Source organism: Artibeus jamaicensis, unplaced genomic scaffold, assembly GCF_021234435.1.
Source record: "Artibeus jamaicensis isolate MK-2021 breed Jamaican fruit bat unplaced genomic scaffold, CSHL_Jam_final contig_519, whole genome shotgun sequence".
Taxonomy (NCBI): domain Eukaryota; kingdom Metazoa; phylum Chordata; class Mammalia; order Chiroptera; family Phyllostomidae; genus Artibeus; species Artibeus jamaicensis.
This window is the reverse complement of record NW_026521871.1, coordinates 30,492,036-30,728,315: the sequence shown is the minus strand read 5'-3', so window position 1 is coordinate 30,728,315 and position 236,280 is coordinate 30,492,036. Positions and strand designations below refer to the sequence as shown.

General features: G+C 42.2%; 2 protein-coding genes, 1 non-coding gene and 1 pseudogene across 10 annotated transcripts; 1 reads left to right on the top strand and 3 right to left on the bottom strand.

Annotated features, from left to right (window-relative positions):
• Positions 1–5,378: 5,378 nt before the first annotated feature.
• Positions 5,379–19,409, bottom strand: ASTE1 (asteroid homolog 1). Of its 6 annotated transcripts, none has more exons than XM_037143912.2 (6): positions 19,153–19,409; positions 18,630–18,756; positions 16,648–17,973; positions 11,099–11,309; positions 9,022–9,217; positions 5,379–6,903 (listed from the first exon to the last, which is right to left on the bottom strand). In XM_037143912.2, the coding sequence occupies exons 3-6, from the start codon at positions 17,950–17,952 to the stop codon at positions 6,573–6,575; spliced, it is 2,043 nt and encodes a 680-aa protein (XP_036999807.2). In that variant the 5' UTR covers positions 17,953–17,973; positions 18,630–18,756; positions 19,153–19,409; the 3' UTR covers positions 5,379–6,572. The 6 variants fall into 6 exon arrangements, with proteins under 6 accessions (XP_036999807.2, XP_036999806.2, XP_036999808.2 ...); XM_037143911.2 differs by having other exon boundaries at positions 19,168–19,409; XM_037143913.2 differs by having other exon boundaries at positions 19,235–19,409.
• An 83-nt stretch (positions 19,410–19,492) lies between these two features.
• NEK11 (NIMA related kinase 11) lies at positions 19,493–234,581 on the top strand. Of its 3 annotated transcripts, none has more exons than XM_053669391.1 (16): positions 19,493–19,573; positions 21,608–21,877; positions 67,758–67,923; positions 84,100–84,218; positions 103,641–103,705; positions 104,672–104,798; positions 119,611–119,760; positions 119,853–119,931; positions 121,478–121,563; positions 123,819–123,941; positions 126,495–126,588; positions 131,721–131,835; positions 165,167–165,330; positions 185,613–185,673; positions 197,612–197,708; positions 233,632–234,581. In XM_053669391.1, the coding sequence occupies exons 2-16, from the start codon at positions 21,696–21,698 to the stop codon at positions 233,912–233,914; spliced, it is 1,911 nt and encodes a 636-aa protein (XP_053525366.1). In that variant the 5' UTR covers positions 19,493–19,573; positions 21,608–21,695; the 3' UTR covers positions 233,915–234,581. The 3 variants fall into 3 exon arrangements, with proteins under 3 accessions (XP_053525366.1, XP_053525368.1, XP_053525367.1); XM_053669393.1 differs by lacking the exon at positions 233,632–234,581 and adding an exon at positions 201,472–202,444; XM_053669392.1 differs by lacking the exon at positions 123,819–123,941.
• LOC128628004 (60S ribosomal protein L17-like) lies at positions 191,658–195,908 on the bottom strand (annotated as a pseudogene).
• On the bottom strand, positions 217,099–217,201 carry LOC119048430 (U6 spliceosomal RNA). The gene has a single exon (XR_005082333.2). It is a non-coding gene; the product is annotated as a U6 spliceosomal RNA (small nuclear RNA).
• Positions 234,582–236,280: the final 1,699 nt, after the last annotated feature.

Sequence of the window (236,280 nt, the reverse complement as noted above, 5' to 3'; positions counted from 1 at the left end):
GTTGCCCATCGCTGTTGTTTCTGCCGCAGGGTTGCGTTGTCCTGTTTCATAACCCTCTGAGTGGAAACCATATCACACAGTGCTAGGAAATGGGCAAGGTTCTACGTGAGCCTAGAGGTCCATTGTTTAGTTCTGAGTGTTTCCAGCTTTTGAACTCAAAACAAAATAGGCTTTTAAAAACAGTTAAAAAATACCAATTCACTCAGCTCCGTTGAAAGCAATGTTCTGTTCAGGCTTTCCCAGTGAAAAAGTGCTGATGTGCACATTAGTTTAGAAGTGACAGTTCGGTGCCATCCTGTGGTCATACCTTGTAATGCCTTGACTATTTTGCTCGTTTTCACCCAGTCTGCATCTGAAAAGCATAGTATGAGAGAACATACTATATGAATCTTACAAAATGTTATCCTTGGAATCATAATATAGCAGACCTGAAACAAATAGGTGATTATAGAAAATGTGTACTCGATAAGGAAAGATATGACAAACTTTACATTTAAGCATTATTTGACCATTTTTAGGGAGTTAAAAATAAGTATGTTTTTATGTTTCATCCTCACATTCATCCATATGCTTGCATAATAGGATTACATTAGAATTTTAAATTATCTTTCTACATGGAATAGGTCTGACTGCCCCTGAATTAGCTAGAGGTGTTACAAGGTAGGGAAACAATTTACTTTAATACCTCAGTACCTCCCTAACTCACCCCATGGGACTGTTGATTTAGTTTGGGGGTTAACAAACCATGGCCTGCAAGCCACCTCTGCTGCCAGATTTGTAAATAAAGTTTTATTGAAACACAGTTATGTACATTTATTTACATACTGCTTATCACTGCTTTCATGTTAAAACAGTTGAGGTTTTGCACCAGAGATCATATGACCCACTAAGCCTAAAGTAATTTCTGGCCATTTACAGAAAAACTTCTCTACTCATATTCAGAAAGGAAAATAGGCCTGTGCCTTGCATCCAGTGGACCAGAAAAGAGGCGGCATCAATTTTATTTCCCTCCTGTCTCCCAGCAGGATGCTCTTTTGAGGGCAGATGCACTGGACACCAAATTTGGTATCAGTGACGCCTCTGAGTCTCCAACAAGGCTCCGATGCACAGGAAGTCAGGGAGTCTCAGTCTGTGCTCAGAACGTCTTGCTCAGGGAAGACAAAATTTGGTAATGGCAGAAACTAAAATATCCCGTCAGCCCAGTCTTAGTGTAAAACACAATTTCTAAACTCATTTTCTAGGAACAGAGGTTTCTAAACCAAAACACATTTGCCTTTCATATTTCTAAGGTGAAGTTATGACAATATTCCTTAGTGAATTTCTGTTACAGTTCACACTTGTGATTTTATTGTTTTACAAAATGCATTGTGGTTATTACAATAGGTCAGTTTCTTTATCTTCAAAAACAACTTGCATAAATCTGGGAGCTTGAATGGCTATAGTCCTTTGGAAACTGGGGTTTGTGGATGTCACCATTCCCAGATTTCAACACCAAGGACCCCACTCACCATTTTTACCTCTCGTTTTCTGCAGTTTCTTGGGGCCAGACAAGGGGATATCAGAAGCTTGCTCTCTTGATGCCATCCTCCCAAGGGGCTTCAGTTGTTACTCATTTCTAACTGTGATAGTGCGGTATACTCATTGGAGGCATTTGTAAATTGAGGGGAGAGGAAAATAATTCATAATCTCAAAGCCTCAAAGACTTTAACCTAGACTCCAGACATACCCGCAAAAGAACCCCCCGATTCTTGCACTTTCCAACTGTACCCCATCTGATGGAAATGGATGACAACTGAATAGGAAATCTCAAAACAGGGTTCCTGCCAGTATCTTAATGAAGGCATGAAAATGCTGATTAGTATAGCAATTTTAGCAATAATGGGAGTTCTCACTGGCATATTTACAACTCTCCCCTCCCCTGTTAAATGTTAATATGTATTTACTCAAATGTTTATCAGAGTTCACCTGCTGCCAGTAGATTAATCCACATAACCCCTCCTCTACCATGAAATCAATTACTCTGTATTAAGATAGTAAGAATTGAGAGACTGCACAGCACACACACTGCTTTCCCTGCCGACTGCCCTTGATTGTGACACACGTGAACCAGAGGAAGATGGGGACAGTAATGCCTAGGTGGTCACGTGTCTACCTCAGTTAATCCTTCAGAAAACACTAAACTGTAAAAGCACTCCCGGGAAGTTTTCATAATCTTGTATGGTGTAACTCCATGGGATTACCAGCTGGTGTTTTTGTGAGAGGCTGCATTCGGCTAGAGTGAATTTTTCTTGAAGTCTCGGTGCATTTGTCTACTGGGTGATTTCACGATGGGTGATTTACAGGTGCACCTGCCTACACTGCACTGAGTGTTCAGCATTTTTCCACCAAAAATGGCTCGATCTCCATGTCCTACCTGCCCTGTTTGCCCCATCTTGCTGTGAGCAACTTTTTTCCCCCTGGATGGAAAAAGTCCTCAAAGGGAAAAGTTTTGCTGCTGTGGAAGAGGTGGAACAAAAAATGGCAGAAGCTCTAAATGTTTTACGTCCTGACCAGTCTGACTGGTGTGGCTCAATTGGTTGGGTGTCATCTCACAAAGTGAGGGGTTGCTGGTCCAGTTCCCAGTCGGGGCACTTGTCTGGGTTGCAGGTTTGCTTCCCAGTTGGGGCACATGCCAGAGGCAGCTGATTGATGTTTCCCTCCCTTTCTCCCTCCTTCCCCTTCTCTCTCAAAATAAATAAAATCTTTAAAAAAGACTTATGCATTACAGTATGTTCCTGTAAAATTTGATTTCTGAAAACTGAATCTAGTGAAACCACTGGAAACACTTTTTCATGTATAATTACACTCATGTATTTCCCATTTTAACAGACTGGAATGGTTTATCACCTGGTTTCACTAGAGGTTTTTATCTTCAAATCTTTACAGCTCAGTGGGCTTAACTTTTGGCGTTACTCAGGCCCAGAAAGAAATGCCAAAGCTACTTATCCTGTATGGCTGAGACAGTGGTTGCTGAAAGTGGGGAGGCATCTTCTTAATGCATGTGTCCGAAAAAATAGTTAATTTCGAATTGGTACAAAGTGCAAAATCATTTTGTCTGTCTTGATCGAAACGCGTCAACAAAGACATTATGAGATAAATACCAGGAACCCCAAGCACCTCACTAAAAACCCCAAGCTATGTTTGGAGTAGGTACTAGTGAGGTACTAATGAGAGTTGTCCTTTTCCAGAAGTGAAGTAATGGGAGGGACTGTGTTCCAGGTACTACTCCGGTTTATGTTGTGCTGGCCGGCCGGCCGGCCAGGTGCCATGTGCTGGAGAGTGGTGCCCAGTGAACTCTGGAAACCTGGGGGGGGGGGGGGCACTGCACTGGGTTTGGCTTCTGGAGGTTATTGGGTAGGGCCAGGATGTAACCCTGGCAGTTGCAGGAAGAGGAAATTTCCAGGAAGTGGGGAAGACCTGCTCTTAATTTTTTCTTTAAACACATCCAGGGCTCTTTCAAATTAAGTTTTAAAAACACTACAGAAAATTTCTTGATAAGACAAAAGGGCAGGGAAGGCCTAAGTACTCACATAGGGATTGTTTTTTCTGGTTCTTTCCATCCCTTTCTGAGGTTGTGCTTAGCTGTCTATTCACATTCTCTTGGCACTTCTCCACTCTGCAGTGTGGCTTCAGCCTAACACCTCTGCTGAAGTTCCTTTAGTATTCTCATTTTCTTGTCTTTCTCATCTGAGCCATAGTTGATAGTGTTGACCTGCTTTGCACCTGCAAAATTCTGCACTTGGCTCTGGCATTCACTGATCTCAGGGTGCCTTGGTGTGTCTGCTCGGCACTCTTCCTAGTTCCCTTGCTTTGCTGTTGGTTTTTCATGTATGGATGTAGCAGAAATGTCTTGTCATTTATTGCATGTTTTCAGTACCAGGCACTGTACTTAAAGGCACATGTCATTTTATCCTTAGATGATAATTTGAACCATTCTGATCCTGTTTTACAGATAGGGTAACAGGCATAATCATGGATTCATTTATTTTATGCACAAAGGAGGAAAAGATAATTCTAAGATCCTTCTAGCTATAAAGGTCTTTATCTTTTAAAACTGTAATTAATTTGAATTTTCTCATGGCCAAGTATCATGAAAGGCCTTTAAAGTTTATAGGATATATACAAAAATTTCTAGATCTAGATACTGCTAAAAGGGCTTATACAAATGAAGTTCGAGTATAATTTTATCACAAAAAATTCAGAATATGATTGCATTACAGTGTTTTTCTCTCTCCAACTTTATTTCTAAAATTTGCCCATTTTAGTTCTCCAGAATTCCTTTTGTCACTTACACTGCTTATTGAAGACACATTTCCAAAGTCTCAGATGAAATTTCATGAGCTAGAACTCAGTAAGAGCAAGTCCTGAAGTTTGGACTAAAAACAGGAAACGTTTTACAAGTGGACTATGGGACATACAATATTCTGCTTCAGCAGACGCTCCCCTTGCCTCCTGTACCTCGTCTGAATTACATCCTTGTCTCTTAAAGCCAAGCTCAAAGGCCTCCTCATCTGGTGACTGCCGTCCCATTGTAGGATCCAGTCTACGCTTTGCCATTTTGCACTTGACAGATTGCTTCCTAAAATGCCGTCTCTGAGCAGTTTGTGTCTTCTGCGGGTCAGGTGCTATGTCATTGTGTCTTTGGTAACCCCCCTCAGATATCGAATACAGAAGATGCATACCGGAGTAGGTAACTCCTAAATTCTCACAGATAGGAAGAGTTAATGGACATTGGTAGACTTTGACTGCTGCAAGGCTAGGTAATGTCAAGTGAATGGCTGTGACTGAAATGACGGAAGGGAGCCTGACTTCTCAGTCTACTGGAGGAGGGCCCTTTTGTTAGAAAAGCTTTCAAAAATGAAAGGAAAAGATGATTGATATAATTCAGTTGACTTTTAATTGAACTCCGTTGCCCATACCCTCTTCAGTGTAGTGCCTGTGAAGCCAGTTACCACCAGAGTGGAAATGGGAGTGAGTGGTTTTCCATGCAGGGTTGGTGGTTTTAAAAAGCAGTGTTGATGGGCCAGGATATAAGACACCTGTATTGGTATATTTTCCTGATTGGCCCCCAACTCCAGAAACCAAGGAAAAGGTTTTTTTGATACAGCAAGGTCTGTGCTTCTAGTCCATGTTACATCCACTATCTGCTGGCAAAATACATTATCTTCTCAAAAGTTCATGCATGAGACTGCTCTTCTCTTGATTCTGGGAAAAACCATGTGTTCAGAGACATCATAAACGTGCTCACTAAGGAGCCCCATGCACTCTTCCTAGCATGATAAACACCTTTTTTCTTTTCTTTTTATTTCAAGTACTCTTATTGGAAACAGAAGCCAGTCTTTAGGTTGAAACTTTAGGAGCAAATGAGATTGTGTTTTTGCCTTTTGGAAGTGGCTGAAGCCAGTTAGCACTTGAGAGGTGTATGTGTAACACTGGCTGATGCGGGGCTTACTCTCTTCTAAGAGTGAGGGTGGTGCTGCTAGGAAACTGGAGAGAATTGCCAGATTTTGGGGACTGAATATGGGCCTGTTCAAAATGGCAGTTTCAAAGCATATTTAGGGGTTATTACTCATGGAATATAACAGTGAGTAGAGAAGAAAGGACTAATACAATTTGTATGAATATAGATTAAGGTCAGACTATACTTTGAACGCTTGCCCAAATGTATTCATCCTCTTCCTTTTTTATTTTCAAGTTCTTTATTTGGAACTGGCCAGCACCTTCACAGTTCTGCTGGTGCTTGGAATTTTAGCTGCTTCTAGTGTGTTCCAGAGAAGTGGCTTTCAAAGTCTTTTGACTGCAGTCCACAGTAAGACATCTGTTTTGCACAACCATCTAATATGTAATATGCCTATCTGATATTTTCCATTAAAAATGCTGGTTATGGCTCATTTACTTCACATCCCATAAATAGGTCAAAACCTGCAGTATAAGAAATGGCCTAATTTTAAAATTTCTACTTAGTGTTTCCTCCCAGATCTAGCAGCTCAGGATGCTGCTGCTTATTCTGTTGGAGCCATTTGGGCTTCAACCTGTTGTAAAACCTGGAGCGTATCTAAAGTGCTCATCAACCTGCTATGGCCTCCTTTACTAAGTATTTAAAGGTGTGTCGTTTTCTGTGCGGCATCCTGACTTCTGTTTCCCAAGGCCCATGAATAGGGAACAGTTGCTAAAACATTAAAAAAAAAAACAACCCAGCTTCTGCTTATTGGAAATAATTGAGGTAGGGCTTCTTTTTGAAAACATAGCTGGCTGAGTTGCTACAATTTAAAGGTTATCAGTAGGCTATTTATTATTAACTTACTGAAATGAAACAGAAGTACAAATATGCTTTCAAATGTGTGTGAGGAATACAGAAGTTTCTTAAATCAGGTTGTATTTATTAAAAGCAAGATACAAAATATCTGGGAATTCAAAGATTACCTGTTGTAATGTTTATCCCCTAACTGGTCAGTTCTACAGAAAATAGTTATTTCAAGGCAGATAACAAAAAATTTTTAAGACAAAATTTCATACTTCTGCTTGCAGACAGTTTACTCAAGTTTTGAGGCCTCAATATGTTCTTCCATGTTTTCAACCATTAATACCCCAAAGCGATTGCTTCCCTCATACCAACATCTATTGTTTGAAGTGGTTCCCACTCTGCTCTTTGACTGGCTGGTACCTTGTTTCTTTTGCCTTTTCTTTTTTGAATTAGATTTACTCTTAGGTAGGAATAATTCAGTGGTGGCGTATGCCTTTGTGGCATTGAACAGATGTTCATAAAGTTGTTTTGCTGCAGGACACATGCTCAGGAGACTTTCTGCCGAGGTCGATGTTAGCAGTTGCCGGCACAGTCCATGCACCAGGCTTCCACTGTACAAGCTGTTCAACGAGAGAGAGAGAGAGAGAGAGAGAGAGAGAGAGAGAGAGAGAGAGAGAGAGAGAGAGAAGGGGTTAAAGCAGAGTATCCGTGCACTGGGACAACCGTCATTAGCATGGCTTCAATGAATGCATCCAAACACTGAGAGTTCTACAAAATCATTAAAATTACTTAAGAATAATCTGTTCCTCAAAGGAACTGAGTTGTTACTAAAAAGATTACTTCTTGCCTGTTGACAATTTTAACCTCAAATTCAACCATGGATGCTTGCTGGTTCTACAACTAGCCCAAACTTGAGTAGGCTTCTTAACACATCAGAGAAAGGGAATTGAAAATGTCTCTGATAAACAAGTAGTCTGTTGAAATAAGAAAATTTAATGGCATCATTTGCAGAGTTATCATTCACCGTGGACTAAAGACAAACAAGATGGGACTAACTGGAAGCCACAAACTCAGTATGTAGTTTAACTGCCAGAGGTGATCAGCCAGTGCCTTAGCAACTGATGTAGAACCTCCATCATGTCATCAGTGTAAAAGCATCAACTTAAAAGGCCTTAGTGGTGCTGAGACACAAGAACAGTCCTTTTACTGAAATCATTAAGACAGCTGTTTGGCCTTGTTTATCCTGTGTTGTTCTTTTTTGTGTAATTAATTTTTATTGTATTCTTTCCATTACCATTTATCCCCCTTAGGCCCCCCTCCTACCCCTCAGTCACCACGCTGTTGTCCATGAGTCCATTTTCCTTTTTCCTTTTTGCTCAATCCCTTAACCCCTCCCCATGCCTCATAGCTGTCATCTTGCTCTGAGTCTATTTCTGTTGTGTTAGTGCAGTATGTTTCATTAGATTCCACATATGAGTAAAATCATATGGTATTTGACTTTCTCTGATTGGCTTATTTCACTTACCATAATATTCTCCAGGTCCATTTACTCTTGTCGCAAAGTATAAGAGAGTCGTCTTTTTTATGACCAAGTAACTGTATTCCATTGTGTAACTGTCCCATAGTTGTTTTATATACTCATCTACTGATGGATTTCCTGTTTTATTTTTAAAGGGATTTCTGGTATGTAGATAGGATCCAGTCAAGAGTGGCCTAAGTTATTAAAGGCTGGAAATAAAGTATCCATAGGTCTAAGGCCAATTAATCTTACCTGGTGAAGGGTTCTAGGGTCAGGTCCCATAGAAGGCCCAGAGACACAGTAACAACACAACTGCTAGGAAGCTTTTCACCTTGAAACATTTAAAGCCACACCAGCATATTTTGCATACCTCCATGTATAATTTATTCAACATATATTTGCATACTTACTATATGCTAGGCACTGGGGCCACAATAGTACATGAAATAGACAAGGCCCTGCCGTCACAGCAGTTACATTCACGTGGGGAGAGACAAAGCGTACATACAGTCTCAACTCCATTTCCAAAGCTGGAAATGTCTCCCTTTTACCTTCTTTAATCACCAGGATGTCCAATTCACTGGCCCACACACTGCTGCTATCATTTCTTACCCAACTTCAACTCCATAATCAAACATAATCGCTCCCTGGCATGCCTCTCCTTTCATACATGTTTGGCAAAACAAAAACCTTAAAGTTCATGTAAACATCTAGTAGTCCTCTCCCTAGAAGAACCTCCATGACAGCAGGAATTTTTTTCGATCTTTTGTTCATTACACCATAGACCTGAGTAGGTATTTAATTTTTGAAAGACTAAGTGAACAATATGACAAGTGGTAAGAAATGCAATTATGAAATATAAAAGAGAATAGGGCTAGAGTGACAGGAAGTAGAGAGTAGTATTTTAGTAAGATGATCAGAAAAAGCTAAAAAGTGATATCTGAACAGACCTAAATGAGGGAACAAATGATGTCCTCCTACCAACAACTGCCTCTGTTTTACTTTGGAACTGATTTTATAAAATTGATCTAATCATGGACATTCTCTTTGGGAATGTGGAAATAATATTTTTTCCTGTTTCTAGGTCTTTAGCTAGAATAGTGTTCCAAGACCAATTATGCTAAGATTAATTTGTAAAAATAACTTCTTTGCTTTAAATATGAATAAAAGTGTTTGCTTCTGTGTGCAGCCCTCTGAACTAGTTTCCCGCGGTGCTCACCGAGTTAGGTCTGGCTCTGGGAGCGGAGTGGACAGCAGCTGATTGAGGTACACCCCCATCTGCAGACAGCACTGCCACTGACAGAAGACGTGCGCCGTGTCTAGGTCCAGTCTCGTGCCTGGCCGCGCCTGCTCCTTCACTCTTTGGAACTCCTCACTCAGCCTCTTAGCACCTTCCTCCCGCAGATCTTCCTTTCCTAGGCAAAGAACCCAAGGGCAGTAGTTCGCAAAACACTGTATCAACTTGTAATTTTCTCCACACATAAAGCTTCGTAAAGAAAAAATCGGTTTAAGTAATCAAGATGCTTTTCTTTTCTGGCCCCTTACTATTTTAATGCCAATGTAAAAGCCTTGCTGTATAAATTGAAATAATATACTGAAATGCCTTTATAATGACAATCTAACTTTATTCAACACTAAATTATTCTTCCCTTTAATCTCTTTCACTGGTGTACCACCTAACCTTAAACATATCTGCATCAAACTCTCCAAACCCTAAATCTGTCTCTGCAAAACATAAATTACTATTAAATATCATTCCTTTCATTGTTCTTTCCCGCCATACTTCCTTTCCTGGAGACCTCTGTGCTGATAGTGCACTTAAAGAAACAGCCATGTGTTCAAAGCACATTTGAGCTTCTGTTTGATGGGAGGGAAACAAAAGTATGACTCAGAGAATGTGGCAGATCACCACTTCTTCAGAGAGGACAAGGGGAAAGGAGCAACAGCCTGGGGAAAGGAGGAGTGCTGTGTGTGTGGGCCCGTGAGCCTCTGCAGGTTTGTTTGAGCAGAAGTGCGCAAAATGACATCCAGACCAACCTGAAGGTAATAAGAAAGAGGCCCACCTTTTACCAATTAGCGAGCAGCAAGGCACTGAGCCTGCCTGGGTGCCGGGTCCACAATTCCTAAAAGAAAAGAAACAGACCCTTGACGTGCCCCTTCTGTTGGACTCAGGTAAAAACTTAATAGGCTTGTGCTCTGAGAATTTTCATAAACTGCATTTATTATCCAGTGAGAGGAAATACCCTACACTTGTGTCTTAACCATCAGTGGGCCTTATTTGTTCTGCATTAAGTTGGCTGTCAAACAACAACAGTCCCTTCTGACAGCTACTCTCACACTTGGGCTTTCTTGGAGTCTATGCAGGTTCATTGTTTTATTGAACTTATTTTAGAAAGTAAACTTCAGAGTAGCGGTAGCCAGTAGAACTTTCTGCAGTGATGGAAATGTGCTGTCCTGTGGCCACATGCGGCGGCTGAGCACTGGACATGCCGTAGGAGTCATCAGACGGCCCTGGTCTAAAGGGCGTCGACTATCACACACGTTCGCATAGGGCGTTGCGGCATTCGTATCTTTAAAGAGAGTAATTCCATTGGGGAATTGAAGTGCTCCAGTGCATCGACGTTTATGTCACCTGATACTTTAAATTCAGATGAAATTGCCTCCAAGTATATTTCTCCAACAGAAAAGAAGTTGCTTCTACCACCACTACTGTGGGCATTTGGCCACATTTCAGTGCACCTACGTTTCTGTGTGCATCACACACGGCATTACTATTCCCGTGTATAATGGGCATCCTTATTTCCCCCCTCAAAAATCTGGGCAGGAAAGTACACATTATACACAGCAAAATACGGTACATGCTGACCAAAACTTACAGTGGAGAAAAAGGAAAGCAAGAAACAGCACAAGCATGAATGTTTATTGTAGTTGAGGTATTCAGAAGCCTCACCGATGGGGAATTTTAAATGTTTCTAGTGATGATGCTGCAGCTATACTGACAATAGAGACAGAGATAGGAAACGAGGAATACAAAATGCAACTGAGATCAGTCACTTCACAGGTTAAAGCACTCGGGGGCCACAGAGTACACGGGTTAGGCAGTATCCGTACGTCTTCACTGCATGTCCTTGAAGTCACACAGAAGTGCTCAAAAATATTTACCAGTGAATGAATATATATTGGTGTCTCCATTTCTAACTTCTCCTGTAACTGACAGGGGTAGATACTCCAAGAATTTTAAAAAACTTTTATTAGTGTAAGTAACAAATGTACTGGTGGGGTTTCCGGATACCTACCAGCGCTGTTGGTTATGGCGTGCAAGGGCCCCGCCAGCATGCCCAGCAGCAAGGCTTGTAGATGATGCACTTTCGCCTTGGCCTCCATGTGCTGCAACCAGTAGCAACTGACAGCAATGGGCAACTTCAAAGAAGCAGGGACTGGGTCCAGGATGGTCTGTTTCACCTTTAACGTTTCTAACAGGAGTGCCTGCCGTCTGGCCAGGGAGAGCTGAAAATACATACCGAACACCTTGCAAGTTACTTTGGGGGAATCTTTTTTATTCCTTAGTATGAAGAGACTTTACATAAATGAAATTGCTGTGTCATATTTTTATCTTCCTGTGTAAAACAATCGGCCACATTCAGCATTAGAACATTAATAAGGTGCTTAACAAATATGGTTGTTTCAATGAATGTACTGTCTACTCCCGCTACACAACCCCTGCTCATGTTCCATCGTCCCAGGAGGCTGGCCAAGCATCTTCAGTGCACACGTTACTTAAGAAGCTTGTTAAAAATTCAAGCCCTACTCCCCTACATTGTGATTCAGTGAATCTGAGGGACCCCAGAAATCTGCATTTTAACTATTTGGCTTTGAGAAACAATGATTTATACTCAATCAATCCCTTGGCAGTGAATATTTAGACCCCACCTTCTCCAAGACACCATTACTTACACCTCCAGAAAAAAACTTAGATTATGTGCGCCCTTGTGGCACAACATAGAGTTTTCTATTTGTTTGGGTCTTGTCTCATGTTCCTACCCAGTTGAATGTGTTTCTGTCTTTGTGTTCTCCAACACAGGGATTGTCCCAGGGTGGCTACTTGGAGGTGAGAGGTATACTCAAGGGAGATAGGAGTATTTAAGGACTACCTGCATTTTCCTCTCAATAACACACCACACTCACTTTTACTCCATATTTTAGAGAGTGTGCTTCAAGTAAGAAAGAAAGTAAAAACAGCTGTGAGGGCTTTGGGCTACTTGTTGAAATAATTTTATCTTAATAAACCTGAAGACTTCGGAACCACAAGCGACCCTACAGCTTACATACTTCTACAGACGAGGGAAATTAGGACGATTCAAAGGGCACCTTCAGTGGGACTTTACGATCAAACTTTAAGAGAGAAATATAATTGTATTCCTCGTGTCTGCTAGACACTTTCTTCACTTTCTGAGCGAGTCTGAGACACTTCTTGGCACCAAACACCTAGTCAGCAGTCGATGAGTGCTGGCAGCAGAGATGTTAACCTGAAATTAAACATGTCACAACTGACGGAACAGGTGCCTCGTCAGTGCCTGACAGCACTGAGTCAGTGATTTAGAGGTACTGGTTCTAATTATTTAATACTGTAATAAACGTTTTCTAATTAGACATATGTAAAGTGCTTTACAGTATAAGCAATCACCCCATAAGAAGTAGCATCAACCACTTAAAGTAAAAACAGGTAGAAAAACACACCAAGTAAAGGCTGAGAAAATACATGAATTCTTTACTGACATACAATGCTTATATTATTGAATTCTCTAGCCAACTTGCAACAGAGGAACAAAGCAGAGTCTGAGTTTGACTTCAGAGATGTTCTTCCTCCCACTAACTCTACGGCCTTGCGCAAGTTTCTGAGCTTTCCTATAGTCAGTCAAACCACCTGTGAAATGGGCATTATGAGTTACACAACATGTCCCATGGAACCCACCAATCCTCAGCCCCTTCCAAAAGGGGAACTACTCTGCTCACAGCCCTTAAATCTGGTTAGATCTTGTCCCCTGTGGCAACTCCCAGGGGGAGGGAAAGCACAAGCCTGCAGAAGAAGCTGCCACACAGTGGCAGAGGTGCCCAGAGAGGGGCTGGGCCTGGCACTGCTTTGCTCCCCAAGAATGATCCACTTCCATTTCTCCTTACAATTCTCCTCTTGTTGGTTAACTTGAGAGGCCCTCTGTCCGCTACAACTAACGTAACCAAACTGAAGCACTATCTTACGTGGTTATTGTGGGAATTAAATGAGAGACTGTATGAATTTTCTATTATAATAGTTGGCACAAAGCAGGTAAAGTATTATTACCACATCCTATTAAGAAAAAAAAGGAATAGATACTATCACAAAGTTTCTATACTGGTACCTGCATTTGTCTTTGGAATCACATTTGCACCTGATACTGTTTAGAATGATTTTGCACTGGTTAGAGCTAACAACACTGAACTAAATATAGAATTACTAGCTTATGCCAAGGGGAAGCCGAGTGATATCACTGCGTAGACAGTGAACTACAATTACACCTTACTTTGAGTACAGTTAAGGGATGAGAACACTTGTCATCTGCACTTAGCAAGGAGTTTAGTCAGCCTGCGACACTCACTGACTCCACTGGATTTTTATATGGAAGAAGAGTGTCCTGATCCCTGTGTTGGACTGTATAGGAACAAATCAGTTCTAGATAGATTGTAGATGTGAATAAGAAAGGCAAAAATTCTTTTCATGATCAGCAAGTACACAGTAATTTCTTAAGTCACAAAAGTGATATCCATAAATAACGAAAAGTTCGTATACGTTAAGAATTTCTGTTATTCAAACCGTATTAGAGTTAAAAGAATCTGCAGAATGGGAAAGGCTATTCACCACAATACATGTTACTTCACAAAGGAGCTGTATATAAAAATTAAAAATAAACAGAAAAATGGGCAAAAGACTGAACAAAAACTTACATAACAGAATGTCCAAATGGCAAGTGGACACATGTAAAGGTGCTCAAATAAGTCATCAGGAAAGTGCAAATGAACAGCCACTAAAACTGGCCAGAACGATGCCACTACACGGCCACCAAAATAGCTAAGCTTTTTAAAATGGATAGAAAATACCAGGTATTAGCAAGGGTGTAAAGTGAGAGGAACTCATACGTTTGCCAGCAGGAATATTAATTGGTAAAACCACTTTACAAGACTGCTTGGCATACATCTTGCAAGCAGAACACATGTGTATCCCATAACCCAGGAATTCTGCTCCTAGTTATATGTGCAATAGAAATGTGTTCATATTTCCACTAAATGACATGCACTCGAATGTTCATAGCACTATTCACAATAGTCCAAACTGCAAACTACCTAAATGCCCATCAGCTATAGAACAGAAAAACCAATTTTGGTATATTCCAAAACTGTAATGATACACAGCAATGAGAAATGAATTTTCTACAACTATTCTCAGAGATATGAATAAATCTCACATGACATTGAATAAAAGAAGCCAGATGACAGAGTTCATACTGTCTGACTCCATTGTTATAGAGTATAAAGACAGTCAAGGCTACTCAATGTTGTTAGAGGTCAGGATAGTGGTGAAAGGGGGTAGGAGAGGGGGAGACTAGAAGAACGAGAAAGTAGGGAAAGCTGCGGTGCTGATAATGAGTCTTCGCCTGAGTGTTCTCTACATGTAGGAAGTGTCCAGTCGGTGAAAATTCATCAAGCCGTACCATTATCTGTGTACTCTGCTGTATGTACATAGTCATACAGCAGAGTACACGGGGAGGGCGGGAAGGGATGGACTGCAAAGAGGCAAGGGGAAACGTGTGAGGATGATGGATGCATTCATCACTTTAATCGCAGCATGGATTCACGGATGTAAACATACCAAAACTTGTAAGAGCACACACTTTACATGTGGGCACCTCAGTGTACGTCAGTGATTTCTCAGCAATGCCATAAAGTTTTTAAAAAATCCTCCAGTGCAGCACCATTTATGTTATGAGTAGACATGTAATTTGGGCAAAACATCTTTTAAAATGTTGCCAATTTCAATTGTTTTTTGGGGGGGAGTTGACTACATATCTGACTTTTATTTTCTTATGTAGATGATTTCCATGAATAATTTCAATTTTTAAAGAAGACTTCATGTATTTATTTTTAGAGAGGAGGGGAGGGAGGAGGAAAGAGAGGGAGAGAAACATCAGTTAGTTGCTTTTTGCATGTGCTTTGACTAGGGACCGAACCTGCTACCCAGGCATGTGCCCTGACTAGGATTTGAACCAGCAGCAACCTTTTGCTTTGTGGGATGACGCCCAATGGAGCCACATGGGTCAGGGCACTGCTAATTTCAATTTTATTGGTATGTGTAAAGTTTTAATAAATCCCTTCTCTTTGGAATTTGACCTATGCTCAACTTTTCTAGTTCTGTAACCCTGGAGATGGGATAACGGTAGCTGTGTTACTTAGCGTGATAAAAAAATGTCTTTTGTAAAATTCCATCCAGACTTGAATGATAAACAAACTGTAAACACCAGATGGGGACATCACATCATGGGGCTTCTGTTAGTGACTTGTAATTAAGCATGTCCTTTGCAGAGACCCTGGAAGTGATGTCTATGGAATTGTGACAAGGTTGAATCCTGTGGGGAAGGAGGCCGGTGAGACTTTTTCTTTCTTTAACTGAGATACATCATGTCTTAAAACTGTCTTTTGAAGTGGTTTCTGTATATTTATAAGCTGTGCAATCATCACGGATGTTTAGCAGCATCCTTGGCCTCTACACACTCGATGCCGGTAGCAACACCTCCCTCCCTCTACCCGCCCGCCCAGGTAGTGACAATCAAAAGTGTCTCCAGACATTGCCAAATGTCCCCCTGGGGGCGAAATCATCCCCAGTGGAGAACCAATGGTGTGGAACGCTGCGAGGTCTCTCACAGAAGAGGAGAGCCTGACTCCAACCGGCTGGGAAGCTGTGCTCGCCGTCCTCCATCCCCGTGCAGACCGGCGCCCAGAGTGACCTGGGATGGTGCTGTGGGTCTGAGTGTTTGGTTGGATCTAGGAGACACTCCAGTGGGCACTGAAATTGGCATTATAAATTTATCTGCATGTAATTTGTAAATTTAATTGTGTTAGCACAAGCAATTTCTAGCATATCTATTTGTCATTTTTAATATATTTATATAATATGAAAAACAAAGCAAACCCGGAATCAGTAAGAATTTTTTTACTTTGATAGGGGGATTAATCTAGTGTTACTCAGATTTAAGCAACACTACTTAGGCTAAGAGATGTTTTCTTTCATTATCACGCCAACCAAATCACCATGAAGCCATAAATAGAAAGCCTAAAAAAAGGCCCTTGTCAACAAAGATGAAAAACAGACCCAAGCACCAGTATCAATCTTGTTAACTGAAATTTGATGCAGGCTGTTATGTTAGTTATGCCTATGATCAATGCCTTTAGGCACACTTTTTTTCTTTTTAGCTCATAATTTTTTCCCATTCCTTTTTTTTTTAAGCCACATAACCGCACTGTGATAGCAAGTAACAACAGAGTAGTAGTAATAATTACAGAGTTAACGTGGACTATAACTGAAATACATTGAAATGGCAGATTCGGAGCTAAAAGATCTCAGTGAGTCCAGGCACTGATACTCCCTGGCTGAGGTGATACATAGTTACTGCTTTGGCCCTAATTTTCTCAGCTATGAAATGGGGGCAGTATGGCAACCAGCCTCAGTTTATTATATTAAGAGAGATAATACACATGAAAGCACTCTGTAACGTGTGAAGTGCTTTACAAAATTGATATTCGTACCACAAACACTTACCTCAGTCAACTTGCTTAAGTCAGAACTATCCTGGGGCAGTTCTACTGCATCGACAGTTGATGTTTTGATATTTTTATTAATCCTTTCCACTTCACTGAAAGCTACAGGCCGAGCAGGTGATGCATTCAAGGACACATTTTCCAGATGTCGAGAAACATTCAAAAGAAGCCCATAAATGATTTGCCGGATGGGCAGAGATATTCTGTGGGCACTCGGTTGCTGCATGTTTTCCACCTGTGTGTGAAGAATGGTCCGTCTTAGCACCAAAGCATCGCTGATGAAAGGAGAGAGCTCACCTTTGGCCAGAGCCTCTAGGACCCAGGCTGGTAAACCCAGATCCAAGGCCTCTGGACAGGCATAAGTACCACTCTGGAAGAAGTCCTGCAGCTTCACCGGGGACTGCTGGTATTCTTCCATGGAATAGCAGAGTAGTTCCTTAACATTTTCTCGATCTTTTTTGGGGAGATATTTCAGAACATCATCTAGTGCTTCAGTAGGCTCAGCAAAACGAGACAACCAATTCAGAAGTCCCAGAACCCGGTGGTGTCTCCTCCCCTTAGAACTGGCACCTCCAAGAGGAAGACGTGCTTTACTTAAGAATGTCTCCATGATGGGCAGATTAATATAGTCATTTCCACATAGCACCGCAAAGAGAGGTAGAAGTGCTTTATTCATATTGCTGAAGTAATGGCAGAGTGCATCAAGGGAAAAGCATTTGGCAGGGATATAGAAGTCTCGTGTGCCCTTAATAGTGTTCAGATTTCTCCACTGAAAGCTATTCAATGGGCAAAACCCAGCTTTCAGGTCGAAAATGCAAAAGTCACTATCCGACGATAACACAGGGCAATTCCAGTGATTAGCCAGTGTCATAATGTCCCGATCTGCTTCTGAAAAGCATTGGACAAAACACACCTGCAGCTTGATCAAAACCTGTATAAACACTTCCCGGATGAGCAAGGGACATACATACCCACCCCCACCAACAGAAAGGGAATGGGCCATCTGGATCTTCTCTCTAGCTCGATCCTTCAAAGTTGTAAGCTTTTTATCGGAAATGTCACATCCTCCGTCTAGTACAACATATGGACATATATTACAAGAAAACAGTGATTCAAAGAAACTGTGTACAACATCTGCAAAAGAATCATAGTCCCCTCCATACCGGAGCTCCAAGTTTGAGTTGAAGCAAAGCCGGTGGAAGAGAGCATAGCCATCAATAATAATTTTTGTGTCTCTCAACTTCAAATCTGTGAAGAACTCATTACTATGATCTTCCACAAAACTCATTAGTCCTCGGATACCCATGATGACTGTCTGAAGAATTGCCTGTTTAAAACAATAGAATACAGTTTCAATTGACGCTAGTTACATGGGACCAAGCCATTGTTTCCACCGCCACCAAATCAGCGGCAAATGTTATAAAGAACTCTTCAAATACAACATATTAGGTGTCGGCATCTTAATTCTTATCTAGACCCTCAGGCAAGACCAACTAGCTGAGTGCTTTTTCATTCTTTTTTGCTACCCCTGTGTGTTACAAGGCACAGGTTCAGTGGTTCATGGAGTTTGTTCTTTGGATACGATTGAGGTTGCTAATGATTCTAAAGGAAAACTGATTAAAATCCATTACTGACATATAGAATACAACTTCTGTTGACTTTGATATTGACATAGGCAACAGTCTTACAAAACAGAATATTCACTTGGTGGGGTCAAAGTAAAAAGTCCTAAGTCATAAAAATTATATCTTCTTCAATCTCACAGTTAGTAAGTCAAAAAGCATTGGGCTTTAGTTAATTAAAGTGTGTACAGTCAATGATATGGATCCAGTTTTTTTGACAGAGTCTAAAGTTCCAGAGTCTGAAACTTATTTCAGGCATTGACTTGTGGGCCCATCTTAATTGGCATAGTTTTGAGTTAAGCGAAGTTTTTATGCTTCCAGGAACTAACAGTCCAGTGTTACCCCAATCAGAGGCCCTTACCTTCTTGTCTTTGCATTTCTGGCCCAGTTACCAGCAATAACCTTCAATATCTGGCAAATTTAAGTCACAGGAGCAGAATTACTAGTTTTTCCTTTGGCCTTGGGATCCAGAATGGCTCAGCATGGTACTGTTACAAAATCGTGAGATTTTTGTCAACCATGGATTTGTTTTTGCATTCATTTTTGCATTCATTTTGATTTTTGAAGGTACTGCGTTAAAACTTATTTTGATTACAAAGTTTTCCACCACCCCTTGCATTTTGTGTTTGACTCACTTTCACCCTAATCTCGGCCCTATCTCTGATAAGTATAAAGAAATAATACTTATTTCTTTAGAAGTCCCTCTTGTACGTAAAGTTTGACAGCAGAGACCGTGTCAACACATCTTAAACTGACTACGGGACCGTGGACAGTGGTTGAACAAATGCGTGCTGGATAGTAGAAAATCCTCAAACACAGGCCTTCACACACCGCGTCACCCGGGCCCTCACAACCCCGCCACTCCGACCAACAGCAGAGCCCACCTGCTGCCTCCTCACCCTAGACTGGCCGGTCCATTCAGAGCCCTCGGAAGCCCAGCAAGAACAGGAAGCGGAAGCCCCCAACCTGAGCGCGGGAACAGGAAGTCTCCCGGTCTACCTCACTGGGAAGCCCGGTTCCGTGAAGCCAGGAGCGCCTGACTGCGCGTGGGGGGAGCACGCGCTCCCGCGCAAGGTCGCTGGAGAAGGCTGGGGAGTACCCCCGGAGTGGCGGCTGTCTCGTTAGGGGTTTGCTCGCTCTCTTTTCCCCGCCCACTTGAGTCAGCACACTTCCGCCCAGGTGACAGGCTCCGGTTGCCCCTTCCGACTTCCCAACATGCCCTGCGTTGTCTCCCTGGCAACGGTGCCCAACAAACTTGGCCAGAGCTGGTCCTGGAGCTCGGCGGGTCCTGAGGGCCATCCCAAAGTAGGTCCCACTTGCGGGCGGGGCACTGGGCATACCCTGGCGCTGCGGCCCCACCGCCCTCGACTTGGAAAGGCATGGGAAGAGCTCTCCGACGCTGGGCGTGCCGTGCTCCCGGGCGCCGGCGAAGTGATGGTTTCGGCTGCCTCGGTCTGGGTCCACATCTCTGGACCTCCAAGCCTTCGACCTCCTCCCTTCCCTCGACTCCTTACCTCTGGGGTCTGCTCCGTTGTCCGCAGAATAAGTGCTGCTCGTGCCCCCTCTATACATGTTAACCTGCTTTGCGAAGATGCCACTTTTCGAAAAGTTGAGGCAGTTATGTTAGTTACCTTTAAGGTTGGATTCCTAAATTAGCAGAATCTGGTGTCAGATCTGCTTCCTCTCATTTACCATTGCCATGGAAGAGAACTACTTGGCTTCCACCTGTGATAAGCACTCCCTTCCCCTATCTTTTGCCCCAAGCTGGGTCAGCTTCACATGCAAGGGACCGTTTGCACAGAGTGGTACTCTTTCAGCCACAGAGTGGCTCACAGTTCCATGCAGTTTTGTAATTTTTCTCTCCCCTCCCCCTACCATACATGCTTTTTCCCTTTTTCCGTCAACTGTTGTTCTGCTGGGTGCTTATTCTTCCGGCTTTATCCCATTGGATATTTAAGTGTGGGTTTAAAATCAGCATGATAAACAATTTTCTACTTCTTAACATTTTGTAGGAATTACAAAGGTAAATGTTACTACTACTACTTTATTTTAAAAGTCAACCCTTTAAATGGTCTCTATGTCCAGAATTTTAAAAAATTATCTAGAAGTCATAGTTTTTAAAAAGTTACTTGGTAGCAAAAAGGGTAGGTAATTACTATTGTTTTTTGTAAGTCAATCAAAATTATACTTATTTTTCTTGTCAGATTGGCAAAAAATATATTCTGTAGTGTGTTGCAGAATCTTAATTAGTTTATGTGTGCTGTGAGATGAAAAAGGCTGAAAATCGCTGCTGTAAATGGGCATTTTCTTGTTTATGTTCTTCTCTGAAGCCTTTTGGCTGTGTGCCCCAACCTACACAGGTAATGTCCTATTTTGTCATTATATACAACAGGTTTTGTTTCATAGCTTTGGAATTGTTGAGTTAGGAAACCTGACTTCAAGTCATAGAGTCTTTGATCTAAAGTCATGTTTTCATATAGATTTAAAACAAAAATTTTTATATCTTAATGAAATACGTGATTTTACCGTGCACACACATATGCAACAGTCCTGAGTTATAATTCTGCTGTGCATTTGTAGCTCTGTGAGGAATTACAGATTTACCTGTAACGCATTTCTATTCAGCTAACATTAAAACATAATTTTAAGTTTGAACTACTTTTGTAATATTTCTCATTTCCAATCCAGGGAGATTGCTCTATACATAGTATGTATAATTGAAGCTTTAGAAACTGGATCAGAATTGCTTAGAATGGGAAAAAAATTTGTTCTGAATCTTTACCCCTTTTCACATCAATTGGAAGAAATGCATATACCGTGGTTTAAAGTCCACAGAAATAGAATATAAAAAATCTAAAGAAACCAGTATCATGCTCATTTCTCCTTTAATCTGAACTCAATATTTGTTCATAAAAAATAGACATAGGTGGGAAGAAAGACTTACAAAAAGGCTGATGAAAATATGTAGATTTAAGGAAATGATAATGTTCTTATATTTGAATGATTTTTGAAAAGTAGGTGGGGAGTATATGTCTTAACCAGATTGTTCATTGAAAAATATATATGCCTCTCAGAACCCTGGGGGAATTTGATGTAACTCAGTTTTGCTGCGCGAATGTATGAGGGAAGGCAGTCTTCCTGTGGAAGGCTGCCTGCCTTCCATTGGAATCTTCAGTATTTTTACTTTGTAACATTTTTCTTTCAAGTTGTTAAAGTTAACCAACATGGCTCATTCAATCCACTCATCAAGGTGCAGGTATCACTGCCAAAAACTGACACTTTTTCTTGGGAATAGTTCAACATTTTTTAGACCTAATCTCTGGACTTTTTGTCTTTAAGGCACTGACCAATGCTACTTGGATGAATTCGACCATCTCCTAGGAGACTTGAATGTTAAGTTTCTATAAACAAAGAAATCAGTTATTTCATGTTTGGAGCAATGCTGAAATTCCAAGAAGCTGCCAAATATGTGAGTGGATCAATAGCCGTTTCCAGGTGTCCAAAGACCTTAATTGCAAGAAGATATGTGCTTCAACAGAAGCTCGGCAGTGGAAGTTTTGGAACTGTCTATCTGGTTGCAGACAAGAAAGCCAAACAAGGAGAGGAACTGTAAGTAAAAGTACTTTGTACAACTCTTTACTTGGCTGCCCGTGTGTGCAACTTTTAGCTGATTAAAAATGTGGAGTACCCTTCACTTTGACTTTTGCATTAAAGAAGGTAGTAAGAGATTAAAAAAAAACTCCTTAAATGATGTCTTCAGATAAGATTTTTGAAGGCATTTCAGCAGGTGAGTAAACTACCCAAATGACTTAGGAAGGGAAATGGGGTAGATTACATGAAAATAAAATTTTTATGCATACTGCAATCTCAGTTACAACATTGCTTCAGTTTGACTTGATTAGTACTTCTTGAATGATAGAATAAGAATTGTTTATAATGACTGCAGTTTTAGAGATGTTATGAAATGCAAATACATGGAAATTCACATTTGAGGTATCTAGGGTGTCCTAGAGGAACTAAGGTATCAATTTTCTTTGCCTTTTTGTACAGAAGAGTTTTTCAGAGTCTGTAGTTATACAGTTTTCAAATTAGATATGCAAACCAAACAGGGGCTCCCATTTAAAATTAGCTTATGGTTTTTTTTTAAGATTTTATTTATTTATCTTTTTTTAAAAATTTATTTATCTTTAGAGGGGAAAGAGAAAGGGAGAGAAACATCAATGTACGGTTGCCTTTCATGCACCCCCTGCTGGGAACTGGCCTGCAGGGAACCAGCCTGCAACCCAGGCATGTGCCCTGACTGGGAATTGAACCGCGATCCTCTGGTTCGCAGGCCTGTGCTCAATCCACTGAGCTACACCAGCCAGGGCAAAATTAGCTTATGTTGATGAACTTATTACTTCTTTTCCTTTGATTTGATTGGACCTATAAACTTCATAGTAGAGAAAAACACTGAATGCTGTTGAACAGTACATCTCTTATAGAGCAGGATGAATCTTCATTTTTAGCTTAAGATTGTTTGAATTTGCTGCAGTGAAAAGTTAGTTGTAACTGAATTGAGGATAAGAAACTTGTACATCTGAAATACAGGAGACAAAGAGAGCAGAAGAAAGAATGATCTAAGAAATAAGCCGTTAACTGAAGAACACATTCCCGTCCTGTAATCTATTTTGAGGCTACTCTAAATTCTTCCAGCTTTATCCCATGGGATATTTAAGCATGGGTTTAAAATCAGCATGATAAACAATTTTCTACTTCTCAACCTTTTGTAGGAATTATAAAGGTAAATGTTACTAATACTACTACTTTATTTTAAAAGTCAACCCTTTAAATGGTCTCTATGTCCAGAATTTTAAAAATTATCTAGAATTCATAGTTTTCAATAAATTTCTACCTGAAGAATGGTGGCAGTGCTATTACTCTTCTGGTGTCCTTAAAACGTGTTTTAAACCCCGGCTGGTGTGGGTCAGTAGATCGAGTGCAGGCCCACGAACCAAAGGGTCGCCAGTTTGATTCCCAGTCAGGACACATGCCTGTTTGCAGGCCAGGTCTCTGGTGGGGGGCTTATGAGAGGCAACCGCACATCGATGTTTCTCTCCCTCTCTTTCTCCCTCCCTTCCCCTCTATGTAAAGATAAATAAATAAAATCCAAAAGGAAAAAAAAAACTCCTTAAAAAAAAGAAACATGCTTTAAGACTCCTACTGAAAAAATTTTGTTCCCTTTTAAAAGTCCTAGAGGCACTCTTCTAGCCATTTAAAACAGGATGATCAATTTCTGAAAATTACTAGAGAATCTTTATGGAAACCTTGAAAGTAAGACCTAAATCTGACTCAGGACTTGTAAAACCACATTGTAAACTCTATCCAATTTTGGTTTCTTCAACTAAGGAGGAATATGAAGAATTTAAAAAATTCACAGAGGGGCTAAAAAAAAGTTCGTTAAAGGGCTGTAAAGTAATGTGTGAAGACCAAACTTGAAAGCTACAGACTTAAAATGATGGGTGTGTGTGTGTGTGTGTGTGTATAAAGAGAAAGGGAGGGGGAAGGAGGGAGAGAGAGAGAGAAAGACCGTGAGAGAGAAGAGGGGCTGGTTGATGGGGAAGTGGTTTGTTAGTGACCACTCCTGTGCCTCAACTAGTCTTAAAAATATGACTTGTGCTGAAGATGACAGACCAGGCCTAGGCGGGCAGGATGAAGCCAGTACTGAGGATACTTGACAAATCATCCAATGTCAGAAGGTCTAGTCTAGAATCAGGAAGGAATCATTCATCATCATAATCCCTACGACATATTACATATTGGCCACATTCAGCCTTCAGATTTTTTGGCGGGGGGGGCCCATATAGTGCTTCTTTTTAAATCTAAATTAGTTGCCAGCATTTAAAAGTGAGCAACTCTAAAAAAAAATAAGACTCTAAAAAAGACTCATAAAAATGGAGTCTTTTATCTTTTCTTGAGAAATCCCAGAAGGTTTGGTAACATTTGCATCGCTGTCTGTGTGGCCAGTACGGGCTGGAGCAGGGTAGCAGCTGGCCCCCGAAGGCAGACCCTGTGTTCCAGTTAGCCACATCCTTGCCATTCCTCGTCACACCTTCCACCACCTGCCTACCTTTGTAGACATTTCATTTTGTAACTCTCTGCTGAAATCATGAAGAATCATGAGTGTGGGTGCTCACAAAATCCAAGCATGTTAGAAAGAAGGCAGCACAGGGTCACAGTCAGGACGGCAGGCTCGGAGGTGAACAGGCCAGGACCAAAGCCAGCCTCGTTCTTACCTGTAAGCTCAAGGTTATGCAGGTTCCTAATCTGAGCTCTAGTTCTCTTCTCTGTTTGTGGGCATAATTTACAGTTTAGAAAGGTGGTAATAAGGTTTGGCTGGATATCTATGTGTGTATGAAATATCAATATAAATATTATGTAATAAAGGGTATAAGATGAATAAATATAAGGTACATTATATTTATTTGTAAATATATGTATAAAATATAAAATATGGGTATCATAGTGTCTTACATATAATTATCACTCAACAACAGTCTAGATTTATTTTACTTCTAAACAATCCAAGTTAACAAATAATTAAAGGAAGTCTAATAAAAGTTTATCTAATCACCACCCAATGACTATAGTTGGAATTTTCTATTAAATGGAAGTTTTTCTTTTGTATTCTGCCTTTAAGAGAGAAAAATCAAAGAAATATGTCAAACATGTAATTTTTAAAATTTCTTTAGTGAACTTTCTTGAGGTTGTAAATATTCTTTTTTTTGTAGTTCTATAACTGTTCAAAAGAAATTGGCCCTCAGAATGTTGACCTTTTAGCTGTACAAGATAGCCATGTACCTGTAATTGTTACTTGACCAGAAAAGCCAATGTTTGTGCTGCCTGTCAGGGACAAATAAGCAGAGACAGGGGTTGAATCTTAACGGGTGCTTTATTCAGATGGCCCGTGATCTGAGAAGATGGTGGGTTTGTACCCTAACAGACTGAACAGGTCCCAGCAACGGGAGGTAGCAAAAAGGGCCACCATTTCCCCACTCTGACCCCGCCCCCACATACAGCATCACAACCCAGCGACCCCGCCCTGGAGGCCCCGCCCCTCCCCTAAGGCTCCGCTCCTCATACTTAACAGTGCGAACAGACCAAAAATGGCTCAAGAAGATCTCAAAGCCCCAGAGCCCATAACTCTAAGTGACGAAGAAATAGCCAAACTTTCAGATGCACAGTTCAAAACACTGGTCATCAGGATGCTCACAGAACTGGTTGATTTTAGTCACAAATTAGAGGAACATATGAAGGCTAAACTAATTGAAATGAATGGAATTGCACAGGAAACCAATAGTAATGGAAAGGAAACTGGGACTCAAATCAAAGGAGTGGACCAGAAGGAGGAAAAAAATGACCAACCAGAAAAGATTGAAGAAACAAGAATTCAAAAAAATGAGGAGAGTCTTAGGAACCTCCAGGACATCTTTAAATGCTCCAACATCCGAATTATAGGGGTATCAGAAGGGGGAAAGGCACAGCCACCAGTGGAAAACTTATTTGAACAAATAATGAAGGAGAATTCCCCCAATCTGGCAAAGGAAATAGACTTCCAGGAAATCCAGGAAGCTCAGACAGTCCCAAAGAAGTTGGACTCAAGAAGAAACACACCAAGGCACATCATAATTACATTAGCCAAGATTAAAATGAAAGAGAGAATCCCAGAAGCAGCAAGAGATAAGGGGACAGTCACCTACAAAGGAGTTCCCATCAGACTGTCAGCTGATTTCTCAAAAGACACCTTATAGTCAAGAAAGGGCTGGAAAGAAGTATTTCAAGTTATGAAATCCAAAGACCTACAACCAAGATTGCTCTATCCAGCAAAACTTTCATTTAGAATGGAAGGACAGATAAAGTGCTTCTCAGATAAGATCAAATTCAAGGAGTTCATCATCACAAAGCCCTTGTTATATGAAATGTTAAAGGGACTTATCTAAGAAAAAGAAGATAAAAAATATGACCAGTGAAAGGACAACAAACTCACAGTTATTAACAATCATATCTAAAACAAAAGCAAGCTAAGAGGACAGCTAGATCAGGAGCAGAACCAGAGAAATGAAGATCTCAAGGAGGGTTAGCAACAGGGGAGTGGGGGGAGGAGAAGGGGAGAGAAGGTACAGAAAATAAGTAGCATAGATGGTAGGTAGAAAATAGATAGGGGGAGGGCAAGAATAGTATGGGAAATATAAAATCCAAAGAACTTGAGACACATGGTCATAAACTAAAGGGGGGGAATGGTAGGGGTGGGGGGTGCAGGGTGGAGGGGAATGAAGGGGGGAATAGAACAACTGTAATGGCATAATCAATACAATAAAAAAAATTTTAAATTCCTTTTTATAAGCAGAACAAAGTGTAAGTAAGGGGTCTGGAATTCAGGGGAAATTTAATTGGATTAAAAAAAATCAGCCTTCTGGCCCTGGGTGGTGGTCTTTATCTGTGTCCTAGGCGGCTCACCCTGGAACGCAATGGCTTGGGCCACAGCAGTCCTCTTGGGCCACCAAAGGTGGAGCTGCTGGTGGTCTCCTGGAGTCCGGGTGGGTCAACCCTTCAGTCCCTGGAACAATAGCTTTTTACATTCATTGATTACAAACCTTGTCAGCTATTACTTAAACTAAATTTTTCCCAACATTTGAGTTCCCCATTAGCCCCATCAGTGATATTTAATACATGTATGGAGAGAGGGAAACTAAACTCATATTTTTTATAGATTCTTTTCCCAGAGTGTTGACAGTTGAACCTTCAGTTTGTGCTCAAAGCACATCATTAGCACCACCCTTCTCTAAGCAGTTTGGTTGGGTAAGGTTTTCAGTTCTGCTCTACACACTCGGCCATAGACACTGGGAACTGGGTAATGTTAGAGATGGATAAAAAATTAATTCTTTAAAAAATTCTCTTGTAATGTTTTGAATGCTGTTCCAGTAATAAATCGGAGTAGATCTGACACTTCCTTTATTGTTTTGCAGACACGCCCCTAACCTCTGAGATAAGGAAAGTGATACTTTTACATACCAGATTATCCATTGATATTTCCTATTAAAAGGGTGACTAAGGGAGACCATGAGTCCGAGCTGGTCTGCAGGACAGTTACTGTGAGCCCCTGTGAAATAAAATATGCACTTTTAGATTAATCAAACAAAACGAGACAGAATATACAGTGTTTCTAACTTTTCCGTCAGCACATTGCAGTTTATCAATGTGCCACTTGGGGGCACCACTCTACCACTGACATTGTTCATATACTGTGAATTTTAATTACGAGCTAAATACCACATTCCTTTACATTTTTTATTGACGTTCTGCATTAGCTATGGGATAAAAATTTAAGAAGCACTACAGGCATTGCACTTGATTAATTTCTGCTTGAAGAGAACTTTCTTTTTGGCATAAATGTCTGGAATTTCTTTTTTAGTTATCACAGTAGTGTAAAATTAAACTTAAAATGAGCAGTGAATGAGATGGAGTTTATTCCTTGGTGATAGTCTCCATCATGAAATTCATAAAAATATTTGGGGATATTTTCTTTCATAATTATAGAAACTCTGGTATAATGGGTGTGAGGATGTTAACTGACCCCCAAAGATTGTTTTAGTTCTAGTTCATAATGTTATGTTTTTGTTAGTCCGTCAGAATTTACTTTTTTAACTTAATTTTATTTTTCTCATCAGACCCATAAGATTTTAATGAGCCAAGAAGTTATTTTGGCGCTTAGCATTCTACATGTAAATTAAAAGAAAGATGTTAGGGAAGTAAATTCTCCCTAAAATACACAATTAAACGTGTACGTGGTCACTTATTAGTGATAAAATACATGATTAATCATGGCTACAGCTGCAGTGAATTTCAACATTCACCTTATCAACATGGAATGCTAATCATAATGGTTTTTAGAATTTCCATCACAATTAAGATACAGTGACATTATTTCATGGAGGTGATTTTCTGCTGTCATCTTTTGCTTTCTGAATTTAGTACAGTTTATGTATTAAACCTTTGCCTTGGACTGAGCATCAGGGAGGAAACCGAAGCAGGAGGAAATACGGTTTGGCTCTCAGGAGCTTCCAGCCTAGAAGAGACAGAATTAACGTACAAGAAGCAACGATCGAACAGTGCGACGCTTGAACTGCTGTGTGGCTGGGTCGTCTTAGAGGTGCTTGGCTGGCCGCTGCCCAGCTCCCTTTCTAGCTACATGTAATCATTAGCTTACTAGCTTACTAGCTTCTGTGTGCTAAGAACTTTTATTTTTCCCCCTTGCTCCTTTCTCTATAAGTAAATATCTGTGTATTTCTCCTCTGAACTGTGTGCCTACTACACTTTGGCCTTTGCCTAAATATGATCAGCATGGTTAACATGGAAATACTTTCTCTCTCCACGTGGCATTTCTTCCCAGTATCAAATGTCTAGCACGAGATGAGGACCAGGAAGCAAATCGGAAAGTTCGCCAAGTCCTTAGAGAAATGTCCTCAAGCGCACCCACTGAGGCCCAGGCCTTGCAGGCCTGTATGAGAGTAGATTTTCTCAAGTCCTAACAGGCAGATTTCCACCCAGCCACAGAGACAAAATGGAAGAGGGGGCTAAGAGTTACTGCTGCTCACACTCACACAGCAGAGTGGTGGTCTTAGATGTTAGGAGTAAGGGAAGTGCGGCCCTGGTGAACACCTAAGGCTCCGCCACTCTTACATAGCAGGTGTGACCTGACCAAAAAATGGCTCAAACAGAACAAATAAGCCCCAGAGACAATACTTTTAAGTGACCAAGAGATAGCCAACCTGTCAGATGCACAGTTCAAAACACTAGTGATCAGGATGCTCACAGAACTGGTTGAATTTGGTCACAAATTAGATGAAAAAATGCAGGCTACACTAAGTGAAATGAAGCAAAATGCACAGGGAACCAATAGTGATGGAAAGAAAACTGGGACTCAAATCAATGGAGTGGACCAGAAGGAAGAAAGAAACAACTAAACAGAAAACAATGAAGAAACAAAAATTCAAAAAAATGAGGAGAGGCTTAGGAGCCTCCAGGATATCTTTAAACATTCCAACATCCAAATTATATGGGTACCAGCAGGGGAAGAGGAAGAGCAACAAGTAGAAAACTTATTCGAACAAATAATAAAGGAGAACTTCCCCAATCTGGCAAAGGAAATAGACTTCCAGGAAATCCAGGAAGCTCAGAGAGTCCCAAAGAAGGTGGACCCAAGGGGGAACACACCAAGGTACATCATAATTACATTAGCCAAGATTCAAATGAAGGAGAGAATCCTAGAAGCAGCAAGAGATAAGGGGACAGTCACCTACAAAGGAGTTCCCATCAGACTGTCAGCTGATTTCTCAAAAGAGACCTTACAGGCAAGAAGGGGCTGGAAAGAAGTATTCCAAGTCAGGAAAGGCAAGGACCTACATCCAAGGTTGCTCTATCCAGCCAAGCTTTCATTTAGAATGGGAGGGCAGATAAAGTGCTTCTCAGATAAGGTAAAGTTGAAGCAGTTCATCATCACCAAGCCCTTATTATATGAAATGTTTAAGGGACTTATCTAAGGAAAAGAAGATAAAAAAGCTGAACAGTGAAAGGACAGCAAACTCAGTTATTAAGAACCACACCTAAAACTAGAGCAAACTAAGCAGACACCTAAAACAGGGAGTGGGAGGAGGAGACGGGGGGGGGGGAGAAGGTACAGAAAATAAGTAGCATAGACAGTAGGTAGAAAATAGATGGGGGTAAGGCAAGAATAGTATGGGAAATGTAGAAGCTAAAGAACTTATGACACATGGACATAAACTAAAAGAGGGGAATATGGGTGGGAGGTGGTGTGCAGGGTGGAGGGGAGTGAAGGGGAGGAAGTGGGACAACTACAGTGGCATAATCAATAAAATATAGTAAAAACAACAACAAAAGAGGGAGGGAAGTGAAAAGTCATAAAGGGGTTATAACAATGTAAAAACCTGCAACAATCTGAGTTCGTCGTTGTGAAGCTAAGTAGCTCTCCTTCTCCCAGTCTCTTCTGAGAGTGTCTCAGACTTACAGCCCAAGGCCAAAGTGCTGTGTTGCTCTATAATGACCAACAGGATGAGGCCAAGGAGGTCAGCACCCGTGAAGGACAGAACTGTGGTTAAGCCACCACACCAGGCTTCAATTCCCAGCTTTTTGTCTTAATGTACTTAGAGATGGTCAGTCTTGGTGAGGGGTTTATGTTAACTAAATTCAGACAAGCTAAATCTATAAGTCATGATGCCACTTCTTAATTCAGGGCCTAGAATAGTATCTCCTTTCATCTACCCTCCCAGCATTTTCTGGTGCCAGTTCTAGAGAAGTGGAATATGTGATCAGAAGTGAGAATATAACCAAAAGAAAGTAGGTGGAATAAGTAGACAATTACTTGCTTAAGCCAGATAAAACGTCCCTTCCTCTTGACAGAGAACATACTCTAAGTGAGCATTTTGGGGGGAACCCTCAGACCCGGATGGCTCCAGCTGCACACACACGCAGCTGTCCTTCGAGTACCTTCTCTTCCAACATTGAAAGTAGTGCACGTGCATGTTACAGGAAGTGCAGGTGTGCACAAAGGGGGAAGGTAACCTGTAACCCTGCCACCCAGCTTCTGTCTTTTCTGTGTGTACCGGCAAATACTCCTGTCTCCTAAGGAAACATTCAGCCTTGGTCGCAGTAGTTGTCTGAGAGCTGGAGGATGAGGAGGGAAGGAGACCCAGTATTCACTGAAACTTTTTTGTGCATTTGGAATTTTGTACCATGCACAAAATTTTTTTTAAAACACACATATTTTTTCATCAAGTACTAGTCACCATTGGTTATTCACCTGGTCTCCTAGGAGTGAGGTGGTTCTCCACCTTGGCTGAACTGTGCACTCACAGTATTTTAGAATACAGGTGTTTTGAGTTTTATACTCTAATACATTCTGACTTCATTGGGTAGCCCCCAGGCATCTGGATTTTTGAGAGCTTCCGGGTAATTGAAGTGTGCACCTAGGTTTGAGAATATCTGTACGATGGTACCCTAAAAGAACGATTGTGCCCTTTAGTATCCTCTGAAATTTGACATGATTATTTGAGCATATCCTATCTGTGAATGTTATAACTGTGGAAAACTAATGAAAAACTAGTGTCAATCACTGAGAAGTAGCGGGCATTCTGTGTCATTCATATGAAGCGTGTTTGGGCCAGTTATGAATTATGGCCACATTTGCTGAGATGCTCAGTTGTAATTAGAAAAATAGGACTTCATCCATTTTACATTTATTTCTGACACGTTGAGAAACAGAGAAATCCGTTTTCATACTGCAAAGAATGAACTAAAAAGCATTCATTTGTGTGTAAGTTTTTAGGTATAAAAGATTTTATACCTGAAACAAGCCTTCAGTGGCTCAGAAAGTGACAGTGATTTCTATTTGATGGTGGACAGCCCAGCCTTCAGCAAAGCTAATGTTTGTGCACGGCACCTACTAACACCTAGTGTGGGTTTTCTGTCTGATTCACATTATCATTTTAACATGTCCTTTCAGTTTTAAGTGGTAAACAAAACATCAGAAAATTTAATCAGTTCAACCTTGAGCCCAGTCTGTGTACACTCATTAAAGCTATTATTTCTGTATTATGACCAGGAGTTCTCTCCAGTGGGCGTCTGGGAAGGGGAAATCAGGTTATTGAGTGGGCTGAGTTAATTTAATAAGATTCAATGTTTTATATGGCAGGGTGTTTATAAAAGCAATTTAGAGGAAACTAGTGATTTCTTTCCATGTTGCTATTTTACAAAAGAGTTTTCTTCTATTTTTCCTTGTAGTGATCAGGTCTTTTTCCCTTATAAATCTTCAGTCTTTTAAGAGGGATTATGATACGAAAGAATGTTAAAGTCTCTTTTGAAATAGTTTGTGTTCTGGAGGGTTTGGTGCTTAGGCTCCTCCTGGGTAAATCTGAAAAGAGTGGATTTGAACTTGTGGCTTTGCCATCTCGCCATCTGCTTGGCTCTCCGGCAGAGTTAAGCCTCTGAGATTCTGGAAGGGAAAAAGGAGATGTGAGGGCAAACAGTTACTTTGACTTATCTCAATCGTGGTAATAAAGTTGATATTCTGGAGTAAATAATTTACATTTTCCTGAGGCTGCTTTGCTGCATGTATTAGCATAAAAGAAGCTGTGAGCTTTTTATCTGGCTTTTAATATTTACAGAGGAGAGATCACTAATAAATAAAATATTTTGGAATTTGTAGGATGCAGAGAAATCCTCAGTTTCACTGTGGCTTGGGCGGAGTGCCAGAAAAGCCTGCTTTGAAGGCTGAGTCACCAAGAAGCGTGTGGAAAGCGGTCCACAGCATGAAAAAAAGGCCCTCCTTTTTTTAATACTCTAAAAAATATTACTGTTGTTTGAAAGAAAACAAAAGTGATTTATTTAAAAGTGATGATTTGTTGACAGGAAGAGAGTTTAGATAAATTACTATAATATATTTATTAGACTTTGAGACTAGCTGTTTAAATCCTTTACTTACCCCACTCTGGTATTCCGATGTATTGTTCTGGTGGATTTGTGAGTAGGAAACCTAATGGTTTTGCTAACACTGAATACCCCCAGGAAATAAGGAATATAATTTTTCATTTAAATGTATGAGATGGGGGCTGTATCTAAACAATTTTAGTAAATAATAATTTAACAGTGTAATTGGTCTCTACCTTGTCATTACTGACTACCCCAGAATTTAAAAACACAAAATTTATATCACCCTCTTCTTTTAAATGTTATTTTCCCTCATTTATTCAGTAAATAAAACAGTTTCAGGATGAGCATATAATATATAAGAACAAAGGTTTGTGGGTGTAGCGTAGTTGAAGTTCTTCCCCTCCACCCCCCAAAAAACAAATTTTTTTGGTGAGATGTATTATAGCAAAGACTGAGCCGATTTTTAATAGATTGCAAAGGGACATCAGTAACCAAATTCAGGGCTTTTAATGATTGGTGTCAGAATATTTTGTGGGGGCTAACTTTAATGCCCTGACCCCAAAGTAAGCATGACACTCTCAAGTATAATCTGTAATGAATCCTTCTTGTTCTTGGTTCTATTCAAGCAGCCTTCTTAGGAAACTTCTACCTGCATTCTACCAACAGCCCAGCGCTCTGCCAGGCTTGCAGCAGCGAGTTCTTCTGTCCCGTCCTTTACTCCAATGGGATCAGCCGGGGGGAGCGTCTTTTTTTCTCTGTCCTTTGCTTTGTGAAATGATCTGGTTCTTGTATTGACTTATACTTTGACACCAGGAGTAGGTATGGGCAGTTTTTGGTTAGAACCCACCTTTATAACTATTTTGAACTGAAAAATTGAGTCATGATATCATGTCTTTAAATAACTCGGAGTGAGATACACTTATAGCTTAAATGTGGAATAAATGAGAAGGTGAAAACTCTCACACTGAAACTAGCTTCTGGCTCAGTATTTGACACTTGGGCTTATTTTCCTGGGGGAAAAAAGCTTAGTTGCCATGACATGAATGTCTAAATAGTGAACTTACAGTGATGTACATGACTTAAAAGTCAACAATGGAGAAAAACAACAACCCTTATGTTACTGTTAATTTCTTGGTTAATTATTCCTAAGCTTAGTTTTGGAACTAGTTATTTGTAAATTTGTAAATATTTATATGGAGCCCTGGCTGGTGTAGCTCAATGGATTGAGCATAGGCCTGCGAACCAAACAACCGCGGTTCCATTCCCAGTCAGGGCACATGCCTGGGTTGCAAGGCCCGTTGCCAGCAGGGGACGCATGAGAAGCAACCACACATTGATGTTTCTCTCCCTCTCTCTTCTTCTTTTCCCCTCTCTCTAAAAATAAATAAATAAAAATTAAAAATATATATATATATATTTATATGGGAAATAGGCATAGTTGATACCAAAGAGTTCTAAAAGTAGCTTGTATACTACACTAATTGTGCATTCTGTAAATAATTTTATGTGGGATTAAAAATAAGCAGTTAATATTATATGACTTCATTGCTTTAAAATATTGTGAAATTAAATACTCGGTTCATAGTTTAACAAGAACACAATCACATTATTTCTCAGCTGCTTTCATAGCCCCCATTACCTGATACTCCTAAGTCTGGATAACAACTATGAAATCTGTCACTTGCTACGGAACCTGCTTACTAGTACAGCAGTGCTGTTAGTCATGATAGGAAGAACCTGCGGAGTTTCAGTCACGGAAAGAGCAAACCCCGGGCAAGAGGAAACTTTTGGGGGTGACGAGCGCGCTCGGTATCATGCTTGTGGAGATGGCTGCATGGGCATATCGTGTCAGAATCTATCAAACTGTGCACTTTACATGTGTGCAATGCACTGTCCGTCAGTTATACCTTAGTAAATGTGTGTGGAAAGTGCAAACCCTGGGCCATGGGAAAGGAAAACCTCTGAGGTTGTCAAACTGGTCGATGTTGCAGTTGCTAGTGACAGTCATTGTGAAGTTTTATAGTTTAAGCTCCATGTTGCTTTTAATCTTCAGGTTCAGGCCAGTCTTCTTGTTTTTAGTTTGGAGAAAAACCATGGGCTTTGTTTTCTATGATTTCTAGTGAGCAAGTGAGGAAAGAAAGTTAAAGTGTATGTTGATATTCCTGTCATATGTTCTGGGTTTCCAAGAGTGGAAGATGTGGACTGTTGGCCCTTTGCTTAGAATGTGTTTGGGCGTCAGTTTCCTCAACTTCTCCCATATGTGATAGGCACTCAGCATTTTAATTAAAGTTTGATTGATTCCGGCCCTCCCCCAGGGGAGATCTGAGGAGGACTTGTGGCCTGACAGCCCTTCATCCCTTCTCTCCCCTCCTCCCTGTGCCTTTCATCTCATGGGCTTTGCACAGATGCATACACTGTGGGTTTTGGGCAAGGCCGGTCAGTCTGCTTTTTACAGTACTGGATTTGCTGTTTGTCGATGTGCTGCTTTTAATCCATGTGCCCTTTCAAAGCACTTTCAGTACAATGACTACTGAGTGTTGGGAACCGCTCTGCCTGGTTTTAGGAATTGTAACTGCCTCCCATGGCTAAAACTGTGTGAGCAACCTCCAGAATGCGAGCCACTTAGGAGACAAAGCTTGTCCCTGGTAGCAAACGCTGCTTCTGCCTCCCCCCCCCCCCCTCCAAAGCATGGTCGATGTCCGTGGCAGGTACGACCCCTCAGAGAGGGGCAACCTAGGCCAGACATGATCACTTGGGAGGCCATCATGGGAGGACTGGGGGAGGGGGCTGTGACAAAGAGGGAGCAATGGAGCCTTGCCCCCCAGCTATTCTGACATAGCCTGAGTCCCCATTTCCATCTGGGAGAAGTACTTCCTGGCTCTAATCCACTTAAGCCTAAAAACCTATGATGGGGAAGGTGGTGCAGCCCTTTGCTGACTAGAGCTGGATCCAAGGTGATCAGGCCTAAGAAAGAATATGTAAAATCCTGTGAAACCTGCTTTGTTTAGAATGCTCTCATTTAAATGATAAGGGTCCAAGCAAGAAGTTTGTTCCTCAAAGTTTTATGGCTCTTTAGCTATCTGACCCTGACTGAGAATAAGCCCTCATAGTTATTTGAATGCTATCTATTGTTTGATCCTTACCTGTATTCTTGTGCAGACAAACCCTATAAAAGCCTCTTGAGGAAGGGGCTCTTGGCCCTTCTTCTTTGAGGGGTCGGCCACCTTTCCTCCCCAAGTGGATCATGTCTTGGTAGTTTCACTTTCATCTGTGGTGGATGGGGGGCGGGGGGGACTTTGCCAGAAAAGTTGCCTCCACGATTGAGCTCTAAGGAGTAGTTTCTATTATTTTTATAACTGTTTTAGAAATTCAAATTACAAGAAGGATCAATGAGGAATGGGATTTGTAAGGCTATTTTACATTACTTTAAGTAGGGAAGTATTTGGATCTTCAATATGGATGGGGCTTGACACTTGGGAAGTTGAATTTTAGGTGACCCTTACTATCTTTAAAGACGTTTGAGTGAATCAAAAAACTGTGGTACATTTACACAATGGAATACTATGCAGAAGAAAGAAAGAAGGAGCTCCTACCCTTCACGACATCATGGGTGGAACTGGAGAGCATTATGCTAAGTGAAGTGATCCAGACAGTGAAAGACAAATACCATATGATCTCACCTATAAGTGCAACCTGATCAACAAAACAAACAAGCAAGCAAAATATAACCAGAGACATTAAAATAAAGAACAAACTGACAGTAACTAGGAGGGAGGGCGTAGGAGGATAACGGGGGAAAGAAGGGAAAGGGTCGTCAAGGAACATGTATAAAGGACCCATGGACAAAGCAAAAGTGGGAAAGGATTGAGGGTGGGAGGTGGGGGTGGGTGGGGCAGAGGAAAGTGGTGGCAGGAAAATGGACACAACTCTACTTGAACGACAATAAAAAATATGTAAAAGAAAATTAAAGAAGTTGAGTTTTGAGCTCATAAGTGGTAAATTATACTCAAAGGTTTTGAAAAGTGAGAATGGAAGATAATTTCTTCTAGATAAAGCTTATTTTAGCATTATTTTGCTCGTTCTGTATAATCATAAAGACTGCGTGTATGTACCTATATACACACAAACCATGTAAGTATATAAGCATGCATACACACAAATGCACACATGTGTGTTTGTGTATATATATGCACACACATTCTCAATTTTGCACTTTTGCAGTTTAACACTGTCAGCAGCAAAAGCTGTGCTCAAATGATCACAAATATCCTGGTCCAATGGACGAAGTCAGGGCTCAGGACTTCGTAGCCATACTTAGACTCTAGAGTACCCTGTGGGGACTTCTACTTTGTAAAATATCAAAGGGCATTAGTATGGCCTCCCGTGGAAAACCCCACGCTGAGAGGCACTAACTACCCACGCCTCTGCGGCGTGGGGTGATTCTGGGGCGTCTCCTCAGCAGCGGTCTCTGCCTTATGTTATGCCATTAGCTAGACTCACTCCAGGATTCCTTGGAAACTGTGTGCCTACCTGAATAATTTATTACCCAGTGATCAATTATTCATAGCTCATTATTACAACCGAAATAAAACCTAAAGGTAGAACCATTCTGCCACTTATGAATATCCAACAGACCATCAGGAGGCTGCAGTGGAGGTCTGAGCCCTTGCCGGCCCCACTGCCCGCTCCTCTGAGGGGTTCCACAGAGAACAGCCCCTGAAAGGGAGTCAGGACTGATGAAAGCAGTAACAAATGGCTCCCTGCCGGTCCTGCTGCATTGGCTCATCTATTCACGCTGTTTGTCTGTTTAATTCTGGCCTTAGTTGTGCCTAGAAACAAAATTACAGTTTGAGAGAGTTTAGGGGACATTTATGACACTTTTGGTTTATTAAACCACTCTTAGGAGGTAAACAAGGATACGAAACTTGTCCTTAGAATATCTTTTCTGGGATGAAATGCAGGTAACCTATAGTCCACTCATATTGCATTTACACTCATATTGCAGTCAGCCCTATTGCATTTGCTTGTTCCATGAGACTAATGTCTGAGTTGTATTTTATTTATTTATTAGACCATAGCTTTCATAGAAAGAAAAGCCATGTTTCTCACATATATTATGTGAAATCATTTTGATGAAAATGCTGTGGAAATATACCCAAAGGAAGCCTAATTATTTTTTTTTAATTTAGGAAATAGAATAGGAAATTGGCTTAAGCAAGCCCGATACACACACACACACACACGTAATGAACAAGTTTTTAAAAATGTATTAGATATAGTCAGAGAGTTTGAAATTCCATTTACTTTGGGCTGTGAGGCGGAGGTGTGGTTTGCTTTTAGGCTCTGGCTTATCCTGGGGCTCTCTGGGATCCAGGAGGGGGCCCACGTCTGTGACCCTCCCCACCCCGGGCTGCCATTTCAGTGTTGTGGCACTTTCTGTGTGGTCAGCCTCCAAAAGTAAGTGCGTACCGATTTGGAGCCTGTGAGGTCTAAGACACTGGGGTTCACCTTGCCGTGTTTGAAAAACCCCCAGTCTGCAGATAAAAATCCCAACAGCTGAGTAGACATTTTTTTAGTAGAGTTCCAGATTTTTTGTGTGCTGATGTTGACTCTCCAAATGGAATGAAGGCTAAATGCTTAAACAAGTTTTAATGGCCCAAACCCACGGCTTTCACACTGGAGCAACATGTGACATCCAGATGACTCATCACGCAGGAGTTTGAACTTGGATGTGGTTTTACTATTGTAAACATGGGTGACTTTTAAAAAATGTGAGGATAAATGTAAATATGTCTTGAGTAGAATGAACATTTTGTGTGGCTTTTGAATCTTTAATGAGGTTTTAATAAGTTATACATTTATATGACTTAAAAAATATAAAGCAGTATACTGTTACAAGTCTCTTCTTGTTCTTGTCCTCTTTTTTCTTAGTTCCCATCTTCCCCAGAAGGTAACCCCTGTGAAGAGTGTCCTATGGACCCTTCCAGAGTTGCTTTATATGTATATAAGCAACTCTGAAGCATAGATTCTTATTTTCCCCCTTCTGATAAAAACTAGCATATTACATATTTCTGTTTCGTGCTTTTAAAAATATGTATGTATCAATTCCAGAGAGAGAGAGAGAAGCAGTGATTGGTTGCCTCCTGTATGTGCCCCAACTGGGACCAAGCCCACGACCTGGGTGTGAGCCCTGACCGGGAATCAGATCTGCCCGCTTTGCTGCAGTGGGTGATGCGCCAACCAGCTGAACCACGCCAGCTGGGCCCTGCTTTTTTCTTCATGTGCCAAAATATCTTGAAGGTCTTTTCATGTTAGTATAGAGGGATTGTCCCCATTCTTTGTTCTACAGCTGTATAGTATATTCCCCTGTATGGCCGTAGTATCATTTATCCACTTTCCTGTTGATTTACACTAGGTTGTTTTTAATCGTTTGTTATTTAAAACGCCACTACAGTGAATCACCCTGGACATTTCACAAACATGTCATTATTTCTTGCATAAGGGTTTGTACATTTGTGTTAATAAGTATATTTTTGTGGAAGGGTTTGAAAAGCAATGCCAGAAACTTGTTACTGAGGCCTAGTGAGGGCTGATTTTTCATTTTCTGAAAGAACTTTGCTGTGAAGATATAGTGACAACAGTGTACTTTGCCCTCCTGTTTTTCTGGAGGTGACATAGCAAACGTGTCAATCTGGTGACAAATTCTTTATAAACAAAAATCATGTTGTAAAATTGTCTAGCTTGCTTGCAGGCGTTTGATATAATGAAACATGTACAGCTGTGTGTTTTTGGAATGGGCTCAGTGTCCTCTTACCGTAAGCACTGGGACACCAAATGCTGCTGCCTTGGAACATACTCATGGGTGTTCTGTATGAGAAGGAGTTCCATGCTTAACCAAGTTTAGAAAACACTGGGTTCTACAACACCTCTTTTTTCTCTTAAGGGACTCTTCAGAGCCTTAAATCTGCTGGGATGAACTGTGACTCTTCGGGAGCTTTCCCCAAATTTGTTCAACCACGCAGCTCCCCCCGTCTCAGGCCACTCTTACAGCACTAGTGTCCCAAGGAGTCCGACTTAGGAGGCACTACACGAGTCGGACACCACGGACGCCGTGTCGAGATTAGTGGTGTGAGCATCAGAGGTCATGAAATTTACAGAAGATCCAACAAGGGCAATAAGAAGGAAAGTCACTGTGTAAAAGTCACCGTGATGAACAGCAGATGGTGGTAATGTAACATGCAGGTCAACGGCAGTTTTAGTTCAGGGCCCACAGTGTCATCTTCATTTAATTACACTCTTCCGATATTTCGGTGTTACCAGTTAAATGGCAAAAAGGACAAAACTAGATCATTAACATACTTTTTTTTCCCTCAGAAGAGTGCAACTTGGCTGAGAAATAAATTTGGAAAAATCTTTTTACCTTCACAGACCATAGTAACTGGCATGAAATAGGCTTGGTTTTTCTTATATATATTGCATGCATATTTCCTAGTTTATGTGTACGCAAAGGTGTTCGTGTGTTCTGCCTCGAAAGAAAAAGTGAAACATTTAACCACACTTAACTCTCCACTGCCATGACAATGGCAAAGTGTGGTGTCATTGAGCAAGCACGTGGTTGGTAAAGATACGAAGCAGCGACAGCCACTGTGCTGCAGCAGCTCGCAACTGGGCTGAGCGTGGGAGGTGGCCGCCACCAGCTCTGTTGGAAGGGCCGGTGGGTGGGAGGGACTGGGGTCCGTCGGAGGCTGGGAGAGGTCTGGGCCACTTCCATTCTTCTGAGGTCTATTAAAGACTTGATGAAACAGGGCAGAAAGCATGGGGTATATTTTATTTTTTATATTTATTGATGTGAGAGAGAGAGAGACAGACAGAGAGAAACACTGACTTGCTATTTATGTGTTCATTGGTTGTTTCCTGTATGTGCCCTGACTGAGGGTTAAACCAGCAGCCTTGGCCTATCGGGAGGGTGCTCTAACTGACTGAACTACCGACCAGGGCCAAAATGGGGTGTATTTTAAGTTCAAATTTAACAACAAAAAAATTCACACAAAACTGCAGTGCAATGTGACTTACTACTCACAAGGTAATTATAGAATTATTATAAAATTTAATTCCTAGCGTGTTGGAGTTGCGGTGGCCCAGACATGGGAAACATGTTTAAGGTTTTGTGGAGAACGTCTGTCAGGGCTCTCAGTGTGTCTCTGCGACAGGCAAGTGTACGGTCTCGCTTGGAGCGCTTGTCAAGAGGCAGTATTGGAAGCCCTTTGTGAATCTGCAGCTCTGAGCAAAAGGCCATTTTGGCCGCATTAGGGATAAGCCCCGATGCAGACGATAATAAACCTGGAGGAGCTGCAGAGAAAGTAGGCTGGTCCAGTGAAGGATATCCGGACCTACCTGATGGACATGGAGTTGCTCATGCTGGCCCAGGGAGGGGTTTTATAACTTTGGCTGGTGAGTGTCCCCCAGTGTGTGAAGCCTTCAGAGGTGCGGTTGCACAGTTTTTCCACTCGGTCCCAGCCTCCCCTCTTCCTCATTCCAAGGGCGAATTTGCTTTGCCTCTTTTTCTGGATAGCGCAGGAAGACCAGCCTCGGGCAGGGTTGATGTGTTAATAAATTGGCAAGACTATGTCACCCATGGGGACAGGAGAGCCATGCTGTCTCACTGTTTACAGGTGGGAAAGGGGGTCACTCTTTTTATGTAAATATTCATCTTGTCAGGTCCTGCAGGAAAAAACAAAGGGGTCCAATTTATCTCAGCCAAGTGCTTAATGCAGCAAAGTCATTCAGTCCATAATAGGAAGTGGTATTTACCTTTAATTACCTACAACACACGTGACAAACACAAGGCTCGCAGGCTGAATTTGGCCTTCCACTTTGTTTTATCTGGTCTGGCACCTTGTTTTCTACCCAGCAGCAGTGCTGAGCTCTCGCTTAATTGTTAAGGAGTAGTTACGTTTATACAGTCGTGAAATTACATTTGGCCCTTTGAAGGGAATTGCAAGGCTGATGTGGCCTCTGGTGAAAATGGGTTTGACACTGCTGACTGTGAATGTCCTCAGGCTTTGGTCAATGGATAGACTGCTAACAGAGTCAGGTGCTGCTCCGAGGCGTGGAGCACCGTGGTGAACACGACAGATCTCTGTTCTCGGGGCGAGAGGACATTCTGGTGGGGCTGTGGAGAGAGACAGTGAATAAAATTATGTAATACACTAGAGTATGATGAAATGCTATGGAAAGAATAAAACAGGGAAAAAGGGTAGGGAATGCAGGTGTGTGTCTGTCTGATAAGTACTAGTCAATAGCTTGTATTTTGTTTGGTGTTAACTTAATAGAAAATAGTTACTCTGACAAAAAGACCCAAGATAAAAGATCATTGGAAGGACTCGTGGAGCAAAACGTATCACTAAAGGTCTTGCTTTTCTAGTAGCAGAGGGATACACAATTTCCCATATGCTTATATGTCCCTGTCTGGGCAACAGGACAGAGAGACCCAAGTATGGTTATTCAGTTCTCGTTTCTGGAGGGCTGGAGCTGTTTTACATGGAAATGGGGTGGCTGTGAGTGGGGAGAAATGGCACTAAGGTTTTCCCCTGGGGGCTTGAACTCCATTTCACTTCCTTGACATTAGCAGAGAGGAGCTCATGAAATCTCTGGCTGGTTCTCCCTGGCTCTCTGCCTAATGTGCATCGTTCTCTGCTCTGCTGAAGAGATTTCACACTGCGATGAATAGGTGCCGTGGTGCTGGGATGGGGAGATCCCGGAAGGGCACGGCCGCCTCATCCCTGCCCTTGCAGGCAGGGTCTCCCAGGGTATGTTAGGAGTGAGGTATTTTCAAAGGGACACGGTTTTCAGGCTTTGGCTTCATTCAGTGCCTGAAAATATTTTGTGCCTTCTGCAGTGACTGGCGCACTCGGTGTGTTTTCCCCTGACCAGACTCAGGGATGTGCAGGTCCTCAGGAAATTCCTCCACTCAGAGCCTGGAAGCCTCCAGAACCTTCTTTAATGTTTTCTTTGGGGAGGGGCGCAGATCGATCCAATACAGAGCTGTGTCTTCAAGGGCCCCCAGCTTCTGCCTTCAGAGAAGATGACAAAGGGGGTCAGGGCAGATGCTCTTCACAGGGGCAGGTACCCCCTCCTGTCCTAGGCCCCCAATTTCAGGGGAAACAGAGCCAGCTCTGGGTCGGGGCTGTTTAGGCATTGAAAGATCCCCTCTTCAAGCTGAGGGCTGAAAGCTATTGGTGCAATTTCTGGATATTGCTTATCATTGCATTTTAAATTTAAAATGCCCATCGACTCATCTCTATCTCTTGATGTCTTAAAGCCTCCATTATTGTTCCCTTAAATAACTTACATACTACAGGATGGACAAGAGAGGGAAACCGCCCCTACTTTAGATCTGAAGACAGTCCGATCCCTGATCTTCATGAATATGTCTGTCTAGGTGACAGGGATTTACCCTGGTCACTGCTGAGGTAATTGAGGAGAGGTGATTGGTTCATATCTAAGGGGTGCTGGGAACTGAGAACAAATGTGAGATTTCCTGTATCTTGATTGAGGATTTAACCATTAAATTTTTAAAATAAACTCTTGAATTGATTGAGGATGAAGTATTCCATTTTCTTTTGCCTTACTTCTCTACAATATAAAATTGATCAAGGTTGATCCTAAAAGCCTCATAAGTTTGTCTTTTTATATTGTTTTCCATTAATAATATAACTTTTTCTTTAAAAAAACAAAATACTTTAATAACATAATTTTGTTTGATTTAACAGTACTTCTATGAAGATGCTTCAAATAAAAAGTTTAAAAAATATTCTAGGTAACTATAAGATATTATGATCTCCAGTTCAGGAGAACCCTTAATTAACACTGAAAATGCATTTTCAAATTATTTTAAGGAGAAGTGTTATTTTTTTTTGGTCCCATGAAAACATATTTACCTCATTGAAACTACTAAGAATTGCTTCAATCTTATTTCAAGGTACTCTTTCTGGGGCCGGAGATTCAAATACAAGAGGACATTTTATTGTGTATATTAATTTTGTTATTTTTATATACATTCTTGAAGAGTTAGGGTAAAACTATTATGGCTAAATGGTCATATTTCCCTGGCATAAGTTAGACTTTTATATGTGTAACCCATGCGAAAGAAAGCCTGATTTTGTAATAAACATCGCATCTGAGAGCCTCATGATTCACTGAAGCTCTGTCAATGTGCTTCAGCTCTTCCATGTAAACTTCTAAGGAATGGAACCAAATAAAGATCCATTGACATGGTGTGAGGTGTATGTGTTTAACAGCATTTGTGTCAAAGTGTGCACACAGTTGATTTTCATTTCGCCTTTTCTACTGACTTCAGAAAGTTCATTTTTAAGTGGTCCCACTAGTGGGAGCATAGCTCTGAGCACCCAATTTGCGCTGACAGATAGCGATGCTTCAGTTCTTGTAAATGGTCTATGGCCTCAACGTCCCCATCTGTAACATGGTCTCACACCCCTTCCATGTTAAGAGCTTTCATAGCAATGATAGATACATAGAGGATGGACCGATTTGAGCCCTGCCTCACTTTATTAGATATATAAAAGCAAAGTTAATCCAGTGACCAAGAATGAAGTTGATTAGTTTAGCAGTAGTCAGTTACAGGTAGCTTTTATGTTTGAATGGCACAGGCAGGATTGGCTACATCATCATTTGTGAGAACCCAGTAAAAAATGAAAATGCAAGGTCCCTTGTTAAAAAATTCTGAAGAGTTTTGAGGCAGTAATAGCAGAGCATTAAACCAAGCATAGGGCCCTTCTAATCACTGGGCTCTGTGTCACTGCAAAGGCCCCATGCCCATGAAGCCAGCCCTGAACACAGGGTAGCATGCAGATGGCTGTGGGTAGGTGCGGGGGCAACTATAGTCTCCCCCCAAATGAGAAACCTATGGCATTGCTCAGTAGCAGTCAAAGTAGTTGAACTGTTTTGGTCCCAAGGGTCAAAAAGGAATTAGCAAGGGTGAAGTCATCTTGTCTGAACAAATCTTCATAATCTCACATGGAATCTTAGACATAAAGGTCTTGCAGGCCATGTTTAAGGAGAGAAAATACGTTTTGCCTTGCCATTTTTCACCGGCTTTCATTGGTTTTCTCACTGAGGCAATTCATCTAGCTTTCTGATGACTCACTGAGTTGACGTTGATCTTGTAAATGTTCTCTGGGGTGAAGGACGGTGTGTTTCAGCACAGGCGTTGTTTCACATCTTCCCTGTTACCTGAGAGCAGGTGACCGAGAGGCTGCCCCTCCAGCTTTGATCTTTCAGCATCACGCAAGTGCATATTTTCAGGGTCGAAAGGCAATCTCCCTTTCAATATGCAGGCACTGTCTGAAATTTCGTAAACCAAACGGAAAGTTTCCTTTTTTCTGGTAGTTACTAATCCTCATTCTGAAGACTGGTAGATGGTGTCACATGTGACTGGCTTCTCTGCTCACCACATGTCCAGTGAGCTGCCGATTCTTCCTTAACAATCTCTGCAATTTACCTTTTTCTCTCCACAGCCAAGTTACTTTAGGTCTTTGTAATTTTATATCTGTGGTAGCTTCCTGACTGACGGCTACTCTATTCTTTCCTTAAGTTCAAGGACAACTGTTTTATAAAACACTACTTTTACAATGTCACTCTCTTGCCAAAGATCTTACAGCTCTTGAATCTCTCCTGCCAGACAAAATTTAAATTAAGCCTCATATTTAAGGCATTCTATCTACTGGACCCTCTCCATCTATCGGAACTGTAAATCATTTCCCAACATGAGCGATCTCCCTTCTCTCCCCATGCTCCTGGCAGAGAGCTAGTGCAAAGGCATTTCAGCCTTCCACTTGGAAGGTTCTCTGGTTCAGATTGCAAGGTTGCATAATGTCCTCTGTGGTGACCCGAGAGCTCCAGGGCTGATGGCAAGCGGCCAAGTGTCAGCCATTCCTGAGTTATATGGCGATATATAAATTAACCCACACATTGCAGTTACGCAGCTACACCTGTCCTGTCACCTTCAACTGGTAACCTTGTGATAATTGCCTAACAACCATCTTTGTACACTTCAGCTCTTCACCTAAAATTTAAGCTCCTAGAAGAAATAAATAGGGCCTTTGAGGTTTTTTGTACATGCCTCATGGTGCCCAGCATTCCCAGTGCCCACTGAATTCATTCATTATCAACTTAACTACCTACTGAGTGAGCTACACGCTACAATGGATGCTCTGGACCTGGAATTAGGCACCAATGAGATAAAATATCAGGGGCCCAGAAAGGCCACTCCAGTGGTGGCAATGGCAGCCAGATGGAGTTCCTGGGGCAGTAGGGCCACAGGAGCCAGTGCCAGTGGTGGTGGCAGAGAGATCGTCCACACTCTGGTCTCCTGAATCTCTCAGTGACTCTGTGACCCACTCATCAAATTTGTAATGAATTCCTCTTTTGTTGCAGTCAGCCAAGCCTTATTTTATTGCTTGGAACCAAGAAACCTGACAGAACAGAAAGGAGAGTACACATGTATTATCAGTCTTTGAAGTCAGATAGCTTGTATGGATGTATTGAAATCTTGTTTCTCCTTTTTTTAGAGAAAAGCAAGAAGTAGAATAAAACATCCAGAGGTAGGAAAAACATAGACATCCCCTTTCAGTAGAGACTCCATCCATTTTAGATATAACTAAAACCAGGACGTGCTATTTGATCATATGGCAGAATATTTAAAAATTAATGCAATTCACCAGGTGTGGCAGAAATAGCATGCTTTCCCTACGAGGACCACATGCCATCCTCTATCTCAGCCAATGTGAGATAACTCCATTCAGTGGGAGACTCCCTTCTGCATTTTCCAATGCAGACAGGCCAGCCCAACTCAGCTGATACTGCTTCATGAGGTAATGTCACCCCGCCTATGATTCATGCCCACCAGTCCCATCTCTGCAATCCGCAGCAGCATAGATCATGTGTTTACCTCTGAATATATCACAGTGATTTAGATGTGTAAAGAATCTTTGTTCAGTTAAGGCAGCAGTTTTCAAACTTCAGAGCGAGGTACAAACCTCCCCAGGACATTGTTTTCGTGTAGATTCCTAGGCCTGTGCGTGGGAAGTTTGATCCAGGAGGTCTCAGCTAAGATCTCGGAGTGCTGGGTAATTCTGCTCCAAGTGGTTTAGGATTTTCACTTATTGAGCCCCCACTGTGCATCCAATTCTGGATCAGGGGCTGGAGATATAAAAACAAGTGGAAATGTGCATTTCTCCGAAGAAGATGTACAAATGGCCAATACGCACGTGGAAAAATGTGATGTTGAGTGTCAGATCACTATTAAACCTCAGTGAGGGGTTGCTTCATGCCCACCAGGATGACTGGAATTGAACAGACAGAGACAGTAAGTGTCGGTGAGGAAGTGGAGGAACCGAAACCCTCATACCCTGCTGGTGGGAATGTAAAATGGGGTGGCATTTTGCAGAAGCAATGTGCCCGTTCCTCAAAATGTTAAACACAGGGCGACCGTATGACCCAGCAGTTACACTCCTGGGTATGTACCCAAAAGAGAAGGAAACGTGTGCCCCCACAAAAACTTGCCCATCAGTGTCGGCAGTAGCATTATTTATAATAGCCGAAAAGTAGAGACAACCCAAATATCTCCCAGCTGACAAATGGATGAACAAATTGTGGTGTATACCTACAATGGGGAATTATTCAGTAGAAAAAATGAATTGCGATAAAACATGGTGAGCCTTGAAAACACGTGAAGTGAAAGAAACCACGTACTGTGTAAGTTCATCTATTTGAGGTATTCGGCACAGGCAGGTCCAGAGAGACAGAAATCACAGGTTAGTGCTTGCCAGGAACTGGGAAAGGGGGTGACTGCTGATGGGAGAGAGGTTTCTTTGGGGATTGGTATTATTTTCTAGGACTTCCATACCAAAATATGACAGACTGGTTGGCTTAAACAATAAAAGAGTATTTTCTCACAGTTCTGGGGGCTAGAAGTCCAATATCAAGGTGCGGGCAGGATTGGTTTCCTCTGAGGCCTCTCGCCTTGGCTTGTGAGTGGCCACCTGCTCACTATGTTCTCACCTAGGTCCTTGCTGGTGCGATCCTGCGCCTGCCCCCGGTGTGTCTTTCTTTTCTTTTCTTTTCTTTTCTTTTCTTTTCTTTTCTTTTCTTTTCTTTTCTTTTCTTTTCTTTTCTTTTCTTTCTTTTCTTCCTCTTCTTTCTTCTCTTTCTCTTCTCTTCTCTTTTCTTTTCTTTCAAGGACAGCAGGCATATGGGATGAGGGCCCTATCCTAATGGCCTCATTTTAACTTAATCACCTCATTGAAGATCTTATCTCCAAACAACTGGTTAAATTTTTATTGGGAATTGGGGCTTTAACATATGGATTGAGGATTGGCAGGGACACAATGCAGTCCCTAAGAGGGATGATGAAAATGTTCCAAAATTGGATAGTGGCAATGGTTTCAAACCTCTGGGAGTACACTAAAAACCACTGAAGGTACCTGTTCAAAGAATGAATTTTATGGTGTGTGAATTAAATTTCAATAAAGCTGTTATGAAGAAAAAATAAAAATTAAATAGGATATGGCTCTCACCCTCAAAGAGCTGACAGAATAGTAGGCCAGCATGGATCCAAATAGGCACTTTCATCTCTTTGAGGGACGTGCCAGGTGGAGGTGCACTTAACCTATGGTTACAGAATAGAGAAGACATTGTATTGTAGAAGAGAGCACAGGAGTTTACAGGGTGAGTGTGAATCCGGCAGAGAAGGGGTAGAGAGAGATGTCTCAGGTAGGGGAAATTGAGGGAAGGCGTAGAAGCGTGAAACCAGGGCATGTACTGAATGACAGTTATCCCGTCCCTTCTTTGTCTAATCTTCTCTCGGTTAGTGTCGATATCATCACTGTTTTAACCACTGGATAGAGGTGGCATTAATAATGAATTGGAAAATGCCTTGGCCTTCAAGTCAGACTCTTCTGCATTCATTTCTCAATCTTTCCATTTACTTCAGACAATTACCTAAACTGTCAGTCTCAGTTTTCTCACCTGTAAAACAGGGAAAAGAATAACTACTTTACATGGTTATAAGTATTAAAGGCACAGGAAACATTCCTAGCACACTTTCCTAAGTTATTGCACAAAATGTATTTGTTCTGTTCCTTTTTTATTCCTTGGGTTACCTGATTTGAAGACTCCTGAAAATCTTAATCATCATTTCTCAGGTTAATTTTGGTGACAATATCCTTCTTGGAATAAGGTTTCCAGGCCTGAATACAAGGGGCCTGATGGGACCAAGTATGTTGTTGCTAAAACTTCGCAGACGTTTCAGAATCGTTTGCAATCTCAGGAGCCCTTTAGCAGTCATATCGTATTGTGGTCTCACACTGAATTTGGGGGGCAACTAGTCTTGTCCCCACACACCACCTCCAGAGTTTTTATATTGATAAATGAGCCATTTTACTCTTAAGCCAGGTTTCACTCATTTGAAATTTGAGGATTTTATTCTCCTAGCTGTAACAATAGAACTCCAGATTTATCCTTGCAAAATTTAACCTGGGTGCTTTCCAGCTCACATTCCCACTTCTTCAGTCACTTTGAAAACTTGACTCTATGTCTATTGATTATGCTGCCTGGCTTTACATCTCCTACCAGCCTGGTAAAGATGTCTTTTTGGATCTTTAAGCCATTAATAATATGTCGATGAAGATCTTGTTAGGTATGGATTTCAATGGCATTACAAAAGGGAGCACCTGCAAAGTGGCCTGAGACCCAGGGCTCTAGCATGTTTGGTCTGCTTGTTCAACCAGCCGTGAATCCCCAGGAAGACTGCAGCTCTCCCGTATTAAAGGCTATCATGAGAGCCTTCTTGTTGCCATCTCTTCACATGAGTTTATCAGATGGGCTGAAATCGTGATATACCATGGCTAATTGCTTCTCTCTGATCTACCAATCAAAAAACCCTCTCAGAAAAAGAAATCAGGTTAATTTAGTGTGGCTTATTCTCCACAGCCCGTGCGAGCCCCTGCTGGCCTCTGCTTCATGTTCTAAATGCAGACAAGCCATCTGTTCAATCACCAGTCCTTCAGTCTTGCCAGAGATTCGTGTCTTTATTGCTCTGCGATTTCTGGAAGTTTTTTCATGAAAATTGGACACGTGCTTCTGGAGGGCCTGGTGGGCTTGAACTCCATAGGCAGGAGGGCCCCTCTTTCTTTTTTCCTGATCATTCGTGTTATCAACCTTGTGATATCCGTGTGCAACTCATCTGGGTCTCACTTTGTGAACTCAGAGGCAGGGTCCCACGGTGGTGAGGTGCCCAGGATTCAGAAGTGGGGTCTTAGTTTTATTATTACTGGGTGGCCACTCTGGTGACTCTGTGCCTGTAAGCAAGGGTCTTAACTTGCCTATCTCTCAGTTTCTTCATTTCAAAAGTGAGGATTATAACAATGTCTTAGCATAGTGCCTGGTGCCAAATAACCGTTCGTTATATGGCATTTGCTGTTGTCAAAATTGACACAAGTATCGCCATGTTAGTGGTTGGATGTTTTCATTTGGTTATCTCGTATCTTGGCCTTTGGTGCTCTTTTTAGGGTATTCATTTCGTTCTCTTGAGGTGCATGGTGCTTTCTTACAGTTTGTAATAATTTGTCTCTGCCCTTCGACTGGGTTGCAGCCCCCTGGAAGGCAGTGGGTACGTCTCAGACAAGTAGGGTGTTTTGTACTCCAAGCTCAGGTGCTCCATACACATGCACAAATCAATGACTAAGTCCATAAGCTGTCTTTCAGGGAAACTAGATCCTTTCTAGTAGTAGATTCTAATTTGAGCTCTGTCGAGAGGTTAAGCCCTGGCTCACTCTCTCTCTCTGCACTACTCAGCAAAAATATAAGACCCTGAATCAGCTGCTTAAACTGATTAATGGAAGAATGTTAATACAGAGCTCTTTGTTCCTTTCCATCTCAGAATTAAATGCGGTGACAACCTGCTTTATGCTATAGTTGAATTAAAAAGAGAGTTTTAGGGTGAGTCCACATATTACAATCATCATCATGATGAAATGGAAATTTAGAAATACAAACTTTTTTGCTATTCATTTGTCTTAATGTTAACTGGAAGCCAACCAGCACCTACCTGCTACTAATAAGATTAGGGGATTTTATTTCACTGAAACCCTAGATTGTTTTTTTATTTTATTTTTGGAGTACCAACCTTCTTTTTGCCTAGATCATAAGTTTTTAAATGTTTTATTTATTTATTTTTAGAGAGGGGGGAAGGGAAGGAGAAAGAGTGGGAGAGAAACATCAATGTGTGGTTGCTTCTCATATGTCCCCTACTGGGGACCTGGCCTGCAACCCAGGCATGTGCCCTGACTGGGAATCAAACCAGCTACCCTTTGCTTCACAGGCCCATGCTCAATCCACTGAGCTACACCAGCCAGGGCTGCCTGGATCATAATTTAATTGTACTTCAAATGGGGCTTATCCTTTTTCAGTTTTACATAGTTAAGAAAATAAAGTGCCTTGGTTGGTGTGGCTCAGTGCAATGAATGCCAGGCTGTGAACTCAAAAGGCCACTGGTTTGATTCCCAGTCAGGGCACATGCCTAGGTTGCAGGCCAGATCCCCAGGGGGAATGTGCAAAAGGCAACCACACATTGATGTTTCCCTCTTCCTTCTCCCTCCCTCCCCTCTCTTGAAAAATAAATAAATAAAGTGTTTAAATAAAGAAAAAGAAAATCAAGCTAATTGGTTTTTGTTGCTTCTTAAAACTCAACTTTTCTCCATATCTTGATTTCATGGTAGGCTTTGCATCAATCTGGCTTTCTCATTGAAAGCCAAAGTACTGGTATTTTCCTGTAATGTTCAAAATGAAAGCTTGACAAAAATTATGTGTTAGAAAATTGCATTTTCAATATTAACCTAACATTAATTGTAAATTTAGAACATATAACAGTCATAACAAAAGCTAACCTGATTATGTATGGTAAATTATTCTTTCATATCCTTATTGACATTGTTGCGCTCCTTGACTTCCTTGCTGACATAAACAGGGTCTTTGCTCTAAGCTCAGTGGCTTTTAAAGTATGATAGAGTGAATGAGTGATTTGTTGCATTAAGTCTTATCAATTTTAATTATTTTATTTATTGATTTTTAGAGAAGTCAATTTGTTGTTCCACTTATTTTTTTTAATTTTTTTATTATGCTGTTACAGTTGTTCTATTCCCCCTTTCATTCACCTCCACCCTACCCCCCTCCCCACCATTACCCCCCCTTTAGTTTATGACCATGTGTCTCAAGTCCTTTAGATTCTATATTTCCCATGCTATTCTTGCCCCCCCATCTATTTTCTATCTACTGTTATGTTACTTATTTTCTGTCTCTTCCCCCCTCTTCTCCTCCTCCCACTCCCCTGTTGCTAATCCTCTTTGAGATCTTCCTTTCTATGTTTCCACTCCTGATCTAGCTGTCCTTTTAGTTTGCTTTTGTTTTAGGTGTGGTTGTTAATAACTGTGAGTTTGTTGTCTTTTCACTGTTCATGTTTCTTTAACTTCTTTTTCTTAGATAAGTCCCTTTAACATTTCATAGAATAAGGGCTTGGTGATGATGAACTCCTTGAATTGGATCTTATCTGAGAAGCACTTGATCTGCCCTTCCATTCTAAATGAAAGTTTTGCTGGATAGAGCAATCTTGGTTGTAGGTCTTTGGATTTCATGACTTGGAATACCTCTTTCCAGCCCCTTCTTGCCTGAAAGGTCTCTTTTGAGAAATCATCTGACAGTCTGATGGGGACTCCTTTGTAGGTGACTGTCCCCTTAGCTCTTGCTGCTTCTAGGATTCTCTCCTTCATTTTAATCTTGGCTAATGTAATTATGATGTGCCTTGGTGTGTTCCTTCTTGGGTCCAACTTCTTTGGTACTCTCTGAGCTTCCTGGATTTCCTGGAAGTCTATTTCCTTTGCCAGATTGGGGGAATTCTCCTTTATTATTTGTTCAAAGAAGTTTTCCACTGGTGGCTGTGCCTTTCCCCCTTCTGGTACCCCTATAATTGGGATGTTGGAGCGTTTAAAGATGTCCTGGAGGTTCCTAAGACTCTCCTCATTTCTTTGGATTCTTGCTTCTTGACTCTTTTCTGTTTGGCCATTATTTGCTTTCTTCTGGTCCACTCCATTGATTTGAGTCCCAGTTTCCTTTTCATTGCTATTGGTGTCCTGTGCAATTCCATTCATTTCAGTTAGTTTCGCCTTCATATATTTGTCTAATTTGTGGCTATAATCAACCAGTTCTGTGAGGATCCTGATGACCAGTGTTTTAAACTGTGCGTCTGAGAGTTTGGCTATTTCTTCATCGCTTAGATCTATAGGTTCTGGGGCTTTGAGATCTTCCTGCACCATTTTTGGTCTGTTCGTGCCCTTTAAGTGTGAGAAGCGGAGCCTTGGACTCCCAGGTCGCTGGGTTATGACGTTGTATGTAGGGGCGTGGTCAGAGCGGGGAAATGGCGACCCCCTCTGCTGTTTCTCACAGCTGGGTGAGGATTAGCGTCTTAGGTGGTTCCCCTGGGCCGGGCCACTCAGAGTCGCTGGGTTATGACGCTGTATGTGGAGGTGGGGTCAGAGCAGGGAAATGGCGGCGCCCTCCACTGCCGCTTGCTGCAGGACCCGCCCGGCCCCCGGTCCAACCGCCCACTCCCTCGCCTGTCCACCTGCGCTCAAATGCACGACCACAGTCAACACGCAGCACGGCTCCTCCGCTGTCTCCCCCGCAGTCGCTCGCTCGGTAGCTCACTAGGTCCAACCCTGCGTCTGGATTCCGCGCGTGAGTCTGTCTGACCGCGACCTCCTGTGCAACCCCACTTCACCAGCCGCTGGTTTCACCCCTTACCGGTCAGGCTGAAGAATTTGTTGTTAACGGACTTCCGAAAAGTTCAATTTTCCATGTTCTGGCTGTGTTTTCTGTTACTAATATTTAGTTGTCTCTAAACTTGGTTGTGTGAGAAGGCACGGCACATCCACCTATGCCTCCATCTTGGCGGAAGTCCTGTTGTTCCACTTATTTATGCATCCATCGGTTGATTCTTGTGTGTGGCCCTGGATTGAACCTCCAGCCTTGATGTATCACCGTGATGATGCTCTAATCAACTAAGCTACCTGGCCAGGGCTGTTTTTGTTTCTAAGGCATGTTACTACTCAACTATTTAACAATTTTAAAGCAAATGAGTTTTGTACAATTGGATGTTTTAAAAACTGGCCCTCACATACACAAAATTGTACCTGCAGAGTTATAGTACCTAAGATAATCTCAAAAAATGTAGATGTTACCACCTTGTTAGAAAAGCTAAGTCCTGAGAAAGCTTATCTCCCTCCTTTGTATGGTCTTATCCCAGACCTTGAAATATGGGACTCTATTATTGGCAATGGCTCTTGACTATTGGCAAGATTTTCCATAACACTCAAATGATAATGAATGAAAAACAGACATATTTTCATTAGAGTTTTTTTTAAGTCTGTACAGCTTTTATTTATTTTTATTTTTTAAAAAATTATATTTTATTGATTATGCCATTACAGTTGTTCTATTTCCCCCCTTTATTCCCCTCCACCCTGCATACCCCTCCCCCACCATTCCCCCCTTTAGTTTATGACCACGTGTCTCAAGTTCTTTAGATTCTGTATTTCCCATACTATTCTTGCCCTCCCCCCATCTATTTTCTACCTACCATCTATGCTACTTATTTTCTGTACCTTCTCCCCCCTTCCCCTTCTCCCACTCCCCTGTTGCTAACCCTCCATGTGATCTTCATTTCTATGGTTCTGCTCCTTATCTAGCTGTCCTCTTAGTTTGCTTTTGTTTTAGGTGTGGTTCTTAATAACTGTGAGTTTGCTGTCCCTTCACTGTTCAACTTTTTTATCTTCTTTTTCTTAGGTAAGTCCCTTTAACATTTCATATAATAAGGGCTTGGTGATGATGAACTCCTTGAACTTGATCTTATCTGAGAAGCACTTGATCTGCCCTTCCATTCTAAATGAAATCTTTGCTGGATAGAGCAATCTTGGTTGTAGGTCTTTGGATTTCATGACTTGGAGTACCTTTTTCCAGCCCCTTCTTGCCTGAAAGGTCTCTTTTGAGAAATCAGCTGACAGTCTGATGGGAACTCATTTGTAGGTGACTATCCCCTAATCTTTTGCTGCTTCTAGGATTCTCTCCTTCATTTTAATCTTGGCTAATGTAATTATGAGGTGCCTTGGTATGTTCCTTCTTAGGTCCAACTTCTTTGGGACTCTCTGAGCTTCCTGGATTTCCTGGAGGTCTATTTTCTTTGTCAGAATGAGGAAGTTCTTCTTTATTATTTGTTCAAAGAAGTTTTCCACTGGTGGCTGTGCATTTCCCCCTTCTGGTACCCCTATAATTCGGATGTTGGAGTGTTTAAAGATGTCCTGGAGGTTCCTAAGACTCTCCTCATTTTTTTGAATTCTTGTTTCTTCATTCTTTTCTGTTTGGTCATTTTTTTGTTTCTTCTGGTCCATTCCCTTTGAGTCCCAGTTGCCTTTTCATCACTATTGGTTTCCTGTGCATTTCCCTTCGTTTCAATTAGTTTGGCCTTCACTTGTTCATGTAATTTGTGACTAAAATCAACCAGTTCTGTGAGCATCCTGATCACTAGTGTTTTGAACTGTGCATCTGATAGGTTGGCTATCTCTTGGTAGCTTAGATGTATTGGCTCTGGGGCTCATTGTTCTTGAGCCATAATGTTTTGGCCTGTTTGCGCCCATTATGTATGAGGGGTGGAGCCTTAGGTGTTCACCAGGGTGGGGTGACCCAGTGGCTGGGTTGTGACTCTGTATGTGGGGGTGGAGTCAGAGAGAGGCAACGGCATTTGTTCCACTCTTCCTCGGATTTCGGTTCCCTCTGCTGCTTCCCGCAAGCAAACCTGGCCCCCCTGGTGCTGGCTCCTGGGTGTGTGGGTCTGTGCACACTCCAGGACCCTGTGGGTCTCTTCAACAAACTCTCTGTGAGCCTGGGAGCTTCTCCCGGCACCTCAACCCTGAAAGTTTTTCCAATTGGTGCTTTTAGGCTTTATTTCTCATCACTGGGGCCCTAGCCTGCACGGTCTGTCTCACTGTTTGCTCCTTTGCTTGGTTTATCTGCGGGCCAATGTGTGACTATGGTCAGCCAGCTGCCCTGGGCCCTCACTGGGTCCACCTGTTGCCACCCCGCAACCTGGGATCTGCCAACCACCATCTGCGCACCTGGGTTAGTCCAGCCGATTTTTTTTGCCTCACCCCGCTCTGCCGCTGACTCTGCCCCTCTTACCAGTCTGGCTAAATGGTTCGTCATTGTCAGACTTCTGTACAGTTCAATTTTCTGTGTTTTGGTTGCATTTTTGTTACTAAAACTTTGTTGTCTTTAAACTTGGTTGTGTGAGGAGACACAGTGTTTCTACCTATGCCTCCATCTTGGCCGGAAGTCCAGGAAGCAAATTTATATAAACTTTCATTTTCATATAGATGCCCAGTATATAAGCTGATGTATTTCCATAGGGAAAAAAGTCATGCATGGGAGTTGTGATGCCCACAACTTTTGCAATAGTGCTTAGTGTGCTTTTGATTTTGATCATTTAATAGTCAGCAAACATTTAGAATGTGCACTGTGTGCTAAGACTTGTGCTGGATGCTAGGGATACAGAAATGGACAAAATGTCATTATTCTCAGTCTGAGGGTGAAGCCCAGCAAATAAATTATGAAAAAGCATAACTGTCGAAGTGGTAGTAGCATTTGTGGAGGTAATGGATGAGCTGAATTTTGAAGGGTAAGAAGTATGTAAATCTGGTTTCATTCAAACACAGCCAGGTGCTGGGAGTTCCATAGTGAATAAAGTGAGACCTGGCCTTTAGGTGCCTTCATTCCAGTAAGAGGGCTCATATGTTGGATGCTGTCACAGGACACAAAGAGGAGAGGGCCCTAATTTAGCCCCTCAAGGGGCCAAGAAAGAATTTTAGATAGAACCTTCCCACAGTGCCTCAAAATCAATAAATGTCATCTATAGTTCTTGGAATTTCGTTTTACCTTCTTCTAAAAATTATAGACCAACCCTGTGCTTCTAACACCTAATGACTTCATTCTTAATTTCTTAAGTTTCAGACTTCAGACTGTGTAAAAACAAAATAAATCTGCATAGTAGCAATTTTTTCCTATTTCTAGAGAATTATAGAAAAAGGCACATGTATTAAAGTATGTTTTTCTTAATTTTGGGAGGAGCATTAGAGAGGAGGTCAGATATTTTAGGAACTCACTTTTTCTTGGTCTTCTATCTCAGAGGTTTTTTTTAAAATTTCTCTATTTTTCTTTTTTTAAAGTCATTCATTCAGTTATTTATTTTTTAATACTCACCCAAGGATGTTTATTGCTTTGAGACAGAGGAGAAGGGAGAGAGAGAGAGAGAAACAGCGATGTGAGGCAGAAACATTGACTGGTTGCCCCCCACACCCACCCTGAGCAGAATCAAACCCACGACCTTTAGGTGCATGGGATGTTGCTCTAGCCAACTGAGCCACCCAGTGAGGGTGATATGTTTATTGATGGGGGGGGGAGGGAGAGAAAGAGAGAGAGAGAGATGTACATCTATGTAAGAAATACCCATCAGTTACCTCCTGCGCATGACCCAACTGGGGACTGAGCCTGCGACCTAAGTATATGCCCTGACTGGAATCAAACCCACGACCTTTTGGTGTAAATGATGAAACTACAACCAACTGAGCCACCCAGCCAGGGCTTAATTTCATTTATTATTTATTTCTATTTTTTGATGGCTGAATTATCCATGCCCTTTACTGTGCTCTTTTCCTCCTTGCCACTCATTTTAGATTACCTTCTGTGTGCAATCATAACTCCTGTATCTAAAATCAAGAAAAGGAAGGGAGTGATGGTGGAATTTTAATCATTTTGAGTCTTGATATTTTTTGAGAACCGGTAAATTTTAGACATATGAGAATTTAGCATTAATGACTAAAATTATGTTTTCAGATTATTTAAAGAAATACCATGCTTTCATTTTCAGATTCACTAATAACAAATAATTTCTAGTCATTTATTCAGAATTTTTTCTCACTGTAGATCCATTTTTATGTAGCTCATTGTACTGTATCATGAATTTTTGAAGATTTGTACCGATGTCCAAGTAGAAAAGAGCCACGTTATAAATCAGGAGATTTAAATCCAGTTGATATCAGGAGACTCAGTGCTCTGTAAGTAATAAGGCCCTGTGTTCTCAAGGGGCTTTGTTCTCATTTTTATACACAGCACAGCCAAACCTAACTTCATGCTTTGGGTTTTCAGCTTTAATTGTGTACAAATGAGTGGAGTGTTTACTACACTCTCCACCTCTGCTTCTCATCTCTTCTTTACAAGTCTCCCCTTTCTCTGTGTAGCAAAGTGCTGGTATCAGAATGTCCTCAACAGTAAAGAAGACGTCTCTAACAAGAAGTCTGGTGGGAGAGGAGGTCCGGGCTTGATAAAGTCGGCGCTTACATTGTGAGGAACCTTGGTGTTTTCTCTTTTCCATCATTTAGCCTCTCCCCTTGGGGCAGCCTCTTTCATGACCCCAGTTGGCTGCCAAAGTTCAGGGACTCACATGCAGATGATAACATGAAGAGGCAGGTTAAAGAAGAGTTTCCTGCCACGCTGCTGTTTATCAATGAGAAACAGCTTTCTTAGGAACCCCCAGGAGACTTTTCCTCGATCCCATGGGCCTAAATGAATCACTGGCAAAGGGCATAGTATTGCACGATAGGCTTAGATGGGTTATGATCGCTCCCGGGTGCTGGGGAGTGGGCCCTCCACTCCACAGAGCATGTGATGGTGCAGGTGTAGGGAGGTAGGTAGGCAGCCAGCAGTGTCACTTTAAATAATGATGCTACAGTATTCAATGACCTTACTCATCTGTATAAATAAGAAAAATAAGGTTTCCTGACCACTTATCTGAAGGTGTGTGGGAAGAGGAGCCGTAAGTGATTTTGAGGGGGAAATGAGAAATGACTCTATTGTGTCTGCAGGTAAAGAGAACTTTTAGAGTCTGTAGAAAGAGGCCCAGAAAGCTGTGATTTAGAAATGGCAGAGGAAGTAGCCACCTTGTAGTGAATGTATAAATATAAAGGTTCTCCCAACATGGCCAGAACAAATGCTGGCTTTTTGCAGACCCCCAGATAATTAATACTCACTGATGGATTTCTTGGTTTTGCTAGACAGACTCTTCGGTCAAGCCCTGGGAGAAGGGCTTTGCACACCTAGCAGTTAGCCTTTTAACTCTTCTCCTTCAAGGAGCCGTCTGGACAGGGGCTGGATGCAGTCCGCCCTGCAGGCCGTTCCGTCTGGCGTCGGCACCGAAGATCCTCTGCAGAGAACCTGCAGGGAACACTGGTGCTGCTTCCAGCCCTGAGGCAGTGCGCGAGCCATTTCCGTTTTTGAAAAGATTTATGCAGATGGAAAAGTCATGAAATTTACATGGTTATTAGGTATTTTTTTATTCAGGCAATATTTGTCTTCAAACCTCCCACTCCTGAAATTTCTGTTTACTCTCTTCTGTTACTTAGGGGGGGGAGGCAACTTGCATAATTTGTTATGGTACCAGTGTTGAAACACCGCATGGAATTTGACACCACAAATGAAAATATTATCTAGACAGGAGCCAAGAATAGCATATTTGCCAAACAAAAATGTCTAAAATGCTTCTACTCTTATTTATTCTTTATTAGCTTTATATTGGTTATTACCAATTATTTATTCTTTGTTATTACCTGTATGTAATACTCCTATATGCTGCTAATGTGTTTGTAAACTAAAGCAGCCTTAAAAAACTTAGGAAATACAATTTATCTATAAGTTACAATTGATTTGCAGTTGCATTATTTAGTATTTAAGACACCTTATTCTGTCTAGCCAGCTGCAGGAGTATCCTAACCATCTTCAGGAGTATCGATTGATAAAATAGACCAGAATTTAAAACAGAGGAAATTTTCTTTATTTTTATCTCTGTGCAAGACGTGCTGGTGTTCCCTGGGCAACTGGTATTTCCTGTGCGTGGACCCAGCCTCCAACTGCCTGCTCGTGCGGTTCACTCAGCCCGAGCCTCTCTCTGGTCCCCATACTCCAGCAGGTTGGAAGAGTGGGGGCGTTAACACTCCCAGGGAGAGGTCTTAACCAAAAAGGAGCTGGTCCTTGACCCTCAGGCAGGGGAACTCAGAGGTGTGTTCCACACTGGCTCTGCGGAAGGAAGCCGCTGGTGCCCACAGCGGCGGCCTCCTTCTCCCTTCCCCACCCACTGTCCTCACTGCCCAAATCGACTGCCGCACTCAGTTCCTTTTCCCGGGACTTGTTTCCTGCAAACTCCAGGCGAAGACGGTCTTCTAGAACAGAGCATGGCTTCATGGGACAGTTCCTCACATTATTTAAAATCTTGTTATATAAAGCTTAAATGCTTTTTTTTTTAAAGATAAAAATGGAGGCACATAAATGTGTGGGGAGGAAGAAAGGAAAGAGTGGTTTGTGAACCTGCTAGTTTTGTAGATATTTTAAAAGTATACCTTCTTGTAACATTTTCATTCCACACTTCATCATGTATACTGTAGGTATGTGTGTATGTGTGTTTGTGTGATTCTAAAGAATGCTAGATCGATATAATAATTATGAGGTTTTTTTGAAGTAGTTTTAAAAAAACAGTTATGTGCTAATTAACATTTTCAGCCTATTCAAGTAATGCAAATACAGACATTCATCTACTGGGTGTTGATTGTACAGGGCAAATAGAAAAGAATAATAAATTCATTTTTTTGCTACTTGAGGTCCGGCTGGGGGAAAGGCGATTCAGAATACCACAGAGTAGTTCCATGTGCAAACGTGAGCGGGCTCGGGTTCTAGTCTACAGGTTTGGCCTTTTCTTCTCAAAGAAGAGTTGGGGGACCCCATGCCCTGCCCCTAATTCTGTTATTGCATTTATCATAAATGTTCAACTATTTTTATTCTTATTGGCCTCCTTGATGAGACTGAACTGTCTTAAGAGGGCAGGATTTTTATCTTTCTCATCTTTGTATCCCCAGCACCTAGCATTGTGTTTGGCCTGCCGAAGGCAGTGATGAGATGGTAAAATAACTGAAGTGTAGAATTATCTATTGTTGGGAACCGCTCTGCCTGGTTTCAGGAATTGTAACTACCCCCATGAGTGAGCGACCTCCGGAATTCGAGCCACAGGAGACATAGCCTGTCTCTGGTAGCGAATGCTACCAGTTTCCTCTCCCTGCCCCCAAAGCGTGGTCGGAAGTCAATGATGGGTAAGACCCCTCACAGCGGGGGGTGGGGGCAACCTAAGCCTGACTGGATCACTTGGGTGGCCTTCATGGAAGGACTTGAGGGGCTGCAACAAAGAAGGAGCAATAGACCCTTGTCCCCCTTCCCCGCGCCCCCCCCCCCCCCCCCCCGCTATGGGACGTAGCCTGAGTGAGTCCCCATGTCCTCTGGGAGAAGCACTTCCTGGCTCTAATCTCCTTAAGCCTGAATACCTGATGGGGAGGGGTGCAGCTCCTTGCCTTGCTAGAGTGGATCCAGGGAAATCTGGCATAAGAAAGAATTCCTAAAAAATCCTGTGAAACCTGCTTTCCTAAGAGTGTTTTCATTCGTATGTTAAGAGTCCAAGCAAGAAATGAGAAACATACTCATTTTTACTTTTCCTGAAAGTTACTGAAACTCCCAAAGTTTCTGTAAAACTCCCTTTCCTGAGAGACACTGACTCAGACTAAGCCCTCAGATTTCTTTGAAATGTTATCTACTGTTTGATCCTTACTGCCCTATATTCCTGTGTATTACAACCCAATAAAAGCCCCTGGAGAAAGGGGCCCCTGGCCCTTTTCCTCTGAGAAACTGGCCACCTCTCCTCCCCAAGCAGATCATGTCTTGATAGTGTTTACTTTCATCCGTGGCAGACGGGGGGACTTGAGGGCAAAGTTGCCCCCACAGTCTATCTTAATGTGTTTGGTAATGGCTGTCCAGGGCCTTGTGTGGAGTCTGAAGCTGGGCTCGGCAGGAGTTTGCTCTTCAGTTGCCGATGTTTGCCATAGGCACCTGTACTGTACCGAGATGTCATTTGAGCCCCCACTGTGTTTTAAGACTCTGCCACGTGCCTGTGATCAAGGGTGGAGGGGAAAAGACCAGAAGAATGGGAATTCTAGCCCCAAATGAGCTGAAGGCAGGGATTTAATTGTTAAAAACAAGAAGAGCAGCTCATAATTATGGCATAATATGATGATCCATAAAATGTTTATGTTCTTTTCTTTGACAGCAGTCATTAAAAATATATTTTTGAATTGCTAAGAGAAACAAAAACAACTGAGATAAATAATTTTATCTTGTATATGCTTTACTAACATCTGTCATTTTTCTCTCAGTTAGTCTTTAGGTACCTTTCGTTTCTGGTTTTTTCATTTCCCCCTTTAAAAAACATATATGAATTTATACAAATTTACATAAATAAATTTGTATGATTATAAAATGTACAAGTACGTAATATATCATCGGTATATTGCATTGTGTGCTCATCACCCAAAGTTTCGTCTCCTTCCATCACCATTTAACCCCTTTAACCCTCTTCAATGTCCCCCACCCCCTTTCCCTCTGATAACCATCATACTATTGTCTATATCAATGGTTTTTGTTTGTTTTGCTTTTTCAATAGTTGCTTTATCTTTTACATACCGCATATGAATGTAATCATATTATTCTTGTCTTTTCCGGTCTTATTTCACTTAGCATGGTATCTCAGGATCCACTCATTGTTGCAAATGGCAGTATTTCCTCTTTTTTATAGCTGAGAATCATTCCCCTGTATCATGTACTGCATCTTCTTTGTCCAATGACCTATGGAAGAACACCTGGGTTGTCTCCATGTCTTGGCCACCATGAATAGTGCTGCAATGAATGTAGGGGTGCATGTATCTTTATGAATAAATGATTTCAACTTTTTCCTGTAGGTACTCAGAAGAGTCCTATGGGGCATACGGTATCTCCTGCCAACAGTGTATAGGTCCCCTTTTCTCCATGTCCTCTCCAATACTTGTTATTTTTGTCTCGTTGATAATTGGCTTTTCCACTTTTTATCAGTGTGCCAGTTTTTGAAATACATATCACTCTCTGACATTACATTTTCACACCCTTTATATTTTAAAGTTGTATGCCATATTAAATAATGGCATGAAGTAACTTTCAAAATAATGTTTCCCACTGTCATGATATTCCCACCTGTAAATGAGAAATACTGTGACCTTAAATCCCTTAGAAAATCTTAGTGTTTTAAGACTCAAATAAATAAATAAAAATTAGCCTCATGGGTCAAGTCTTTGGAGGTTCAATTTTCATTATTCCAAAGTGTTTACAGTGATTCATGTTAAAACCTAAATGTGCCTATGTCATTTATAACTGCACTGGTCAGGACTCCCAGGTGTGTAGATAAGAGCAGCCACCCTTTGCACAGGTTAAGCAGAAAAGGATTTGTACCAGAAAACAAACAAGCACAGTGGCAGCGAGAGGGCAGGGGGAGTAGACTGACAGCTAAGTTTCCAGAAACATCAGCCAGAACCACACCACTGGAGTGACCTGCTGCCGTTCCCCAGGGCCGTGCTCTTTCTTGTGACACCTGTGTTAGCAAAAGGGAGGCTCTGTGTCCGCCCTGTTTCTTCACACAGCTCACACCCAAGGCAAAGCCTTGGATGGGCGTAGCTGACTGGGGGATACATTAGATACTGGCACCCCAGCTCAAGGAAGGTGGAAGATGTAGGGTTGGTTTGTTGTCTGTTTTCATACATCTGGGGAAGACGGGACCCATTGTCCAGGGATCTGCTACAGTTGTAAGGAGGTTGTTTAAAGATGCTGGGCAGCCACAAATGACAGGTGTCAGCTATGGTACCGTCTCATGAAAACAGCAGCAGGCAAATTGTGCAAATTGTTTGGCCTCCACTGTTTAAAAAAATGTGTAGCAAAAAGATGGAAATACATAGAAATGTTAATGGTGAATTGTGAGTAATACTTTCCTTATGCTTCATCTTCAAAAATTTCTATAATGAAATTATATCTTCTTATAAATTAGAAAAAAATGAGAGATTACCATTTGAAAAAGAATTCATTAAAATAATTGCTGCCTTGCTAGATGAATAAAAACTCTATCTTAAAAGTCCTGAGCAGATTTATTTTTCTCTCTGTTGAACAGGTAAACGCTGAATCAAAAAAAAAAATCAAGTAAGCAAAACATTACTTTCTTCTTTAAGCTGAGGTTAAATCTATTTCCTGTGGCATTGCCCTAAGTGGGTACACTGGCTGTTAATCACATTCGAGAGTCACAGCATCTTAAATCAGGGGGACCTCAGTCATCACTTACCTTCACTTTATAGCATTTGTCTGTATTTGAAGTTTTTAAAAATACAAACATACATATATACACACATATGGGCACACTTATCTGTTTAGTATCTGTCTTTCCCAGGAGACACAAGGGCAGGGACAGTGAATGCCCAGTGCCCACTACCCTGCAGACACATGGTAGGTTTTTACTCTACACTTGCAGTGCTTGGTTGTTGATGGTAAAATCACAAGGGAAGGGACCATAGCTAGTTATTTGTAGACTAACTGGGAAGTCCTCCAGCCCCACCAGTTGACGGGCTCTCACTGAGATGGTTGTGGCTGCATGGGACATCTTTCTGCCACTTTTCTGCAATCCTCACCGGAGATTCTAGAGCTCTGTTAGGCCCATCGGCTTATTTTCCCCTTGAAGACCTTTTTTCACTCCTGGCTTCTCCTGAACACCAGGAACACATGAGGGTCCTTTTATTGTCTATGGCCTTTTTTGGAAAGAGCACAAGTCTTGTGTGCTTGGGATCCCCTGCCCATCTTGGAGTTCTATTCCTACACTGCTCTGTGGACCTGGCCAAGGGTCATGACCTCTTTTCAAGGGCTCGGCAGTGCCTAACTTTCTTGCCTCCCTTCATCTGGTTCAGGAGGTCTCTTTCTCACCTGGGGGAAGGGAGGACACTCACCCACTGGTCAGGTGTTCCTCCATGGCTTTTCTCTTTGGTCTTGGTCTCTTCACTGGAAAATGAAAAGCAAGGATTTGAATCATTCTCTGTAGTTTATGATGTTACCTTTTTCCATTTACTGCTGCTTCAATGGGGAAAATGTGAAAGGCTGTGAGGAAATCTGGGAAAAAACAACCCTTGCTTAACATCTCAACAATGTCATCTGTCCTATTTGTATGAAAGGTGGGCAAATTCTAAGGGAATGGAATTAGCTGTGTTTACCCCAGATTTCCAGTGTCATTCTCCAAGTTTTGTCAGCTCACTGCTGATTCTAGAAAGAAAGAAGCATAACACTCAGGGGAGAGAACAGAATGTTTGCAAAGTGAGTCTGCTGGGATATCCATTTTTGCTGCTGTCAAAAACTTCTCCTGAACAGTTGAGAGTCTGATAAAATAAATATCTGTCATGTTATTTAGGAGAGGGTGACAGGCTGAGAGTCACTTAGCAGGTGACAAGCTGTCCTTGACTCGGTAAGTTTCCATGCTTTCTTTGGCTGATATGGATCTCATCTTCTGTGATATACAATGAGAACTCCCTCTGCTAGTTCAGTGACACAATTTTAGGTAAGGAAGGAAGGTAGAATGATTCCGTGTCAGCCAGAGATGATTGTACTGGATAGCACCTCTCTTAATAGTCCTACCTGGCAAGCTGTGGGCAAATCAGGTTTTATGCTTTGTCATCTGGCTGCCAAGTGAGGCTCAGGTAACTGTGTGTAAAATCTCATGCCCTGTTAGACAATGGTTGATATTTGCAAGGTTTATGTTAAACCTTTTCATAGCATTTGGCCCTGCACAGCAGGTTTGTGTAAGGCTTTCTATTGTCTTGATTAGCTTAGCGCAGTGGCCAATGAGGTTTATTGTCTTGCTTAACCACTGTGGCTTGTATAATTGCATGTTAGCTGGAGCACAGTAGTTAACTGGGAAACGCTGTGAAGACACTACTGAGCTCTGCCTGCTGCTTTGTACTCTTCAGAAGTTACAAAAAAACACAACTGCATATGTCATTTCAAGCTCCTTATACTATACTAACAACCTGAGATGCCACTCTTAATAACATGAGATCATTTTTAACCAATTTCTTGAAAGAAGTTTTTCCCTAACATAAGTTACCAAGCAAGCATTTCTCTAGAACATACTTCATTATAAATAGGAACCTAATAGGGTATTCTGTAATTAACAATACCAATGTGAAAGCACATTGAGGGAAAGAGAACCAAATATTCCAACTTTCTAAATTGCGGTCACAGTTAAAGACTTGAAAATGCCAGAGCAGAGTCCGCGAAGTCGTCCTTTCACTGTGGGAGCAGTGCCGCCTGTGGCCGCCTTTTTGTGGTGGGGTGAATTCAGAGTGGGAGGGCCATGAAGAACACGTAAAAAGAATCCTGGATTTTTACATTTTTCAACCAATGTTTTAGAATTGTCTTGTTAGTTACTTATTTAACCATATTGTTTTGCAACTTGTCAGTTTTTTTGGTAAGTGTTTGACTTAGTTTTCCTAGCAAAGATAATTTTCACACTTATCCTTCATCAGTTTGTCATCTTTTAGTCACAAATTTACAACGTTGATCACAACGGGCGTACACAAGTGTGAGAACAAACACAGTGACTTGGGTAGGCACACACCTCTCAATTGAAGGACACAAATGGGTGTGCCAGAGCACGCCTCCGTGCCCAGGTGTCCCCTTGGGGAAAGGCAGCTGTCTGCGTCTGTTAGGAGGGACTGGGGGGCTCTGCTTAATCCATGAGTTGGTTAAAGGGCCTTTATTTAAGAGAGCTTCTGTGTAAGTACATTTTCATTGATATGCATAGGTGGTAACTCTTAAAGAACTTTGTTTGGACAATGATTTCTACTACAGGTCCTGCAGAACTTGCCTTAATTCACAGCTCCAGTTCACTCGTAATCAGTGGGACCTGTCTGCATGCTAATCGGTGCCCCGCAGTCCTTCTCCCTGACAATCTAGTTTACACTCTGCTCTCGTAATTGGTTTATTCGGCAGACGACTTTTTTCTTAGATGGGAAGAAATAATGTTTTGGTCCACTACTCACTGAGTTATTACAATTTTTAAATTAATAATTTGGAGATTTAATGAGTTTTTGTTCCACTTATATATCCTTAAGATCCTAAATACCTTTGACAAGGTCTTTAGATTTTTTTCTCTTCTCATAATATCAGTAATAATAAAGTATGCTATGCAAAAAATTGTTTAAAAATAAAATATGTAGATATTGTCTTATTCATAGATTTGGAAAATTTTAAAGCTTAGGGACAGAGGGAAGCATGTGTGTGTGTTATGTGTATTACACACACACACAGGCAGAGGGAGAGTCAGAGAGAGTCATAGGCACAGCAAGAATAAGAGACAGAGAGACAGTGACATATTATAGTTATATTTTATTATATTACATTATATTTGCATACAGAGAGATATGCACACACACAAAGGGACACAGAGATGAAGAGATATTGACACCAAGATAAAGAGAGGAATTGAAAAGCAGAGACAGAAACAGAGGAAAACATGTGATAGAGAAAAAACACAGAGAGACAGAAAAGACAAACAGAAACAGAGCCACCGTGCAAATAACAAGGAGAAGTGGAGATACCTGGAGAGACAGAGGAAGGGCACTGCAGCGGTGATGTTCCATCTCTGCCCTGTTCAACCCAACTGTAGAGCCACAGGCGTGGAGGTCAGAGGCCCGGGGAAGCCATGTCACCGGCTAGGATGGAGAGGCAGGCCCAGGCACCACCTGGAGACACAGTGTTGTAACAGGCAATACCAGATGTATGAGTAGGTCACAGCCCGGGTATTAATTAGATGGCTGTGCACCACTTGTTCGGATCTTAAATGTGTGTGTGTGTGTATTTCTTTTAGCTCTAAATGTATTAAGACTTTTTTTGGCTGCAGAAAGGTATTGAAGGAAATCTCTGTTGGAGAACTCAATCCAAATGAGACGATGCAGGCCAGTTTGGAGGCCCAGCTCCTTTCCAAGCTGAACCACCCAGCCATTGTCAAGTTCCACGCAAGCTTTGTAGAGCAAGATAATTTCTGCATTATCACGGAGTACTGCGAGGTGAGAGTTTCCTTCTCTTCTTGAAATCTTAATAAAACTCTGTTTCAAAAAGTTGTCTGCAAAGAGATATCTCAAAAGTTCTATTACCAAACCACAAACTGGACTAAAGAGACCTGGGGTCTCATGTCTTGCAGCTAAGAATGACCATTTCTAGGTAATGGACAAATTTGTTTCTAATGAAGGGTTTCTCTCATTTGGAAAGTTCAGAGTGAATATATTTAAGACGGAGATGCTGCAGAAGAGTGCTTCAATATCTTTTTCGTGGGAAGGCATTTTCCAAACTTCTGACAGTGGTCCAGTGCTGAGACAGACATTTAAATGCCATGATGGAGGCCTGGGGAGAGCAGAGGCACGCCTCCTGAATTCTGAGTTTCAGCACTGCGGCTCACTTCCCCCAGTACGAATTGGAAATGGAAACAAGGCTCATTTTCTTCATGGGAATCCTTCATATGTATTGATTTTGATTACTTCAGGTATTTGCAGTTTCCCCTGCCATTCCGTGTTCTCTCCAAGTGCTAATAGGCTGTGCATTGGACTGATCCCCAAGTGAGCATGAGAACGCTTAGGAAGGTGCCCGAGAGGGAAGCTGACATGGTGCAGCCGTAATGTGAATCTGCACATATGCTCTTGAGGGGCTCGGTGGAGGGGAATTACAAGAGTCAGATCAGATCTAAGATGGTGGTGGAGTAGGTGGAAGCTACATTCACCTCCTCCCAGGACCAAACTGGAATTACAACTAAAATATAGAGCAGTCAACTTGAATAACGACCTGAAGACTAGTTGAAGAGAAGTCTTATAAGCAAGGCTTTACAGGAGACTAGTAGGAAGGGCAGAGACTTGAGAAGAGCTGGCTCAGTTCCTATGGGCAGCGGCTGAAATTCCAGAGGAGCATCGCAACTGCAAAAGTTCCCCTTGAGAAGCATGGGGTCTCAACTCAAAGCCAGACTCTCCATCCCAGAGCACCAGAGCCAGGAAGAGGTGCCCACATAACATTTGGCTGTGAGAATCAACAGGGATTCTATCTACTCAGGAGAGACAAGAGTCTGCTAGAGATATAGGCACCTTCTTTTTATTCTAGGGAGGGTGGGGGGAGAGGGAGTCCCGTGGATTCCTTGTTGTTCTACTTATTTATGCAGTCATAAATTGAATCATATACATGCCCTGACCAGGGATCAAACCTGCAACCTTGGTGTCAGGATGATACTGTAAGCAATTGAGGTACCCAGCCAGAGCCCACAGGTACCCTCTTAAAGGTCAAGTACACAAAATTTTGGTCTCAGCCACTCACGGTGGGCTTCAGCAGAGGGAGGGTCGAGTAGACTGGAGGAAAGACGGGTTTGTGGCTATGGGGAGAGAGCCGAAGGGACAGCCACCAGGATCCCTGTGTTGAATCACTCTTTCAATAACAGATCCCATTTTTCCTGCATTGAGCACTCCTCTCTGCAGGGCATCAGCCTGGGGGAATAGAATAGCTCTGCACTCTGGACTCCCTATAGCCCCACCCTGTGGAGCTTGCGCCCTGCTGAGGAGTCAGCTGCCTGGGCGGGGGTGTAGAGGTCTGGGCAACTCAGTGAGTATCAGTGACTGAGTGGTGTAGCTTTGGGCCTGTTCCTTCCACTTTCCTGCCAACCGACAGGAGCCTCCCCGCCACAGGGAGACCTTCTAGAACCACACTATGAACAATGCTGCAGCGCACAGAGGGGTGCACGCATCTTTGGGAATAAATGTTCTCCAGTTTTTCAGGTAGATTCCCAGAAGAGGGATCACTGGGTCATATGGTACCTCTACTTTTTTTTTTTGAGGAACTGCCATACCATTTTCCATTCCACTGGCTGAGTTGCCCTCCCTGGAGACTCATGGCTCTGGTGACAGCTGCTGGCAGGGCCCGGGAACAGCTGCAGGGCTGCCTGGGCTTCTGCCCTGAGCTGTCAGGCTTTCACTTCCCGGGCTCCCAAGGAATGACGTGCGGGGATTGCTCTGTTCTTGTTGTTAACAGAGATATTTCTCACCTGAAGGCCCAGACTTGCTCTCAACATGCACAAGCCTAGCATTACCCTCTTTATATTGAGATAAAATAATGATACTGAAAGAGGCAGTTGGCCAAACTTGCACCTCGTAGGAACATGCTTTGTCTCCATTGAAATACTTGGCCTTTTTGTCTCCAAGTATCCCCTTCTGTAATTTAATTTAATTTAATAAATACATGAATGCATTCATCCACTTTTGGACACATCATATCAGATCATGGGTGTGAAAAGCAAACAGCTGAACTCTCATAACTTCTTGTTAAGATCTAACCACATCTTTGAGGGGGTCTAATTCCCAAACTTCCAAAGTGACAGAATACTTCAGATGCTGGTGTCTTCTATTCTCTCTCGCCCAGGGGAAATGGAACTACTTGCTGTTGCCTCTCCATCCTCCAGAGTTTCAACCTCTTCATCGGTGTTTGGTCCATTTCCTTTCAGAATGTCCTTTCTAGCCCCACGGGTTCAAATCCTACGCACCCTCCCAGGCCCAGCTGAAACGCCGCCTCCTCTGCAAAGACTCCCACAGTCTCCTGCTAACTCGTTCCCGCTGGACCCCCTTCTCATAGTGTTTTCACTCTTGTGGCACCAACACATTGTACATAGTGTAAACCATCTCAGTTCTCAATGTATGGGATTGATCTTTTTCTTTTTAAAGATTTTATTTATTTATCTTTAGGGGGGAAGGGAAGGAGAGAGGGAGAGAAATGTCAATGTATGGTTGCCTCTTGTGCGTCCCCTGCTGGGAACTGGCCTGCAACCCAGGCTTGTGCCCTGACCGTGAATCGAACCTCGATTGTCTGGTTCACAGGCCTGCACTCAATCCACTGAGCTATACCAGCCGGGAAGATTGATCTTTTTCTGATTCATTTTTATGTCACAGCATGGACCCACTTTGTGAGCCACAGAGAAATTAGCTCTCAGGAAATTACTCGTTTCATTTTTTTCTGATAAATTCTTTTTTTCCCAAATTTTTAAATATTTTTTTAAATTGATTATGCCATTACATTTGCTCTATTCCCCCCCTCCATTCCCCTCCACCCTGCATACCCCTCCCCTGATAAATTCTTTACCACTTACTTTCAGCTGCCCCCCATCTCATTTTTGTCAAATGCTGATGGTAAAAGATAAAATATTGGACATATATGTTAGAAGTCTTATGTCCTACCTTATTGTGCTGCTACACCTAACGATATACTGCACTGGAGACCTGGGAGGTGGTGCCTGAAAGTTTTCCTTCTGGGTGAGGGTAGGGCATCCCCACAAGCCTGGGTGTTAAAGTAGTAGACAAACTGGAGAAAAGGAGAGATAACGTCTCTCCAGGAGAGAACGTGGAACTCTCAGGGCCAAAAGCAGGAAAGGTTGGATTTGCCTGCTTCCTGCGTGGTGATATTAACATAGCTAAACAGAAAGTATATCAGTATAATGGGAGTGCTCATCCTTGGCTGCAATTATAATCACCTGGAGAGCTTCAAAAATTCCAAGACCTGAGTTCCATCATCAGAGTGTCTGATTGAACTGACCCAGGGTAAAGTCCAGGCATTAGGAATTTGGAAAGCTTTCCAGGTGAGTCTAGTATGTGGCCAGAACTGAGAACTGCAAAATAATAAGCAAGCAGAAAGTAAGTAAGTGAATAAATAAGTAAATAAATAGTAAAGGTTAGTGTGGAAACAGAAACTAGAGTCATAAGAGAAAACCTGGTCAGTGTTTACGGAGCACTGAGCAAAGACGGGGTCCAGACCTGAGAACAGGCAGTGTGGCCCCGGTGATGGGTGTGGCTTTTTGCTCAGGCCACCTGGTTTGGTGCTATTGTTTGTTCATGAAAATCACCCCATTTGTTCTCCTTGTTCCCTGAGCAGTCATCTGATTCCAGTTTGACTCTCCACTTATGTCTCTTCTAACCCGAAGAAATATGCAGGCTAAACCAACATGAGCTCCCTTTTGGATTGGCAGTTCTGGTTCTCAGTACATATGAGTGAATTGGCATTCTAGATTATTTATTGGTTCCTTAAGAGTTTAAAGTTCATAAAGGTTGTAGTAATGAAGGGTCTTTCCAAAAGCCATTATTGAACCCCAACTCTGTTTCATACAATTTCAGACATGGTGTGGGGTAACAGATAATATAATATTTCTTCAATGAACCTGTCTGTTAGGATAAGTGAATCATTTATATCAATGGCTAAAATGTAAAGGGGATTGTGGTAAGTGTCAAGAAAAGGGTGCAATTAAAGTGCAGTTGGAGTTAAGAGTAGAGAGAAACAACTTTGGACTGCGGGAACCATGGAGGGGCTGGCAAATGTGGAAAGGATTTTGTTAAGGGATATGGGGCAAAGATATTTCAGTTAAATGAAATGATGTAATAAAAGGCTCAGAAGTAGAAAGTTGTGAGACATGATTTGGGAACCTAATACTTTACCTCTAATTGTAATATGTTTGTAGTTAAACACATTCCCTAATGTTAACAGCTTAGTTAATCATAGTACTGGGCTGGCCAAAAAGTCTGAGTGAGTTTTTTCCATAAAATAAAAGACACCTTTTTCATTTTCACCAGTAACTTTATTGATTTGGATATTTTGAGTATATTGGCTATCTCTTACATGCTATAGCATTGATTATTCTCAATTAATGTCTCAACTTGATCGCTGTCAACTTTAACTGGTCCACCCAACCGTGGAGCACCATCCAGCGAGAAATCTCCAGCATGAAACTGTGCAAACCACTTTTGACATGTTCAATCAGTCACTGCAGCTTCTCCATACACTGCACAAATCCTTTTTTGCATTTCAGTTGAGTTTTTACCTTCTTGAAATAATAAAGTAAAATATGCAGAAAATGTTGCTTATTTCTTTTATTTTCAATATTAAAATGGATACACAAAGATTGACCAGTTTTGATAAGTTTTTCTTAGGTGCACACTGATATGACAGCTGTCACAATACAATCTAATGAAGTTATTTTGAATAAAGACAACTAAGCATTACTAGATCCATCTTATGGAAAAAATGGAGAAAAACAAATGAACTTTCTGGCCAACCCATTATAACGATCAAAGCCAGGATACTAATATTTTGCCAGTTTCCCCCCCTTGTGTCTTTTGTCTACTCCCAGGATGTACTCTAGGATCCTACATTGCATTTAATTGTTGTATCTCCTCAGTCTCTTTTAATCTGTGATAGTTTCCTTTTCCTGCCTTGTTTTTTATGACCTGGACACCTTTGGTGGGAATGGGTAAGTTATTCTGTAGAACATCTCCCAGTTTGGGTTTGTCTGATATTTTCTCACAATTACATTGAGGTTATGTGTTCTGGGCAAGACTGCCGCAGAAGTGATGACGTGTCCTCAGTGCACAGTATCAGAGAGTTCATGATCTTAGTATATCTTGTTACTGGTGATGCTAACTTTGATCATTTGATTAGGGTTCTGCCTGCTGAATTTCTCCACTATAAAGCGACTCTTTTCCTTTTCACAATGGCTAAATATCTTGGGGAAGATACTTTGAGACTATGTGACCATATTAATATCCTGCTTCTCCTCAAACTTTCACCCACTGATTTTAGCATCTTTCAGTGGAGGTTGCCTGGGGTAATGTTTATTGTGATGTTTTGCTAATGGTGGTTATGTATTTCCCATATTCTTTCTACATTTACTATTTGGGACTTTCTTGTAAGCAACAGCTATTCCACTGTTCCTTCTCCTCTGTTTTTGTATATATTCAATTATTTATATTAGCATGGACTCACATATTTTTATATTATGGATTATAACCCAATACTGTCATTATTTATTTTGTTGCTCAAATTGTTCCAGCTTTGGCTCTTGGGGTTCCTTCAGGTTAGCCCCTGTATCCTGCCCACATCCTTTTTCAAGGAGAACTGGACTCTTGTTTATTAATTATATTTTACAGATAAGGAAACAGGACCCCAGAGAAGTGGAGTGCTTTTCTGGCAACCATGTGGCTGGAATGTTGAATTTCACCCAGGACAGGGGTTTTGGAAAAGCAACCTCTTTAAAATTTTTGCCTTTAATTTAGCTTGCTCCAATTCACTTCTTACTATTTAAATAGAGTCAACCAAATAGTCCATGGTTCCTGTTCTTAAGGATGCAATTATTTACTTCTACATGGACATGAATTAGTTGAGATTGATGTTTCATTGTTCATATCAACAATGTTACCAAACATGTTACAGACAGAGGCCCTAAAAGTAAACAGATATTTCAACACAATCACACTAATCAAAGTCTGAATGTGTGAATTATATGAAGTGTAAACGTGAAACGTTCAGTTATAAGACAAACAAGGTCTGGGGAATCTAACATGCAGCACAGTGACCAGTTAATCACACTGCACCATGTGCCAGGAGAATGGACTCAGGTGCTCTCACCTCAGGAAGAAAAGTGTAACCATGTGAGGTATTGGGTGTGTCAATGAACTTGACCAAGGTAACCATCTCACCAAGCACATGTACACATGGTGTGCGAAAGCTGCTCCTTTTCTGACTGATTCTCACTTATATTCTGAATCTTTACTTCTATGTATACAAACATGGAAACATGTTTATTGATTTGTACACACACTTTAATGTGATGATGTCATTAATTATTTCATTTGCTCTCAATAGGAGACTATATAGGATTTGAAATAGTGGAAAGTGTGGGAAGTTTAGCATCACACTGACTTCTATTCAAATCTTGGCCCACTTTTTGGAGCAAGTTATTTCATTTTTCTGACCCTTTTTCTGATTTTAAGACAGTGTAGCAACACCTATTTTGTTAGGTTTTTATAGGAATTTGAAATTTATAGGAATTTGAATGAATGTTGAAAGTAATCACTATCATTACTTTGCACCTGGTAGACCATTGATGAGGGAAGTTGAATTAGTCTATTATTTCATTGCTACTCCCTTCCCCCATTCCAGTTATTTTTAAAAAGCAAGCTAATTTTTATCTCTGAGTTTTTAAAAATATTTATTTATTTATTTTTAGAGAGGGGAAGGGAAGAAGAGAGGGAGGGAAGTATCAATGTGTGGCTGCCTCTCATGCACCCCCCTACTGGGGATCTGTCCTGCATCCCAGGCATGTGTCCTGACCGGAAATTGAACAGATGGCCTTGGTTCACAGGCCCGTTCTCAATCCACTGAGCTACACCAGCTAGGGGCACTTGTGAGTTTTTGACTTGCAGCCTTTACTGTCAGGAGGAAAGGATGCAAATTTTTAAAACTAATGAGTCTGATGGCAACTTTCAGGCAAGTATTAGCCAATGGCCTGTTTGTATTGTAAAAAGAACATTTGAATTTCTCTTATAGTTCTTGTTTAAGTAAAACTATTTAAATAAACTAAGTAAGTAGGTTGAGTCTTACTATCTTGAAACCCCAGTGGGTGTCAGTAGACTCTGGCAAGTGAACTTGGCAGTAACACGTAGCCACCAGGCTAATTAGTTCTCAGAGAGTCCTTACAATATCATACTGGGTTTGTGTTTGGTCTACAATTAGAGTCAAACCTTTTTCTGCCCTTCAATGCCATTGCTTATAGTTCTGAAGCTCTGGCTGGGGTGGCAACCACCCAGAATTGGTTGTTTATAGGTTGAAGACACTCAGGATATTTATCACTGTGACGTTGATTAGTGGCCATCTGTCTTGGTCTGTTCAGGCATCTATAGCAAAATACAATAGACTTGGAGGCTTATAAATGACAGGAATTTGTTTCTCACAGCTCTGGAGACTGAAAGACTGAGATCAAGGTGCTGGCAGATTCAGTGTCTGGTGAAGGCCCCAGTCTTGGTTCACAGATGGCCATCTTCTTGCTGTGTCTTCATGTGGTGGAAGACATGAGGGAGCTCTGTGAGGTGTCTTTTATAAAGACACAATTCCATTCATAAGGGCTCTACTCTTATGATTTAATCACCCCACAAAGGCCCCATGTCCTAATATTATCACACTGGGGTTAGGATTTCAACGTACACATTTTGGGAGACATAAACCCATCCTTTCTGGTGTGAGAGCTAGGTGTCCACACATCAGGGCTGTCTTCAGTGGCTTGCTTTGCCAGATTGCTGCTGATTGAGGGAACTAAGTGTTATATTCAGAGAGGTGGGGCCCATCAGGGCCCTCTGGTTGTCCTTGGCGGCTCTTCCTGGAGTGGGCTGGCCTCCTGGAATTTGCTCTGTGTTAATCCTGCGTGTCTAAGGTTTATTCAGTTAGGGAAGACTGTTAATAATGTATCTCCTGTTCTTATACACATAAATGGATCTGTTCATGATTTTTATATGTACCAAAATTAAAGCCATTTTATTTTTTCTGTTTACTTTCTTTGTTTAAACTATGAAATATTTTAACCTTAAAAAATAAAGTTAAAAAATAAGGCCACTGATTTTTACTTAAAATTGCTAATGTAAAAAGTTGAAAAGCAAAACTGGTTTTATTTAAAAGAAAGGTACCAGTGTACTAATATAAAACAGTTCATAAACCTAGTAGAACTTAACGGCATTTGGGATATGGCTTAGCTGACATATGACTTTATGTAAATATGTGTTCAAAAATAGAATTAGAATAGCCCACTTCAAGTAGTTTTTTATAAAAAAATCCCAGTGATTTATAGATGAAAGCCTTATTTCATGTCACTTCTTAAGATAAAAATGAGTTTTACCATTTTATTCTTTTTCATGTACATTTACCTCAGCAGGAAGACCACTTAACTCTGAAAGGATTTGAAAAACATTAGCAGCTAAGTCTAGAAATGGTCTTTTACATTAATCAGACACAACCACCATGATGCCACGTAGCATTCTTTAGTGAGTATTTAGAAGCTAGTTTTTTTTACTTTGCTTTTAAGAGCATAATATGGTTTGACTTTCCCCCTACTTTTTATGTACTCCCTTACAATAAACTTCCATAATTCTAAGGACCTATTTTCTGGTTCTACAGTATAATAACAGAGCATTTTCTTCCCCTGTCCTTTTACCTTCACTTATTGGCATTTTCCTAAGTAATGGCACAGAGTTTTTTAAAATGTTATTATAAAATGATTCTGGTTCAACCCTGACTTTCCCAAGTACATTTCTTTTGCCTTGAAATTTTTCAAATTATTGGACAAAATACTTGTATCCATGCCTGAAATATTACATTTGTAACCCAATTGTATTATTATCTAGCAGTGCTTTCTTTAAGTGCAGTCTAGGGACCACCTATCTCAGAGTCACTCAGGATGCTTGCTAAAAAGATGCAGACTTCTTGGTCCTCCCCAGATTTACTTAATCACAGTCTCCATTGATACAGCCTAGGAATATGCATTGTAAACAAGCCACCTGGGTGATTCTTGTGCATGCTAAAATTTGAAGTCCTCTGGAAGGGTATATTGAAAGTTTAAAGGAGATGAAAAATGTGAAGGGAACATTTTAAAATGTCAACCAAGTGAATTAATAAGGGGCAGCTTTTTAATTATAAAATGAAGAAGGAGGGCAGGACAATTTTTCAAGCTCCTTCTCGTCCCAAAACCATGAGATCATTTTGTCCTTTGTACATTCTCTGAATATTGCAGTTTTGTTATATTCAGGCTTCTAAGGAGGCTTTACTTTGGCCTTTTAAACTGGTTGTAAGTGCTTCTGCTGATGACTTGAAAAAGACGCATTTTTGAAAAATGAAATCCTTAAGGATGTAGAACTTTTCAATGGTGATCAGAATGGAGTTAAACACTGTATTTGAACTGCTCTTCATGTCTTCAAGGTGTGAGCATTTCAGAGTCAGGCTTATGTTGACTAACTGGGATGGGGATCGGGAAGAGAAACGGTTAATCTGTCAAATGCGATATTTTGGTTTATAGATTTTCACAACCTTACAGTTTAATATCAAGGCTTTTGTTGCAACTTTCAAGGGGTGATATTAGTGAAGAAAAGTGTTTTCTCTCAGTAATATCATCTTAGGACAATATTATCGAATTAAAGTCAATATCCTTTTCATTAAACTTGTTATATCAGTACAAGGATAAAATATTTCTCAAAGACAAATTAAGAAAACGCAATATACAGATATTATAACAAGAATTTCTTGCCCTGGCCAGGTGGCTTGGTTGGTTTGAATGTCAGTCCATACACCAAAAGGCTGTGGGTTACATCCCTGCTCAGGGCACATACTGAGGTTGTGGGTTCGATGCCCCATCAGGGTGTATACAGGAGACAGCAACACATCAATGTTTCTCTCTCTCTCTCTCTCTAAAGCCAATAAAAATACCCTCAGTTGAAGATTAAAAAAAAGAATTACTAAACTGAGGTGTGACATTTCATTAAAAACATTTGATTTTTTTACTTGGAAGGCGGCTTAGAGAAAGAACCTAAGTGCTTTTCATAGTGCAGAGTTGAAGTCAGACTGCTTCACGAGGAATTATATTTCTTTCTTTGTTATATAAAAACAGAATTTGTTGTGTCTTAATCTGTGAGTGACTTGATTGCCTTCATTAAATCCTAAGACAATTACCTATAGAGTGTTTATTAAAGAACAAACTAAATACAACACAGATTGTTTTTCTTGGAGGTAAATATGCAAAATGAAAGTTGTAGGGGAGTAACTTGAGGAGGATGAGACTGAACTGTCTGACTTAATCTTTTGGCGTTCTTGTTGATTGAACGAGTCCCTTGCTTCACAGTAAGAATTGGTGCATTCCTTCTTTTTATGGTTGTACCCAGAGAGCAAGGGGGAGTATATCCTTTTGACATTGCAATTTAAGAGCTACTATTCCAGGCCCTATTTTTTCAATAGTCTAAATACGTACATTTATTTAGTCACAGGAAATTATGCATACATTTAATATCAATGCAGGAAACACACAAGCAATTTCTACTCACCACTTGCAGAGAGAGCATAGAAGGTGATTGTCAGACTAACAATAAATGTCACCCAGGGAGTGTGCTCTGCAATGCAAAGGCCATTTTCATAGGGACAACTGTACCTGTGCATGACTTTCTTAAAGTAAGACATATTAGGTTGAAACAGCTTCTTGGGTATTTCTTTAAGGCAAGTTTTTTTCCTTTTTATTTCTTCTTTTCTCCCTCTCTTTCTTTTTTTCTTCCTTCCTTCCTTCCTTCCTTCCTTCTTTCGTTCTTTTCTCATTTTCTCCCTTTTTCCCTTCCTTTTTTCCTTCCTGTCTGTCACTCCTCATCTGAAGCTGTTCAGGAAGGACACAACAACATGTAGATAATTGTCTTTCTTCCACTGGGTATATTTTATTATATTCAGAGAACCCAAGGGGGATATTAATAGGGGATATTGTTTTTGTTTTAATTTTTGAAAAATTTTTGTGAGAAAAAGTTTTGCTAGAATCTCCTTTGATAGAAAAGGAAACTTGGGATTGGAATATATAGGCACATTTATAGCTTGCCTTTCATCTGAAGGGGTTTTGTGACTTCTTCACAGATGTTATAATAATCTATAAGTTATAGAAAATTTGTGACAACATAGCTTGTTTGATCTAACTTTGATATACTCTAGGATTAAAAAGAGAGGAGATATAAAGATAAAGGCAGGTTTGGCGAATGGGAAGAGATGATGGTCTTTTTGACAAGGAGTTAATATTTGATTCGCTGTATTTGGGAATTCCAATAAGCTTTGATCTCCTTGTCCAGAAAATTCCGTAGAAAATTGAATTTGAACAAGTTGAAAGTTGAAAATTTGATATGCTCTTTTGACTTGAGGTTGCTCTGTGCAAAAGGAGAGAATATGCTACAAAAACATTTCCATATTGCACTGATAGGAAATAAAAAATACATTACAGATCATTTATTCTGTTGACTTCATGTTGTTTGATTGGAAGTAATTTCCCTTTGATTGTTTAATTGCCTATAAATGCTTTTTCTTCGCATCTAATGATGACGACTCTGTCAGGAATAGTCTGTGAGTAGCTTAATGTTTGGCTCTTATGCTCCTTGTAGACGTGGCTCATACCTCTTCTCTGCTCATGGTGCCTGTACTATCAACAGCCCCAAACAAGACCCAGTTGCGTTTAACCCATCCTTCTCTTCAGTGGAACAGTTCTTAAATTGTCTCCAATATGTCAGTGTACAAGATAAGGTATAGTGGTTTTCTAAGGGAATTTAACAGTTTGTGTTTTCATTTCTATGATGAGTAAAATACATGAAGGTAAACATAATAGAAAGGGTAATTTTTATTATATTTAATTGATTATGCTATTACAATTGTCCCAATTTTCCCCCCCGTACCCCCCTTCACCCAGCCCCCGCCCACTTCTTCAGGCAACCCCCACACTGTTGTCCATGTCGACAGGTCATGCACATACAGGGTCCAGCACAGATAACACCCCTTTTCATTACAAAATGTTTTATTACAAAAATCATAAGCATGTAATTCTGTAACATAACAATGTCACACTCAGGCACACCAAATGACATTTTAGGTAAAATGTTCAAATTAAAACAATAAATTATTACACCCATATTAACCTACAAACCACACTCAAGCAGGCTTTACTTCTGCTGGCCCCTGTATGTTTTTTGGCTACTTTCTTTCCTATGCTGTACTTTACATCCCCAGGACAATTCTGTAATCACCAATTGGTACTTAATCCCTTCACCTTTTTTCTCATTTCCCCAACCCCTCTTCCATCTGGCAACTATCAAAACATTCTCTGTGTCTACGATTCCGTTTCTCTTCTGCTTATTTGCTTATTTTGTTTTTTAGATTCAATTACTGATAGACATGTATTTGTTACCATTTTATTGTTCATAGTTTTGATCTTTTTCTTAAATAAGTCCTTTTAACATTTTATATAATAATGGTTTGGGGATGATGAACTCCTTTAGAATTCTCTTGTTTATGAAGCTCTTTTTCTGCCCTTTGATTCTAAATAATGACTTTGCTGGGTAGAGCAAACTTGGCTATAGGTCTCTGCTGTTAATGACTTTGAATATTTCTTGTCAATTCCTTCTAGCATACCAAATGTCTTCTGAGAAATCAGCTGACAAGCTTATGGGAATGCCCTGGTAGGTAGCTAACTGCTTTTCTCTTGATGCTTTTAAAATTCTTTCTTTATCTTTAACCTTTGGCATTTTAATTATAATATATCTTGGCCTTTTTGGGTTCATGTTGTTTAGGACTCTCTGCATTTCTGAACTTGTATGTCTATTTCCTTCACCAAGTTAGGGAAGTTTTCTGTCATATTTTCAAACAGGTTTTCTTGCTCTTTCTCTTCTTCTTCCAGCACTCCCATGAAGTGAATATTGATATATTTGGAGTTGTCCCATAAGCTTCTTACACTATCCTCATTCTTTTGGATTTTTTTTTTTGATGTTCTGATTGAGTGTTTGTTCCTTTCTTAGATTTCAAATTACTGATTTGATTTTTGGTGTTATCTATGCTACTGTTGAGTCCTTGTAAAATGTTCTTCATTTCAGTTAGTTTATCCTTCATTAATGACTGGTTCTTTTTTATGGATATCATGTCCCTTTTTATGCTGTTGCAGTTCTCTCTGGGTTCATCTTTTCTCCTCCTAAGTTCATTGAGCATCCTTATAACCAGTGTTTTGAATTCTACATCTAGCAGATTGCTTGTCTTTGTTTTGTTTAGGTCTTTTTCTGGAGTTTTATTCTCTTCTTTCATTTGGGCCATATTTCTTTGTCTCCTCATTTTGACAGCCTCCATGTGTTTGTTTATGTGTATTACATAAACTGTTACATCTCCTATGCTTTGTAGAGTGGCCTAACATAGTAGGTGTTTTGTAGGGTCCAATGACACAGCCTCCCCTGTCACCCAAGCTGGGTACTTTAAGTGTGCCCACTGTGTGGGCTGTGAATAACCTCCTCCTGTAGGTGAGCCTTGATTGTTGTCGGCAGGTCAATGGGAGGGGTTTACCCAGGCCGATCAGCCATAAGGACTGTCTGTGACCACTGACCACCAACCTCCAACCACTGTGGAGGATCAGCTTGCAGAGGCCTACTCCACAGAGCAGGACTTACTTCACTGGGGCCGTGGTGCCCACTGAGTCCACCCCTGAGTGTGTTGCTTGTGGAGGTGGTTGGGTGGTGGTCCTCTGATGTGGTCTGTATCTCTCCATTTGGTGTGCAGGCTCTGGGGCTTCCTGGGAGATACCACAGCCTGTGTTCTTTCTGGGGCCACCTGGCATAAAGCTACAAAATTGTCTGCAGATCTGTATCACTTGTGCTGGGCTTACAGGTGTCCAAGCAAGGCCAAACTGTGAAGCAAGGCCATCTGCTGCTAGTGTCAGTCCTGGGGCCACTTAGCAAGAGGTACCGGGCTTGCTGAGGCCAGATGCTGCTTGTTTGAGAGGGTTTAGAAAAATCTAAAGCTTGAGTCCAGACAAGCCACTTGTATGGAAAGGTCCTGGAAACACCCTGGGTGGACCAGAAAGTTGGGGGAGGCAAAGCCTCACAATCACTAGGGTGGGGCAGACAGTGTGAGCCAGGTTGGTGGAGTCTCAGGTGTGGTCCCTGCCTGGGAGCTCTGTGTGTGAGAGGGCTCATCAAACAAACAGGGGCCTCTGCCAGCACATCTGTATGGGAGAAAGCTGTCCCTAGTCTCACCTTGGTGCCAGATACTTCAGCTCTTCCCCATTTGCCTCTGGTGCCTTTCAAGCTGCTGCCCCTACGCTGGAACTCAGAATGTATGAGTCTAAATAAGTTCATGCATGGGCCCTTTAAGAATTGCCAGGGAGTCCTGCACTTTCTGTCTTCCACGGTCTCAATTCCTGCTGGTTTTTACAGCCAGGAGTTAGGGAAACTTATCTCCCCAGCACTGGGACCCTGTGTTGGGGGCCTGTTGGGGGGCTATGTTCCCTGGCTCCTGAGGTATCCCCTCCAATTTTTATTCACCACATGTGGGTGTAGGACCAGCCTGTTCCGTGTCCCTGCCCCTCTTACCAGTCTTCAGGTGGTTTCTTCTTGAATTGTTTTTGTTTTGTAGTTTAGTGTAATTTGGATGTGGTTGTGTGAGGAGGCAAGCCGTGTTTACCTGTGCCGCCATCTTCAGAAAGCGCCTTATATCATAGTCTGCCAGGCAATTGTAGATGTTTGTTATTTGTGATAATGATTCTTTTTTGTCACCAAATATTATTCTTTCACTTATCTCTCGTGAGTGGTAGGACAGAGACCGACTAAATGATGTGTTTGGACTTCACATAAATTTACAGTTGCTGCATGGCTGAGAGTTTTGCATTGTTAAATAAAGAAAAGGAGAGTTGAGTCAACCCAAGGTGCGTGTCAGTCTGGGCCAGAACGGGAGTCTGCACCCCAGCGGCCAGCACTGTGCGCCCAATGCGGTAGTGATGCACTTTCACCAACACATCACTAGTTCACATTAATGGTAATTTGAAGTTGACTGGCTTTATACTTTTAATTCATATACACGTTAGGGTTCTATTGTTATATAAAACACTGTGCAGAAGTAAAAGTTATTCCTAGTTTTATGTGGGTACATATAAATATGTAATGTAATGAAATGTAATGAAAATAAATTTTAGGTCATATGTAGGTAGTGTAATAAAATAAAACTCATTGAGAATGGTTTTGTCCTTGAGTGACGTAGAAGGTAAACACAGCCATATATTAATTACTTGCAGCAGGGAAAACAGTTTATTTAGTGACTGCGGTCAGGAGGGGGAAGGGCTGAGCTCCCCTCTACACGTGCACAGGTGACTGGACAATCTAAAGGGAGAGTGGGGGAGGGGGAACAATGGGGACCTGAGCAGAGTCCGGGCAGCGGAAATTACAAAAAGCGGGAAGGGGTTGGTCCATGTATATCTGGTTCTGCTAACTGGCAAGAAGTTAGGCTCCTACTTTCCCACAGAAACCAGGAAAAGGGACCCTGTCCTGGGGTGTGGGCTGGAACAAATAGTTCTTTAGGCAGCCTGGAGTTTTCTCAGGCAGGCATTTTCAGGGGGACCAGGGTCATGCTAGGTATGTGGCCTCGAGCTGTTGGAAATATGTCAGCGTTTCTTCAAGTCTCTGTGGGAGAGGGCTGAGGCCTGCCCGGAGCTTGGTCAGGAAGAGGACCTCTGTCGGCGACAGTGCAGCGTTGGCAGTGTGCCCTCACTTTCTAACGAAAACAGTGACTGTTGTATATCAACTGTATTTGACAGAGTCTGAGTTTGAAATTTTAACTGAGAAATTATGATAAATTATGCCGTTTTGTTTCAGGGCCGAGATCTGGACTGTAAAATTCAGGAATATAAAGAAGCAGGAAAAACGTTTTCAGAAGATCAAATAATAGAATGGTTTATCCAGCTGTTGCTGGGAGTTGACTACATGCATGAAAGGTAGGTTTATTTGTTACTTTGGAACAGGATATTTTTAAACAGGCATGTCTGAACTTGAATATGAAACTTGGGGGGTAGAATTAAAAGAAAGCATGACCAAAAGGTAAATTACTGTGGTTAAACATCTATAATAATGCTTTTTCATGAGAAAACGGTTGAATGATTATATGTAGAAGATTTACTTGAGTAACTTTTTACTTTTGTTCTAGAAATCAAGTTGGCCTTGAATACAAGACAGAAAATTGTATTAAACACATTCACTATATCTGATCATATCCTGTGAATCACAAGTCATTCTCAGATACCTTCAGCATGCTGTGAATTTATGATATCTTACAACAGCCTGAGCTATAAATACCTTAGGATGCTGCAAAGCACTGCACAGTCACCTTGGAGAGTGTCAGTGCGCATTTAGTGCAGTTTATTTCTCAAGATGAACTAAGAAATTGAGGCAAAAGATACTGTTTGGCACTCAGACTAACAGTCAGTTTTGACATGAAATATCTGATAAAGACTGTCAAGGTATGCTTTATGAGTTCAAAGGTTTATAATTTGTATTTACAGCATGCCTCAAAAGTGTATTTTAAAACATTTAAGAAGTTTTAGATGTTAGAATGTTTTACAGACCCATTCAATGGTATGAACTTATTTAAAAAGATGAACATACTTAGACAAATGAAAGTAGATATTATAAGATGTCTATGTTAGCTTTTGACTCAGGAGTGGGAGCAACATGTGGTACATTCTTCTTGAACGAAGTGAAAATTTGCAGGGTACGCCGAGGTCTGCCTATCCATGGATGTCAGATAACTTAAATGTGTCATCTGTGTTTTCTGATCACATAAAAAGTAATTGGGTTATTCTGTGCTTTGCCAGGTGTCTTCTGGAACACATGTTCCGTGATACAGTTAGCCAGGGATTTAGTGACAGCCCCTAACAATCTTTTGATTGATGTAAAACCATTCTAAGAGACAATAGTAAAAGTATCAAATAATTTTTTAATAAACTACCCAATGCTGCTGAATGAAGGACATCTGTATACGTAGTTAATATTGTTGTATATTTTTTCTTTACTATTCCATGGCATATGTGCTAGCTTATACATAAGGAAAACAACACGTATAAAGATGCTAACTTTGTTGTTTTGTGTGCAAAAAACAAAACTGAAATCTAATTCATTTAGGAACCCATATATTTTTGATACATTTGATTCTACTTAGTACTAGTTAAAATAAAGGAGTTTAAACTAACCTTCAAAGAGGGGATTTTAGTTTCTTAGACTCCTTCAACATTCCAAGAAAGTCATGAAATGGGGCTTAAATATTTGGATATTTGTGAAACTGTAGATCTGAAATACTATTTTTTTATTCAGATAACAAATGATGGTGCTTCTTATTCATTATGTTACTATAACCAATTATAAAGTTTTTATGTATATATAGAAAATTTGGGGTTTTATATTTATTCATTTATTAGATAGTGATAAATGAAATACAAGGCCTAACTTCAAATTGCTAGTTAACTAGCAAATATGAAACATGGACTCAAATAACTATAAACCATGTATCATGGTGGATATACAGGACTGAGAATCTCTACCACATATTCTATTATGCCCCGGGCAAGTTGCTTAACCTCTGTGAGCCTTTATTTTCTCATCTATAAAGTAGGGGTAATAATGGCATCCTCCCTGCTTACTTATGGGGCTGTAGGGAATATGCATTGACGTATACATTTTAAAAGCTTGTGAACTACTGAGCTCTGTGTAAATGTTGTCTGTGGTTGTAATTCAATGTAGAAATGAGGGCATAGCCACCAGAAAGGCTCAACAAAACCTCTTGACAATAACAAGTATTGGCAAAGATATGGAACTACTAGAACACTCTTACATTGCTGTTAGGGTGTAAATTGGTATAACTACTTTGAAAAAATGTTATTTTTAAAATATTTTGAAAAAATGTTTAGTAGTGCCTCCAAAGCTAAACATTCAAATACCTTGTGACTCAATTCTTTTTCTCACATAAAAATTAATTACCTATGTATAAGCAAGTCAGGGAAAGACAAATACCATGTGATTTCACTCACATGCGGAATCTAATGAACAAACTGAACTAACAGGCAACATAGAGACAGAGTCATAGATGGAGAGCAGGCTGATAGCTAAAAGTGGGAGCGTAGGGGGTGGAGGGATTGAGCAAAAAGGAAAAAGGACTCATGGACGTGGACAACAGTGTGGTGTTTGCAGGGGGAGGGAGGGGTGTATAAGGGGACTAAATGGTAATGGAAAAAATACAATAACAAATACTGAAAGAAAAAAAATTACCTGTATCCAACAAAAGACATGTACAAAATTGTTCATAGAAGGCTTATCTGTAATAGCCAAAACATTAAGAAACACCCATTTAGCCCTGGCTTGGTGTCTCTGTTGGTTGGAGCTTTGTTCCGTACACCAATGGCTGGGTCATGTGTGCGAGGCAACCTGTTGAAGTTTCTCCCTTATGTTAATGTTCCTCTCTCTCTACTACTACTACTTGAGTTGTGACTTCTCATCCCATCTTCTGCCCTCAGAACAGAAACCCTCCTTATTCTCAGGCTGTTAGACTGAATTACACCACCTGCTGGACTGGGCTTCCACCTCGCAGATCTAGGAACTTCTCGGCCTCTCTGATTGTACGAGCCAATTCCTCGGGATAAATCTCTGGCTTTGACTTTGTCTCATCTCTATCTTTACTTGCCTCTTGATTTCTCTTTATCTCTTATTGGTTCTGCTGCTGCAGAGGAGATAAAGAAGATGCTAGAAAAACTAGGAAGAATTAGAGTTACAGAAGAAATTATTATTTTCTGACTCCTTTGGAGAATTCCTGAACTTATTTTAATTTGGCTTATTTATACATTTATAATATTCTAAAACTACACACTCATAAATAATGATGTTAAAAGTTGAGACTAGTCATAGTTGAATAAAAGCTGTATATCTTGAGCATGTAGCACTAAAACCCGTTCCTCCCCGTGGGCCTGAGGCTCTGTTGCACAGACAGATCTAAGTTTTAAAAAAGGTGACTATATTCTGAGGCTCATTATCAATTCCCTCAAGCTTCCATAGACTGGTTCAGTACTGAGGGACTTCGGAACTCTGGGCAAGGCTAGAGCACTATTCTTTCTGAAAGTGAAGTCCTATAGCCTTTCTTCTCTTTGGTTTAAATAACTATCTAATCTAAAACATCATCTCCTATGGATGCCACAGCAAACTGGGCATAAGGGAACTCCTTGAGGAGTTCTGCACAGAGGACAGAGACAATGTCTTGCTCATTTTTTTTGCTCCTAGTGCTAACACAAAAACAACCAAACCAATAAATCAATGTCCCCCCCAAAAAACCACTCATTTATATTGAAAGGGGGAGTTCAGTTAGCTTAGATTTTTAAGGGATGGGCAGTAACAGCCTCTGTGCAGAAAGCCTGGTATTTGGTGATTTTGAGGCCTTCCTGACCAGGGTGCTTTCGCAGTGGAGGAGGAACCAGGACAGAGACACTGTTGCTAAGATGACTGCCTCCTCACCCAACGTCCCACATGTTTCCCCAGCCAGTATTCTGTTAGAATGGCTAAATATTCCCGGAAAGGTGGCAGGAGGGATTTATTTTTAATGTAGTGTGAATCCAGGTCAGAAAATATGTCAGAAGATGGGGGTGTGCTGCCTTAGTTTTGAAGATGGAAAAGCAAAGAGAAGGTGTCGTGTCTGTGGTGTTACTGGAGATTCCTGCTTTTGCCTGGTTCCACTTCTTGAGGTTGTTCCAAGGTCACTTTTTTCAAGGAGACCCCAAGCCAGGACCAGGTGTAGGCAACTCCTACTGTGTTGGCAGTAGCAGCATTGGGAGAGGACCTGACTCCATCCTGACTTATGACACAGAGGACTCCTCATGGTCATGAGGGCTCCCACCGCTGAAGAGGAAGCAAGACAGGTGCTTCAGAATCTAGCACGAAACCACATGGCAGAAACCAGCAGTGGCAGCCGCATGGACCATGCATCACCAAGGAGTCATTTCTTGTGTCAACATCTTTGGCAAGATGAGTTTGAGAGCCACCCTGAGACCCTGCCAGATGAAGGACAGACTTGTAGGGAAGGGAGTTGATGTGTCAGAAATGATTAAGACAAGGGCTAAAGGGGAGATGAAGGTTACATTGTCTGTGCCTCCACCACAGTCCTGCCTCTGGCTGGGATCCTGAGAAATACCTGCTCTGTCTCCACAGATGGTTGTTTACTGTGCCTCTGGAAGATAGAGGATGTAGGAAAGGTCCTGATGGAGGAGACAGAAGCAGCAGCTCTGCCATGTATTTGAATACAAATGCTGTAGAATCTTTTTATTTTTAATTTTAAAATTTTTTATTTAATTTATTTAATTGTTGTTCAAGTACTGTTTTCTGTCTTTTAGTCCCATCCCAGCCCACCTCCCCAGTGCTCTCCACCTCCCTCCCATTTCCACCCCCCTTATTTGTTGGCCATGTGTTCTTTATACTAATTCCTGTAAACCCTTCCCCTTTTCCCCTGGAATTCCCTCCCCTCTCCCCTCTGCTCAGTGTCCACCTGTTCTCTATTTCAGTGTCTTTGGTTATATTTTGCTTGCTTGTTTGTTTTGTTGTTTAGGTTCCTGTAAAGGTGAAATCATACGGTATTTGCTTTTCAACACCTGGCTTATTTCACTCAGCATAATGCTTTCCAGTTCCATTCACGCTGTCGCAAAGGGTAGGAGCTCCTTCTTTCTTTCTGCTGCATAGAATTCCATTGTGTATATGTACCATAATTTTTTGATCCATTCATTTACTGATGGGCACCTAGGTTGCTTCCACCTCTTGGCTATTGTAAATTGTGCTGCTATAAACATTGGGGTGCATAGGTTCTTTGAAATTGATATTTTAGGGTTCTTAGGATATAATCCTAGCAGTGGAATTGCTGGGTCAAAAGGCAGATCTATTTTTAGTTTTCTGAGAAAATTCCATACTGTTTTCCATAATGGTTGTACCAGTCTGCAATCCCACCAACAGTGAACTAGGGACCCCTTTTCTCCACAACCTCTCCAACACTTGTTGTTTGTTGCTTTGTTTATGATGGCCATTCTGACAGGTGTCAAGTGGTATGTCATTGTGGTTTTAATTTGCATTTCTCTGATAGATAGTGATATTGAGCATCTTTTCATGTATCTCTGGATCCTCTGTGTGTCCTCCTTGGAGAAGTGTCTGTTCAAGTCCTTTGCCCACTTTTTAATTGGGTTGCTTGTCTTCTTAGAGTGGAGTCATGTGAGTTCTTTGTATGTTCTGGAGATTAAACCCTTGTCTGAGGTATCATTGGCAAATATGTTTTCCCATATAGTTGACTCTCTTTTTATTTTAATACTATTTTCTTTAGCCATGCAAAAGCTTTTAATTTTGATGAGATCCCATTTGTTTATTCTTTCCTTTATGTCCCTTGCTTTAGAGGACATATCAATAAAAATGTTGCTGCGTGAAATATCTGAGATTTTACTGCCAAACTTCTCCTCTAGGACTTTAATGGTGTCATGGCTTATATTTAAGTCTTTTATCCACCTTGAATTTATTTTGGTGTATGGTGTAAGTTGGTGCTCGAGTTTCATTTTTTTGCACATAGCTGTCCAGATCTCCCAACATCATTTGTTTTTTTTTCTATTTATTTAATTTATTTTTTATTGATTATGCTGTTACAGTTGTTCTATTCCCCCCTTCATTCCCCTCCACCCTACGCCCCCATCCCCACCATTACCCCCCCTTCAGTTTATGACCATGTGTCTCAAGTTCTTTAGATTCTATATTTCCCCTACTATTCTTGCCCCCCCATCTATTTTCTATTTACTGTCTATGCTACTTATTTTCTGTACCTTCTCCCCCCTTCTCCTCCTCCCACTCCCCTGTTGCTAACCCTCCTTGAGATCTTCATTTCTATGTTTCCACTCCTGATCTAGCTGTCCTTTTAGTTTGCTTTTGTTTTAGGTGTGGTTGTTAATAACTGTGAGTTTGTTGTCCTTTCACTGTGCATGTTTTTTTTAACTTTTTTTTCTGAGATATGTCCCTTTAACATTTCATATAATAAGGGCTTGGTGATGATGAACTCCTTGAATTTGATCTTATCTGAGAAGCACTTGATCTGCCCTTCCATTCTAAATGAAAGTTTTGCTGGATAGAGCAATCTTGGATGTAGGTCTTTGGATTTCATGACTTGGAATACCTCTTTCCAGCCCCTTCTTGCCTGAAAGGTCTCTTTTGAGAAATCTGCTGACAGTCTGATGGGGACTTTTTTGTAGGAGACTGTCCCCTTATCTCTTGCTGCTTCTCGGATTCTCTTCTTCATTTTAATCTTGGCTAATGTAATGATGATGTGCCTTGGTGTGTTTCTTTTTGGGTCCAACTTCTTTGGGACTCTCTGAGCTTCCTGGATTTCCTGGTAGTCTATTTCCTTTGCCAGATTGGGGAGATTCTCCTTTATTATTTGTTCAAATAAGTTTTCCACTGGTGGCTGTTCCTTTCCCCCTTCTGTTACCCCTATAATTCGGATGTTGGAGCGTTTAAAGATGTCCTGGAGGTTCCTAAGACTCTCCTCATTTTTTTGAATTCTTGCTTCTTCACTCTTTTCTGTTTGGTCATTATTTGCTTTCTTCTGGCCCACTCCTTTGATTTGAGTCCCAGTTTCCTTTTCATCGCTATTGTTTCCTGTGCAATTCCATTCATTTCAATTAGTTTCGCCTCCATATGTTTGTCTAATTTGTGGCTATAATCAACCAGTTCTGTGAGGATCCTGATCACCAGTGTTTTAAACTGTGCGTCTGAGAGTTTTGCTGTTTCTTCATCACTTAGATTTATAGGCTCTGGGCTTTGAGATTTTCTTGAGCCATTTTCTGTCTGTTTGTGCCCGTTAAGTATGAGGAGCGGAGCCTTGGACTCCCAGGTCGCTGGGTTGTGACTCTGTATGTGGAGGCGGGGTCAGAGCAGGAAATGGTGGTGCCCTCCGTAGCCGCTTGCTGCTGGGGCTGCTGGGGCTGCTGGCTCTCGTCCAATTGCCCACTCCCTCGCTTGTCTATCCACACACGAATGCGCGACCACAGTCAACCCGCAGCCCTGCTCCCTCGCTGTTTCCCCGGGATTTCTTGCTGAGTTGCCCACCAGGTCCAACCCCGCGCCTGGATTCCGTGTGCCTGAGTCCGTCTGACCGAGTTTTCCTGTGCTACCCTGCTCTGCCAGCTGCTGGTTTCGCCCCTCTTACTGATCAGGCTGAAGAATTTGTTGTTATCAGACTTCTGAAAAGTTCAATTTTCTGTGTTCTGGCTGTGTTTTCTGTTGTTATTATTTAGTTGTCTCTAAATTTGGTTGTGTGAGGAAGCACACCGTCTCCACCTATGCCTCCATCTTGGCGGAAGTCACATCATTTGTTGAAGAGGCTATTTTTACTCCATTTTATGTTGTTGCCCCCTTTGTCAAATATTAATTGACTGTAGAGAGTTGGGTTTATTTCTGGGCTCTGTGTTCTGTTCCATTGTTCTATATGCCTGTTTTTATGCCAGTACCAGGCTGTTTTGCTTACAGTAGCCTTGTAATACAGTTTGGTATCAGGTATCGTGATCCCTCCTACTTTGTTCTTCTTTCTCAAAACTGCAGCTGCTATTCAGGGTTGTTGTGTTTCCATATAAATTTTTGAAGTGTTTTCTATGTCTGTGAAGTATGTCATTGGTACTTTAATAGGTATTGCATTGAATCTGTAAATTGCTTTGGGTAGTATGGACATTTTGGTGGTGTTGCCATAGAATCTTAACCAGATCACTTAATTCTCTTGGGCATCATGAAACTGAGAAATGAAAGGGACCCATGACGTCTACAGATATGGTGTGGGACATACGAGATCACAGATGGAGGGGAGCTGCTTTGAACTTCTAGAAAAAAGATTTTATAAAAGTTTCCCATATTTCTAGTCACCTTGTTATTTTTTAGATTTGATTTTTATATACTTCAAAGGAAAGGATATTAACTGAGTATATGATAAGATTTTTCTTGCTGGAATTATTTTTGCTTACTGTAACCACAAAGTCAATAAGTTATCATTTAAAAAAGATTCACCAAATAGTTTGATAGCTGCTCTGTTACATAGAGTTTATTATTTCATCACAATGGCACTAACCAATCACCTCTCATAACTGCCTCCTCACATGTTGTATACCTTTTTCATAAAATAGTTAGTGCTGAATAATGTACCCACACATTTATATATGTGGGGCTGTTAATGTATTATGACCTGCAACTCATCTTCTATTGCCTAGTCTAGGAATCTTCAGATAAGTTTCTCTCGAATATATTACTTACTCCAAGTGTATAGTACCTGGTTTCCTAGTAGGTTCCCTGGATCGCTGCTTCAAATTCTAAACCCTTAGACCCTCTGACTCCCTGGGTACTTGTAGCTAAAAGAGACCCCATACCTGCTCCTTGGATCTAGCACCAACAGCTGCAGGAACCAAGTGAACTTAAGATCAGTTTAACTGCAAGTAACAGAAGCAGCTTGAAGAAAATTCACTATCTCACCCAAAAAGAAGTGTCCAAGGAGAGTGGTTAACTCTGGTGGTTAACTCAGTGATACCCTCAGGGCTTCAAGCACTTTCTCTCTCTTTACTCCCATTCTCAGCGTGGCTGGCTCTGGTCATTAGACTGCTGTCTCGTGGCCACCACATTGGCAGCATTGCTGCCTTGTGTCACCCCTTCATACAGCAGTAACCAAAGGCCAGACAAGCTAACAGGGGCATGTTTCACCCTTTTTTGGTCTTTTGTCAGAGTTGGGGAGTATTTCCTGGAAGCCTCCAGCAGATTTCCCTACTGTCTCATTGGTGTCCAAAATTCAGGAGACCAGAGCGATTACTGAGTATTACTTCAGTGCAGTTGCCACACTTAACTTTCTGTCATCTGTGCTGTTTTATAACTCTTCAGATGCAGAGGTTAACTTGAATATTTTTGCTGATAAGAGATGCAAATAATTTTCTTCTTGTGAAACAGAAAACTCTGGGGTGTGGCTTCTGGCCCTGCTGGGTATTAACCAGTTTTGTATCTAACCCAGGAATCACATCTGCTGATGAATACCCTAGCTTGTCACAGAGCCTTTGACTCAGTTTTAATATCTTCTCAGTTACCTCATTAATTAATGGGTTGAATTAAAATCCTTGACATGTGTTCATTTTATATTTTCATATTTATAATTTCACCGTTTTGAAAATTATACTTAACCCTTGGCCAGAATTTTGTTGCACCACGTACCTAAACCAGTCACTCCAAAAGGAAATGAGAGTACTCAATTTATTTCCTATACCCTCCTCCACATTTACTCCCCACCCCCCGCTGCCCTTACCTACCAGGGCTGAGGAGGGCACTGCCTCCCCAGGGCTCATGGGATTCTGATGACAGGGAGAAGAACTGCAGGAGAATGGCCACTGGGTAGGCACTCAACAGTTCCTGCCCTCCCTAGGGAACCCCAAGAGTGGGCAGAGGATGCCAACTTTTGTTTAACCCCCTGTTTTTAAATGTAATTGTTTTGAACCATTAAATAGTCTACATGCTCATACTATGGTACTGTAAGAAGGCAGAAGAGAATGTTTAATTTAATATTAAATTAATACAATATTTAATATAAGAATTCTATTATTTTTTAATTAATAAATGAGCGCCAAGGATGATGGCATTTATCTTTGTGCCAAAGATAGTGCTTTTAAAATGAACACACATTTAGTGAGCATCTACCACCAGTAAAACACATGTAGGTGGGAATTTTGGTTTGTACAGTCAAACAGAACTGTTTGTACTCTAGGCTATATAACCTTGGGCAAATTATTCAGCCTTTCTAAATGTGCATTTCTTTATTTCCAGATTAGGCCTAAAAATAGTAGCCTAGTGCTTTAGATGATAACCCCTGGGGTTATTTGTCCTAAAATTAAGTGGCTCAGACTTGTATCCACTTTTATTCTTCCTTTTCCTCTCGACTCTCAAAAGCTTGCTTATTCCTCTCAGTTCCCTGAAGCCTTGAAGAGGGTAAAGATGACTTGCACTAGAGGAAACTCCTGCTGTTAGCCCTAATGCTTCACTTTAGGTACTGTTCAGATTCCATTCCCTTTTTGAGTATGTCCGTTTGTCTCCTAAAGTAAAGTAGAGGGACTCCGTGACTGGTTTTTCTTTGGCCCTGCTCATCGGTCAGAGTTTGTGGCTTTGCTCTGCATGGCTGGGGTTTGCCCACTGCACCAAGGTAACAGTATGGCACCAACAAAGAATTATTTTAACCACTGGTGTTTCTGGTGTTAACTAATACTAGTACAATTTCATGGCTGTGTTCATAAGAGTAATCATTTGTTGGGAAAGAAATTTCCATGTAGACCTGATGAATGTCTATATTTGTAATAGTTCACAATTATAATTTGTAACAACTATAATTTGTAAATGTGTTGATGACTGGGTTCCCCCTGCCATCTTTATTATAGTTATTCGCGTACTTTTAGTTCTCCAACCTGATTGTAAGCATTATGGGATACATGGCCTTGTCTTATGAATCTTTATGTGTTCCTCACATCATGTAGTACAGTACATAGTGTGTAGTTGGCATTTATTATTATTATCTGTCTGGATTAATAAATGAGCCCCATAAGATGGGATTCACCTTTGTGCCAAGGATAGAGTTTCTAAAATGAACACACATTTATTGAGCCTCTACCAGGAGCAAAGAACTGTGTAAAGGGAAGATGATACAGAATGGTCTGAGTGTCTGCTGGGGCTGCTGGAGGCCTTGGCAAGGCCCGATCTCCCAGCCACCTGTAAGCTGTGTATAGGATCTGAGACTTTTCTAGAAGCAGTGCAGAGCCATGGAAGGTTTTAAAATCAGAGGTTCAAGAGCCAATTTTCATTTTACAAAGCTGCATCTCTGTTCCCAGCATAAGTCTCAGGAATACTGTTCCAAGACTGGGGTCTTCTATTTAGACCTGGCAATTATGGTAATTGATGTCTATTATAATCATTAGTCGTTAACAACATCTTTTGTGAAGTCAGGGAATTAATTATATAGTTCATTTAGAAAGATGTCAATCAAAAATGGTTTGAAAAGTTTAGGAGCATATAAACCCAAGAATTCAATGAAGTTCCGCTTACCAATTTTGCTAAATGTTTCCAGTGTTCAGAGGATGGTATAGGCAAGTAAGATGTGGACCTTGTAGATCTTATAGTTTAGCAAGAATGATTGGTCAACAGTAGAATATTGTGTCAAAAGAAGAACAGAAAAGTGGGAGAGCATGTCGAACTTGCTGACGATGGTTAGAAATTAGGAGAAAGTCATCAAGGGGATCCTTTCCTAAGCTCGGGCCTCTAGGAAACAGAATTTGGAGCAAAGACTGAACTGCTGTTACCTTCTAGGAGGTAAGAGTGAGGAAGCAAAGTGAACTGGTGTCTTGTTGTATTGGCCATCAGTTTACAAAGAGATGGGTAGAGACAATAGCAGGTTGCTTGACAGGGGATTTGCTTGGCTTATATGCCTGGATATACTTGAATAGGGGTATTTGCATGGAGTATTTGCATGGCTGATACCCCAAGGCCTATACTTGGATAGCAGGCCTAGGGGAGAGAAAGGAGGGGAAATCTGTCTGCTTATCTTCCTTCTCCTCTCGTCTCTCATTGGTTCACACCAAGGGAGTTAACTTCCTTGCACTTTCATCTAGTTCCTTTCATTGCCACTTGGAATGCTAGATTCCATGTCCTGTGGTATGATGTTTTATCCTAGTCCACAGTGGTAGGAGCCAGAGGACCAGGCATTCGCACACAAGACTGATTGATTTCCAGTACCAGGGGCGGCCAGTATCTTTGGAAGGAAAGAAATAGCGAACTCCAAAGAGGTATATGAGGTTTGTATTAGTACAGTCCTGAAGGGCAGATAGGATTCTGAGAGGCAGGGGTGATAGAGGAAGGCATTTAAATATGAGCAGTGACACAGAGGAAGAAACATGTGTGCTGCATTTAAGATAAAGCAAGTACTATATTGGCTACGACAGAGGTGTGACCATTTCTTGGCCATGAATGTTTTTCCCTTTAAAAGTTACTCCAAATATATAACTAAATGTTTATTCCTTTATTAGGTTGTTCATCTGAATAAATTAACCAATCCTTCGTCAGGCCATTTCTTGAAGGTATATAAATAGGTGAAAGAGGAGGGTGGAGATGGAGGACTCCACGTGCTAGGCTGTCGTTGATTCAGCCAGCAGCGGGGTCCGGAGGGTGCTGAGTGGGGAGTGATGTGTGGAACCGTAAGGGGGAACAGGAAGGGGGGAGGACGGTGCAGTTGGAACCACTCCCAATAGCTCCGTTTTGTTTCTCCTGAGATAATCTGTATAGTTCAGCCGCTCCGTTCACCATTTACCTTTGCTTGCTAGCCTCACACAGGCTTTCTTTTCTGGTTTTGGTGATATAATATCAACAGCAGTGTGAGCAATCACAATAACAGCCGTCACAACCCTGAGTCACTCATATCTCTGCTCCAAGGTCACTTTCTCTAAGGACTTTTCTGACCACTGATCTAAACCCACATTCCTTACCCTGATTAGTCTGTAGCTCCTTACTCTGCTTTATTGCTAGTTTTAATTGTTAGCTGATATTAGATTATATATCTGCTCATTTAGTTGTTTCCTGCCTATTTACCTTACCAGAACAAAACTTAAATAACACAGAGAATGTGTCTGTCTTGAGCAGTCATTGCCATTGCCTGCAGTGTGCTAATAAGCACCTCACTGGTTTCTGTTTAACTTCACTGAGGCCAAAGAATATGTGACCCATCTGCTGCTGATTCTTGTGATCCGGTGAGGTGTGCTTTATGGACTAGTTCATTGACAATTTTTGTCGGTATTTTGTGTGTGCCTGAAAGAACATGGATTTTTAATTTTCTTATGCAATATTGAATTTATGTGGATTAGCTCAAGCTAATTGTTTTTCAAATCTATTATTGTATTGCTAAGACCTATATCCTTATTAATTTTTTGTCTACTGAATCTGTTACTGAAGGAGCTATGTTAAATTCCTAACTATGATTGTGGATTTGTCAATTTCTCCTTAAATTTCTATTAATATTGATTTTTACCATATACTTAAGCCTGTGTCATAAGTTGTATAAAAGTATGGACTTTTAAAATCTTCCCTATAAATTATTGATTTATTATGTAGGAATACTTTTTATTTTTAATTTGCCTAATACTGCTTTTTGCTAGCTTCTTTTTGCTTAGAATATCTTTTCTACCCTCTTACTTTCAACCTTCCCATGTCCTTATGCTTTAAGTATATTCTTCAGAACAGTTTTTAAAATAAATAAATAAATAAATCCTGCTTCCCTCTGTTTTAATTGATAATTTTAGTTGTTGTGAGTAACAATATATGGAATGTACTTCTACTATTTTATTTTGTTACATTCCTTTTTCTCCTTTATTCTTTGGATTGGTCACGTGTTTTTATTCCCATTTTCTACTACCAGTTTAACAATCGTACATTTTATTCTTAATGTTTTAGTATTTACCCTTCAATTATTAAATTGAATAAATGGAGTTTTAAGTTAATCACTATATCTGCCCTTTTTTAACATTACAAAGACTTTAACTCCCCAAACATTTCCCCCTTCTTTTATATCACTGCCATTTTCTTAATGCTCCACAAACTAGTCATTACTATCACCACTGTTACTACTCAAGCTGACTGTTGTTGAGAGTCCTTACAGTGATCCACCCTGTGGCTCACCATTTCTTTCTACACCCCAGGCCTTCCTTTTACAGCCATTTTTATTCTTCCCAAAATAAATCTTAAGTTGTATTATCTTACTCATTAAGCATAAAGTTACAGATTGACAGATAATTTGTCTAACACTGAAAATATTATCTTTCTGACTTCTGGATTGTGTTATTGGTGTTGAGAAGTGAGTCTTCATTTAATTGTCCTTTTATTTTTTTAAATATTTTATTTATTTATTTTTAGAGAGAGTGAAAGGGAGGGAGAAAGAGTGGGAGAGAAACATCAATGCGTGTTTGCCTCTTGCACGCCCCCAACTGGTGACCTGGCTACAACCCAGGCATGTGCCAGGCATGTGCCCTGACTGGGAATCAAACTGGTGTCCCTTTGGTTCACAAGCTGGCGCTCAATCCACTGAGCCACACCAGCCAGGGCTCCATCTAATTGTCCTTTAAATTAATTTCTTTTGTTTCAGCTAGTTCTCAGTATTTTCTCTTTGCAGTGGTTATTCTCTAGTATTAGAAGGTTTTGTCTACTTGTGGAATGCTTTTGTTCTCTTAAAATTCTGCTTGAGAATTCTGAACTTGTAAATTCTGTAAAATTTACAAGAATTCTGTAAAATTCTGAACTTGTAAATTCATGTCTTTCTAAATTCTGAAAGTTCCCTTCATTTTCTCTTTGGATTCTGCCTCTTCCCTAATCTCTTCTTTTATTTCAGGGTATTTATTTTAGGGGTGTCAAACTCATTTTTTTCTGGGGACCACATCAGCCTCATTGTTGCTTTCAAAGGGCCAAATGTAATTTTAGGACTGTATAAATATACTCCTTAACTAAGGGCCAGGAGCTCTACATTTGGCCCTTTGAAGGCAACCACAAGGCTGATGTGGCCCCCAGTGAAAATGAGTCTGACCCTCTCTGTATTAGGTATATGTTTGGCTTTCACATTGTCTTCTCTACTTCTGTGAACCCCTTCTAGGAACCTATTTATACATATGCTAGAACTTTAAAGCTGCATTTCAGAGATCCCTTATATTCTTTTCTGTTTCTCACCCTTTGTGTGTGTGTGTGCATCTTAGTCTGAGTATTTTTCATGAACCATTATTCCATTTTCTAAATCTTCTCTTTCTGTCTAGCCTGCTTTCAAACGTATGTGTAGAATTTTTAGTTTTCATAATTATATTAGTTTCAATTCTAGAATTTCCATTCAATTATTTTTAAAATGTATTTAGAATCTAGTTCTATGGTGAAATTCTCCATTGTGTCATTTATTTTCTAGAACATATGAATTATAGTTACTTTGAAGTCATAATTTTAAAATTTTAATGGGTGGATCATCTGTGGATATGTTTCTATGTATCTTTATTTTTCTTTTTGCTTTGGCCCATCTGGTCTTTTCTCTTGGCACGTCTGGTAGTTTTTGAGTGAATGCTGGACAATATATGTGAAATAGTATAGAGATGCTGGATGATACTATCTTCTGCTGGAGAGGATTTAATTGTTTTCTGTCTGGTTGTTACAGGAGGGACCGATCATCTCAATCTAATTAGAAATTTAGATGGTTTAAGGCTAGTTTCGCACTTTGTGAGGACTGGTCTATTTTCAGTTGGCCCCAGCTGAGGACTCTAGTTCTTTTCTAAGACCCTCCTTCCTCATCCCACTTAGTTTTGTAACCTCTTAGCATCTTCTTTCTCCTTAATGTCTTTCTCCTGAACAGTTTAAAATTCTGCAGGTGCCTCAGAGGAAAAATCCATGCATAATGTCAGACTCAACTTCTCTTTTGTTTCCTTTCGTCTGGAAGGTTTGTCCCTCAAGTCCTGGCTCCCTTGGTAATCCTGAACTATAGTTTTTGTCTGATAAGCTCAGTGAATCTCTGCAAACTCTAGGCCATGGCATTCTTATGCCAAACGACCTGAAAGGAAAGCGATGCATTGCCCTCAGTGCATTTTCCTTCTCTCCAGACTCTGTCTCCTCAAGTGCTGACTGCCTTAGTTTGCATTAGCTGATCTCTGATATCTTCAGAGTTGTTCTAGAAGAAAAAGATTTTATCAGATTTTACATCGTTTATATTTTTTAGTGTTTTCTGTACGACTGCAGAGGGTGGGAGATTCAGTGTGGTATAAGCTTACTCCGTCATAATTGGAAGCTGAGGTTTTATTCTTGCGGTTTTAATTTCAATACTCACATTTTCCTCTTCGAAATTCTATTCAGTTGTCTCTCAAATCAGCATCATTGGGGAGTTGTAGTGTCCTATTTTTCTCTTATGTTTTCTATTTTCCTTTATGATTTTAATTATTTAAAATGTAATTATTTAACAGTTTAAATCCTATTAGATTATCTGACATTCTCAGGGCTGTAATTTCACTATGTTGTCTGCTGATTTTTGGTTTACATTTGCTTCTGCTCAACACTGCAAGAGGGTATTAGTGGTTGAGGACCAATTTTTATGTTAATTTCTTGGCTTTAGAATTTCTGAGGCCATATAGCTATTGAATAGTTGAATCCCAAATGTAAATGTACGGAGACATATGATTATAAACTATAAAAGGGGATTTTTTTCACTGTACAGATAATCTTTCTTTTTAAAAATTTTTCTAATTTTTTTCAATTAAAGTTTATGTTCAATATTATTTTATATTTGTTTCAGGTATGCAGGATAGTGATTGCACAATCATATACTTTACAAAATGTTTCCCCAGTATTTCTAGCACTCAACTGTCACTGCATATAGTTATTACAATATTACCGACCATGTTTCTTATGCTGCACTTTACATCCCCATGACTATTTTGTCAGATAAGCTTTCTTGTCATTTTGTTTATTATAAGTGAATGTTTCTTAGGTTTCTTTTTACTTAAGGTATAGAACACAGATAGGATTCTGACTTCATGCACATATATCAGTTCCAATTCTCCACATTATATTACATGGGTTCAGTGTCTTGGCTCTTGTTTCTGTGAAGCCATTAAAGCCAGTTACTTAGACAAGTGCAACCCTTAGGTTTTCCTGTTAACAATCCCCAGCATTCTATTTTCTCGTGGGCTCAGCTGTGCATGTGTGAAGATATCTGTATGCTGTCTTTAACATTTTTGGGTGTTCTTAGGCAAAAATTTTCAAGTTGTTCAGTTTTCCATAATTCCAGATAAAAAAAGTCTTAAGTGACATGATTTATATTGCTGGTTTATAGTAAGACTTAATAAATGCTATCTGTTACTAAATTTCATCATCAACACTATTTTCACAAATATGTAAAACCTGAAAATTTGGGTTATAATATCTATAATAGATTATAAGTGTAACATATGTATAATGTATAATCGATTATATATCATAATTATAAAGCTTTGTAATAATTGGTCTAAAACTGAATATGATTACTGGGTATATGTAGATCATGCTACAAAAACACAGTAACAGACTTCTGGCCAACATGGAGGCATAGTTAGACACACTGTGCCTCCTTGCACAACCAAAATAAGAACAACAATTTAAAAACAAAAGACAACCAAAACTGACAGAAAATCAAACTGTATGGAAGTTTGACAACCAAGGAGATAAAATAGACACATTCATCCAGACCAGTAGGTGCGGTGGAGTTAGGCAGTTGGGTGGAGAGGGATGGTGTCACAGGAAGCAGTGACACTGGGCACAAAAGACACCTCAGGCATGCAAGACAGCAGCCAGCAGACCCTGAGTGCTCAGGCTGCAGCTGGCAGACTCTGGGCATGCGCAAGGCGGCTGGCTGACCAGGTGGTCCCACATTCATGTGCAGATAAACCAGGCGAAATTGGGGACCCAGACAGACCACACAAACCAGGGTCCTGGTGCCGAAAAATAAAACCTCAAAACACTGACTGAAAACACCCGTGGGGGTTGAGGTGCAGAGAGAGACTCCCAGACTCATAGGAAAGTACGCTGGAGAGACCCACAGGGTCCTAGAATGTACATAAGCCCACCCACCCAGGAATCAGCACCAGAAAGACCCCATATTCTTGTGGGAAGCGGCAGAGGTGACTGAGATCAGAGAGTGGAAGCAAGTGCCATTGTTCCCTCTGGGACCCAGACCCCATATACAGCATCACAAATCAGCCACTGGGTTGCCCTGCCCTGGTGAACACCTAAGGCTCTGCTCCTCATAGGAAGGCATGACAAGACAAAAAAAAAAAATGTCCAAAGTGGAAGAACAGATCAAAGCTCCACAGCAAATATAGCTAAGCGATGAACAGATAGCGAACCTATCGGATGCACAGTTCAAAGCACTGGTGATCAGTATGCTCACAGAACTGGTTGAATTTGGTTGCAAATTAGATGGAAAAATGAAGGCTGCACTAAGTGAAATGAAGGAAAATGCACAGGGAACCAATAGTGATGGGATTCACATCAATGGAGTGGACCAGAAGAAAGAAACAACCAAACAGAAAAGAATGAAGAAACAAGAATTCCAAAAAGTGAGGAGAGGCTTAGAAACCTCCAGGACATCTTTAAACGTTCCAACATCTGAATTATAGGGGTACCAGAAGGGGAAGAGGAAGAACCACGAGTGGAAAACTTATTTGAACAAATAATAAAGGGGAACTTCCCCAATCTGGCAAAGGAAATAGACTTCCAGGAAGTCCAGGAAGCTCAGAGAGTCCCAAGGAAGGTGGACCCAAAGAGGAACATACCAAGGCACATCATAATGACATTAGCCAAGATAAAAATGAAGAAGAGAATCCTAGAAGCAGCAAGAGATAAGGGGACAGTCACCTATGAAGGAGCTCCCATCAGACTGTCAGCTGATTTCTCAAAAGAGACCTTCTAGGCAAGAAGGGGCTGGAAAGAAGTATTCCAAGTCATGAAATCCAAAGACCTACATCCAAGATTGCTCTGTCCAGCAAAGCTTTCATTTAGAATGGAAGGACAGATAGAGTGCTTCTCAGATAAGGTCAAGTTAAAAAAGTTCATCATCACCAAGCCCTTATTATGTGATATGTTAAAGAGACTTATCTAAGAAAAAGAAGATAAAAAACATGTATAGTAAAATGACAGCAAACTCACAATTACTAACAACCACACCTAAAACAAAAACAAAAACAAACTAAGCAAACAACTAGAACAGGAACAGAACCACAGAAATGGAGATCACATGGAGGGTTAGCAACAGGGGAGTGGGAGGAGAAGAGGGAAAAGTTGCAGGGAATAAGTAGCATAGATGGTAGGTAGAAAATAGGGGGAGGACAAGAATAGTATGGGAAATGTAGAAGCTGAAGAATTTATGACAAATGGACATGAACTAAATGGGGGCAATGTGGGTGGGAGGGGGTGTGCAGGGTGGAGGGGAGTGAAGGGGGGAAATGGGACAACTGTAATAGCATACTCAAGATATTTTTAAAAAACAGTAATATCTCACCTATTAAAACAGTTGAAAACATTTCACTTTTTTCTCAATACATGTTCTCGTGAATTAGAGCTGTTTTAAAAAAAACCTTTCCACTTCCTTACAGAAACAATAAAATGTGGCTTTGTAGCTTTCAAACACTTAAACATATATCTCTAGGAATGTATATTTATGTGTGAATTACTTCACATACACCATCTATATTATATATGTTAAGATTTAAAAATTTTTATGTTTTGCATGAAATTGTATATCCTCTTTTGTCTTTTTCTAGGAGGATACTTCATCGAGACTTAAAATCAAAAAACATTTTTCTGAAAAATAATCTGCTTAAAATTGGTAAGATTTTAAAAAAATATGTGTTCCAGAAACATGGGAGGGTAAACTATTTAGATGTTATCGATATATTAAATTGAAGTACGTGACACCTAGGACTATCAGAGTAATCACTGGTTTATTTAAAGTTCTCGATTTTTCGTTCTTATTCCACCAGGGCCAGTAAAACCCAATTTTTTTTGTTTCTGATTATCTGATGTAAATTGACACATGAGATATTTGCTACATCCTTTGTAGATCAGCTAGTATTTTTTGAGTTCCTACTCCATAGCAGACACTTTGGGAGTGGTTAGACTTGTTTTACTAGTTTGGTTAGTTACTACAGATTTCCCTGCTTGTTTTATCACAAGCAATTAGCAGTCGTCACAGATAAGTAAAATATTGATGTAATGGCTTTGTTAACCTTTTGTTCTACTTCAGGACTGTATCTCTGCTCATAATCGTTACTGGGTTGTTTAATCTTCATTCGAGATGTTCTTAGAGGGGAAGGTGTAAAAGCAACTAGTTAGGCAAGTATAAAGAAGCTGATGGAGTCAAATTTTTATAGTCATGTTCCTGAAAAGTCTCAAGTCTTTTATTTAAAGTTTGTCTTTATTGTAAATGAAGAACAAACTCTCCCTCCTCAGAGAAAATTGCAAATCATTATGTTCATCCCTTTCAAAACATTGTTTCTTGTTATTCAGGCTTGAAATAGCTTTTTATTTCAAGTTGCTGGTCCTTCAGAATTCCAAAAATAAAGTTTGGTTTACATAATTTACATGACCGGATCAAAGTCTTCCTTCACCCACGAGGCTTATGTTTTTAAAGCTATTCACCAGCATTGTGAAATTTAAAATATATTTCTTTTTCCCTTTAAAATGGTGTGAATCATTGCATATTAAAATTGTCAAATTAGATCCTCAGTTGTTAACTCCCAAGGCTGCTTATCATTGTTTTAAAATATTCACGAAAGTCAATTATTATTTCAAGGGGATTTTGGAGTTTCTCGACTCTTAATGGGATCCTGTGATGTAGCCACCACCTTAACTGGAACGCCCCATTACCTGAGTCCTGAGGCTCTGAAGCACCAAGGCTACGACATGAAGTCCGACATCTGGTGAGTGGGCAGCGGGCCCGTCCAAGTGACTCACTCGTCTGCGGTCCTGGGAGAGCAGCGCCTTTCTGGTTTGAAGATCATTTACTTACTGGATTTATTTACTTTATCCCTTTGAAATCTGAGTCATTTTGTGACCAAAGTAAAAGAGGGTTTTTAAATTTGGAACTTGACATGTTCCGTTAAATTGATTTCAAGAAGTCTTTTTATTGCTAGATTAATTGGTTGGTTTGGCTTTTTTCTTCTTGCACCACAAGGAAAAGTTCTTAATTTATGATAAACAATAAATTTTAATAGGTTTCTGCTGGCCTATTAAATAAAGCATTTGTAATCTTAAACACTGTGGTTTTTTTTTAAATTTTAAGGTTAGCTTTTACCTCTGTATGGAATGTACAGCTTTTCCTTATTTTTTTCTTATTTTTTATTTTATTTTATTTTATTTATTTAAATTTTATTTAGTTATTTTTCAAGTACAGTTTTTTGTCTTATTTTTTATTTAAAAAATTTTTACTAAAGATCTTATCTTTAAGGGTAAACTTACCATATTTGCCATGTATAATGCGCACTTTTTTGCCCAGATTTTTTAGGGAAAAGTAAGGGTGTGCATTATACATGGGCATAATGATTACCTGCCATGGGTATAATAATTCCGTGTATGGGCACAAAAACGTGGGTGTGCATTATACATGGCAAAATGCTGTAAATTAAACAATTCTGTTTTCTGTGATACATGCATCTTAGATTTCTCAGTTTTTCTGATCTCTTGTACCAGAGGAATTCCTCCTTCCTTGTCATGGAACCAGTTTAAATCTCAGCACAGAAAGCATATGAGAAGCTGTATTCTATTTTTAGCAATAGATCCTATTTGGGGGCAATTTATTTTCCTTTGAAGAGGAAACTTACATAATGTTGGGCTAGTTAAGAGTGGAAAGGACCAACTGGCTGAGAGCCTGTTGATTAAGTAAATAGTCATTATATGAAAATCAACTTAATTAGTTCTGAGCTTTCAAAGATGAGCCGTGAGAAAGATTGTGTCCCATTTGTTCCTCTAAAGAGCATTAAGTAGAATACTACGTTTTCTCTGGTTAGGGAAACATAAGCACGAGTTGAGAGAACACTGTCGAGATTCGGTCTGGCTGTGGCAGATGCTGTCCACCCCGTCATTCCCGTTCACACTTGTAATTAGCGATTTCTAGGTTCTTCAGTGTTTTTTTTTCCTTGTTACTTTGTTTCTGTCTGGATGGTCTTTTCCAACTAACCTACAATTTTTTCTTTATCGCAACCTTCTCCCAGCCCTTCCAAAACAATAACAATAACAAAAATAGACCCAAACACAAAGATATGTTTAGAGGAATGAAGGGTTGTTGTTTTTTTTTTAATTTTGCTTTATTGAGCATCTACTATTTGCCAGTGACTGTGTAAAGGCCTTGGGGTGTAAAATCAAAAGTGATTGGATTTCTGACCCTCAGAGGATGTTTTCTTGCTCTTTTTGGAGTACATTTCTTCAGATTGAGAAAACCATTCTTGGGCTTTGGATTGAATTTGAGTTACATTCCTGTATCTCTCTTCATACTTAATTTTTTATTATATAGACACTTAAAAATAGATAAGAATTTTTTCATGATTTAAGATGACATGATACTTCAGAATGATGTTATATCATGTCATTTGAATTAAAAGTAAATTAATTCATAAAGCTGATCATTTAAGCTTTTGTAATAACATGTAGCAAGAAAGCTGGCTCATGCTGACATTTATGTGTATTTCCTTGCCAGATCAGATATGTGTCTCCTAGGAAACTTGGGCACCAGAACACACAGAGGGAAGAGTATAGCATAGTCTTTTTGTCCCAGTTGTGTGCCTTCTTTTTAAAAACAAAAACAGAGGAAACTTCTCCTGGCATTGTGTAAAGAGTTATAGGAGGCCTGGCTGCTGTGGCTCAGTTGGTTGGGCATCATCCTGCAAACTGAAAGTTACCAGTTCAGTTCCTGGTCAGGGCACACGCCTGGGTGCATGTTCAGTCCCAGGTCAGGGTGCCTACAGTAGAGAGTCAGTCCATGTTTCTAACATCGATGTTTCTCTCTCTGTCTTTCTCCTTCCATTTTCCTCTCTCTAAAAAAAGGTAAAAATAGGCTAAAAAAAAAGAATTGTAGGAATATCACAATATTGCTCTAATATTTTAGGCTTGCAAAAATGATATCTAAGGCAAAAACTTAAAAAGCCAAAACCTCCCAAATACAGAAATGCAGGAGAATTTTAATATACTTTTAGCAAGCTTTAGGTTAGCTTTCCTTATGGAGATTGTTGACTATTCAGCAAGTACAAGCTAATGATTTATTATCATTCTGACTCCAATAACCACTTACTATGAATTTAGAAGTTCCCTTGGTCATATCCAAATTTTAAAAAATCTTAGCTGGTGATGAAATCTCTACAGCCAAACCTAAAGTGGGAAGAATAACAGAGAACTATTAATTATAACGGCAGATACATAAGTGTGATGAGTGATATTTGGGAGACATTCTTAGAAACATTAGATTTAGATGGGGTTGAGAATTTTTCTCTGAATCTCAGTAGGTAGCATCTGTTTACATGGAATATTTTCTTAGGATTAGATGAACTTGTGAATACTCAATAGGTATTTTGCTCTAGCACTATAGCAGTATGTATTATATTTATAATGCTTAAATATAATACTAATTATATTTTCATCTGTTAATGTTTGCCCATATATAATCTATCTTCCTTCTGCAATCTGTTAACCCTTTGGGGAGTTGGAAAAAATAAGTGAGAGGGGGATTTTGCTTAGAAGTCTGTGATCTGCATTCTTTTTTTCCCCAAATCCAACTGTGAAGTAAACAAAACAGACTGGAAGAGGATGTTAGTGGAGACTACAGAAGGGAGAGAGGAAGGCCTCTATGAACTTCACACATTCTCCTACTTCTGACGCTCTGTCCATCTTAAAGGAGCTCATGGAGACTGTTGAACATGAGTAAAGCCGTTGGGGTGCAGCCATGAGATCCAAGTGCGGAACTGTGGAGGCTGTTTCCGTACGCAGCCTTTATGGGGTGCCGGAGCAAATAATGGTGGGAAAGGGAAGGATGCTTTGATCACGGTTTTCATTGCCAACTCATTCCCCCCACACCCCAACTGCGAACACTGCCCATGTTCATCTCCCAAACTTTACGACTAACATGGAATCTGTGGTTCTGACCCCAAGAAGAGCCAAAGATGCAAAAAAAACCTATTCCCTTTTGCTATCTCCTCTGCCACCTGGTGATCTCCATTTTCCCCTTTCTCCCCAGTGTTAGTCCTGCCTTCAGATCTTTCACTGGCCTAGTTCTTTTTTTTTTTTTTTGACATTTAAAAAATTTTATTTATTTATCTTTAGAAGGGAAGGGAAGGAGAGAAGGAGAGAAATTTCAATGTATGGTTGCTTCTGGTGCATCCCCTGCTGGGAACTGGTCCCTGCTGGGAATTGGCCTGCAACCCAGGCATGTGGCCTGACTGGGAATCGAACCGTGATCTTTTGGTTTGCAGGCCCGTGCTCAATCCACTGAGCTACACCAGCTGGGGCTTTCATTGGCCAAGTTCTTATGGTATGGAGGGCATGGGACCACCACCGGGGAGGGAGAAGAAATGATCTGCCTTCAAATATTGTAAAGCTCCATTGTGGAAGAAGTCATTAGGACGAGCTGGTAAGAGCAGGATGAAATTCACCCAGATTGGTTTCTAAAATTTCATGGATTTTCCCCAAAACATAATAGTATGTTGGGATGATATGGTGGAAGTAGAGCATTTACATTTCCTTTTAAATATTAAAAAAAATTGTTCCTCAGATACACTAGCCACATTTCAAGTGCTCATTGGGCACACGTAGCTACTAATTATTGCATACAGAATTGCTGCAGCCCCTTCAGGCCTCACCCTGGGGTTTTCTTGCATTCACCCAGCCTTTGGATTGGGCAGGTCCTCCACCCTTTTCAGCGGCTGTTCTTAGACTGGTCCACTGTGCTTTTCAGTGAGAACGTTTTGGCTATTCGGGGTTCTTCTGTTTTGAGGCCCTTAAACCCCTTCACTGATTCCTCCTGCTTCTTCCCACACGGCTGCTGATGCTGTGCAGGTGATTGTGCTTTGTCTTTGCTTGCTTGTATTTTGAGATCAGAGGGGACACAGTGTCCTCTAAATTTATTGAAAATGTTGGCCATGGTTTTTGGTTTTACTTTCTAGCTGTTCTCTCTGTTTTACTTGGAGAGTCAAGAAAGATGCAGAAACAACACTCTCAATGTACCACTATTTTCTGCAAAATACTCAAAGTCAGCATTTTAACAAAATTTCCACATGCTTTGTATGCACGTTAAAGCTTGGGAAAAACCGATAGAGGTTCTGGCACATGATAGACCCTTAATAACTGTTGCTGTGTAATATTGCTCCTTAAATATTAGTTCAAGCAGCCCAATGTCTTTCATTTAGATGTGCTTTATATTGATATTCGATTTCACCTAAGACTTTTATTTAGAATGACACACACTAAAGCAAAACTCACTAGTCCTATATTAACTTGCCCATACTATTTATTCAACTGCTTAAATTATGTGTATTTGCTTCTAGATGGATATCAGGATGATCCTCCATTACATGAAATAAAAATATGTATTACTTAAAAGATCTGTATAGCTTTCCCAACCACCAGAGTCATGCATTGCTGTGGGGTAGGCTTCTCTTTGCAGAGTCTGAGCAGATTTCAAAGGGTAAGTTTAGTTATTTTGAGACAAGACCAAAAGTTTGAGCTACATTTGCAATTCATCATCAGTCCGTGCTTCAGAAATCCTCTGGGCAGTTCTGGTGGACTTGAACAGATGGCAAGTTTACAGAGTTCAGATGTGATGCGCTCCCCATGCACCTGATCCCAGCCTTCCCTCATAGCTGCACTCACTCCCTTGGGCGTTTATTTGCTTGCTTCACAGTTGGCTGTATTTTGGAAAAAGAAAAGCATGCAGATCATAGACTTCTGAGCAAGTGCCTCTCTCACTTACTTTTTCAACTCCCCTCTCTAGCCCCTTCCCTTGCTTTCGCATTGCCATATTTAAGATCAGGGAGTCAGAGAAAATCTTGTCCGGGGATGGAAGTGATGAGTGTGAGATAATATAATTATTTTCATACAGAAATGTCTGGTTGGAAATTGGAGAAAATAAAAACCATTGCTACACAGAGGTATAGTTACTAGAATGAAAGTAAATATAGTTGATAAATTTTAAAACTGGTAACAGGGTAATAAAAATCTGTCCCCCAAATGTCATGGTAGTTTCTGTAATCAGGTCATCTCATATTTTAGTTACCAGTATCCACTCTTGGCAGGTGCACTGGGACCATAGCAGGTCCCTTTCCACAAGTTACTGGCTGATACACGAAGTCTTCCAACATGTGATCAAGAGTGAGTAAATATCACTAATCCACGTGAAGTGGGTAAATGGAAAGAAGCATGCCTTCACTGTAGCTGAGAGGGTTTCCAAAAAAGTGAATGGTCTTTTATCAATAATGGTTACTGAGCTAGCCTCTGATTTTTCCATCACTTGTTTAGCTAGATAATTTCACATTAAAAAAATTTTGATACAGTTGACCCTTGAACAACATGGGTTTGAACAGCACAGGTTCCCTTATATGTGGCTTTTTTCCAATAAATAGGTATTTTCTCTTCCTTATGGTTTTATTAATAACATTTTCTCTTCTGTAGCTCACTTTATTGTAAGAACCAGTATATAGTAGATATAATATACACAGTGTGCCAGTCAAGTGTTTATGTTATCAGTACACCTTCCAGTCAACAGTTGGTTACTTAACTATTAACTATAGTTACTTAACTACTGTGGAAGTTTTGAGAGGGAGTCAAAATTATACACAGATATTGACTATGTACAATCCTAACCCCTGACTTGTTCCAGGGCTGACTGTATATTCATCAGATATGGCTCAAGTAGAGTTATGTCTTCAGAAAACCAGGGTCTGACTTTTCGATCAACTCACTGTGCTTAGTAGACCACTAACCAGCACCCTTTCCCTGCCGAGCAACAGAAAAACTAAAGCCAAACTTGCCTGCCTCCCTTTGGTTCTGCCACAGAGGGTCTCATTTTCTGCGTGCCCTATCCTTGCCGTGGCTGATGCCCTGCATGGCTTGTCTCAGGCCCCAGGTACCCACCCAGGTGGATTACCGTTCCAGATAGGAGCTGAGGGAAGCTTGGGAAGTCAGCCCCTGCTTGAAAGGCTTCATCAGGGTTCATCATGATCTCCAACTCCAGATAGTCTTCATGATCAGGAACACTTTCATTGCACAGCGTGGAGAGGTGGGGTAGCCTAGCGTTTAGGGCTCTAGAGCCCAGAGAGCCTGGGTTGGAATCCTAGCTTTACCACCTACTTCATATGGAGCCGTGAACTATTGACCTAATCTTACTGTTTCCTCATCTGAAAATGGGAACAATGATCATAATTCCTGCTTCATTGGGTTTCCTATGAGGATGCTTAAATGAGTTAAAATATGTAAAGAGTATAGAACTGGGGCTGGCTTGTAGTAAACACCATTAAAATTTTAGCTATCATTTTATTATAAAAGTATTATTGAAGCTATTGTTATTATCATTTGTATTATTGGTAAGATAATATAATACTCTGCTGCCAAGACAGCTCAGAATGTTCTGGGTCCAGGATTATTGCTCCCATGAACCCTTCAGACCTGTCAGAACCAGGAGAGATTGTTCAGGTTCGTTCAGCTTCTAACCCAAGTCCCGAAAGAGACTGAGCCCATGGGGCTGAATTAAATCCTCAGAAGAGTGTGGGGACTGATGTACGGAGAGCCTTCTATCCTTGTACCTGTGAATTCTTCTTTTTTTCAGTGTTCAAATTGTTACATGGACACTAGATTACATAGCAGGTGTAGCCAATGTGAATTTTTTTGAAAAAAATTTAAAGAAACATTGAATGAAAACGAATGCCAATAACTAACAAGTGGAACTAACATGGCACCTTTCTGGGCAAATTTCTTTCTCTCTCTGAGTTTTGGTTTTCTCATGGATACCAGGAGAGTTTGGAATTAGCAAATATTGATAGTCCCTTACAGGTTTACTGTTTTGACAGTATGAGAAAACATTCTTTAGGTTTGAACTAAACTCTACTTTGGGGAAAATAAGTATCTATATTGGAGCAGTTCATAGCACGCAGATACTTCACATATATCCCCACTGGGAAAAGTATTTGTTTCAGTGTAATGATTATATTTTGCTTATAATCTATTATCCCCCTCTTTTTTTTAAGAAAAAATCTTATAGTATAACAAGTATTGAATTGATACTGTCTTTTGAAAAAAATCTACAGCCATACCACCCCAAACACACCCACTCTTGTCTGATTTTTTTTTTCATTTTAGCCATTCTGTTGAGTATGTGTTGCTACTGCACTGTGGTTTTGATTTTCATTTCTGTGATGACAAATAATGTTAAACATCCTCGCTTGATTTAGGACAATTCAGTGTCTCTTCAAGTGTTCTGTCCATTTTTTCTATTGAATTCTCTCCTTGTTGTTACTGGTTTGTGGTAGTTTTATTAACTAATTGGTTTTTTGTATATTCTGGATACCAGTCATTGATGAATATTTGAACTGCCTTCTCCCATTTGTATCTTCCTTTTCACTTTCTAAATGGAGTCTTTTCGTGAGTAGAAATTGTTCATTTTAAGTTTGTTTTATCAGTTTATAACTTTATAGTTAGTGCTTCCTACAGTTTGTTTAAGAAGTTTTGCCTTTCCCAAGATCAGGAAGATAGTCTCTTCTTTCTTTTAAAAGCTTTATGATTTTATTTTTCTCAGTGAGAGCACTGATAATTGATTTTTGTGCATGTGTATTTTGTGCAGTGAGTCCACATACATTATTTTCTACATGGATATTCAGTTGGTCCAGCTTAATTTGCTAATGATGCCATATTTTTTCTCCACCACAGTTTAGTTTACCTTTGTATGAATCAAGTGTTTGAATGTGTGTGGATCTGTTTTTGAGCCCTCTGTTCTGTACCATTGGTCTGGTTTTTCTTCTTTACCAATATCACACTTTCAGGAGTAATATGACTTTATAATAAATTTTGCAGTTTGGTTATATAAGAGCTCCAAATTAGTTCTTCAGTTACGTTGGCTATCCTTGTCCCTTTGGATTTCCATATAAAGTTTAGAATCAGCCTGCCAATTCTTGCAAAAAAAAAAGTCTGCTAGTATTTTGATTTATCTTGTATTAGGTCTATAGATCATTCTGGAAAAAAGGGACTTCCTCATAATATTGAATCTTCCAACCTATGAGTGTAGATTTATCCCTCTACCCCATTCATTTTTTAGGTCTTCTTTTATACCTCTTAGCAATGTATCATGGTTAACGGTGTAGGATCTTGCTTGCTTTCCATTGGATCTATTACTAGGCATTTGATGTTGTGTGATATTAATGTAAATAACATTTTAAATAATTTTATTTTAAAAATGTGTTTGTTGCAGAGTTGTAGAGATGACCTTTTATGTATAAAATTATATTGAAATGCTTAATGAGTTTATTTCTTTTCTGTTCTTTATATATATATATATATTTTTAAATATTTTATTTATTTTCAGAGAGAGAGGAAGGGAAGGAGAAAGAGAAGGAGAGAAACATGTTCTTTATATATATTTTTGAACATTTTCTGGCCTCATTGTCCTGGGTAGCTCCTTCATTATAATATTCAATAGAAGTGGTGATAGCAATTATCCTTATCTTGTTCTTAATTTTAAAATAAAAGTATAAATTATAAATATTTTGCCAATAAGCATAACATTTACTGTGTTTTTATAGCTTTAAAAAACCCAATTAAGAAAGTTTCCTTCCATTCCCAATGTGCTAATAAAAGCTTTCTTCTTTTTAAAAATACAGATGGGTTTTTTAGTTTTATCAAATGCTTTTTTCCACTTCTGTCAAGACAATAGAATTTTTTTCTTCTATAATGAGGTACTTTCCATTGATTGATTTTCAAATACTAAGTCAACCCTGTATTCTTTAAATAAAATCCACTTGGTATATCATATTCTGTCTGTAATATGTGTACATGTGTATTTGGATTTTTTGAATCTGTGTTCCAAAAAAAGTTGCCTATAATTTTCCTTTCCTATAATGTCCTTGTTATATTTTAGTATAAAAATTATGCTTACATTATAAAAGGAAAAGATTGATTAAGACTGGTATTCTTGATTTCTTAAATGTTTAGCAGAATTTGCCAGTAAAGCCATGGCTCTGGACTTTTTTGTGTGTGGATGGGTGGGGGAGCAGAGCTTTAAAAATTCTTTGAAATTATGACTTAAAGTAATTACTTATCCATTTACTAAATAAAAAACTATGCAGATTTTCTACTTCATCTTGTATAAGTTTGGTAAATTATACTCTTTTTCTATATAATATTTTTAGTAATTTTATTTTATTTTTAAATTTATTTTTATTGTATTCTTTCCATTCCCATTTGTTCCACTTATACCCCCTCCCCATTCCCCTGCAATCACCACACTGTTGTCCATGTCCGTGAGTTTTTTCTCCCCATTTGGCTTGATCCCTCTATCCCCTAAGCCCTCTCCAAAGACTGTACACGTTACCTCATTTGTCAAATTTTATTGGGGGAAAAACACGTTTTTAATGTCATCTTAATACTTTCTAATATTGGTTGGACCCGTACTGTTGTATACTTTTCCATTCCTGTTATTGTTAATCTGTGTGTGTGTGTGTGTGTGTGTGTTCTTGTTTTCTTTTTTTTAATTTATTTTTTTATTGATTATGCTGTTACAGTTGTTCTATTCCCCCCTTCAGTTTATGACCATGTGTCTCAAGTTCTTTAGATTCTATATTTCCCATACTATTCTTGCCCCCCCATCTATTTTCTATCTACTGTCTATGCTACTTATTTTCTGTACCTTCTCCCCCCTTCTCCTCCTCCCACTCCCCTATTGCTAACCCTCCTTGAGATCTTCATTTCTATGTTTCCACTCCTGATCTAGCTGTCCTTTTAGTTTGCTTTTGTTTTAGGTGTGGTTGTTAATAACTGTGAGTTTGTTGTCTTTTCACTGTTCATGTTTTTTTTTTTTTAACTTCTTTTTCTTAGGTAAGTCCCTTTAACATTTCATATAATAAGGGCTTGGTGATGATGAACTCCTTGAATTTGATCTTATCTGAGAAGCACCTTATCTGTCCTTCCATTCTAAATGAAAGTTTTGCTGGATAGAGCAATCTTGGTTGTAGGTCTTTAGACTTCATGACTTGGAATACCTCTTTCCAGCCCCTTCTTGCCTGTAAGGTCTCTTTTGAGAAATCTGCTGACAGTCTGATGGGGACTCCTTTGTAGGTGACTGTCCCCTTAGCTCTTGCTGCTTCTAGGATTCTCTCCTTCATTTTAATCTTGGCTAATGTAATTATGATGTGCCTTGGTGTGTTTCTTCTTGGGTCCAACTTCTTTGGTACTCTCTGAGCTTCCTGGATTTCCTGGAAGTCTATTTCCTTTGCCAGATTGGGGAAATTCTCCTTTATTATTTGTTCAAATAAGTTTTCCACTGGTGGCTGTGCCTTTCCCCCTTCTGGTACCCCAATAATTCAGATGTTGGAGCGTTTAAAGATGTCCTGGAGGTTCCTAAGACTCTCGTCATTTTTTTTGAATTCTTGCTTCTTCACTCTTTTCTGTTTGGCCATTATTTGCTTTCTTCTGGTCCACTCCATTGATTTGAGTCCCAGTTTCCTTTTCATTGCTATTGGTTTCCTGTGCAATTCCATTCATTTCAATTAGTTTCGCCTTCATGTTTGTCTAATTTGTGGCTATAATCAACCAGTTCTGTGAGGATCCTGATCACCAGTGTTTTAAACTGTGCGTCTGAGAGTTTTGCTATTTCTTCATCGCTTAGATTTATAGGCTCTGGGGCTTTGAGATCTTCTTGAGCCATTTTTGGTCTATTTGCTCCCATTAAGTGTGAGGAGCGGAGCCTTGGACTCCCAGGTCGCTGGGTTGTGACGCTGTATGTGGGGGCGTGGTCAGAGCGGGGAAATGGCAGCCCCCTCTGCTGTTTCTCGAAGCTGGGTGAAGAGCAGAGCCTTAGGTTGTTTACTGGCGCAGGGCCACTTAGGTCACTGGATTATGACGCTGTATGTGGAGGTGGGGTCAGAGCAGGGAAATGGCGGCGCCCTCCGCTGCACGCTGCTGGGGCTGCTGGCTCTGTCCAATCTCCCACTCCCTCGCTTGTCTATCTGCACGAATGCGCGACCACAGTCAACCCGCAGCCCTGCTCCCTCGCTATTTCCCCGCGATTGCTTGCTGAGTTGCCCACCAGGTCCAACCCTGCACCTGGATTCCGCACACCTGAGTCTGTCTGACCGAGTTTTCCTGTGCTACCCTGCTCTGCCAGCTGTTGGTTTCGCCCCTCTTACTGATCAGGCTGAAGAATTTGTTGTTATCAGACTTCCGAAAAGTTCAATTTTCTGTGTTCTGGCTGTGTTTTCTGTTGTTATTATTTAGTTGTCTCTAAACTTGGTTGTGTGAGGAAGCACAGTGTCTCCACCTATTCTTCTTGTTTTCTTGATCCGTCTTGCTGGAGCTCTATTCAATTTACTAGTCTTGACAGATTTTATTTTTATTGTCTATTTGTTTCTATTTCAATTATTTTCATTTTCCATTTAAATTTTTTTCCTTAAAATATATTTGGTTTCCTGGCTGGTGTAGCTCAGTGGATAGAGTGTGGGCCTGCAAACCAGAGAATCCGGTTCAATTCCCAGTCAGGGCACATGCCTGGGTTGCAGGCCAGTTTCCAGCAGGGGATGCACAAAAGGCAACCATACATTGATGTTTCTCTCCCTCTCTCCTTCCCCTCTATAAATAAATAAATAAAATCTTAAAAAATATATATGGTTTGATTTTCTGTTATTTTTCTATTTTCTCAAGCTGACTGAAATCATAGATGTTTAAAAGCCTTTTTCTTTGCTAATATATGCATTTAATACTTTTAGTTTTGCTATAATAATTTATTTTAGCCACATGCAATATGTTAATATTTTGTACCTTTATTAACAATGTTAGCAATGTTATAACTTCTGTTGGAATGTTTTTATTTCACCTAGGGGTTATTTAGATGTGTATTTGTTGTTTTTAAGCAGTTGAAGATTCTGTAAGTTTTTTTTTTTCTCCTTCTGTGATTAATGTCTAACTTAATTTCACTGTGGTCAGAGAACAGGCTCTGAAGTTTTCAGTCCTTAAAGCCTGTTGAGTCTTGCTTTATGACCCTGACTAGGGTCAGTTTTGGAAAATGCTATCTGTGTGACCTTGAAAATAATATGAATTCTGTCTTTGATGGGATTCATTAATGTTAATTTGTCAGTTAAGTCAGTTTTGGTCATTATGTTCGGATTTTCTCTATGTTTATTTATTTGGTCTGCTTATTCTATCAGATGTTGAAATAAGCATAGCAAAGTCTTTATGATTGTGAATTTGTCTGGGTTTTCTCTTAACTCTGCCAATTTTGGCTTCACACACACACACACACACACACACACACACACACTCTTAACTGGATTTTAAGATGGTTTTATATTATTATCCACCGTCTTAACTTTACTAGTGGTTCTTGCCCTTAAGTCTGCTTTGCCTGATACTGTTATGCCTACACCACAGTATTTTGACGAGCATCCGCATGGTCTGTCCTTTTCTATGAGCAGCTCTGCGTTTTTAGTGTGAGGTTTGTTTTGTGAGTATATCTAATTTTTTACCTCAATAGTCTTTATAATCGAAATGTTGTCTATTTTATATTTAATACAAGTATTCTGTATTTTTGTTTGTCATCTTATTCCTTGCTTTCTATATATACACCACTTGTTTTGTGTTTTCCCCCCTTTCTTGCTTTCTTTTGATTTAAAATTGTATTTGTAGTTTTTCTGTTCTCTCTAGAATCCATTATTAGTTATTATACATTAATATAATTAATGTCAGTTAATATATTATTTTATCATTCTTCTGGTGATAAGCCCTAGGAATTATAACGCACATCCTGACTTATTACAGTCTAGTAAAAGCTATTAATTTTACAACATTCTCAATAATATTAGGGCCTTAAAATACTTATGTTTTTAATTTTTAGGTCTTTTGTATTATTTTTCCATGAAATTTTATTCTACATAATTTTTAAACTCTGCAACATATTGTTAATATTGCTTTTTAGATTAATGTTGACCTATGCATATTTACAAAATTATTCCTCCTAATGCTCTTCATTCCTTCCTGTGCCCAAGACCATTTTTCCTCCTTTGGAAGCACTCCCCTTTAGGGTAGTCTTTAGTGCTGTCCTGCTGGCAAGGAATTCTCTCAGTTTCTGTTTGTCTAAAAATGTCTTTGGTTCACCTTCATTGAAGGGAGTTTTTTTGGTATCAAAATCTAAGTATGTGTTACTGTACCAGACACCATTTCACAGTCTTACAGGTGAATGCAAAATTTAGTGAGCTTCAAATAATGTTCATATTTTATAATGTTTACATCGATCTTGGTGTTCTAGTCAATATCACACGATTCCTCCTCACATTCCTCTTTATTCTAGTATTCGGTAGTGGAAATAGTCCAGAATTTGGAAAGAAAAATGCCTTTTGAAACTGGTCAAGTGATTTAATTTTCCTGAGCTACTTTCTCATGTATAAAATGGGAAATTACTGTGAAATTATGAGGTTCTGTTGAGACATATATGAAAGTTCTTTGTAATATATAAAGTATTAATCAATCGGAAATTTTTAGTTTCCAAATTATAGTAAATAAAATTTATTACTATTTACTGGAACAGAAACATTCTTAGCATATGTTTTCTTACAAATGTACCTTTCTGTGAACACACACGAAAAGGTTAAAATGATAGTAGTCACGTATGTATTTACCCATACCTTTCCTTCTGAGAAAGTAGAACATTGTTAAAAGTTATGTAAAACACAACTTACTTAAGATCAATTGTAAATTTATTTCTGATCTTTTAAGCAAGTCACATGAAAAGGGAAACCTGGCCAGTTACATAATTCAGAATACCCATAAGACGAAGAGTAATCCATTATTCAGGAGAAGTACAGTTCTTAATACTAAGTGCAGGCAGGAATTCTCCCTTTTGTTTTCTTAATGATGTAGAGTTACTTGCAAGATTATTCTGCTGGTTTAGAAGACTGATTTGCATAGTTAATACAATTAGTATTGGAGTTATCTAGAATTTTAATATTCTATTTCATACCCCTGAAGAAAGAATTATACATTTCATGTGAGCTGAAAGTAACTGTTTTTCCACCCTACTTGCAAATGGATTTTATTTTAAGAAATAAATAATGTGTTCCCTGTTCAAAATAGTTGAGTACATATTAGAGGGAAGGTTAGGCTGATACATTAAAATTTTATTCTGCATATAAAACATGCCTTAGAAAGATATTTTGCTGCATTTTATTTTTTCTTCATAGAGATTAATTCATAAATTCCTTCCTACATTGATCAAATATTTATTGGGTCCCTACTGTGTGCATATATTGCTATTGGTTTGTTTGCCACCTTTGACGAAAGGTGACCATTCAAACTTAGATCGTGTGCTTTCCTCTTCCACTTTCCTTTTAGTGAGCGTGCATTTAAATGGAGCAGAATGTAATGAAACTGAGGCTTCTAAACAAACAACTGAAGTGCATGTTGATGCCTTACAGCAAGTGCCCCAGCCCGTTTGAGGTTTTGTGTGATGATCAAAGAGGACACTCGCTCCTTATTCAAATTCTTTGACTTTGTCTGCAGGTCTCTGGCGTGCATTTTATATGAGGTGTGCTGCATGAATCATGCATTCCCTGGCTCCAGTTTCCTGTCCGTTGTTTTAAAAATTGTTGAAGGCAACACTCCTTCTCTCCCTCGGAGATACCCAAGAGAACTGAATGCCATCATGGAACGGTATGGAAATAATGTATTACCACAGACACAGTTTTAAATCGTACTTAAGTTTTTGTTTGCCTAAAAAATCATTTTCTTTTTACACATTACAGCATGTTGAACAAGAATCCTTTACTGAGACCATCTGCTATAGAAATTTTAAAAATCCCTTACATTGATGAACAGCTACAGGTATTTAAAATGAAAGGGGTGCTGGGAAACACGTAGCGATTAGCATTTATATATGTTCTAGGACTTGAAGATATGCTGTGAGAATAAGATCCATTAAGAATCAGTAAAAACAGAGAGACAGGGTATTTTTTTAAACTGAGGAAAACTATTAGTCGGGACGATCTCCTTGCACAAGAAAGTGCGTGAACTCTCGTTCCCTGGTGCTTGAGGTGTTAGGATTGGGATTTTCTGCCTAAACTCAGCATCCATCCTCAGGGCCTTTGGTTCCCAGATCTCACCGCAACACTTCGTAAATATATTCCTGCTAGGACAGAATGTGATGCTACATATAACAAAATCTGGGTTTTCACTAAGTCTGTACTATTCTACTCCTTTATTATATATCTCAATAATACTTTTTATTGAGTAGGTGAATTCATTTTGTTTTTCTGTAAATTGGAAAATTTGATGTAGAGAATTTTTCCCTTGGTGGTAAGAAAATAATCAAATGGTACCCTCTCAAGGAGGTTTTGTTGTTGTTGGTTGTTGTTTTAAGATTTATTTATTCATTTGTAGAGAGAGGGAAAGGGAGGGAGAGAAACATCGATGCAAGAGGAGTATCGATCAGTTGCCTCTTGCGCATGCCCTGATGGGGGACCCGGCCTGCCACCCGGGCCTGTGACCTGATCTGGAATCAAACCAACTACTTTTCAATCTGTGGGTCAACTCCCAACCAACTAAGCTACACCAGTTAGAGCTTTGGTTTTGTTTTTTAAACTTCTTAGGCTTTTACAATATAAATTCCTCAGGGAAACTTCTTTTGATGTTATGAACATCTTTAAGAGGGCTGCAGAGCACTCATTCCCCTTTAAAAATGCACATGCCTTTTCATCAGAGTCTGGCTCTCAGTGCACAGGACGCAGGGCGCGAGCTGCTGTGCATTCAGTGGCTGAGTGCGGGCACTGTGCTGCCACCAGGGTGCGGGAATGAAGGGACCTCCTATGGCTCCTGTCCTTCGAAAGCTTCACTGCTAGTTAGAGAACCCAGTAACCAAGGAAAGGGAAGCAAGTAAAGTAATTTTAAGTTCTCACAAGCACTAGGAAGAAAGCAAATAGGATGCTGTGAAATAAGGGAGGGGGCGGGGTTTGGTGGTCACAGGAGGAGTAGGAGACATTTTGACACCAGTGACGTGGTGAGAAGTAGCCAGCCTCACTCACCCCACCCTAGTTCTGGTCCTGGGATGTGGACTTTGCCCACTACAGAACCAGAGGGGAAGAGAGCTTGTGTGACCTTGGAGCTGAAGGAAGGCCTATTATTGCCTGGGTGGCAGGGAGCGAGGGAACAGGCAGTGCAAGATGAACTTGGAGAGGTAGGCAGGAGCCTGACCCCTCAGGATCTGGTTGCATAAGCTACCGTGCAATGTCTTATAGCCCTTTATAGAAGGGAAAATAGCTACCAGTAGGTTTTGGTTTCAAACTCCCAGATATAGTCAGTATTAGTGCAAATTAGAAAAGGCACCAGGTGGTTTGTGCCCTTCCATCCCTGAAGAGGAGCCTTTTTTTTCCAGCACCTGATGCGTAGATACTCAGAAATGACTCCAGAAGACAAGAATTTGAATTGCCAGAAGGAAGCTGCTCATATAATTAATGCCATGTAAGTAGTTACTTTGTTTTTAAAAAGCTCATTGAGCGTAAGTAGTAAATGCATTTGTCTTTTAAAATCTCAGTGCTAAGCTGACTGCGTGGAGCGTCCTCATACTTATATGTCTTGCCAAGAAATTCAGGCACTTCAGCAGCTTGGCATTCCAAAGCCCTTTGCCTCAGGTGAAGAAAATTGAAATCACAAAAGTTTAAACCACCGCACAGTGTACAGATCTGTAGGGTAGCTCTGCAGCTGCCTTGTAAGTTTATAGAGAGATTAGTATCTCAAACATTTAGTGGTCCGTGTGCCAACGTACTTTCCATGTTAAGCATACGTGGATTTCACATGTTGTTTATTTAACAGGAACTGTCAGGGTATCTATTAAAAAGACCACATTGTGCAGTCCTGGAACAATGGAAAGTACTAAGCCAAAGTTCACTTTCTTGAGATAAATCTAAGAACTGGAGAATGTGTGTGTCAGAAGAACCATAATTTATTGGCCTCGCTTCTGTCTCCCACCTCACAGAATTTCTGAGCTGTAACTTACAAGAGCCCAGAACACTAGGTAACTTCCGAACAGACAGGTACGGCTGTGCTGGCTGTGTGCTGAGCAACTCTGGGGCAGGGGGCACTAATTATGAAGACCAAGTTTATAATTTGGCTGAGGGACCTCTCTATTTAGTTTTATTAGGGCCCAGTGAGAATGGCAGCCCCCGCCCAGAGCTGTGCAAGGCTGTGGGGGAGAACAGTGGCCCTCATTAGCCTCATCTTCAAGGCCAAATAGCACAAATACACTCCCCTAATACCCAGTCCAGCGGTTTGTTTTCTATCTTCGCATTTTAAGAGGAGGAAGCTGGTCCATCAAAGATATTCAGGCTTTGTTTAACACATGATCTCCAGTTAAAGTAAACGTACTTTAGTGGGATACATTACAGGCATGCTCCGATAACCTTGCCTATTTTTTAAAGAAAGCCTGGATATTCTTAATTTTACTTTGTCCTATTGATTGGAGACATGAGAGCAGTAGATGACTTATTTTTAAAATACTGGACTGATTTTTGTTATCATTTTGCACTGTAATTATGAAACACCGTTCACAAAGTGTGCTAGAATCCAGTTGTTTGGGTGGTATTTCACATTGTGATATATTGACTTCAGATCGTTACTGTTATTTTCAAGACCTGTGACTATGCTTTAAGGAGAGTTATTTGGTCTTACAAAATAAGGGGTGTATATTTCTAGAAATTGCACGTCCCTTGGAGGCTCTGGTCTAAATGGTGTTCTGGAGGGATGGGACCTGCCTAAATGATCATTACAATTTCATCATCACACTTCTTACTGTGTTCGTAGTATTGGGCTCTAGCCACGTCAGGCACAGAAACAAATGTCACTGAGAATGTGGTTGTAGACCTTTCAATACACGATTAGTGTAAGCGTATTTGTTTAAAGAAAAAGCCTCTTTATATAATATTGGCTAACATTTTGGGGGTAATGACCATCTGTTATGAGCATTTTTCATTAATTCACTCATTTAAACTTGAAAAAAACCTATGCAGTGGGTACTATTTATATTTTAATGATTATAAAGATGTTAAGTAACTTTTCCAAGGGTGTAAAAGATTTGAACCCAGAGAATCTTATTAACTGGTACAGTTCACCACTATGCCATGCTGTCACAGAAGTGCCTACTGTATTCGGCTTAGAATCTAAGACATAGAAAATGTTAGCTGTTATAATGCCATCATCTGGGATACGTCTTATGTGTCAGACATTGTACATTATCTCATATAATACTCACTATACACCCATTCTTTATGGATGAGGAAACTGAGGTTCAGAGAGGGTCAGTAACTTGCCCAAGGCTACAGACCGAATCAATGAGGGTGCCCATCAGATTCACACCCTGCCTATCTCCAAAGATTGTGTTCTATCCACATGGTTGAATTTGTCTGCCTGTCTATTTACTTATTAATAGCCAGAATCCTAATTTGTCTTACTTTATGAAAGTCAGTTATAAGCAATGAAATGAGCAGAAATTTGGAAAGTACATAATTTGCTTTTAAACAAAAATCTAATTTGAAAAATATTGCCAATTAACCAGTCCTGGTTGGCTCATTACCTACCCAGACTTTATTAGTTTTTGCCTGGCCTGTCTCGAGATGCTTTTCCCTCCTCAGTAGTATAATGATACTTCTGTAAAATATTTTTTTCATTTCTCTGAGCATGTCTGGGATGTGCTCTGTGTGGGGAATCTTTATTTTCTCTAGACAAAAACAGATCCACCCACAGACTCCGCGGGCGCTCTCTGAAGTGCAGAAAATGACACCGAGGGAAAGGATGCGGCTGAGGAAGCTCCAGGCGGTTGATGAGAAAGCCACCGGGACGATGAAGTGAGCTGCCCTTCCCCGGCCCCCCAGCCCTTTGGACGTTTCCCAGGGCTCTGAAGGGGTTTACTGAGGAAGAGCACAGCCAAAACAAGAAAACAAGATGCATGTACTCGTTATACATGTATCCGTTTATTCATTCACTTGTTCCCTCAAAAGATGGTTATTGAGCCTTAGATGGTGATTGGATTGTAGGGACTAATCACATTAGGCTCTCAGTCTTGTGTGAAAAGGAAGCCTGACTATCAGCGTGGTTACGAGTAATGAAAATATCATCAGCCTCCAAGTGGAACCTTGCTGTTGCTGACACCTTCTGAACCAGAGTGAGGGTGAAAAGGGTGACCCCAAGGTCTGCCTTTATTCTCTAGGTGTTTGCTGCATCCCCTCTGCCAGGAGACCTGACTGGTCTGCAGAGAGAAGAAGGTTCTGGCAGGAAATTGTTGGCCTTAGGAAGCAGTTTGGAAACAGCTCTGTTCTGTCCGGTGAAGCCCTGTGAAACGTGTCCAGGCTCCGGGCAGGGCTGCTGGGAAACACTGCCCGTAATAGAGAATTGACATGGAAAGGGGACGTTCCGAAGCCTCGGAGTCCCAGTTTCTCAAGACCAATTTTCCATTTGGGAGGTTATCCAATTTCCTAATTTTTTTTCTTCTTTCTTCTACTGCCAATGTTTTGGTAGCTTAGAAGCCCCAACCAAGAACTAAGGAGATACAGAAACCCAAAACTTAAAATATGTTCATTTTGTGAGCTTTTCAATGTATCTGAAAAATGATTTAGACATATCCTTGTACTTATGATGAATATCATGACCGTTTAGGCTGGAGTCGCTCAAGAAACCAGATGGACACAGTGAGCCAAGGAGCGAGTTTATTAGTGGGGAGTAAGGGGAAGTGGAGCCAACCAAGGGAGGTTGGGGGGCCAACCAAGGGAGGTTAAGATTCTCTTGGTTGTTCTTAGGGCAGGGATTTTAAGTGCAAAACTCCGTGAAGGGTAGCTGGTTGGGGTGTCAGAGTCTGATTGGCTAGAGCTGGGTGCCATTTCTGCTGACCATTGTTCTTCATGCATCTTGTCAGCCTCGGGTTAAAGCTGCATCCTGTTATATCGGATAGGCTGACCCCAGACCCCAGTCTTAGCCGAGCATCTATTTGTCCTGGGTACATTGGCAGCCGGTTTCCCACGGTGCAGTTTCCCGCCTGGTGATTTTCCATTCCTCCTAGGCCTGCCTAGGTCTGTCAATAATGAACCAACAAGAGACTGTTTTTCCCTTAAGACATGTTTTCTTTCATAAATGTGGAAAAAGACTTTCTTCAAAGTGCTCACGGGTGGTGGTGTGCTGGTAGATGCGTAACCACCACCTCTGAGCTGGTGAGGTGAGTGGGGTGGGGAGCGACTGCTGATTTGTTTGCCGATTTCTGTGGTGGAAAGATTCCCATTGCAGCCAATTTTAAGCTACCAGTGTGATTATCATGGACTGTTCAGTTGGGGAGGTACGTGCACAGTCTTCTCGTGAGAGCCAGTGCAAGTTGGTTTCTGCAAAGCACCACCACTGAGTGTGGGTTTTACTGAGAAAACATATTCACATAAATTGTTCGAGCCCTTGAATCAACTCACATCCCAAATCTATTTATATCACCTCAGAAATGGCAATACATCCAGGTTATCATGATTCATGTCATTGGTTGAGGGTAAAGAGAAAATTAAGTCTCTACTAGGAACAGATTAAAGGGGCTATTTAATTATACATCCATATTACAAATTATTTTTTCAGATTTTTGTACACAAAAGAAAATCATATAGCTCTTCTACATGACATATTTTCTTGTTTAAAGTTGATGCCTTTTAAATAACTTCTGTTCTTGATTTTATGAACAACTTGCATTGGGATTGTTTTTCATTGTTATTTCTAGGATTCAAGAGTGGTCACATGTTTTAACTAGAAAATGGATCAGTTGTCAGAAGGATTATAATGTACCCATTTTATAGACAACAAAATTTGACCACGGGGATGTTCAGTGACTTTTCAAAGCAATCTAAGTATAAATCAGCACACAAGGAATCACAGGAACTCAAATCTGTCCTTCAGTTTAGTAATAGATTAAATTTGACTCTCCTGTAGTAGAGAGAATAAGGAAAATGTGTCTGAGAAAAATTCCCCTCCACAGTGAGTCTCATATTCTTTTCCATAATTTGAAATGATGCTGCATATCCTTGTTTAAATGTGTTTATTTCACCCCAAAAGCAGTTATCGAGTATGTGCTAGGCATCAGGGACACTCCTTCCCCAACCCCGACATTACAGTCAGAGAACACACAGGGTCAGTCCTGTATTCTTCTGCATTTTAGGAGTTCTAAGGAAGAGAAAGGAGCCAGCATCCTTGTGTGTACTTTAAAGGAGAAGCCAGTGGGGGCTGCACTGCACACACGTCCTCACGAGAGGAATCCTCATTGGCCTGGCTTCCAACACCCCAGTTCTCCTGTTGAAATGGTTCACACTTACCTATATAATATAGATGTGTTTTCAGCAAATTGCAGCTATTTTTCTGCATTTGTTTTAAATTTGCAGAAAGCTTATTGAAGAAAAATATGAAGAAAACAACAAACAAATGCAAGAATCAAGATCTTGGAACTTTCAGCAGCTAACTGTTGATGTACTCCATGTAAGTACTCTTATTTTATACTTTACATAAAGCCTTTTCTTGCTTCAGATTTTTTCAAATTCATGAGGCCAGTTGGGTAGGGAAAGGGGCAAGGTAGGGAAAAAAAGCATCCAGGCCAACTTTGTCCAATTCCAGGGAAGATGTTCCTTTTCAAATATAGGCCAGCAGCTGATGACCACACTAATTCAAAGCAGCTACACTTAGGGGTTGAGCCATTGATTCATCCAACAAATACTGAGGACCTACAAAATAATCAGCACTGAGTGAACAATTGATGAGTTAAAATTGTGGCTTTGCAGAACAAATTTGTGTACATCTAATTTTGAATTTCAGCCATGCTATTGTTGGTTTTTCTCTTTAGTCCACTGTTCTCTTTTTGACTTATTTTTTTGTTCTTTACCTTTTTATTTTGTCTTCCATCTATATTATATCTTGTGTTAATAATCCCATTCAAACTTTGAAGAATTACCATGGACACCCAATTAAAAATAGGGTTGCATATTCACATGAAATGAACGTCAGGTGTCTGTCCTCTGTATCCTAAGACCCTGGAGAGCAAATACCATTTTCTTTAATGGTTAAAAATTGGACTTGGCATAGGCTCTGATTCTTAAGGCCACCTTTGTTCGGGGTCATATTTGAACAGTAGATACCAACATTAGCTCCTAGTGTTGTAGACGATCGGTGGGTAAATACACACTCTCGGAGTCCGGAACCGAATTGATAAAAATTTTAATGGCCAAAGATTTTCCTGCGCAGGGGCGAACTTCCCCAACTGTGACCGGAGTCACGTAGCTACTCAGAGCTACAAAATGGAAGTCGCGCCTGGCTTACAGACTACTGGGTATTTATATTTTTTAGCAAGCAAGCAAAGGCATACAGAAGCAGAGGTGGCGGTTAGCTATTGGCTTATTTAAAAACCGCGAGGGTCCCTGATTGGTGGGTGCTGCTGCTGGAGGGCACTTTCTGGCGGGCCGGGTTAGTTACCTTATTTGGCTAGAATTTTAAACCCAGTTGTTCCCTGATGTTTGTTCATTACCCTGTTCCAGGAACTGCAGATTTGGGTTGGGTAATGCCCTAGCTGTAATTTTCCTAGCTGGGTATAACACTAGCACTTCTGGTAAAAGCATTTTGGAAAAGAGTCATTTTTATGGAGAACCTAATTGTCTCACATTCTGTTTGCTCATTCATCAGAGATCCCTGCATCTGAAGGAGACTCCTCCCTTTGGCAGGAAGAGCCGAGTCCCCTGAGGCTGTGGGGGTGGTCCCTGCAGTGTGAGGGTGCTCCTGCTGCTGTGACTCAGCCATCCCAGGGCTGCAAACTCTGGGCTGCACAGGAGCACCCAGCAGCGCTCCCTCTCAGCCAGGCACAGCCCAGGAACACTTGTTCTGTGCCTCCCTCTGACAGGCTTTTTGCCTTTGTCAGTGACTCTGTGGTTGCGAGTACTTTAGAATTCTGAAAACCAAAGTTGGATCCAGCCTTTTCTGACCTTAAGAGTCTCCCTCTGTTGGGCCCTTTTGCAGAGAGTTTGGGATGTTGGTGATATGCCACCCACCATTTTCCCCACCCCCCATTTTCTACCGAACTCCCACTCCATTCACTGAAGCCAGCCGTGGGTCCTGTTGCAGGTCCCAGGTCCCGTGGGAGGTGGGAAACCTGGCGAATGGGGAAAGTGTGGGCTGGACAGGCATGTGGTCAGCAGTAGTGCTGGGTCCCTGCCTAGAGGAGGGTTTTGATGCCACCACCGGATGCCCCGCTGACCTCTTACGTGCCTTTCTCTAGCTCCCCAGACCCTTTCTAGTCCCTGAAACAACTTGTAAAGGTGGGTTTTCTTTCCTGCGCCTATTGGCTTTCTTCCCCACAAGTCTGAGAACTGCAAATTTCCACAGGTCTTCACAAGGAGTCTGACATAAGAATTCTGTTTTTGTTAATATGTGTAAACTGCTTGTTCAACCAGCTGATTGAAAGTGGGACTTTTTTTTATGAAATGTGCAGGAACCCTTGCTTCTAAGTGATTTTACCCCCTAAGATTAGATATTTAGGAGTACAGATGTGCTAGTATTTGTAGAGTACACAGATATTGAATTACAGTCTTATATCCCTCATATTATATAATATTGTTAACCAATGTTACCCCAATTTTAAAAGGAAAAACTAACTTTCTTTATTCTTGAAGTTATCATATAGCAAATAAAAATGTAGTTTTAAGAGCCATCTTACATTATAGTGTCAGATAATTTATGGAACTTTTTTGCTTTTCTGTACTGACCCTTGAAAATAATTGTTTTTGTGTTCTTTTTCACTTCCGACGTGATTATCATCAATGTTAAACAACTACATTGCATTAGACCTTGTCCTGCCTATAAACCAGGGTCATTGGGGGGCTCTTCACATAACTTAAGACTCAGACCATAACGCAGGCCGTCTCGGATTTTGTTAGCTGTGTCTCATCCCCTAGAACACAGGGCCAGGCAGAGAGTGCAGTTCTTGGCCCAACCTGGACAAAGAGAGTTTCACAAAGAGTCTGTGCAATCCTGACTCCACATTTTGTACCCAGTTCTTTCCGATGCCACCCCCTTTCCATCAGGTAGGAACAAAGGGAGCAAAAGGGGAAGCGCCTGATGCTGTCTTGGCAAGATGTCAGTGCATTCTTTGATCTTCTAAGATTTAGCATCACCAACTTGATCTTGGGCCCTGAACTTTCCAGAAGCATGTTTCTTAAGTTTGCATATGATGGGGGCAGGTATGTGGCTCTTGAAAATAATATCCTCTTCTAGTGGTTTCAGTTCTGCAGAAGGGGTTTCTTAGCACACCACCCCCCCCCATCTCTTGTCCTCTTTTGAGCAATCACATCAAGCATTTCCCTCTGGCCCACTGATAGCATCCCATCTCCCCTCTTTCAAATGCCACCTTCTCCACAGGAAAACCTTTTTTGACCTCTCAGGTCCACAATTAACTGGCTGTCCTCCAAATTCTTATGGCTTATAGCAACACTTCTCAAACTTCAAAATCACCTTTTGGTCTGTCTTATGAAAATGCAGATTCTGATTGGGTCTGTTTTGGAGGGGACCTGGGATGCTGCATCAAGCTGCAAGCAGCTTCCTGGTGGTTCTCATGCTACTGGTCCAGGACCACAGTGGACAGAAATTGGGGCACTTGAAAGCAAAAGATCACCTTCAGATGAAGGAAAAAGCCACCCAGACTAGACCTTCTCACAATCTCTTTAGGAAATGAAGCATTTAATGGGAAAGAAAGGAAAGAAGGAGTGACCTGAGGGAAGGCTTCCTTGTTCGCCTCCGGAGGAGGATCATGGGAGGAGGTCATGCGAAGAAGCAAGTTTACTCATTCCTAGGCACAGGAGTGAGGCAGGTGTAATGACATTCAGAGAACAAAAGAGGCAGAAAAATGGAAAGCTGAACACTTTGCTTAAGGATTGAAGGGTTTTAAACACTCAAGGAAAGTTATTATTGAGCTGAAAAATGTAAAATCCAAGAAAGAAATTGAACTAATCTGATGCAAGATGCTAAAGAAAAAGGTGATAAAGGAGAAAAGGAAGGAAGAGGAAAATGTTCCTATCTTTGCCCATCCACACATTTGTGATTTGATGTCTTCCTAACCTCTTGGGGCTGCTTCTTTCTTCTCTCTTGCCAGCTGAAGGAAACCACTTCATATTTCAAAAGCAGTTGTAGGAGGTAGAATCAGGGGAGAGAATGGGCTGCCTGTGTCACCTCTCAAACTCGTTATAAAAAACTTGGAGGCACTTAGGAGACTGGCGTGTTTTGTTTTTCACAACCTAAATAACAGGGTCTTTTATTTGTGCAGTCATTTTCTGCTTGTCTGAATTTGGACTTTGAAATCTTGAAGCAGAGTTGAATGTGGAATCATATTAGACACTGTTTCTTTAAAGGATGGTAGCTTGAAAACAACTAGATACCAGCACACACACAAGCCCAGTCTTTTTTTTTTCTTATCCTGTGGCATATACGGTTCTGAAGGTATTAGAAGTGGGTGTCCGTGGAAAATGCATAGCAGATCAGGTCTCCATACGTGAAATATCGATAGTGATGCAGATCAAAGGGAGACCAAGTCTTTCTCTTTCTGAGAGAAACAACGATCACAATGCTATCTCCTCTCTTCAAAGCGAACCTCAGCAAATCAAAGTCTATTGAGAGTCCACGTACTTTTTCCCCAGTAATTTCTGAAGTGCACATTTCATGCAGTCTCCGTTCTTCGTTCTCAGAGTTCTCTGTGTGCTGTCACTGGTCCTTCACCTGTGAGATCACTGTCACCTCATGCAGCAATGATTACACAGTACATACAACAAATGGGCTTCTCAAAAATGTTTTACGATAGTATTTTCACAAATGCAGCATCACAGTGTGTCATGGCTTTTATTTATTCATTTAAGATTCGTTCAAACTTTTCTTTCTTTTTTAATAAGAAGACATTCTTGGAAGTTCTCCAAGAAGGCCACATGTCGTGGAAAATGATTCGATTCAGCATTAGCTCTATGTTGTAAACACACACCCACAACTAAAAAAAAGCAAAATGATTTATTGAAATACCTATTGACATGCTTGAGAAATTTAACTTTTTTTGAAGTATGAGTTTTTTCATGTGTCCTTGTAGATCTTTTTTAGGAAATTTGAATTTATGAAGTCATAGAACTTTTAAGGCTAGGTGAGAATTTGGAGGGCATCTAAATCCATGCCTCTAATCTTGAGATGAGGAAACTGAGCAGGGCTGGGCTGGGGGAGGGGGGGTAAGTGCGATGCCCTGGGCGCAGATTCGAAGGAGGCGCTCGTTCTCAGCTGCCGATCGATCTGGCTCTTACATGAGCCTGAAAGTCAGCGTCTCCTTCAGTTTTGCACCCTGGGCATCCTACATGCCCCACCCTGGTCATGGCCCCGAAACAGGCCAGGGGAGGTTAAAATGGTTTGCCCCATTTATTCAAGGCAGTGTCTCTTATCCCAGGCTGCTGCCTTGAAATTTGAAAATGTTAACATGTTTAAGGGAGAAGATTAGGTAGGCTTTTGCTTTCAAATAGATTTCTAAAGAAGAATATTGTTTTACTTGTGGCAGCCCTGTTTACTTTTATGTTTGTCATGAACTGTTAATTACCTTCCGCAAGGCATCCGATGACCCGACTTCGGAGAACCCGCCTGAGTCTCAGCCCATTCCTTGCCTGGACCTCGGTGTGTTCGAGTCAAGTGTAGAGGACACCATAATTGACCTTGGAGATCATGGTAGGAGTTTGCATCAGCATTCAGAAGGGTGCTTTCAGCTGACATGTGGGTTGGTGTAGCTGGTCCTGCAGCAGGCCTGGCTGGCCTCTGAGAGAAGCCCTGGAAGTATGTAACCACCTTCCATCTGTTTGTCAGAGCTGGGCTGTGACCAGGATGAAAAACAGAGAAACCAAGGGCTTAGACGGTCTTATTTTCTTAGTGAAGCTGAGTTAGAAACTCACATCAGGTGAAGGACCTTTTCTGCATGGGTTGAATCATGCGGTCATTAACCTGACTGTGGAACGGGATAGAACTGCGAATGCTGTGAAGCCCTGCTTCTCCCTTCTGTAAATGGTGTTCCTGGCCCCCACAAACTCCAAGTGAAGAAATGAAGTCAGGCTTTGAAAAATCAATTATGTGGATGTGTGGTCATTGCCAGAAAACAAGTGTGCTCAGAGCCGGCGCCCGGTAGGGGAGGTGCATCATATCCTAATGACTGAAAAGCATGGGTTTGGGAGTAAAAACGCAGGCTGTCAGGGAAGCCCCTAGCAACTTAATCTCCACTTACCCATGAAACAAAAATAACGCCCCCTTCAAGGGTGGTTGTGGAAAACCAATGAGACTCCCACGTGAGGTGCTCTGAGCCCAGTGCCCAGCACGGTAAAAGCCGAGGAAAGCGAAGCAGTTTGTGACTCTGAAGGGGGACGGTTATGAAAGTAGGGGCCCTCTCAATCTTGCACCTCTCTCTCCAGTGCCTAGGACATTGTAGATACTCAGTAAATATTTCTTGAATGAATGAATACGTGGATGAATGAATGAATGAATGAATGAATGAAGGTTGGTCTGGACCCCTGGGAAGCAGGTGCCAAGGTGTGACTAAAAATGCAAAGATATAATTAGGGGAAATGTTTGCATGAAAGGAGATAGGAAAGGAGCTGCAAAAGGCTGAGAGAACCATCAGGCCATGATTCCAGTTTATTCCAAACTTCCAAGAGGAAGTTCCATGGTATGTACTAGTCTGCTTAGGCAGACAAAGGCAGCCAAGGCATCAGGCAGTCCTTAAGCAAAGTCAGCCATCAGAGGCCTGATTTCGTACCTCTGCTGTAGTAGCCCGTGGGGAGGTGCAGTAGCTGCTGAGAGAATGCGGCTGCCGGGCCCTTGGCCAAGTGTGATCCTTATAGTTGGAGGTCTGGGAAGTGTATCCTCACAGCTGCATGATGGGCCAGCCACTCTCTCTGGCAGCAGTTGAGTTCTCTTCTTAAAGTGAGAATGAAGGTAGTGAAAAGTTGGCTTGGCTGGTCATCTCAGCCCAGATTTGCACTTGATGCCTTCCTAATTGAGCTGTTAGAGCTTGTGTGGCCTCCTCCAGCTGTAAAAAAACTGGCACTGGATGCTCCTTAGGTTGGCATTTGCCCACTTTTAAAATGGTCTCATGGCCGCCATCTGGTAACAAATAACAAACAAATACATATATCAGATGGATTTGTACCTTAAACAATTTTTTACAGGTATTTCTTTAATATATTATTTGTTATTTTCCACAAGAAGAATTTGGAAGCATGGTAATATTCCATGAGCTTTTCCTTTTGAGAATATGAAACTGAGGGGCCACTGCCTAACACCCGAGAGGGATGATCTATTGCTCTGCGGGAGGGCAGGGCCAGCACCGTCCGTGAAGAGGAAGCCTTAGAACAAGGTGTGGAATGGACAGTACAGGGTCAGGACGTCTGGGCCCAGCCTCTGGGCTCAAGGACAAAAAGTACAATACTCACTACTAGTTTTATAGGTGAGAAGCCAAGACATTGAGGAATTCGCTCCAGCCTACCGGTGCTCACCAGAGCAGCACCCTTTCCATTGCCATTGAGTGTGTATTTGGAGGTGGTAGGTAGGAGCAACGATTTGCAAGAAACACAAGCATGTCCAGTAATTGAACTTTCATAAGGCGGAGATTCTTCATGTGTCTCTAGGATAATTATTGTGAATGACAGAGGCTGAATTCCTCCTCCCACAGCCCTGCCACAGGGCGTGAGCCATAAGGAAACACTACTCAGATGTCCATAATAAGCCGTAAGATCCAAACATACACAGTACTTTTAGCTGGGCCAGTTTCCTTGTAAAATACTTTGAACGTTTCCTTTATTTACTCCTCTCTGTAAATTTGTGTTTTTTAATTCTGTTTTTCTTAAATATTAAATTGAAAAGAGAGACTTAGAACTACGAAAATGTAAACTTTGAGTAGATGATTGATTACATGAATGGTGAGCAACTACAAGGTGATTAGTGATCACATAGCTTAATCATGCAATTCTGAGACAGGAGACTAATTTGGTGATGAACCATGAAGTGGTTATTATTTCCCCCATTCTTTTGGCTTTTGGAAGCCTTGACTCCAGATTTTCAGCACCCAGAGAAGTTTTTGTTTGTTTGTTTGTTATCTTGCATATATATATATATATGTAAAATAAAATTACACAGTCATTTTTAAGATCCTACACGAAATGTTTAATCTTTCTTTGATGTTGAATGGAAAAATCCCCTCTGGGATGTAAGTGTTTAGTTGCAGAGAAGAAAGACATGGTGAGACATTATTTACATTTGATATCCACTTAGTTGATGATAGCTTATTTAATCCAGCCGGGGCCATGGAGAAAACAACTAGAACATTAAAGAAATGACTCCTTTACGTAAGGATTTATATTTAAATCCTCATATGTAATGCTGATGATTTGTTGCACATTATTAATTTTTGCCAGGCCCTTCACCACACTCTCCCCTTATCTCAGCAACTCACGGCTGAGTGTCAGAATAGCATTTGCAAAGCTGGAATAGTCCAAGACTTGTGGCCCTGGGCCCACTCAGAGTGTAGTTCTCCACCCAATTGGGTTTTTTTTTTTTTTTAATTTAATTGTTGTTCAAGTACAGTTTTCTGTCTTTTACTCCCATTTCAGCTACCCCCTCAGTGCTCCCCACCTCCCTCCCATTTCTACCCTTTTAGTTGTTGTCATGTGTCCTTTATACTAGTTCCTGTAAATCAACCCAATTGTTCAAATGCGGAGGCTTCACTGCTGTACACCTGGCTGTCTCCCGACAGCCCAACCAGCTGTCACCTCTTAATTTTCCTTTCAGCCGCTTCCCTATGTGAGGGACCCCAAGAGGGTCGCACTTGGCCCGGAGAAGCCCACGTGCCCTTCCCAGTGTGAGCTACTTCATGACTTATCTTCCTCATCTTCACTTGCAAATAAGGCGATTTGAACTCTGTTAGACAATGAGGTCTTCTTACCATTTTAATTTTAGAAAAGAAAACATCTCTTGACAGTGATTCCACTTCTATATACTTGCCCTAGAGAGATGAAAGCAGGGCTACAAGATCTGTACACAAATGTTCTCAGCAGTGTTAGTCATAGGACCACAGATTAGAGACAAGAGTCAATCAACAGGCAAATGGGCAAACCTCCAGTTTACCATGCAATGGAATACTACTTAGCAATGAAAAATAACAAATTGTCAGTACATACAAGAGTGTGGATGAATACCAAAAGCATTATGCTAAGTGAAAGAAGCCTCAGACAAAAGAGTTCTTATTGAATGATTCCATTTCTGCAAAGTTCTAGAACCAGCAGCACTTATCTGCAGTGATGGAAATGAGGCCAGTGGTTTCCTGGGGGTTGGGGTGGTGGGAACTGACTCCATACCAACACCTTTGGGGCGATGGAAATGTTTGATGCCTTCATTGTAGTGATGGTTACCCAGATGTATATATCTATCAAAGCTCATTGAATTCTGTACTTTAAATGAGTGCATTTTATTGTCTATAAATTATACCTCAATAAGTTGATTAAAAAAAACATAGATAACATGTCCAGGGAAAAATAAAGAAAGGAAAAAAATCATGAGTAATTCACGTTACTCTTTGTTTTAGCTAATGAATGGCCAGGAGAACCTTGGGGGAAATCATGGAGATAGTAAACAACTGGGAAGGTCTCTTGAGACACAAAGTCCTCAGTCCTGAAAATGATCATGGAGTTTTATTCTAATGTCAATTGAACAACATTGTCTTCCTTCCAGGAGTGCTAAGAAGTTCCCGGATCTTCTCTTAAGAGGAAAATTGGCTGTGTAAGGGTGAGGGGCTGGGATCCTTCAGCTCCTCTCTTCTGTCTTTACAGTGGGAGGGTCACGTGGGCAGGCAGGGAGCCATACCACCGGGTCTGCACGGACCTCGTACCCATCCAGACCACCTGAGCAAAAAGAACAAAGAGCAGTAGCCCGGACTCCAAACCCCAGCCCAGACAGGGAAGCTGTGGATCTGCCGGGCTCGTTAGCCTCAGAAAAGAAAACAAAATACCACTTCTATATTCCTAGATGGTCCTCCTCTTCCAGAGCTTTAGATAACTTAGAGACCTGACTTATAAATATAAATTGATGGTAGTTTTGTTTCACATTTATCACACATTCCACTGAGTTATATTTGTGTTTCCACCTGACTCTCATATTTACTCCTGCAGTTACTCCCTAATTTTCTGAGCTCTAGAGGATAATTAGAATAAATCTAATATTGAATGAAGATGCGCTGACTCCCCACCCAAGGCACATTTAATAATTTAGAGTGTTCTTTCTGCATGACAGGCTGGGCAGGTGCCTGTAATTGAAATTTAAAAGATTACATTTAATGTGAAAAATTAAAGTAGACGCAGAATAACACCTGCCCAACCAGCCACTTCGCCATTGGGTACTAAGCAGGCAAAATAGAAATAAGGAAAATCAGTCCCCAGAATATCAGTTATTCATAAAGAAAGTCTGCACCCATGGACCTCTCAGCTTACCTGAGAAAGCTGTGTGTGATTCCATGGTCCATCCCTAGCTAAATATAAATTGTACAGTAATTATTAAACTAAGCTCCCTGATGGTTGGGCTGAAAGCATCTGTAAGTGGCCTTGCTTGTCCTATTGTGGTTCAGGTTTAGAATTAATCAATTAAGCAGAAAATTAAATAAGCATTAATTATGGCTTTAAAGTAGGATAGAATGCAAAATATAATAGACTGAAACCTCATATAATCATGCTTCGGACAGCGTTTTGGAATGCCACAGTATGCATTTCCTTTGGTCGATGAAATTGTTTTCCCAGCACGGAAGTTTCCCAGCTGCACTCAGGGCTCAAGTACTCGCCACCTGGAGGGCATCGTTAGGATGTCTGGAGGAAGCTGGGCTGCTGTAGAAAAGGAATAGAGCTGTACTGGATCGTGTCTGCTACCAGTCAGATAGCCATCTCTGACTCTCCTGCTAATTTGTTGTTGAAATGATTGAAATATTTTGCTTTGGTGTTTTGAGCAGACTTTAATTTAGGTATTTGTAATATATACTTAAGTTCGTCCTGTCTGATCTTCACAAAGGGGCTTTATGTTTTGTTTTGCAACAGTGAAGGCCGCATCAGTACCAGCCCCTCCTAGGTTCGCTTGTTGGTCTTTTCAATGTTTGAAAGCATATCTTCAGGGGAAAGAAAACCAAAACTTTCCCGCACTGAACAGCAGTATCTAATACCTTTTGCCATTCACAGCTAACGGCATTTTCTAATTTCTCTTTTTCTCTTTCTTCTAAAACAATTCAAAACCGCAAAAGAGAAAACTTACAAAAAGGTCCAAAATGATTGTCATGTTTCATCATAATATGTCTACGTATCATGTCTCTGTCTGTGTAAGTTGGCTTATTCTCAAAAAGTCATTTTGTCTGTGTCCATCTGCAGAAAGTGTGTTTGTGTTGTTGCCAGCATTTGCAGCTCACCGGTCAGGCTCTTCTCTGAGGTTGCAGGATTGGTTCTTCATCAATTCATCTTCCTGTTCGGTGCACTGGTGTCCACATGTGAGGATACAGGTCTTACGAGTGTGGAGTGGAACTCTACGAACCCAGCTTCCCAGCCAACGCTGATCATCCTTTCCTGCTAGCCCCTTGACTTGTTTGGGTTTCTCTTGCTGGCCTTATATTATTAATGGGAGTTTCTTCTTGCTGTTATAGGTTATCTGGCTAAGTATATACAGGGTCCTGCACAAATAATGCCCCCTTTTCATTACAAACTCTTTTATTATAAAATCATGAGCATGTAATTCTGTAACATAACAATATCATAGCACACTATATGATACTTCAGGTGAAATATTCAAATTAAAATGATAAATTATTACACCCATATTATTACAGGTGTTTCTTCTGTTGGACCCTGCATATGTAGAGTTTCAAAAGCCTGCAATCTTTCACTGCATTTTGTACCTGCGCATTTCGAGTTGCAGAGAACAAGGTGACTTTATCCTTTCTATATCTCAGGTTAATTTTTATTCTGAATCTAGGAAAAAAATGAACAAACCCAACTCCTCTCCCCAGCTGAATTCTACGTGGCCTGTTTTCCTGTCTCCAGATAGCATAGAATTAAATGAAACTCCCCCCTTTCCTCTATGCTGCACCTCCCCACAACCCTGTTTTAAAATATCATAGTTTGAGCCCTGGCTGGTGTGGCTCAGTGGATTGAGCAATGGCCTGTGAACCCAAGGGTCGCCAGTTCGATTCCCATTCAGGGCACATCCTGGGTTGCAGGCCAGGCCCCCATTGGGGGTGCACGTGAGAGGCAACCACACACTGATGTTTCTCTCCCTCTCTTTTTTCCTCCCTTCCCATCTTTCTAAAAATAAATAAGTAAAGTCTTTTAAAAAATAAAATGTCATTTGACAATTTGTGTAAACATTTGCTTATGGACAAATAGTCTGCAGCTATATATTTAGCCTTCTTTCATTTGTGAGATTACTGATTTTGAACAAGACTAATCTTTGTGTATTTATGGCACACTAAATGAGATATATTAGTGCTATACTGAAGAGGGCTAGAAAGTGACTGCGGGTTTAGAAAAAGCAGGTTTTGAAAATTTTTAAAAATGTTTCCTTCGACCCCTTTAGCTCTGGGCTATTATTGACGAGGAGGTCACTCTCCAGACTGTGCTAATGTGTTCACAGGCCACGTTCTCACTGTTCCTAGCGCGTCCTTGTTGTCTGGAGCCAGCTTGCTGACGTTCCATACCTCACCTCTAACTTCTCACTCTCAGTAAATCACACACCCACAGTCTCTCAGCTCCAGATGCCCCCCGGGCGGCATCATAGCCAGAGTGCATGTTCCCTGTTATGCGGACAGTAGTCATTGATTCGGATCTGACGGCAGCCCTGACGAGCGCTTGCAGCACAGATGTGCACTGAGGCACAGCCGCCCAGAGCCAGCCAGCCAGCCAGGCCCTGGCCACTCAGAGCACGGTCTGCGGGCCAGCAGCGCGGGCATCCCGAAAACTTGTTAGAAATGCAGACTCTCACACCCCACTCTAGACTAGCTGGACCAGAAGATGGGTTTTTAACAAAATCTCAGTGATCCTTATGTAAATCAAAGTTTGAATACCATCAGACTCTAAGCTCAGTGACAAGGTGGACCAAGTGGATGCCGGAAAGATAAAAAATAAAGGGGAATTTTGGGGGTATGAGCATAGTTACCCTTCGCTCACGCTTCCTGAGTCTCCTGTCTGTTGCCTGTTTCTCAGCAGATACCCCTACATTTAAATAATCACTTATGCAGGCCGCCAGTGGTGCAAAAATGTGGTTTCTTCCTCTGCAGTAACCGTAGATATTACTTTAGTTTAATAGAAGTGGTCACATCGTCATAAAGTAAGTCTCCAGACTCCTTAGTGTATTTGTTAAACATACATACACATTAATGAGGTGAAGAGGTTGTACCCTGTATATAGTACTCCACTGATAGTCTGTGTTACAGTGCACACTGGCCCTTTTGTTTACAGCAGCTTAGTCTCCCTGTCACATCATGACAGCACTTTCCATGTGACAGAGCACAGGCAAACACGGACTGGCGAGTGACTGCTTTTTAACAGGGTGGGGAGGGCCTCTCTGAAAATACTTATTACTGGTGGTGTCAGCTGGGTCCTCTGGGAAGCAGATGCTAAGACAGAGTTAGAAGTACAGAGATGTGTGGAGGGTAATTTCTGTTGCAAGAATGATGGGAGTGGGGTCAGGAGTAGGTGGAGAGTGTCTTCAGCCTGTGTTGCAGGCCTGACACCTATGAAAGGTGAGTAGGGAGGAGTGGGTAGGAAGAGCCTCAGACTTCACTAAAGCCCGGAGACAGCCTCGGTCAGCCCAAGGGATCAGCCCATTCTGGATCAAACATTTCCCGGAGAGGAATCCCACACGGGCAGAAACGCTGTGCCCCTCTATCCTCCCAGCTCAAGTGCACAACAGATGCCCGGGCACTGCAGTGGGAGGCCGTCAGCTCACTGCAGGCCTTGCAGCTGATCTAGGCCTTGGAAAAAGAGCTGAGAGGCAACCGGATGCCAGTGGTTAATTTGAGTCACTCCACATGCTTGAGATGAGTCAAGTGGTATTTAAATACACAGTCTATAATTCTATACTTCTCTAACTTAGAGTAACTGTATCTCCAGGATGTTCAAATTAAAAGAAAAAAGAATACCCATACATATTTCACAACAATCTGCTAGAGTACTAGTGTACTTGAAAGAGGTTTTGCCCTGACTGGTATGGCTCAGTTGGTTGGGCATGATCCTGCAAAGTGAAAGGTTACCAGTTAGATTCCTGGTCAGGGCACACGCCTGGGTTGTGGCCAGTCCCTAGTTGGGGGCTTGTGAGAGGCAGCTGATTAATAAATATATCTTGTGCATCAATTTCTCCCTTCCTCCACCTCTCTCTAAAAATAAATAAATAAAATCTTTAAAAGAAGAAGAGGTTTGGATCCAGACTGTTCATTTCATCCAGACTGATCATTTTCCCAGTTACGCCATTTTCAGCCGTGTGGATTTCAGCAAAATAATAAAAATAATTTTCCAAGCCTCAGTTTTCTCACTTGTGTAATGGCAATAATAATAACACCCAATTTTGGGGGTTAAGTGAGGAATAAGTTAGATAATATCCAAAGAGCCTAGCTCAGTACATGAAACAATAGTTTCTCACTAAAAAAAAAAAATAGTGTCAAAGCAAGTTGGAATATTTTATCAAGTTCCACGTAACATCTTCGAATTGGTTCTGGTCAGTTTTTAACTACTCAGGAATTCTTCTTATTATAGTTTATAAACACCTTTGCTATATGAATTAAGTATGATTTAGAATACACTTTTATAGTTTTTATATTTATGAGAAATGTAAAATCACTCCAGTTGGTTAGTTTATTTGTCAAACTGTGGTTTTAATTGTATCCATCTGGGCCAGTTAGTTTAGCACCAAGAAAAATTACCTTCTTTGTCAAGCCTGTAGACAGTCCCTGTAACTAGGGCCGAGTCCCTACAAACGTGTTTGCCCTGCTGCTGGTGGGTCAGGGACACCAATGTTTACCCAGAAGTAGGACCCTAGACAAAGTTCTTTCTTTAAAAGATGCTCCTATGCCAGCCATCTGGAGCCCATAAACTGGCAGCTAAAATTTCCAGCTATTTTCTGTAAATACATTATAAATATAAATACATTTTGTACTAAGAAGCATAATAAGGGTAAGAATATACATTAGGTTTTCCACTGTTGTCTCGTTTGGGATTTAGGCCAAATTCAGTAAATTAAAATATAGAGCTTGGTAGGCGTGACTCTGACTTTTGCAGTAGAAATATTCAGGTAACACATGCGGTTATTTTAATGGAACTCTCTGCTCTGGGTTTGTATTGAAATTGGGGAGTTTGTCTGATATATAGGCACTTGGCCCGTACTCTTTATTGCAGGCTGTGTGTGTGTAAATGAATGCCTGGTTTTAGAAAGTTGCTCTGGCTTCTATTATTTTCTCCTTTAGTAAGATTATACAGAAATTTCAGTAGATGCTTTTCCATAGCATAGATTTCTAGAAAGGGAAAAGTTTGTGTTCACGTCAAATAAATGTATGATTTTGTCTCTCTAAGGGGGTTGCACGTGGAATTAGAATATTCCCGGTGTGATTGTACGTGCTTAGTAAAATCATTTGATTCTTACAAATCTGGTGAGATAGGCAGGCCATATTTATCTTAAAGAAGGGCATACCCTGGAAGTGGCGAAGTGACATGTTTAAATGGTATTGTCTGACTACTGTATATTGTAAACAACTATAGAGTATCCTTAGAAATTTTTTGAAATTTGTAAAAGGTTTAGGTAAAAATCAGTTGGAGCAGGTTCTCAACCTTTTCTTTTTACGTGGGAGAGAAAAGTGGTAGGAGAGTTCGTGCAGCTTCTGTCTTGGGTCCAGTGCTGGGGTGGGTTACGCCTGTGATGTCACTTATCGAGATGCTGGAAGGTTCCAAATGGCTCCTGTAATGGAAGGCAGGGGGGCACGTGACCCTCTACTTTGAGGAGTTGAGGCTCAGGCTTGTCCACGCTCAGAAATGAGCAGATCGTGATAATCCGAGTCGGGCTACCTCAAGCACAGAGGCTGAGGGGCTGCCTGGCTGCTCACGGCGACTTTGCTTGGTGTGTCTGAGTGCGTGCTTTCTCACTGGGCTGCTTGTCAAAGTCCTTGATGGACTCTCGGAGCCCACTGTGCACATCCCCTTCCTATCTCGTGTTCAGGGATATGTGTGGAGTTTGAAATCAGCTATGGTGATGCTATTTACACCAGGGATGTTGGCAAATGCTACTAATCAGGACTGAGAAGCTCCCCTGGCTCCCCAGGAGCCAGTTGTTACACATTTACCAGCACAGCCCTGGCAGAGCCCCACCCCCAGGGCTTCCGATTCGTAAGTCTGGGATGGAGCTCAGGAATTTGCATTTCTAACAAGTTCCCTGATGCTGTTGCTGCTGATTTGAGGAACACATGCTAAGAGCAATTTGTCTAGAACTATGCTGTCTAATTTGATAGCAACTGCCACATGTGGTTACTTAAATTCAAACTTTAATCACAGTCATGTGCTGCATAATGACAGTTTGGTCAACAGCAGACTGCATATATGACAATGGCACTGTAAGATTATAAGAGAGCTGAAAAATTCTTATCGCCTGGTGACATTGTAGCCGATGTGAAGTCGTACAGCAGCGCATCCCTCACATGTCTCTGGAGATGCTGGTGTAAACCAGCCTACTGTGCTGCCAGCCGTATAAAAGTACAGCACAGACAATTATGTACAGTACCTAATATTTAATAATGAATTACTGTATTGCTTGCTTACGTATTTATTTACTATGCTATATTTTTATTATTATTTTATAGTGTATTTTTTTCTGCTCATAAAAAATGTTTGCTGTAAAACAGCATGCCACATCACGCCAGCAGCGGCCTTATACATGTGATGTTCGCCGCATCTCTCTCCGGATTGCATCATTTTCTCTCGTATGCTAACGTGCTGCGCTGGGTTGCAGCCTGGGAGCAATACGCTCTATCACGTAGCCTCGGCGTGTAGCAGGCTGTACCATCTCGGCTGTGTACGTGCACTCTGATGTTCCCACAACAAAATTGCCTGATGACACATTTCTCAGAAGAATCGGTCTTTAAGCAGTGCATGACTAGTTAGAAATTAAATAAAAATTTAAAATCTGTTCCTCATTCACGTTAGTCACATGTCAAGTGCTGAAAGTAATACAGTGTTATGTGTCAGTTATATCTCAGTAAGACTGGAGGGAAAAATGCTTAAGAATTGCCTGTGGTTAGTGGCTACCTTGGACAGGGGTTGGACAGCACACTTCTAAAGTAGTCCCTCATCTCAAAAAAGCCCTACGCAGCAGTACCACTCAGGGAGAAAACCTTCACACCTAACTTTCTTTTAAAGTTCTCCAGGTACTTCCAGCGGCAAACCTGTTTCAGTAGTCACTACAATTATTAAATGTCTATCTTACATTTCAACTGTCTAAAAGTAAAACTCACAGAAAAGTTGTTCTCTTCTTTCTGTACTCACTGTGGAGGAAGGATCGGTTTGCTGCAATTGGCAGATACTGACAACCCGTCTTTCTACATGAGGACGTGGAGGTGCGAAGAGGAGCTGTGGACCTGGGACCCAGCCCCAGGTCCATGACACTTTCGGTTCAGTGAAAGTAGTTTTCTCCCAAACAGAAGACTGTGGTGCGAACCGGAGAAATGATTGCAGGTGTTTGGCTGCTGTCCCACCAGCAGACTGTGTCAGGGCCCAGCACAGCAGCACCGGTACACTGCCTCGGACCGCGCGCAGGGCAGGTGAAGCCCAGAGGTCTGCCCCACTTGATCCAATAACAACGCCCTTCTGACCAGAGAACGACATGAATTCCTTTTATTGAAAACCAGTTGATCATGTTAATGAATCGAAAGTGTTCGAACCAGCAGATTACAGAAGACTAAAGAGGGAGTAGAATTTAATTAGGAATGAAGGGTCAAGTGAAATACTTAACAGTTATTGACACCTGTATTGGGGAAAGTCACCAAAAAGCCTGAGTTAGCGAGGCCTCCACAGGCAGGGAGAGGCCTGGCAGTTGAACCAGGAAGGCGCTGGCCTGGACGGCCGTGGTGTGGGGGTGAGCTCCTTGTGGGTCTTTGGTTAATGGTCTGTTTATCGCATGGCCTGGCTCATGGAAGCGTGCTTCGTGAGTTTCCATCTCCAAGACGCTTATGTGGCCCAAGTAATGTCTATTTATTTCAGTTCCTGTGTGACTTAAACTCTATGTTTTTCATGGTGAGTAAAAAAAAAGTCAGTGCTGTTTCTTTTTCCTCTGAAAGATTTATTATAATTGATTCTATTTTCTCAAGAAGCTGTTCGCCTCTCTGAGCTTCAAAAGCTGTTGTCTGGTTCTGTAGAAATCTCTTCAAGACCACTGGCTTTTTTTTTTCTTTCTAGGCTTCCTCTAGGAATTCTGGAATTCTTCCTTTAGAAGTTTCCCACAGCCATTATCCTTATACCTTCGTAGGTACCATTATGCCCTTGTCACTCATATCTTAATTGACCCTGCTGCTCCGAGGCAATCACCTTTCATCAACATTCAGCTTTCAACAACTACTTGTCAGGGGCCCACTCTGCTGGGCACAGGGAATGCGGAGTACAGTACTAGCCAGGCAGATTTAGTTCTGCCCTGTTAAGCCTACCATGGAGTTTTCCTCCACCCAAAAGTTTTTCATTACTTCCTGAAGTGGGTTGCATCGTGGCCCCAAAAAGATATGTCCCTTCTAGTGGAATGAGTCAAGGGGCCTCTAGTTCATCAAGACCTGGAGAGTCTGTTCTTATAGTAGCAGCCAGGCTGCACTGTTATTTGGAATAAAGGTCTTTGCAAATGTAATTGAAGGGAGGCTTGTCCAATGAGACCATTCTTGGATTATGATGAGCCCTAAATCCGATGACAAGTCCTTATAAGAGAAAACAGAGGCAGAGATATGCTGAGAAGACAGTGTGAAGACAGAGGCAGAGACTGCAGTGATGCGTCTGTAAGCCAAGGAGCACCAAGGACTGCCAATGGCCACCAGAATCTAGGGAGGAGGGTGGAACAGATGCTCCTTTAGAGTTTCCGGGAGGACCCAGCACTGCTGACACTTCGATCTCAGGCTTCTGACCTCCGGGATTGGGAGTTTCTACTGTTTAAACCATGACGTTTGTGGCACTCTTGCAGCAGACCTAGGAAACTAATGTGCTTCCTTTACCTTCAAAGACGTGAACCCTTTCATTCAGTTTTCCTGTAGCAGTAATAGAGAAGTCAGGTCATAGTCAGACTGTCCTGGTTGGAGTCTAGACTTGCCCATCACTAACTGTCTGAATTGAGTCAGATTTCTTAAACCTCTGTTCCTCAGCTTCCTCCTTTGTAAGATCAGAGCAATAGTGTATTATAGCACTGTGATGAGGAATAAATAAAATAACACACAGCAGTCGGAACAATCGCTGGGATGTTTAATACTTATAACAATCATTTTACTACTTACTATACTACTAATTCTTGTTGATGCTAAAGGCTTCCAGATGCTCATAACCAGTCCAGACTGGTGCATTTGTTTTGCATTCCCCAGCTCATGCAGCACTTTATGTCTCTCCTCTTGTGGTTGTATTTAACTTTCTACATGCATATATAAATCAACAAATATTTACTGAGGATTTACCAAATTCAAGGTATTCTGCAAGTCATATTGGAAAAAAAAAGTGTTAATGCCATCAGGGAGTGTAGAATCTTAATAATAAGAGGTATGTCTACCTTAAAGTGATCACCAATAAGTTTTATAGAGTGGGTATAATTCCAAACTATAGACAGGACTGAAGAGATTATTTCAAGTAGGGATTTTCGGAAGCAAAGTTTAGAGCTTGGCAGGAACCAGGCCGTGCTCTGACCAAACCAGCCAGGCTGATCCTGTAGGAAAGGGCCTAGAAAGGAGTGCAGAGGATATGAGGTCCTCGGTGCCGAGACTTACAGATGAGTCAGTCCAGCAAGGCTCACTCGTAGACTCTCCCATCTCCAAAATTTGACATGAATTAGAATCTTTTAAAAGCAAACTGTCACTAGCAGCAAACAAACAAGGATGGGGTATAATGCATTTATGCAGTCAACTAAACACAATGGATCCAGCAGTTACATGTGCCCAGCATTGTCCTATGCATTGAAGACTCAGGAGTGAACAAAAGGACAAAAATCCCCACCTTCATGGAGCCTACATTGAACTGAGGGAGACAGATAGTAAATAAGATTCATGTAAAATATGTCTTATGTTGGAAAATGATGAGTACTCAAGAGAACAAGGAATGTAAGAAGAGGAATAGAAAGCTTCAGGGAGGGGTTGAAATTCCAGGTGGGTAAAGAAAGTGAGTTTTGAATAAAGACTTGAAGAAAGTTACTGACTAAGCCATTAGCTATCTTGGGCAAGAGAGTTGCCAGTGGAGGAAATGTGAGTGCAAAGCCCAGAGGCAGGAGTGTGTCTGGTGTGTTCAAGGAGCATCAAGGTGAGTGGACTGGAGTGAGAAGAGTGAGGATCGTAGGGACATGATCACACAGGATATCATAGGATGTGGGGAAAACTTTGACTTTTAACTCTGGGTTGTTGGACAGTTTTGACGGAGGAGGGACAGGAACTGTCACATATTTTACAGGATTGTTGTAACTACTGTGCGGAGAATATGCTGAGAGTAGGCAGTCCAGAAGCAAAGAGAGCAGTTATCGTAGTACTCCAGGAAAGAGAGATGGTAGCGTAGACCAGCATGGCCATGGTGAGGTTGGGGTGAGAAATGGTTGAATTCTGGACATTATTTTGTTGCTGTAAATGACAGGATTCCTGACACAATAGAGGTAGAGTTGAGATTGAAAGAGTGGAGTCAGGAATGACACCAAGGCTTTTGGCCTAAGCTCTTGAAAGAATGGCCTTGCCACTCCTTGAGGTGGGGAGGACTCTGGGGGGGCCATTCTGGAAGACAGTTATAAAAATGAGACCATTTCATGATGAAGCTCTTTCTGATTAAATCTAGCTAATTAGGAAAGAAAAGAGAGGGGATGGAGTGGAAGATGGGCAAAAACGACGAAGGGGATTAAGAGATCCAAGTTTCTAGTTATAAAATAAGTAAATCACGGGGACATACTGTACCACGTAAGGAACACAGTCAATAATGTTGTAATGCTCTTTCAGTGCCAAAATGTTACTAGACTTGTGGTGATCACTTTGTAAGGTATATGGGTATCAAATCACTATGTTGTACACTAGAAACTAATAGGATATTGTATGTCAACTATGCTTTAGAAAAGAATGGAAAGAGAAAATATAGTAAACAGGAGAAATTATTAGGAGTCAGGAGACTGATGTCTACAAATATGAAGTTAATGTAACCAAATAATTTCACAAACTACTAAATTGTCCTTTGAGTTAAGTGATAAGAGCAGACATTCTTAGGCTGAAAAGTATAACATCCAGGAAGGCCCTTTGGAAATAACTACTGATGGTTTAAAGAACAAATCAAAATTAAGAACTCAGGAATGAAAAAGCTATGGTAGAAATCTGGGCAGGTACACTGTACATCTTAATTCAGAGTAAAAGTCTAGGATAATTTTTCTATTTTAAAGATTAAGATATCTGGGAATTATGTTTTCAAAACAAAATATAATTAATATAAAAATTACAAACCTTCATATAAAAGCAACATACCATTAAAATTGGGAGGTAATGGAAGTCGAGCTGGAAAAAGCCTTACTCTTTTGACTTTCTTACCAGTAACAGCAGGAAGCCAACCAACATTATTTAAAGTGAAACACTTAATACAAGGCATAATGACTCCAGCTCCCACACATTTTTCATAATCACTATTTTTATCCTGAAGAGATATTTTAGTAACTAATATATTTTGTGAGAAAGAAACCCCTGAAGTTCAGCAGTTATTCAATTTCAGTTTTTGATTTCTTAATATCAAGTAAAATTACATTGAATGCCTAGAGAACATACTGTATTGCTTTTTTGTTCCTTCTGTAATGAAGTATCACACTGTGACTTACACAGGACAACTGGACTGTCTCCCAGCTCCGGAGGTCAGAAGTCTGAAACGGGTCTCGTAAGTCACGGGGTCGGCAGGACAGCATTTCTTCTGCAGGCTCCACAGCCTTGCTCTCCCAGAGTCTGGAGGCTGCCTGCACTCCTTGGCTTATGCTCCCTTTTGTCCATTTTCAAAGGCAGCGGTGTCAGGCCATGTCCTTCCAATGCCGCTGTCTCTCTAGTTTCTCTCTCCTCCGCTCTGTTCCACCTTAAAGGACTTCTGTGGTTCTATCAGGCCCTCTCAGATCCTCGAAGATGATCTCCCTATTTTAAAATTGCAGGGTTAGCAACATTAATTCCCCTTTGCTATGTAAAGTAACTTATTCAAAAATTCCAGGCGGATAGCTTTAGGAAGGCATTATTTTGCCTATCACAAATATTCTTAATGTTGATAAAAATGTAAAAAGAGGGAAAGCTTTTTAAAAGAGGGACAGTCCTAGAAAAGCAACATCCATTCTACACTGTTAACTAAATACAAATCTTACTTCAGTTTTACCAGTTCCCCCCCCCCCCAATGTCCTCTTCCTGTTCCAGGGTCCAATCTGAGGTTCCAGGTTGTATATAGTTGTTGTGTCTACTTAGTCTTCTGTGGCATTCCCTGTTTTTTTCTTGTCTTTCATGATCCTGACACTCAATGGCTACTGCTTACTTGTTGTATAGCGTGTCTCTTCACGTGGGCTCATCCAGTGCTTTCTCAAAATGAGGTTGAGGTTACATATTCTGGGCAAGTGATGCGTCCTTCTCAGTGCATCGTATCAGGTAGACAGAGAACGTGATGCTGATACTGGTGTTAGCCTTGATCACCTGGATAAGGTGACATCTTCCTTGCAGATGGTGGTGTCTCCCTTGTGAACTTATGTTTTTGTTCCATAATTGACAAATGTCTTCAGGGAGATGGTTTGAGAATAGGACCCCAGTTTCGGGTGAGATGACTAAGGTCCAGAGAGCCTAAACAGCTCCCACCAAGCCCCACAGCTAGTAAGAGGGAAAGCCTGAATTTGGCATTGGTTTTGCCTGATTTGGAAGTCCACATTCTTCCGACTGCCTGTTTTAGGAAGTGTTCTCAGCGGTGATGGGCAAAAGAGCAGACAGCCCAGAGCAAGGGGGCCCAGTATTGAATAAGCCCCAGCTGACGTCAAACTTTTTGATCTCAGGACACCTTTACAGTCTTAAAAATTATTCAGAGACCAAAGAGTTTTTGTTTATATGTTTATAACTATAGATGTATTCTGTATCAGAAAGTGAAACTGAGAATTTTTAAAAGTCATTGAAAAATAACAGTAATAAACCTACACATAACAATAAATAGCATGTTATTGTGAAGTTTACTTTTTGTTTTAGAAGTGATTATTTCTCCACATATAATTGAAATATACACCAGTTTTCTACATCAAATTTCTGTTAATATATTTATATTATTACTAGACTTGGTTCCACCACTAGATTAAAAAATTATGTTATTACTCTAGTATCTCAGTATATTTAAATATTTATTAGGACATATCTATTGCTTTTGTTTATTTGCTTATTAGTATTTTTTAGTTGTCTTTTATTTTGTGATAAGAGCACTTAGCATTCCATCTACCCTCTTACCTAATTTTTCAGTGTACAGTATAGTATTGTCAATTATAGGAACAGTGATACACAGCAGATGACTTGGTCTCTTATTCATCTTGATGAACTACAGCTTTTTGCCCATTGATTAGTAACTCCTTGTGAGTGCCCACCACCCCCAGCCTTTGGCAACCATCGTTTCATTCTCTGGCTCTATGAATTTGAGTATTTTAGACCACATTAAGTGGAATCATGCGTATTTGCCTTTGTGTGACTGGCTTATTTCATTTAGCATGATGTCCTCAAGGTTCATCCACATCGCACATTATGAAAATGAACTATATCTTCCAAAATTAAAACATATCGAGAAGAGCAGCATTGTTTGACATTTTTACAATTTTAAAAAATAATTGGCTTCATAGAAGGCAATCGGTTTCTTACACCGGCTTTGCCTTTAGGCTGTTATGATACAGCATGACACAGTGCCTGGGAAGCTTCCCTGCACCCCACGAGAGGACGAAAGTGGAAAAAGCAGGTACCATCCTCACATTGTTATGAAAGGAGTTCAGATCTGGGCTGCCCTGAAAAGCTCTCAGGGACTCTCAGGGGTCCTGGGACCACTCTTTGGGAACTCTTCTTCTAGGCATGAAATGAGATACTGCAAGAACTAGCATTAAATATTCCTGGATATCATGAATAATTTCTCCATTTGTACTGCCCTGTTAAACAATTTTTAATAAACTGGAAAAAGGGATAATGAAGCAGCAGGAATGCCTTTTATGAATAGGGCTCTCTATGGTAAAAACTCTACTCGATTTGAATTTTATGGAACTCATTAATAAGCAGAAATAATGTTGCCTGTGTTATTGTAATGGTCATAAAAATCTGCAATCTTACTAGATGATGCACTTTTATGCTTTAGTTGACATCATTTTATGTGCTAAGTAGGTGGATGCAAGGTCTTGAAACTGAGAGCCATCCTGCGGGGATAACTATGTGGTGAAGTGCATTCATTAACTTATATATTTCCCCCCAAAGAGTTTGGGAGTAGTTTGGGAGTTTCTAAATCAATCACTCAAAAGCCTTGCTTCAGTGCTGGCCAGGCACAGCAGTTCATCACTGAGGAATCTCAAATAAGATGCAAATTGTCTGATAAGTTATTTTGTGATACTCTTCAACTTTTCAGAAAAATAGTCCTTGGAGAGCTGTAGCATCAGCAAATGTAATCAACTCTTTAGAGCAGGTTGACTTTCAGCCTTCATCACCAAGGAAACGAAACCTTCAGACGCCGGGAGGTATGGTGACGGCAAAATACTTTTTCCCTGGTGGTGTGGAATTTCAGAGCGTATCTTTAGATGGACTGTTCTTTGTCAACACTGATAAATTACACATATAGCTATCTCTAGTTCAGTTTCTCTAGTTTTATTCTTCAATGAATATATTATAATTTTCTCTTAGGAGGATATAAAATTTTCTTTAGATGAATAGCCTGAGACAAATTAGGTTCATTTGACAAAGGCACGTAATGTACTGATAGGATAAACGCAATTTTCATGGTCTAAGTGAATAAACAGCAAAGGCGCTCATGGGCCCAGATTTACATTTCTATATACGCACTTCTTCATTGTCAAGATTTATTAGATCCTATTAGTTTCCTAAGGGGCTTTTCAATAGGATCCTATTAAGTCAGACCTTTCCCTTCCCTTCCCTTCCCTTCCTTTCCCTTCCCTTCCCTTCCCTTCCCTTCCCTTCCCTTCCCTTCCCTTCCCTTCCCTTCCCTTCCCTTCCCTTCCCTTCCCTTCCCTTCCCTTCCCATTGTTTAAAATAATTGTTTTGATTTTATTGGGTGAAGCAACACAGTATTTACGCATTTGCATTGTTATATTTTTATAAATTTATCTTTTCTCTAGTAAAATATTTTGGTAATAATTATCAGATTATTTTAACTGTGAATTTTGCTTATGTTTTTTAAGATTATATTTTATTGATTATGCTATTACAGTTGTCCCAATTTTTGTCCCCTTGCTGTCCTCCATTCAGCACCTCCCACTCCCTCAGGCCATCCCAACACCATTGTTCATGTCCTTGGGTCATGCGTGTAAGTTCTTTGGCTACTCCATTTCCTACACTGTACTTTATATCCCATGGCTATTCTGTAACTACCTGTTTGTACTTCTTAATCCCCTCACTTCCTCACCCACTTTCCCACACCCTGTCCCATCCAGCAACCATCAAAATGCTTCCTGTATCCATGATTCTGTCTCTGTTCTTCTTGTTTGTTTAGTTTGTTTTTTAGATTCGGTTTTTAGTAGGTATGCATTTATTTTTTTTAGTTTTGATGTTCTTTTTCTTAAGTAAGTCCCTTTAATATTTCATATAATAGTGGTTTGGCAATGAGGAATTCCTTTAATTTTTTCTTGTCTGGGAAGCGCTTTACCTACCGTTTGATTCTCAATGATAGCTTTGCTGGGCAGAGCAATCTTGGCTGTAGGTCCTTGCCATTCATGATTTTGAATACTTCTTGCCAACCCTTCTAGCCTGCAAAGTTTCTTTTGAGAAATCAGCTGACAGCCTTATGGGCACCCCTTTCTAGGTAACTCTCTGCTTTTCTCTTGCTGCTTTTAAGATTCTCTATCTTTAACCTTTGGCATTTTAATTATGGTGTGTCTTGGAGTGGCCCTCTTTGCATCCATCTTGTTTGGGACTCTCTGCTTCCTGGACTTGCATGTCTATTTCCTTTACCAAATTAGGGATGTTTTCTTTCATTACTTTTTCAAATAAATTTCCGATCTCTTGCTTTTTCTGTTCTCCTTCTGGTACCCCTATGATATGAATGTTAAAACCTCTTGAAGTTGTCCCATAGGCTGCTTACACTATCCTCATTTTTTTTTAATTCTTTTTCTTCTTTTTGTTCTGATTGGTTGTTTTTTGCTTCCTTGTGTTCCAAATCATTGATTTGATCTTGGCTTCATCCACTCAATTGCTGTTTCCCTGTGAATTGTTCTTTATTTCAATTAGTGAATCATTTGTTTCTGACTGGATCTTGTTTGTGCTATTGAGGTCCTCACTAAGTTCCTTGAGCATCTTTATAGCCAGTATTTTCAACTCTGCATCTGATAGATTGCTTATCTCCATTTTGTTCAATTCTTTTTCTGGAGTTTTGAACTGTTCTTTCATTTGGGCTATGTTTCTTTGTCTCCTCATTTTGGCAGCCTCGCTGTGTTTGTTTTTACGTATTAGTAGAGTTACTATGATTCCCCATCTTGGTAGAGTGGCCTAATGTAGTAGGTGTCCTGTAGGATACAGTGGCACAGCCTCCCCTATCAAGTTGGGTACTCGAGGTGCACAGTTTGTGTGGGCTGCATACACCTTCCTCTTATATTTGAGCCTTGATTGCTGTTGGCAAGACAGTGGGAGGGTTTACCCAGGCCATTCAGCTGCAAGGACTGGCTGTGATCACTGACCACCAACCTCCACCCTCTCTGGAGGATCAGCTGTGCAGGGACAGGGTGGTGGTGCTCCTACATGGTTTGTAGCTGTCCACTATGTGTACAGGCTCTAGGGTTGCCCTGGTGGTTCAGTCCAAGGTCAGCCCCCAACTGTGTTTCTTTCAGGGCCACCCTCTCTGAGCTATAAAGCAATCTGAGATGGCCGCTGACTGTGCTGGGCTTGGAGATATCCAGGCAAAGCCAACCTGTGAATCTAGGCTGGCTGCTATTAATGCTGGGCCTGGAGCCACTTAGCAAGAGATCTGTGGACTGCGGTGTCGCTGAGGCTTGGTATTGCTTGTTTGAGAGGATTTAGGACATTGTGAAACATGAGCCAAGACCAGCCATTGATATGAAAAAGTCTCTGTTAACAGCTGGGGTGGTCCTATAAGTTAGGTAGGACAAAGTCTCAGGGGATCTACAAGGCAAAGCAGTGTTACCCCGGTTTATGGAGTCTCAGATATGGCACCTGCCCGCTGGCTCTGTGACTCTGAGGAGGAAGGTTTCAGAAAAAGGATGAAGTCTTCTGCCTGCCTTTCTGTGTGGGAGAAAGCTGTCCCCCAGCTCTCACCTTGATACTGGACACCTCAGATCCTCCCTGTGTGCCACTGGTGACTTTCAAGCTGCTGCCCCAGGGCTGGAGCTCAGAGGGAGTGAGTCTAGATAAGGCCATGTGTGGGTTCTTTAAAGGGAACTGCTTGGGACTCCGGAAGTTTCTTCCACTGACTCAGTCCTTTCTGGTATTTGCAGCCAGAAATTGTGGGGACTTGTTTTTCTGGCACTGGAACCTTAGGTTGGGAGGCCTGGTGTGGGACTGGGACCCCTTGCTCCTGAGATATCCCTCGGAATTTTTATCTACCACAGGTGGATGTGGGACCAGCCTGTTCTGTGTCTGCACCCCTCCTACCAGTCTGGATGGTTGTTAGACCGTAGTTGTCAGATTTCCATTCAACTTGATTTATGCCTGTTCTGAGTGATGGTTGTTGTATAATTTAGTTGTAATTTTAATGTGATTGTGCGAGGAGGTGAGCCATGTTTACCTATGCTGCCGTCTTGACGAAATGTCCCTGAGTTTTGCTTATGTTTTAAACTGAGCTTTATGGTGGGCAGTGTTGAGACTTGGAAAAGTTAGAGAACATGTCTGATGTCACACAGCAGTGTAGGAAAGATGTGCTGAACCTCAGGTGTTCTCACTCTGCATCCCTTGATTTTTCCCTCTGCTATAAAGACTTCTTGCTTTGTATTTATTATGTAAAAGGCAAAGTTGAGAAGATGCATCCAACTGCATGATCCTACATAGGATGAAAATTTCTTAGATAAAAGAGGAAAATATATTTTTTGTTTTATAAATGCTTACGGTTTCACGTCGGTGAGCTAAGAATGTCTCAGGGCCAGCAAGCATCTTCTGGCAGTTTCCTGACTTCCTCCAGCTGTTCAGTGAACAGAGGGGTGCTGCCAATGGGAAACAAATCTTTTCCAGGAGAGTGGAGGTGGAAAAGAGAAATTATAACTCTAGGAGTTCATCAGAGAGGCAATCCCATATGGCTCACAAGGTGTTCTCTCTGCCAACAAATTGCTAAATATGTTCCAATATAGTCCTGCCTGTGTTAATGAGGAAATACAGCACAAGAAAAATAAGGGAGAAGGTAGAGGTTTCATTTTTATGGCAATTTAAATCCTTCAGCTTTGTTATAGTCAGGTTGTAATCTCACTTCTTGTCAAGTAGTTGGTGGCCAGGAACAGAATGCAGTGGTCTAGTCTCTTGCTGCTCAAGAGACTAGTTTGCTGTTCTCCTGGTTTGTAGAACAGCAGCATTTTGGTCACCTCAAGCATGTCAGAAATGCAGACTCTCAGGCCCCACTCCAGCCCTACGAGACAGATGTGCATTTCATCAAGTTCCCCAGATGCTTCCTATACGCACGGGTCTAGTCCATTACTCTGTGTCACACATTTGCAAGCCTTAGAGCAGGAAGGTAACCTGAGATCTGTTTTTAGGCTGGTAAGTTGTTAGCACCCCCATTTTACAGATGAGATACCTAAAGCCCAGGGAAATTATGCCAGTTGCCTAAAGTCACAGGCAACTCGAGGTCTTCTGCCGCCAAACACCGAACATGAAGCATCCAACTACTGCACCAGCTCCTTCAGAGTCTTCGTTTAGTTTCCCCATAGGTCCCTTGAGAGAATGGGTTTCCTGGCTGGTATTTATCTCTCTGAATTTAGTGGGAAAATGACAACCTTTACCTACCTTTTTTGGCTTTCGTTCTCCTAACCAGAACAAAAAAAAATCAGAGAAATATTATCGTTTTGCCTAAGGGAGAATCATCTTGACACATGGGCTAAAAGCACCAACTCCAGAGCTCGAGGGGAATCTATTTCTGAATGGGTCATGGAACTCGCTTCTAGGGCGTTTGTGTAGGGAGAGAACCTTTGGTGCAGCTGAAGAAAAACAGCAGAACCTGCTGTCCTATGTATTAAAAAGGCTCTGTACTGTACCTAATTTAGCCTTCCAGACAGATAGGGTCATGAATATACATTTTTAAGGAAATTATTTTTCACAGCCTCACGTGTGATCCTGGAGGCTAAGCTAATCAACACAGCTAATTTTAGCCTTGGTTTTGAGGGTTTAGTTTAGAAAAGGTTATGGTACTTGTACTACCTATAGCTTATTGTGTGAGAAAAGAATGCATCAGAAAAATGCAAAACCAAGCACCTGCTGTCCCACCACCCCCAAATGTGTAAACATATTGGTTGTATTTGAGGTTGAGTCTCACCTACCGTTAGTGATATCATTCATAAGTGGACTTGAGCCCGGCTCTGCCATAAAAAACATTTTCTACTCTGAGGACCTGGGAGGTCCATGAGCTGCCTTTCTCTGAGATGAGGAGTAGGAGCTAGGCACCTGTGAAAGCTCTACTTGTAGACACTGTGTTGCAGAAAGTAGGAAAAGGCACCTCACAGATGAGCAGGGGTTCTGGGGGGCATGCAGAGGAGACCCAAGGCTGGGGTGGAGGTAAGTCGCTGCTTCTCCCTTGTTAAGTTTAAGACCAAGGTGGTGAGGACATATATCCAAGGTCTGTGCTTCCACCTTCTCTTTCAAAGGGCGGGGATTGTTGGTGGTGGAGGATGTGCTGGTCAGGTAGGAACGAGGGGGAAGAAAGGTGAAGTGATCTATGTCCCAGGACTTTTTAAAAATCTAGCCAAATTCAGACTGAAGGCTGCAGCTCAGTGGGGCTAGGTACACAGAGGAAGGGCACTCTATAAAAGTGCTGTCCAACGGGACTTTCTGTGATGATGAAATGACCTATGATCTTGTCACAGGTGGCTTTCAAGTACTTGGGATGCGGTTAGTGTGACTGAGCAACTGAAATGGTCATTTTATTTCCTTTTAATTAATTGTCATTTCATTTAAGAAGCCATGTATATCTGGTGGCTGCCATATTGGACAAGACGATTCTAGAAGGAGAGCTCTTTGGAGGAATGAAATTGGAAAGTAAGAGTGAATTCAGGGGATAATGTAGAACATCCAGGTAACAAAAGCCAAGTTCCTCATCTAAAGAATCATCTAGAAAGCATCAGAAAAATGACGCTGCCTGGACCCAGCCCAAGGCCACCCCGTCAGAATCCCTTTGGGTGCGCAGCTTTGACTGAGCCACTGTCCTCACTGGCAAGAGGCAGATCTGAAAAGGGGTTTGCAGCCAGACGATAAAAGGCCGTGGCTGCTAGGCAGAAGATTTTGTACTCAGCGTTACTGGCAGAGGGGAGCCATTGAAGGGGGAGGGTAACACGGTGAGTGCTTTAGGCAAGATTTGTGACAGCTGTGCAAGACGTGGTGGAGGCGGGAGGGTGGAGGTGATCACAAGAGCCGCGTGTTGAAGATAGGTGGACTGGACATTCCTCCCTCAGAGTGTGAGTGGGTTGATATCACTGGGGGCTGTCCATATTTTTTCCCTGGACTGAACGTTGGTTCAAAATGTTCCTTAGCTAATACATGGCTGCAAGCCACCAGCACCACTGAATGTTATGGTGATTGAAAATTGCAATCGTTTCCCATAGGGCTCTTTCTGATGAAATAAGGATGCAGCAGCCATTTGGAGTATGGAGTAGGGGCCATGGTGTCTGTAAAAGGGGATGACTCAATGTGGGAAATCATGCCGCTGTCCTTAGAGATTACCCTTCTCCCACTAAGCCTTCTGAGCTGCAATGAGCGACCTTAACGACTGCTGGGAACTGGGGCCTGGTGAGAACTATGTTCTAGGCCCAGCTGGTGACTCACGGCACAGCTCTGATACACCGTTTGCTCGGTTCACAGTGGGGGAGAGGCGGCTTTTAAAAACTGAAAAGAAAAATATAATCCAATACATGTTGAAGTTTAGAAATTGACAGAATGCCTTTTCCAAACCAAAAGCATTTTAGTCAGTTCTTTTCTTCTAATAATTCAGGGGAAGAGGTGGTTAGAGGTGAGAGACTGGGTACCTTTCCTAGCGCCCAGGAGAATGGGAGGCTGGGGTTTTAGGAACGAGATTTATCTGTTCGGGGGAATTCAGCTCTCTCGCTGAAGGACAGGTTGCCTCTTATCAAAGGGTGTTTTCTCCAGTTCTGCTGTTGGTCCTTTATGTGGAAATGCTGCTTTTACATCTCAGCAGTGGTGTAATCTAGCCTTAAGCTTGGATTCTGCCCCGTCCCTGGGAGATTCGGGAAGCTTTGCTCCGACTGCAGCTGGTTTAGAGTTTTCTTTGTAATCGCCACTACAGGCTCCCCTCTCCCTCTATCTCATGTACGAAGGCCAGTGGCCTCCATTTGGCACTTACTGGCTCAGGCAGCAAGCCCAGCTTTTTTACTAAACCCGGTGTCGGATGAGTTTAACATCTCACAGAGCACATGACCTTCCACCAGCTCACTGGCTCCGACCCCTCCCACTCTCCTTCCCAACCTTTTTCTAGAGTAAGGCCAAAGCCCTCTTCTTGTCTCTGGCAGAATGGACCATACTTCCATCCTCTGAATTCTTGTCAGGTCTTTTTCTAAATACTTAGAGTTGGTATGGGAACTATTAAGAAAACTGATTCTTTCTACCTGCTGAAGTAGTAATAGTGGTCTTTTATTGAGCACCTGCTATGTGCTGGACACTGCTCAATGAGCATTGTAAGGTTTTGGCTAGGGCCAGCAGACTAGACCTCATGAGATAAAAAAATTAGCTGTCTGAGAGATGACTGATATCTGACAAATGACTCACATTGAGTACCCATAGCTGCGGGCTCTGTTGTTTTCTTAAAATCCAGAGGATTAAATTTATAATGTAAAAAAATGTGTGACCTTGCTGGCATGTGACTTAGGGAGTGTTTACATACTGCATAGTGTCACTTATATTTGATAAAATATTGTAGCTATGAGTATTATTATTATTGCCCCTAAGTCTTTGCTTGGGTCTTCAGAAGCACTGCCTGAGATGGTTATCCTGTTGCGTGTGGTACTGAGGATGAGGTCTTGGGGTCCTGGGTTGAGTGGGGTGAGGGTAAGTCAGGGCAGCTCAGTGGAAGGGGCTGAGCACAGATGTGGCCTCAGGCGGGGACTAGCCCCAGCCTGATCTCATGGGGACCTCTGGGGCATGAGTGACACCACAGAGTTGGTTCCACCTGGAGTCAGTCAGTTGCTGGCAAGGACTGCCCAGTGTGTGTCAGGGAGAGGTGACACATAACTTCTTTAATAAGGCAATTCTTTGATCTGAGGGCAATTGTGTGGTAAAGGAGGCACCTGTGCCTTGTTAGCAGTTATGAGCTAAATTGTGATCCCCAGAAATCTATTTGTCGAAGCCCTAACCCCCACTATCTCAGAATGTGATAAAGACAGAGCCTTTAAAGGGGTGATTAAGTTAAGGTGAGGCTATCTGGATGAGCCCCCGTCCAGCCCGACTGCTGTCCTAAGAAGAAGAGACGAAGACACAGAGGAGTCCAGGACACCAGTGCGTAGAGGGGCAACCCCTTGCAAGCCAAGGAGAAATCAAAACTGTCAACAACTTGATCTCGGGTTTCTAGCCTCCGGACTATGAGAAAATAAACTGCTGTTGTTCAAGCTGCCCAGTCTGTGACATGTTGTCGTGGCAGCCCTCGCTGACTAACGCAGCAACCAACATTCACAGATGCTGGCGTTTGTCTGCCAAAGAAGTTTCTGTGGGCCATCAATACTCACTATGCCTGCTTACAAATGAGAAAACAGTGACTAAAGAAATGGAGTAGCCTGCCCCAGGCCACATGCGAACCTTGGTCTGACCCTGTAGGCTCTCCTCTTACTCACGACTCTGTATCACCCCTCCTGGAGGCAGGCAGTCTTTCTCAGAAAGAAAGACATCACCAGTTAACTTGGGCTTCAATTTCTCTGATTTGTGTCCTAATTTGTCCCCATCTTACACAAGATGCAGCCCCATGGGGAAACCGAGGCAGCTCAGCGTAGCGTCAACACGTATGTGCCTTCTGAAGGCATTGTCTTTTAACCCTGTTTTCTTGAGAATATTGTGCATAACATGGTGCATATTAATCACAGGTTTTCTCTACATGTAAGAACGGAAGTTGGCTGGTGTGGTTCAGTGGACTGAGCAGCAGCCTGTGAACTGGAAGGTTGCAGGTGTGATTGCTGGTCAGGGCACATGCTTGGATTTTGGGCCAGGACCCCAGCGGGGGAGTGTAAGAGGCAACCGATTGATGTTTCTTTCCTTTCCTTCACCTCTCACTAAAAATAAATAAATAAAATCTTTAAAAAATGAATTAGGGCAGTCTTTTTCACAGCCGCAATGCCATTTTTAGGATAAGAAATTTTGAGATCTGCTTTGTCAGTGTAATAAAATGATTGTCATTCTGAGCACCGTCGCTCCTAATTTGTAATGGTAGAGAGAACGTGGTCTTTGGAGAGGCCACATCAAGACCTAACAATAAATTGGTTTATTCTTATGATAGCCCTTGTTCAGTGTCATAAAGCTATCCGCCCCTTCAGAAAGCTAGGAAAGAAAGGAAAAATAAAGAAGGTCATCTCCAACCCCCAACTCACACCCAGCCTGCCCCACCACAGCTAAAATAAAGAGCATTCTGTCTTTACGAAGAGATTCTTTCCCCCATATAGTGGATGGAGTGAGACAATTTTTAAAGGTATCTTGTGAGTATTGTCAACTTCCTGGGAAAAGGGTCATAATACTGCACGTAAGTCTGTCGGGTTTCCCAAGTCATTTGGCCATCAAGCTCAACAAGGGTTAATCAATTCTGACACTATTATTAGATATGTAAAGAGATCCAGCATAGCCCTGGCTGGTGTGGCTCAGTGGATTGTGTGCAGGCCTGTGAACTAAAGGGTCACTGGTTCAATTCCCAGTCAGGGCACATACCTGGGTTGTGGGCCAGGTCTCCAGTAGGGGGCACGCAAGAGGCAACAACACATTGACATTTCTCTCCCTCTCTTTTTCCTCCCCTTCCCCTCTCTAAAAATTTAAAGTAAATAAAATCTTTTAAAAAATAAAATAAAAAGGAGATCCAGGGTATCTTGCAGCTGGAGCAGAGTCTGAGGCACCTGGTGGTCCTCCCGTTTGAGAACATCTAAGGTAGAGAGTGGTGACAGTTGGCCGAGTCTCAGTGAGGTCCCCTGGCATTCAATGTCCCCAGGTCCCTGCAGACAACTCACCAGGATGACTAAAGTTCAGTTTTCCTATTTTGTAAATCAGAAGTCTGTCTGTGGCCCAACATCTTTCAGAGTTAAGGGGAAGATAATCACAGCTTTTATCTGTGGCATGGTTTTACTAGCAAAGATGAAAATTTCTAGCTAATCATAAAATAGCACGAATTCAGTGGCAAAAAGAGACAGGAGTCAGGCAATTTGCATTCTAGTCCAGTGTCCACCAAGCATGCAGCTACGTGACCTTTGGTTGGTCCTTTCTGAGCCTCTTTCATTATCTGAAAAATGAGATAAAAATGTGTCCTGGCCTCATTTGAATAATTGCCACACTGATCAAATGGAATAATGAGTATGAATATGCTTTTATAAACTGTAAAGTGTTGTAACTTTGGGCTACTTGCTTACAGCTTTGTTCTTCCTCATCAGTACAATGAAAATAATCCTTTATAACTCCATAGAGATTGTGAGTGGTTGAAACAGCTAATAGCACAATGAAAACTCTTCTAAAGTTCACTTGTTTTTTTATTGTCTAATATACAAAGGTTGTAAGATGGAGAGATATTACATTGTCACATGTATTTTATTATAGTACCTCTACACAGCAGGCGATGGCACTTTTATTTGAACTACTCCCGGACCAGAGCAGTCTTTTTCAGAGTGGGGCCTGCAGACCAGCAGCGGCAGCATCCCCTGGGAAATGGTTAGAAATGCACATTTCAGGCCTCCCTCCTGACCCACTGAATCAGCAGCTCTGGGTTTTAACAGGCGCTGCAGGTGATCCGGATGCTCACTTAAGCCTCATAGGAAGAGATTTATTTGGGTCTGAATTAAAGGGTGTGACAAAGAGCACCCTTTTCCCAGAACAGGGCGATTGCTTCTGTTTTTCTCCAGCACAGATCTGCAATCACTGTGTCCAAGCTGAGGCAGCCATTATTGGGTTACTTCTCGAACTCGCTCTGTCACTGCCTACCCAGTGCAGGGGAGGGACCGGGACTGCCGCTCCAGTGTGCCTGTTACCAGGCTGACTTCTGGGTGTGAGGAAATTAAAGCTGTTTATCACAGACCTTTTTCCACTCAGCGACAGGAGAAATGAGCCTTAACCTAAAAAGGCTTCATCTTGGGCCCACGTACAAAAAACATACTACTGGATAAACACAGTTCCAGCACACTTGCATTTCTTTTGACTTTTCCCTTTGAAAATGAACCAGTTCCTGAGCTGCACCAAGTTGATGGTGCTTAAGAAAAACTGAAGATGGATTCATACCAGTAAGTTCATGACTCAGGCAACTGTGGTAGAAAGGCACTTTCCTTCCTTCCTGGGAGGGGATCCCGGGGGGGGGCGGGGGAAGGGGACTGCGGCTGCGCTCCAGGAGGAGAAAGGTTCCTCTGTGTTGTGCAGTTGCATGGTCTGGTCCACTGCCTGCTTTGTGAACACAGCTTTTATTGGGACACAGCCACACCCGTTTGTTTATGTACTGTCTGTGTTTGCTTTCAGACTACAAAGAGTTGAGTAGTTATCACAGAGACTGTGTAACCTGCAAACTTAAACTTTATACTATCCAGCACTTAACAGAACTAGTTTGTGCATCCCTGCTGTAGAGGTTTCCTCTGGGCTGCCTGGCAGGAGCCTCGATGGAGCGGGTGGACAGGAAGGGCAGTGGGGGAACGGACGGTGAAATGCCCAGGGGGCCCTCGGGAGCCAGCATGAGGGAGACCAGAGAAAGGAGGGCTTCCTTATTGCCCATGTGAGTTGGGTACTGTGTGGATTTTAAGAAGTGATTCTATTTTAAATATATTTAAAAAATTCAAACTTGATATTACTTATGATGATTTAATATTTACGTTGCTTCCTGGTGTTGAACATTACAGGAACAGTGCAAGGTTTTATGTTAAATGTTAGTGACTAACATTTATTGGGAACCTACCATGTACAGAGCACTTTGCATCCGTTATACTATTTTCTGTTCACAATGATTCTGTGAGATAGGTACTATCATCCCCATTTTATAGACAAGAATTCCAAAATGCAGAAAGTTTCATGTTTTGGAGATAATGGTAGAGGCCTGATTTAAAGGTAGGTCTCTCTCTCTCTCTCTCTTTCTCTAGTGCCAAAGACAGCATTATAAATTGGTGTTTTTCGAATTGTGCAGTGAGAAATCAGTTTAGCAAGTTGCAATTGGCATTTAAAAACAAATTGAATAGAATGCAAAATACCAGGGTGTGTCAGATATATAGTATGGGTAAATCTTGACACATGAAAGTTTTATCAACTGTAAAAATATTTACATACAATACACAAATATAGGCACATTTTTGTGTACAACAATGTAAATGATATTTCTTACTGTATCATAGTCAAGTTTGAAAGCAGATATTCTTGCCTAAATTGGGGGAGGAGGGAGAAGAATAGAGCGAAAGAGGGAGTGTGAGAGGGAGAAAATATGAATGAGGAAAGGCATGAGCAACTGTCGCAGACAGAGGGAGAATGGATGACTCTCTGAAAGAGACACGGAAACTCGAGGAGAGGAGAATGGGGAGGAGGAGAGGTAGGAAGTCGTATGGTTTTGTCTGCCTTTCCATTCAATGAACATATGTCCCTGCTTGAGGTAAAAACTGGGACCTAAAGTGACCTCTTGGTGGATTTTAGTTTTCATATACTTCTCTTGCTCTGATCTTTTTGTCTTTGTAAGTGTGAGTCAAATAAAGAATGTTATAAAACACTCCCCCAAATACAAACCATCTATTTCATCTGGTGCTGAGCTGAAAATCAGTGATCTGGAGGGAAAACAGTCTGTGTTTGAGTTACTGGGAGAAATTATGAGATTCACAACATGCCCCTTTCTAAGGAATTGGCAAAGGCAGTTTTGACTATATGTGATTTTTGTCTTTTTAGCCAACTAGTTTTGATTCCACAGTACTGCCTCTTATGTTTTACGGGAAACTGTAGACAGAAAAGATTTTAAAGTATTTAATGTCAGGGAATTCTACAGCCACTAGTATTTTACTTTCAAAGGATTCTGGGATCAGTTAGTTAAAAGTCCATTTTTACTGATGTGGAAATGAAGCGAACATTTGTGGTATTTCTGTATATAGATGTTTCTATAAGAATCATATTACTGAACCTTGGTAGCTACACTGCTGGACTATCTTCATGGCAGTTTTACTGGAGAAATTGGAACTCAGTGAGTTCAATCCCTTGTCTGGGTTCTTGTCTAAGAGGTGGTAGAACTACACTCAAACCTTGCCTCTATTTACCCACTAGACAAAAATCGGCAATGAGAGGATGGAGAACAGCGCAGCGTGTTATAATTCTGGAGAACCATTATATTTATGTCCGTGTAACATGGTGCAAGGCCCAGAATGCCCACAGTCTTAATGTGCTGTGGGGTCCTTATGTAACCTCCTCCCGTCTCCCAAGACTGTTCTCTGTTTCTAGTCCCCCGTTAGCACCATGGAGCTGGTGCCGCTCTGCTTTTTTGTGATCCTTTCTTGGTCTTTCTTGGCTGAAGACCATTATAAGCACCAACTGTATTCTTAGTAATAATATTACATCAAGTACCACAGGTAGCCTGGCTTCAGTTTAGCGGGTGATCTTCTCTTCTTTCTCTCTTTTCTTTTTGGTTTTAAATAAGTGCCCTGTATGCATGCGAGTAAGTGGGGCCCTTCATCTCAAAAGCCTTCATAGCTTGTTAGGGAAAAATCGTAACATTTTCTTTAGCTTCCCAGAATACCACTGCTGTATATCCTATCTATCTTACCTGGTTTCACCACTAACATTTTCTTTTAAAAAAAAATTCCCAGGAAGAGTGCTGACATTGTCTCACTACAACCACCTCTGCAAAAACTGTGTGTGTGTGTGTGTGTAATAGGGGCCCCGGCCAAGGCATCTCATCCCACTTTTGCTCCTAACTGACCTCATTTGTAACATAATGAGGACCCCTGCCTAAAGATGTGAAAGGGGATCATTTCTTCTTGTTTTTTGGTTTTATCCTTCCATCTGAAAAATGTGGTTGCAAATAGAGTCCTTCCCCTCACTGGTTTCATTTTGCTGAGTATTTATTACTTCCAAACCAGATGCTTTCAGAAGCTAAGATTCAGCTTTACACTCCATGGAAGCTCTGTCAGTACAGACAAAATATTGGTCTAGGGGGAAACACAGGGGATCCTAGCCTCATAATGTTAACTACTGGTGGGCCATGACTCTGTTTATTCTTTGTTTCAGGGATCCCGGAAGACCCACGCATCGCTGAGGAGTATTATGCTGACACGTTTGATTCCTGCTCTGAAGATGGTGAGGAAGAGGAGGAAGCAGAAACAGTGTCCTTGGGACTGGAGGAACCGGAGGAGGATGAGGGCTCCCAGCCTGATTACAGAGCAAGCCAGCAGGTGCCTGGTGGGGCTGTCCGGGGTACTGACGGGGCTGCGGCTTCTCAGAGAGAATCAAGGAAGTTTTATGAGCTGAAGTGGGGCAGGGGGAACTAGGATTTGTTATAAAGGCTCCACGTGATGACTTGGTTTCCAGGATCCAGGGGCAGGTAGGGTCCCCAAGGAATTCTGAGAATCTGGCCTGGGCCATGTCAGTGGGGAAAGGGCTGCAGCCCCCAGTACTTATCAATCAGGGAGAAACACACTACGTTGTACATTGAGGAGCCCCCCCACACACACACACAACTTCGAATAAACAATGAAGTGTCCCTGTAGCAGGGAGAAGAGGATTTTTTAAAATATACTTTCTGCCTGGTAATCAGATTTGTGAGTCATGTCTCTGCACAAATTAGTTCTGGGGATGAGGTGCAGAGATCCCGGGCTTGGGAGATGATCGTTCTGGCCAGTTTTAGCCTCTGAGGGCCCATCCTGACATGCAGCGCTGAGGTCTCTGAGCGTGTGCCCCTTCCATACGTCTCTTTAACCACAGCAGGGCTAAGCCCCACGTGGGCCATAGGCCAAGAAACAGTCCAGCGTGTGATTTCTCTGTTGTGTGTCTGTGGGGGAGGGGAAGAGCTAGAGGAGTGTGAGGAGAAAGCCGACGGCCTTGGGCAGTTCATGCTCAGACACTTTATTTTCTTCTTAGGCCATGGCCTACTAACCTTCTCAGTCCTAAACTTCCATAAGGTACTGACATATTTTATTAACTAGAAACCATTAAACTAGTAGAATAAAAGTCAATCAAGGAGCGCTTGTGTTCATGGAACGTTAATTCAGAAGGATTGTTTTTGTAGTGGGAAGAAGATTGCACATAATCCATTCGGCCACTTAATGAAGACTCCGTGATAGATCTTAATGTTGAATAAACAAAACAAATAAGAAATGTTCCTGGGTTCTAAATGAGAAAAGGAGAGAGAGGCAGGGAGAATGGACCCAGCACGGCGTGGACGTGGGGCTAAGCAGAGAAAGGGATGAGAGAAAGAGGAGAAGGGAGAGAAAAAGAAAGGATGAGAGAGAGAGAAAATAAGAGACAAATATATGAGGAGAAAAACGAAGGCATGAGAAAAGTGCAGAGTCCGGTGGTGGCTAATCAGATTGTCAAAATGAAAACACTTTCCTTATACCACTTCTGCGTTTTCCCCAGTGGACTCTGGTGCACACCACCACCTCCTACCACAAATTAAAATGCAGTTTCCATTTGCTTCCGCGCCACTGTCCAAAACAACTGAGACAAATGTTATCACAATAGTGTGGGGCCATCATTCTGTGCCTAGGGTTGCAAACAGATGACATGCAAAATGTATACTCAATTTTTGCTCAAAGCGTCAAGTGGTAAAATTTTAGCTACTAATATTATTACTTAAAATGTTTTTAATAAAATAAAACCAGCTCAGAAAACCATATGAATATACTATATGGCAAACACCCCCCACCCCAGGTAAAAAAAAAAAAAAAAAGACCTTTGCTGGTCATTTCAGAAGTCTCATCTTTGGCATACTTGTTAGAACATAGGGTTGGAAATCAAACTGCCCATATGAATCGAGTGCTTGTGACTTATGCAAGTTATTAAACTTCACTGTTCCTCGGTGTTCTGATCTGAGACATGGGAGAATAGTGGTTCCTACTTCACAGGATAGTTCTGAGGATTAAATTAAGTCATGTAATATATTTAGAAGAATGTCCTGAATATAATAATGAAATTAATAATGAGATATTTGCTGTTATGATGATGAAGTTACCCAGGCTTCCTGTGGTATTTTTATGATACTGCCAAAACTCTGTAATGTGAAAGTGAGATTTTTAAAACCATAGTAAAAAAAAGAGCAACCTCTTCTAATTTCTTAGGACCAGAGATAAATATAGGGAAGTCTGGGCTATGCATCTGTCATATGTGATATGATTATGATTGATTTTAAATAAATCTGTTGGGACAAGATGTTAAGATCTCTCGCATACATGATGGTATTTTGTCTCACCAAATTCCTGTTGGGTAGTTATTCTTATCCCTATTTTCCAAATGAGGAAACTGGATTTCTGAGAGAGCAGTAACTTGCTCATGGCTACACAGCTAGGGAAGGATCAGAACCGTGCTCAGGCCCAGGTCTGGCATGTTCACAAGCCAGTGCTTTTCTGGTACAGAAAGGGTATCTCCCTAGAATAGAAATCACAAGTGAGTAATTTGTATTAGAGACAGGTAATTACAATCCCAGTTGTTTTCCCTAGTAACTAAATATAACTTTGCTCCTCAAAGTTGGTGGCTGTGGGGTCGTGATGGGGTTGACCCTTTCTTTTGTTAGGTTATTTTATTAGCAACACACTAATTACAGTTACAGAACTGTGCTGAGACCCACTGTTGGCTTTGTGAACTGAGTGAAACCTGTAGCCATCTCTGGGGTTCTCCTCCCCTCTCTTCTACCTTGCCCTTGACCCCTGCATGTGCCAGGGTCTACTTAGGTGGTCATCATACTCATGGCTTTTATGTGAGTATTTGGATCAAAATGGGTTCCTCTTCCTCTGGATGGGCCCAAAGTCTCAGAGTTTTTATTTTGAGGGAAGAAGCACTTCCAAGAAGAACAGCCGCGGGCTTCACTGGGACTGATGGCTGAGTCCGGCGTGCCAGCTAGGATGACCTTTCCAGCAGCAGTGTCTCCAAAGCAGTTTTTATTAAGTACCTGATTGCTGTCGATTGTCGGTTGCTTCTTTGCTGCAATAAGTAGGACATCAATAACACCTTTCCCATAGTGATTATATTATTGTTGGTAGTTTTTCTATGAAGTTCATGGTCACTGAATTGGACCCAGCCACTCAGATCTCAGAAGCAGGGGGTTTATGGCCGTCATCATAGCAGGGTTCTCAGGAGTGTTGATGGAACCTCGCACTGAAAAGTGTTTCATGTGCTCTAACGGACATGCTTTGGGGCTGCAGGCTGGCGGGTGTTTTCGTGGACCCTTCTGTCTTCCCCTTACTGCCTTTGCATCGTTTCCCCACTCTGGATCTAAGTATGTCCCATGGGCAGCAGTGACAGACATACTGCCTGGACCACGGCGACTTGCCACAGCTCCCCAGGAAAGGCTCCTTTTAATGAACGTGGCTTCTATTGTTGCTTGTTTGGGACTCTCAGGACCAGGGTGTTTGTTCTTGCCAAGATGAAGGGCTTCGACGCCCATTTTCCCAGCTAATTCTGAAGTTTTCCACGTTTTGCCTAAAGCCTCCAGTGTTTTTGAAATCCCATCTGCACAGTGAAGCATTAGAAAAAGCAGAAATGATCTGCTGGGAATGGTGCCAGGGGGCAGAGAAATGGACTGGCCAGGCAAGGCCGAAGATTCCACTGAGGACTCTTGGATCAGATCATTATGGGAACAGGTGCTTCTAAGGGGTCCTCTGGTAGGAGAGTCATTAGTTTAATTAAATTGTAATTACTGTAACGATAAAGGCTAACATTTCCAGAACCTTCATTCTATGCCCAGTACTTTATATGCTGTGTCAGTTCAGGCCCCTAGGAAGCACCTGACACGGCAGAACTAGAAGTAAAAGACAAATGCCTGGGAGACCCTTCCCCACAATGTGGGGTGACTTCTCCACGAGTCCCCCCGGTGCCACGGACACGTGTGAATAAATGATGACTGAGACATGCTGAGATCTGCTTAGGGGAGGAGGAGTGGGCTGTGGCCAGTTTCTCAGGGGAGACAAAGGCCAGCATCGGCCAGCTTCTCCGAGGAGAAAAAGGCCCCGAGCGCCCTCTTCCATAGCCTTTTACTGGGTTGTAATACACAGGAATACAGGGCGGCAAGGATCAAACCATACATAACACTTCAAAGAAATCTGAGGGTTTCAGAGTCTGAGTCAGTGTCTGTCAGGAAGAGAGTTGCAGAAACTTTGGGAGAGTACTCAATTCCTCTCGGACCCTTATCATATGAATGAAAGCACTCTTAGCAGAGTAGATTTCACAGGTTTATCAGGAAGTCTTTGTGGTGCCAGATTTTTCCCCAGGACACACTCTAGCAAGGCAGGGAACTGCACCTCTCCCCAACAGGTATTCAGGCGAAAGGGGATTAGAGCCAGGAAGCGCTTCTCCCAGAGTACATGGGGACTCAGGCTTTGTCAAAGCCGGGGGGCGAGAGTCCACTGCTCTTTGTTGCAGCCCCCCTGAGTCCTTCCATGAAGGCCTCCCAAGTGATCGAGTCTGGCTTAGGTTGCCCCCCGCTGCGAGGGGTCTTACCCGTCACTGACTTCCGACCAAGCTCTGGGGGCAGGGAGAGGAACTGAGGCAGCGTTTGCTACCAGAGACAGGCTTTGTCTCCTGCGGCTGGCATTCCAAAGGTCGTCTCTCGCCCTTAGCCACGAGGGATCCAGATACAAATCCTAAAACTAGGCAGAGCGGTCTACAACACCACAATGCTGGTCTACATCTTTGAGGGTAAGAATGAAAAGGAAGGAAGGAGGATCAGGTGAGAGCCTCTGGCTGGGGCGCACTTCTGGAAGAAGTCTTAGCCAGGTCGTTAGAAAGTAGAGGAGTGCTCACTGGCACGAATGGCCTGTTGTGTTTCCCGGGAGCTGCCCGGGTGGAGGTAGCCTGGGTGTGAAAACCGCATTGGATCCTGCAGACACAGCAGCTTTGGGCAGCCAGCCCGGGACACAACGTGCACCAGCCTCACTCCTGAAGAGACCTGTAAGTGGAACACCTCCGTGCTGCCACGGATGCGTTACCTCCTTTAATTCTTGCAACAATCTTTTGAGGCGTGTATTCTAGTTGAGCAGCATCAAATGAGAATTCAAGTGGCTGGTGGAATTCAAAAAAGGACGAGGCTGAGAGTGAGGAAGAAGATGAGGGTGGGAGGAAGGAGAAGACCATGGGTTTAAGGTTTCAGGCAATTTTCCCTGACATTTCAATCAATTAGATGCCCGGAGTGAGAGTGAGCCGAGAGCTATAGACCCAGAGCCCCCCACTGCATCTCAGGGCCTGCTGTCTCTCAGATTGTGAACTTCCTGTTGAACGACTGCCCTAGACTTACGGGACTTAAAGATGCGTGTTTTACATAAAATGCACTCCCTAAGCGTAAGTCATCTATTTCATTTGTGCTCCAAAAAGAACCAACAATGGATGATATTTGTCTGTAATTGACTGTGGCACTGGGCACTAACTTTAAATTCCAGGTGTTTGAAGGTGGGGCTGTTGTGATATCCTAACTTTGCACAGGAGGCAACTGAGGCTGAGTGAGGTGAAGAGACTCCTCCAAGAGCTGGGCTGTCTGGTTTTATTTTTGGCCTCTCCTGCGTGCAGCCTTCTCCTGCACAACTGAGTGAGCGCACTGGGTGCGAGGCAATGGCCTGAGGGCATCGCGTTATTGGTCCTTTGGGGACACCTTAAAATTACTGATCAAAATTACTGAGATAGGTAGAGGCCAAAGTTTATACCACGTCTAGGAAAGGTGTTGAATTATGAAAATGAAAATGGAAAAGAGCCCGCCTCACACATCTGTTAGTCAATGCAGATTTCTCTCCTCCCACTGTGTTTGTATAGAAGGTGCCAGAACTTCTGAGTCCAAACAGTAGGGCTGATTCACTTGCTACTCACATGGTATGACCTAATTAATTTAACCTCATACATGGGAGGGGACACCGTTTGTCTTGAATTGACCTGAGTGGGCGCCAGTTCTAAGAAGCAGCCGGCCTTGCTAGAGTGGTAATCAATGCTGGCAGATTGGGGGGCCTTCTGTAGACCCAGCGTGTGTTCCTCAAAGGAATGCCTGTGATGCGATGGTGCCCACTCTGTCCCTTGTTTTTCCAGGGTCGTTTCCCCTTCCCTCTCTACCCTCTCTTGTCCAAAAGCGTAGCTCATTGTTGGTCAGACCGGGACCAGCAAAACCTCACCTGGGACCTATCCCAGTGGGCTCTGTAGAAGGTCACAGTCCCTAAATCTTTTGAATTGAAACCACTGTTTGGTTTAGGATAACACCTCCATTTCCCCTCCATTACCAGAGCATGGAAGGGAAAGAGGGAAAATGATAGGGTTGACGTAGACAGAGCAAGACTGAGCTGGAGTGTGAAAGTGTCCGTGCTGCCTTTTCGGTGTGGAGGGCGGCAGGTCGCCAGCCTCTGCTTCCTCCCTGTGGATGAGCAGAGCTCCGCAGGCAAGTGGGGCACCGAGGGGACAATGACAGACACTGCAAGACCTCCCGCCCGTGCTCTGCTGTGCTGCCCCTGGGGTGTGGGGGGCGGGTGGGGAATGATGAGAGTGGCGGCCAGGTTTATGCTGATTTTTACAGCACCGATAAAACGCGTTGGGGTGGTACTTGGGGGCTTTTCTCTCTGGTGCCAACCTTCCCCACACACACACACACACACACACCAACTCCTGCCTCGCCAGCAGTCACCAGAGCTGAGCTGCCCTGACCATTCAGGGCACAGAAGAATCCACAAAAAATATGCGAATCCTCCCGAACAGCCTTGCAAAGAAAAGTCCCATCCCACTATTTTGTGATTCCTTTACACAGATACATTTCATTTAATTTTCTGAATATTTTAATCACCTGGACAAAGGAAGTAAACACTGTTTCGTGGTGTCCAGCCTAGGAGCAAAGGAGTGCGACATGTCCGGGCCATCGTCGGAGGTGCTGTCTCTGTCACTTGCAAATCTGGAAGCACACAGGGTCACCTTACACCAGAGAAACCAATAGTCGTCATTAATGAAGCAGAGCTACCCTGCTGCTGTTACGTGGAGTGCGAACCCTTCACAGGCCACCCCACTTTCTACCGACAAGCCCTTTGTGAGCTTACCATTTTCTATCCCATGTACAAATGGGGAAGCTGAAGGGCGGAGGGGAACTCTTTCAACCTCAGTCAGCCGGTCCGTTGACAAAGCTGGGATTCACACCCGAAAAATGCTGCATCAACTGGTAGGCATTCGGGGTAAGTCTAGAACCCAATGAAGAAGTTAGTAAAGCCGAAGACAAGGAGAGGCTTGGGATCTAAGGGACAGTTCCAAAATGTGTGAAGAAGGAACACGACCTGACGGTTTCAAATTATGTTTAAAACAGGAATAAAGCTAAACTGGAGTCACAAATAGTGATCTGCAAGGAAGAAGTGGGCATCATGAGGTTACCTTTGGGAACATGAGAAGCCTTCTCTGTTCGTTGCAGTGAACCTTCCTGACCGTGCAGGCCTGCCTTCCCCAGACCGTCAGACAGGCAGCAGGTAAAGTGACAAGTAGTTGATCAAGAGCAAGTGAGCGGCTGGGAGGCAGGCTTCCCTCCACGCCGCTGGAACTCCGGAAAGGAACGGCAGCAAGGAGGGGACCGGCCTCACTAGCTCCCGAAAAATCCCTTGCCCCTGTTCTTGGGTGGGCATCACAGTGCAGCTCTGTCAGGCCTGCTCTCTCTTGTCCTTCTCGTCGTCCTTCACACTTCGAAACTGTGGCCCGAAATGTCTTAGATGTTCTGTATTGGATACCCATGGATGTCTTTGAAACCCCACAGAGACAGACTTGCTGCAGACTTGGGCATGAATAAGAGACAGCTGCAGTTAGGAGGTTTTAATAACAGAGTAAACAAGGCATTCGCGGTGAAATGTGGACGCATTGACAGTCACGTTTCAGTGATTCCTAATTCGGTGACAGAGGCGTTTGATGTTATCGGAGCAGGGGGCTTGTTTACAGTTTTTTACAGATGTGGCTCTGTTCTCATCGTCACGCTGACGGCCTTTTTCCTCGGCAGAAGGCCGCCCTCGGCGGTGAGATGGGAGTTAGGACGTCAGCTTCCTGATTTCGGGGCAGCCTCCACGAAGGTGCCAGCAGCTCTGCCCTCCGGCTTTGTGCTAAACGGCATCCTCTGTCTTCCCATGAATTATGAATGCGGAGAAGCAAGGGCCTGGCTTCTAATGAGATCAAACTGAGATGTGAGAGGGTCACCTGAGTGTATAGAAAATAGATAAGGTCACCTTGGTGTTTTGGTTTCTGTAACTTAGTGACATTTTTCAAGATGTAGATGTCTCTCATCCTTCAGTGCTATCTCTCCGAAGTCTGGGCTCACGCATGCAGCCTGCCCAGGGCGGGTCGTGTGGACCGCTAGTGGACATCCCGAGCTAAGCGTGTCCAGCCCCAGCCCCAGTCCGAGATGACTCCTCCCTACCCAACCTTGACTTACGTCCTTTCACTCACATTACATGTTAAATCCGTAACTAAAACCCATTGGTTTGACCTTTCAAGGTCTGTTTAGAATATGATCCATAACCTGGCACCTTGCTCCTGCTGCCAAAGCCACTGTCACCCCCTCAGTGGATTGTTGCAATGGCTTGTCACTGGTCTCCCGATGACCCCCTCATCTCCCTCAAAATAAAAGGCAGAGCCTGTTCAGGGGCCTTCCAGCAGCCTGCGTCCCTGATGGCAGGGACCCCTCTTCCGTCACCGTGAGAAGTTAGACCAGCCCCCTCGTTCCTGGGACTCACCAGGCAGGTCCCTGCCTTTAGAAGCCTGGAATGTCCACCCCTTCAGATGCACAAATGACTTTTTCCCTCTCTACCTTCAAGTCTCTCCTTGTATGTCATCTTAGTGGGGAGGACTCTGACTACCTTATATAAAGTAGCACTTGCTGGCCTGAGAATTCTCTTCCATTTCCCTGCTTTTCCACTGAGAGAGGTGGGGGTTGGCCGGGAGGGGGCACGGGGAACTCTCAGGGGTGAGAGAGATATTCCTCATATTGTTGTGGGAGGTGGCTACAAGGCTATTTCCTTTTTTAAAATGTACTTGATTATACGCTGAAGGTCTGGGCACTTCACCGCATGCAGACCTCAATAAAAATGCATCATCAACAGTATCATGAAGAGAAGAAAAACTACAAAAGAACCTTCAACAGAATTGTGGTACTCAACTACTCAGCTGTAAAAAGAAGAAAATCTTACCTTTTGCAACAGCATGGACGGACCTAGAAAGTATTATGCTAAGCAAAATAAGCCAGGCAGAGAAAGGCAAGTACCATATGGTTGCACTTACATGTGGGATCTAATGAACAAGATAAACCGATGAACAGAATGGAAGCAGACCCGTAGATACAGAGAACGGACTGACAGCAGTCAGTGGGGAGGAGGTTTGGGGGCTGGGCGAAATAGGGGAAGAGATTAAGCAAAAAAAAAAAAAAACACCCTCACAGACACAGATAACAGTGTGGTGATTAGCAGAGGGAAAGGGGGGGGGGGTAGAAGAGGGTATAAGAAGAATAAATGGTGATGGAAGGGGACTTGACTTGGGATGGTGAACATGCAATACAATTTACAGATGATGTGTTACAGAATTGTACATCTGAATCCTATATAATTCTGTTCACTAATGTCACCCCAATAAATTCAATACTTAAAAAATAATTGTGATATTCATATACATGTAATGACACATGTAAATCCTTAGCTTGCATCAAGGCCACCCTTTCAGCTTCTTGCGACCCATGCATGATCTTCAGCTCTAAGAAGTCCTGGATACACTCAAATGTGGTCCCTCTGGGAAAAAGGGTGAGTCCAGAATGACAAGGTGGGTAGGGAAGAGGGTTCCGTATGGTTTCATCCTGTGGGTGACTGAGAAGTACCAAGAGTGGGAAGGACTCGGCCCCTTCACCCCTTCACACTCACATCCACTGACAGAAACGACCCTTGAATGGGACGAGGTACCTGGGGCGCAGGTAAGATGAAGCTGAGCTCCTATCTATGACTGGAGCTGTAATGGAAGGTTCTATGTCCACTCTGTACACACGTGTACATCTCTGCCTGCTGGGGACTGTTCAGCAGACAGAGAACACTGTGTCAGGCCTGGCAGCACACCAGGAAGGCAACTGTTCCCATTCTTCATGAGCAGCTTTCAGCCACTGGAAACGTAAGACACTTTGTATCTTTGTAGCCCTGAAACTGTCTATGTCTGCGTTCATATCTATCCAGCCTTTGGGAGTCGGCTCCCCTGCCAGGAGAGCGCTCAGGGTGTGACACAGACGATGGGCCTCAAAGTACAGGAGCAGAGCAGAACCCTCGGGAGGCTATTGAGAATGTCTGAAGATAGATGTACCCCAACTGAGCCCTCGACCCAAACCAAGGTCTTAGGCAGCTAGTTCATTCATTCATTCATTCATTCATTCATTCACAACTCATTTCTCAAGGGGCACATTATTGTATACTAGTTACCATTTTACAGATATCATTGACAGACCTCTGTATCCATATATGCAGCTTCCGGAGAGCTGTATAAATTGTTTTCATTTACCTAACATTGTAACTGAAGCCTCTCCCGTCTGTGTATCTCCAACTCTTCCTTTCAGTGGTGCTCAGAATTTCTGTTAAACATATATTTGTTTTTAGCCAAGTTACAGTTCTCTTTCTTTCATCGAACAAGTGAATGAAAGACATTCGGGTTGGGAAGTGGAGTAGAGGATGCATCCTCTGAGTCTCTCTGCCTTGCCTCTCTCTGGCTTCTGCCTCTGCAACCTTTTCTTGATCCGCATGGAGGCCAAAGGTCCTTAGACTTGGAACAAACCAACCTCCTGGGACTAGTCTTCTCGGTGGGTGGGTTCTCACTGCTCTGTTCCCTCCGGGGAGTGGCAGAGTCTCCCTTCCTTCCTTGTTTCCCTTTTGCACTGAAACCCAGTGGTGGCTCGAACTATCCACCACGCCTGGAGTCTCTCGGATAAGTGATTATCAGCAATAGTTGAAGAAACCTGCTTCAGAAGGAGATTTCTTCAACTGAAATATCCATTCCAGCAATTTGAGCAGAAAGTTAACCTGGGTTCACTCCAAGATGCTGTGCATATTGGTTGTATACTCAACAAACATTTTTGAGCATTTTGTTTATCAAATATATTACCGGTAATACAGCGTCCAACAGAAGTACACCTGCTTGAATGTGGTTGGTAGGGTAGTAATATGGGTGTAATAATTTATAGTTTTAATTTGAATATTTCACCTAAAGTGCCATATGATGTGCTTGACTGTGATATTGTTATGTTACAGAATGACATGCTTATGATTTTGTAATAAAAAGAGGCGTTATTTGTGCCAGACCCTGTATATGCCAGGCATGGAGCTATACAAATGTTGGCATTTATAAATGCCAACCAAACCCATTTCACAGATGGGGAAATGGAGGCAGAGATAGGTTAAGTAATTTGCTCAAAATGCTTGACCAGCAAATGCCGGTGCTGGATTTAAACCCAGGCAGCCTCGCTCCAAAGTCCAGGCTCTTGGCCACCAGTCCGCGCCCGTCTCCCTTTGTCCTTTCTGTCGGACCCTCAGCTTCATGGCAGCAGGACCCTCTCCTGGGGTTTGGATAAGACCTGCTTCATTCTAACTCGTCTGGCCATCAGGTTCCACTTGGCAGGGATTGATCTAAGATGAACATGCAATCAATTCTGGCCCAAACATGTGAGGATATTCCTCCTTGGGAAAGAGGGGGGCCCTGAGGATGCTTCAAAAGGAACACACAAAAACCCTTCACTTAGGCTGTTTTATTGTAGATTTTTGATTACTCATAGCTGAAACTGTCCTGGGCGATAGAGATGCCAACTAAGTTTTTTTTTCCTAGTAGGAATATTGGTGTACAAATATGGTTACATAACTGCTGGATTTATGTTTTCAAAATAGCATCTTGTCAACTTTTAACTCACAGTTTGGAATTTTTAAGGGATGCAGTGATGCTTGCAATACGCCCCCGTGACACAGTGCTGGCAGCTCACCTCTGAGCACTGGAGGTGAAAACGTAAGACGCAGTGCAGCTCTAGCTCAGTGTGAAACTCGCAACTACATTTTTGCTGCTGTGTTCTCTTTTGAGAATCTTTTTGAAGGGTTGCCCATTGTGTCTATCAGAGTGTTAGATTCCAACAAAATAGTTCTCACCGACAGTCATCTTCCTGGATTGAAAAACTGTTTTTTCCACACCACTGAATTCTTAACGATTGGGAGATTCTTGTGTTTTCCAGGAGTCAGAATTCTCTAATTATATCAATACAAAGTTGACTTGGAAGCAGTAGAAAGTGCTTGGCAATTGCAGGTTGGTTTTTTAAATGGTACAAACAAAGGTTTTAGAACATTAAAAAAAGTGTTAACTCAAATTTAACATTTTAATTGATATCCAATATATCCATGTATGGTTCACAATATTGTGCTATGTGACCTGGAAGACTTCAGTGAAAAGTGTGATTTTTTTTTTTAGTTACATCATCCTCTGATTCACCACTAACATATTTAGTCCTACACTTTACATACGTGAGTCTCTCAGATATTTCATGGATGAAAACAGGAGTAAAGGGGGGATTTGCTTTTGCTTTAAATATGTTATGTATACTCTGTAATATATGTTATTATCTATGGTTTGGGTGTAAATTATAGTTACACCCCATCTCACCCCATGCATGTGGGGACATGTCCATCCCACTATTTTCAGTGCAAAGCTCAGCAAACAAAAGGCATCGTGTTCTCGCAGCCATGCAGGGAAGGCAAAATGCCCGAGTCTTAATACCTAGATTCTCCTTCTTAGAGGTCTTTTTTTTTCATGGACGTAACTTTGCTTAAAGTTGTGAGATACATATAGTCAGTTAATCTGTGGGCTGAGATATGGACTCAGATATCTGTAAGAATGCAACAAATATCATGGCTCTAAATATTGTGGCTTCAAGTTAGCACAGCAGGTACTTTGCACTCCAGAGGGTATTTGGAAACATCTGGGGGTATGTGTAGTGTCACAGCTTGGGGGGAGGGGACATAGTAGTAGCAGCTGGAGGCCAAGGATGCTGGTCAACATCCTACAATGCATAGGACAGTTCCCTCTGATAGTCACCCAGTCCAAAGTGTCAGTAGTGTCAAAGTTGCAAAGTTCTAAGTTAGCAAAACAAGTACATGTAGCAATTCCTTCCAGGTTAAAGAAACATCCACACTAATTGAACAGATGAGTATTCTCTAAGGCAACCAGTCCGTTCTTGTACTTCTTTCATTAAAGAAGTCTACCACTGAACTACGTCCCTATATCATTCACATTGGTTAGAGTTTGCTCTTCAAATTGCCTGTGGACCAGCAGCATCAGCAGCAGTTGAGAGCTTGTTAAATGCAGAATATTAGCCCTACCCCAACTTGCTGAGTACGAATCTGCATTTTTCACCAGACCCCTGGATAATCCCTACATGTAGTGAAGTTTGAGAATCACCAGGTATGGGAACCATGCATCTGCTAAGTGAAAGGGGACAGCTAGTTGCATTCCAGGCAGTCATCAGCTGCTGCAGGACGTTAACAGTCAGGCCTGGATGTTTGCAGGACCTCACCTCCAAAGCCGATCTGTGACTGGAAACCAGGCCAAGAGCTCCACTTCCAATTGGAAGCGCCCCCCAAGCACAGGGGTGAGATAGGAATTGCTCCGTGCAGGAGTTCCCTGTTCACTGCTTTCACTGCCTTTTTTACACTTTTCTCCAAAGGTCCGAAATTCAAAAGAGAGTGAGAAATTCATCAAAGCTCACTAATTTTTTTATTTTCCACTTACATTTGGCATTCAATATTATGTTGGTTTCCAGTGTACAGCACACCCAAGGAAGTGAACCCCCCTGACATGTCTAGTACCCACCTGACACCGCAGGGTTAGTACAGTGTTATTGACTGTCTGCTGTACTTGACATCCCAGCACTATTCTGTAACCGCCACTGTGCACTCCTTAATCCCTTCGCCCTTTCACCCAGTGCCCCAGTTCTCCTCCCACCTGGCAGCCATCCTTTTGTTTCCTTCATCTATGAGTTTTTTCTGTTTTGTTCCTTATTTTTGTTTGTTTCTCTTTTGAATTCCATATACAAGTGAAATCCTATTGATTTGTCTTTCTGGGACTAAATTTTAATGTTCAGATTAGCCCAGGATTTGGCACAGGCCCGCTGCCACCCACGGTAAGAGTTACCAATTACAAAAATACTGTTTCAATCTCATGTGTGCTCAGCTCTGAGCCAACAATGGCTCAAAAGGCCTGGCCTCTGCCCTCACGGAGCAAATAATAACAAACCCAATAATAATGTGCCTCTGGGGAAGTGTATCCAAAGAAACAAGCAGGCGCTGTGATGGGGTTGACCGAAGTGGGGGTAGAAACCCAGTGTGTCCTGCTCGGAAACCTCTGAGCAGGACATGAGGTGGGACTCTGAGGATGTGAATGACAATCTGTGGGGCAAGAGCCTTCTCATCCAACGAGAAGGCCCCAAAGGGGGAGAGAGCTCGGTGTGTTTGAAGAAAAAAGGTTCGTGTGGCTTGTGCACAGTGAGTGAGAGAGAAAGTGGAAAGAGATGAGGTTGGAAGGATCAACGGGGCTGGATCACGCAGAGCGTGGCGAGGCGTGACAGGATTTCATTTCCTATGTGGGGTGGGGGATCCGGAGTTTGTTCTGTTCACAGCAGCAGAGTAGTGGTGGCCGCTGTGGTGGAAATGGATTAAAGTGGGACCACAGTGGAAGTGGAGGGAGACATATGGAGGCTGTTGCATGGTCCAAGCAAGAGACAAATGTGGCTTGAGCTAGGATAGCTATCAGACTTATGTTCGCTTCTAATGTGTGGTTCTTTATCTTTTAATAGAAAAGAAGGACCTTTGTACTGGTTTCTCAGCTTGGCTTCTGTAATCCTACCAGCCACCTGATGGTTAAGAACATACACTGCAGGGGAAATTTGGGGGGGGATTTATGGATCAAAGACCAGTGAGCCCCTAGGAGTATAGGCAGGAGAACCCTAGGAAAACATGGTCATCCCTCCCAGCCTCTGTGTGTGCTCACTCCCATCCATACAAATGGAGCATCTGTCCCAAAACGGTAGGCTGAGGCTTCACCTGGCTCCCTTGTCCATATACATTTGGAACATAAGCGATATTTGATAAAAGTCTCCTGAACAGAAATATAACTGGACTGAAGTGAAGTGGCACTTGTGTGTGTGTGTGTGTGTGTGTGTGTGTGTGTGTGTGTGTGTGTGTGAGCACATACTGAATCTTTCACCAGCTCCAGGGTGAGGTAACCTGGACTATTTAATAGACGGAAGTGGTTGATAACTAAATGAGAGGCTGTGCCGTGTGATTTTCACGGTCCTGTGAACCTACCACCTGACTTCCTCCTTTGACACGCTGCCTAAACTTCTGCTGTTAGAAATGAATTCCTCCAATATGAGGTTATATCCCTTATTGAAACACAAATATCCCGAGATAATGCATGAGCCTTATCAATCATCTTGGCTTTAATGGATCTATAATATCTTTTCTTGAGAGAAAGCAGGTTTTAATAGAGAGGAGGATGAAAAAGTGTGAGGGCATCATAGCTCATTGTGAAGAAAATGTACTGCGTGGGTTGGTTGGGAGTGAGAAGAAAAGGGCAAGAGCAGAGAAAGACGATGGTTTCCAAAAGTTCACAATCCGACTCAGTAATTCCCTTCCTAAATGGCTAACCTAGAGGAGTAATAGACATGGGCAGACATGTCTGTGCACAGTCATTGCACAGTCATTGCACAGTCATTGCACATTGTACCACTGTGATACCATTGCAGTGGTATCACAACAAAAAAATGGAAGCAACCTAGATGTCCAATGAGAGGGGTGTGGGTAAATTAATATGATGAGGCTTTACAGTATAATGTTTTGCAACCATAAAGTTATGTTTCTGAAGACGCTTTAATAGCATCGGACATGTATATATTCTATGTATGCCATAAATCTACCATATAACCTCAGCTACCTAAAAGATCTATGTAAAAGAGAATGACTAAACATCTGTATATACAAGGTCTTTCCAGAAGGTAGCTAGCCACATACTATGAAAAATGAAGACATTTATTGAAGAAGATACGAGAAACATTGTACATAGGATGATGACACCTCAGTCCCCTTCAAAGTAGGCACCTTGGGACCACACACAGTTGTCATGATAAAACTGGCAATTACCAGCTGCCCATAACTGCAGCCTTCTGAATCATTCAAATAGTTTCCGTGGAGGAATGTTCAAGCTTAAAACAAAATTTGATGCAGATTTGTTGCTCTACTCACTCAGTCATGTTGAATGCAACGGCCACACAGTACACACGCTCACTCAATTGCATCTCACACCCCCACTGACTAGTACAGTGAAGTCATCATTGTTCACACACGCACATCCCAGTCCACTGTCCTTGGCTGCCAGGCTACGTCAATGTCACGCAAACCCTTCTCGTTATATTAACAATGGCTGGACTCTGTCTAGATAGGTGCTGTATTTTTATGTATATGTGTTAATAGCAATGGAATTCTGATGATGTTTCTTTTCTTTTGATATTTTTATATATGTTCCAGATTAAAAAATAATAGGAGTTACTCAAGAACATATCATTTTAAAGTATACATACAAACATGTTTAAGAGGAGAGGCTGCTCCAGACGTCACAGCTTTGTCTGTGGCTGCTGGGCAGGCCTTGCTAATTATGCACATTACAGATCCAACTGGGCCACTTGAAAACGGCTGCCCTTTTCCCTCTAGAAGCAATTCTTAATTCATTAGCCAACCTACTGCATCTGCTTGTGGGAAAATCTGGGTGTGTGAGCTTGAGTCTGTGGGATGGTGTTTCAGAGTTGAATCTTAGACAACACTCCTCCTGCCCTGAGGCATGTTCTTGTTATAGAGGGGTCAGTGGTTATGGGGAAGGGGGACTTGGAGAACATCTTAATCAACAAAGGAGACATTTGGTTAGTTTCACAACATTCAGAAATCAGCTTCTGGCCGAAACGATTGAAGACTTGACATCTAGCAAGATGTGGTTGTTCTCACAGGCTACTTAGCTCCAGAAGATACCAATTTAAATCTATAAAACACTGAGGAAATTGAAAAAGTTTCAGTCAACAGCATGAGCCCCACATTTCTCCAGCCACAATGTGTCCCTGAGAGATGTTTTTTGTGAGTGAACTTCTTGCTGAAGTGCAAACGTGGTGCAGAACACCAGAAAACATCTCCAGAGAGGTTCGAGGTTCGGTTTCATTTGCCTCCCTTTTCTCATGGAGGTGGGTGTATTTGTATTGGGGTCACATGAGTTCAATTAAATGATAATCTCTAGAACACTAGGAATGAGTTGGTTGCTAAATTAAGTGTAACACAGTAAACAATCTCTTTAATTCCTTTCCTAAATTGTGATTTAATGTAAAAAATCTAGTAAGTTCTCCCTTTGTCAAAATAGAGAAAATTTCATTTAAATGTTTAAAGGTACAGTTGGCATCTTGTTTTATTCTATGGCTTATAATTTATTAATACCATTTATTTGGTCCTCGAATTGTTCCAGATTTAACCAATAGAAAAAATATGTATGTAGAAATAGAGACGCATGTAGATCGGAGGATCTCAGCCACAGGAGACTTTGCCTTTTATGGAATGTCGGGCAGTGTCTGGTGAGGTTTTAGTTTTTGTATCTCAGGACTGAAGGAAGGGATGATAGGAGCACCTTACTAGGCTTTGGTCTGTATACTCAGATCTGCAGCCTGTGGAGAAAATGACGTGTCCCTTGTTGAACATGTAAGTTCAGCTCGGTCCCTCGTCGTCCATGACCTCTAGGGTCACAGTCTTCAGGGGCAGGGAGGGAAGTTAGCAGAGATGCTTGCTTGCTTCACCATGAGAATGCACACTCTCATGTTGAGGCTGTATTTAGATGGAGAATCAGTGTTCTGCTTAAACTCCTCTTCAGAACCTGCATTTGGAAGCTGTTGGTGAAGAACCCACCTCTCCCTACCCAGCCTCTCTTCAGTTGTGTTTTGTCTCCTGGATGCATTATATTTTGTATATAGCAAGGAATCGTTCTCCAGTGTCCTTCCAACAGCATCATGAGTTCCTCTGGGTCAGGGGCCCTGCTTTCTATGGTACATAGGTTCAGCGTAGGGACCAAGAAGAGTTCAAGTTCTGGAGACACACTGCCTGTTCCTCTTCTTACTAGTTGCATGACCTTATATTAAGTTGCATGCTTATATTATGGAACCTGTTTGTGCCTCACTTTTCTCAACTGTTAAATGGGGAGAAAAATAGCACACCTGGTAGAGTTTAAATAAATGAATACAGGTAAATTGGCACAGCGTGGTACATATTAAGAGCTTAATAAAAGTTAATGTTCTTTCATTCAGTCAATCATTCATTCTATATTATTGAGATTATCTCTGTCCTCACCCACCCCTTTACAGTGTTTCCCAGCCTCTGTGTAGGAAGATGTAACTGATGTTTTCCAGTCACCCAGGCGCCCTACGGCCCTGCCTGACTCTTGCTGACCCTGCCGCATTGACTCAACTCCGACGCTCATTGAGAATCTCCATGCTCAGTGGCAGCTCAGTGATTGAAACTTCTTCATCCTTCATGTCTCTGTCCCTTTCCCATCTCATCTCATCCTGTCCAGCTCTCTTATTCCGTCCATTGGTTATTACCAACAGCCCTCACACTGTGCTAAAGAATTTTTATTTCAACTGCTTCCAATAAGAGCCCTGTGTGAGAAAGAGGCCATTATTCTCCTCGCTGTGCATTTAAGGAAACTGAAGCTTGGAGAGGTTAACAGGCGTGAGCAAGGCAGCAGAATTGAGAAGTAGGATGTTTTTCCTCCACTTTCCAAGTAACGGTGTATTTTCAGTAGGGGAGAAGCCACTGCATAGGCAGGCTGTAGCCCAACAGTTGATGCCATGTTGGATGCCAAAGTTGAAGTCTTGTTTGACTTCCTTGCCAATCACAGAAGCAGGAAGAGGCCTGTGCAGATTTAGCATTTATCATGGGCCAGGGGCTGTGCTAGGTTCCAGGGCAAAACAATGGAAAAAAGTTGGTCAATGACCTCAATTTGTTTAGGGTCTGAGTTATCTTTTACTGTGTAATGAAACACCCCAAAACTTAGTGGCTTAAAACAATGACTTATTGTTTCTCAGCATCCTGTGAATTGTCTGGACTCACAAGACAGTTCTGCTCCACATGGTACTGTTTAAAGTCACTTGTGTGGCTTCGTTTAGCTGAGAGTGTGGCTTGGGGGTCCCATGCCTGACAGTTGGTGCTGGCGCTGCCCTGCGGGCCTTACATCTCCAGAGCCTCTCACCATGTGAGCTCTCCAGCAGGACTGCCTGGACTTCTCTACATAGTTGTTGACTTCCACAGAGTAAAAATGGAAGCTGTGTGGTCTCTTTAAGGTCTAGTTATAGAGTTTACACAGCACCACTTCTGCGGCATTCTGGGGCCCAAAGCAAGTTACAGGGCCAGCTTGACAGGTGGAGAAAGGGACTCCACCTTTTGGTTTTCTCTTCTTCTATTTCTGTGCCTGGAACCTGCTCCCCGATTCCCGGGCTGGGCACCCTGGTCTTCAGTTAGTGCTTTCGACCTCACTGCCAGCACTGACCAGACACACCTTCCTCGTCATTGCCTTGTACCTTTGAAACGTGAAATGGTGCCAGATTGTACCACACGCATAAAAAGTGGCTGTCCAACCCCCACCGATGTTATAAAATGAAACACAACACGTTTATATAATACTCCAAGTAGCTTATTATACTACAGTCCTTTTTTTCTAAAATCCAAAATTATTGCAATATAAAATGTGTTGCTTGTTTTGAAATGGAGCAGGTGAGCCATAAATTATTAATTTCTCTCAGATTAAACACAAACCTGAAAGTAATTAAGAATTCCATCTCCCCAGATTGTTATGACGCTGTTTTGATTATTTCCAGTCTCCTGGGTGGAGGACAGGTATTCACTTTGTACTAGAGACAATGTTATCAAATCCAGCTCTGGGACTCCCCGCAAACCCTCAGGGAGTGTCTGACTCCTACTGAGGGGTTAGGCAAATAAGGGCTGTAATTCTCAGGTTTATGACTTCCTGAAGACCGTACCCATTTTAAAGACCGCCTGGTAGAGGCACTGTCCAGGAAAAAAGCATTCACTCAGTTTCTGCTGTATTATGTTGTAGATTGCATGAAACTATGGTTAAATTCTAATGGCATGTATCATTTCATAAATTAAATGAGTAGGATTGGTTCATTACTGAAATTCAGAAAAGGCAGAAGCACACAAAGGATAAAATAAGGGTCACCCACCTTGTAGTCAAAACCACCGTTAACAATTCAGTGTCTGCTTTCCCAGTCAGAGAGAGAAACGTGTTTTTCTTCTTGTAAAATGGGGTCATACTGTAAAATAATTCTGCAGCCAGATATTTTTGTGTGTTTTGTTGTGCCTCAGTGTGGCAAAATCATCTTTCATGTTGCTAGAGACCCTTCTACCATCCAGGTGGTAACTCTTTCTTGTTTTGACAGGGCAGTGACATTGAAGCGCTGGTCAGGTGTCTGGAAAGCGTCCTGGGTTGCACCTCTCTAGGTGAGTTTCTATGTTCCCAACATAATGATACTTCCTGATTCTAGTGGACCACCCAGGAACTGGGCAGCTTAGAAAGAATCTTGGAGATATTTCAGCCCAACCTCCTCCTTTTATAGATGAGGAAACCGAGGTAAGAGCATCTGAGTGTCGTGCCCATGGGCCTGGGAGTCTCAAAGGAGAGTTGTTTGTTATTGTTGTTAGTGACCCTCTGTCTCCAAGAATAAAATAATTAAAATTCAGTGATTTATTTTGATAAAATGGTGGCCTAGCAGTGCTTACTGTCTGGTTTTACAGGTTTCTTTGAAGGGAAGTCTGTCTGCCTCACTCCCCCTCTAGGAACAGACTGTATTCAGGCCAGCCAGAAGGACCGTGACCCTGAAGGTCAGCTAGTTATTGGAAGAGACTGGGTCTGAAAAACAGAGTTGAAATTTTTTTAGCATGGTTAGTCTCCATATATGAGATTGCTGTGTGCTCCAAGGATAAAGCCTTATTTCTTAGTTTCTTCTTTTTTAAATCCCCAAAGACAGCTGTGATGATGTCTGGCACTGGACGATACATTGTCATTTAAAATTTTTTTAGTTATATGACCAAAAGCCATCTCTTTGAAGGGAATGGCAGACATACAGATTGAGTTTTTAGGTGTGCCAGCATTTACCACTTTTTTAGTAGGAGCTTAATGCTCAATTTGTAGCCTTTTTCTAGCTTGTTCCACAGCTCTGTGTGCAAAGCATCAGTATAGCACAGCTCCCTTACTTGTTCTCCTGACTGTCCTGCTGGGATCTCTTACTACTATGTGCAGTAACACTTAGTAGGCACATTTAACTCCCAAGAATGGACCTGAGGACTAGGAAGTCTTCCCTTTGGCTGAGTCCCTTTTTCTTTGACCTCAGTTAGATTGCCTCAGTGATTTTTGGACTGGGTTCCCTGGGACCTCCAGGAGCCGGAAGGGGGGCGGTGGCGCCGGGCACTGGGCCAGGCTAGAAGCCTGGTCTGCCCTGCTCATCTCTGCTTCTCCAGAGCAGATCTTTTAAAACTTGAAGAGAGACCACACCTGCTCCTTTACCAGCTTCAACCAAGATACAAGTTTCACTCTGTGAAACTGTTTTATAAATTAGATTTCTGCATATAAGATTGTGTCTTGAAAAAGATGGATTCTATTGCAAAAGAAATTAACAGTGAATTGGAGATATGATATCTAAATTCCCTCCTGGACTGTATGATTTTATAAAAAATGAGCATTAGAAACATGGAATAAAAACACACATTTATCTCTGCCTGGAGCTCCACAAAATGACAGAAAAGAAATAAGTGATATAAACCCACAGGAACGAAGGGAACAGGAAAGGACATGGGAGCGGGCCACAGCTGTTAGTGAACTTGAGAAGATGGAAAGCAGCTGAACGAGTTGGTGATTTAGAAAATGGGGAAAGGTGAAAGCTTAGTACCTAAGATGGGTGTGGGAAGGAGGAACGGGAGCCACGATGGGGGGAGCACGCTCTGGGGCTGACGCACTGCCGACGGCACCAAGGAGGTAACTGAGCATGCTCTCGAAATGCCTGTCTGTCTGGGGTGGTACTTACAGCTGGACCCTCACTGCGGACTCCAGGCACTTCTCTCTGTTATTACACAGAAGCCATGAAGAAACCTCCTCACATAGTCTCACAGGGGATGCGACTGCCCGGGTAGCTAGTATCTGTTTTGCTGTAATGCCATTTCTGGGAAACTGGCCGGTTATAATAATAGAGCTGATTAATCGCTGTGCTTGTTAATATATGCCAGAATGTTAACAGAATCTGAGGGACAGTTTAAACTTAAATGCATGTCGGAGTATAAGCCTTGTCACTTAAAAATGAGATCTCTGTGAATTGAGCTGGACTTTGCTCACATTCAGCATCAGCCTATGCGTTTTGTAGCCCTGAAAGTGTCTATGCAGTCATTTGACGCCATCCCCAACACCAGATTTGGGTTTACTTCTGTTTAATACAGGGACAGTGTATTTTCCCTTCTTGTATCACCGGGGAGTAGAGAGGATGAATAGGTAAGTAAGCATTGTGTAGCTTCAACAGATCCTGAAAGAAGGTACTCTTTTGAATTCCAAGTTCAGTTTATCAGTCTCCCCTATGCATCAAGGTCACTTTAAAGCCTCTAGATCTGTGGTGCTCACACTTGAGCATGGGTCAGAACTACATATAGGGCTTTGAAAATGCACATCTAGTGCGTGCTGAAGAAGTCGTCTTCCTAGCAGTTTTCAAGTGATGCTGATGGTCTGGGTCTGGACCACTCTCACAGAGCCATGCAGGCATATAAAGTTTAACCTTTTTCGATGTTTGAGAAATTAGCTGTACTCCTAGAGAGAATTCATCAGTGGAATGACACAAGTTCTTGGTAAACTGTATTTATAAAAGGGCTGTTTGTAGATCTAAGCTGAATATCGTCACAGAAATAATTAGAATAAAAGCAGAGTCTTCAAAATCTCTCTGCCCATTAAGATTCCTTTGGAGTGTTGATATGTTTGATTAGTTTGGCTTTTTGAAAATGGTTTCTCCTCGGTTCTTCCATTGATCTTTGGAAATAACTATTTAATCTCTACTAAACATTGTGACTAATATACACCAGAGAAGGTGGCAGGGCCTCTGAATCCCTTAGAAACTTCATTTGCTTAAGCTCCACAAACTCTAATCCACTAAATGTGGGGATGACTGACAGCCACTTAACCTTGCACTGTGGTGCTTTTGACCTTGACAGAAAAGAACGTGTTGTAATAATTACAGTGATTTCAACATAGTGCTTTATCTTTGCTTGCTGACACATTGCAACTACTCCTTTTGGAGATGATGAGGGCTATTTTGGATCATGAATGACTTGGATCATTTTGATGCAAATGCACAATATTTGTTTGCCACTATCCCTTCTGTTTATGCATTAGAGAAATTTAATAGTTTCTATCAGTTCTTTAAAACTTGAAAGGATGCAACAGATTCAGAATTAGTGGCAATTCCCAAAGAACCTGCTATCTGTCTCTTACCATGGCAGACCCATTTGCTTGGCAGACGTGTGGTGATGGAAGCAAGTAGGGAAAAGGTCTTGTAATACAAATAAATCCCTAAAACACTTTTATTAATCATCTTTAGTACTAAACTCTTAGCAAAGGACATTCTGTATATTACTAATGCCTAGGAAAACATTTCCAGTGATTGAGTTTCCCATTTCCCTAGTTAAGACAGAGTCTCAGCAACCATGCAGTCATTCATTACTCATACATTAAGATTTCATCCAAGTTCACGTATGTTGTAGAGGAGAGGTATTAGCTCCCAATGATGTGTTGGGCCTGGATCCTGCCACTAAAAGCTTAGATTTCTGAGGAGAACTAAGACAAGAACCTAAATAATGATACAGCGAGAGAGTTAAGGGTTCCAAAAATGGGGGTATTGCTTTTATTCAGGGAGACAGAAGTCCTGAAAGAAGCTTGAAGGAGAAGGTAGCACCTGAGATCATTCCCGACGTAAGGATACACTTGGCCGTGAGGAGATGCGAGGACGGCCCTGCAGCTGCAGGGGACGAGACGAGGAGGAGCGCACGGGACAGGCAGGACCAGGCAGGCTTTGCGGGGGGAGGGAGAGCAGTTCCGCAGGTGTCGTTGGCCCGAATCATCACACTGTGAACAGGGCGTGGAGTGTCCCAGTAGCTGATTTTTATTATTTTCTTCTAAACAAATACAATCTTCTTTTCTTTGAAAGGGTGTTCACTAGGATCTTCCAGATCCACTGCCCTTTGGTGTGGAGGAGGGCTTTCACTGCCACTGTCTCCGTGGGCAGTCACAGCTGAAAAATGCGGGGTCTGCTTGTCACACGCCTCTTCTTAGCCTGTGTGCACACTTAGTTGCTTATTAAAAGTAAGACCCTCCTTTTTTATTTCATTTTGTTTTGTTTTATTTTATTTTATTTTTACCGATAGGTGCTATTCTTAGAAGCTTCTGGTATGTTCAAAAGGAAATGAGCATTTCCAAACTTGGGAACTCCTGTTTTTAATTTTCCATATAAATAGTCAAATATTTGTTGTATGAAATAACATGTAGTAAAAATAGAAAGTTTATTGATTTCATATCTCCTGATGTTTATTATCTCCTCATGGGTAGCAAATTCGCTTTTCTGAGCTAACCCACTTTCCTTTCCCAGCGAGTTTAACTTTGTTGGGGGCAGCGCACTGGGGCATGTGCCATGTGGCCGAGGGAGGCCGTGTCATAAAGTCGCCTTGGTCTTTTTCCAACAACAAAGCACCTTTACGGAGATCATCGCATTTAAGCTTTACTAGAGCCCCAAAAGTCTGACTATTTTGTGAGCAGGTTCAGAAGGTGAGTCATAAAAGTTTTGTAACTTACCAAACATCAAAGACTCAAACCGCAGCCCTTGAAGGCAGCTCACCCCCTCCTCCTGATGTGCCCGGCTCCCTTCCCACCGGAAGCTTCTGGAGCAGCATTTCCCCCTTTCCTCCTCTGCGCTTTCTTCTGCAGCCCCTCAGGTGGTCTGGCTTGGACACCGCCGCCACTGCGGGGCTGACAGTGACCTCCTTAGGTGGCGGCTTCTGCCCTGTGCCTATAGACACAGCTCTCTGAAAGAGATGGGCTCGTTGGGGCGGGGTAGGAGGGATTACATTTTTTTCATTTTCATGATTGCTTTTATCAAATAGTCGACTTGTTAAAGGCACCAAGACAACCACCTCCACGTCTCCACGCCCTCCAATTCCAGCGCCCATGGGTCAGGGCTTGGGCTCTTCAGGGGGCAGCCTCTGACACGGAGTTTGGTGGGCAGGACATTTATTCCGGGCTGCCCTCAGGATTGACCCTGGTGGACAGGACAGGAGGGGAGCAGGGAGAGGCGGAGGGCAGAGTTGAGCAGTGATGCAGGCCTGACAAGACTCTCCCCAACCCGCGGGGAGCTCTGGACTCACAGGGATTTGTAATGCAGACCCAGACAACCAGGCTTTCTATCTCCATCGTGACATGTCATCAAATGCGGGCAACGCAGGAAGGGCATGGAATCGGGCAAGGCAGCTTTCTGTAGCTGAGGCGGTTTCTGATGGGGCCACCACTGGCGGCTGCATGTCTCCAGCACTCCCAGCAGCTGGGCGACAAGACCTTCTTGTAAGGGGGGTGTGGGCCATGTGTCTCCATCCCTGGGGTGATGGGGTATGGCAGAGATCAACCTACTTTGCAAATTCTTAGGCAATTTTACTGACATCCTGAGGTCCACTGTCATCACGGGGGAAGCTCAAAGGAAGAATCTTCACAAAATGTAGGTCAGCTAAGCCTCTCAGCAGAGTGGGACACCTTTCACAATACCCTGCTGGTTCATGGCCCCTTTTATAATAAGCCACGGGGCCGTCACCTGAACAGGTGGAGAAATGAGATAACAGACATAATGTGCCCAGATTTCAACCCTTGGAAGAGACACTTTCTCTGATGATCTCATAATTTTTCAAAACCAACACATGAAAGTTTTTACCTAGAAGTCGTACTTCTTGGAAGAGCACTCATTTGGGAGTCAGGGGACCATAGTTTTAGTCCTGACTCTGGCCCTCTCGTTACAGCTCTGTGGCCTGGGGCAAGTCGTACAGCCTCGCCTGGCCTCCCTTTCCCCATCCATAGGATGAGGTAGTTTGGCTTAAAGGTTTGTGGTCACCTCCAGCTCAGTCACGATGATGCTCCATCATGTAGGTCAGGTTTGGGAAACCACAGACCACAGGCCAAACCAGCTCACTGACATAAATAAAATGTTGCTGGAACACAGTCACACTCATTCATCGATCGCCTGTGGCTGTTTTCCTGCTACAACAGCAGAGCTGAGTGGTTGCAACAGAGAGTGTTTGGCCTGCAAAGCCTGAAATATTTATCACTTGGCCCTTTACAGAAAAAGTTGACGAACCTTTGGGCCAATCTTTGGTCATGTGCTATTCTTTTTTTTATTTTTTTTTACTTTGATTAGTATTTATTTTATGCTGAATTTACTCCTGGGCCATAAGCTTTGTTTCCTCAGTTTCTCCTGGGACATCTTTTCCTTCTGTGCAACCTCCTCCCTGGTTTAGGAACAGTCTGCTCTTTTCCGTGGGATCGTCTCAGTGTGGCAGGGAGAGCCCCTGTACGGGTTCACCCTCCCACGAGCTCTGTAAGTTCTGCACTGCATCTTGGGGGCTCGGTTCACCAGGATGTGCTCGACGACCAGAGAATCTATATCTAAATCCTAAGTTCAGCAGTACTCTCTGCGTTTTTAAACATGCGCAGCAAAACTCAGCACTCTTTTTGGGCCACAGACCCTGTGTCCAGCCCCACTGTTTGGCCTGGGCACACCTACCAACTCCACCATTGTATCGACAGAACGGGACACACTGCTTCTGTAAAGTGACATCCTTCAGACACTTGGTGGCTTTTCGAGTATGCATACCCTTGATAGCCTGGGAAGTTTTACGGGTGTTCTTAAAGTGAGCACGAAGATTTGAACCTCTTGATTTGCATGATTTTGTGGGGTTTTCTGGGTCAAGTGAATAGCAAATCATCTTTAGAGGTCACTTCTGGTCATTTTTGGGAAAAGGAAGTCATGTGCTATTCTAAAGGCTAGTAAAATATGGGTTATGAGAATATGCCTTTGCAATAATTCGGGCAAAGAGGGCTGTCTCCAAATCACAGTTGTTTCCTGAATCTTCCTCAGGCGGTTGTGGGAAAGAAGAGGGTTAAAAGCAGACCAGGAGCGGCTCGTTCTGTCTGTGCTGCGCACCAAGGGCAGCGTCTGCAAGGATCCCTGAGTAAGCAGTGTCCCAGGTGCTTAAGTGGGATCTCGTCTGCCAAAACATCCATCCCTGCAGTCCCTGCATCAGCTCTTTATTACCCACGTGGTAGGCTGCTTACTTAGCAGGGAGGGCACATGCAGGTTTCTGTTTTAAGATCAAGGTCGTTTGTCCAGCAACTGAAATGAATAAAGGGAAATTTGGGAAGAAATGGGAGGAGAACCTCTCTCTGGGGTGAAACGTCAGAACTGTCAAATTGTCACGCCTTCAGGGAAAACAGCTTTGCCGGTAGGAGACCACAGAAGGAGGGGTCCCTACAGCCTCGCTGTTGCAGGCCGCGCTCGGTGTTCCTCAGAAGCACCACTTCCAGTGGCTTAATGTCTTTTCCTGTCATTTGGTTTTCATCTCATTGTCAAAACAGCCCCGTGGGGTGGTATTAAGCATTATAAACCCCATCATCCTGTAATTCAGAGGTGGGAAAAGAGAGTTCAGGATGGTTTTGCCTGATGTTCTATACTGCCTGTAGCATTTCCTGTCGATCCCTACTTGGCCTAGGACAGGAAGGTGGGGTGAACAGTTGCAGGAGGAGATGAAGGAGAAAGCAGAGCAGCAGGGAGCAGACCGTGACCGTGACTGTGACCAGGGAATGAGGGTTGAGTGGAGTTGGTTTAAAAGGAAACTCAACAGAAACACCAAATGTCAGCACCTGTTTGCAGTTCCATTTTTGTAGTGCAAAGGTCCTACTGTGCAGGGCATGATGGGGAGGGGCAAGGGAAGCAAGTGCTCACAATCTTCCCTGTTGCGTTTCCTGGCACCACCTTCCTTTCTAAATGTCTGGATGCTCAGTTTTGATGCTGAGCCGTGGTTTCAGCTGTGAGCACAGTGGCATTCTCTGCTCAGGCACCATGACCATGGTCAGTCCCCGGATTACAATGGGTCAGAGTCCCCTTCTTAGAAACTCACAACCCAAAAAGTGGGTTTATACAAGGAGCCAGGTCATGGCTGCCACTCGATCCCCCTGCTCTCCTCTGGCTTGAGGCTGCAGTCAGGGAAGACCTGCTGAGGCCCAGCCTCACGGCCCTTTTCATGGAGGTGCCTGGGAGTCAAGTATCTTCAGGATTTACCACAGGCAGAGCAGAGTGATCAGAGTTTTCTATAAAATCGACCACTTGCATGTGCAAATGTCCGCTTTTTAAAAATCATCACAGGCAGAAGCTGTGTTTGATGGCTGGTTGCTGGACATTCTTCACTCTTAGAAACCAAAAGGACGAAAGTGCTGTCTCAGCTATGCTTCGTGTCAGGATCCAGTGTTCTTCAGAAACATTACGGGGTGAAGCAAAAGTGAAGGTCCATCCAAATTAGATCAGAGAGGCCCTGGCTGGTGTGCCTCAGTGGACTGAGTGCCGGCCTGCGAACCAAAGGGTCGCCAGTGCAATTCCCAGTCAGGGCACATGCCTGGGTTGTGGGCCAGGTTCCCCAGTAGGGGGCACGTGAGAGGCAACCACACACCGATGTTTCTCTCTCTCTTTCTCCCTCCCTTCCCCTCTCTCTAAAAAGAAATAAGTAAAATCTTTAAAAAAGTAAAGTTAGATCAGAAAGGAACAGACTTACTCTTTGGAGGGGGTGGGCCCCCAACCTCTAGCTAGAAGATCCTTGGGAGAGGAGAAGGCATCCAGTTCTCATAAGAAATGTGTGAAACCAAAGATGCATGAAATGTGGCGTGCGTCTCTCACACATGCTGTTTCCAGGTGCATGCAAGGGCTGTTGAAATTAATAAACAGAAATTAATTTGTAAAAATTATCACGGGGATTGAGGATTTAACTACTTTTTAAAACTTCTAACGAAGCCTAGATCAGGAACCAGAGCTTCATGGGCCTATAACCAGTGTCATCCCGAGTCCTTGCACTTGGGGTGTCATGAAATTTCCGATAATTTTATCTTTGAATTTTTGTTTTATGAGTGAAGTCTGATGGAACACGTGCCAGGGGCTCGAAGCTTCGCTCGCATGCTGTGTCCAGCCGCCTCCCTGAGAAGGGTCCTCCCCCACCACCCCCACTGCCACCCCCCATTCCCCGTGGGGGCCTGGGCACAGCTGGGGAAGGTCGGGGTTGGGTGGGGCCCTTGGGCCCGTGAGGGTTTTCACTTTTCCTCAGGAGTTATCCATCCCAGTTCCTGAGGTAGAATGACATTAAATGCCCAAGGAAAAACACCGTGACAGGTCCAGAGAGAGGTGTAGAAGAAAGAAATGAGCTTTTCTCTTGCTTTTTGAATAAGGGGCCCTGCACTGTCATGTAGCTCTGGGCCCCACAACGTATGTAGCTGGCCTGTCTAGAGTCTTGTTACTCAGCATTGGTACCGTCTGTGAGCTCATCAGTACTCCAGGATCGCAGGTCCTACCCACAGCTACTGCATCAGAATCTGCATTTTAAAAGGCTCCCTGGCTGCCCAGTTCAGGATGGCAGCATAGGGACAGCGCCCTGGGTGACCTGGGTGGTCTGTAGCCCATTAGGGTCTGAAAAGCAATGGTCTAGAACACACTCCGGGCTTCAGTGACCTCCTAGTGAAGTCTATGGCTCTAACCCTATGGTTTTATCCTGGTTGCTGCTTGTGTTGTCCTGTTCTTTGACATAAATCAATGGCTATCCCTGCTGGGAGGGGTGAATGGAGAGGGAAAGGGCTGACCTTGAGAAGCCAAAAAGCAATTGCTCTGCACACCAAGCTCTGTCAACCCTGTTACTTGAAATTCCCTTTGCCCTGTTCTCACTCTTGGGCTCAAGGTTTAGCATCTTTCCCAGCATTGCCGAGAGCCTCACTAGGGGAACAGCGGCTGGATGAAAGTTGCTCTGACCTCACTGTAACTGTGTGGCTCAGTTGGTTGGGCATCGCCCTGCAAGCCAAAAGGCTGTCAGTTGGATTCTTTGTCAGGGCACACACCTCGTTTGTGGGTCCAATCCCTGACTGGGGGGCATGTGAGAGGCAACTGATCAATGTCTCTCTCGCACGTCAACATTTCTATGCCTCTCTCTAAAAAATAAATAAATAAAACCCTTATAAAAAGAAGAAGAAAATTGCTTTGACCTTTGTTTGCATAAGCCTTCAGGACCTGCCAGTGCCCTTTGGGAGAGACGAAAAAGCAGCACCTTCCTTTCATTCTCTGCGAACTGGTCTTTGAGCTTGTACTTTACTTGGCATGGCGTGGCTGGTTATCGTTTAACAACTCTTCAGGCTCCAAGAAAGAGGATTATAAAAAGCACCTGAAATGAACACGAAATGGACCCCAAGCCTTCCCTTCACCCCTACTCACAAAGCCTTCCCTGGAGAGAAGTGGCTGTCCTGTGCAGAGCGTTGCAAATGGGGAGGTGATGAAGCTGCTGTCCTCTCAGTGTGTGGGAGGGATGATCTCTAGGAGTGAAAGACATCAGTCATGGGCACTGCTGCCTTAACGTGCCGGCATAGTCGGTGAGTGCCAGGTTTAACTAATTGTCATGCGCGCTCTGCAAAGTGGACACCTGTTGATCCGGTGATGCTGCATCCAAGAACCTAGGCTGAGGAATGATCAGTGTTTCTGACAAAGAGCTGAGAGGGGGAATGTTCATCTCAGTGATGTCTGTGGAAGCAAGAAGTTCAAAGTGGGATGCATGCCCTCAAGAGGGCACACAAAACAAGGTCGTATGTAAAAAATATTGGAATTTGCACTTAATTTACTAAATTTTTAAAATCTAAGAAATATAACTATAAATTTACAAATTTATATTTAAATGTATAAACATAATTATATTTATATTTGTAATTTGCTTATAAGTTTATAAATTAAAACAAATTTTAAAAAGCGAACAGCACGTAAAGCGGTCCCTTGGTTAGAGAGCCCAGGGGAGTGCACCGGGAACTTAACACAGCAGGGAATTAGGCAGAACAGGTTCCTGGGCTCATGGAGCTTACAGTCTGGTGGGAGAAAGAGGAACGTCAATAGTAACTGCATCATTACAGGGTGAGCAGTACTGTTACTGGTGCTATGCAAGTCCAAGGGGAGACCAAGTACTCCAGCCTTGGGGAGTCAGGAGGACTCCCTGAAGGAACTTACATCCAGTAATTGTATTGTTTTGCATTGCAGTGGACTTTACTGTATTTTATTCATGGCATTGGATAGATAGCTAGCTTTACTAGTATGTGAAGTGGGGTTTGGCTCTCAGACTTTCTTGTGTGGTCGCTAAATCAGATGGGCACTTACTATATGAGATCTGTTGAGAAAAGAGTGGGGATTTCACAATTTTGGTCCCTTCTCTGACAGCATTTACATGGACGTAATTTATAAACGAATCTTAGGGTATTCGAAGTTTTTCCTAATTGGGGTGGAAGGCACCTTGTGGGAGATCTAGGGAGCACCCAGGAGGACACTGTCCAGCTCCGGGAGGGCCGCTGACAAACGCCACTCTGATTACTCTGGGCCCTGGCTCGGGGGCCGGCTTGCGCTTCTCAGTGGAAAGGAGTGTTGTTTCCTTGGGTGGGCTCTTTCCCCCTTCAGTTCCATCATGTTTTGTAAGAGCCTCCAGGGCATCTCTGTAAAAGCTGTGGCTCGCTCAGCACATTTCATAAGACTCCAGCTTTCAGTGACAACTCTTTACCTTCTGACCCCAACTTTGGCCTTCTGCCCCATCCTGCTGAAATTCAAGGCTGCAGGTGACCTCCTGGTCAGCATCTTGCTTTCCACTGCAAAAAACCTAATTCTCAGGGTGGGATAAGGTAAAGAGAAAACTAAGTTTATAGCAAAAATTCCCCAGTCAGGCATCAGAAGCAAATGTCCACACCTGCTAAAACAAACTGGCCACAGGCTCCCCCACAGCGACCACTTTTCTGCACGCGCCTTCCTCCCTGGGCTTTCTAGCATGAAAAGCCGGTCTTCTCAACAACCACATTCTGTTTAAATAATCCTTTTGAGAGTAGCTTGGTCCTGGAATTCCTCATGCATATTAAAAGTGTAAATAATCCTGTCATTTGGAATAAATCTCCTTACTGTGCATGGCATAATCAAATTCCTCTTTAATTAATGTGGCATTACCTTGTGGCAAAGGTGGGTTAGCGTCTGTTCTGATTGCCCTTGAGTGTTGCCTTGAAGATACTGGGGTGCTGATGAAGTCAATAAGGCTGCTCATTGATTTTCAGACTCAAGGACAGTCACCGGTGCAGTTCCAGACACGTCCCCGGGACCAACAATTTTCAACAGCGCCATGGCCAGGATCAAGATGCAACGCATGAGGGAGTAAGTAGCATGTTGCCCGACCCCTAGCAGTACTAGGACATGTTGACAAAGAGTGTGATCCCAACCATGTGATGCCTTTCTAGCAGCTGTGTCTTCCCGGGTGCAACAGGGAATAGACTTTCACAAGCTCAGTTAAAAGGCCTGAACCTGCATTGAAGGAACCTGCTATAGTTTGACTGTATCCTCCCAAAATTCATATGTTGAAATCCTAACCCCCAAAGGTGATGGTATGGTAAGTGAGGCCCCTGGGAGGTGCTTAAACCAGGAGGTGGAGCCTCATGCACAGTGTTGGAGCCTGGTGAAAGGGACACCCAGAGGTCCCTAGCCCCTTCTGCCATGGGAGGTCGAAGGGGAAGGCAGCAACTATGAACCAGGAGAAGGACCTCTGCGAGAAGGTGACCGTGCTGGCACCTTCACATTGGACTTCCCAGCCTCCAGAAGTGTGAGTTATAAATTTCTGTTGTTTATAAGCTACCCAGTCTGTGGTATATTTCATATCAGCCCCAACAGACTAACACAGCACCTGTTACAGACTTCTTGGCAAAGATGAGACGCCCAGGCTCCTAGTCTAACTGCTCCTGTACAGCTCAGGTCTCTGGATCAAGGGTTGGCAAATCCTCTCTGTAAACGGCCAGACTGTAAATATTTTTGGCTCTATGGACCATATGGTTTCGTCACTATTACTCAACTCCGCTGTTGTTGCACAAGAGCAGCCATGGACAACATGTGCATAAGTGAACGTGGCTGTGCTTCGATAAAACGCTTTTTCAGACTGAAATTTGAACTTCATATAGCTTTCAGGTGTCACGGATATTATTCTCCTTTGGAGTTTTTCCCTACCACTTAAAAATACTGTGTGATGTGGGGAGGCTTGACTTTGGGTGGTGAACCCACAATGCAATGCACAGATGGCGTCTTTTAGAACTGTACCCTTGAAACCTGTGTGTTATTAACCAGTGTCACCCCAATAAATTTAATACAATTTTAAAATTCAATAAATAAATAATATTTAAAAAATTCTTTGCTTGCAAGACAGACAAAAACAGGTGGCGTGCCAGATTTGGCCTGTGGGCTGTGTTGTCTGCGGATGTCTCCTACATATGTTCTAACTCCGAAACTTCTCTCCACAACCTACTCCCTGTGTTGGGGCTGCTTGACTAATTAGGGAAGTTTGACAAAAATTGTCTTTTAATTGATTTGCATTTATATTATTCTAATAACATAGTGCTTAATCATCTAATGTCCAAAAGAAAAGGAGAAAATAGTATGGAAAATGATTTCCAAACCTAAAGCTAGTAATGTTAGTGAGATGCTTATTGTTTTCAAGTCCGGCCTGTACCTGAGTGGTCACACTGTAACATGGCTACCATGGCAACCAGAGGTTTCCAGGAACTGGAAATGGGGGAGTTTGGACCAAACTTTCCCACCTCCACCTGCTTCCACTTCTCCTTGCTGAAAGATTGCGGAGAAGGCTTTGCTAATGTCCCAGTCAATGATCTTCAAAGAAAAGCAACTCACTTATTTCACCCTTAAAATTTAATAATATGTTGTCAGATTTTTTAATCTAAGGCTTCATATTCTTTGCAAAGTATACAATATCCCATTTTATAGCATATTATGAAAAGCTTTAAATAATTTAAATAAAAGTAGTTTTGCCAAAACAAATGGCCACCATGCATTTAGGAATTTTTATTCCTGGTAGGACGTTTTCTTCCTTATTGTTTGACTGAATTTGACCGAGCATTACCTGGCTCGTGTTTTTATGTGGATCGATACAATTTGGGATGCTCTACCATGGACAGTATCGCTCCTTTGGCAGAATAACCTGCCACGCCCTTATATTCCATGTCGCGAAGCTCTGTGCCACTCCAGAAGAGACACAGGAAACTGTGGCTGCAGGCTGTGTGTCTTTTCAGGATGTTGTATTTCCTCAGTTTCTAAGACTTAAAACATAGCCAGAGGGAAGGAAGGTTGCTATTCATTTACTGCACAGTGATATACTGTGTGCTCACCTTGGGGGCAATAACTGATGACATAAAAGAACAACGAATGACATTTGTCCGCAGGGAGACAGCAAAGAGAAGTACCAAGCTTCAAAGTGAAAAGCTAAACAACAGAGTGGCTCTGTAATATGAGATGATAGTTAAGAAAAGTCCCCAGATGGGATCACGGTCATGTGCCAAATGGAGCAGATCGTATGAACTTGTTGGTCAGAAAGGGGAAGTCAAGGAGGCCTCTGAGAGAAGTGGGAACTTGTCCTTGGCCTTCACAGAGAGGAGGACTGGGAGAGGTAAAGAGAATGGAGGGGAAGCTGGAGGCCAGCAGATTCGGAGTCTGAGTCTTAGCTCCAATAAATGTCTTTCAGACCTTAGTTAGTCAAGTGACTTTTCTTGGGTTCAGTTTCCTTCACCTACAGAATGGTCATGACATTACTGCCACAGCTGGGTCCCCAGGAGGCAGACTCGGATATGGGGAGGCCTGTGCAGGAGGCCGTGAGCCAGTGTTCTTGAGGCCAACACCGGGGGAAGGAGGAAGGGAGTGGACTGGGCACAGGGACACCTCAGGCTGTGCCTCTGTCTTGTGACGCCCTCAGTGGGCTCTACAGGCTGCTCTGAAGCGGGGGTGGCCTGCAGAACTCCGCTGAGTTGGAGAGACAGGGTCGGGCCTGTCCAACCTCAGCTCAATCAAGCGGTGGATGTGGGCCGCCCTGGGGTGGGACCGTGACTGAGCAAAGCATCTGCAGCCAAAGCCATCCCCAAAGGGGCTGGTAGCTGACGGTAGTCCACCAATGGTACGCCCAGCTGGCCTGCTGTGATGAGTAAGCGACACATGCATGTGCAAAAGAAACACACAAAAGGCATTTGTCATGAAAAATCACGTGAATTTGGTGCTTGTCGCTGAGGGGTAAGGAAGACAGCTTTTCATTCAGGTGTTTCAGGAGTGCTGATCACATCAAGTTAATTTAAAATTTTTTATTTTGAAAAATATTAAGCCTATAGAAAAGTTGTAAGAATAATACAATGAACACCTATGTATGCTTCACCTAAATTCACCCATTAACATTTTTGCCATATTTGTATAATCTCTCTACATCTATCTATACTACATACATTTATAAATTATCATTATTATTATGTTATTTGAAAATAAATTTAATTATCATAGTTTTTCACTCCTATTCAAAAGGAGTGAAAAACTATTTCAAATGGATATATACTATTTAATATACAAATCTATATACAGATGTCACCGGTTGTCCCAATAAGGCCCTTTATAAGAACTGGGTTTTTTTCTAATACAAACCAGCCACATTGCATTTAGTTATGTCTCTTTGGTGTTATTTATTCTGGAATAGCTCCTAAATTATTCATTGTCTTTTCTGATACTGACATGTTTGAAGAGTACAGGCCAGTTTTGTAGAATGTCTCTTAATCTGGCTTTGTCTGGTACTTACTCAGGATTAGATACAAATTGTACATTTACTAATGGTATCCTATATAAGTGATTCTGTGTCCTCCTGAATTTTCAAACACTTAATTTGGAGAAGTTGCAGACATACAAAAGTGGTCAAAAGAGTATAATTAATCCCAGTGGACTCACCAACCAGCTCAACAGTTCTCAACCCCTGGTAAACCTCGGTTTATCTCTACTCCCATCCATTCTCCCAGGTCACTTCTAAGGGAGTCCCATTCGTCATGTCTCTTCATCCACTCATCTCTCAGTAATACGTGAATTTTAACCTGCTCTTTGACATCTCCCCTAGGATCTCCACGAGGCATTTTTAAGATGTTCAAAACCGAACCCTTGACTTCTCTACCAAAACTGCTCCCTCCACAGCCATCTTTGCTGGAAAAAAGGCGGGATCTAGGAAAGGACACGCCTTTCAGCTCAGTCACTGCCGCCCCTGTGGCTTCATCTTCTCACGTGAGAAACTGAAACCCTGTAAGGAAGTTGGGGAGCAATGCCTGTGATGGTACCACCACGATTCTTTTAAGTTCTCTCTGCTGGGAGACCCTGGGGCAGACCCAAGTACTGTGGTCAGGAGGAAGGTGTGGAGTGTGGGACAGCAGCTGCTGGAATTTATATCCCTGCTTATATTTATGAGCATGTGTCCTTGGAAAAGTTACCCAGCCTCCTTGTGCCCGAGCTTTCTTATCTGTAAAGTGGGGCTAATAATGACTCCGGCCTCATGGGGTTGTTATGAGGGTTAGTTGAAATCATGAGTGTATGAAATGTACTTAGGGTAGTTCATGACACATAGTAAGTGCTCAGTAAATGTTAACAGGTTATAATAGACTCTCAATACACATGTGGTTGCTTCTTCTGAAAAAACCTCCAAGCCACGAATCTGAAGGTGTTGGCATGTTAAGTGATGTGTTACACCTGCAAGTATCTGTGGTGAAGAAGCTGTGTATGAAAACATTTATTTAGCCTTTTTTTTTACTATGCAAGAAGAAGTGCCAGTTCTCTTGAAAATTTTCATAAAGTTGTTGAATATAAAAGCCAACCATTTACCACCCTTCAGCACTTGGCTTCCTGTCAAGGCCACTTCTTACTCCCGCTGGGAAACCACTCTATAGATGAAACTCCCCGCTGGCCACAGGAAGCCTGGCTCTCAGCAGGCATTAGGTGGTGCCACTCAGAGTCATTGGAATGTCAGCAGAAGCACAAGAAATCAGCATTGATTTCCTCTCTGGCTGAGTAATGTCCATGTACATTTGAAGAGAAGTTTCTGTGCATTGATGGAGAGGTGGGTGGGTGGATGGATGGATGGGTGGATGGGTGGAAGGAGGATGGAGGATGGTGGACGAATGGGCCTTTGTGGCATTATGAGCCTCCTGAAGACTCTATCCTCAGGGCATAGTTTTCTGTTGTAAAGAACTTTCTTTACCATCTTGAGCCAAAGTTGATTTCAGGCTTGCATTGGAGGTCAAAGAGGTGAACCTATGGAATGGCAGGTGGTTAGCTTTCAGCTCTAAGGAGAGTGACACCCCATTACCAAGGGACTAGTCCTTTAGTGTACATAAGCCAACACAATATATTGTGCCATGGAGGGTTTGTTCAATCTGAATAAATAAATCTCTGCTTTTTATGTATCAGGTGATCCCTCTAGTGTTCTTGGTGTTGCTGCTTAAAGTGTGGTCCATGGACCAATAGCATTGATATCACCTGGAAGACTATGAGAAATCAGATTCTCTGGTCTCACCTCTCCTGAATCAGAATCTGTACTTTAACAAACTTTCTGAAGATTCATGCACATATCATTGCTTAATAAGCTCAGTCTCAAGAGGACTTCCAACCTGGGAGAAGTTTGTTACCAGAGTATGAGTTCAGGTCAATCTTTTTTTTAAGTAATTAAATTTATTGAGGTAACATTGGTTAAAAACATTTGGATAATTCTCAATAAAAGCCAGAGGACTTCTGGTGAAGGTGGCGGTATAGGTAAACATGGTTCACCTCTTCACACAACCACATCAAAATTACAAATAAACTATAGAACAACTATCATTTGGAACCATCATTCAGAAGTCCTACAACTAGAGAATTAAAGAAGAAACCACACTGAGACTGGTAGGAAGGGCAGAGACGCAGAACCCACATAGGGCAGATAAAAATCAGGAGGGATATCTCAGGAGCAAGGGGTCCCACTCACATACCAGGCCCCCCCTTAGCCCAGGGTTCCAGTGACAGAAAGATAAGTCTCCACAACTTCTGACTGTAAAAACCAGCAGGAATTGAGACTGTGGAAGACAGAAACTGCTGGATTCCCAGGAAGTTTCCCCTAAAGGGCCTGTGCACAGACTTACTTCAGCTCACTCCCTCTGAGCTCCTGCACTGAGGCAGCAGATTGAAAGACATCAGAGACCTATGGGGAGGACCCGAATTGTCTGGCATCAGGGCGAGAGTAGGGGGACAGCTTTCTCCCAGACAGATGCACTGGCAGAGGCCATTGTTCCTTTTCTGAACCTCCCCCTAAACAGAACCAGAAGACAGGAGCCATCTCTGAAACTCCATCAACTTGATAAATACTGTTTGCCCCACTCTGGTGACTCCCTGGGGCTCCGCCTCACCAACCTTCAGGCCCACCAACTCCTTCCAGTGGATTTTCCATATGAATGGCGTGTCTTCCCATGCTTCAGATTTTCCTAAATTTTCTCAAACAAACAGAATCTGGCTTTAGCAAACCCCATACCCCTAGCTAAGTTGCCTCAGGCCCAGCACTAGCAACAGCTGGCTTTGGTTCACAGCTTGGCCTCTCCTGGGCACCTCCAAGCCCAGCACAAGTAGCAGCTATTTGTATATTTGTAGCTTATTCCGTATGACCCCAGATAGAGCACAGGATATAGCTGACATATAGTTGAGCCAACAACAATCAAGGCTCAGCTATAAAGAGGAGTGTATACACAGCCCACTGTGTGGGTGCACTTTGAGTACCCATATTGGGTTGTAGGGGAGGCTGTGCCACTGGATCTCACAAGACACCTACTAAGTTAATCCACTCTATGAAGCCTGGGAGATGTAGTAGCTCTACCTAATACATAAATACAAACACAGGGAGGCTGCAAAAATAATGAGACAAAAAAAAATATGGCCCAAATAAAGGAATAGATAAAATCTCCGGGAAAACAGCTAAACAAAATGGAGATAAGCTGTCTATCAGATGCAAAGTTCAAAACGCTGGTTGTAAGGATGCTCAAGGAACTTAGTGAGGACCTCAACAGCATAAAAAAGATCCAGTTAGAAATGAAGGATACACTAATTGAAATAATGGACAATTTACAGGGAAACAGCAATTGAGTGATGAAGCTGAGATCAAATCAATGATTTGGAACATAAAGAAGCAAAAACCAAGAAGAAAAAGAATCCAAGAAAGCATGGATAGTGTAAGCAGTCTCTGGCACAACTTTAAGCAGTCAAACATTCCCATCATAGGGGTGCCAGAAGGAGAAGAGAAGAGAGTAAGAAATTGGAAATCTATTTTAAAAAATAATGAAAAAACTTTTCTAATTTGGTGAAGAAAATAGACATACAATCCAGGAAGCACAGAGAGTTCCTAACAAGATGGATGCAAAGGGGCTCATCCCAAGAAACATAATTAAAATGTCAAAGGTTAAAAATAGAGAATCTTAAAAGCAGCAAGAGAAAAGCAGTTAGTTACCTACAGGGGAGTTCCCATAAGACTGTCAGCTGATTTCTCAAAAGAAACTTTGCAGCTAGAAGAGATTGGCAAGAAATATTCAAAGTCATGAAAAGGAGGGATCTACAGCCAAGATTGCTGTACCCAGCAAAGCTATGATTTAGCATCAAAAAGCAAATAAAGAACTTCCCAGACAAGAAAGAGCTAAAGTGCCCAAAGAATTTATACACATGATCCATGAACATGGACAATGGTATGGGGATTGCCTAAGAAAGTGGGCATCAGCTGGGTGAAAGGGGACAAGGGGATAATGTGAGGCAACTGCAATGGCATTAACAATAAAATATAATTTTAAAAAATCAAATATTATATAAAATATGTTTTAAGGACTTAATTTTTTAAAAATATTTTCTTTATTTATTTTTCAAGAGAGGGGAAGGGAAGGAGAAAGAGAGGGAGAGAAACATCAATGTGTGGTTGCCTCCCATGTGTCCCCTGTGGGGAACTGGCCTGCAACCCAGGCATGTGCCCTGACTGGGAATCGAACCGCGATACTCTGGTTCGCAGGCCCGCGCTCAATCCACTGAGCTACACCAGCCAGGGCCTAGGACTTAATTTTTGGAATTCTTTTTATTCTTTGTATTAAGGAAGGTATAATTTATATCTAGTAAAACTTCCTTTTTATTATATAGTTGTATGAATTTTGACAAATGTATCACTTTTATGTAGTAAAATTCACTCTTCTAGTATATGGTTCTATCAATTTTGATAAATGCATAGTGTCATATAACCATCACCACAATCAATATTATAGAACAGTTCTCTCATCTCCAGAAATTCCCTTGCACTCCCCCTTTGTGGTCCATCTCTCCTGTCATACTCTGCCCCTGGTAATACATTGATCTCTCTTCTGTCCCTATAGTGTTGCCTTTTCCAGAATATCATATAAGTGGACTCATTACTCAGCATCATAGGCCCCAATTATAACTGAATAGTAGTTGTAGAAATGGATCTAGATCTATGAGTAGTCATGTGTTAGACTCTTGTAGTTCTGGTCTCCTTTATTCTCCACACTAGGAGATTTGTCACAAGGAGGGCCAGGTTTTGGGTTAAAGTGCCAGGCACCTCACAGGCAGTTGTTCCTAAGGTTTCTGGACCCACAAAACTTGCTATTAGAGCAACTCACTACCAAGGACATTCTGAGGCTGAACTTCCAATTTCCCTTTCAGGGACTCGTCAGGTTTTTGCCAGTGGCCCATAGTCATTACTGCCTGGGAACAAGGGGATGGGGGTGGCTTCCACTGTTTGCTCAATGGGACAGATTCTAGGGAAGGGATCCACCTTACTAAGCCTTGAAAGTGGGAAGCTGTGGAGAAGGCCTGAGGGTCTGGGGGAACCTCTGAGCCCACTTCTCCAGTTTGAAGTTGATGCCCTGAACAGCATCTGGGTCCTAAGAAATGCTTTTAATGATGAGAGATGGGATCTTTCTATAGTGACCACAACTCTGAGTCACCTCTGCATTGTTGATTCACGCAGGAGGCACAGAAAAAAATAAAAATATTTGACGGCATAGATGTGTGATTTCCCTTTGGGAGCTACAATTACATATAGCTCAGGCTCCTTAAAGTTGTCCACAGTTCACTGATGCTCTGGTCATTTTTTAGGCCTCCACCCACTTGGATCATTTTAAATAATTTCTATTACTATATCTTTAATTTAACTAATCTTTTCTTGTATAATGTCTAATCCACTGTTAATCCCATCCAGTATATGATGGGGAACCCAATAAAAACTGGAATATACCTTTGGGGGGGGCAGGCCCCTTGTAGTACACTCGTCCCCCACTAGGTGATTATTCTGGGAACCCATCTGTATCAGTGGACCAGCTGGTGTTGTTAGAGGCTGTGTTTGGCTTCAGATAATTTTTCTGAAGACTCTTTCAATGTGTTTGCCCATTTCAGGATGGGTGATTTACAAACACATCTGCCCACACTATGCAGTGTTCAGCAATTTTTGGCCAAAAATGGCATGACTCCCATACCCCAGGCTCCCTGTTCACCTGATCTTGACCTGAGTGCTTTTTCGTTTGTTTCCCTGGATGAAAAAAGTCCTCAAAGGGAAACTTTTTGCCATTGTGGAGGAGGTGAAACAAAAAATGTCAGAAGCACTAAAAGATATCAACGAGTTCAAAAACTGTTTTGAGCAGTGGAAAATAATGTCTCAGTAGGGGTAGTGCAGCAAATGGAGAGCACTTTGAAGGTGAATAAACTTACATATTAAAGTTTAAATATGTAAGAAAAAGTACACAAATTTTTATAAATAAAGTCTGTTTTGGGGGGAATCCCCCTTGTATTTTTCATCTCAGATACTATAGTTTTCATCTCTAGACATTTTATTTGAGTCTTTCTTATATCTCCCACGTCTCTGCTTAACATGTTTGATATTTCCTGTAGCTATTTGAACAAGTAGAATACAGTTACAATACTTTTAATGTCCTATCTGTGCCATTTCTGGGTTGGTTTCAGTTTATTTTTCTCCTTATTACAGGCCATACATTTCTACTTCTTGGTGTGCCTGGTAACCTTTGATCGAATGTCAAGCATTATGAATTTTACCTTCTTGGGGGCTGGATATTTTTGCATGGCAATAAATAGTCTTGAGCTTTGTTTTAGGATTCAGTTAAGCTACTTGAGAACAGTTTGATACTTTAGGGTCTTACTTTTAGCTTTGCTTTGTGGGATCAGGGCAGCAATTAAACTACATCTGATAACTGTCCACTATTACGACAAAACCCTTCTGTGTATTCTACCCCGTGGCCAGTGAACTATCAGCTTTAATAATAATTGTCAGTTGCAGGTGTGAGGAGGCACTGTTTCTGGCCCTATGTGAGCTTCTCGGACTGTTTTCTCTAACCCTTTCACATGGGTTTCCTTCCCTCAGTAATTTCCTCACATGTATGCACTGACCTATACTTAAATGAACCATGAGTATGTGCATGGGTATACAGAGGTGGATTTGTTTCAAAATTTCAAAAGCTGCTTTTGTTATATTACATTTGTTTCTTAATTATGTAAAGTATTTCCCTGGGCCCAAATCTATAAAAAGACATTTCAAAGAGGACCAACTTCTATCCTGATTCTTTACCCTATTCTCTCCCTTCCCCAATAAGGAATTCTTTTTTTTTTTTTTTGTAAAATTTCATGGCTCATCCTTTCATTTTTAAATATATTCAAATAAAAATATGTATTCAAATAAGTGCATCTTCTCTCTCACTTCTTAAGAAATTGGTAGCATAGTATACAAACTTTTGTCAGCTTCACTTAGCAGTGTATCCTAAAGATTATGTCCTGGTAATATACAGCAATATGCTTCCTTTCTTTTTCTTTAGAGCTTCCAAGTTCTTCTTTGTGTAGATGTACCATTGCTTTATTCAACCTATTCCCCAGATGGACATGGGGGCTTTTCTAGTTGTTAGCTATTATGAATAGTGCTATGATGAATAACATCCAGCTCTTTTGTGTTATTGCCAGTTTATCTTGGAAATAGATTTCTAGTTGTGGGATTGCTTGATTGAAGGATAAATGTATATATAAATGCATGTAAGTGTTTCCAAATGCATTCTGCATTCCCATAAGCAATATATGGGTTCCTTTTCTCCAGTTTCCCCATAGAGCGTATATGAAACTTTTGGATTTTATGTTTTATACTGTCTCTATCTATCTACCTACCTTCCTGCCTTCCTACCTACCTATCTGTCTGAATGCCTGTCTGTCTCTATAAATGTAGTCTCACACTGCGGGGTCTATTTTACTTGCTTTTGGTATATATATTTTTTAATGTAGGAAACTGTATTTTCTCAGCAAACACACCTGAGGGTCAAGCACACAAAATGTACCGAGGCCTGGACTTGCCGTGGGAGGGAAGAAGTCAGCCTTGGCTTCAAATTCAGAGGAGGTTTCCAACCCAGGTTACCAGAAACATTGCTTGTTGGAAGTCCAATGACATTGCTTGCACAGCTTAATAAAAGTGCTACTTTTTTTTTTTTGCATTTAGCCAGTGAGTTTTGTGTGAATTATCTGAATGAGGTGAAGGGACCTGCGGTGCTTTAAACATCTCACATGTAGGGAAGTCACCTTCTCTGGGCTGCTCACCTGGTGTCACCAGTTAGGTGACTGGTGTCTAGACACCAGACACCAGCGTGGTGACGTGCAGCACCGTGCCCAGCGGGTGCTGCCACTCCTATAGGCCATAACATACAGTCTTTACTGAGGAAGACGAGGGTCAGGGCCATTGTCACGGAGCTGCCCAGTGCCCTGGTGGGCTTAGTGGGCTGCACTCAGCACTTACCTGTGCGAGTGTGCCCGACAGTGCCTCAGAGGGCTGGACACCGGTTTGTGTACTTGTGTGTCATGAGACCCATTGTGGCCAGATGGCACTAGGTCTGTGTCAGCTGCTGTGGCCACAGAGACTTCCTTGAGTGCTGCAGGGCCATAGAGAGTTTGCTGGCAGTTTCATTGCTGACCTCTCACGTCAGCTGTTTGGAAAGGTCTGGCCAAGGTCAGAGCACAGACAGGAGTCAACTATGTAGAGGCTGTCGAAGGCACAAGGAGGTTCTCTAAGTAACAAGGAGGTCAAATGTAGTGTTTGGTTCAGTCTCAGAGAGATGGCTCACGAATTCCTGAATTTTTTTCCACTTTCTATCACAGGAAGACCTTGACCGAGGAAGGTCAAACTGAAGACGAGAAGCCCACAACCTTTATTGTACTTCTCATTAACCTGGTATATAGCTCATGGTATAGTAGCAGTCACTTGTAAAAATGGCGGTGGGCCATTAAGCACTTGCTAAAAATGTTTCCAAGATGGAGTAGCATGAGGTTTGTAGGGGTTCCAGCTCAGGTTCTGAACCGAATGAAATCCGTAGCAATGTTGCCAGGAGGGAAGCTTGCTTTCCACACGCACCTCGTCTTTACTGGGCAGTGCACTAACCCGACACCCCCATTGCATGCTGCGCCCCTGCGTACTCCATTTTATATGTAAACAGGTGCATTTCAGGAGGTCGAGAAACTTCCCCAGTGCTACACAGCTGGTAAGTGGCAAGGCTGTTTCAATTCCAAGTCTGGTTAATTCTAAAACCAGTGCCGGTAGCCATGGCCACGGTGGAACGCTGACAGTGGGGGCCGAACGGCACAAAAGCCCAGGTCCAGTCTGGAGCTCTAGAAGAGACTTGTCATCACCACAAGCTTTCCACATGCCTGGCATCATGCTCTGGAAGCTGCTTGTGCCCATGTCATAGTCAAAAGTACATGCCGACCCACTTTCAAGCTGTGGCTGGTGTGGCTCAGTTGGTAGGGCATTGTCCCATAAACCAAAGGGTTGCAGGTTCAATTCCTGGTTAGGGCACATGCCTGGGTTGAGGGTTCAATCCCCACTTGGGGCATGGGCAAGAGGCAACCAATGATTGTTTCTTGCACGTCATAGTTGTTTCCCTCTCCCTCCCTTCCTCTCTCTCTAAAATCAATAAGCATGTCTTCCAGTGAGGATTACCAAAAAAAGCACACGCCAACCATGTTAGAGGTGAAGAGTCTGTGATACAGAAAGGCTAACTATACAGAGCCCCCAAGACCAGGGCCAGCATTCAGGCCCGGTCTGCCGCTGTCAGATGTCACGCCCTTCTGCACGCTCCTCCGGCTTGGGCGTTTGGTGTCCGAACTGCAACAGCATCTCTCTCTCTGAGGCCAGGCTTCTCCTTTGTCAGATGTATGTATTTAATACAAATAACTTGCTCTTTTAGGACTCCAGGTGCTTTATGAATAAAGCTCATCCTGTCTCACTGATTGAAATAACCCTTCAATGGAGAAATAGATGAAGTGATGGTTCTTTTCTCCTCCACTTTCTAAATCTCATTGAAAAGGTGTTAGTTATGCCTCCAACATTCCCCGTTTTTTAAATAAAAGGTCAGTGTCAGGCAGCACTTCTGAAGGAGCTGCTGATTGAAACCAGAATTTCAATTTCAAAACAACAAAGGCTCGTATGTAAGAAAGGCCCAGTGACCAGCAAATGAGGGCTTTTCGCCCAAAAGGCAGTGGTTCTAACTTTACTTGTAATATTTCAGAGGTCCTTTAAAGAGCCAGATAGATTTTTACTCGGCTGCCTCAAGTTCTACAATCAATTAGTCATGCTTTTCTTGTGAGTCTGTTAGGTGTGAGGCAGTAAGTGTCATGAGGCATAAAAGAAGGGAGACACCTCGCAGCCTAGTGAGGGAGATGGGCGCCTGAAGTGTGAGTCACAAGATGGGAGTGGATGCCAAGTGCCACCTGAGTGGAGCCAATACCCGGAAGTTCGGGGGAGGAGCCTGTCCCTCCAAAGGGATGGGCAGGTGCATGTGCTGCTCAGATGATGCCTTCTTCGTCACATAGACCCGCCGTCTCGGTTTTCCTGGCCCAGGAATGATGTAACCCCTTTCTGTGAGGGTGAGCCTCAGCCTCCTGACTTTACTCACATGTCAGCCAGCAGCTCCACCCTTCCAGGCCTAGGGAACTTTGCCTCAAGTCCTAGGTCCATGTCCTGTTGTAGTTGACAGCCCTTCCTAAGACATCTGCAAACGCCTGGGTATTGGGATGTCTCATCCTCTGTCTTGTCTCCATTCTGCACCATGTTGGTCTAGACTGAAAATCTAACCTCTTTATCCATTGTCCCTAATACTTCTACTCACCCAAATCATCTGTGAGTGCATTAGACATTTTTTTTTAACATTTGGAAGCTGGTGATAAAGGCTTCATGTCACAAAGACTTAACGACTTTAAATTAATCATTATGCATCCCTATTTTTTAAAAAATGCTCATTAGCCACCAGTTGCAGGTAGACTCACTGCAAAGCAGGTTCTGAGATGATTTTCCTACAGAGAGTTTCCTGCCAAGTGGGCGGGTGATCCATAGTGCTGGGATGGGGGGAGAAGTTGGGCTGTGGTATCATCATCCCAGCAAGGACCCCACACACACACTGCACAGGGTGCACTGAAGCTGGGACGGTCCTGCAGAGTTGTCCCAAGTGGACTTGTGGAGCTGACCTTCAGAGCCCTGTGTCCCCAGACACTGGCTGCCCAATCGCAGGAAGTGGAGTAAGCCATGGAGAGAGGGCCATTCCCCAAGAGGACTGCCAGCTGAGGGCCATGTGCCTGGGGAATGAGACCTCAGCCCTGAAGGGGGGATCTTGGGGTGCAGCCCAAAGTCCACTGCACCCCCCGGGGTCTTCTTCCCCAGAACCATCCCAGTTCTCTGGCACCTCTTGCTCTCTCTTTCTTAGGAACGAAATGAAATATTGCCGTGCTGGGCATCTTAGCCATTCTCCCTCTTCTCGGGCTCCTGCTCACATCTGTGCCCTCAAGATCTCACCTTTCCAAAAACCTCTTCTCTTGAGTTTTTCTGAACACTCTGTGTGTGTGCAGTAGCTGAGGTTTAACACATTTATGCCCTGATTTAATTTGTTCCACTTAAGGGGCAGCGGAGGTATCAGGTAAATTGCTGTAATGAACAGAAGGCGGATTTAAGAATCTGAACTATTGGGTCCGCAACTGGCTCTTCTTACTCTCTGGTCTTAGACAAGTCCCTTTGCCTCTCCAAGTCTAGTGTGTTCACCTGGAAAATGGAGGAGTAAATAAGCATAAATATTAAATAGTGCTCTATTCGGTACTAAGTGGGGACTCAATAAATGCCAGATGCCTCCCTTCTCGTATCTCTGTGGTTACCCTTTCAATCGCCATCCTTCAGCCCCTGACTTGATGAGCTGATGTCCCAGTGACCCTGAAAAATGCTGCTTCTGTTAGTTGTTTTTCTACACAAATTTGAAATCCTGCTTTTAAGCAAATGGCCCAAGAGAGGCCTAAGAGGCCTCTTTAGCTATTGTCAACTGCAAAACAGATGTCCAAGATTGGGGAGTTGGGGGGTTGCATGGGGCACAAGTTCAAGGACTTCTTGGGCAGTGTGTATGTCCATACTGCCAAGGTTTCTTTAGTATTCCTAGTGTCTCCTGTTTATTCTTCCTTGTTCTTTTTTTAAAAAAAATTTAGACCCATAAACAAAATGTTATGTCTTTGATTTCCTTTAAAACCATGCCTGACTTGTAGTAAAACTGTACTTTTCCCAGCTGGGAGCAATAGGCATTATTTTGAAATAATTAAGCATATTTATGATAAAATTATAATAATGGACACAGCTATTTCTCTATTATTTTGAAATATCTACAATTTGTTTGATGCTGAGAATACCACTAGGTACTGCGGGTTCAGCAGGAGATCTACTGTTTATCGCTCTATTTGTTGAGTTTTGACTCCAGTAGTTTTTAATTTGTCAGATCAGAAAACAAAAGTCAGCATGCCACCCGACCCTTTCAGTTCTCAGCTGTGGTGTAAACAGGCACACCTGGGCTCCCGGCTCATGGGACCTCAGGAAGAGGCGGGCTCTCTCCCACAGTATGATCGAAGCAGATGTTATTGAAATTTCATAATAAGGTGAGATAGAGTCAGAAGTTGCAGCTGTTTTTCTTAAACCCCGTTGTGTTGAGCCTCGTGCAACCTGAGTGTGGAAAGGCAACAGCGAGAGCATCCTGGTTGGAGCCAGGTTTAGAATAACAGGCAGAACCTTCGAAAGACTGGAAGACCCTGAGTCACAGTGGTGCAACTCCATTTGAAAGAGAGGGTATTTTCTGCCGTCCTGTGCCGACGGAAGCTGCACAGGTCTTTTCTCTGCGAGTGCACATGTCTGGTGTCCATTTGGGTGTCCAGATTCCATACAAAGACACCAGCCAGATTGGATTAGGACCCACATTACAGGCCTCATTTAATCATAATCACCTCTTTTAAGGTCCTGTCTCCAAACAGAGTCACATTCAATATATGACTTGGGGGAGGGGAGCAATTCAGCCCATAACAGATGTTTTCCTTATCTAAGGCGCAAGTACTTTCTAATGGCTTTCCCCGTGGTCCTGAGGGGCAGGTGCAAGTCCCTGGAAGGCGCTTATATGTAACAAGATGCTACTGTAAAGTGCCACCTGAAGGACCTCTAACTGTGGGACAAATGTGACTGAGGGAATGTCCTGAGCTGTGGTCAGCAAACTTATCTGCTTTGTGTAACCTGTGACAGATAGCAGGACAAGCCTGGCTCACTCTATGCCTAGAGTCATCCAGGTTCTGGGTGACACACAGCTCCCACCTGCCAGCAGCTCCTTGGTGCTGGCTAACTCTTTGTCGAAAGGATTTGAAAAGCAAGTTTTCAGTTGGTGCATATGAATAGCATATTTTGCTGATCAGAGATTGCCTCTAATGCCTGGAAGAAGTTCGTTTAATCCATTATTACATCAAGTGCAATATTAATGGAATAACAGAGAGAAAATGAAGATCAGAGAAAAAGTGAGGATGTCAATGTGTGAACATAATTGCTGTGGCTGAGTGTATAGTTTGGTTTTGAACTTCCAGGAAGCCAAGACAGAACAGGAAAACATGACACAATTGCTAATACTCATTATCAAGAATGTGGCCCTGGCTGGTGTGGTGCAGTGGATTGAGTGCCAGCCTGCAAACCCAAGGGTCACTAATTTGATTCCCAGTCAGGGCACATGCCTGGATTGCAGGCCAGGTCCCCAGTTGGGGTGCAAGAGGCAGCCAACCACACACTAATGTTTTGCTCGCTTTCTCCCTCCCTTCCCCCTATAACAATAAATAAATAACCTTTTAAAAAAAGAATATGAATGTGTTACCAGTTCCTCAAGAAAGACAGCTTCTCACATAATGTGTTTTATAGAGCATAGTATTGAAGTCACATTCTCAACAATGGTTTTGTAGGAAGTGCAGATGTGAATTTCCTGTAGGTGGCTCTTTGGTGATAAAAAGCTGTCCTATGATGAACTAAGCCACATAGTTTTCTAGGGGTCTGTTCGAAGCTAAGACTTGAGCTACCCAGAGAATTTACACCCTGTTGATTTTAATTAGAATTAAATGGTTGCTTCTCTTTTTTAAAATTAAAAGCATGTGACCCTTGAAGAAGGGATAAGAGCAAAACTGAAGGCAGATTTTGACTTAAATTCTCTAAGGAATAGCCCTGACTGACGTGGCTCAGTCGGTTAGGCATCACCCCACAAAGCAAAAAGTCACAGGTTCAGTTCTCCGTCAGGGCACATGCCTCAGTTGTGCGTTCCGTCCCTGATTGGAGTGCATTTGAGAAGCAACCAACTGATGTGTGTCTCAGAGCAGACCATGGCTGTACGCTTCCCGCTTCTCCATGAAACTGGAGCGACACCTTCAGCATCTTTGCTGGGAAAGAACATTGACATTGACATTCCATGTTCTGGGCCAGGCCCCTACGCTCCCATGTGCGTATTTCTTTTAATTCATCAACACAATAAATAAAGACTTTTATGGCTTTCAACATGTGCATATCTAAAGATAATTCTCCAAAAGCTGTTTGTTTTCTTTCACACACCAGGCAGACAGTAGTGTGGTGGTTATAAACATATAGCTCAAACAGCCTAATTTTTTTAGAAAGCAAAAAAACATTATGCTTCTCTGATTTTCTACTCAACTAGAACTGTTTAATGCAAATGAAGTCATGAATTAAGCATAAAAACAACCTAATTGCTAATCATCATATTTTAATAATCACTAATTAGAGCAAATTTTAAAGAGAATGCAAGCACATCAGAAACTTTTGTCATGTATCCTTAACCTGCATCCATCACTCATGGAGCAGACCCCGCACGTCCCCCAGGCTTTGGCCGAACCCACCATTTTACTCATGTGGAACCTATTTCTTGAATGCAAACACCTCTCCCAGGTATGGACGTAGAGGGCACATTCAACAGCTCCACTGGGGACAAAGTTTTGAAGACCTGTGCTGTGCTGAGTCCTGTCCTTTTGATTATGTTTTGAAAAGGAGAATGTACCTTAACTAGTTAGCCTAAGGCTCCGAATGCAAGCTCTTGCTCCCACCTTGGCGTGGTATCTTCTTGTCTCCTGGTATCTTCTTGTCGCTCTGGCCTCAGGCAGAACCAAGCGAGGGAAAACCTGGATGACCCAGCATCAGACACTGCCTGGGTTGGAGCAGAGAGGTGAAAAGCGTTCCTGTCAACTTAAACTCATGAATTTTTTTAAGTTAGCATTGCTATTTCCCTTAATTTACAAGGACTGGTGACAAAGAAATTGTCCCACAGAATTAAGTATAAAAATGCCCTGGTTCCTGAACATACATTAACGATCCAAATTTTGCTGGAATATAACAATATTCAAAAAAACATATCAGTGGAATGTGGGGAAGTTTAACTCCAAAGGAAGTTGCAATGCTGTAAAGCCCATACTGAAACCACTTTAATGCTGGGCCTTTGGGATATAGTTCCCATTTTGTTCTTCTCATCTCTATAGAAAATAATGAGGCGAGGCCTCAGTCACACCAGCTGCAGGCTGTTGGCACCCTCAGGACTGAACCTGCGGCAGGCAATCGCCACTTAAACCTAGGACAATGTGAGCAACACCAGATATTTTATAAATCAAGGAAATGGTGGAGGACTCTATGTGACAGAAGTTATTACTAGGTTTTGGAGATGAAGCAAATACACTATGATCTGATTTTAAGGTAAGGGTTCCTGAAAGAGTGGGAAAATCAGCACAGGTCTGAATGTAGCGTTTGGTCCGGGTGCCGTTGAGGGCCATGCTGAATGTGACGGGTGAAGCAGTGGTGACTGAGCCAGCTCGTTACTTCTCCGCCTTGTAGAATTTGCAGGAGGCGCTCTTGGCACTTAACAGTAATGCCCTCTGGCCTGCCCAGGGGTTGGTAATGCCCCTGCCTGTTGTTCCTGGCTGTGGGATTTGTCAGCTAAGTCCTGTTCTTCGAAGTTCGGTCTCGGACCAGAAGCATCAGCATCACCTGAAAACCCACTAGAAAGGCAGAATCTCAGGCCCACCCTGACCTATCTAATCAGAATCTGCATTTTTACCGAGTGTCCCAGGTGACTGTTGGGCCCATGAAGATTAGGAACCCACATGCAAATTCTCCTCCCCAGTGTGTCTGACTGCCACATGCTATAGACTTCCAGGTACCCCCATTCCATTCTGCTTCCGACTTTTTTCCCATCTTCATTGAGCTCTACTTGACATATATCATTGTGTAGGTTTAAGGCATACAATGTGATTTGATACAGGTATGCACTGTGAAGTGATTACCAAAGTAAGGTTAGTTAACACACCCATCACCTCCCATGGTTGTCATAAAAGTATGGAACACTTCACGAACTTGCCCTTCATCCCTGTGCAGAGGCCACGCTAATCTCTGTCTCAGCCCAGTTTAGTGTATGTGCTGCCGAAGCCAGTACTTTGCTTGCAGTTGAAGCCCATTCCCCGATTCCTTCCATTTCTCTAAATGCCCCATGAATTCTTCACTAGCCTTCACATTAATTTTCCCTCTGTCTCTTCTCCCATTGGACAAAAGCAATGAGGTATAAGGAAGGGAAGGAAGAAGAGGGGAAAGAGAGAGAAGGAAGAAAAGGAAAAAGGCAGGAAAGGTGGGAAGGAAGAAGTGGGAGGTAGGCAAGGATGGAGGGAGACCCACGTTACAGTTGTGCCACAGTAGTGTCCGGACACACACAACCATGTCCCATCCGTTATCTCCACTCTAAAATGAAGCAGTTTACTTTCACGCAGTGTTGAGAGGGAGTTAAATTTGTGTAATGATTTGGAGGACAATCTGGCAATGTCTATTCAAATTTTTTAAATGAACACTGCCTTTGATCCAGCAATTTTAGATTTATCCCTCAGAAATGCTTGCATAAATGCACAAATGTATGTCATAGCCAACTACTGTAGGACTGTTTTAATAGCAAAAAGCTATAAGTAGCCTAAAGGTATCAATAATAAGAGTTGTTTTGAAAAAAATCAGCATATATCTCTGCAGTGCAGTACTACCCTGGCATTAAAAAGAGTTGAGGAAGGTCTGTGTGTGTGCATGTGAGCTCTCGAGATCATATAGCTAACCAAGAAGAGGAAGGTGCCAAACAATGGCATGAAGTGGTGCCATTTGTGTTATTTGTAGTGTGTGTGTGTACATGTATGTTTATGAAACATAGTTAATAACTTACTATATTACCATCTGATAGAGTATTCCATAGTCATGACACACAGAAGTTTGGTGGCATGTTGAATAATTTGGTACACTTTTGTAATGCACTGCTAAGTTTAAAAAAAAAGCAGGACATACTACCATGGCTTTTCTCTCCCACTTTCCCTGAGCATTTTCCAATGCTCAGTCTTGATGTGTCCCCAGCTCAGTCTTGATGTGTCCCCACTTGTTAAGAGGACATATTAGCTCCTATTGTTGTTTTATAAATTCATTTCAATCCTTTAATTCAGTTCGCCAGAGAATTCAGTATTGATTCCCCAGTCTCATCCGTTTTTCCTAAGGCCCATATCACTTTCCTGGTCTCTCTGTCTCTCTGTCTCCTCCCTCCCTTCCTCCTCCCCTCCCACTCTGGAATGCTTGTCGCATTCTGGGTGAGTGAGCTGTGACAAAGCCATCTGTAGTGATCAAAGGAAAGGCATAATAAAGAAGATGTGTGGACATTGTTGAGAGATGTGATGAAAATAATCATTTTTCCTTGTGGAGAAACATTTTAATTTGGACATGAAATGTTATTAATCACATGTAACAATACCTCAGGAGTCAGGATCAAAAAGAGTTTCCTCATTTAATGAATCTGCTCTCTTTTGTCCTTTGTAATTGCTGTAGCTCTGTTTTTGTTTATTTTTTTAGAGAGAGGAGAAGGGAGGGAGAAAGAGAAGGAGAGAAATATCAATGTAAGAGAGAAACATTGATCTGTTGCCTCCCACTTGCCCCAACTGGGACCAGCCTGGAACCCAGGCATGTGCCCTGACCAGGAATCTGACCGAGAACCGAATCTGTGACCTTTCATTTTGCAGAGGGCACTCAACTAACTGAGCCATGCTGGTCAGGGTTGTAGCACCATTTTAGAGTCCAGCAGGTTCCCCTGTCATTGAGGGCCTCTGGCCAATAGATTTCGCACCATGTGTGGGTAACCATAAGATTTATTGTCCAGACGAGGATACTTCAGAGAGTGGAAAGAGGCAGCATTGATGATTCTGTTCCTGTGTCCACCATGCATGGAGACTCAGTCCAACCAAGACATGGCTATTCTAATCGTGGGCCATTGGTAATATGTGACCCAGTGACCATCTGACATTGAAAGATGAATCTGTTTAAGAAAAATTACACCACACAGAAGTGAAACAGGTAAGGGAGACTTTATTCAAGATTACTGCAGTCGGGCCCTGGCTGGTATAGCTCAGTGGATTGAGCGTGGGCCTGTGAACCAGACAATCGTGGTTTGATTCCCAGTCACGGCACATACTGGGGTTGCAGGCAGGTTCCCTGCAGGCCAGTTCCCAGAAGGGGACGCATGAAAGGCAACCATACATTGATGTTTCTCTCCTTCTCTCCCTCTCTCCTTCCCTTCCCCTCTAAAGACAAATAAATAAAATTTTTAAAAAATATTACTGCAATCAGGGAGAGAGATTGAACTCAGCTCAGAATGTAACAGGGGTGGTTGGGGATTTTATAGCCAAAGGGAAGAGTCAGGGGGTCAGTGAATGGAAAAATCGCTAAGAGGAACTTGGTTAGGATGAATGGTGGGGGGATTCTTACTAAGCTGGACCCTGTAGGTGTTTGCTGGCAACCTCAGGAGCTTCCTGAGTGGAATCAGAAACTGGACCCTGTACACAGAGGGCAAGGAGAGACCAAAGAAAGAGGGGACCGCTCCAGGTTCACAGGTGGCAGTTTTGATGAGCAGGGAACTTACGAGGTTCATCTTAGCCACAAGATGGAGAGTTTTCCACACCCACCTGCCAAAACTTAAGAAAGTTTAGATAGAGGCCTTAACTGCATTCAGTTATATATACCATCCAGATGGTTACAACGACCCTGTACTCTCTCAGTGGGGACCCCTTAAAAATGGCTCGCATTGTGGGAACATTGGAGGAGAGTACATGTCAGACACAGCGGCGGGGGTGAGGAGCCTCTGATTGCCTGAGTCCAGTGCTTAGGTCAGCTGATGGTCATGTCCTCTTGGTGATCTCCTCCAAGGACTGCAGGAGAAATGAGGACTCGTTGAGAAGAGGACCCAGGGCCACCTGACTGATATTTGTTCAAAGAGGGAATTATTGTGGAAGCTCACCAAATGAAGGGCAGCTTTTAAAATTCACTCTTCTCCAAGAGACCGATAGTTTCCCAATTACAAAAACTTATCCTGCCCTGACCGGTGTGGTTCCATGGGTTGGGTGTCATCCCACAGAGCAAAGGGTTGCTGGTTCAATTTTCAGTGGGGGCACATGCCTGGGTTGCAGGTCAGGGTGCATACGAGAGGCAACCAGTCCATGTTTCTCTTTTACATAGATGTTTTTCACCCTCTCTTTCCCCTTCCCTTCCCCTCTCTAAAAATAAATAAATAAGATCTTTTAAAAAGTAGGCATGACACTTTAAAAAAACCTCATCCTTGCTCTGAGAAATTCTTCCAAATATATTAATACTCTAATTTCTTTTGTGATTTCATTTTCTTTGCGAATCAAATTATTCTTATTACATCTGATTAGAAAATCTATTTTATCTCTGGATCTTTGCTTCTACTCAGAAAAACTGGGGTGAAATTGACTTTTGAAAAATGTAGTTTGAATCGATCCAGGGGAGCACAGCGGCCCACACGCCATGCAGCACTGCTTAATGGACCTTAGAGAACAGAAGGGAAAGCCAGGGGACTTTTAAATTTTATATTTATTTCAAATGTGTGTCCACCACGGTGGAGGTCCCGTGTAGGCTCCACAGTCTGTAGCGCACTGCTCACCAGGGGCAAGTCCCTTCCCCATTTTGGAATCAGTTTCCTTCTCAACAAAATGAAGATGTTTGATTAGGTAAATTCCTTGCTACTTTTCAAAAACTCCGGAATTCTGGTTTTTAAATCATCTATCCCTCTCTGGATTGTGTTTTCCTATTATAAAAATTCATTTCGAGGCCATTACAAAGGATCAAATATGAATGATGGTAAATCAATCTGAAAATAATGGCTTAATGTTGGAACAGTGTCTGAAAAGCTCAGTTTTCCATACATGTTTATATTTGTAATTTAAGATATATTAAATCCCAGATGTGTGCAAAGAATGTTCATAACAGCTTTTTCAATAAAAGTGATCCGGGGTAACAGGGAGATAAAAACAACCTGAGATACACTTTAGCAGGAGAGACAGCAATGGAATAAAACACTGGAACTCAGTGAGCTATAGAAACAAAGGGAGATATATCAATAATTTTGAGCAAAGAAGATAAGCAAAAATCCATGATACCACTTAGAGTCTAAAAACACACAAAACAACACTACTTATTCTGAAGGTACATACTTACACATATAGTACAAGTGTTTTTTTTTAAGGCTTAGTGGTGACGAAACACCAGCTTCAGAATCGTGGCTACCTCTGGGGACCGTGAGGGGTTATGATCTGGGAGGGAATTCAGAGAGCTTCAGCGGTCGTTGTTAATGCTGGACCCCTGCACTGGGCATTATTGTAAAGTCATTGCCCTGTACTTTACACCTTTTTGTATACCTTAAAACATTTTATGGCATCCTTACAGTAGAGTTGGGAGGGCCATGAAGACATGGCACGTGTTTATTTGCAAAGATTAGAAACAGACTCTCAGCAAGTTGCTATAATTTTGTAGTAGCAAAATCTGACATGCATTTAAAGTCTTCTTGCTACCTGCCCCCAAATTACAGTACACCAAACAAAGAAAACAAAACAAAAACTTCCAGTGTGCACATTCCCAAAGGAACTATTGGCCAAATACCAGTCTCTGGGATTGCAATTACTTGTGTGTATAATTACTATCGTCATTTACTTATAATTAATGCTACCGTGAAAAAAGTGTATGAAAACATATATGGGTAGTGAGATGGAAAACTGAGACTAAATGCCAGATTGATAAATGAACTGTTTATTCTGCAAATAGGCCCTGACTGAGCCCTGAACCTCCAGGTGGCCCAGATCCAAGGAGAAACCCTACACGTTACAGAAACCAGCTTGGCAGCAGAGTTGAGTTTTCCTTGGTTCTCAAATTCAGAAAAGAACTAACCAAAGGATTCTTAGGTGAAGGGCACAGAAGTATTTCCAGTGGTGGTCCAGTGGCCCCAAGCCCATCTCCAGGCCTCCGCCTCAGGTTCCCTTTCCTGTGGGTGGTCTGTGCTGCCAGTTTGCACACCCCTAATCCTGAGGGGGGCCCTAGGGTGGCTATTTGCACACTGCCAAAGCAACTACTGGCATGGGTAGATTTTGGACACAGGGGCTGAGGTATCAGTTGTGTGAGCAAAATCTCCCTCCCAGTGGGCAGTGGAGCCAGGCTGGGAAGAGAAGGGAGCAGGCCAGCAGCTGGGGATAAGGCCAAGGTGCTGGCCCACCCAGCTCTGCCACATTCCAGTGCAGAATTCTGAGGCGTCCGAGAGGCCTGGATGTCCACCTGGCCTTCCAGGTTTTTATAAACTTCATTTGTCAAAGTAAGAAGGTGGGTCATATTTTATTTAAGAGTCTGGGATCCGGCCAAGATGGAGGAAGAGGTGGAAATGCTGTACCTCCTCACACAACCAAATTTTAGGACAACAAAGATTTAGAAACAAAAACACAACCAGAACAGACAGAAAATTGAACTGTAGCAAAGTACAACAACAAACCATTCACCCAGACCGGCAAGAGGGGCGGAGTTGGCAGCGGTGGAGAGGGGTCCTGGCAAAAAGAGGCGGTGGTTGGCGAGCTGGTTGTGGGAAGGAAACCGGCAAACCCAGTAAGGCTCGCAAGGTGGCTGGCTGACCGTGGACACACATTTGCATGCAGAAAAAAAAAAGGGCAGTGAGACAGACTGCACAACCCAGGGCCCCAGCACCAGGAAATAAAGCCTAAAAGCACCTATTGGAAAAAATTTCGGGGGTTGAGGTGCCAGGAGAGACTCCTAGCCTCACAGGAGAGTTCGTTGAAGGGTCCCAGAACATACACAAGCCCACCAACCCGGGAACCAGCACCAGAAGGGCCCAATTTGCTTGTGGGAAGCTGCAGAGGGGACCGAAATCCGAGAGAGAACAGAACAAATGCCCTTGCGCCCCTCTCTGACCCCACTCCCAGTCACAACTCAGCGAGTGGACCGATCAGCCCTGGTGAACACCTAAGCTATCACCCCTCATACATAACAGGTGCAAACAGACCAAAACATTATGGCTCAAGCAGAACATCTCAAAGCCCCAGAGCCAGTACTTTTAAGCGACCAAGAGATAGCCAACCTATCAGATGCACAGTTCAAAACACTGGTGATCAGGATGCTCACTGAACTGGTTGATTTTGGTCACAAATTAGATGAAAAAATGAAGGCTACACTAAGTGAAATGAAGGAAAATGTACAGGGAACCAATAGTGATGGAAAGAAAACTGGGACTCAAATCAGTGGAGTGGACCAGAAGGAAGAAAGAAACAACCGAATAGAAAAGAATGAAGAAACAAGAATTTTTAAAAAATGAGGAGAGGCTTAGGAACCTTCAAGACATCTTTAAACGTTCCAAAATCTGAATCATAGGGGTACCAGAAGGGCAAGAGGAAAAGCAACAAGTGGAAATGTTATTTGAACAAATAATAAAGGAGAACTTCCCCAATCTGGCAAAGGAAATAGACTTCGAGGAAATCCAGGAAGCTCAGAGAGTCCCAAAGAAGGTGGACCCAAGGAAGAACACACCAAGGCACATCATAATTACATTACCCAAGACTAAAATGAAGGAGAGAATTCTAGAAGCAGCAAGAGATAAGGGGACACTCACTACAAAGGAGTTCCCCTCAGACTGTCAGCTGATTTCTCAAAAGAGACCTTTCAGGCAAGAAGGGGCTGGAAAGAGGTAGTCCAAGTCAAGAAAGGCAAGGACCTACGTCCAAGATTGATCTATCCAGCAAAGCTTTCATTTAGAATGGAAGGACAGATTAAGCGCTTCTCAGAGAAGGTCAAGTTCAAGGAGTTCATCATCACTAAGCCCCTGTATGAAATGTTAAAGGGACTTATCTAAGAAAAAGGAGTTAAAAAATATAAACAGTGAAAGCCAGCAAACTCACAGTTATTAACGACCACACCTAAAACAAAAACAAACTTAGCAAACAACTAGACCAGGAACAGAACCACAAAAATGGAGATCACATGGAGGGTTAGCAACAGGGGAGTGGGAGGAGGAGAAGTGGGGAGAAGGTGCAGAGAATAAGTAGCATAGATGGTACGTAGAAAATAGACAAGGGGAGGGCAAGAATAGTGTGGGAAATGTAGAAGCTAAAGAACTTATGACACATGAACATAAACTAAAGGGGAAATGTGGGGGGAGGGGTGCAGGGTTGAGGGGAATGAAGGGGGGAAAATGGGACAACTGTAATGGTATAATCAATAAAATATATTTTTTAAAAAGAGTCTGTTAGCTCGGTTTGCAACTGTTCATTATTTGGACATGTGTGGGCCTCCATTTGCAGTTTAGCCGCATCCCCACTGTGGTGGAGGCAGGACGAACTTCCTCTGCGTTAGGGTTCGTCGGAAAGATGGGGCAGCTGCTTCACATGACAGGACCTGGGGTCAGACAGGGGCCTCTACCAAATGCCTGACATTTGGGAAGTAGGGAAGTGGGGAAGAGACAGCTTCCCTACTTCCACCCCATCTGGGGGTCTAAACCCTTTGCTTGGCAGGGTTCCATTTCCCTGCCTCCTCTCTTCCATTTCCCTGCTTGTTTCTCTCTGTAGCATTGACAAAAATGTGAAATTCCCGTATTTGTTTGTTTACCTGGTTAATATGTGTCCTCTTCCCACTAACACATGAGTTCTGTGAGGTCAGAGGCATGTGGTCGCCTCCCCAGCACTTGGCACAGACGGAGTGCTTACTAAAAATATGCTGACCGAGTGACTTAGGTGTTGTTTTGTGCCGGGGTTGGGCTGGCTGCAGAAATGACTGAGAAAGGTCCTCTGTCCCCAGTGGGCTGAGTTGAGTGACGGAGCAGAACAGAAAAACGAAGGTCCTGTCCTTTCAGTTGCACACTCCTTAAGTGGTTAAATAATCTGGAAATGAAAATACCTATGCAACCATTACTGGGGGATTTTACTGGGCAGAGAGATGGTTTGCAAGGTAAACCCGCTCCCAGACGCGGGGTGGGGGTGGGAGGGTGCTTCTCGTGATAGTTCGTCTAAAGCCATATGAACAAGGGAGCTTCTGAACTTGGTGGCCCGTCAGAACTGGTGGAAACTCATTCCCTCTTCATCCCCTGACGAGAAATTGCCTGTTGTTTTTCTAGGAGGGGGAAACGTGCTGAACATTTTCCACTGTTAAGCCAAAATATTCCGTTTAGAGCAGGAGGCTGGAAGGCCCTCCTCTGCTGCTCGCTGCCTTATTGAGCTCGGGAAGCAGATGGTGGCATCTGCTGAGCAGTGCAGTCCCGACTGTTCATGGCCTCTGAGGAACTGAGGGCCCAGGAGTCACCCTTCTCCAGGCCTCGACCCACGGCTGGGTATCTGTGGCCCTGGAGGGTGTGCACGGGTGAAAGAAGACAGTCTCTTCCACGTAGAATTTTTTAATAAAATAAGGTGTGTTTTTTCCCACTCAGACATAGAAGAGGTCATTTTTATCCAAAGATGATAGTACAGGCCCCACAAAGCCAGTCTACTTGAAATAAGGATGAAAGTACCCTGAGGAATACTGAAAACTACACTTCAGTGGAGCTTTATCTTGAAAAACAGCTAAACATCATAAAAGTGATCTTACGTTTTGCAAAAGTAGATTGTAATTTCATTGTGTGCTAATTCTTAGAACAAGCACTAGGAATGCAGATATTTTAAATAAAATTGCATGACATTACCATATTTCCCTTTTATTTGGCTTCCGAGATATCCGGTCCTTTGTCCGACGAGTATTTATTGTGTACTTGCTATGGGGCAGGCACTGCTGCAGGCAATGGGGAAATAAAGGTGAAAATAAGCCCCGCCCTATGGACCATATACTCCCGTGGGTGATTGACATATCGTAAAATATATGGGGAAAGCAGAGTATGCTAGGAATAGCAAGAGAAAATATGGGAAGGTGGACAGGCGGTGCAGACTGGGGGCAAAGGTCACCCCCTAGTTGTGAAGAGGGTGGACAGGGTAGGTCTCTCTGAAAACATGACCCAGGGCAGAGACGTGGAGTAGTGGGGGGGACAAGACATACACACATCTGGAGAAAGAGTGTTCTTGTCAGAGGGAACAGCAAGTGCCAAAGCCCTGGGGTGGACGTACCTGGTGTGTTTGAGGAAGATCAAGTGGGGCCAGTGTAGCTGGAATGAAGGAGGGAAGAGATGCGTTGGGAGAGGCAGAGTGGGAAGATCGTTCGGAATACTGTAGACCAATGACAGGACCTTGATTTCACTCTGAGTGAGATGAGGAAGCCAATAGAAGCTATAGAGGGCTTTGAGCAGAGGAGCAAGGGGATCTGGCTCCCTCTGGTTACTGAACGGACTACGGGAGAGTGAGGGTAGAAATGGAAGACCAACCGAGATGCTATCGCAGCAGTCAGGTGAGAGAGCTCCGTCGGTCCCCTGGGCCAGGTGATAGTGCTGGAAGTGGGGAGAAGTGTGGGGACCCCGAATACATTTTGAAAATGGAGCTGATAGCATTTACTCAGTAGTCTGATTACCAGAGACACTGGACTACTGGCGAGCGAGTTCAGAAGGGAACTGAGAATGACTCAGGGGTTTTTGGCCTGAGCAATTAGGAAGGCAGGCACTGACGTGAACAGAAATGGGGAAAGTTTGCAGCGTTAGGATATTTTGAAGGGAAGATCAAAAATTCAGTTGGGCGTGATGACTGGAAGACATTCAAGCGAAGCTATCAAGTAGGTAGAATGCTCAGGGCATTCTGTCCCCAAGCCCCTGGCAGCTTCCTTCCCAAGCTGCTGCTTTCCCTGAGACAACCCCTTATTTCTTACAGTGCAGTAGGAGCAAGCTGTAGGGGAGAGTCGTGAACTAGGCATCTGGAAGCAACAAGATAATATTGTTACCACCAGGGCAAGAAAAGGGAGACTCTTCTCCCTCCGGTTAGGTGGAGTTCTCTAATCACGATCCCAGAAGGCTCTATCCTGCCTCCCAGGCTAATACATAAAAGGGGGATGGCCAGAGGGTGGGTGCTGGTGACTCCCATAGGCCAGGGCAACACAGATTGACGGATGTTCTGTAAAATAACTTGCTTCAAACCTTTGAAAGTGTCAAGGTCATTGAGAGACTAGAGACATGACAAATAAATGCAACACAGGATTATTTTGATCTGGATCTTTTTATTATAAGAGGCATTATTGGGCAATTGGGAAAATTTGAATGCATTAGAGAATTAGATGACAGTAATGTGTCAGTGTTAGTTTCCTGATTTTGATGGCTTTTTGGTGATTATGTAAGAGTGTCTTTATTTGCAGAAAATACAAAGTATGAGGGCAAAGGGGCATCAGTGCAGCAAACTATTCTCAAAAGGCTCAGAGAAAAAATGAGTTCTTTGTGCCATAACTGTAACTGCACTGTAAGTGTGAGGTTGTTTCAAAGTTAAGATAATATTTAACATGTGAGGGCATTTTGTACGACATCCTTATAGACCTAAGCAGACACAGTCCTCTTCTTTGGAGCCCTGAGGGAGACAGAAATCACACACAGCACTCCATAATTGATGGGAAAATAACTGTATGTGATAAAATATGTTTTTGCAAATAAAACATACACATGAGAAGAAGTCAGTAAAAGAATTTGGAGGATGAGATAGTAGGCAGGGGTCGGGGGGAGAAAGTGCTCTCTTGTGGCTTAATGGAGTTTTCAGCTGGGGAGGCAGCCCCACGCAACCTGGGGATTTGCTCCAGGCAGAACCCCGGGAGGCTTCCCCAAGGCCTGAGTTGGCCATTGGCCTGGGCAGGCTGTGACTCAGCCCAGAGAGCGCTGGCCTGCAAATGAAGCATCTGTACTAAATCGTACCTGGGATCCCTCAACACTTGAAAGACTTTTGCACAGGAGGATCAGATTGCCTAGGAAGAAATAGATGAAAAAAGGGAAAATATAAGTTCTCTTCATTTGAAACTGTACGTTCTTTTTGTGTGAGACACTTCCCAACTGAAGAGGTAGTCCCTTTCCCTCCCTTTGTCCCCTCCCTCCCTTTGAAAAAGCGAACTCGGAGCCCTTCTTTAATTTGAACAGCATGGGGAACATTCCCTCTCTTCTCAAATCTTAGACAACAGCAAGAGAGTCCCCTTAAACAGAATTTTCCATTTTATGATTCCTAAAATACTCACTGCAGAATTATTATAGCATGTTTTCCAAGTGTCAGAATAAATTTGCACTGCAATATTACAATTCAAGAACACTATCACTTTTCCTCTGGCTTCAAATGAGTCTGTTTATAGCATGCCTATTTTCTTCATTGACCCATAATTTACTTCAAATAAATAAATTTAAAAGCACAGTAATGTTTAATCCATATTCTTGTTACAGATTTCTGTCAATTGTCTTGCAGTCTGATAACTACGTTTTGTATAAAATTAATTATCTGAAATGTGTTGAGACTTGAACTGGTGTCTGGTATGTGATCAGCTTTTGCAAATGTTACAAGAGAGTCTGGGAACAATGTGAGTTCTGAAATCATCAGGGAGAGAGAGTGTCTGTATATCTATATCTATTAAGGTTAGCTTTATACATATATTCAGGTTTTCTAAATTAGTACTAGTTTTTCAAATGTCCACCTACCAACACCTGAGCACAGAGTACTGAAACCCTGCAGGATGGAGTCATAGCTGCCAGTTTCTCCCTCCGGCACTTTATGTGTTTTGATTCTACTTTATTATATGCATGGTCATTTGAAGTTTTAATTTCTCCCTGGTAAATTGAACTGCTTTCATTATCTCATGGCACTCTTTGTGTTAATAACACTTTTCTTAAAGTCTACTTCGTCTCATATCAATATAGCTACCCCCAAACTTCTTTTGTTTATTATTTTCCTGGCCTGTCTTTTGCTTGAGTTTTCACTCTCAATCATGAGATGCCCTGTTTTAAGTGTGTCTCCTATAAACCAAATTTAGCTGGATTTTTTTTTTTAATTGGTGAGTTTACCTATCTGCCTTTACTGCCTATGCACAATGGAGGTGTTTAGGGCATGAGTCAAGGACTCTCTCGGGAGCGCTTGGTTAGCTTCAACAGGGCACCGGACCAGCAGTGGGACTCGGGTTCTGCTGCCTGGCGTGGACAGAACAGAAGGTAAGCACCACTTAACAGAAAGGGCCTGATGATCACGTGTCTCATCTGGGGCTGTCCCATGTTCCCCTGCGCCCACTGTGCAGCATCTGGAGAGATCTGGAGAGAGTGCAGATCCGCAGAGAGATCTGTTCTGGTTTTGCCCAGCAGATTCACAGCCCGCCATTGGAAATACTAGGCATGGAGAGGAGTACTGAATCCATCCTTACTAAGGATTCCTGATTCCTGTTAGCACCGAACGATCATGAAAACAGCAGTATTAAGGGAAAATACATGGCACCATTCTATTCCTGCAGTGGCTCATACATATTTGATGTGCAGGGATTTCTAATATTCTATAAAATCTTTTGCAAGGCTTTTTAAAACTGTGCCTGAAGAATAATCTATATGTTCTCTTAATGCTTTCTGCTAAACTAGGTTTTCATGATTACTTCTACAAAATGACACTATTATTTTACTTCCACTGTGCCACTGGCTTTCCTGTGTCATTTGTTTCTCAAATTCAGTCAGAGGAGGGAAAAACATTTAAAATAGTTTCTTAACCAGAGGTGGAACTAAAAAATTGCTTGATGCTTCCAGTTAAACCCAAATGAGATAACTGTGCAATTCATCTCTGGGGAAGGCATCGGTCATGTGCATGGCAGTAAAACCAAGGCTATTAAGTGCCTGCTAGGTGTGTGAGTGCATATGTGTGTCCGTGTGTGTGTGATCTCCACTTAAATATGAAAATTTAAGGCCCAGAGGTGTTAAGTAATTGGCCCAAGGTCACAGCCAGTGAAGGGTTGAGCCATGACTCAACTTGGGTCTCTCTGAATCCATCGTGAGGAAAAGAATGAGTCCTGGTGGGAACCGACTGGAATTCATATCCCAGCTCCACAAAAGCTATGTGGCAATGGGCAAGCCGTTTTTTATTTCCCAGTTTTATTGGGAAATATTTGCGATACACCACTGTATATGTTTAAGGTATACAGCTTGATGGTTTGATTTACATATATCATGAAATGATTATCACAATAGGGTTAGTTAACATCCATCAGTTCATATAGATACAATAAAAAGAAAAGAAAAAAATTTTTCTTGTGATAAATCTTGGAATCTACTGTCCTTTTCCTTAAAGATTTTATTTATTTATTTTTAGAGAGGGGGAAGAGAGGGAAAAAGAGAGGGAGAGAAACATCAATGTGAGGGCTATTTACCAATCGGTTGCCTTTTGCACTTCCCTCATTGGGGAATCTGCCCACAACCCAGGCATGTGCCCTGACTGGGAATCGAACTGGCAACCTTTTGGTTTGCAGGCTGGCACCCAAATCCACTGAGCCACACCAGCCAGAGCACAACCTACTTTCTTGACAACTTTATTTTTAGGCTCATTTTCCAGGTTGTTTATTTGAAAAATATCCTCAGAGGATGGCAGGTATGATTTTTAAAAATTGTCTTTCACCTTTTGTAATTTAAATTTTTATTTTTTTCAATTACAGCTGACATACAATAATATGTTAGCTTCAGGTGTAGAACAGCATTGTGGTTTGGGCAAGTTATTTCATACCCTCTTATATCTCAGTTTCCTCGTCTGTAAAATAGGAGTAGCAACATCTATCCATTGGGTGGTTATAAGAATTTAATGGGATAATGAGAGGAGATGTCCACAATAGAGCCTGGCACATAGAGAAAGCTCAGAAACTCTTAATTATCATGGCTTCAGGGGATGTTGGGCTTCTTCACCACCAATGGGTGATGTTACTAGTCAAATTTTAAGGTTTCTTTAGTGTTTTGTTCATCTGGTTCTCACCCTCTTTGTCATGCATCCTACTCACCCGCCCAATGGACTCAATGGCTCCCCAGGGCCCCCTCTGTTGGCTACCCCAGCTTCCCTCCAGCCGCCATGGCCCAGATGAGCTAGCGCCTCCGCCTCCGCAAGCCATTCTCTGATTTTCCCCCCGCTGTAAACTCTCATCCATCCCAGAAAAGCACTTGATGCTTTTCTTGTGATGCTCAGTGGCTGGCTGAGTCACTCCTCCGTTCTATAAATATTTCCTGAGCACCTTCTGAATGCCTGGTCCTGTTCTAGTCACTGGGCCCCTCCCTCATGGAGCGAGTGCCCTCATTATGTGAGCAGGAGAGAGAAACAAACACCCACTAGAGGAGGAGGGGGAGGGGCGGGGAGGAGGAGGAGAAGGAAGGCACCAGAGCTGTAAGTGAGGTGACTAGGGATGGGAGCCATCCTGTGATCAGTCCTGATAATCTCCTGGTGGAAGGTGGGAGGCCTATTCAAGCTGCCTTATGCGGGGTCCCGGGTCGTGCTCTCTCCAGCTCTCGAAGTTCTGATTCCCGGGTTTGAGTTGACTTGGAGTTTAAGCTCCATCACTAACTAGCTGTGTGAGTTTTTAAAAGTCAACCTACTTATCTCATCTGCAAAACTGAAGTAAATGTTCAATGAATTGCCTAGTTCACGGGGATCACTTGAGATAATGAACACAAAGGCATTTTGAAAACCCTAAAGTACTATAAAATGGTAGTTAAAATTTAAAATGTGTATAGCTTGGGTTATAATTACTAGCGTCTAAACTAGAGTGGGACCAATTACTTCTTCTTTTCATCTGCCACAATACCTAACCTAGATCCTGTATTCTAGAGACTACGAGGTTGAGTAGTACCACACAAAAAAGCTTATAAAATGTGTGAAAGCTTATACAACATGTGATTAGTGCCCTCAGTATTATTGCGAACATTCCCAACATTACTGTGTAGTTGTAATGCTTTAAAAAAATTCTGAAAAAAAAAAACCCAAAATCTAATCTTTCTTTGCATCAAATCCACTGAAACAAAGAATAAAAAAGCATTGTTTTTAAGGTTCAGTCATACAGATACTTATACCTCTGGCCTCATAATTTCATTCTTACATAATTTTTTACCTTTTCATCAAGCTCAACATATATGCAGAAAAGTGCAAAAATCATAAGTACAACTATGAGTTTTCAGAGAGTGAACATCTAAGTAGCCCCACTCCTAGGAAAGATGGCAGAAAACACTCCCCTAAACAGAAAGGCTGTGTTTCTACAGGCGTTCACAGTGTGGCAGTGGAAAAGCCAACTGTTTGTTGGAGGAATGACTAGGCAAATGTGACACATGCATTTTGAATTGTGTACCGAAATTCGTAAAATTCAGATGCCCTTGAGTCGGGCAGGTGAGGAATATGGGAAGCAGCCATGTACAGGATGATGAGGGATGAGCAAGGGGAGCAAAGGGCGCAGAAAACTGGGGAGCGCCGAAAACTGGGGGGCGCAGACTCCAGGCTCTGCCCGGAGACTTTGACGGGCAAGTGCGGAAAACAATGGTATGCTGGAAGACATTTGTTTTTCTTGCCATCCTGACGACTTGAATGACTTACAGGATGACATCCTTTTCACTGCTGAAAATACCCTCTCTAATTTGGGCTTAAAGGGGTTTCTAAATTACTTGTATTTCCTATTTAAATACTCCATAGAAACTTGAGGTTTGCTTATAAAATGAAAATGAAGCATGTGATGTTGCAAAAAAAAAATAGTAAACCAGAAGAAAAGAAAACATGATGTTGACCAAACAAAATACGTCCTGGGCCAAGTGTTACCCACAAGCCTTTAGTCTGTGGCCCTAGCTGAGAGACAGGGGGAGAGAGAGGCAAAGTGGAACAGCCCAGGTGCGGCGACTGGGTTCTAGCAGCGCACAGAGCGTGGCTGCTTCCAGACAAGGACTGCAGGCAAATACAGGTCTCGGTGGGAATCAACCAAATTACGTTACCCCTTTAATCCACAGTTTCTTCTTCTGTAAAAAAAAAAAGGGATTAAAAAAAAAACCCTCAAAGAGCTGTTGTGAAGGTTAAGTGCATAGAAAAGTACCTGTAGTTAATATAACAATGTTTCCCTCGTCCCATTATTTTATTCTCGTGATTATTTCTGATTTCGTATCCCACCATCCTTTTCCCCAACGTCCCACTCCAGGCCCACTAGCTTTCTCATTTTGCTCTGACATGTTGCAGCCTCCAGGTCCCCGTTTTCCACCCCCCCCACCCCTGGTGCTGGCCTCACTTCACGCGGGTGCCGCCCCTCACCTGTCCCCATCTCTCACCCTGCTTTATCCTGCATCGGGCTTAGCACTGCCCGACATCCTATTATGTACATATTTTTAAATTCGTCTGTTTATTCTCTACCCTGGAAGACAAGCTCCATGAAGGTGGGAGCTCCCTTGCTTAATGCTGCATTCCAGTGCCTAGAAGGGTCCTGGCACATAACAGACGTGCAAGATGTATTGTTGCGTGTTCAAACCAGACATTTCCCATGTCATTTTTCCCTTTTTTCTAAATCCCAGGGCTACAGTGTGATTTGTGTTATTAATGATGTAAAACTGCATTTCTTGCAGGTGATCTCAGTGGGTAATTCCTTTATCGCTCCTACCTTGTCCGGCAGGTCAGCCGTGCAGAGGCTGGGAGCGGACGTGTTTGAGGAGGTCTATAATTACCTCAGGACGGCGAGGCGGCAGGAGGCCAGTGAAGCGGAGGTCAGAGCGTCTCTGGAGAAGGTGGTGCCTCGTGCCAGTGACTGTTTTGAAGTCGACCAGCTCCTCTGCTTAGAGGAGCAGTTGCTGATCCCAGTGGGAGAAGGGCCCACACTTCAGAACCAAAACAGGCAGATGTCAAAAGCAAGCAAGTTCAAGGGGACGAATTTGTGTGGAAATCCATTCAATACCTAAGCTGGACTGTATTATGGGAGGTGAGTGTGTAGGCTGAGCTACCATCTTTACTTTTAATTCCCTGTCCGAAGGAGTTGGAGAGTAGCAGACGCACAGGTCTGAATGCGCTCAGTGTCTCGGGGGCCAGTCCGTACGGCTGGGTTTCCACTCTGGGATGAGCATATGGACCAGGCCCGGCTTCGGGAACAGCATCCCCCCCACAAGCGTGTCCTCCGGGCTCGCCCTGGAGTTGGGCCATCGAGGGTGGCCTGGGAGAGCCCGCCATCTTTGCCCCTTCCTCTCAGGGGACAGACTTGGTGCCTCTGCCTTGGGGCTCTGTGGGCTGTGGCCAACCTGCCCCCAAAGGTTGTTGGACACTGGCCTCTGGCACGCTCAGCTGCTGCCCGGGAGTCAGACACACCTGTCTCAGGTGACCTGTTTTGGTCCACTTTTGTCCTTCCATAGCTAACAAGCAAGAAGTGCCTATGTATATAGACCTTGTAAAAAAATCCCCAAAGTGGCCCTGGCTGGTTTGGCTCAATGGATTGAGTGCGGGCCTGCGAACCAGACGATTGCGTTTCGATTCCCAGTCAGGGCACATGCCTGGGTTGCAGGCCAGTTCCCAGCAGGGGACCCATGAGAGGCAACCACACATTGATGTTTCTCTCCCTCTCTCATTCCCTTCCCCTCTAAAGGTAAATAAATAAAAAATCTTCTTAAAAAATCCAAAAAGTGATTGTCCTGTGATTTATTCTTTAGACTCATGAATGGAGTCTTGAAGACTCAAGACTTTGATGTTTAATAAATAGATTATCCAGAGTTACAAAAAAATCACTTGTTTTAGCTTTTCTTTAACTAGAAGTACCTTGTTGAGTAACACAGCCATCAAACAATAATTATTACCTAGAGCAGCTAACATTCGGTTTATTAGGAGCCTATTGTATACCAGTGCTGTGCTTACTACTATAAGAACATATTGGATCTTTACACCGAGGAGAGAGAGACAGAGAGCGAGAATGAATTACCCCACTTTACCATCAGGGACGCTCGGGGCTGAGGATGCTCGAGTTAGGTAACTGCCCAGTCTCACGGCCACGAGAGGCTGAGCTGAGATTGCACTCAGGTCTGTCTGAGCCCAGCACCCGGTGCTCTTACCCGTGATGCACGTGGGTTTTCAACCGAGGACGTCTACATGCTTAAGATACTGTCCAGGGAAGAATACATTAGGTTCGAAACCACGTTATAGGGGAGGAAAGACTTCCTCTACCCGCTTAGGTTCTACAAATTAACCTGGGGCTTACAAATTAAACTGACAAAGGATGGATTACCAGCAGAAAAAGCGTACAGATTGCATTTAATATGAATACTTTGGCATGGCATGGGCGCTTTCTAGAAAGAAGTGAAACCCCAAGGAAACAGCTGAGCCTGAGAGCTTATATGCTATTTTGACAAAAAAAGCAGTCAATTGTGGAGAAGCAGTGAGTCAAAAGGAAAGGGATTTGAACTCCTAAAGGGGTGAAGTTGTGGGAAAGCGAGTGGGAATTACATGGAGGAAACTAACGGAAGAGAAGGGTTAGTTTAACAGGTTTGTTCATCCAGACCCATCTCAGCGCTGACAGCACTCTCCAGTGACAGGAGCGTTCTCCTCTCCCGGTCCCAGGAGGGCCCTTTTCTCATGGGAAGTGTGAGCTTTCCCGGAGAAAGGGGAAGGCAGAGAGCTCTGCCGACAGCTGTGGTTTCTTACTTGCTTTCAGCTCTGAATAATCCTTACGACAGTGTGGCATATTTGGGGTGGCATGTTCTGACCCCTCCAATGTCTAGGAAGACAGGTGCATATTGAAAACAACTGGTCCTCCTGGGCTTTGTGCTGTACGTCATCAGATGAGGCTTAAAAGGAAGCAGAGTTGAGAAGAAACCATTTGGAGTCACAGCTCCGGTCTTAGGAAAGAAACGCGTGCTTATCTTTCACTTGGCTCACTGGGAGCAGCGGCACACGATTTAAGATGACTACGGGAAAGTAAGGTTTTCACATCACCATCGGGGAGTGCTTCCCTGCTCAGCTGCACCCAGTGTGGGTTGAAACAGTTCTGCCGGCAGCCCATCCACCCCTGGTGATTTATGTCTTCCCAACACTTTCAGGGTGGCTTTGACTTCACATTCTAGAATTCTCCAAGGGTGTCTGTCATCCTTGTGTCCTTCCTGTGTGGATCTGAGTACACCGTCTCCTTCTTCCCTTCATTTTCTCCTGGGTGGATAATGTGCTTCCTTGTTGGCAGTTCAGCATTTCTACTCTGGGTAGTTCAGCATTTCTACCCTTTTATTGCTTTAATCTCTTGGTACAGATGTTTTCATTTTCCCTTTTTGTTTTTGTCTTCTAACTCCTTGCA

Excerpts from the sequence above, each read along its gene's own strand:
- ASTE1 (XM_037143912.2), bottom strand. The coding sequence starts at position 17,952 with ATGGGTATCCGAGGACTAATGAGTTTTGTGGAAGATCATAGTAATGAG. Across the intron at positions 11,310-16,647 it reads ACTTAAGCAAGTTGACTGAG|CTCTCCCTGGCCAGACGGCA; the intron begins GTAAGTGTTTGT and ends ATGTATTTTCAG. Across the intron at positions 6,904-9,021 it reads CCAGAGCCAGACCTAACTCG|CTTGTACAGTGGAAGCCTGG; the intron begins GTGAGCACCGCG and ends CTCGTTGAACAG.
- NEK11 (XM_053669391.1), top strand. The coding sequence starts at position 21,696 with ATGTTTGGAGCAATGCTGAAATTCCAAGAAGCTGCCAAATATGTGAGT. Across the intron at positions 21,878-67,757 it reads GCCAAACAAGGAGAGGAACT|AAAGGTATTGAAGGAAATCT; the intron begins GTAAGTAAAAGT and ends TTTTGGCTGCAG. Across the intron at positions 67,924-84,099 it reads TTATCACGGAGTACTGCGAG|GGCCGAGATCTGGACTGTAA; the intron begins GTGAGAGTTTCC and ends GTTTTGTTTCAG.